The 272,134-nt window shown below is 42.6% G+C and overlaps 11 protein-coding genes and 2 long non-coding RNA genes across 44 annotated transcripts; 6 read left to right on the top strand and 7 right to left on the bottom strand.

Moving 5' to 3' along the window:
- Positions 1-545: 545 nt before the first annotated feature.
- On the bottom strand, positions 546-40,020 carry atp11c (ATPase phospholipid transporting 11C). 8 transcript variants are annotated; one of them, XM_034597303.1, is made up of 31 exons: positions 39,333-40,020; positions 25,283-25,402; positions 23,813-23,902; positions 19,588-19,668; positions 17,490-17,597; positions 16,633-16,761; positions 16,224-16,312; positions 15,511-15,561; positions 15,013-15,077; positions 14,824-14,905; positions 14,586-14,736; positions 13,548-13,745; positions 12,760-12,921; positions 12,105-12,307; positions 11,863-11,934; positions 11,693-11,766; positions 11,478-11,581; positions 11,188-11,369; positions 10,210-10,476; positions 9,931-10,108; positions 9,707-9,809; positions 9,448-9,593; positions 9,077-9,136; positions 8,203-8,330; positions 7,574-7,709; positions 7,405-7,470; positions 7,172-7,275; positions 6,882-7,038; positions 5,791-5,881; positions 3,428-3,459; positions 546-3,206 (listed from the first exon to the last, which is right to left on the bottom strand). In XM_034597303.1, the coding sequence occupies exons 1-29, from the start codon at positions 39,357-39,359 to the stop codon at positions 5,792-5,794; spliced, it is 3,423 nt and encodes a 1,140-aa protein (XP_034453194.1). In that variant the 5' UTR covers positions 39,360-40,020; the 3' UTR covers positions 546-3,206; positions 3,428-3,459; position 5,791. The 8 variants fall into 8 exon arrangements, 6 of the variants coding, with proteins under 6 accessions (XP_034453194.1, XP_034453191.1, XP_034453193.1 ...); XM_034597300.1 differs by lacking the exon at positions 5,791-5,881 and adding an exon at positions 4,807-4,915 and having other exon boundaries at positions 39,333-39,939; XM_034597302.1 differs by lacking the exon at positions 5,791-5,881 and adding an exon at positions 4,807-4,912 and having other exon boundaries at positions 39,333-39,939.
- Positions 40,021-88,583: 48,563 nt separating this feature from the next.
- On the bottom strand, positions 88,584-90,449 carry sox3 (SRY-box transcription factor 3). The gene has a single exon (XM_034598550.1). It carries the CDS (start codon positions 90,217-90,219, stop codon positions 89,326-89,328), a length of 894 nt encoding a protein of 297 aa, XP_034454441.1. The 5' UTR covers positions 90,220-90,449; the 3' UTR covers positions 88,584-89,325.
- Positions 90,450-109,172: 18,723 nt separating this feature from the next.
- On the bottom strand, positions 109,173-113,137 carry p2ry4 (pyrimidinergic receptor P2Y4). The gene is made up of 2 exons (XM_034598547.1): positions 112,801-113,137; positions 109,173-111,813 (listed from the first exon to the last, which is right to left on the bottom strand). The coding sequence occupies exon 2, from the start codon at positions 111,776-111,778 to the stop codon at positions 110,681-110,683; it is 1,098 nt and encodes a 365-aa protein (XP_034454438.1). The 5' UTR covers positions 111,779-111,813; positions 112,801-113,137; the 3' UTR covers positions 109,173-110,680.
- A 1,510-nt stretch (positions 113,138-114,647) lies between these two features.
- On the bottom strand, positions 114,648-115,429 carry LOC117769569. The gene is made up of 2 exons (XR_004615257.1): positions 114,920-115,429; positions 114,648-114,702 (listed from the first exon to the last, which is right to left on the bottom strand). It is a non-coding gene; the product is annotated as an uncharacterized LOC117769569 (long non-coding RNA).
- Positions 115,430-116,911: 1,482 nt separating this feature from the next.
- On the bottom strand, positions 116,912-133,247 carry inppl1b (inositol polyphosphate phosphatase-like 1b). Of its 3 annotated transcripts, XM_034598543.1 has the most exons (28): positions 133,118-133,247; positions 132,917-133,087; positions 131,595-131,658; positions 129,267-129,405; positions 129,050-129,170; positions 128,402-128,542; positions 128,153-128,240; positions 127,959-128,036; positions 127,571-127,708; positions 127,315-127,429; positions 127,119-127,219; positions 126,931-127,033; positions 126,637-126,833; positions 125,399-125,516; positions 125,140-125,236; positions 124,799-124,937; positions 124,568-124,667; positions 124,304-124,392; positions 123,188-123,269; positions 122,680-122,769; positions 122,466-122,579; positions 122,295-122,383; positions 122,111-122,198; positions 120,999-121,151; positions 120,505-120,586; positions 119,032-119,827; positions 118,830-118,948; positions 116,912-117,583 (listed from the first exon to the last, which is right to left on the bottom strand). In XM_034598543.1, exons 2-28 carry the CDS (start codon positions 133,051-133,053, stop codon positions 117,490-117,492), a joined length of 3,672 nt encoding a protein of 1,223 aa, XP_034454434.1. In that variant the 5' UTR covers positions 133,054-133,087; positions 133,118-133,247; the 3' UTR covers positions 116,912-117,489. The 3 variants fall into 3 exon arrangements, with proteins under 3 accessions (XP_034454434.1, XP_034454433.1, XP_034454435.1); XM_034598542.1 differs by having other exon boundaries at positions 132,917-133,135; XM_034598544.1 differs by having other exon boundaries at positions 118,830-118,945; positions 132,917-133,135.
- Positions 117,277-124,561, top strand: LOC117769568. Its single transcript, XR_004615256.1, has 3 exons — positions 117,277-117,365; positions 122,517-122,733; positions 124,331-124,561. It is a non-coding gene; the product is annotated as an uncharacterized LOC117769568 (long non-coding RNA).
- A 704-nt stretch (positions 133,248-133,951) lies between the features above and the next one.
- Positions 133,952-160,621, top strand: stard14 (START domain containing 14). 2 transcript variants are annotated; one of them, XM_034598548.1, is made up of 7 exons: positions 133,952-134,195; positions 156,074-156,297; positions 156,383-156,530; positions 157,316-157,419; positions 157,628-157,745; positions 157,835-157,887; positions 158,925-160,621. In XM_034598548.1, the coding sequence occupies exons 1-7, from the start codon at positions 134,096-134,098 to the stop codon at positions 159,129-159,131; spliced, it is 954 nt and encodes a 317-aa protein (XP_034454439.1). In that variant the 5' UTR covers positions 133,952-134,095; the 3' UTR covers positions 159,132-160,621. The 2 variants fall into 2 exon arrangements, with proteins under 2 accessions (XP_034454439.1, XP_034454440.1); XM_034598549.1 differs by lacking the exon at positions 133,952-134,195 and adding an exon at positions 155,868-155,975 and having other exon boundaries at positions 156,030-156,297.
- arr3b (arrestin 3b, retinal (X-arrestin)) lies at positions 139,357-145,027 on the top strand. Its single transcript, XM_034598546.1, has 17 exons — positions 139,357-139,492; positions 139,901-139,934; positions 141,231-141,261; positions 141,417-141,477; positions 141,573-141,617; positions 141,707-141,900; positions 142,051-142,110; positions 142,212-142,288; positions 142,425-142,560; positions 142,654-142,738; positions 142,891-142,963; positions 143,221-143,358; positions 143,518-143,595; positions 143,689-143,712; positions 143,805-143,854; positions 143,985-143,988; positions 144,608-145,027. The coding sequence occupies exons 2-17, from the start codon at positions 139,927-139,929 to the stop codon at positions 144,639-144,641; spliced, it is 1,098 nt and encodes a 365-aa protein (XP_034454437.1). The 5' UTR covers positions 139,357-139,492; positions 139,901-139,926; the 3' UTR covers positions 144,642-145,027.
- Positions 145,885-153,939, top strand: rab41 (RAB41, member RAS oncogene family). 4 transcript variants are annotated; one of them, XM_034598555.1, is made up of 8 exons: positions 145,885-146,124; positions 147,237-147,295; positions 148,279-148,332; positions 148,635-148,740; positions 149,644-149,755; positions 150,175-150,268; positions 151,609-151,675; positions 151,915-153,939. In XM_034598555.1, the coding sequence occupies exons 1-8, from the start codon at positions 146,046-146,048 to the stop codon at positions 151,977-151,979; spliced, it is 636 nt and encodes a 211-aa protein (XP_034454446.1). In that variant the 5' UTR covers positions 145,885-146,045; the 3' UTR covers positions 151,980-153,939. The 4 variants fall into 4 exon arrangements, with proteins under 4 accessions (XP_034454446.1, XP_034454442.1, XP_034454444.1 ...); XM_034598551.1 differs by lacking the exons at positions 148,635-148,740; positions 150,175-150,268 and adding exons at positions 149,218-149,323; positions 150,653-150,746 and having other exon boundaries at positions 145,934-146,124; XM_034598553.1 differs by lacking the exon at positions 150,175-150,268 and adding an exon at positions 150,653-150,746 and having other exon boundaries at positions 145,949-146,124; positions 151,915-153,935.
- A 461-nt stretch (positions 160,622-161,082) lies between the features above and the next one.
- Positions 161,083-165,974, bottom strand: pdzd11 (PDZ domain containing 11). Of its 2 annotated transcripts, XM_034598541.1 has the most exons (7): positions 165,915-165,955; positions 165,588-165,637; positions 165,328-165,435; positions 164,272-164,412; positions 164,029-164,127; positions 163,645-163,705; positions 161,083-162,319 (listed from the first exon to the last, which is right to left on the bottom strand). In XM_034598541.1, exons 3-7 carry the CDS (start codon positions 165,418-165,420, stop codon positions 162,285-162,287), a joined length of 429 nt encoding a protein of 142 aa, XP_034454432.1. In that variant the 5' UTR covers positions 165,421-165,435; positions 165,588-165,637; positions 165,915-165,955; the 3' UTR covers positions 161,083-162,284. The 2 variants fall into 2 exon arrangements, with proteins under 2 accessions (XP_034454432.1, XP_034454431.1); XM_034598540.1 differs by lacking the exon at positions 165,588-165,637 and having other exon boundaries at positions 165,915-165,974.
- A 3,017-nt stretch (positions 165,975-168,991) lies between these two features.
- On the top strand, positions 168,992-180,586 carry gdpd2 (glycerophosphodiester phosphodiesterase domain containing 2). Of its 2 annotated transcripts, XM_034598441.1 has the most exons (16): positions 168,992-169,148; positions 171,511-171,754; positions 172,877-172,980; positions 173,176-173,269; positions 173,459-173,518; positions 173,613-173,711; positions 173,808-173,898; positions 174,820-174,962; positions 175,352-175,434; positions 176,406-176,565; positions 176,662-176,868; positions 177,305-177,453; positions 178,107-178,254; positions 178,350-178,432; positions 178,521-178,549; positions 179,593-180,586. In XM_034598441.1, the coding sequence occupies exons 2-16, from the start codon at positions 171,668-171,670 to the stop codon at positions 179,685-179,687; spliced, it is 1,632 nt and encodes a 543-aa protein (XP_034454332.1). In that variant the 5' UTR covers positions 168,992-169,148; positions 171,511-171,667; the 3' UTR covers positions 179,688-180,586. The 2 variants fall into 2 exon arrangements, with proteins under 2 accessions (XP_034454332.1, XP_034454333.1); XM_034598442.1 differs by lacking the exon at positions 178,521-178,549.
- Positions 180,587-181,641: 1,055 nt separating this feature from the next.
- On the top strand, positions 181,642-257,980 carry dlg3 (discs, large homolog 3 (Drosophila)). Of its 11 annotated transcripts, none has more exons than XM_034597120.1 (24): positions 181,642-181,899; positions 183,262-183,393; positions 190,058-190,143; positions 194,907-195,020; positions 226,701-226,754; positions 227,311-227,361; positions 228,623-228,747; positions 229,169-229,338; positions 229,670-229,806; positions 231,263-231,407; positions 232,555-232,717; positions 239,874-240,030; positions 240,633-240,735; positions 248,408-248,522; positions 250,900-251,076; positions 251,173-251,248; positions 252,618-252,663; positions 253,498-253,539; positions 254,136-254,186; positions 254,287-254,388; positions 254,481-254,653; positions 254,825-254,937; positions 255,022-255,113; positions 255,640-257,980. In XM_034597120.1, the coding sequence occupies exons 1-24, from the start codon at positions 181,860-181,862 to the stop codon at positions 255,744-255,746; spliced, it is 2,571 nt and encodes an 856-aa protein (XP_034453011.1). In that variant the 5' UTR covers positions 181,642-181,859; the 3' UTR covers positions 255,747-257,980. The 11 variants fall into 11 exon arrangements, with proteins under 11 accessions (XP_034453011.1, XP_034453007.1, XP_034453009.1 ...); XM_034597116.1 differs by lacking the exon at positions 252,618-252,663 and adding an exon at positions 251,843-251,939 and having other exon boundaries at positions 181,643-181,899; XM_034597118.1 differs by lacking the exon at positions 252,618-252,663 and adding an exon at positions 251,843-251,939 and having other exon boundaries at positions 181,644-181,899; positions 232,573-232,717.
- Positions 256,628-269,626, bottom strand: tex11 (testis expressed 11). 7 transcript variants are annotated; one of them, XM_034597110.1, is made up of 29 exons: positions 269,499-269,626; positions 268,068-268,180; positions 267,705-267,789; positions 267,467-267,546; positions 267,303-267,383; positions 267,090-267,209; positions 266,780-266,860; positions 266,585-266,670; positions 266,446-266,503; positions 266,266-266,361; positions 266,071-266,152; positions 265,280-265,358; positions 264,982-265,133; positions 264,789-264,874; positions 264,247-264,384; positions 263,972-264,074; positions 263,750-263,874; positions 263,201-263,286; positions 262,476-262,529; positions 262,334-262,383; positions 262,149-262,226; positions 261,808-261,878; positions 261,192-261,305; positions 260,903-260,975; positions 260,557-260,706; positions 260,362-260,470; positions 260,127-260,247; positions 259,389-259,556; positions 256,628-259,271 (listed from the first exon to the last, which is right to left on the bottom strand). In XM_034597110.1, the coding sequence occupies exons 1-29, from the start codon at positions 269,524-269,526 to the stop codon at positions 259,203-259,205; spliced, it is 2,736 nt and encodes a 911-aa protein (XP_034453001.1). In that variant the 5' UTR covers positions 269,527-269,626; the 3' UTR covers positions 256,628-259,202. The 7 variants fall into 7 exon arrangements, 5 of the variants coding, with proteins under 5 accessions (XP_034453001.1, XP_034453002.1, XP_034453005.1 ...); XM_034597111.1 differs by lacking the exon at positions 267,303-267,383 and having other exon boundaries at positions 269,499-269,604; XR_004615100.1 differs by lacking the exon at positions 256,628-259,271 and having other exon boundaries at positions 259,418-259,556; positions 260,432-260,470; positions 269,499-269,604.
- Positions 269,627-272,134: the final 2,508 nt, after the last annotated feature.

The following is a 272,134-nucleotide window of genomic DNA, read 5'->3' as shown; positions in this document are numbered from 1 at the left end:
ACTTTCTCCAGCTGTATTTCAATACTGATGCACACCCAGAGGAGAATAGATCTGTTGTATAAAAAATGAAAATCTACAGCACCCTCTGCGCCAACAAGCTCGGCCCATGTGAAGTGCAGCCTTTATTACACAACAATCACATTCAGGCAGAAGAACAAATATGAAAGGGTGTCATTGTGTACATACTGATACACAGAGCCTGTCTCAGCTCCCCACTGCTCGGCCCACAGCTACTATGAATGGACCAGTCCTCAATGACACCAGAGAATATTCTATATAACTGTATTCAGAGTTCCTCTACAGGGACTCACTGTGTTTGATGGGTTCTTGATGTCGGGCCACACATGGAGCAGTGGAAGAGCAGCAGAGCTCCGTCCTGATACGCAGCCACTCAGCTGATCCAGCTTAGCCTCTCAGCCATCTCATTACTGCACAGCATCTGCTTAGTCTGGTCAAATGCACACAGACACACACACATAAACACATCCTTACATCAGACTGCGCCTGCAGACACGACTCTGGGTGTAACAAAGCACTACAAGACATTGTATCTTCAAAACATTCTGCTTTATTACAGAAGAACTTCAGGTTTTCAATACACTAGTTTCAAAGAGGTACATTCAGCTTAGAGGTTTGGAGTGTTGAGGCTGGAGAAAGCTGGAGGGCTGGAGGTGGCGGGGGTGTCCCTGCTGTGCGACACGTCGCTGCCTGAAGGTGTCCACCTCCACCCCTCACAGACAGCGTCCACAGCCACAGAGCCTCTCGTGCTTTTTTTTTGACATTTTGGTTATCGTACAAAAAGTGGCTGGAAAAAGGTTGCATTAAAAATACAGTTCATTCTTTTTATAGTTTTCATTAGACAGGCAAAAAATTAGATTAACAAGAAAATAGCATCTCTGATGTCACTTAAAGGTTTTTTCATTAAACAAAGCAGGCAGCCCCTCTCGATGCGTCCCCTTACATCCAGTATATCGCCAACACAGTGCAGTCAGAGTAAAAACTGCCTCCTCCGCAAACATCAATAAAACAGACTTTAAAGTAGAAAATAAAGCTGAAATGAATGTACATTTTTCCATTTATAAACAGATCAACATTTACTTTATTTAAATCTCCACTTGGTGGTATGACTGCATGTGCCATTGTGCAGATGCACTGTATCAGATATGTCAGGCTACAATCAGTGGAGCGAAATACAAGACCAGCACTAAAAAGTATTGAGCTGGAGATTTTTTAAACTTTCAAATCAACATACCGATAGATTCTGTAACAAAACTCACGTATCATTGTAGTGACAATTACTCCATAATCAGTTTAAACCAAGAGTTACATCACTGAGCACAAGGAGTGGCACTGGTTCTGAGGCAGATTTGTGGATGTTGGGAGTGTGGGATGGGGGGGGCTGCCTGTCTTTGTAAATATGACAAAGACAATCATGGGATTGGCACGGGCTGACATCAGGGCTGGAGTAACACAGGCAAAACTCAAACGACCGACAAAGCTGACCACTCCTCGCCAATAAAAAAAAAAAAGACTTATGTAATAAAATATACCCTTTGTGAGTAAAATTACACTTAACAATAAATATGCCAAATGGACAATACACGTCCGTGAAGAAAAAAACAAAGTATTTCAAAACAGTATCTTGAAGAGTTTGAAACAATGGCAAGTTTGAATGGAATGTATGAAGCACTACACAGAAGACGTTAAAGGCCGAACAGTCCACAAACAAGGAAGAGGACGGAGTGTGTTGCCTCATGCGAACGGAAACTATGTCGACTCTGCAGGTCTGGAGTTGGTTTTCTTTACATCCCAACTTCAGCGCGACCGAGAAGAAGTACATGAACTAGATGATGGATTAATGAACATACAATAAATACCTCATTTAGGCTCTAGTGCATGTGTATTAAGTGTACAACGTGTGTGGTGACTGTGTGCGTAATGTTCTCAGCCATCAGATATGTGCGTGTGTACGCTCAGACATACTGAATAAACATGTGCTGTCTACGCAATTAAGAAACGGTCCTAAATAGTGCAGGAACCGTCCGACCGAACTACATCAACGGGGTTCAAGTAATTCCGGTACTCTTCACACACACACACACACAGACATATCTCACTTTTCTCAACCAGTACAAGTTGCACAGGACACACGAGAAGTGGTCACTTCCAAGTCACAGAATCGAATCATATTAGGTTCATCTTTTTTTGGCTTTGAGCAGATGCTGTCATACATCTCTTAATTATATACAGTACAACACATATATTAAATATCTCGTCTAAATTGGACTCTCTTAAATTATCTCTGAGGATGGAGGCATAGTTTCATTGCCAGAATAGGCTTGTTGTCTCTAATCTATCGCTCAATCTTGCATACACATACACATGCGCACGCACACACACACTTTTTGGATTGAGTGGTAATATGGTCTGTTTTAGCTCGTCCTGAAAACCGTTCTAACCGTTTGCAGCTCTGAGCTGGATTGAAATCATATTCAGTAACTTCTTCATTTTGAACCCGTGGATGAGAATATTTTCTGGAACACAAGATAAGAATAACCATTGAAAGCGTATTAACTGTAAAGTAGAATAACCTTTTTAAAGTGTAACTAGTGAGAAAGGGATCGTCGTGTCTTTATAAAACTTAGCAGAACACAGTGACTGAACATCAGTGGAGTAAAGCTTTCTTTTGAGCCTTCTTTCATGCAGGTGAACCATTCTTGGAGTGGATATCACAACTGCTTGTTAAAACACAGCAGTTAGATAGAGCTACTGCCAAGGCAGAAGTGTATGCATTCAATTGGAAGCTAGTATTTAAAAAAAAAAAGGAGTAAAAAGAAAGAAAACTCATGCCTGGCATCTTATTAGATATCTTAAAAAATAATGCAGGGCACTGCTCTGCAGGCATGCATGGGGGGTTTAGGAGATTTGGGGATTGAGCAGAGAAGGACGGAGCAGAAACACACAAGTCAAAAGGCTGCTTAATCCCTTTACATCCCACCCCCCCAGTCAGCATCTCTCTCTTTTTCTTCTGATTTTTTCCTCCTCCTCTTCTTCTTCTTCTTCTCCTCCTCCTTTTTTCAGGTCAGCTCCGACCCAACTGGCACGACATCCTGAATGTGGCAGATGCCACTGTTGTTGTGAGTCCTTGCTGCCTTTTACTCACACCCCTTCAGATGCTTGTGCGATATTAGAGAGACTGGTGCATTCTGGAAAACAGAGAAGCAGAAAGATTCAACTTCTGTGTTTTCATTAGAAGCTTGTTCCAACGAGAGAAAAGAGGACGAGACAACTTGAAATCACCCCAAATCAAAACAAATGGTAAGCGGCCACATTTTACTTTATATTATTAGAATTTATCATCTATATTGATCCGTTGAAGCCAAACATGCACATTGAGCAGATAGTTGGGTTCATCTCTGTGGTTTACCTGGATGTTTGTAGGAGGCGACCATCTGAGAGCTACAGGGAGGATGGAAATGAAGGTTAAATAGTGAAAGCTGAGGCAAAAAGCTTTGAGCTAATGCTAAGCAACAGATGTCGGTGGCCCTGGACAGTGATGAGAAGACATTGTGAACAGTGTTCAGACCTATGAACAGGAGGTAGCACAGAAAATGTGAAAACACCTTAAGACGTTCAACACTTCTGCATAGTTTTCTTTATCATTTACCCATGGAGACGTAATATATACAATAATGAATACAGACAAAATATATAATAAACCACAAAACTGTATAATTATATGTTTTTTAAAGATTAATTAAGATACAAGTTTGTTTTTATTGAATCTGTATTCATTCCATGTCCCTCCCATAGGAGTCAAACAGAGCAGAGGCAGTGCTGTGATTGGATGTTTTCTCATTCAACCAAAGCATCAGCCAATAAATGAACACGGATTCTGCCCTTTTTGTCTTGATTGATAAAACATTGTTGATAAAAGTGGATTTGAAAATTTTACCAGCTAGAATGAATTGAATGAATTTGTTGGAATAGTTCATAATGTATCTTTCACATTTTCTTTGTAGATATTTGTATGATTTATTACATAACACATTAAATGAGGAAGGTTTTCCCCATATATACCTGCTGCAGTTTTTAAAGTATTTTGTCTTGGTGTTTCCATTCATTTTGCTGTTTACCCCCTGTGGTTAATGCAGCTGCATTCAGCCTGAGGTTAAGGCAGCATCACATCATGCTCAGCACTCACAAAATACATCAATCATTTTCCAAGAGATTAAGCAGATGACAACCACCAACACAGGTTTGGACGAAACGAGCATGAGGAAACCGCCACGTTACAAACAGCACATGAATATCACATTGGGGTCGTTATAGTCAGTAAAAAAAGTCCCACTAACTGAGACCACCACACACTCAGACAGTTCTTCTTCTTCCGAGATGGACTGAATATAAAAACGTTCCGAATCGGGTTTTTAAAAGCACATGCAGGGGGTAAGCTGGGGTTCAAAGGGAGGCTGAAGGGAGCATGTGTCAAAAAGAAAAGATTAAATCTGCAATATTAGGCCTAGTTATGCATTCATATTAAAGAAATGCACCATTTGTCTTTCGTAGCCAAAGATGTATTAACACAAAACATGGGACTGACGTTGAAAAAGTGCATCTCTTCAGCCGGCCTATGGCAGCTTACACAACACACAGGAGCACAGTGGGTCTTGCTGGATGTGACCGGTTTGTCATTATGCCTGATTCTCTTGTTAAAACCCGGAGTTAGGGTCCAGGACTGCAGGAGAGGTTGGTTGGGAGAAAAAGGCTTTGATTGGCTTAAATGGCCTGAAGATGGACTGGTACCTGCTTAAGTGACAGTATTGGACTCATCAGAAAAGGTTCTCATGAGCAGGGGTCTGGCTGAAGACCGGGGAGACTGGAGTCCCCCCACGCTCGACTGAACCAGCTTCTTCTAGAAGGGTGAGGCAAGAGACACCAATGACATCACTACACTGAGAGAACCATACACACTTTGTCTCTCTGTCTCCTGCACACTTACAGACATACACAGGGAACAAACATACAAAGACTCAAAGACTGGACAGGTGGATGATGAAATTCAGTCCGGCTGCCTTTTCAGGATACCTTCTCCTTGCAATAATAATTTCCAGATTTCTTGACTATGACTATACTTCTTGACTATGACTATACTATGACTATAACAAACAAACACATACACACACACTCACACACAGCAACAAAATGCAGTGGCCTGCAGGGATTGTGGTGAGGATCTAGGATGAGGTTAACTTGAGCCTCATGCAGGTAAGTTTGGTTGTTTTAACGTGCTGCATTCATCTAACTGGACATGCGGAGGCAGCAGGCACTGGAGCAGCACAGGCAGCTGGGAGGAGACTGACTGAAACAACTGGACAGACAAGGATGGAAGACTGACTGCACGCTTTCATGGACACATGGTCCTACTCCACACTGCTGTCAGAGCTGGGCACATCCCAACGATCAGTATTGCTCCTAATTTTCATAAACATAGATCTAAAGAAAAGCATTTAAGTCAAGTTTTAAATATCAGAGCCTCCAAGGATTGCATTCCTAAGGTAGGTATAATAAAAGTAGTGATAATCTGATTAATCTGAGCTAATCCCTCCTACTGAGTGGGGACTGTAAACAACTACAGAACACCAGCCTGAGTTATTTGAGAGGGGAAGGAAGGAGTCTAACAGTGGGAGAGGAAGGACACAACAGGTAGGAAACAAGCAAGACTGGCAGACACAGAAAACTCTGCAGGAACAGTCTCAAGTATAAGAGCTGACAGAAAGAGAGAAAGACCTCAGTCACTCCACGAGAAACTGTGAGTGCTGGCGGTCTGCGACAACATGAAGATAGTGGATGTCCCCGAGGAAGGAAGGCGATGTTTCATCTTTAGGGAGACAGGTCCAGAGGGGAAGAGAGAAGATAGCAGAGGGTGAGACAGAGTGAGAGGACCAAAGCAGTAGCACTTGTTAGAAAAACAAAGTTAGAAATGATTAAAAACAAAATAGATAAAAGGGGAGGATGTTCTAAAATACAATAACAACCATTATGTAATCCTGTGGACTGTTGACACAAACAAGATTGTCAAATTTGTATGCATCTTATGATTGATTCTGCGACTTTGCTAACTTACAGATACTTTCAAAAAGAAATGAAAACAAACACATATGCATTGTAATAAGTACATATTGTACAAAATGTATTTTTGGCTGCCTTCAAGTTTTTGCAGATAAAACAATTTGTTGTGTGGAACACTCCCAAAAGCACACGTATACCCCCAAACATTTCCAGCTGTGTGGAAATCACATTAGTCTCATGGGGAGCTAATTGAAATGACAAAATACATCTGGGAAAGTATTCTTCACTTCACTTAAATTAAAGCATCCCTGCAAAAAAAAGCCTGCGTGGGATATAAAAGCTTGGACTTAAAGATGCAGTGGGAGAAAAATATAAGTCCTAATCATGTGTCCCTGCATCAATAGTTGCATTATCTCTTGGTGTCCACCAAATATTTATATTGTCAATTCTTTTAAAACATTTTGATGACATCTTTTCTAAGTAGTTAGCAGAGTACTTTCATGGATCAGAGGTGTGAATTAATTTGTCAACACTTTGTTTACATCTCAAAAGAATAGCTGGTGTGAAATGTATTAATTTGAGTGGAGTCTTCTACAGTGAGTCATTGCTCTGTAAATACAAAGGCACTTAAGAGTGAATAGGATTTTATTCAAATTCCTCCCATAACTATATCAAGGATGAACTCAGTTATTAAGAACCGATACATTGAGAAAACAAATGCATAAAATTTGGGACAGAGAGTTGGCAGAAAGCGAAAGAGACAGACAAAGAGGGAGAGAAAGTGAAGAAGAGTGCAAATGTGTGTGTACCTGTCGAGTGTGGGGGCTGCGGGTCTTGCGGAACACCACAAGCAGGATCTCTGGCAGTAGACTGAGCAGGACGAGGAGGATGATCACCAGCCAGGCTGACACTGAACTCAGCATGTTGGCAAACACAAAGTACAAACGCTGCTGGCTCAGGAAAGGCCTGCAGGAAAGAGAACACTCACTCACTGACTTGGCTGAAAGAGCCACAGGGGTCACATAGAAATGAAACATAATAGGTGAACTACAATGACTACTGAATACATAAGATAAGTAATTTTGAATTGTTTTCTAACCATATTGTTCCTCCCCAGAGGAAGCTGAAAAACACATAGAAAGCCAGAGATCCCCAGATCACAAAGTGGTTGATCCACGTCCAGTGTCGCGTGTCCAGAGCAAGCTAAAGCAAAAAGCAGAGAAAAGTCAATGATTGCACAAAGTCAGTTTTCTGAAAGTTAATGTGAAATGCTGTGCTAATGATGCACCATTTCATTAGATTAGATAAATAGGGAGGGATGTTTTTTTTTACCTTTAGTGTGACGGTGAGGACAAGGACAGTGAAGACGATCGTTCCATATGACCAGTTTCCAAAAACCTGGATTTAAATAAGACAAATGAGCAGATGTACTTAGGAGAAAAGGCTTCATCAAGGAATTTAATAGCATGCTTTAGAAGGTGTATTCCATCAGAGAACAAACCTGGCCATTGTCCTGTAGAGCTGGGTTACTGAACAGAAAGCGAACACCAAAGAAGAAGAGCAAACCATGGAAGACTCCCAGCAATGTCCAGTAGAGGAATGGCCTCCAACGTAACATGGCATTCTTGGCAATCTCTCTAAGAAACAAAATAAACAAGAAAGATGAACAAACTTATTTTGATGTCTCTTTGAAAAAAACTCTATGAAACTATGAAAAGCATAAAACATTTTTCTCTGAGAATATTAACGACCCCAAAAAAATGAGGTGCACCATCACATAGATTAAGGTGACTGTGGTTTTAATGGGTTTATAGTTTTTATATACAAGGACATATCTGGTTAACTGTGACAGCAATACAATAGAAATTATAGATGGTGGACAAAAGAGTACAAAAGAGCCCATTAGTAAAAATGTGTTACAGAAGCTGAAATGTCCAGCTTCAGCAGAGGGACTGTGTAACTTGACCGTTCTCCACTTTCTTTTCTTCATCTTTAAAGACCCTAGTAACAATTGGCCATTTAATCATTTTATCCAGTCTTTACTCCATAAACAGCAATCCTAGATCTTAAAGACAACATCTTAATGAACCATGACGTGTACTGCAGATAAGTGAAGGTTCACACGTTCACCTGTAGAGGGTAGCATTGTCCAGCAGATCCTGAATGCAGATGTGCTGCTCCAAGAGGCTGTAAGCCAGGATGGGCATAGAGGTGAAGCAGATGTTGTACATCGTCAGATAGACCGCACCATACAGGGGCTGGGGAGTATGGGAGCAGGAGGTGGGAGTGAAGGACAAGGGAAGGTAAGGAGGAGGAGGAGGAGGAGGAGGAGGAGGGTGGGTGGGGCAACCAAGGGTTAATATTATGGAGAGGACAAAACTCATACACACCTTCATACTTACATACAGTATGTCATATATGCAAGCTTGTATACATCTTTCATGTACTTATGAAAGATCTAAGCTGGGGGCCTTGTGGCATGAGGGGGAATAACCTATTCACCCACACCTTTTACAAACAGACATACCAAAACATAATCAATTACCTTAATAAAGACAGTATTTGTATAAATGTAATGAACTGATAATATATTTCTGTGTCAGGAGCAGTTTTCATATGAGAAAAGTACCATAAAACATTCTTAATTTAAAGCCAAGTGAATTCATCAATGAGCTCCACACACAAAATCAGTGTGTTTTCAACAGTGTGACTACTCACACGTAAGCCATACACATGCCACCATGATTACATTCTGTTCACATATGATGTACCACGGTGGCAGAGCTGACATATGTCTGAATTATTTAACAGTGGTATGAAATCTAAGTCACTATATATAAACATATCAGACAGGGCTCAAACATTCCGGGGGCAGAGAGGGAGGGGCAGTCTAACAAGAAGGAGTCTGGCATTCAGGAGCACAAGGACATGTGGATTCAAGGGACACCGCCTCCTTTCATGTTCAGAACATCTTTGAACCTCAAAGGCCTCGGGACATACTCACTTGCTGGGAATAGCCGCAGAAGAACTGGTACAAAAACTGAGGTAAGATGAAGCAAAGGTTCTGCAGGGAAAACAGAGAAAGAGAACAGGCTCACACTGATGGGAGAAAAAAAACATCAAAGAACATCAAATGGATTCCTAAGTAACCACATAATTAAAATGTAGGTACAAAAATAAAAAAAATGTTATCCTCAGTTCAACCTAAAAATCAGTTCAACATGTTAAGAAGATAATTTCTGTCAAATCTGTTTCTCTTTATCACATCATGTGAGTTAGTTTGTGAGATTCAGGCTTTGCACAAAAACACTAAGACAGTTCATAGCCTGAGGACTGATAACAAGTTAATGTGACTGAAGCATCTGTTCCTCCTACCTTGTAAAAGAAATACTGCACCAGGTGTGCAATGCGAACATAGTAGAGATGCCCATGAGCCAACAAAAGTTTCTTGAGGTGCATGAGTTTGGGGATGGCATAATCGCTGTTCCTCACTGCCTGCCGGCCCTCTTTACCTTTAATGCCTGAAACACCAAGAGAAGTCACACATCACCTTCACTAAAATGTGACACTTTCCTCCATTGAAATTAATGAAAGATATGTTAATCAGAATCAGCTCCATCATGGGATTTCTTACCAATGCCAACATGAGCTTCCAAGATCATGCTGACATCGTTGGCACCATCTCCAATGGAAAGAGTGATTGGGTTGCCTTTTGAGTTCTTCACCATTTTAACTATCTGTATATGGAGCAAGAAATGGGGGCAACATTCAAAAGCTGCCAACTATTCACTGTAAAAAATATTATTTTCAATTATTTAAGGAGTACATATTTTCCACATCTTAACCGATAGTTCTGACCTGTGCCTTTTGTAGAGGAGCCATGCGGCAGCAGAGAACAGCTGTGCAGTTCTGACAGATCTGCAGGAACAGGCTCTTGTAGAGTCTTGCGTTGGACTCAGTGGAGGGGTTGAGCACCATGGACAGAGTAGCTCCATCTATGATAAAACCATAGTCTTGGTTTGATGAAGACCAGCTCCTTTAACACCGAGAAGAGAAACAGGTTTCAAGTTTTTATCATCAGTAAGATTTAGAACGATTGTGTTAAATAAGAGCATGTCAACAAATCGAGAAACCAACCTGGTGACGCCTGCTTTAGCTGGTGGGGCATCCTGCACAGTTTTTTTATGATATTCAGTCAAGAGGTCATGCAGTCGTTCCTCGCGCCTCCTTCCTCCATCGTCCAGAGTGCGCACTGTTAGTTCCAACAGCTCTGTATTTCTCTGGAACAGTCTACAAGCATAACAAGTGGACTTTGCGGTCTCCATCTTGTCCCCCGTTAGGACCCAAACCTTCATGCCTGCCCCCTGCAGGGCCTCCATCGTCTCTGCAGCCTCCTCTTGAAGCCTGGGGGAGAAGAGCAATAGAAAGTCAGATACTTGAAAGGTTATTACGATAACTCCAAGAAACAAAGCCTGAGCAAGGCTGTTGATTTTCTAGCAAAAATGCTACTTAAACAAGGTTGAGCCTAACTCAAACAGGAGTCAGAGGGAGCTGTGCGGCATATATTAAAAGGGGGTATAATTCAAAATACATCTTTTTTTTTTAATAAATGCACTTTGATGTAATTTTTTTAAATGTCAATGTTACTTGTAAAACAAAATCTGCTGCCTATTTTAAAAACATTGGATTGTGGAAGAGTGCCTGTTGGACCACAGAAGGAAAAAGTGGCTTTTAATTGGCACCACAAATTACAAATTAGCAATTTCATAATGGACAAAACACTACCAGGAATCTAGTAAAAGCATCTGATGCAAAACAACTGCAACTGTTGAAGTTACACAAACAATATGTCACAACACAGACAGGTATTTCTTTCCTAAGAATAGTAAGTCAGAACAGGAAGTTTGTCCCAAGTTTATTTCTGTCTTCTGCAAACGTATGGTCTATTCTGAGATGTCTTTATGTAAGAGCATTTTAACATTTAAAAATCTTGGCACTGATCTGTAATTAGATGGAGGGGAGAGGAGGGACAACAGCAGCATACAGCATTACAAACAACTTCAGCAGATTCATATGTGTGAGCTGTATGGTGCTGTGCCTTGTATGAACACCCACCGATCCTCTACAGCAGTGGCTCCTATCAGACTCATCCCAGTCTCCAATTGGTTGTAAACAGCCATGAGCCTCTCTTCTCTGTCCTGCAGAGCCAGTCTAGCTTCCTTCAGTCCTTTATCTGCCTGGTTGTACTCCTCTGCACTGAGACATTTGTAGGCCACACACAGAGTCCGGTAGCCCTCCTAAACAGTTAAAAACATGTTACCAAAACGAAGAAAACAAAACCTGTCCCAAAATCACTGTAATCTTAAATTAAAACCCATCTGACCCTTGAATAAAAAAGTACTCACCTTTGCATTACGCTCCACATGCATGCGGATCTTTTCAACCTCTTCCTGTCTGACACGGGGGAAGATGGACGAGTCCGCTCCCTTACAGAAGAGGATTGTATCACCTAGAGACAAAAAAACAAACATAAACATACCGACACACAATGTGGTGAGGGCTGAGAGCCTGTAATCAATCACAGTCCCTGCAATGAAGCAGACAGTCATCTCAAGCTCACCTGATTTGGATCTGACTATTACACTCATTCGCCTTCTCACTGGGTCAAAGTTCAGCACGTGGAGTAGTTCATACCTTTGGGATGTACACAAATAAAATTACAGTTATAGTGCATAAGAATAAATGGAAAAATATGGCCAAAAAAAGTTGCCTATATAATTACAGACTTACATTTCAACATCGTTGTTCCTGTTGCGAATTTTCATGGTTTTACTTTCAAGACCCAGAAATGTGAAGCCGTACCTGCAGATGGAGACAAATCATCAAAAATGTGTCACATCTGTGTTACATTAATTAATGTAATGTAGTGAAGAAATTTAAACCTATCTACAATTTTGGAAAATGCATTTGTGATATTCATATTCTGTTATGTCGCCATTTTAATCACTTAGTCATAATAGCCCATCTCTTACCTCATGGCACCCTTGACCAGAGCAACTTCATCAGGTGAGGAGGCTATTAGGCCTGGTGGTGGATGAATGACCTCTCCATCCAGCCCTAAGCCATCCACCTGGTCTGTCAGTCCGTCCACTTGGTCTTGACTCTGCTCTGTCGACTCCTTCACCTGGACTGTGTGGCACAGGCACAGGGCTCGCAGAAACAGCTCTTCCCTCTCCTGATAACACAACATGAACATGGCTTAATACAGTAAAAATATGGCATATGATGTGTTTTTTTTAAATGCATAAATAATAACTATAATAAGTTAATTTTAAACAAATATCAATCATTTAATATCTTGATAATACATTTACAGGCCCACGTAGAGCCATAAACAGTAGCTGGAGTTTAGATCCCTGGATTTACAACCATCTTATTAAACTGACCTCTTGTAAACATACAGGACATGCTAATGTGCAACAGTCTCTGAAGTGGAATCAGGTGCTCGTGTCAAGAGCACACAGCCAGTTTGCTCCCCCTCCATATTAAGTGCATATGTTGACATGTCAAACGGGACTATACATGGGTGACCTGAGAAGGGCCTTCCTGAGCAGCGAGCTATGTAATGAGCATATGTTGCTGCTTGTGTGACTTTTACAACAGATGGAGGGACACCACAACACCCACCCTGCCAGCTTTCTGCTGTAGTTTGCTCACAGGTCCATCTGTGACACAGAAACCGTCCAACTCGTCTTGGTACTTGTACTGGAAGCCGTCGATGCAGCACTCGATGAACTCCATGTTATTCTGAGTGAGGGTGCCCGTCTTGTCAGTAAAGACATACTCCACCTGCAGGAAACGTGATAAAAATACATGACAGACAGCCATAAACATTCAGGTGCCCATTTAACAGGTTCCAACAATAAGAATAGGAAATTGCTTCCAGAGAGAATTGCCGTGCGTTAATCAGTTTAACGAAGCATCAGCTTTGATTGAGGTAATCATTTTGCAGACCAAGTGTGACTGATGTATGGCAGCAGTATAGGTGCCATAAAATAGAGACGTAAGGATAGCACCGCAAGCTAATGTTATCATAAGCAGCTTATGTTTTACAGTTGCAGTTATGATCAGTGTTGAAACCATATTTTTGCTTGACTCAATCTTACCCGACAATTTAACTTTTTTAACAAATAAAGCATTAAATTAAAATGACCCTTTTCACTTATTAAAGAAACTTTTAAATGGTGCCTTTGAATGTATTAGATAAGAGTGATTTAAGTGAAAAATACTTTTTTAAATAACTTATTTTTAATATATTTATTTATAAATGTCATTACTCTGAATTTTTCAAAGGTTAATTAAAATAATTAGCTGTTTAAAATTTTTAATGGGAATGCCGAATTTACAAAAATCCATTTCCTAATAGACACATTTCTGCCATTTAAATGAATGATTTTCTTTGGTCCATTCCTGACCTGTCCCAGCTCCTCGTTGAGGTCTGAAGTGTTGACCAGTGCCCCTTCCTCGATTTCTGGGTCAAAGAAGTCCTGGTCCCATGTGATGAAATAGGATCCCAAAAACTTTTGCATCTCAACCGTCACGTACATGGACACTGGAATGATGAAGTTGAAGAGCACCATGAAGGACAGGAAGTCGGTGAACATCTTAAGGTACTGTTGGGGAAAAAAAGAGAACACATGTTGATGTTATAATTCAAATCTCTGAGAACACGGCACCTTTCTGAAAGAAAAGATGGTAGAGCGCATTGATTCATTAAGCAATAAGACATATTCATAACTAAGATTAAATTAAGTACATATACATCATGTCTGTGGTCTGTGATCAATAAATCACATTGTTAAACAGTATGCTGTCATCAGGTAATGCGCCACTTGTATCTACAACTTAAATTAAAGCTAACAGGCAAGATTTGATGGCAGCGTTGACCTTTCGCTACATTACACCCCTTGTGGATAAAATCCACAGTGCCTCAGTTTGGAATCAGTAATCTTACATTGCCCGAACAACAAAACATGATGCAATCACAATGTTTTATCACCATGTTCGCAGTTCATTGAAGGCCAGGGCCGAGGGTTAACCACCAATGAAATGGACCATGTCACAGTATAGGTCTGCAGTGGCCATTTTGCTGAGAAGAGTTTTACTGGTGCTGATTAAGAGGCAAGGGCATGTAAAACGCTTTAACGCGGTGGATGGAGCTTTACTCCCAGAAGTTAGAACAACAGCTCACCAGAGGATCAGTATTTACCATTATACACATGATAATATCCTGATGCAATGTTAGCAACACCCATTAGCTATTCTTCTCACAGCAGGGGTAATCCCCATGAAGCTCAACACACGTATTACTCCACGTATTTCACTCCCAGCTGCTAACATTGTAAAAGATGATATATGGTACTACTGTGTAAACAATACTGGAGCCTCTCAGAAACCTGACTTACAAGTCATTGTTTCTAGAAGGACAGGCAGGTTGCTAAATGTGTACTCACTAAATTGGTGTCCTTCTCCTTCTGGGTTTTCTCGTTGTACCAAGGCTCATCTTGTCCGGGTTTTCCCTGCCACACATACTTAAGTGTCGTGCACACTAGGGCCTTGCTCACCAATATGCAAAGGTAAACAAGAAGGAACGCATTGATCGACCTGAAAATAAAAGAGATATCATTAGTGACTATCAAAGATGAATCACATATTTTTTTAATTGTTTACACCTTTTCTTGATGTACTTACTTCTCCACAGCAGAGCGTTTCTGAGACTTTCCCTGGTAGTTGAGAGCCATCTTCGTCTCCATGCCAGTGTAAATTGCAACACCTTGAGAAGGCACGAGAGAAAAGAAAAAGGACTCGTTTTTAGATACTGAGCCATCTTCACTAATTTAATCTAAGTTATTGTAACAACGTCAATATCAGTTGACTCACCACAGATTTTCTGAGTGTTCTTTAAAGTGGCTCCTTTCAGCAGTAGGTTTTCTGGGCCCAAAGACCTGCACAATCACATCAGTACATCAGACAATTCAGTCAAACAGAATCTGTGCAATTCACACACACACACTCCTATTTTCCAAATGGAAACCTGGCAGGCAAGTTGGCATCCACTCTAAAATACGCAGTGACAATACACTGTATGACTGCAGTCTGGGCTTACAACAGTCCCAGTGCTCTTGAGAAGGACACTGGCATTTGTTTGTAAGGCCATTACAAAACAGTCATTGATAAATGCCTGTGGGAGTGCTTTGGAAGCAGTGGCTGAAGCCATGCCAAGCCTGTTTTAATTTTAATGCTTGTCTGCAATTAATGATCAATGGAATAATGATTTGTTGGTGATGCAAAGGGAAACAAATGAGTGCTTAAGCAACTGTGTTGTGATTTTGCTCTCACTTAAAGTGGTCTGAGACGGTTGTGCATGAGTGCTCTCACCTCACTGCAGGCTCCTGGTTATTTGCGTAGATGTGCATACGGCCAACAAATCTGGAACAAAAGCCCATGCATTCTGCTTAACATCACAACAAATCAAGTCATTTAAAAAAAGTACATGAGACATTTGTTTTGCATATTATTAAATCAGTAAAATCTAGAGTTGAGTGGTGAACTTGAGGAATCGAAATTCATTCAGAGGTCATTTACTTCACAAGACATCAAGTACTTGACCTAAAAGCAATTGCAGGGGTTTGGGAGCCAATCATTACAGGTGGTTAGCCTGCAGCCTGCTGTCAGTTTTATTGAGTCTGAATAGTGAGCATTTGGCACCATGGCTTACTTAGCACATCTCAAACAGCATTATGAGGTCTAGCCACATGATAATATTCAAACTCCTTGCCCAAAGGGGGAGCCAAAGGCTGGCTGTTGACTGAGATGAGATTTCTACAAGTGAATAAGAATCAGCTCCATCCCTGCCAAGCAACCCAAAGACTACAGTAAATAATCTGCAAATTTTTAAATTGCAACTATGAAACCAACCAAACAAAGAGTACACAGTATCTTACCAAAACATCTCAACTTAATCTACAAGTTAGTATTAGAGTCACATGGCACATTTTCTACTCGTACTGAGTTAATCCTTTTCCCAACAAAACGACAGGCAATGTTTTCTTGTAGTGTAAATCCTCTGGGACTGTATGATGAGTGCCTACTTGTAAAGGTCAGGCTGTGGCTGTTCACACTCGATGGTGGCGTTGAGAGATTCCAGATCCTTCTCTACGTCTGGCACTGTGTAGTGTGTCTGGACAAGGGGGGAAGAGACAGCGTTTGAGTTGTGAGTACGATCTGACTTGGGTCAAGTGAACATTTTAGCTTCCCCCCCCTACCTCTCAAACAAAGACATTACATAAAACAGGAAGACAAAAGATTCCAAGATAATTTGACACTAAAAATGAACCTACACTTTCCCTGTTTTAAATAGTTATGTCTTGTTTCACTGACTCTAACATCCATATAGATTCACGTCCCTATTATTTAGGAAATAACTTTTTTATATATGGAAACAAGTTCTAAGTTTCTAACCATGCCGTTATCAAAAAAGGGTAAAGCAGTACATCTTACTTTATGGTTGGACTCGCCATCCAGACTTGCTGTGGTAACGAAACATGTGTCATCATCGCGGCACGACTGCAGCAGTATCAAATCACAGGGAAAGGTCTCATCTTCCTCCACCTCCACAACATCTCCAACCTGATCAAAGAAACAACCAAAGTCAACCAAATATCACTAAATACCTTTCACAAATAGCTTCTTCCTACCTCCTTTAAGCACATCCCTAAAGATTTCTTGTCAATTTGTTGTGGCTAATGTGTTTGCAAATAACCATCTACTTAAAAATATAGCATCAATAGAGTAATAAGAGCATCTCTGCAGAGTCCTCTGGCTGACAACTAGTCAATATTCACTCCCATTTAACTACTGTGCAAATAATCTGGTTCTCTTTGGTTTGCTACAATAATGTTGGGTTAGCTTTTGACCCTTGAGCACTATAGGAGGTACCTAACAGTTAGTTTATGCGAGTTCCTGCGATGAGAGCAGCTGTCCAAAGCAGGACTGTTTTCGTTTTGACAGCTGCATGCTGATTCTCAGTGGTGTCACTGAGCACGGGTTGCCATTCAACACAACCAGGAGTCGCTTGGTTCATGTTGAATGGGAAATTATTGTTTAAGGCATTTCTAAGCTTTTGAAAAAGACATACATCTTTGAAAATATTGTTACCTTTGTACACCCTGGACAAATTAATTACTATCACAACCATGTTTGAACGTCTAATCAGTTCCGTAGACAGAGCATTTTTCCCCTGTGCATATATCTCCAAGTCGGTCATGCCAAGCTGCACACATCTTATCTCAAGCCAGGTCTCTAAGGAAATACTCATTCTAGTGGATCTAAGCAAAGATGTGGCAGCTGAAAGGTACCTTGATCTTCTCGCTCTCCTTCCGTATCCTGCGGCCATCCTCTAGCACTGTCACTGGGTACTTATTCACCTCATTGTCAGCCTTGTGCCGTAGCCAGTCCTCATAGCCCTATGGCAACATTTGAAAATCAGTGTGTTATTTGCTCAGTACAACAAAAAGTACAAAATCCATGTGACCCACTTACATACCTTCACACTGTCAATCAACAGGAGAGTGTGAGACATAAAGAAATGCTTATGTGTATGATATAATCTTTATTTTGCATTTGATCGCATTGTAAAAAAATAAAAAATAAAAATAAAAAAAAGACTGCCTGCAGCAGCAGAATTGGTTCAGCAGTGCACTGGAATAGTATACCATGAAAGAATAGTGAGGGTTAGGGTTAGGGTAAAAAAAAAAAAAAAATTCATTGGGCTGCAGCAGCATAGGGCACAAAGCCTAGTGTAGACTTCATAAGTGCTTAAAGATAGTAATGGAGATAGAGGCAATGGTGCAGAGATGCAGAGATGCAGAGGGAGACCACAGTGGGTGCCAAGGCGGAGCTTGAGCCAGAATTCAGGATTACCAGGAAAGGTGATAGGAGGAGAAAGTCCGGTTGATTGATGCAGAGAAATTATGCCAGGTGGACGAGAGGGGGGGAAAGAAGAGGGGAGGCATTCTGCAGATGGTCTGTTGAACTATACAGTTCACTTCTGCCCGACTACAATAGGTTCAGACTACAGGCCACCTTGGTGTCCCACTTCAAAGTCTGGCTGAAGGCAGTCCAGCACTATCAGCACGCACCATATATTTTCACAAGGAAGTCCGCCCACTATTGTGCTAACTAAAAAGCTGAACCTAAAACAATACATTTAAAGCTGTGTTGTGGGAGCAACAGATTCAAAGAAACAGATACTCCCCTTGATCATTTGTATCGCTGTAATAGAGTCTCTCTCTCTCTCTCTCTCTCTCTCTCTCTCTCTCTCTCTCTCTCTCTCTCTCTCTCTCTCTCTCTCTCTCTCTCTCTCTCTCTCTCTCTCTCTCTCTCTCTCTCTCTCTCTCTCTCTCTCTCTCTCTCTCTCTCTCTCTCTCTCTCTCTCTCTCTCTCTCTCCCTCCCTCTCTCCATTTTCATACACTCACAGAGAGCCTACTTCATCTTTTCCCAAATCAGAATCATGCGCCAGCAGAGCACATTAATACAAAACCCAGGAGAGCATTTGTCACATCCTTAATACAAAAATCACATCAAGGGGGTTATGAGGGCAGGGAACTTAGATTGTATTCTATTTGGAGAGGAAGGATATAATGCAATGACAGACAATATGAGGAAATGAGGACAGGGCTAGCCTGAAAACCAACCCAATCAGCAAGCTCAGGTTATTTTATCTTTTAGATGGGTCTCCCCCAGCTCCGTTTAGAAACATTTCCATCCTTCCTGAACCATTTATCCAAAATGGGGCAGGTTTGATACGATGTATGAGAAGGGAGGGCTGCTGAGGCATTTTCATTAGCAACCAAGACGACTGCCACTGGTGTGGCAATGTCTGTTGCATTCACTGTTGTGACAGTATTAAATTAACTACAGTATATCTTCTACAACAGAAAAATAAACAACTGAAGGTTAAGTGCTTCCAGACATTCTTCTTTTACCTCGTGCTATGTCACATGTTTCAGTTTTTTCGCTGTGATTAGTTGGAGGTACTTTTTCTTATGTATTTTTCCTGTCTTAAGGTCGCTGTGTGGCATTTGTTCAAGCTTCTGGACACAGGTTACACTCACATTTGATTTACTATAAACAATAGTTCATTGCCTGATTCAAGGATAGCTGTGACGATACAAATAACGTAGATAGTCATAACAAACAGCCAGTGTTTCCATGTCTCATTGGCACTGAGGTAATAGGAATATACCATGCAAGGCTGTACAGTGGGAGGTTTAGATCACACACTGTGACAGTTTGGTCTGTGACTGTTGATAACTCTACTTGGAAATTGAAAATGAACTGAGAGGTTCCAGACGCATTTGCAAATGCAATTTGGTCTCGAGGTGCCAGGCTAGGACAGAACAGGAAATATCAATTCAATGTTTAATATTATTATTCAGGAGGCAGCGTCTTACCTGCTTGATAGCCGTTACTGTGATCACAAAAAATAAGGGTATGCCACTGGTGACTGGGCTGGTGGGAGTGTCAACTATCACCTAGAGAGGGAGAAAAAAATCCATTTAGAGAAATGCCAAGTTAACAGTCAATGATAAACATATGACCTTCAAACTGAAAAGCTATGCACTGACTGCTATACACCACAACAAAGTCTCACTGCAGCACATGTGCGCCTGTGGTTACAGAGGGAGGAGTGTGTGGTGATGGGTTAGAAGATGGTGCAGGCCCTCTGAATGCTGGGTGTAGTCTGTTTCTGTAAGGCCTACAATTCCCCAAATTCCTTCATCAGTAGGATTTCACAAGATTTCATTTTGAAGGGAGGGAGCACACTGTGTGTGAGGGAATCTGTGTAGCTGCTTTTGTATGTGTATAGCAAGAATAAGTACAGGACCAGTGATCAGGTAAATCCCGAGCAGTTTAGAAGCAGCACATGACCAAGGCTGCCAGCTAAAACCCTAGTGCACAAATGGCTTATGAGTGATTGTGTATTCCTTAAAACCATCATGAGATGGATTTAGTCTGGCATTTCCGATCCTGTAGAATGCAAGCTGGTCTCCCCCTGAGCTCGGGTGCGTATTACAGCTCGCACAGACACGTCACATTAAGCTTGTTGTTATTCGGACCAGAAGCACAACAAGCTTCCAGATAGAAATCAGCTGTGTAAGAGCAAGAGATGTGTTTTGAAGAAATCTCTGGTGTTCTCCTCACCTGTGCTCAGAATGAGAATGAACCAAACCTGCTGCTATCTCAGTAACCACATACAAATACAAACACAGCCACATTCTGTACCCGTACAAACACCCACACACACACACAGAATAAAGGACAAGGGCAGTGAGCTGCTAGCCTACCCAAGCTGTACTGTGATTACAATTAACTGCAGGATAAATCAATTACAAACCTGAGATGGACTAGTGCACATCGACCATTTGGAGGAGTGCAGATTCAGAGGAGAGTCTGCATTATATTTGTAGTAGTTAGCAATTCCAGTGAGACAGAAGTGAAAGTAATAATACTGCCGCAGTAGCCTCACATGCCAGGAGCCAGAGGTGAGAGAATGTGTGTGCGTGTACATCAGGGATGCTATAGAAAGGTATGGGCTAAAAACTGCACCTGGAACACCGCTCTAGGCAATATAGCTACTGTATTATTGAATGTCTCTTGAGAAACACTCAGTTTACCCCAGTCATGTAAGCCCTTCACAGGTTTCTCATGACCACACCTTTAAAGTAGAGCACTTCCTGAAGCACAGATGCAGTGAACTCTGGAGGAAAGCAAAGCAGCACAACATTTTTGTCTCTAATAATATAATGGCAATAACATGACTGGATTGAAATTTGCCTAAAGAAAGAAAAACAGAAGCTACAGGAAGGACTGAGGACAGCGTGTCCCTCTGAAGCAGCAGCCAGATGGCCAAACATGAGAGAAAGCTTCACAAAGCGAAACTTTCAGCCCAAATGCTGTTTGATATTTATACATCTTTGGCACTTCTATGACAATTATGATGGCAAGAGCTCAATAGAAGACTATAAAAAGAGACAAATTATGGCGGTGTGTTTTTTTTTTGGTATCTAAAATAAAAACACTCATCTCACACTACAATAGCTTATGAAATCAATGACATATGTCATTTGGGGATAAGAGTAAGGGTTATATTAAGACAATTAAAGACAACTAAACTTGTAGTTTGTTTCCATACATTCAGTTAGTTTATATTTGCTGATTCACAACAATCACCACCAAACTTCCAGATGGCAAACTACCTTTTCCTCCTCTGCACCAAATGAAAAGCCGAAAGAAAAAAAAAAAATCTCAGCAACGTGAACTGTGTGCGGCTGCTGATGTGCTGGTGTGATATCAGAGCAGCAGAGCGGAGCAGCACAAAGCCCTTCATCTGAGCCGGGAAGTGTGTCAGAATGAGTGACAGAGGCAGGTCCCCGGGCTCCTGGGGCAGCTCTGTGGGCCTTTGCATCCTCCTACCCCTTCACCCTTTCACTCTCCCCCTCCTATACTTTTGCCTTGTGCTCTCTCATCACCCTTTCTCTTGCTCTCTCACAGCGCTCTCTTCCCATTCTATCAAATTCAAGCAAAGACATGCCGGGCTATTTATAGGAGAGTGGTGCTTTTTTATCAGCCTGTGTCTATTTGTGGCACTCAGAGCTACAGAGGGCTTCCTGCTGCTGACGTCAGCAGTGCAGCGCTGCAGAGAGATGGGGGGAATGTGAGACAGAAAGGGGGGAAAAAGAAAGACAGAACGAAAGAGAACAAATGACAACGAGGGAGACAAAACGAGGGGAGGACAGAGCTAGATGGTGCATGACATTTGGCTGTTGCAAGAGAATTTGCATGAAGCCTCTCAGGGAAAGTGAGAAGGTTTATTTCTATGTGTGAGATGCAAAATGAGTGCGCGCAGACTCCGTGTACCTGATTTTTTCCCTCATCTTCTCTCTATGATATAATAGCAGGCTGCACGGGAAAGACTGAGTGGTTGGGATAAAGAGCCGCTCAAGAGAGCCTGGATTAGTGGAGAAACGCCAACCACACTGCAGCTTGGGTAAACACCATCAGCAAACCCAGGACACCCACTGAGTCATACATCACATGCAGCAGCACATACACATTCATACAATGCAGTCACACACAAACAAACACGCTGCACACATCCCACACTGATAATCCTTGTGCTCACATACAGCAAAAGGCAGGTTAGTGTGAGTGATGCAAAACAGGCTCGCTGGTTTACTCCCACATAAGTGTGCTGCATTCGCTCATGGAAATTTCACGTGGTAAGCTCACAACAGTTGGGTAGGTATTGACAATAACTATGATATTTACATATATGAAAAATGAAAATACTAATATCACATTTATAATACAAATGACATTCGGTAAATTATCCAGCACCCCTTATATCAATTACAACAAACAAAGTTAGAGATGATTTTGACAGATTTTTCCCCAAAATTTTAAATGTGGGGTGAAGATCAGATACAGTGACAGTCCTAGTGGAAATAAGGACCAGGGGGGAAAAACACTGCAAATGATCTGCTATGAGTAATGGAATTAATTTGTGGAAGCTGCACGCAGATATGACTCAGTTAGTACAGCGCTGCGCTTCTGGAAGCCCTCACCCTGTGAGTAAATTCAGTCAGTATGCGACTTGAGAGAAGACATCCCTCCTAAGCAGGCCCAACACCAGCACCTGTTTACACTAGTGGGCTATTTGCTTCCATAGTTTAGGTTAGTGCTAAAAAGAGAGGTTATTTTCCATACACATGGATCAGAAGGAGAGGAGAGGAGAGGAGAGGAGAGGAGAGGAGAGGAGAGGAGAGGTCACTTTAGAGCACAGAGCAGGGGAATAAAGATGCCAGTCAATACATTTTAGTCAGTGCCAGCTCACAGTTTCCACTTATGAGAATAGGGCAGCATACACACAACATAAGCTAACAATGACAGATACAAAGACAATTTTAAAAATCACACTATAAGACCAATAAAATCCTCACATACATCTAAGATAAAAACATAAAATTGTGAATAGTGAAAAGTGTGAATAGTCTAAGGTTGGAAGATGTGAATTTTCAATAACCTGCCAACATATTAAATTGACAATGTATTTAGAAAGATGGACTTCTACAGCAAAGTACTTATTAAATTCAACTGTAAAAGTCTGGAAACAAAGTAGGTTGGATTAATGTGCAATCATGACTAACCTTGAAGCATAAGTGTGATTATCTTAATTGATACTTTTTTTTTTTTTTTATTTAATTTGTTTTTATCTTGCCTATCTCATTTCCTAAATTTTTCAGCTTTGTAACAGCTATGTAATTCAGCAGAATTGAGATATGTTAAACAATCAGTAAACCACTACATCTGTACTTATGTTCCATGTGGTCACTGTGTGTGCTGTGTTCACACGGATGGGTTAAAAGCAGAGGATAAATTTCCCCATTGCATGTAGTGCTTGAGTGTGCATATTGCGGGACAATTAAGTAATGTTAATCTTAAAGAAAAAAATCCAACCAAAAAAAGCATCCACACACACAAGCACTGTGCAAGCCTTAAGAAAAGCTGTTGAAGCTCCAGATCAACAGACAAAATAAACATCAATGGATTCCGTATTTGACAATGATAAACAAACGGTTACGTTGTTTAGTTTGAACACCGACAGTCTGTCCTTACCTGCACCAGGAAGATGATAAGAAAGTAGAAATTGGCAATTCTTCTAAACTGCTCGAACAGGTTCTTCGGAAGAAAGTTCCAAACCGTATACTGTGTTAGGTAAACAGAGAAAAACATGCATGTAAGTCACAGAAACTGGTTTTACACTTTGTTGATTACTTTTTGTTGCATAATTTTCCCATTCAGACCTGATGTTTCTCAGGCACACTTAGGGAGGTTAAAGAAAAGAAGGCGAGGGGAGAGAGATTAGAGGCATTCAATATTCAAACACTCTTGCTTGTGTATAGTCTGTCTAAGCTACGGAAGGGGAAGAGGAAAGGCAACTTCAATAGCTCGGAGTCTCTGTTCTTTGTACTGCCCAGGGAGATGGCCCTTGGGGCACCACAGGTATTCCATTGATTCAGATTAGCGATTTATCTCTAATTTGGCTAGCCTTGAATGCAGAGCCAATGAACTTATCAGGCTGGCGACTGTTTGTGGGTTTTTCTCTTCCTTTTTATAGGTGGCTGTGACTGCTGATAACATCACGGCTAAATAAACGCTTTTATCTGCTTGAATCACTGGGAGATGGCTTGACAATACCCTGTAAGCAACTTTGTGCCACAAAACAGTACCAGGGTGAAAAACACAAATACATACACATGCATTCACACACACACGCACACACACACACACACGCACACGCACACACACACACACACACACACACCTGCAGAGAAACAGCAATAGGGCAGTGTTTATGAAGGGGAATGTCTGCATGGGGAGAGCGTTGAAATGCAGAGGCAGCAGAATGACCCATCTCATTTTGCCAGAGAGAAAAGAGAGAGAAAGTAATGAGAAAAGGGGGTGCAGCGGTGAGGGTGGCTGAGTGTGGTGATGTAGCAACGAGAGCAAGAGGGAGAGGCGGAGATTGGTCATTGAAGAGTGCAAAAGCAACAAGATGATGGAGGGCAGAGGCATGGAGGAGCGTAAACCCCACAGCCAGGGTAATTAAGGACTGTTTACCCTGACATACTGGCCGGAGCCAATTGATAGGCCCATCCTCACTGGGACCCTCTGCACCACTATAAATCCTCAGTTGTCTTACTCTCACACCGCTTCTTTCCCCTCATCACTTTCACCCTTCATATTCAGAAGCCAGCCAGCCAGCACCTGGCCGAGCCGGCTGCTGACACAGGGCTGAGGGGTGACATTTGGACATGGGTGGAGTATAATCTATCGGAGCCTAGGGGGAAACAGCCAAATTGCCCACCCTGCCAGTACATTAATAGCACCCATGTATTTCACTGCTACAGCCAGTACGGACAAATAATCTGCCTTCTGTTGAGAGAGCAGGACAAGCATGTGGACAGGCAGTGGGAGGAGGGATACAGGAAGGAAGGCATGGGAATGCACACGCTGAGCTGAGAAAGAAAGGTAAAAGAATGTCATCTTGGTGTATGGCCAGACTGGTTGGTACATGCTTCTTACCTTTGCGGACACAATCCTGTTATCACAGAACTTGGGTGGGATGATGGGCTCATTGGAGGAGCCTGACCGATGTCCAACATAGATAGTCCGACTGTCTGCTCTTCTCTCATCTCTGCCGAGCTAGAGGAGAAAGCAGAAGGGGAGAGTGGACATGGGGAAAAGGAGAAAGGAAAGGGAGGTTAGTAACTCTTGACTCTTCTTTTCTCTTAAACAGATATCACACATTGGGTAACCCACAATCTCCATGGCAGAATAACAATAGTTTTTTTAAAAATCAAGAATAAAGTATTATTCCAGGTGCAATTGGCGAAAATTTGTTTTGGGTTTTTAAACCTTGCAATGGTAAAGAAAGTGATATATTCCTGGAACTACCCCTGGAACTACCCCTTTTTCCAGATCCATGCCAAAACTAAATTGGTTCCTTCTTGGCTCATGTCTCTATCCTTCCACCAACCTCTTAAAATGGCTAAGAAAATAAAAATGTGCATCATACAAGAAAAAAATGTACTTGAAGTTGAGCCAAAGAAATCAACCACAGTCTGTTGGGGATGTAGAAATAAATCGATGAAAACAAAACTCTTGTTTAATAGTGTGTTGTTATTTCAGATGCAGCAAATACACTTCGATCACAAAGGACTTCTTGTGGCCACAAAAACTCTCTAGCCTTAAAAGGTCTAAATTCCACTCAGAGGTCAAGAATTAAAAGATTAGAATTTCTACTGTGGTGCAGAACATTAAAAAAAGACTTGAAAAGCACTCTACCAGAAAACTGTTGAGCACAAGCCAATAATTCAGTCAGGGGACAAAGAAAAAGTATGGCAAGGGTCAACGGGCCAAAATGGTGATTGTGTGGGACTGTAACTTAATTTCTTCTCTCCCAGGTGGTCACTTGCCAAAGATAAACAAGTAATAAATGTCAGCAGCCAGGAGGAAAAAATGCTGTGCTCAGAATTACAGGGTTGAGCTACCTTCTTGTGATGCGCGCGCACACACACACACACACACACACACACACACACACACACACACACACACACACACACACACACACACACACACACACACACACACACACACACACACACACACACACACACACACACACACACACACACACACACACACACAGTTTGAAAGAGAGATCGCTTCAGCAACCGGATCAGGAGCCAGAGTCACAAAAGATGTCGCCTCAATATTTGGTGGCTGGAGAATTCCTCTTCCATAAATGGGAGCAAGGGAGCAAGGTTGTTGTCAGAGCTTTACAGGAGTTCTCCTTACACAAATCTCAAAAAGTATAAATGACAACCAAGGAAAGCACAGAGGAAAGCCAGGCGGGAAATCGACAAGTGCTTGCTCATTGTGAGAACTGTTGAGTTTCTCACATCAATATTGTTTACTATGTAAAGTTGAGAATATGCTGTGTATATTGTGATGATGATGTATGTTGATGATATACCAATAAATCCGAACTTAATTGAACGAAGGAACTGTTTTCCTTTCCGAATTTAGAATGTGTTCCCTGCACTGTGGAAGACTCACTGGGTTCATTCTTCTGTCTTCTCCTGAGGCTGTAACTACACATCATGACGTAACTACCGTGAAAGTGCAGAGTGTCATACATTTACATTCTTTTAGGCTTGTGAAATGTTTGCTTAGATTTCCCCCCAATTTTTTTCAGCTCTACAATTAAATAAAAGGAATAGGACATCAACATCTGGCAGTTAGTGTTGATATTGTGGAAGTGACCACAAAAAAATCCATTTATGGGAAACACCTACAGGTGTAAAATCACTTTCATTTCATTATAAAACTAAAGCAGACCACAGCTTTCATTTCTGCAATTAATTTCCGCCCTTTGTTTGTATTATCGTTTTCCTTTGTAGAGTGATCTTTGGGACCTTAAAAAACACTACATGAGAAATGTATTGGAGCCCAGGACACTTTGCGATCACGCATTAAGGTCTGATTGATCTGATCTCAAATGTGTCCTCAATGCGTCTCGGATGCATTCACACCTGTACTTAGAGCTGTCCACTTGCGAAAGATTCACCCGAGACAGAAGTTGTTTCCAGGGCCAGCTGCACACAAGTACACAGCAAATGTTTTGGTCTTGTGAAATCCAAGTGTAGTCTCCAAAATGCATTCGCTGTTGTCTCAGTGACCTAAATTTCTATTGTGACATCATACACGCAGGGAGTCTTTAGTCATGGGGTGGACAACCACATGTGCTGGAGGATCATGATAAAAACAAAGCCAGGATACCGGATCAGCCTGAGCTACTACATTCTTGTTTGCCTCCAACTCTCTCATCCTCAAGCATGTTATCCATCTAACCCTGAGTAAACAAGCTAATTCAACAATAAAGATATGACGGAGATAAGCTATTGAACAAATCCAAGTACTTAATAAAGTGTATGTCCTTAGTCCTACCTGAGCTGTTAGAGGTTATATGTTAGATTCTTTGCTCAACCACTCTCACAACTTTTCTTTTAACTATCACTAATTTCAACCAAACAGGCGATTATTGGGAGATCGTAGGGGGAGCAAGGTGGAGAGCTAGGGTGCAGTATTTTTAACAAAGTTGTGAACTCCCAAACAAGCTGCACCTTTTAATGTGGCATCCTGTGATGGTTTCTCATGTTTCAGTTTTCCCCTTTCATCCAGCGTCAAGGGTTAATGTACCCAGTGAAAACTGAATATTTTATTTCATCCGCAAGTGAAGATACTCCTGCTTTTAATTTGAGTGACTATTACAGTGTCTGTAAAATATTAAGGTTATGCAACCATGGGAATCTGTTTTATATAATATAAACACCAGCAACATGTGGGTTGTGGGAACAAATTACCATGAACATCTGATCCTGGACAAGCGCCAGGGAAAGTGTGAATTAAGGCCACCTGGACAAAAGGCTGGCCAGTCTGTTGCTGACAAAAGTTAAGATCAAAGAATAGCCTCAAAGCTGAATTTATGCATGTGGGGATGAGAACACACTACATAACTCCAGTTCACTGAATAATGCGTCTCTAGTTAATGGTCCAAATTCCACATTTTTTACCTTTATTCTGAAATATTTAAGATCATCTCTCCAACCCAGACCAGGGAGGAGAGGCAACAGGCTTACATAATGCTCCCTTATGCACAAGCAGCCGCGTTCACACCTCAGTATGGCTTTCAAATCTACTATCCCCTACCCACTCTGCAAACACTGACATTCCTCCAGAGCAACCGGACAGACCTGGCAGCCAGAGGATGAAGCGAGAGAGTGGGAGGAAGAAAGAGTATGAGAGAAAAGAAGTACAACAGGATTCAAGGACACAAACACCATCCAGGTTTTTTTCCTTTTTTGAAACAACAATCAGCTCAGAGGAGGAGCTGAAGGCCAAGAACACCCCCACGGACAAACATTGTTGATTTATTCGTATTCAGTGTTTCTAGAGGTTATTGCTCCTCTGTGTAGTCTGAAAAATGCCAAATTACACATGTAAGAACAGCATTCCAGATATACAATACAACAAACTACGCATATAACATTAGGAAAGAATGTAGGGACATGTAGAAGAGCTATGCAGACAAAAAAAAAAAAAAAGTAAGGAACAATCCACGCACCAAATTGGCCTTGAGCTACAGGACCGGCTAAGGGCTCTGGCTTGGACACCAGAGTTACAGCCCAGAGAGTCAACAGTATTAGTTGGCCGGCTTCCACTAGCATCAATTCACCTGTGCCCATCTCATTAGAATTGATTATGCAAGAGCCACTCTAATGCACGGTTTCAAGGTTGTAGGTCTATCAACCAAGTTGTCATGCTAAGCCAATACTGTTGCTCAAAAGCTGTACCACAACCTGCAAGCTCTATAAGGTCTGGTTATCCATGATGATTCTGCAAAAAAGAAATTTGGCCATCTACAAAAACATACTTCATCCTGAAAATGAGTAAAGTTTAATAAGAAGTTCATATCATGTGGTCCTAAAGATAAGACAAGAACCAGTGAACAGCCATTGATTTGAGAGGCAGATTCACTGTCAAATATAATGAGGGTCAGACTAAGGGGCCCACTTAATTTTTGTGTAGTTACGTGACGGAAATGCTCATCTCCAAAACAGTGAACTAAAGGCCACACTAGAAATGCTAATGCAGGTAAAAATAGAATGATTGCATTATCTTTACATCATTGTCAAAAGGTCAAACAAAGCCATTCGATGCCAATGATGTTTGCAAGTAAAGCAAAAGTGGCCAAGAGTCAAGTGCCAGTATGTCAATACCAAAGTAGCTCTGTCCTTAAAGTAAAAGCATCAGCTTCCTACGATGGAGATCAATAAAGCAAACATCCAATGCTCAATTGAGCTAAGATTTAATTGCCAAGTCAGAAATACATGGTGCATTAGATAATTGAGTGTGCCTGAAACTTTTACATTAAATTACGCTCTAAATTAAATTATGCACACATTGTGATACGAGTCCCGGCTGGGACAAAGGGGGGGTAAGGTGCTCCACTGAGACTGAGACTGCATTCAGCCACTGCCAAACTCCAGATGATGACTTGGGTCTGATGACACTGCGTCCTGTCACACCATCTCACTATTCAGTCACTATCCCGCTTTGTCACAATCTGCATGCTGTTAGCTGAACAGACATGCTGGGTAACCAGAAAATGACAAGGCCCTGTACACTGTAATACAATCCACCACAGTCAAGAACAATCAGGTTCTATCAGTACAACCTTTGTGAACATTTTTATGTTGCAGCGCTAATGCTTTCAGTTCCATTACACTGTACAGGTGTAATGGAGGTACTCTGTATAAAAAGCATTATATGTTTTATCAGTCAGCTTGTATTGTTACATCCTCTATCAGACAATCACAAGGTAAAGCACCATCTTTTCCTGGAAAGCCTTGGAACCTGTCAGCACTTGTAATGTGAGTAGGCTGGAGCACATCACATCAACCACAGTTCAAACCAACCTGTCAGTCAATCATACTTAACTCAATGGTGAAAGCTAAAAGAAAGCAATATAAACTAGGACTGTGACTAATAATTGTTTTCATCATCAAGGGATCTGCAGCTTTTTTCTTGATTAATCCATAAACTGTTTATATAATCAGGAATAGTAAGAAATCAAGTGACATGTCAGAAAATTCATGTAGGTTACAGGAACATGTGAATCATTTAATAAAAGAGCAAATCGAGTTCTCTTTTAAATAACCCAGCTTCTTTAACATGAACATATTGCCATGTATGGCCTGTGGGTCTGTCAGAGACCACAGAGTAAGTAGTTCTGGCTCTTATGACAGCTCTGGATAGCAAAGTTTAGTCTGATGCTGCCATCTTTAGCTCTTTTGTTCAGCGTCAAGGTTTCACCTAAAGCTTGGCCTGTTTGACATCAAGTAAGTTAATGTGACAAGAATCTCTAAGCAAGCAGAAAATAAAGATGGTACCATGATGTGTAGCAGAAAAGAGGTGTGTGACAAGGGCAGAGGCAGTGTTATTTATCATGACACGAACAGACTTTGTGGTAAGAAGATAATCAATTCTGTAACTTTTTCAGATAAACGTGCTGAAGCAAATTGAAAGAAGTAAGCCCAGAAGAATACAGTGGGTTGCCCTTTGTTCTGATTAGTCTGCTCTTGTGGTTTTGTAAGTTCAGTGCAGAGGGAAAAAACACCAGGTTCATTCAGTACAGAAAGCTTAAAAAAATCCACTTAGAAAACCTACTTAAAAAACACATTTAATGAGGTGTGAGGGAGCTGTGCAAAGAAGAGAGAGCACTGGAGACCTATACTTGTACTTCTTTATGTCTTACATGTGTACTCATACCACGGCACTTCACTGAGAAACACATAATTCACTGTTACATCCAGGTTCCCATTTGACCTTATTATCCAATTCATGCAATTCTCTGGGCAAAACCAAAGCAAGCTCCAAACTCTAATTTCTCATTCACTAGTAAATGAGAAGAGTGAACCAAGTGCTTTATCATCTACAACTACTTTACCATACATCTTATCTACCCTATCAGGTTTTATGATGTCGCTCTGAGTGTAAGTGGATTCATCCCAGGTCAACCTTATCTGCTATTGAGCGCGTACTCTCTCTGGAGAGTTTGATTACACCACATTCAACTGAAACCATAAGAGGAAAGCCCCCCCGGTGAAGATCTACAACTTTTAAGTAAACACAGGCCCTAAACATCAAGTGGCATTCTGAGGGTAATGGAAAGAATAAATTCCTAACATCCAGAAAGCTGTTTCAAGAAATGTTGATGACAACTGTAAAAAACAGCCCAACAGCAACATAAAGTTGCTATTATGACTGAATGGGGCTGAGTGATGAAAAATACAATGTGAGGGGAAAGTTGCAGGCATTGAGTCGATGCTATTAGTCACTGCAGTACTCCATCAGGAACTCTCTCTCTTTCATTCTCCCTCTCTCTTTCTTGTCAGACCACTTCTCCGTCCTCTTCCAGCATGCTCGTGCTCTATCACTAATAGTAAGTCTCCACGTTTTGATTACAGATCCAAGTGTTCTTCGCCAAAGCAGCCGAGAATGTGCTGAGGCAACAATATCTTTTGAATAAAATATATCACAAAGACACATCAATATCAAACCAAACTTTTGTCACGACAACGTCTCCACATCTTTGCTGCATTTCCTGTGCAACAAATGTGTTCTTAATAAAGCTACACGGCGTGAGCTCATTTGTCTAATTCAAGCACAGAGTATGTGAGGTGTGACCTATTTTTGAATAATGCTCTTCTCAGAAAATGTCATTCATTCTAATACAACCAGCTTATTCAATACAGTAGGACTTTGTCTCAGAAGAAAATAATATTGTACATTTTTACCATTATCTTTACTTTATTGTGAGGTTATGATGTTTTTTTTCAGTCTTCTTTAATCTTTCCCCCCAAAAATGTACAAGAAAAGCAAGAACAAAGGTTCTTTGCTATTCTTGTAGTTCTTGTTATTTTGTTAATGAATGCAATATAGCCAGTTGTTTCTACCACAGCATAAACCTGAGAAGTCAACTCCTTTCCTTAAAATGGCTGAGAAAATATGTTAATAATAAAAGGAGCCAGCAAGTGTGGTCAGATCAAGCTCCTTTATTTGAAAGGAGACTAAAATAAAAGATATTTTGTTTTTGTTTATTTTTAAATTGTGTCAGCACCTAAAAGAGCACAAGGATAAATGAATGGATTTGAGTACAATGCTACAGACCTCAACAATTTTAGTTAACAAATAGAACATCTCTCAAAAAATCCACATTAATATTCATTAACAACAGTTATAAATAAAACACTAACAAATTAAGAAAAAGAGAGTCATTACTTTAACAGGAGTTAGCTCCATCATGGATTCACCGAAACATAGTCAACAGAGCCCATATCAGAGGCTACTCTCTCCCTCTGTTCATTGTTTGCACACAGTGATGAAAAGCTGCACAGACTGATAACAGTCCAACTTGAACTGAGGGCTGATCCGAAGGAGCTGTTGTGGACAGGAAAAGGCTCATTGTTCTGCCAGCATCCCTGCAGCTGTACAAGACACAGGGTGTACTGTACGGTGGGCTGGTACTGGCCTACATTGCATTGGGTCCCATCGACAAAAGGGGAGGAGGGAAAACTCATCCAGACCTCGCAGTGGGAGCTGCTTCCTCAATCATTTGGCCGCTTCAAAAAGCCGCAGACACTTGTGCTAGATACTTTTTTGAAATGACTGTGGTCTACTGACACCATTTCAAATGTCTCTAAAAGCTTAAAATTTACACTTACCATTTGTAACTTGGTAACTAGTGGTCATAAGATGAGAGGATTTCCCCCAAACTAGAACAGCTCATAGGTTTCCGTACGAACTACAACTACTCATTTACAAAAGGAAATCTGTGAGCATTGTGGGGACTCCCCCTCAGCTATTGTTTGACACCAGATAAGAAAAAAATGTGGAAGGACACAAAAAGTGGCCAAACGGAAATGTGTTTGCAAGTCACACAGTGCTGACAGCAGTCTGCGGTCATTCAAGTAACTGAGGCATGCTGTTTCTCAAACGTGGGCCTTACTAACGGTTAACAGCTGACATGGAAGTAGCTTAAGAGAAACATTAACTTGGCCAGTTATATTTTAACTGAATTGCAGTCTTAAAGCACTCATTTACTGAGGCTTTGGCTTGAAGAATAACATGTTACTCCTCCTTCGGCTTGCACTTTGTCTCTTAGCTACATCCCTCTAGACAAGCTTGATAAGTCCTGGAGAGAATGACATTAGAAGAACATTATTTCATTAGGTTCTTATGGAGAAACCCCCCACACTTTGTTTTAAGACCGGTTAAGAGAGCACATTTCGAGCTGCAGCCTAGTCACACTGTAATCTATAATTAAACAGAATTTAAAGTGGTGTAGCCATAAATGGAGTATGGTTTTTCCAACCAAGTGCACTCTCTGTACTCAGGTTTTGCATGCGTGATTCAGCTTCTAAAGCTGCTTTCAGACATGCACTGAACTCTGCAGTTTCTCCGTATTCTCTGGAGGAGGTGCATGTGTGAACGCAAATGTCTGAGTGCGACGCTCCGCAGTTTCTTCTGACTTTATCCGAATGGACCCCTAGTATAAAGTACATAGAAATCCAGGAGAAGTCGATGTGTGAACACAGTGGGGGATCCCCCGCTGGATTCACCGTGAGCAAATGGGGGGTTTTGATGAGGCTTCTAACACGCGGCAGACGCAAAAATGCAGAAAATAAAAAGAAAACAAATATCTTCAAAAGAGTTTATGGTGATAAGAGTTGACACTAGTGTCGGGGTGCTGTAAACATGATCACGTGATCTCTGCAGAGGAGTTAATACGTCACTTCCGGCCTCTGTCTGCTACACCCGGTTGCTCCACCTCTCGCCTGAATAACGTGGAGGATTTGTTGCTGTTGTGCAGAGACCTCCCGCTGCAGTGTGCATTTGTGAAAGGCAGACTGCGGCTAAAGTCCGTAGCCAATTCGCTGTATTTTACCCAGAGGTCGTGTCTGAAAGCGGCTTTAGATGAAGGTGCTTGATGCGGCTGCTTGTTCCCTGTAGCGGGTTGTAACTGCACAACACTACAATTGCATTCATTCCCCCTACTATGCTTGGCAGAGAGCGAAGCAATACCAAGAAAAAGGCATTTACAGTGGACCCTAATGCTGACAAGCTTTAAAAACCTCTATCTCAGCTACTGCCCCCACTGATGACATTATCTTTAATAATGTACTGGGCTACATTGGCCGTAACTGCTTTTCAATTAATTATCCTTACACTGCATATAGGGGCAACAAGACTAATGACAAAAATCAATGTTGCTCTTTCCTTCTTCTGCTAAGAGGGCATGTTTGATTTCAGTTTGTATTTTCTCACCAAGCATTTCCTCCCACTTAACTGTAGCCACATTAAAAGGAGCCATTTTTCTCCCTGTGACTGAGCAACACTGCCTGCTGACTCGCTAGGAGTTTGCCACGGAGATAATTATTGTAGGCTGTTGCTTAACCAGGGTGTTCAGTGAGCATGTGTGGGTGGGGGTGTTTTCGCATGACTTTCAGTGCTTGTTAAATCCTCACATGGACTTTGCTATTCCCCTTCTTTGTGTCAGCAAGTACCCTATCATTTCAGGTGACAATAAAAAAAACTGGAATGACCAAACATCACAGATGCTGCCATCTCCTTATCCTGCCTCCGTGCTCAGACACCGAGAGTGAGCCACAGACAAAGAAAAAAAACATCTCAGCATTCTCTCCACATCTCACTGCGAATGCTGTAAGAAATGCTAGAGCTGGGGCATGGCAGAGAAAATATGTGGTTGAGCCTTTATACATATATGGATGACAAGGATGCATTTTGAATACCACTAGCCTGGCAAGGATACGTGAGTCAGGAAAGGGTGGAGCGATGTGAGGAGAATTCAAAATAAATGAGGCAACCTGAATTATTTAGAGGTACAAACTGAGAATTCAACTTAGGTTTTAATGGAAGTGGAAAATTGCCACAAAAAGCCATCCTTGGTCCCCCTGTATCTAACCAAGATCCACCCACTCTCATGTTAACCACTACAAGAAGCCTGAGAGAGTGTGCATTAGGTGGAGAAAGCGAAGGAGAGGTGCGAAGAGGCTAAAGGTTCATCCTACTGGTTTCCCTCCAGTGTCTCGTGTTTGAGTCACACAGGGCTTTCCGGACTCCCCCACTACATTTCATCACCTCGCTATCCCACAGCCGGCCTTTTTTTCCTTCACACTGCCTCCCTCACAATACTAATATATTTATTACCCTGCTGTGTGTTGCAGATGGGCTTTTTTGGCTGGGTTACCATTCCTGGGCATATAGTGCAGGAGACCAAACAGAGAGAAGAAGGAAGAGGAAGGAAGAGAAAGAAATCCGCGTTAGCAATTCTGTTGGCCAGCAGTTCAAGGGCAAGACTAATGGCGGCAAAACGGAGCACAACTCTGATCAATACACATCTCTCCTAATCAAACTGGCCTGATAAATCAAATGGACCTACATGCCTTGTATGGTGTGTGGCCTTCAGATTCACTCTAACCCTAATGGCTCACCCAAGGGTGACAACTCTGTTTGAGGGCTCTCAGCAGTTGGTTAAAATACCTATGTGTTTCCAACAGGTGCCACTAACTGCAGGGGAGATAATACAACAAAGTCAAAATACAGTGACAATAAAAGTGACTGTGCTTTTGGCAATAAGTGCAAATAATGACACATATTAGACTCATTGCCCAAATACTTGCAGGTGAAAGTACTGTAATGGAGAGAGTAAAAAGAACTCTTATTGCTGAAAAAAACATTAGTATACCTTAGGAAGAGTGATACCAAATAAAGGTTACATCCATACTAAAATACATTTTCATTTTAGCTTCCAATCACTAATAATCTGAGTCCCTATTCACACACCTGAAAACGCATATCACCTTGACCTTTACTACTATGTACACTGGGCATGTGCATGTAAACAGGAAGCATTGTACAAAAAAAGCATTAAGAGCAAAGGTGTGTGTGTGTGATGGTTTGTGTGCATGTCAACTTTGCCTGTACGCTGGGGAGCACACGCAGGTTTACACAGGTTTGTGTTTTCCTGACTTGTTGCTGCCCTTAGATGACCTGAGAAACAGGTTTACTGATCCCTGGGGTTTCCGAATGCATTTAATGTGCGATCCTTCCAAAACGCTCACACATAACATTTCCTGCCTGGTGGGGGCCTGTTTATTACTTGTGCTTGGGTCACAGTCAAGTAGAGACAGATCTGAGTCTGGCAAACCTCAGTGCATCAGCCTGCAGCAGGATACATACATTGAAGAGCAAAGTGGTGCTGCACCCAGAGCAGAGGCAGAAAACATTTTAGGCTGAATTTTAACTGAATTACCAGAGAGTTACATGAGGAATCCCCATCTCCTTAGAATAAGATAATTCAGATGTCACCAGGACACAAGAAAAACAAAGGTCGCGACAGTTTTTATTGTTACGGTCATAAAACTGTCATTGGCACGTGACATCAGCCGACTGTTTAACTGCTTCAAACGAACAACCCTGACACGTTACACTTCAGAGGAAATGAAAATTGCAACCGTCCACAAACATAACTTGACATAAATATTTTTTGGAAACTTGTCAGTTAAATTAGTAATTATTATTTCCCAAGGCTGCCAGCAACTAATGATTATTTTCAGCACCAATTCATATTCATATGCTAATTACTTCCCAGATTAATCGATCGGTGAATAAATAGTCCAAAAATAAAGTTCAATGAGTTTACCACCACAAAAAAAAGGCAGCAAATCCTCACAATGTTTGACATCTTTACCTATAAAAGGGGACTAAAAAAGATCTAAGGTTAAATGATAATGAAAATACTAAATTCATCAAATGACCAATTGTTTTAGAACAATGCTCTATTATCATAAAATCCAAACACAAAGCCACTGTGTCTGTCAGTGACCCTTTACTTCCTTGTTCACACGGACCTGTCGAGCCTCCCTCCTCCAACTGGGCTGTGCAGGGCTGGGTGTACTTGTACTTGTGTACTGAGCAGAAAGGGGTTTTTCATCAGTTCGAAAACAGAATCAAAATATGAAGCTGAATTTCCATGTGTGATTTCCACCAAGCTAGTGAGTAGGAGGGGTCTTATCAGTTACCATGGTGCAAAAAAGAAAACCTCACCAACATGCTGCCTGGGCAGAGGTGTTTTCATGCATTGGTATTTTTCTCCTTGCAGTCAAGGCAGGGCTCCCACAATGAATACAATCCAATTTTCACCAGGCTCCACCTCTCACGGATCACACTGCTGCCTTCAAGGGCTTGAACGAACATCAAAGGCAACTGTGGGATTTTGCATTCCTGTCAGAGCATTACAACCTCTGGAGAATCCCCCCCCCCCCCCCCCCCCCCCCCCCCCCCCCGACGCGGAGCCCAACCCATTCCCACAGCCATCTTTAATGATTTTTTCCCCAAAGACACACTCAGGATTTAGTGGCACAGTGTACCATAGTGGGAGAGTCAAGCGAAGCACGTGAAGCCTCTTTGTAGCCTTGCATGTAGCCCTCACAGTCTCTAGTGTTTCTCCCTCTCCATGATGCACATGTACCTCCCATGGGTAAGGGGAGGGTGGTGTGAGTCAGGAGGCATGGAGGCAGAGCAAGAGATAACGGCACCGTGTGCATCAATGACAGCTTGGCTGGCTGCTCTGCACAAAAAATTATTTACAGCTCACACCGAGGAGAAATTACAGCAGCAATCCTCTCCACAAGCAGAAAAATCAGCTGACCTGGCAACACTAGAGGGGGGACCGGGAGGAGGGTCAGCTACTGCAATTATTATATTGCTCCTCCTTATTGACTGTCAGTATCTATACTTCTCAGATAGTCTGTGGGGGATTCAGCCCACGGGCGACAACAGGTTACTGGTGCATAAGAGGATGATAAAGAGGCAGTAAAGCCAGTTTAGCAGCTATGAGTCTGGGCGTGCAGAGAGTTACTCCACTTTCAACTAGCTAACTCATGACTGATTAATGTATGAGGGGCAATAAAAACCAATGGGTGAACTTTAAAGGGGTGAGCATTAAACTGACCAATCGTGAAACATGATGTCAAAGCAGTTTGTGTTGGAAAAAGACCAACTTCTTGTGCTGAACAAATCCATTCGGAATAAAAGGAACAGCATTGGAGTAAGACTGAAAAACTCTTTACTTCATCAGTCAGTCGAACGTGGAAGTTTATGCCAGATCAGAAGTATGTTGAAGGACCGTCACCTGTGTTTTATTGATTGTAATGTGATGGTTAATGTACGTATCCTATGTTTTATCAAGTTAATTGTTGATTTCTTTTTCTGCAAATGGAGCTGACACCTACTTAGGAATTTCAACCTATTCGTTTTCATTGAAAATTGTTCGGGTGATTGTTTACTTTCATTACTCGATTAATCGCTTTGTCTACTAAATGAAAATGTCCATCACCCAAAGTGGAGACATGAAAAGTCTTGAATTGTCCCGGTTATACTCCAAAACCTTGAGACACTTATATAACACACTGAAAAGCAGCAGGTCTTCAACTTAAAGGAACAAGTTGGACCCCAGAGGAAAAGCAGCCAGCATCTCTGGGGACAGGTAAAGTGGCCATTGAGAGTAGGTGGGTTCACATTGTGGACACCAGACCTGCAACACTACACCCCCTGTGGAAAGTGTGCTTTAATGACTCGGGACTCCAGCTAGCATCTGTCACGACTTCCTGGCTGGTTAAATACACTTACCTCGTTAGCAGGGAGCTAAAGTGACAGAGTAAAACAAGAGCACTGAAGTGAGACAACATCTGTTCCGCGTTGTGTGTCAGGGTGAAGTAACAGTTTGTTGGAATCGTAGCTAGTTTCCCCACCGCTGGTTAAAGCGGCAGCTGCGAGAAGGAAAACGACTGGAAATACCAGCCGAGGGATAAAACAGCGGCGGTAAAAAAATAAATAAATAAGGGGAAAGGGAAATAGAAAAGGTTAGCAAGAGAAGCTGGATGTGACAAGCTAACAGTGGGTTTGTGTTATTGACACATACCAGACGGTTGAGTCTTCTCCGCAGCATCTTCCTCTTCTTCCCCTTTTCTCTTCTTCTATCTCACGGGTGAAACTCCTCTGATTCAACAGACGCTTCCCGGGCTCCGCTTCAAGTCTCCCCCGGGGAATAACTTTACATGTACGCGAGTTTGACCTGCTAGCTCCTCGGCTATCTGCTCTCTACTCTAACGTTAGTTCTAGCTATGCGAGATGCCGCAGCAGCGACGCTACATCGTTCCCATTTCGTTTGGCTCCGGTATCTTCGCACCACTCGCATTTCTCTCGCCGCCGCCGCTGGGTGGGTTTTTTTTTCCGCGTTGCGGTGTGCGGGGCTACCAGTCGCGCCTCCCTCCGCTCGCGGCTGAATCGCTCCGTGACATGCCGCTCGGCGCCCTGTTGCTGCTGCTGCTGCTGCTGCTGCTCGTCCGGATCATTAGTGTCCGGCTCCCGCGCTGACCCCCAAGAAAACCTGCGCAGCGTTCGACAGCAGCAACACACCGACAACTCAACACTTGTGCCTCTCGCTCCCCTCGCCTGTGGGTGAGTGTGTGTGTGCGGGTCCTCCTCACCCTCACCTCCGCCTGTCAGACACTCCTCACTCCACCGCCACACCAGCGGCAGCAGCGGTCCCACGCTCTCGGTCAGGCTCCACCCGGCGAAGGTGCGGCGCTTTGAGCTCACGCTGCATTGTGGGTAATGTGGTCTTTCCCACACTGGTCTCGTCCCAGGGGTTAAAGTTTGTGACCGCACTTTAAAGGGTCTATTGGCAGAGATCGAATATAAAATAACCCTAGTGATGTTTTCACTTGTGTGTAATGATCACAACTGTATGAATTGTTGTTTTCTTCACCCTAGAATGGCCCCTTTATATTTAAATACTTTAAAGGTACAGTGTGTTTAGTTTGTCCAGTCGGGGCTACTGTAAAAAAACATGGCAGCCTCCATAAAAAGGACCCGCTCCAGATGTAAATATAAAGTATGATATAAAGGGCCCATTCTGGTGTAAAGAAAACAACAATTCATACTATTTAGATGAAACACACTAATGAAAATATCGCTAGGATTATTTTGTATTTGATTTCTGCCAATAGATCCCTTTCACCTAAATCTTACACACTGAACCTTCAAGATGAGGTACAGTTCACCTGCAACATGCAACTTCACCACTAAATTCTACACACTGGACCTTTAAGGATTATTGATCTTTGAATTTAAGCCTCATATACATTTCTTCTCTGGGTAGAAGATGCAGAAGGAATTTTCTATACTGGAGCGATGGATAATTAGCTTTAGCTGGAAATTTTACAACTTTAACAAGTCAAATTTAAGGTTTCACGTTTTACCACAGCAGAAAGAAAAGCCTCTGGTGTTTGAGTTTTGATTGAGAATAACTTTGAATCTCTACTTAATTACCAGCGTTAATGTTCAGATGTAGTGAAAAGGTTGTGATCAAGCTGAAACATTGAAAAATGCAGAAAATAAGGATATAAGGAATAAGGATCAACATGTTCTTAATGATTTAGATGCTAAATAGGATGCAAAAGCAATTTGCTACAATAAAAATGATTAGTCACATTGGTCAGACATCTACACCGAGCTTTTAATCTTTGTTATTTTAGGTCATAAATTAATTGGACTTCAGCTACTCTCACTAAGACCTTTGTTAAAAACATAACCACAAACATACAATGTGTGAAATCAATGCTCAAGCTACATGCTGTGAGTTACAAGGCATAAAGGTGATACATTGAAATCTGATTATCTTGTTGTTTATTTAAGCTCATTTGTATTTTTGCATGTCACTGCATTAGTCACTCTAGCAGCATATTTGCATGTGGCACCAGGTTTGCATATTTTCCTCCATGACTTCCTTCCTGAAAATCTAAAAAAGTGAAGAGAAGAGGAGTTCTAGTTGTGGTGCAGCAGAAAATGTTCAGATATGATGAGGTCAACAGGATTTCTTGTCTCCTCTATATGTGTGAGATTCATTGCTTTTCTGAACCATCATTGACATCGGATGATCACATGGTCCAGGTTGTTTTTGTTCTATGTTCAGAGGAAACTTTTACTGATAAACCTGAAACTCTAAAAGTTAACCCCTCCATCGGCATAGTGCTGAGTAGACATTGAGTGGATTTTCATTATTGGTTGAACTATCCCTTTAAGTCAAGAGGTCTTAATATCAACAGTTTTAAGGGTCCACCCTGTCAGCAATGTGGTTTCAGTTTGTGTTAAACTTAAAAATTAGGAAGTAACACTTTGTGTCCCAGGTGCAATGCAGTGAAGAACGCACAACATGTACACATAATCCAACCAAAGACACTTTAGAGTTTTTCTACAACTGCATTTACTATTATCAACACTGGCTAAGAACCTGTTTGAAAGTTTACATTGACTTGACCTCTGTCCAGCCAAGGCCAACCATACTTACAGTCACAATATTATCACCATATACAGTGCATCCGGAAAGTATTCACAGCGCTTCACTTTTTCCACATTTTGTTATGTAACAGCCTTATTCCAAAATGGATTAAATTCATTTATTTCCTCAAAATTCTACACACAATACCCCATACTGATAACGTGAAAAAGGTATTTTTTTAATTTTTGCAAATTTATTAAAAATAAAAAACGAAAAAAATCACATGTACATAAGTATTCACAGCCTGTATGGTAGAGTGGCCAGACGGAAGCCACTCCTCAGTAAAAGGCACATGAGAGCCCGCCTGGAGTTTGCCAAAAGGCACCTGAAGGACTCTCAGACCATGAGAAACAAAATTCTCTGGTCTGATGAAACAAAGATTGAACTCTTTGGCCTGAATGCCAAGCGTCATGTCTGGAGGAAACCAGGCACCACTCATCACCTGGCCAATACCATCCCTACAGTGAAGCATGGTGGTGGCAGCATCGCTGTGGGGATGTTTTTCAGCGGCAGGAACTGGGAGACTAGTCAGGATCGAGGGAAAGATGAATGCAGCAATGTACAGAGACATCCTTGATGAAAACCTGCTCCAGAGTGCTCTGGACCTCAGACTGGGGCGAAGGTTCATCTTCCAACAGGACAACAACCCTAAGCACACGGCCAAGATAACAAAGGAGTGGCTTCGGGACAACTCTGTGAATGTCCTTGAGTGGCCCAGCCAGAGCCCAGACTTGAACCTGATTGAACATCTCTGGAGAGATCTGAAAATGGCTGTGCACTGACGCTCCCCATCCAACCTGATGGAGCTTGAGAGGTCCTGCAAAGAAGTCTCACCAAGAAGGCCCAGCAGAGGATGTTCTTCCTGCGGCAACTGAAGAAATTCAACATGCCGCAGAAAGTGATGGTCGAGTTCTACACGGCCATCATTGAGTCCATCCTCACTGCATCAATCACCGTCTGGTTCGCTGCCTCCACTGCCAAGGACAAGGGCAGACTGCAGCGGATCATTCGGTCAGCTGAGAAGGTCATCGGCTGTGACCTGCTGGCTCTCCTACACCTGTTCCACTCCAGGACCAGGAAGAGAGCAGGCAAGACTCCCATCTGGAAAAAGGTTCCGGGCCATCAAGACCAAAACCTCGTGCCACCTGAACAGTTTTTTCCCCATGGCAGTGGGGCTCACAAACAAGCCCCCTGCATCACACTGACTCTGCAAAATTAGCAAAAATTTTAATTTGTCATTATGGGGTATTGTATGTAGAATTTTGAGGGAAAAAAATGACTTTAATCCATTTTGGAATAAGGCTGTAACATAACAAAATGTGGAAAAAGTGAAGCGCTGTCAATACTTTCCGGATGCACTGTACACACTGTAGGACCTAAATAGTAATTGTGAATATGTATCACTTTAAATTTGTGTCATCTCTTCATTGTTGGAGCTTCTTCATTTACCATCTGTTGATTAATGTTAAAATCCATGGCTGTTTTAGGGAATTTGCACAAAGCAGTTAAAGATGTCACTCTATCATTGATTTCTAATTCAATCATTATATATATAATTCTAATTTCATTGATTTATAATGTAAATATCACCATAGACCATTAAATGTAACAAAACTAACTAAGGTCATCAAAGAAAAGTTTTCTTCCACATCTACAGTCTATGGCAGAGGTCACTAACAGGCGGACCCAGAAGCCGTCCCGTACGGACCCGGACCTACAGCCGAAACAGAAGGTTATGATTTAAAACCTGACGGGGCGCTTCTATTTGTAATCAGCGCAGCTTTTGTAGTCTTTACGGTAGTGGTTTAGCGGATGAGAAACGCACAGACCAATTGCATGCGAGTTAAGCCATCCCACGTGATACTACTCAGCCAATCAAGTCTGTGCATTCCAGGCGGTAAACATTGTGACTCAGATGTGAGAGTTAGAGGCAAGTTACACATGAAAATACGGTAGAAAGAAAAAGACAGATAGAGATACAGGTAGAGAAAACAAAGAGAGAGAAACAGAGGAGTGAGACGGAGAAAGGGAGAGAAACAGGAGTGAGACGGAGAAAGTTGGGAAACAGGAGTGAGACGGAGAAAGGGAGAGAAACAGACGAGTGAGCCGGAGAAAGTTGAGAAACAGGAGTGAGACGGAGAAAGGGAGAGAAACAGGAGTGAGACGGAGAAAGTGGAGAAACAGGAGTGAGACGGAGAAAGTTGAGAAACAGGAGTGAGACGGAGAAAGTTGAGAAACAGGAGTGAGACGGAGAAAGGGAGAGAAACAGACGAACAAAGTGGGGGAGTGGGATATAAGAGGGGAAGAAAGTGATTCTAAAACTGTTCAATTGTTAAGATATGTTGAGATTTATTATCTGTAAAATTGGTTGAGACTTTTGAGTCAAGATGTGAAACAGAAAAAGGGAAATTCAAGCTTTTGCTCCCTTTATTTTATTTTTCTTAAGTTAAGCCCTTTATTTGAACATGCACAATTTTCACATTTTATTTATTTTCTCTTATTTTGAAATGCAGCCCTACTTTTATTTAGTTCATGAGAGAACATTATACATATCTGCAATCATACATATATGTTCAGTTCTATGTTACGTGACAATAAATATTGTCAAAAAGGTTTTGAATCGTACTGAATTCATTTGATTTGACAGTCAGGTATTTAGTACATGCAGATGTTGATAGAACTACTAGGCTACTTAAATATATATCACACTAAATAGTTAGACATTATGATCTTCCGGACCTTTGCTTCAAGAAATTTTCTCAAACTGGACCTCTTTAAATTTTAGTTGAATACCCCTGGTCTATGGTCACATCCCTCCATCACTATTAGACTGAAAGACAGTTGCAGGTTGGACTCTAACGCCATCTTGCGGCTAAAATAAGTGTTTAATTTTACAGCATCCACAGGTTAAATGAGTCGGTCAGCTGCAGTGCGGATAGATAGACAGACAGACAGACAGAGAGACAGAATGATAGACAGAGTGATAGACAGACAGAGAGACAGAGGGATAGACAGAGGGATAGACAAACAGAGATACGGAGAGACAGATAGATAGACATAGATAGTTAAAAAGAAGGATAGATAGATTTATAGATAGACAGACAGAGAAACAGGGATAGATAGATAGATAAGATAAGAAGTCCTTTATTAGTCCCGCAATGGGGAAATTTGTAATGTTACAGCAGTACTTGGGTGAAGGAATATAAAGAAATAGAAATATACAACAATATATAGAAAAAATATAAATGTGATTAAACCGGTATATACAGTGTAAATAAATATATTATGTGTCAGAATATGTAGAGTGAATGGATTGCACATAACCATTTATATTGCACAGAATGTTTTTTACAAATGAATATAGTACACTGAATATTGCACAGTTGAGAATGTTAAAGTAACAGTCCATAGTGGTGTTGCATGTAGTTTTACTCTGAGCAGAGCTGGTTGTACTGGTTACTGGTTACTGCTGCAGGAAGATAGATAGATAGACAGACAGACAGACAGACAGACAGACAGACAGAGATATATAGATAGATAGACAGATAGACAGATAGATAGATAATCCTACAAGAAGAACAAAATACATATTGTCACTTGACGCGTTTGAAAGAGTAAAAAATGATTATAGTGATTTATCACCCATTAAAAACAAAGCATGGTTATATTTCTTTAGTCTTCATGTCAGTGTTTCACTTACAGTAGCAACTGGTTGCGGTAGTTCAATGTGCGTCCACATGGTGGCAGCCCAGTGACATCAATAGATGTCACAAACTTGTTGCACCGAGGAAATGCAAATCATAGCAAGGCTGCAGAGCTGACTGCAGTTTATCACGATACACTTTAATGGAGCTAATTATGTAATTCAATCTCATATTTATCTATCTATGCATCTGTTACATTTATTACTGTAAGTGCTGTTTAAAACTGAAGCGTGTGACTCATCTACACATCATCAGAGCAGCCATGCAGACCGGCCCTTTAAAGATTGTGTTGGATAAGAGTTCAGATTTGTAAGTGACTGCAGAGAACACCACACATTCACATCAGGAGAACTTCAGCTAACTGTGTAGATACATGTTCTGGTGTATTTGAGTATGTTCAGATGGAATCAAAGCAATTTCATGACATGTCTTATTTTATTTCAAATTGAAAGTAAAGATCAATAAATAACAGGCTCAACAGAAGATAATTATATTTATTTGTTAGTTAGTGGTGACTTTCTTGCTTTTTCTCCTCATTGTAGGTACTTTTGATGTATCTCAGAAACACTTAACATTTATTCTGTAATATCACGTAAGGTGTTTTTTATACATCGTCAAGTGTCAAGTGAGTCTTTATGGCTAAAATAATCTTTTTCAATACATGAATTTTAATCCATTGATACAACTGCTGGTTCTGTGTCTCTGTCCCTGAGTGAAGTTTACAGTAGCTGCTGAATTTGGTGGACATTTCTTCACTGGTTCTGCCCCGTGTGTCTCCTTCGTAGTTCTGAATTCAAACTGACAGCCCCTGTGGAGGAGCTGGGAGACTTCCCCAGCCATCTGTCTTGGAGCAGCCCCCCTTCAACACCCCCTTCCCTCCCTCCACGCATCCCTCATTCCCACACTGGGCCTTTGTCAGCAGTTCCTGTTCCTGGACTAGGCGTGGCGTGTGCAGAGGCTGGGGCGACCGTGGGTGCTTTCAGAGGCACCTGCAGATGGGACAAAGGGCCAAGGGTGCTGGGGCTGAAGACAGATTGATGCTTTGTGCACTGGGGCTGGAGAGAGGGAGAGAGGGAGAGAGAGATAGAGGGAGAGAGTGGGAGAGAGAGGGTGGTGGGGGATAGTTAGCTGAGAAGTTTTCAGGGAGAGGATTTTCGGGGGAACAGGGGTGGGTTGGAGGGTGAAGGGGGGAGGTCTGTCACTCCAGTCTGTGTGAGTCCAAGCTTTGGAGGACCCGGAGAGATTGACAGCTTTTGTGGACTGAACCTCCGCACAATGGTTGTGCTTTAATGGGCAGTAAAGCTAGAGTAGAGCTTTGGGGAAGGTTTGGAAGGGGAGGTGGTGCACGGCGGTGGTTGCGATGGTGGCGGTGCGGGGAGGCTCAGGGATGGGGGGCCAAAGGCTTTACTGCTTTGCTTGGTGGGGACCAATTCATGGGTATTCAGTGCGAGGCTCGTTATTCACTGAATGCATCCAGTGGAGGAATGCAGCAGCATCAATTAGAATGTGTTAGCAGATAGCAATGCAGGGAAGAAAAACCTTTCTCTCCCTTTTGCGAACAGGACAACACAGTCCCACTATAGGAGGTGTCAGAGCCACAATGCCTTTTTTGTGGGTCTCTCTCCATTACATTACCAGTGCAATATGTAAGGTGGGGACTCTTTTGATTTAAATTAAGTGGAAAAAACACTAAATCCTATTTTTATTCAGCAGGGATAATGGTGTTATACTCTATAAAGGTCTTTAACTACTTATCTGTGGCTTAAAATCTTCCCCAGCTCCCTTTTCACTCTACCTCAGTGTCTTACTCTCATTGGGGGCATTATATTTATTCAATGGCGGAGGGTCAAAGACAGACTGTTAAACGGAGTTGCTTGTAGCCTTAACTGCCGCATCACTTCTAATTGTGTATCAGTGGGTCAGTGGTTTGTTGTGTTGTCCCCCCGCAAGAAAGGACGAGCGGATATGAATTTAAACAGTATCTTGTTCCGCATTGTTTGGAGTGGGCTCAGGCCACCACTTCAGACTCAGAGGGCCTTTTAGAAAAAGAGTTTTTTTTCCCTATAACTTTCAAGACAGTGATATAAAAGAAGAGGAAGCCGAGGGAAACACTTTGATGGTGATCACATGTCGGGGTTGACACACCATTCTATTTTTTGAATGTAGAGAGGCCAGTCGCACATGCCCTTCGAACTAATTAGGCTGTGCTTAATTGAAAGCTTTTCAGGTTGAACACAGCAAACGCAGACTGTATTTGAAAACAATGAAAATAGCTCGCGTTCCAATCAGTTGTGTCCCTCAGTTTTTCTTTTTGTTTTCACTAAAACATTCCTTCTAAATATCCAATACTAATTCATCCATTTCCAATTCACCCTACTTGTGATAAATTTAGAAAACAGGATTCAGGGGGAGGGAGCGGGGGGATGCGGGGGGGATGCTCTGCACTGACTAACTTGAAAAAACTGTTTTTTTAAGTTTTCCATCCATGCACTCAGCATCCATTTTATCTCCAATTTCCTTGCTTTTAACACAAGATGATACAGATGGCTTGTGTGCTGAAATGGAATTGGGAATTTTTGTTCTCCTTAGGTTTAATGAGAACTAACTGGCAGGAACCTCTTGTAGAAAGGTGTGGATTTCAATATGAGCAATTATGCTTCATTTGAAGCCAAATGAGCCAAATTTGCATCCTCTGAAAAGGCAACCAGGGCTAAACTGTATGAAAAGTGCAGTAAATTGGGGCAAACATCGCAACGTGCAGAAATGCATCTCCGCCGTAATTGTGTAATTGTAGAAGAGCTCTAAATGCACAGCCCAATTAAACTTGCTTCTTCTGCAAGGCAAAGAATTGGCAGGTTATTATGCAGGAAAGTATCAGCACATTTAAATAGCTGCCTCCTTCATGGGTGGGGATGGAGGGTGGGATCATTTGCAGCAAAATGGAATATCTGATCAAATATGGACAGATGTCTTCATACATGTGGAGCGGCTGTGAATTGGATTGGAAGAGGCAAGATGGATGGATGGCCTCCTCTAAGAGATAGAGCTTCCTGCCCTGAGTGCTGAGGGGGCACAAGAGGAAGAGGGTGAGAGAGGGGGAAGGTTAGGCTCTCAGTGGGGGGAGACATTTCCCTGAAACACCAGTTGATGGGTTTCTCCCACAAAGGTTGGAGTGACGCAGTCTGCACTGCTGCAGAACAGCCTGGTCTCTGTCTGGATTAGGCCCTGCAGCACACAAAGGAGAGCTCAAGTAAACGGTTCATGAATGTTGATTAATTGATGCCATTTTTTGCAGTGTGCCATGGAGATTTAGAGGGTAGGGGTGCATGAGGGAGGTTGTGTGTGAGCAGGGAGAGCTGCGATCTGACGCTGGAAATGTGTTTTTGTGAGTTTATTTTTCCGTTATGCAAATCTGAAATGGTTGCTATAGATCAGAAAACGTGGCACAAGTTTGATTCATAACTTCGGTGCCGATTCCTCAGTCTCCCTGACTTCAAGGGGCTCAACAGTTTGCCAGTAAAAAGTTCCAAGAGCTCAATCAAGCTGGCACGCTGTGACTGTCTTTGGTCGCGGTGTGCTTTGACTCCCGATGGTGTTGTCAGATGTTCCCAGCTGGCACAGCGAGCAGCTCAGGTGGCAGGGGCAGCGAGAAGGTTCCCACGATGGGGTTTTAGGGGTACAGGTGTCCTGGGAGAATGAGGGTGGCCTGGGGCAAGGAGGGGCGAAGCACTGGCCCGTAGCCCACCTCAATGGAGGGATCCCAGGGGCCAACTCAATAGCCCGGGTTCCACTTGATGGAGAGAGAAAAGAGCGTTTCAGCAGGAAAGATCTGGTTGTGGGAGACCTCTTTCAGGACTAGCTGTTTGTCTGAAGGCTGTCACAGCAGATGAGTACTCAGCAAACAGCGTGAACAAGGATTTGAACCAGAAAACCAACAGAGCCTTGACAATATTGTGATTGGGCCTTGTCTCTTTAGAGGGGGCTGAAAGCCGAATTGAGAGCGGTAACAAGTGCACATTCAGAGCGGGACGGGGATGCCTTTGGGTTGTGTTTTATGGTTTTGACGCTTGCATGTGGTGGATAAAGCAAAATCATGTTAATCTCCCCTTTCTCTCATCCAAAAGCAGAATGGGGGTGAACCTGGGGCACTTTAATGGTCCGACCAGACTCGTACAAAGTCATTGTTCGGACTTGTAAAGTCAGATGTGAATGAGACCTCTGTGTTTCTTGGCCCAAAGCAGAAGACAAGTTGAAGCATTCTTTAAAATGTAAATAAAAGCACTGCAACAAACAGTTGCATTGAGTTTATTTATGTCACTTCCACCTTTTCTTCAATGCACTGCCTGTTATCAAAGGAGCCTAATAATGAGCCTTGTAGATGATGCTAGCGATTATTCAGTTCAGCAGTTCAGCCTCTTTCAGTGTTCCTGCTGCAGCTATAATGTAAGAACACAAAGTACTTTGATCTTTAGTTTAGACTGTAACAGTTCCTACGTACTTGTATCTTTTTCCACATAGGAGACACCCGTGCGTGCACATATCGTCACATGACATCGATTCAGTCCGACCTGCTTGCTTACATATTGCACGCATGAAATCATGTATTACTCACATGCCTACTTTTCGCCTTTTGACTCACACACATGCAACTTTGCTTTGTCACCTGGTTACTGCCCAGAAACAGGATTAGAAGACAAGCCACAGCTCATTCCTGTGACGAACAGGAGAGGAGCGGGGAGCGTCACTAATACCACACACATGCACGCACTGTAAATATGCTGCTGACAAACACAGTTTCACATTTTGTGTTCATATAATTTACAACAACAAAGAGACAGTTAGGAATTATGGTGCGTTTTTTGTTTATCGGATTCTGCTTTGTGAGTTTAATATCTGTCTGAACAGCCACCGACAACAAGCAGAATGTGAATCAGAATCAGGGAAATCAGATTACACATAAAACAAACCGATTATATGCTTCAGATTTGTTTCCTCACTGACTTTGTATACATTTATCGACCTATTTATCCATTTGATGGCGAGTGAGCGGGGCACACAAAGAGCAATGTTGTCTTTTGGAGGAGTTGGGCGAACTTTGAAGGTTTCTGAAGAGAGAGGCTTGTGATGGAATGGGCCGGGAAGGACTGTGACTTCTCCATTGAGAGTGGAGGGGCACGCTGGATTAGCTTGATTTGCCTGTGAATGGGCGCCGTCCATTATTCTTGTTAGGGAGCTGTCACATCGAATTGAGAAAGTGAAAACCTCCTTTTATCAACCTTTTCCAAGTGAAACTGAACGGGCAATCAATAACTGAATTCAGGCCCAGGGGAAAGTCAAGCAGAATGATATGGGGCTGTTATAAAGGGGGTATTTGTCAAATCGCTAATGGGAAAAAGCAGATAACTGATCATTTTGGCTCCAAATTCTTGTCAAGTTGGACAGAAAACTGAAAATAAAGAAATGAAGTCATGGCGGCACAAATAAAATTACACTCCAGGGACTGGTTAGTACTAGTTAGTAATAAAATGGTAATTATAATCACATAAGAATACAAGACAACTACTACGACTAATAATACTAAGCATTATTTATCATGATAATAATTTTAAGAAGATTCATGTTTGTGGGAACAAAGTGCTATAGGATATTAGCTACAATAGATTAATATGTTAATGTGATTTGATAATTTTTTTTTAAACTGAACCTAAATTGAAAAATAAAAAACACAGCAAATCATAAAAGCATTTTTTTCCCATCTTCCCACATTTCAACTAGAAGTGAAAAGAGTTTTTTTGTTGTTCTAAGGCATGATGTATATTGTATATAAGTGTAAACATGATGAAGTTGTGACCACAAACTGCATTTTTGTATTCAAGAATATGTTTATCATATTGTGTTAATCCTAATTTTGCACTGAGTTCAATACATCCCAACCACTACTATTACAAAACCAAACCGGGAGTGGCTCACTTTTTATTATACGAATGACACCATATTGTTTTGGAGTTTCATTATATTGACCTTATTGTGCCATTGTGCTTGTTCTGACACCATGATAATGCCTGAATACAGAGGGAATTATGCTCTGTATAAATAGATCCCATAGTCAAGGATCGCTTCAATTACCCCTCTACACATTGACAACATGAACAGAATAAAAACTAAAGCCGTAGTCCAAGCTGGTCTCAAGGCGCTCTTCAAACATTGTTTTGGCCATTGTTAGAGGGGCAGAGGAACATCATCAGCATCAATAGCAATAGAGAAAAGCAATACATTCATGTGATACACGGACCTCTTAAATACAAAGCTTAACTCAGAAAAACAGCTTGAGTAAAAAGGTTAATAAAGTAAAACTACATTAAAAGCCACATTTTTACTTATAAGGCTGCTGGTGTTGTGTCTTAAATATCTATTTCTTATATTTTAACGACGGCTGCTTATTTTGTTCTGAATATGTTTTTTTCCACCTAATTTCTATCATATTAAAGTTGCACAAATTATAGAGCCAGCAGCCTCCTGCACATCCAAACCATTAATCAACAAATTTTCTCATATTGCTGTTTCCAATTTTCTACGCTGGATGGAGAAAATGAATCGGATCATTTGGCCTCATCAATCAATTTGGTAATTGATGTCTTCATCATTATACAGTTAATTGAGCACCTTGATTGTTGCCTGTCATTGTTCAAAGTGCTCAGATACATCGACCGTGCAGCAACCAGCCCGCAGCAGTTTTTTTTTGGGGGGGGGGGGGGGGGGGGATTAAAACAAAAGGCATGAATATTGTTCCCATAAACTTTTATTATAAAAATATCACATTTCTAAATATTTAGGAAAGATTGTAAAGCAAAATGATTTTTTTTTTATATGTGTATGACATATTGCTGCTGTTTTGAAAAGGTAAGTAAAAAATAATGGTTTAATGATTCTGAGGGCTCTATGTGAGGTTTTTATCAGTGTAATTGTCATCCATCCATCTTCTGTGCACAGTGAGTTGATAACAGCGTATGAAAAATGACTCCTGGCTATAATGAGTGTCTCACCTCTGAGTGGTAACCTGGTTCACATCCCACCGTGGAACAGCAATTTCCCATTAATTCCACTCCACTGTCTTTTCCACACCTCATATACCCTCTTATCTTCACATTTTCACAAATCCCTCTTTTTTCAGTGCAACCAGTCCCGGCATTAGTTAAACACTCGAGGCCCCTGGGGGCCATGGGGCTGAGGCTGCAGAGGCCACCGGGCTCTATAGCATAGACGGACTCTGATCTCCTCTAACAGGGGGATAGGTGTAGGATAGCAGTCAGGGCTCGGGGGGGGGGGGGGGGGGACTGTTGGGAGGGAAGAGTCCTTAATTGAGTTACAGAATACTTTAATTACGACTGTGTCCCGCATTCCCGCTCTTAGCGCTTCACACGCACAATATGAGCCACCGAGGGGAAAGCAACACCCAGTTCCAGCCCCAGAGTGCAGCTGCGAGGCAATTATCATCAAGCACCCGTGCATCTGTGTACAAACAATTCCACAGCTGCTGGCATTGACACTGTATATGCAGAGAGGATCAGAGAAAGCCCAGGTTGACCCGAGGGCTTCGGTGTCGCCTCCGAGACCATGACCTGTTCGTCGGGGAGGTATTTGTGACACCTTTGAACACTGGACCCGTTTTCCATTTCAAATGGGCTGTCACATGCTGTTTGCTGCAGTGCGTGCGCTTTGTCGATACAGAGCGTTGGAAAAAATGTTTGTATCAGTATGCAAAATGGGAGAATCATTAGCAGCGTGCTATAGCATGTGTCTAAGGTGTATATTCACACTTTTCCTAAATATTCTATCCACTCAAGGATAATTTGAGTGAAGAACATACAGTATATCCTACACATATATGCATGGAAACTTGAACGCCTTCTTTTCTCTTCTCTGACAGCCCCCTCCTCCTGTTTTTCCTCCCAAACACACACCCCACACCATTTGACAGAGCATATATTCTATATCAGTTCATACCACTTCTCCATGCAATACGCATTCACATGCATGCACATGATTCAGGAAAGTTTTCTCCCCGACAAACGTATTTAAATACATTTAATCACAGATAAAAGTGTGCGTCTGCATTCAGTGGGTATGTGTGTCTCCGTGTGGGGTGAATGTGTGTGACCAAAAATGTGAGTGGGCAAGTGAGAGTGAGTGAGTGGGCCTATTTGCGAGAGCAGTGTGACGGAGAGGGCCACTGTGGGACAGAGGGGGAGATGGAGGATGACTTTATGACACAGAGGGGACAGGATCAGGGGCAGGAACAGAGAGGGCCCCGGTGGAGGTGGTGTGGGGAGAGGGGCAGCCCTAGCTGTCAGCTCTGAGGGGCTGCTGGAAGGCCCAGCGGGAGCCCAGCTTGGGCCCGGGGTGCCTTGTCACCAGGGCGAAGCCGTGGAATGCACCGGCACACAAAGAGCTCCCGGGGCTCAGAGGGCACTCGATTTGATAACCACATTAAAGTCCTAGCAACATCTGTTGGGGTGCAGGAGAAAGGCTTACTGGCAGGTTTTAACCCCCTGAAACTGGGATCATTAACCCTCAGCCCTGTGAGAGAAGGGGGACAACAGCCCTCTATTTGTCAGCCGCCCTGCACAGGGCTGCGGGGGCTAATATTTTACCAAAAACAGCGTGAGAAGAGAAGCAGCCCTGGGCACCATGGAGAGCGCTCCTTCCCGGTTTAGCCTCACATTAGCAGGAAAGTACAGTCGCTCTCACTTCATGTAAATTAAAAAAATATTTGCACAGCCTCCAATGCACAGGCCTTCTGAGCCTGATGCTGATTTACATGATATTCAACACTGTGCACGTGTCTCAGTTACTTCAGTTTGCATCAGGTGCATAATTCAGAATAGCAACAGTAAAACAAATCTTAATCTTGTCACTTCGACGCAATGATTGTAAAATATTTCATAAAAATCACTGAATAGATGGAAATTTCGGCTGCACATGATCTTAATGTCATATGCGATACATTAACACTTGCAAAGATGTGTGGGTTTTATGTCTCTCTCTGATTTGGTAATTTGTGTTCAGAGGCGAGGGGCGAAGTTGATGGAGCACGGAGAAATAACAGGTGTTCTGTCACAAAGACACGTCTCAGGCTCCTGGATCCTCTGGTGCTTTGTGGGTCAGCGCCAAGCCTCATCCACCTCCACAGGTTTCAAAGCGAAGGCCACCTCTCTGTAATGAATAATTAAGAAAACAAAAGGCCCCAAGGGGGTGCGAGGGTGATGGAGGAGCAGAGTGGGGGGGGGGGGTCTAATGCAACTAGGCCAGATGCAGCGAGGAGGTTTTTGCCCCGGTGCTTCATAGAAAACATCATCCTAAATGTATTCCCTGGAGATGAGGGGCTGCAGGAGGTGCCCCCGATGCACAGGGTCCTCAAGTGCCTCCACACAAGTAATCCCATTCACTGCAGCTCATTACATGGGCAATTAAGTGCTGGGGTGGAGGAGCGAGGTGGGGTGGGGAGGGTGATGGCGAAGAAGTGCGTACGTGTGTGTGTGTGTGTGTGTCGATGGTATTGGGGGGGGGAGGCCCATCATTGGGTTTTAAGGATCGAAGCCCCCAACAATCCAATTCCCCCTCACCCAACTTCTCCTTTGCTCGCTGAGCCGCCTCCTCCCCACTCCTTCACCTGGGCCGGGTCTCTGTGGACACCTGCCTCTCCTAATGAAGATCCATGGCTTCATTTCCATTTCTGGAGTCATATCAGAGACTGCCAAGCACAAAACAGGCCTGTTTCCTCGGAGGCCTGGAGAGCCGGATAGAATGACACAGCTAAGTGCTCTGGCAGAGCTGGGCAGCTGCAGAGCCTGAAAAATGGGATTTGGTCGGGGTTTTCTGAAGTGGGGGGCTCGGATGGAGAGGACCTGATGTTTGGATTGGCCACAATGGCAGCCGTGTGCTACCTCAGCAGCTCCTTGGCACTAATGAGGCTTTCTGCGGCGATGGAGGCGGAGGGGAGAGGGCACAAGGAGATGGGAGAGGAGGAGAACAGAGGAGGGTACCACTACACACCTACCTCACACACCACTCACCTCCTCTGCTGATAACAGCCACGCTAACTCTCGAAGACACAAACTGAATATCTTCTACACACACACACACACACACACACACACACACACACACACACACACACACACACACACACACACACACATGCTCTCTCTTATTTACATGCACAGGTGTCAAGATTCACATAGCCATCATTGGGATACTTGATATTACATTGAAAAAACCATTTTACTGCATAGCGCACCTGCTTTGTCTGCTTAGACTTGTTCTAGGCATCTACTATAAATGCTTTTAGTGATAATTCAAATATAATAAATTTGTTGAAAATACGTTTTAATTTATGTTTTTACACATTAGATACCAACAATGAAAGAAAACACTTGACAATAAGAGGACAACCCTGAAACTAAAACCTATTTTCAGATCCTATGAGGAACAGATCAGTCAAAAGTTAATTGTTTTTTATGATCATGTCTTAAAATGTTTTTTCATAATAAAATTTCATTCTAAAAATATGACAGGTCTTTGCCAGCCCAGAGTTCTCCCCACCCACGCCTGCTGCCCCCCGTGCAGGGTGGGGGGGCACGTGTGTGTCTTTCAGTACAGTGTTTGAGGCTGTGCTTGTTAACATGTTCTAGCTCAGTGACCCCTCGCAGCACCCGGGGGGGTAGGGCCTCAGAGCAGAGGCAGGTGAGGAAGAGGAAGAGGGAGAGAGAAGGAAAACAAACAAAGTGACACCTCAGCCATATCACAGCTGCCAGCTCCGGTAACACACCTTGAGGAAGAAGAAGAAGAAGAAGAAGAAGCAGCAGCAGCCAGGTACCACGGCTCATTTTATTCGTCAATAAACAAACTGTCAGGTCAGTCTCAGACCACAAAGCTGGGACAATAATAATTTGACATATAATTGTTTTACTTGCAGAAAAAACACAGTTTTATTCCAGTAAGTTTTGGGAATCATGAGACGTCATCAAGTTTGAGTGATGTCCATATACATTTGGCACACTGCGAGTAATGCAGAACAAGAGTTCTGCAGCAAGCATGTAATGGACAAGCAGGTCCAGAGCGTGAGGCATTAAGGTGACCTGTTTGTGAGCATGTCTCTGGGTGGAGCCTCGGGTGAGGATGGGGGGGTGTATGGTTGTGTATGGTGTCATTTTGCGGGCCCCTCTGCACTCACCTGGAACAGAGCACTTCCCCTCCCTGGGTCTTATCAGTTCCCAGAGGAAATACCTGCCGCAGGTAAACACGACCCCTCGACCCCTCAGCCATCCACTCCGGCCCTCCCTCAGGTGCCCCGTCCCTGTCCTGGAGACTGTCTCGGCCTAAATCCCAGGATTAGGTCCAGCACAGCCGCTAAACACCCAGCTCTGCGCCTCAGCTCCACGCCTCACCTCCAACCAGAGGTCTTCTGACAACCCCCTGGCCCCAACCACCAAAGATGTTGTTCTTCATGCACCAGTGATGAAACCTCTCTCCCCTCCCAGCCCCTCCATCCCTCTGTCTCACATTAAATCTTATCTACATATCACCTGGTGTAACCAAATATGCCTCTTATCAACCGAGGTGTCCTCAGCTCTGTTTTGCATTGTCACAGTCGTGATTTATTCAGCAGGAAAAGGGAACATAAATAATATGTCATACGTCCCAAGAATCGTGTGGTATTGGCGATGGAAGGTGGCTTCATTAGAAAATATGATGAATTTTCAAAGTGTTCACATTAAAGAATGATTGTAATTAAAACGGAGACATAGTCTACTTTTAATGACTCTGGAGTGTAATTAATTCTTCGTCAGTATCTATAACAGAGTTTCTAATAAATGTGGGGGTGGTGATTTATTTTTAATTACTTCCTTAAGAATTTTGAAATAAGAGTTTTTCTATGAAATATGACACAGCCAGTGATCATACTGGAGCGACTGCCACACCCTGCTCATTTTATAAATGACAAATATGCACTTGCTCGGGCAACCGTGCGAGTGTGGATAGTAAAAATGCTTGTCTGACTGGGAAAAGGATGCAACTACTTGTATAAAAGCTTATTGATGAAAATGGCAATACAAAGTTCCAGATATGATTAAAAGACAATCTTCTAAGGCAATAAAAGATAAATGGGAGAATGTCACAACAACAAGTTGCAGCTCTTGTGTGTTTGAACTTGTTCTCCCAGTCCTGCAGCGGTGTTGCAGAGTGGGTGAGGAGGAGGAGGAGGAGGAGGAGGGCGGGGGAGAGCCACCGCTGATACTCCCAGAAAGGGGACCGGGTCTCTGGGGACAACTGGCCCGGTCATAAGGAGGCGAAATTCCCACAATTGCCTGTCTGCCTCCAGGACTGAGGGCCAGGCCACGGGGTGCTGCCGACCCAGCCCGTCAGGACCACCCCCCCACCCCCCCACCACTACCTCCACAGGGTCAGGGTCACTCTCTCACCCCTGGGCTACCCGTCAGCTCCCCCTCTCCCAGTCTCCCCCTTGCCCCTCCTCCACTGTCACCTGAGCCACGCAGGTAAATGCTTGACTTTATTTGATGGATGCGGTTTCCCACGGCAACGCCGATGTACACATAGGAGCCATGCAGAAGCCCCTCCTCCTGTCCCCCCACCGGAGTCTGGGGCTAGAGTGGTGATTCGGTGCTGATAACCTCCTCGGGGCACCCCTTGGAAACTGGAGAGGACGAGACATGTAGTGTGATGCACCTGAGTGTGAGTGTGAGTGTGAGTGTGTGTGTGTGTGTGTGTGTGTGTGTGTGTGTGCGCCTCATCAGGCTGAAACAAAGAGGGCTCCATTCATGAAGACGTCTTTACACATCAAAATCACATAATTGGGAACGGGGTGACTGTAATGGATGAGTACATGTTTTGTGTGTGCACATCTGAAGTCATACAACATCTATTTATGACAAATTTAGTAAAGTAAGTTTACTGCTGGCACACGACTCAAGTCCACATTACAGGGGAAGTTAAAGTCTGCTCTAATAAGGCAAAGTGCCCCCAAAACCCCACCTTAATTAATCAATGAAAAAAAAAATAGTTTTTGTTCTTTATCAGTGACAGCCCCTCCCTCCATCTCCCCCCGTCTCCTCCCCATTATTAGCAGATAGCGCTACATTGGAGATAAGCAGGACAATGGCTGGGGTGAAGGCCTGGATCACAGTTGTTTCTTATCTCTCACCTCATCTGCAGCCTGTGGTGTCTCTGTCAGAGGATGTTGTTAAACCAAGTCAAACACTCAAACATCCTGTGGCATCACCATGCCTGTATAGCCCACAGCACCCCCCCCCCCTTTCCACCACACACACACACACACACACACACACACACACACACACACACACACACACACACACACACACACACACACACACACACACACACACACACACACACACACACACACACACACCTCCTTTATGGTAGTTCACACTTGGCTGGGGCCTGACCGCTGTGGACGGTTCACGGGCTAGAGACGCTGTTTGCTGTGAAGAGATCTTTTTTTCCAGAGATTTGGAATATGGGTGATTGCACAAGTTGAACCAAGCTTAAATACTATAAATAGTATAGAAAGGCCAGAGATAGGTTGTATGATGAGATGAGTAATCAAAAAAGCAAGTTTGCAATTTGACTGTGATTGCTGAAGCTTTTGAAAGGATCTTCAGAATTCAAACAACCCAATGATTAACTTTAACATTAAAATGAATTCTCTAATAGTATAAAGATGATCAACAACATAGAGAGAACAAATTGTGAGGGGAGACTCTTTTGGACCAACTTTCATCAGTGCTAACTCTCAAAATACGAACACAATCGCAGCACCCACACACATCTCCACTGTGAAGGGAGGAAGCCCCGGTCCAGGCAGGTTAATATCAGGAGCACTTGACAACAATGGCGTGTTATGAGGTGCTGCAGCGGTAATAAGGTCTTTGTTGGAACTTTAGAGCTCAGCCACATCACATCATTACTCATCCTGGGAGACCAGTTGCCAGTCGGCATGGCAACCGGGACTTGGCTGAAGCCAGAAGCAAGACCAGAATCTCAATGCCCGGCAAGGGAACACACACACAAAGAACCATCTAGTGGAAGGGAAAAGTTTAGAAGTGGCCACGGTGACCCCAGACCACAGCGTCTGATGTGGGATCTGATCTAAAACCCAATGAAATAATGTCCTTACCAGGAAGTCGGCCCTGATGTGAGATGTGTGAAGCAAATCGCTCACTGACTTGGAATTTAAATTTCACAGCATGATTAAATTTGAACTGAGTGAGTTTGCATCGATCGTCACATTTTCCTTCAAAATAAACTTCAGATAAACTTCGGACTGAATGGATTATTCCATCAAACAGGAAATGGATTCAGATCACTTGTACCCAGAGTGTGTGTGTGAGTGTGTGTGTGTGTGTGTGTGTGTGTGTGTGTGTGTGTGTGTGTGTGTGTGTGTGTGTGAGAACGGACAGATCAGGACTGGACAGTGCAGTCAGTGGAGGTATGCATCGGTGTGAGAGTGTTATCGTGCAGGTTGCTGGGTGTGTTGGGTCAGTGCGGAGCGGTCAGCAGCTGCTGCCTGGCCTAGGTCCCACAGTTCCCAGGCTGGGGGGATTGACAGGCCAGTAATAAAATCAGGCGCCCTGGTTGGGCTGTGTGCGGCCCATTGTTCCCCCAGCAAGGCCCGCGGCTGCTGTTTACTTTCTCCCATATGCATTATTCAACGGCACAGGAGCTCCCAGAGAAAGGGGCCCCATTCAGGGATCCTCTTGCCCTTGTTTTGTTTTGCTAATTTTCAATTAAAATAAACCATCTCCAGCCAGTGCCATGGCTGAGTGGGGAAAGAGAGAGGGACACTGTCCCTGCATTTGGGGCAGTCTGAGGAGATTAGACCACATGTATAAATGAGAATAAAGTGGGATGTATCATTTATACTGTCACTGATATGTTTTTCTATAGTGGGATTTAAATAGAGACAATGAGACGGGTTGCCGTTTCAGTTGGGAGCATACGCTGGCCTTTTATTGATGTTACCGTTGTCGCCCAGCATGACCTCGTTTTTAATAAGCGGATTAAACATGTAAACAAAAATCAAATATCTCCAGATATTTATTTTCAATCAGTCAACAGGTCCACTTTCATGCTAGTGGATTTCACCCCTGAGGCTGCAACAGGAGGATTCCCATATGGTCGGGGAAAGTGTGAACCAATCACAAAGACAATGACTTTTCAATAATGACTCCCAGAGGTCATTAAATGAAGCCAGCCAGGGCAGTCTGGACTAATCAATAAGTTCAGTGATAGCTCTTCTTTTTTTCCTCCAAGTCGCTTCTGTCACACAGGGGGGGGGGGGGGCTGAACCCAACTGTGTGGAGTGCTGGGACAGATGCGGTGACAGTGAGGGACTAGCACAGTTAAAGATTCACCACACATCTGTTGCTGAAGCCAGGGCGGCAGCTCATAGTCTGCCCCCACTGACAGGCTGCCGGCCTGACGCCGTGCCTACCTGTGGCTGGGGTTTGGTCTGTTCCTAAGCTTTACCATCTGCCCCTCTTCGGGGTCTCTGTTGTCCTGACTCTCTAATTCTTTACTCTAACCTTTCTAATGTATTTCAAATTAATTATTATGCAAACCCCCATTAACACCACTACAACACACACAGGCAAAAACCTTGATATCTGACATCCTCCTCTACAATTACCTCTTGAAAAAAAGGTTCTGAAAAGCCGTCCTAATTGGCTGCCTCCCAAAGCCCTCACTCCGGCTATACCTGTCAAATACGGATAATTACAGAGTTTAGCGGCGGCCTGTTGTGGCCTGTTTTGGGTCGAACATCACCCAACATCCATTGAACAAAACCATTTACCACAGCCAATACAGTACATGTATGTCATCGTCTACACCCTGAGCTGAGGATCTGCCTCCGACTGAAAAGAGAGAAATGGTTTCTCTCCGGCGGCAGAGCCACGCTCGCCCGTTCGTGCCTGGAGAGTGGGGATGTGAAAGTGGAGGGCCTCTTGGCTTGGCTGGACACTGTCTGTTTCCCGCTGGGTGCAGGTGAGCTCTCAATGCAGCCCTCAGCACCTGCCCTCTTTGTTCCCTTGTTGATGGCTTTATGGCGTGAAGGGGATCTGTCTGGCTCTCGTAAAGCCAGCGGCGCGAGGCCTAGTAAAAGCCACACTGCTGCCAGGGCATTGTGTGGGGGCCCCCGTGGCTCCCAGGGTGACCCCACCAGCTAGTTAGAGAGCCCGGTTTAGTGCCCACAAACAAGTGACACAAATGCTCATGGCACACACCCACATGGGCGCTTGCATTAACACAAACATATGCATTTAAAAAACGTACTTGCACATATGAGAGCGCGCATGCATGGAGACACAGAGTGGTCCCAGATATAACATCAGTGTGTCTCTCTGTCATCTCTCATTCTTCAGGCTCTTCACACTGCACTGCTGGACTGTGGGAACCATTGATTGACATAATAAAGTAGGTCCAGTAACTCCTGTACTACCTGAGGACTGGTTTTAAAGGCAAACAAAAAAGGCACCTTTTAATGCCTCTGCTACTATAAACTCATATTTAAACTTTAAAATATATATATAATGGTCAGTTTCTTTGTAGATTAAAAACGTTTTTTAAAAAAACAACTACAACATTAAAATGCTGCTTTGATAAGGCAGTGCTAATAATGAAATAATAACATTACACACATATATATAAATGTAACTAAAGATTAATTTCAATTCAGGGTACTTTTTCCAGTGATACTTATTTGTTTCACTTACATTACTTATATTAATATGTTGAACTCATTTAGAATTTTGTGAATTTAGTGTTTTTCCAAACTTTGTGGTACTTCTATAAAAGGTGAGTAAAAGATCAAAGTATTTCTGCACCCCTTCCTTTTTAACATTTATCTGTAATCAGGTTAGTGTGTTGTCACAGCATAGCGCCATGTAATTGTGGCTCAACTTATCACTGTAGAGCTACAACATCTATTTTACACAGTTAAGATTTAATAGAACAAAACTTAAGTTAAAAACAACAAATATCTTGAATATCCAAAGATATTTCATAAAGTACTCTTCAAGTGTACGGCTGCAGTCTGCGTCCAAGAGGGTTGAAGGAGGCACAAACACCGAGACCCACGTCTGATGAAGCAGCTCAATGGCCGTGGGAGGTCAATGACTGCACAGAAATAAGCCCCATATTAATGTTTAATTTATGTGATTTTCCTGGATATGAAATCTTACTGATAAGCTCAAAGCAAATTAAGTGGCTGAAAGGACGGCCATATAAGCAGGTTGGTATTTGAGATTGGGTCTTTGAGTGGGAGCATCTTAGAAACCAATTACCAGACAAGAAATAGATCATTATTTTTTTTTTTGGAGGATTGGGTTGTGGGGATGTGTGTGTGTGTGTGTGTGAGGGAGGTGTGGGGGGGGGGGGGGCAAAGGTGGTTGCTAAAAGGAAGGGAGGGTTATCTAGATTGAGGAGGGAGGGCACAATAAAGACATAATCATCTACCCTCAACTTTTTCCTATCCAACTTTCAGATTTTAATTTGCCGTCTGTGAAGTGGTACCTAATTTACTTTCGCCTCATCCCTTCAATGCGCCATTGTTGCCGCTGCCGAGATTCAGAGCTTCCTCTCTTAGCTCACCTCGGCGTGAAATTGGTTTAATGAAGCTGAAAGGTATGGGGCTCTCACAACACTGCGAATTCCAGTGACACTGCTTGGTCCACCCACCCCCTCATCTCAGCGCCCACCACCGCCCCCCAAACCCAGCGCCCTGCACTCGCATTACGGTGACAGTTTATAACGCACCCCTCAAAAGATCCCTATCTCGCACATTACATCAGTGCATATTACTGTCCCTTTGAGAGGGCCAACTCTCAGGCAAGTGGCGGATGAGTGAAAAAAAAAAAAGTCCCTCGCTGATCAGTTATGGCAGACATGAGACACTTCAAATTATCAGCCAGTCTCAAAAAGGATCAGATACTTGGCAGGAAAGAGAGAGGTTGTTTCAAAGTGAAAGAAACAGAAATCAAAAAGAAATTAAAGGAAAAGAAAAGAGTGAGATGAAGAGGTGAAACAAATCAGAAAGCTGCCTGGCCTGTTTTTCCCACCTCTTCCAATCTGACCCTGTGAAAGGTGTTCTCCTGTTACCTGTCCTCCTGGGTGTGGTTTCTAATGGGAATGGGAAGGAAGTCCTGTGGGATTATTGTGTGTGCGCGCGTTGCATTAATATGATCCCCTCACGTCAGATCGTTTACTTCTTCTCGTCCCCTTTTAGGACAATCGAATGGAAATGCATCCGTAACCGAAGATCCGTAATCTTCCCACCTGTACCACTCATTTCTGGTTTGAGGCCCAAATCGGAGCTGGTAGATTTCTGAAAATAAATAAATAAATAAGAAAAAGAAAAAACTGACGAAAGAGGAAAAGAAAGTAGGCTATGTGTGTGTGTGTATGGAAACAGAAGAATGAGAGGGGATTCCTATTGTGTGGGCTTCACATGCAGAGGTGAGGAGGAAGTGTGGAGAACAGCTGTTTGGTTAAAGGAAAAGTTCAGAGTCTTCAAGTCAGTCAGGTGCCTGTGTGAACACTGTAACAGGTTTGTGCTTTATTCCTTCAGTCCGTCACTTAAACACTTCCAAAGTCCATAATCTGCGTTCCATGCAAACATAAGTTTATCAAAAGGTTATAGGACACTTCCAAAGTTAGTCTCATTTTTAAACTAGGTCACTCAAAGAGCGAATAGCTCCGCCGAGGGCCGACAGTCTCCTTTTGAAACCACGTTTAAATTCACTAGATCCAGATTCTTATTTGGATTAGCACCAAATTGCACACTCTCATAAATATCAGTCCCCTAAATCTGCCTGTTTTTTTTCTTTTTATCAAGATCTGCTGAGTTTTCTCTCAGAAATCAATTAAAAAATGTTGAAAAAGGCCCTATCCTGCAATGTTAAAAAATGAATATGGATCCACAACAAAAATGTTATAATTCTTCCATGAGCCAAGCTGTAATTTGTCCAGTAGTTTTAACTACTAATCCTAACTAGCATATAAACAAACACAAATGCAAACATAACCTCCTAGTGGCAGTAAAAAGTAAAATCCATCACCACATCACAAGTGTCCATGGAGACACAAAGAGGGAATTTAAATCTAAAAGGAGTAATGACCTGACTTTTGTTTTCAGACAATGTTGAACACTCTGGACTGATCCTCTGTTTGAAGTTTGACAAAGAGACAGAGAGAGAGAGAGAGAGAGAGAGAAAGGGAAGACTGCAAGAAAGAAAGAAAGAAAGAGAGAAAGAAAATTAAGCAAAAAGCAAGAAAGCAAGGAAGAGAGGAGAAAAGAAATTAAGGAAGCAAGAAAGAAGGCAAAAAAACAAGGAAGTAAGGAAGAAAGGACGAAACAAATTAAGGAAGCAAATAAGTAAGAAAGCAAGGAAGCAAGCAAGGAAGCAAGGAAGCAAGGATTCAAGAAAGCAAGAATGCAAGGAAGCAAGAAAGAAAGAAAGATAGGTGAATGAAGCAAGGAAATTAAAAAGAAAGGGCGAAAGGGCGAAAGAAATTAAGTAACCAATAAAGAAAAAAAGAATGAAGGAAAGGAAAGGAAAGGAAAGGAAGCAAGAAAGCAAGCAAGAACAAGTTCAGAAAGCTTGAGGGAGAAGGAGAATAATGTATGAAGACCAGGGAGGGGACAGGGCCGACTCACAAAGGTTTCTTTGCACTGTAATGATACGGCCATTATGCTGAACCTCGGCGGCCGTAATTCAAAAAGAACGACCACTTTCTCTGCTGCCGAGCTCCGGCCAGCAGCACGCACTGCTGTTTGCCTTTTAAATGCCGCTGTGGGTGAGGCCACTCGTGTATGTACAAAGTGCCTGTTACAACTTTCCATTCACCGTGGGATTGTGAAACTCACAAAGGAATGTCAATTTACCGTCCGATGATTTGACGCCGTTTCCAAGTGTGCAACCATCATCTCTGCGAAGTTGGCAAATTAGTTTTTAAACACTCGTTTCCTGAGATTTCGAAGTCAGTTTGGTGATGGTAGCGGAAGCAGTTGCGTGCATTTACAGTAACTCTCACACTTATACGTTTAATTTACACGGAGCGCTGCTGCTAAACTGTCGCATTTAGCTTGTTCCGCGAGCTAAAACCTGATCTGCTGTGGATGCAGAGTGGGGCGATTACGGCTGAACAGAACCACAGGAGTGCTATCTTTTACAGGTAATTACTCAATTATCAGTAAACACTGTCGCCGGAGACACAATGCAGAGGAGGGAGTCACACCGGCCGCTGAATGATTCACTTCAACGCCACAACAACATGCATTCACAAAGAGGACGGCCATGTGAGGAGAGGAAAAAAGTCATTACAGCCACTTGTCAGTACTTTCAGGTTTCATGATATGAGATAAGACGTGACTGAAATACAGCGGTGCACATGCTTTTGGCTTGACTTCATTCCTTTGCAATAAAACCAGCTGCATGTAGATGCTAAACTACTCTGAACTCATCTACCTCCAACTAATACCGACAAAACAAGACATCCCTCACTTATTAATTATTAAGCACACAGACAAACTGAGCACTATCAAATCACCTCAGCAGGCCGGCTCCGACAGTAACGCTCTCCACCACTAGTGGGAGCTGGTAAACAGGGTCGTGAGGATCCCCTGCAGGCTCCAACCATGAAAAAGTTCTTGTTTGAACAGTGTTGGGAACCAACAGTGATTTTTTATGGGTTTGTTTAAAAACACAGGTTAAGACACAGACAGCCAGGTAGATAAACAGAGAGATGAGTTTGCAGGGGCTGGGTGTTGGGTTTCACTGATGTAGGCTGAAAGGATGAGCAAACCCAGAGTCCTTTCATTAGTCCGCAAACATTTAAGGAGAATTAACAGAGTGGAGAAGATGTGACACTTGCCCCTGAGATACCGAGCAGCGACGGAGTTGTCCGAGACGTGTGGGGTTGTCTGGATTTTTTAATCTCTCTTCTTCGTATTTTAGGTTGTGGATTTAAAAAAAATAAAGTTAGTCAGAGAGCCGCTTCTTCTCCCCCGGAGCTTACAACCCACACACACACTTACACACACACAACCAAGGATGGAAACCCCATATGGTGTTACCTGCCTGTGGTCCGTGGTCATACACCGCGGCCTTAAGCCATGTCCCACAGTCCTACTCTGTGGTCCGACACACTCACCACAGGTTAACACACACACACACACACACACACACACACACACAGTAAAACACTCTCCTCCGCCGAAGTCGCGCTGCAGGCCTTCTAAATCTCTCCTGAGACAACCTACCGTGAGGTAATGAGGAATTAGGGGGGAGGAAGGAGGTCTCCTGAAGATTTACAGGTTTTAACTCCTGTTACTGTCACCTAGGAAGAGCTACAGGCCTGTGGCTATCAATAACAACTACAACCACCAACACCGCCGCCGCTGCCGCTGCCGAACCAACAAACACCACCTCACAACAACTGCTGCTGGGAGATTTGCTTGTTTTCACTCCAAGAGGGAGTAGTGGACATGTCACGCATTTAAAAAAAGAAGCAGTACGTTAGTCTGTCATGGATACTGATCTAATGAAGCTCAGATGACAGACATAACTTTTCTTTCTGAACTGGTAAATCAACAATCCATTGTCTGTGTCACAAGTGTATCTATAAATCTCTAAAAAAGTTTATAAATGCCAATATAGTAAAGTTTTTCACGTAAAATTAATACAATATATAAATGAAGACAATGCTTAAGGAAGTTTACCCATTTTTTTTATTAAACTCTTTATTCTGTATATCTTATATGATTCCATCTGACCAAAAATCAACAAAGTCAAATGCAATGCCATAAATATTTTTTATATCTATTTCTAATTTTCAAACTTTTACCAACCATTTCCAAACATCCTTTTAACATTTTCTCATTTTTGGTATATTTTTTAATTAACTAATTGTTTTCATTTTTCCATCTCATAATTTGAACGCCGATAACGTTGGTGTTTGAAGAAATTGAATCGAACATCTGTTATTTTATTATCTTGCTGGATTTTCTCTCCCATGTATTTTCTTAAATTATACTATTGTATTGGAACAATGCTGGAGGGGGATTCCGTACTATAACAAAATTTATTGATTGAGTGAGAGAGCCAGCAATAACTATTCTTTATACTTGTTTGTTGATCGCGAATAAAAAAAGGGCGGTAGATTTATGTAACGCATTAGCGTGCGATGTTCCTTTAGCCCTGATGTGGGTCGGGCACGCAAAGTGTTGGAATAAAAAAATGCATAGTAGTACATTGCAACAGTAAAAAAAAAGGTAATAATAAAAACAAACAACTCAAACCCAGTATTTTCAGTATTGGTATGTTGCTGTTATTTACCTGTAAATGTAATATGGCTGAATGTGCACAGCCTGCATGGACTGTGTTTTCAGTTTGAGTGACAAACTTCTGTGGCCACTCCTCATTCCAGTTTGCTTCTCCCAGGAACGAGCAGGCAAATACTCCGAAATCAGACTGATCTCTTTGTGAGATTAATTTATTTTCTCTAAAGCTCTAATCCCTTACTTTTTAACAATAAACATAAACTATTCTTGTTTCCCCAGTTTTGTGTTGGAACATTCAGCATCTTACCAGGCCATCAAAGACCTTGAAATTATTCACGGCGTACACACAAATGTCAAATACGTCATGTTGCCACACACAGACCAAACTTTTAGCAGCTACACACGCACATGGACAAGAAGAGTGGGTGTTGAAAGATCTGTTTTGCAACTGCATGATGAGCAAAAGGATCCGACTGGTTACTGATAAAATCACAGGATGAAGAGATAAGCAGCGTCTCTGATTAAGAGTTAAAAGAGAGGCTGATATTGGTGAAGACAAACCACCCGAAATAACTACAACAGAAGAGTGTGATGTTTCGTTTGCGATGCTTTTGTGGTTACAGACAAAACACTGTATACCACAACTAATCACATGTATGACTCATTCACGTCACGATGATAACCGCAGGTTTAAGGACCGTGTGCTGATTCACATGCCAAATGACTGTTGAAAACCATCATGACTTAACTTTTGACAGGGTGATTCTCGTGCTATGCGACAGCTTAAGCTTCTCATATCAGAGTTACAGGTTTTGTCAGATTCAACTCTCTTAATAAACACAAAGTCGACTGAAGCACGCAGTGGAAATCGGAACACGTGCACCTTTCACACCTGTCTTTGAACTGACTTTCCTCCAACTGTGGGAGACAGAATGGCGGACGCACACTGACAATGACTGATACTGAATGAGGCGATAGGAGGCTCCCGCTCTCATTTACGACAATAACACGAGCGATCAAACAGAGGGGCCCCATGTTCGGCGGACGGGCTTACACCCTGGACAGGTATGTACAGCGCAATTACCAGACTAGCTCAGAGCATGCAGTAATCAGTAGGTGCTGTACCATTAAATATGGGGGTGGTGATGCAAACAACTTTGAAAACAGACGACTAGTGTCAGCTGTCAAGATTTACTTCCCCCGGACAAATGTTCCCTTGCGTTGCGACTGCGCTGGGTGTTCTCCGAGACGAGGACAGTCTCTTAGCATGACATGGGCCGCAGTGGGTGTGCCTCTGCATGGGAGAATGTGTGTAGGTGTGCTTACAGTTTAAAAATAGGGCATGCCTGAGAGACAACTGACTAACTGAACGCATGAATGTGTTTACGTTTGCGTCAAGGAAGACCGTGTGAACGTGGCTTGATCTTGTCTCCGTCTGACATGTGGCATGGGAGTGTGTGACGACTCCATCATCGGAGAGAGGCCGGGAGACAGACAGATAGCAGAGACGGCAAGAATGTGGATGTGCGAATGCTAAAGGGTCCTGACACATATGCGTGGTGGGATGTACGGAAACACGAGGAAATAGAAATACGCTCGAAAAACATGTATAAGAGTTGTGCCCTGTGAGAGAGTGCGTGTGTGTGCGTGTTTGTGTGTGTATGCATGCGTGTGTGTTCAGCCATGTCTGCAGGGTGAGGTGGAGGCTGATGCTTTGGCAGCAGGTCTGGCACGTCTTTCAGGCCCAAACCTGCAGAGGAGCGAGAGAGAGAGAGGGAGGGAGAGAGGGAGGGAGAGAGGGAGGAGAGGCAGAAAGCAAATAGGTGTGAGAGTCAACCTGCCTTCATGCGATATGCTTCACTTGTACCTCGCCATCACTAAAAGCTCCCGTCACTGACAAACCACATTCAGGCCCAGAGTCGACTTCACATGTGGTCCGTGCACTGAAAAGCGGGACGGCCAAAAAAAATAAAAAATGACATCACTCTCAGTTCGTTTCACATGCACACACCCAAATGTGAGTTCCTACGTAAGGTACGGTATCTCCGCACGCATCTGTTCCTTATTTGCATCCAGCTGGGTGGTTGAAGAGCAGTACCCACAACTTTTATGATTTTCACACTTTTATGTTTCCGTGTCGATCATTTTTCACACACGCAGCGCGCAGGGTGTCTTTGTTTTGCTTTTCCATTTCAGCCAGGCACGTCGCCGCTGATGAACACATTGTGTTTCAGCAGTCACGCGTTTTAGGAATGTGAACAAAAAAAGTGTCGGTGGTGCCCTTTTTGAAATTTAAGTTCAATTGTCCACACACTTTTCTTTTCGATTTAGAGATTTGGGGTTTTTTACGCGCTTGCCGTCCACATCCCCATCTGGGGGTCCTCCGTCGTCAGGTCGGTTTAAGAATAGTTTGATCTAGATTACTGGGTGCATTTCCAAATTAAGTCAAACCTCTGCTGCGGATATTGTCAGATAAAAGGATTTCCTGAATAATATCCAGATAATACCCACACCTACACGGGAACACTTCTAAAGAGAGTGAATGTGTTCCCTAAGGCAGTAAATCACTCCACATTGTGACCACGGCACAAAAATGACATTGGAGTGTATCAACTGCATAACCTCAAAGGAAATCTCTATTCAGTGGCCATAAAAGAACGCCTTAGCGCACCATCCCTGTGGGGCCGGTTACAGAAAGGGAGAATGGATTAAGAGAGAAAACAGAGAGGAGAAAAGTGGAGAGTGTACAGGTGAAGTCCTATGGCTATGGAGGTTTGCTCAGCTGTGCAGTATTCTTTTCTGCGCCCCACCCAGTAACCAAAGGCCTGGATATCTTTCCATTTCACTCTTTTCCACCCTCCCTCCCTCTCTTCATCTGTCTCTCGCTCTCATATTTGCACAGGTGAGAGGACAGCAGACCTAATAAATGTGGGTGGGACACTTGAAAGTCAGGTTTGCCGGGCTGGTGGACGGAGTTCACCTGTGGACTGTGGATGGATGGAGATCTGATGGCAGGGGCCCAGTCAGCCCTTTGTCTGGAGAGACAGACGGCAAACACACACACACACACACACACACACACACACACACACACACACACACACACACACACACACACACACACACACACACACACACACACACACACACACACACACACACACGTGCAAACAAAACAAAAAATCAGTTGATGACGGAAATGGTTGTGAGTCTCTAAAAAAGAGCACAACGGTACAAGTTATTGAAGTAAGGAGCTTTAGTACAGGGATCGCATGTGGGGTTGAGAAACACGCAGACGAGAAAGAGAGAGACCAAATTGAAGGGAAGACAGAGCGCAGGGAGTCCGGGTGGAGCAGTGTAGGAGTCATAAGGGTGGGGAGGTTTTGCTCTAAGGGCCAAAAGTTCAGAGAGAGGCAGAGCGAACAGGTAACCCAAGCCACCATGTGCCAGAGTCTCACGTGTTCCCCTCATTGTCTTATCAGGCTCAAGCTCAGGTTTCTGGAGCACAGAGAGCTTCCTGGGAGCTGAGGTCCGAGCACCAGCACCCACCTTCTCACCCAACAACCCCCTCGGACCCCCCTCGCCCCGCCCTGCAAAGGTAAACACACACACACAATTAGCAAACACATACATAATACATCACCCCATACACGTGTGTGTATTGGGCAAACACTGGACTGCATGCTCGAGCCTGAGAAAGTGGCCTTTATCGTGCAAGCTCGAGCACAAGGGAGAGGACGGCGGCGCACAAAACCGCTCCAAACAAGTGGGGAAACAATGCACTAATAATAATAATGCAATGTCGCTCCCAGTCAAAGTGAGGTCTCTCTTAGAACAGAGAATTATGACGAGCCTCTCAAAGCCTTGGGAAAAAAAGACAACACATACAGCCCGTGTATTATAATGGTAACTGGAGGAACGAGTCGTAAATCACCACAATTACCATTACGCCCATGTGAAGAGAATCTCGCTCAGACACATGAAGCAGGATTATAAGACGTGGGGATATAAACACTGGAGGCAATTTCTCTCTCTCTGTCACTCCCCCCCCCCCCCATCCTGTAGAGTCTCACCCCAGGATCTTTTAGATTCATACCTTCAGTGAGATGTGATGTCAGTCGTAAGCATCCCCTGTCAATGTTGAGATTCTAGTTTCCTGCAACATATAGGAATGTCCCATTTTACATGTAACAGTTTATGCAGATTTTCTGACTTTCTTTTGGAAGCTTTACACTTGCGCTGCATTCTTCGACTCAGATAAAAACACAATCAAGACGACAACCGGCTTAAAAGGAAGATGTGATTGACACATTTCCCATTGCCAGTAGCTATTTTTTCCCTCCAGTGCGTCATACTTGACATCACGCATGCATTAAAACTGAGGCTCTCTCTCACCTCGCTGTCTTGCCAAATTATTAGTGTCATGTTTCTATCCGTGCCAATAAAAATTACTAGAGACTCATTTGACCTGGGAGTGAATGCCGAGTACATCCATTCCCACAGCAGAAAGAACCAGATGTTCACTGGTGTTAGTCGGTCGATGTAATATCTCCTCACTCAGCACACTGTCACAACCTTGTTTGCTTTATCACCCGTCCAAAATATTGTGCCTGTGGCTTTATTCTGTGACGATAAAGATTTTAATTAATTTACTAATACTGCAAGTGCTGTAAAGTTTAACCCTATTTTACCTTCTCCGTCTCAGAAGTAGCCGAAATCCTTAGTTTTTTTTTTATGCAAACGTCTCTACACACATAAAAAACATCTCTACAGGACTAGAATTTATAACTTCCTAAAATCGGGTCCCTGTTTCTATCGCTTCGTCTCTCTCTTTGGTCGCTCTCGCTCTCAGACGTGAGGCCTGTGATCCCCGTGATCGCTGAACACACAGAGGCTGGAATCACTGTGATGTCATCAGGATTCCATGAGGCCTACACAATGACCGTCTCCACGACAACATAACTCAGCCCGCTATGGGTTGGAATTTTTGTGTGTGCGTGAGTGAGTGAGTGATTGAGTGAGTGAGTGAGTGAGTGAGAGAGGGAGAGAGGGAGAGAGAGAGAGAGAGAGAGAGAGAGAGAGAACCAAACCTAAAATCAGATGCATTGTATCAACACAAAACACCTTTGATCTCACGAGTTCATATCGAAACATAATTATGTGAAATCGTGACCATAATCACAAAACCACATCTCCGCATTCAAGACTGCATATGGCCGCCCATCACAGCATGTCTGTCATTCCCACAGCGACTGCATAGATACTCACAGATAAGCAGGTTTCTATCGGTGGGAGGCGACGGGCCTTGCCTCCCCTGCCACTGGTCACTCCCTGGTATTTGTTAAAAAAGGTGCTCAGGCTAATGATCCCCCGCTGGGAGAGCAAGAGACCCCCGGGAGTTTCAGCATGCTGGAGGAGGTGGGAACATTTCACAGGTACATGTAGTCTCACCTCATCAGCTCGTCAGTGTACGAGTATCATTATAACCGAAGAGGAGGAAAACAATCAGGGAGAAAACAAAGACCATGAGTCATATATATTACCAGAGGGAACGGAGCACTTAAGTGAAATTAGACATTGGGAAATATTATGCCAAAAGCACAGAGGAAATATTAACACAAAAACGGTTCCAGCTCTTGTTTTGGATATCCAGCCAAAGTTTAATTAATTATATTTATTGTTTATATTTGTCTTTAGTTTATATAATGTTGAATAATACCCATTGATAAAGAAAACGGTCTCAAAGAGCTGCAGTGCATCCCATTCCGGATCCATATGCCTGTGCCACTTAAGCCAATTTCAGAACATGACTTTATCTGGAGTTTTCCTTTCACACGTGAAAAACGCAGCCGGAGATTCTCCTGCTCAGGGGCTTTCACAACAACACAGAAATCTCTGGAGCGTTCCAGTGAGGGGTGGGGCGGCCGGCAGAGGCGGGAGGTAACGTATTAATTCCGCTGTGGAAATCATGCGTGTTTATTTACCCTCATCACCAAAACCTCTCCTGACTTCTTCGTCTGTGTCATTTACTGTGGCTCAGCTCTTGCATTCCAATATATTGTTATTATTTTTGTTTGTTTTACATTTTGCGTCTGTTGGATGTTAGAAACGTCAGAAACATGCCCACTGTTTACTAGGGGGACTGGCCGGAGAACGACGACATTAGCGTTCACACGTACGGCCCCAGCACAGAATGTTGGAAGGATCTCCGGAGTTCAGTGCATGTCTGAAAGCAGCTGAAGTGAGTAAATGTGGCTTTAGAACCTTTAAACATATGTGGACAAATTAAAGAAAACACTAATGCATTTTGATAAAACAACAAACCTATTGCCTCATGTTCACAGCCCTCTGGTACAGTGTCAACCTGTTCTTTAGGTTCTGTCATAGGAATTGGATATTTTGTTATGCGTTTGTCCTGCATTTCTCTCTAAAGGTATCAAAGCTTTAAGCAAAGTCTGGTTTTCTGCAGTCTGGAGGCTCTGCGGAGCCCCGCGGTGCAGTGTGGAGGTGTGAATGTTAACATGGCTCAATCTGTATGCCACAGAGAAAAAACAATCCATGCTAATCTGCCACCACAGACAGGCGTCCAGTTAGGCCAATCAGGAGGGGGAATCATCTGGAGTGGAGAGAGGCTCAGAGAAGCCCAGATCAGGGGCCTTGATTGCAGAGGGGGTGATTTACAGCCACAGAACAATGATGGCTGCCTGGGTCAGCACTGATGGAGAGAGGCTCTGACTGCACCAGCAAAGACAGCGAAACTCACCTGACATCCATGCACACCACGCATGAGCACACGTGCACGCCCGCACACACCAGCACACACACACACACACACACACCAGCCATCAAAACAATTTGTGTTAGTCACTGAGGTAGCGGGATCAACTCTGGCGATTTTAACTCTGTGACCTGAACATGCCCCTGAGGCTCACGTTTGACCTGCTGCATTTCACTAACAACACATAAACCAAAACAACTCAGCAAGCTGCTTCCTATGAACTCAGATGAAACGGGTAACTACCTTTGCCCTGCAGTGGCGTATGTAAATACGACGGGAAAGGCTGAGGTTTGCATGAAAGAAGGAGGGGGGGGGGGTTCAGATGTTAAGTGTGCATATGGGAGAGAGGCAGGGAGGAGGAGGAGGTCATCATCAAGACTGACCCTTTGATCTCTGTCATTTCGACCACTAGGAACCAAAGTTCTCTTCAAAGTGAACCTGTGGCTTCTCAGGCTCCGGGAGCATCCGCTCCGCAGCGCATCAAACTACCACAAATAGATTTCATGTCGTCAGTGAGTGATTTTGTAATATCACCAAAAATATTTGAGGATCAGTATCCATTTGATTTCATTGCTAGTTTTATCAAAGGCTTTTAATTGGACAAAATTATAGTTACACCAAAACAAAACTGCAAAAAGGCACGTTGTCCTATTACCTCAAGCCTTACCATTAGTTTCTGTTGACTGGGTTCAAAGGATAAATACTAATGCAAGAAATCAAGAAAATGGCAAAACAATAATTAAAATGAAGACAGTCAAAATAAATATAAATCATTTTTTTTCAATGGAAAATGGAATGAAATTTTCTGCCAGCACTAACTTTATTACTTTAAGTTCATAAACATCATAACCAGGAGGTGCTAATGATGCAAATGGAATAATATCCTGTAATTTAATTTATTGCTCAGTGCGGTCCCTGCTTGAAATGCAAGAGATGCTTTTGTCGTCCAGACTCTGGTAATCAGAGATTTAAAGGTCAATTAACCGATATTACCGCTATTAAAAGGGCCGAGGAAGTGCAACTGCGAGGCGCCTGCGAGGCGCCTGTTTAAAACTGCTCCTACTCGCATGTGCAGCAGATAAACTGGTATCAAGAAAGAGTTAAATTCAGGGTTTGTTTTGTGTTTGCGTTTTAAAGTGGCCGCACTGTTGCCCCGGGTCCTGTGCTGGAGCTGAGAGGCTGTCTTTGACGTGCGATACTACACAGACGAGATTGCTCTCAGCTTCTAGAATAGGCAGGTGAGTACATGCACATGTGCCCTCACGCACACACTTAACGCACAAACACGTATTCAAAGGCACAGGTCACAGCCTCGTTCGCGTGACTGTCCCGGCAACTGAACATCAGGGGAGAAAAAGTTACTATACTTTTTGTCAAAATATTGATTATGTTGTTTTCTGAGAGGTTTCTAAAGTTTAATGTTCCTTTCCAAGTTGAGAATTCCCAGTTTGTTTTGTAAATATCTGACAGTGATAAATGGGGCTTATAGGACATCCCTCAGCGATGACAGAGATGGGAAACCATGACTACGTTTGGCAAATACATCCCGTTTAAGGCCTTGGGGGCATGACTCACAACACCAAAACCAACACCTAATAGTCTGAAAGTTCAGTCGCTGTGGGTTCTCTCCTTTCACGCTGCCGGCAACCAACGGACGCACTGTACTGTACTCCCCAGAGCCAGGGCGGGGAGGCCTGGTGAGGGGCGAGAAGCCAGTGGGAAGATTTTTAGGGTGCCTAGAGTTTTTGGGGCTGACTGGGTCCATTTAGCCCCCAGCAGATTGCTCCCCTCACCGTCCCTCCCCCTCCACCGCCCCCCACCCCTCTCCTCCCCCTGGCTTTGTGCGGCCTGAGCCTACTCCTCCCCCTTTTGTCACCCGGGCATTCCGCTTTGGTTAGCACACACAATGGGCGCTCAGTGCTCACCCTCCTGACACTGCATTCTGCCTGTGCACCAGGGAGTGGGCACGGGAAGGGAGGGGAGAGAAAAAGGGGTCCGGGGGGGGGGGGGGGAGGGAGGGAGGGAGGGTTAAAGGATGACAGCAACTCACCCCATGTGACCAAAATGCCATCAAGTATCACCCCCTGTCTCCCACCCCTTTCCTCTTTTTTTTCCAAAGACCCTCGCCTAACTTCGCCCATCCATACAGATGGGCAGTAAAACCAGTGCCAGTGGGCCGGGGGTTGGCACGGTGAAAACAAAACCTCGACTCCACCGGCCAAACAAATGAACAGGTGTCTCTTATGGCTGACTGCTGATGTGGAGGCCTGCCCTCATCCAGCTCGTTTCTCTGTGTGCCCATGCAGCTACATGTGTGTTCCCCTTCATCTATGCGCCGCTATAACGTCAACACAAAAACACATTTGAGGCCAATTTTATTTCTAATCTGTACACATACAAGACTTTCTCAGTGGAACTCGCAGCAAATGCAGCTGGAAATATCTCCGGTGGAAAAAGTGGGGAATAAAGTTGCCAACCATGTAACTTATTCACCGACAGGAAATTTAATTCCGACTTAAGAATAGCAACCAGTGGAGTGCATGAGGATGACGGGGTCTGCATGTGTGTGTGTGTGTGTGTGTGTGTGTGTGGCAGTGGCTCGGAGGCTGGTGGGGGGTTAGTTTGAGTTTCAAAGACCCTGCTTGTTCGCCCATATTTCACACCACGGTGACATCTTAAAGCCTAGACAGGCCTGGTTGCTTTGCCCTCTCTTTCACTTTCTGAGAAAAAAGGGGAATTGGGATGTGAGGGAGGGGTGCGCTGAAATATATGCAAATGGTCCCCCAGAGGGGATACGAATTTTATGGGTTCAGAATTTAGTTCAGCCAACCCGAATAATCAAATGTGGGAACAAAAAAAACCCAGCACCCCCCCTACCATTCCACCACCACAACTCCATACCTCGAGATTCAACCCCCCACCTCAGGCCTCATCTCTGCTGCCTCCTGCCAGGTCTTCACATGAGAGGAGCTCAGTACGTCCAAACTCTTATTAGGCTCTCCTTACGGGGCAGGGGGAAGTGAAGAGAAATGAGGGGAGAGGAGGAGAGGCGGAGGAGGAGGGGTTTGAGGAAACGAGGAGAGGGGCTAGTGTACCTGATCAGGCTGAACTGCCGGCTCCTGATTACGACACCATTTTCTCAGCAGGCTCCCCAGCCTCATCCTGCTTCTGTGAATATGGAGCACAGGGCCAGCCAATCCCCACAGCGCTGCCTCTCATCTAATGGCAGAATTAAGACCGTTTAGAGTGATTTCCTCTGCCTTCATGGTCGCACTCTGAAAGAACTGAATCTTTTTTTCCTTTGCGCCGATTTACAATGTGGGGGGTCTGGCATGCAACGGGCAAGAGAAAAGTTCTACATGACTGAACATAACACTACAACAGGTGGGGAATTGAACAGAGACTCTGCAGAACAAGGCTGAGAACAATTTTACTTCACCTACGTGTACATTCTTGTTAAACTGCACCACTTTCAGTTTGGTCGAACATTTTTATTTTTGTAGTGGGGTGATGTGGGGTTATGATTATAAAACCAGCTTCCCTGGGGAACTTTCCTCAGTAGCAGAGTCTGTATATGTCATCACTGTGTTCAATTCAGACAAGTAATAAAACATAATGGCTGTATTTACAGTTATGAGTAATGTGTTTTATTGTGTTGTCAAGTTTCAAATATTTTAAAGTTTAAAGTCATGGTTAAAAGGATAATACTGTCACAGACTTGTTTTCTTATTCCATAAAATTATCAAAGCCAACATTAGACTTCTGTGGCACTTTTATTTTTTTTTTGTGGATTTTTTTACATTTAAACATGTTTTTATTATTTATTTAATATTCCACTGTATATGTGCATAGTCATTGTTGACACGTGTGTTTACTGTTGTACTGTCACTAATTCGCTAAATAAAATCATTTTAAATTTAGAATTTTCCCGATGAACTGAAGCATACCATGTTTCTCTTTAGATTTAAAAAGTCCCATTTTTACTTCTTTCACTCAATAAACCAAGCGATTTTTTTTATAAAATACATCGTCACAAATCTTAACTTTCCCTCAGCCCATGAAAAGTTGAGTTCTTGCAGACGCATGCTCTTCACAGACCGGCAGACACTTACTACACGAGGCTTGTAATTGGAAGTGAAGCATACCAGGGGGTTGAAAGCTGATCATGTGTCAGATCAAACTGATTCATAATGACACTAACCCAAACAGGGAGTAAATCTGGACACAAATCTGCTTAAACTCACTCCTTCTGCGTCAAACTGCATTACATCAAGCCCATCACTGCGGAATATGGCACAGGGACCACATCCAGCCACAGTTTGAACCTGTTGCTTTTGTGTTTCCCATGCCGTCTAATGATTCCCCCACCTCTCCTCCAACCTCCAGCAGACAAATCCTTCAGCTTTATTGCCCGGATTCAAGGGCTGCAGGTGCACGGGCCACAAAAGGGAAAGAAGCGGTGGGGGGGGGAGTCGGGGTGGAGGGAGGGGGGTTTAGAGGAGGGGATGGGAAAGAGAATGGTGAGTCAGGAGATAAGAGAGGAAGGAACAGAGACCCCCCCCCTCCGCCCCTACCCTGGTTGAACCTCAGCATCGACCCCTCACCCCTGCCTCCATCCCATCCCGGCCCCGTCCCTTCCCTGCCCCTTGCGACAGTTCTCTGTTTTGCTCCACTGCCCTGCCACACGTGAAAGGAGTACAGACCACGAGTGGTGCCGCCTGGCGCTACCAGGCCTTCCTGGGTGTGCGTGGCAGGGGACGAGGGGCTGCCGTGGCAGAGTGGCCATGTGGCGGGACCGGCGCTTTTCTTCTGAACCAGTAGAGGAGCAGTAATGACTCTGAGCTACAGCTGTGCCCACTGAGGCTTGCCCTACCTTACCCTCAGTGGCCCCTCAACCTCATCTCCCCATGTCGCCCTCTGCTACTGTTAGTGGAGGCCAAGAATACCAACGTGATTGCCTCCACTGATATTCTCAAAAGAGCTCAAACTTATAAAGTCATGGGTTAGTGATGAATAAGACGGTGATGCTACTAAAATAAAACATCAAATATGTACTGTTTATCAAAGAACATGGTCAGAGTATATGAAGTCTAAACCAAAGTTTTGAGCATTTCACCCTCATGAGCAATATTTTTTAAAAGGAGAAAATAAATTATTTATTTAAACCTTACATCAAAAATATCACTTAGTAGAGCGCAGACCCCTGTCAAGACCAAACAGTCTCCTTAAATCCAATCAGGCTGCACCAAATCGCACACACTCATAGATATCAGTTCCATTAATATGACAATTTTTGTTATCGAGATTCAAAAATGATTCCCTGAGAAATCTGGGAAAATGTCAAAGAAAACCACCCATTTCACAATGTTTAAGAAAGTGATCAATCCTTGGATCCGCTTCTTATCCGGATCAGTGCCAAAACTTTATAAGATATTATTTTTGGTCCGTGTCACATCTTTCCAGCAAATTTAGTTGAAACACATCAGTAATTTTTTGTAATTCTGTTGACAAACAAACAAACAAAACAACAAACAACTTGAAAACATCACCTTCTTTGCAAAGGTAAACAAAACACAGATCATTATGTGCACAGGTGACACTAATGTAAAGAATCTAGAGCTGCAACTAACGATTATATTTATTGATTAATGTACAGTGTATCTGAATCATTGAATGTTTAAAATGTATTTATTGAAAATTTAAATCTTCTTAATGAATGGAGTTGTCCGAACCCATTGAATACTGTTTAAAAAGAGATTTAAAACAAACAAAAGAGTTCATTAATTAATAGAAATTAGTTAATCCCAATTCATTAAATTGCCAGTTCCTTGTCTGTCGTCTGAATCCATTGTTTTGATTATCTAAGCTCTAAACATGTCGTATTGAGGAAGTTAAATCCTGAAGAAGCCATGATATAATCTGGGTGAAATCAAAAGTGAATAAAATCTTGTTTTACTTGTAAGGCAAGGGGATAAGTTAACCTGTTTTTAAAAAATTCTTCAGTCCACTAGGTGTGTCATTAGGTTTTTATCACTTTTTGTCACATCTACATCTTATTCTTCAGCATTCCTTGCTGCTCATTTCTAAATAAATGACTATCTCATATTTTTTGTGTGATTCTTGAGATGAAAACGTTAACATCAGCAGAGCTGGGCTGAAGTCCAGGATTATGACAACGTGGGAAAATCGAACGGAGGAGCCTCACCATCAGAGACGAGGTGGAAGAGTTGGATTGTGGTTTGAATGACTCAGGTTCAGGGAAGGCCATGAACAGGACACACCGTGTGAGACAAACAGACACAGAGGATTGTGGCGCGATGCCAACGAGGAAACTTCTCATTGACAAGTCGAATCATTTAGTGGGTCGGGTCCAAGTGTTGACTGTGCCTTGACAAAAAGCCATCTGAGTTCCCCACTACACACATAATATGCTGACATAAATCTACTCCAGCTTGCTCTTTGTCACACATACATAAATAAACATACTATCCCACCCATGTTACTGGAGCTGCTGTGAACACACCCACAGGGACAGGAATAACAGGCCACTCCAGAGAGACACAGTGGCACCACACAGCCATGATGACTCTTTAACGTGTCCTTATCTCCATCCCTAATCCTCAGACACTTTACCATCAGCTACTGTTTACACCAACCTCAAGTCAAGAGTAAAAGCAGAAAATGGACTTTCTTAATTTTCAATGAGTAAAGTCCACTAGAAAGCCATTGAGGAAGGCCTCTAATGTTGAGGGAGCCTCATATTGAATAAGGATTGAAATTTACATGACAACTTAGGAAAAATGCTTTTTTATAACTCATTCATCCCGTAAATCACTTGGCTCCCCCGCTCCTTTCCTCTGCCTCAGCTATTAAATCACCATCTTGACCCTGCGACCTGGGGCCGCAACCATAAAGAGCCCCCTGTGGGTCAGAGGCCTGATTGTAACATTTGAATATGAAATGGACTTGGTTGGGCCTGGAAACAGCCCCATGCGCTGAGACACAGGCTGACCCCCAGGAGAGAGGCCTGCCTCGCAGCAGCCCCGGGCCCAGAGGCTCCATCCTTCTCCCAGCGAGGATTTACTTGGACTTGAGAAGGAGGCAGAGACAGAAAGAGAGAGAGAGAGAGAGAGAGAGAGAGAGAGAGAGAGAGAGAGAGAGAGAGAGGGCTGAAGTCGGGGGTGGAGGGTGAGGGTGGTGGTGGAGGGGTTGAAGCGGGGTAGGGGTTGAGCGAGAGTGAGGGAGTGGAGAAAGAGAGAGGGCAGACATTTGAATAAGACAAGAAGCGATTGGTGTTTGCATGACAAAGGCGCCCGCCATCTCCCCTGATTGGTGTCACAGTGCGGCACTAAAGCCATGCAGGCCCCCCGGGGTGGGGTGATGTGTGGAGCACAGGCATGTTTATGCATCCAAGGTGTGATATTAGGGAGGGATAGCGGGGGCCCGTCATCAAGTTGCGGGTTAAGAAGTTTGTGCGCATAAAGTCTTAAAAGAAGAAGCCGCTTGTTTGTTATTCCAACGATAAATTTACAATTTTAAGTGAAAATCAAGTCCAAAAAGTTACTTTTTTCTCTTTTAGGACTATGTTTGAAACAGGTGTATATAATATAGGAGAAGAATTAAGGGAGGGATTGTGGGAGCCCGTCATCAAGTCTCCGGTTAAGAACCTGTGCGCATAAATTCTTGAAAGAAGAAGCAGCTTAATATTGGGACAGTTAATTTACAGTTGTACGTGAAAATCAAGTCCAAAGAGTTACTTTTGACTATTCTTTAAGAAAGTTTAAGATAATCTCCTTCTCTAGATGATTTAATATTATAATACAGGAGCAAAATTAAGGGATAAGTGCAGTATATTAATATCATGGTCGTATTTCCACCGTTCAGAATTAGTTCCTGAGATCTTAGATGCCTGAAACAGGAGGATTCAGGTGATCAGACAAGTTGTAAACAAGCAAACAGTTTCTAAAATCCTTTACTGCAGCAATTGGGGAAAACCTATAGGAGATGTGTGCAAAATGATTAAGGTTAAACGTTAAGGCAGTCTGTGAACTTTGATATGTCAACAAAGGATGGTTTGGGTTGTAACAAACTTGTGTTTTCTTTTCAAGTTAATATGAGAACCGGAAGTTTAATAATAAAACTGATTGTCTGACGTTTTCGCCTTCACGTTCCTAGATCCCAGCATTTCATTTGCTGAAGACAATTTCATTATAACTTAGAGTAAAACGGCCCAAAGCTATTACATTATCCCTTAAAACTGGATAGCCGTGATACAAATGTGTCTTGGGTTTAGAAAAACTGTTGAATGCAAGATATAACACAGCACCATGTTTGTGCCTTTTTGTCTCAGAGTCTCCACCTGGTTACTGAACTTAAATACTTGTCGTGTTGCATTGTTCTCCACCTGAAGTCATGAATCTACTTATCATACCACAGATGCGTGAAGACCAACACCCCCGCTGTCCCCCTGCTAGGCTGTCAGTGGAGTCGTCAGCAGCTGCAGGTGGACCTCCGGCAGCACCGACTCCTGACCATCCATCCTCCTCCCCCTGCACCCACCCCTGCTACCCCTTCCTCTTAATGTTTGATGGGAACACGGACGATAAAAGAACAGAGATGAAGACGGGATCATATGAGTTGACGAATCCAGCGGCTAAGAAGGGGATTTCACAGCTCAATAAGTTCGGACAATTTGTTTACAATTCCCCCCCCCATTATTACAGGTCCCTTGGGAGAAGGTGTATGCATAAACATTGACGCAGTTTTTCTCAGAGATGCCGCAGATTTGCTGGGAGTTGGTGCGCCCAGGGGAGTGGTGCAGAAGGGCAAGAAGAAGTACCACAGGGGGTCAAGAAGAGGAGGGATGGGGATGAAGGAAGTGCGAGTGAGAGTTAGCGAGGTCACGCGCTCGCTCACACACACACTAACCCCCTGCAGACAAAGCCTCCACAGGCTCATATGGGCAGTGGTGCTGGCCCTCGGGGACACACCTCCAAGAGAGATGGCCTGACTAACTCTCCATGGCAACTAATCAATAAGTGACAGAGTCAGTCAGGACTGACCCGTAGCTGAGTGTGTTCCACCTCCCCCCATGTTCCCAGGGTTACACTCCCATAAACCACACACACACCCACACAGATTGGGCTGCACTAAAAGACAAAAGTACCCCCAACCTGACCAGTGCCCCCAGGAAAATAAATCTTTGGGTGCATTTGACAACATACTTTTTCTCCCCCCCCAACATGTATAGTGAGGGTGTGTGTTTAGGGGTGGGGCGGTGGGTCGGGGGGCACACACGTGGGCACAGGTTGCTGAATGAGCACGGCTCCTGACAATAGCAATATGATCGGACGGCTTTTGATGGAGCAGAGTCACCACACCGCCATTGTCTATCTGTCAATCTGTGTTCCTTCTCACTGTCCCCAACACACACTAATCAATATCTGTGGCCTAGATGAGAGGCCTAATCTTCCCCCTTGTCAAACCCTTAACTCCTTATCCCCCGACTCTGCATTGTCTTGCAGCGGTCCCGTACTCTCCTCACTGTCCCAAGGCATCGCACATACGTCTGCACACATACACTTGGCCCCGTTTCTTTCTGGGCTTCCGAGACAGGTCACAAGTGGGGTCAGAACTTGAGTTTGGCAAATTAAAAGCAACGCTACATGCTCCAGTGTTCATAGACAAAGTGATGTGTGCCGCAGACGGGGGGAACCATCTGCAGCAGACACACACTTTTAGACACTAGAAAGTCTTGATGTCTGAGTTGTCCCTGGCGCACATTAGAACCAGCCCTTTGTGTGTAATTGCCTTTACAGGTTATTCAGGAAAAGGACTCCCAAATCCAGTTTTTAGTCTCAGCCGTGCGCCTGTAAATGTGTGTGTGTGGTTTTACACATCTTCCTCAAACCACAATTACAAGCGAAAACAAGTTTAGGTAAACATCAGAAGCGTTTAGCTGAACAAAAAACGTCAAAGGATCCTCGAATGAAAACTTCACTGAACACACAAGCCAGGAAGAGGGGAAAAAAAAACGAATCCTCCCATTTCAGCTGTTCGTGTGATTCGTATTTGTTTTGTTTGGGACAAAAGAGGCGGTAATCCTGTCTCATATTTGACGAGTCTCATATTCACACACACCTGCTGGGACAAAGTAAACACACCTTCAGAGTCAGACACCTTAATGGATGACCCTCACATTAAAACCTAAGTCTGGATAAACCCTAAAGCAGGCTTGTTGACATGATAAGGTAAAGAGACGTCCCCATTCCGGATACGGCTCAAGAGAAGAAGCCACATTAAAACATGCACAAACTGTGAATAGGTCAAAAAAGACATCACAGTGACGGAGCGCGACACTTTCTCTTCTCCCAGACTGTAATTATGTGAAACAGATTGTTGGCTGATTCCCTGACATTAAAAGATTTGACTCGCACTCAAGATTCATCACGCTCGGTAACAGGGGTGTCACGTGTTTCTCACACATCCTTCAACAGAGATCTTCAGTATCAGATCAAAGCTGAAGTTGTGACTAATGCAGGTTGGTGGAAATTTTTTTTAACCTTTCACAGATTATGAAACAGAATTGCATGACTTGTTGGAAAAGACAATTTGGACCCTCAGTTATTTTTAACAAACCCTAGCCTATAGCGGCCCGGGCGCCTGAAAGTCTATAAGGCCTTAATTCAGTCTAATTTACTTTTCAACTGACATATACACAAGTGAGTCGCTGCTGGGCGGATGCAGTTTCTGGAGTGGCGGCCTGCTTGCGTTTGAAGCATTTCCCACTCAGCATTCCTTGCGGTTGTGTAAGGCACGGCGATCCAACCACAGCTATCATTAATGATACATTTGCATCACGAAACAAGTCCGTCTGTGCTCACATGCGTTCAGGCATGGAGCAGAAAATTGGGGACGTGCTTAAAAAGAGGAGAGGTAGGGGGAAATGGTCAAACATGATTTTCTAGTGTGTGCGGTGAGTGCCGTCAGTGAGCTGAGAGGGGATTGAGGGGACGGTGCGGTGGAGAGGGATGGCTCTCAGTGGGTCAGCCCGAAAGCCCTGACCCCAGGAGGATTTGATGCCATTTTCCCACGCAGGGAGTCGACCTGAGAGAGCTCGTTAACAACATCTGCCCCAGTTCAGGGAGATTAACCCCCGCCGGCCCCAACCCCCGCACCTCTACACACCGCTCTGCTGTCAATCTGAGTACCTCACGCGAGTCCCTCCGCTCCGGACAGGCTTGCCCAAGCTGGACAGGCCACTCCAGGTCCCTCCAGGCCCAACTCATAAGGGCCTCCTGGAGATCCCAGACACACTGAATCAATATTGCCCAACTGTGTCACAGGTGCAGTCCCAAACTGCACTCGCCCGTTCATCGGTTACACTCAAAATATGTTGTGTGGGTGCTGTCTGCTCGGCTCGCCAGACGAGGTTCCAGATTTGAGTTTGAGATTACATGAAGAGTTGAGGGTATGTTGAGGTGTGTTCCTGCTGCAAGTCGCCGAGCCAGTCGAGCAGGCGAGTTAGTGATGTCACCAACGTCAGTCTGTCAGCCAGATTTGTGTAATGAGTTTTCCACTCATCACACTGACGTCAAAGGAGACACTCAAAACATACTCCTGCTGCCTTTAACCACCTTGTTCACATATACTCCCAAAAGACGTGCATCTGGCAGGGCATGTTCTGACATAATGTGAGGGGAGGGAAAAACAGGATCGACTGAAACATGGCCCATGGCCCTGCTGCTGTTAAGCTGGAGCTTTGCATGCGCTGCGCACATCCATAGGTGCACACAGACACACAGTGGCAGAATCCACTGGGAATCCGCTGAATCCATGTTCCTACAAGGCTATAATTAGGTTAGTTTTTGGAGAGGGGGTTAAACAAACAGGGGCTGTGAGGTCATAGGCAGATGGAAGTGGGATATGCCTGCACTTGCTGAGTGGGCACAGAGCTCCACATGACAGGAGAGAGAGAGAGGCCCTCCGGGCGCTCAGCAGGGGGAGAGCGAGGGGGACGGGGGGGCGACGATGGTGGGGAGCCAACTCGGATGGCCTCACTGCCAGATCATTCAAACACAAATCAATCGCTGTGTACGTTCCAGACACACACCTTCCCACACACATTTTCACTCCTAAATCATCAGTAGGTATTAAATGTCTGTGCCAGATTCCCACCGATCACATTGTGAGCTGAGCTTTACTGCACAGGAACTGGGGGGAAATATTTCACTGCGCTGACATGCTCAAACTTTTGCATCAGTGGTTGAGCAGAAATCTCAGCATTTCTGCCTGAAAGTTAAGCAGCAACGTGCGTGTGTTTATCAAAGGAGTTGTGCAGGTGAAAGCCGTCCGCGGGTTACATCATTTTATGATTCTGATAAAAGACAAAAACACGAATCTGTCCAGCCCACGGCAAACACCCCGGCACAGAGGAACAGGAAGAGAAAAGCTGCTTAATTACAAAAAAATGAGTTGGAGAGTGTGATTAGGTGACGGGTGGCTGCTGGCACGCTAGAGTGACTTAAGACCCTGTCAGTGAATGCAGGGAGGTCTAGATAATCTTTCCTCCACAAAGGTGCGTGGGGCTAATCCCGGCCGCTGTGCTGAGCTGTGGATCAAGTCCTACAGGGAGTGTGGGAAGGCCAGCGGGACCGCCACTGCTTCACCCTCTTGGTGGCCAGAGCTTATTTATCCCAAGGTACACTGCAACAGCAGGCCAGTCCATTCTTCCACACACCTTTGCATTATTAGGGTGTCAGCAACAGTGAGACTGTTGAGACACAAGTTTAGTTTAATGAACGTGACGAGTAATTTGTTGAAAAATATTTAATCCACCATATATCATTAAATTTAAACAGAACCCACTCAGGGGTGGACGGATCACCGCAGTGCACAGAGACTTTTTTAAATGTTCTGAATGTGAATGAGACAAGTTTCTCTGAGGACGTCAAATATAACATGAGAAACTCATCTGGGAAACTCCCCCCCCGTCAGCAAACACAACACCTAATATTAAAAATATTTACTTTTATTCTTTAAAGTAATTTATCACATTTTAAATGAGCCAAACAGATTCTACAAATTCTGACACGCAAGGTGAATTAAAAAAACTTCTCAAAACAGTGTCAGTCGGCATTTCTTGTGTTTTATGGGATATATATTTATAAATATAATAAATGGGTGAGTTTATTCCACTTTTTAATGTGAAGTTATACGTAATTCATCACCTTCCTCCTGTTATGATTCTTTAATTTCTTCTTTTTTTTTTTTAAATGCAGAAAAGATCTAAGTTTAATTTTTATGAAATAATACTTTCCAACAAACTGACACCAGCCCTGGAGTAAAATACCCAAAGTCTGTCTGCACCAAGTACAAACTGAAGTAAAGGATGAAAATATTAGAACTTATTTAAGGCAAAAACAAACACATCTTTATAAGATAATTTAAAAAAAGAGAAAGTGAGATAGGACGCTTTAATTCTATGCAAACGGCCGTTCCAAAACTATTGAGCCTGTGAATACGTTTACCAGATAAAAATTCTAAAGGCCCAAAGGCTTGTGTTGAATTGTGTCCTCAATTTAAATGGAAGTTTAAAAAGATGCAGGAGTTGTTTTTTTAAGACCAGAAAAGCAAAAGAATTTCTTTCACTGCACCTTTAAGGCTTGTGAAGGATTTAAGATAAAAAAATTCTTCCCACAGCAGCTTCACCATGAAAAGAAAGTGAAAATATCACTGTGTCTGTTTGTTTTTCAAATAACTGAGAGTGCCTTTTAAAAACACGTAAATTCTAAATCATTGTACAAACAACTCACTGTCACGCAGTGCTTGAAGATCCTCACACAGAACCTTTAAATGTGTCACTTTTATATTCCCTTGAGACAAAACCTGTCCCCCAGAGATTTTGATAAAAACAAACCAGAGACGCGTGTTTCCAAATTGCGCACAAAAGACAGAGTCTGAAATCATGTTTCGTACAAATTTATTCAGCATTTAAGAATAGAGGATGGTCTTAAAATATGTAGAAACGTCAGTTTAAATAAACCTTTTCGTTCAGGATAATGAGTAAACATGACACTGTCAGAACCATCACAGAACATTTTTACAAAAACAAAGTTTGAACATTTTTCACGTGACAAAAAAAACATCGGGTTCACAAGCTAAAAAGAAAAGAAAAAAATATCGTACTATAAATAAAACTTGCGTTTGCGACCCGCACAGTCTTAACATTTCATTTTAACCTAGGTCATGAGGGAGGGGAGGAGAAAAAAAAAGAGAGAGACAAGAGATTACAAAATTTGGACACAGTCGAGACAACTGACATTCTACAAATTAAGTGTAAACATTTATGTACCAAGTTTCCATCCAGCTTTTCTGAAATACACCGGCCTCCTCACGAGGCCACATGCCTTTTCATAGAGAGAAAATATGGCATTATTTAAAATATAGAAGTCCAATTCTTCTACTTATGTTGATTGCTTATACTTGTGATAAAAAGCCTCTTTGCAATGCAATTTACTCTGATGGGCTCAACGCTCAGTTTCGATCCATTTCAAATTCATGTGGATGAACTCAAAAACGGTGTTGAGATAAAAGTTGAACAAAAAAAACTGTTTGAACGTCGTTTCTTTAGCAACCAAAACAAAAAGTTCAAGTATCCGAAGTACTTTTATGAAGTTTTTAGTCTTTTTCCTCTTCGTGCCGCTCTCAGATGTGGGTGAGAGGTAGCGTCCCGTTGACGCCGGTCCCTGCGCTCTGATAGTGCGGGTGGACGCTGTGTAACCTGCTGCTCTGCAGGGAGGAGTGCTCCGCGCTGTCCCCGCCGGGCGGCAGGTACATGCTTATCATATCCCGCAGGTCCCCCAAACACGCCCGCTGAGAGTGGGACGTGATGGCCGGGGGCGGTGAGCTCGGCTCGGTCTTGCACACGGACGCCATGGAGCTCAGTCCCATGGCGTTGCTGGTCTGCTGCGTGTACGCCGGGGACATGCTGTACGTGGAGGCCGCGTTCATGTAGGACTGCGCCGAGGACATCATCGGGTACTGCAGCCCCGCCATCTCGTACCGGTGCATCTGCTGGATCTGCGGGCTGTTCATGCTGTGATGCTGAGGGTAGGCCAACTGGTCCTGCATGAGGGAGTACGCGCTGTTCGTCCACCCGTTCATGTGCGCGTAACCGTCCATCCTCTGCCCCACCACCGCGTTGTTGACGGCGTTGGCTCCAGGTGGCAACAGTCCCCCGGGCAAAGAATACTTGTCTTTCTTAAGCAAGGTCTTGGTCTTCCTGCGGGGACGGTATTTATAATCCGGATGCTCCTTCATGTGCATGGCGCGTAGACGCTTGGCCTCGTCGATGAATGGCCTCTTTTCAGCGTCGGTCAGAAGTTTCCAGTCAGCGCCAAGTCGCTTGCTGATTTCAGAGTTGTGCATTTTGGGATTTTCTTGAGCCATCTTCCTCCGCTGGCCCCGGGACCACACCATGAAGGCGTTCATCGGCCGCTTCACCCGCTCCTGGTCGCTGGCACTGTTGTTCTTTGCGCCCTGCGCCGAGCCGGACTGCGGGAGAGGGCTCTTGATCTCGGTTTCCATCATGTTATACATCGTGGTGGCTGTTCAAGGTTCACTCACAGGCAAATCAAAAAAAAAAAAGTTTGACAAAAACAGCGCCTAAAGTCAAAGAGGTAGAGGTACTGACCAGTCTCGGTAAGACGATGGGAAAAAAGTTCTTGCCCAAAGAGGCAACTGAGTCTGCAGGTGCTTCTGGTTTCTCTCGGCTCAAAGCTGCTCTGTCCCCCACGGCTGTGAAACAGGAGTCTGTAAACTTCTCCTCCAAGCTCATCTGTTAATAGGCCGAGTGGCCATGTGATGTGGACTGACAGCATGACAAAGAGCCGCCGGCGGCCAATCAGCGCGCGGCACCGCGGAGCCAACCGGAGCGCACGCAGCGGTGTTTTGGTTCGAGGAGGAGGGAGAGGAGGTAAAGTTTTTTAAACAGCGGCGCAACAACCTGAGCGCAAAAATATCTCACAGATTTACAACCCGCTTCTCTCTGATAATGAAGACGAGCAAGTTCATGAAAAATACAAGCGGCTTTTTGTTTTTTGTTGCCTGATGGCATCGTTATTAGTTCTGCAACAAAAGAAAAGCAGAGCACAGGTTCTTTATGTGAAGGTTTTTCTCCATGTGGGACTCAGTGGAATGAAATGAAATGTCAAGGATGCACGAGAGAAAAGAAGAACGATGTATGGTTTATATAAAACCTGTGGCTACATGTGCAGGTACATGTATGCTGCAGGGAAACACACGTTCTGGAGGATCAGTGTCAGTAAATTAGTCTAATTACAGAGGCGGATCCCAACAGGCCACAGCCGAACTCACAGCAGCGCAAATACTTCAAGTGAAAAGTGGAAATATTGGAATAAAAATGTGCCTTTGGCAGAAAAAAAAATCATTTAATCTCATCCTGCTGTCAAACAGGCGTTTATTAATTTTAATTAATGACAATTCCTCTAAACATATGCCAACTTTTACATTAAACGATATGTTTGGGATTTTTGCTTACAAAACATTCTACAGACATTTATCGACTGTATATCTTTTTTTAAATGGCATTAAAAATTCTTTAAATTTTTAGAATCTACTGCCCAAAAGTTGTTTCTCAGGAGTTTTTCAATCTCTTTCGATGCTGTGAAAATAATGTAAAGTCCACTGCATGAATTATTTTCAACTGGAAGACTTTTCAAGAGGTTGAAATAAATACTTTTTAGTATTTTGTTTTAAAAAATGAAGTCATTTATAGTTATGATTACCAGTTAGGATATATATTTTTTAAATAAGACAGACTGGTTCATAACTGTACTCACATAAAGACATTCATATTGTAAATTTTCTTTAAATGAAATAATGAGTCAGACGAATAGTAAAATAACAATATCCGGATTTTTTCTCATAAAACGGAGAATCTCACATTAAATCACTGGCACGTTGATTTCATGCGGACGCTTCCGCGGCGCTGCGAAACTTTAATACATCAACGACCTCTTGTGGAGGGGCCGGGCCATCTCTCCAGTCCCTGCGGGGAAAGTTGGGTCTCAGCTCGGTCATGTGAGCGACTGTTCATCCTTAAAGATAATTAAAAAAAACACCGTGAGTGTGAGCGTGTGTTTACAGACCTGTTTTCCCTGCGCGGTGCTAATGGTTGTTAAAATGATTGCGAGCGCTGCGCTTCAGCCATTTGCATGTGTCCTTCACAGAACGAGCCGAGACGCCGCTTCGCCGCAGAAACCGATCGCTCCAACAGCAAATCTCACACCTGCTAATGACCGGGAGCGAATCGCCCATCGAAAACGGCCATTAACGCCCCGGTATTTACATGAGCTCCGCGGGGAATCACTGTGGTATGTGCATTTCTGCGCGTTTCGCCTCCCGGAGCTCTCCACACTTAACATGCGGCTCCATGCGTGGGGGCCTGGGTGCGGGGTTGGTGCGCACACCTGAGGAACCAGAGCCCGCAGAAGATTATTCTCTTAATTTTTATAACAATCATTATTTTTCACTGGATAGAGTCTGATTGGAGAGAGTTTTTTTATTATTATGTGGAAACACGTGAACGACCTTTTACGCTTCAAATACATAATCAATGAACCGATAATATGCGTCAGTTTTTCGTTTTACCCAAGACTGAAGGAAAGTTTCAATTTTTAAAGTGAAAATAAAAAGTCAAAGCTACAATCCAAGCCCATAAGAACAAGAACAATTAATGCTATGAACATGTTTGTAGCAGCCATTACAGACATATGTTTATGTTACACTAAAAAGTGACTCATAATATTTATGACTATTAAAATTAGACTACAAATACAGGGGCAATTAAGCTCCAGTAATAAAGACCGTGGCGTTATCTCATACAACAACATATAGTCACAGTAAATCAGCTGAAAAGAGACGTCACTTCATGAATTTAATTTTCGGTTCAATTGGGCGTCACAAACTGCGCCAGAGCAATAAAACTAACGTCCAATTAGGAGCCCGGTAAGTCATCTAATTCTCCGGGAGCCGGTTATTTGTTTATCTGGGCAGATCTCAATGCTGATCCGCTTGTAATCTTCTTATGGAAATTGACCGGTAGCAGAAAGAGAGGGAGAGAGAGAGAGGGGTATAGATAAAGAGGGGGGGGGAGCAGCAGGAGTAGCCTGCAGTTTGGTAATGAGGGCCTCTGTGCAGCTAATTTCCTAATTAAGGGAGCGGAGGACCACCAGCACAGTCTGCTCCGGTTCGCACCCAACAAGCCCGACACGGCTGCACGGTGCCACTGTTGAATGTTGGGAAATAACGTGCGGGTCCTGATGGGAGGACGGAACCTGCGTGTGATCACAGTCCCGGATAATTTAATGTTTAAAATAAAATACATGGAAAAAAATACCAAAAAAACGCATGAAGTGCGCATGTGCCAGATGCGTAAAGGAACACGATCCCCTCCAAAGCGTCGATTCCACAGGAGGCACCGAGTGTGTTTTGGCATTTCTTTCGTTGTATTAAAGATTAGTCAGATTGTTAAAAGCGAATTTCCTTTGAATTTGGGGTAAAAAATCCACAGCCTGGATTTGAAATCAGAGAAATAATAATAAAAAAGGTCTAACTGTGGCCTTTGGGCCTTGGAAAGAAAACAAATAAAACCCCGTTCATTCGCCTTTATTTACAGAGAGATTAGGAGAATTCAAATCTATTGAGTTCGACTAATCGACACAAAACGACATTAATCCCACCTTTTGAACACAGTGCTCGTGTCCGCACTCTGCGCGGCTGTAAGCGCAGCTTTGTGGCTCACACACGTTCAATTCACGACGCACAAAACGCGCCCAACTTGAATATTATAAGGACAAGACACAGGCGCTGCATGTCTGCCATTCAGCTGCAAATAACGCACTGATAATAGCCTGTAATTTATTGCTTTTTATTGCCCTTTTTTATCGTCATGGCCAACTTGTGTTGTTCTCTAATTTGCCATAAAAGGAGATATTTTTAAATAATCGTAAATCGCATCTCCAACCCACAATAAACATTATTTGGACGTGCCCACGTTCAAACCCGCACGACCTTCAGAATCAATAACTTTTATTTTTTGTTTCAGCTCGGTGACTGCGGACAAGGCCTTTGAGAAATAGTAATTAACAAAGAATGGCTTTTTCAATTACTGCCACAATGGAGACAGTCTCATTAAGATTTGCATGATTTTTTTTTTTTTTGGGGGGGACCAGGAATGCAAATGAAGATGCAATTTACGCACGGTCTGCTGTTCCCATTGTGCCGGTGTGAATGGTTGCGTCCTCCCAGTTCAACACAGGTAAAATAATATTCACGGGTCATTTAAGGGAATAAAAGTGCCGCCATTATCACCTCTTTATTTCACAAAGGGCCAAGTGTCCCTGACGGTGATTTGACTTATTTGATCCATAAGAGTTATAGTCGACAGAAATACTTAACCAATACAGATTCGGTTGTTTAATGCTCGTGTCTAATGCAGCCATGGCTGAGGAGACATTGAGACTCTATGGGTGAGCTTTTTGTCTTTATCACATCTTTGGGTCTTAAATTTTGTGTCAAAAAATATATAAATAAAAACATGCAATTATTATTTAAGATTACAAAAGCTGCTAAAAGATCATAAGTATCAAGAAATAATTTATTTTCTCCTTTGTAAGATTCACCCATTGATTTTGTGCAACAGGTATCATAAAAGTTAATTTAAATAACTTACTGATATCATCTAAGAGGCTCCACATAACAGATCTGTTTAAGCAACTTCACCTGATGTGGTTTTTTTTGGTTTGTTTTAAAATATTGTCAAATTAACAGACTTTACTTAATATTATAAACATAATATCTCTGCCCTCTGCTGAGAGATTAAGTTCTGTTCAAGTGAAACATTCACAGGAAAGTTTCTGTTTGAGAAGCAAAAAAAGTAATTATTATAACTTTAACTTTTAAGTTTATTTTTTATTAGTTGAAGATTTGAATTGAAAAAACAATATGGTCCAAATAAAGGATGGTCACAAGCAGGAATAATGAGATTTGCTGCAGGTGATATTTAGACTGGTGTTCACTGCCTCCGGTCAGAAAGGAGAGTTAACATCACTGTGTTTAATGTATAAGGACAGAAAATAAAAAAGATTGATCTTTTAAGAGGAATGGGATTTTCTCAAGTTCTCGCTCTGCACCATCACTTTTCCTCGATGGTTCCGTCCCACAGCGACTGTGACGAAGCAGGCCGATCAGTAAACTTGCCACATGTTGGGATGCAAACCCCCGAGCATCATCTCTTAATGTGGCCCAACGTGAGGCAGTGAACGCGTCTTAAGTTCAGTCATTAGGAGAAAGCGACTGTCACTCACACCTCAGAAAGAACCAACACACACACACACACACACACACACTCAGAGGACAGAGTTTGATTTTCAGGAGAAGCTGTGAGTGGAGTGCTGCAAGAGGAGAACGCTGCATTCTTGCCTCCGCTGTAGCAGAGTAATTTGTGGTGACGGGGGAGTGAAGCCGCACGAGTGATGTGTGTCTGCAGTCAAACATCCGCCTGGTTCAGTTCTGTAGAATTCACCCATCTCTCTCTCTCTCTCTGTCTCTCTCTCTCTCTCGTTATTGACCTCTGCTTGTGAGACAACACGAGATAAGCTGTTTGCCTCCTGTAGCTGCCGGCGAAGAAATGCTTCAAACTTTAGCCTCTTTTTCTCCTCGCCAGGCCGAGCATGTCCCTCCTCATTATGCTCCTGTGTGAGCAAGGCCAAGGCTGCAGACACAGACCCAGTGTAATCTCTTTAACCCGCCACTGTCATGAGCAGACAAGGCGTGACCACCCAACACTGTGCTCCGTCTCACTTAGCCCGGGGGAACAGTTCCTCACTCCACCGCCTCATCCCTCTGGGCTTGTTGCTGCTTATCGTTTTTTAAGGGATGCACAGCTCAAACACATTTGATCAAGTGTGCTCAACACATAAGTGCGTGCAAAATTACATGCACGCACACACAGTCTCTCACACACACACACACAGTCACACACACACACACACCCAGGGTTAATCATTGTTACAAGACCACTTAATATAATCACATGCAGCAGTGTGCAGTTAAAAATTCATATACTCACTGACCCTTGGAGTTGCCATAATTGACACGAGCAGTTTTTCCCAGCAGTTATTGACTAATGAAGCTAAAAGCAAATGGAATTAAATGAATATACAATGATTATTAGCTTCTTGAAGTCATTCCCAGCACAAAGGCTCTTTACGTTTACTTGGCAGATTAGGGGGAAACATTCATATTAAAACATTTGGTATATGACGCGTTAAATGAAAAATAAAATACTAAATTACAGTGAGTTATAAGCCTCCCCCCCTGTCCGCCGAGGGCTAATTTCAATTCAGTTTAAATTAAGCAGAAAATTTCCATAAATATGGTTTTTGCTTCATGAGCCACCGGGTGAGGCTGGATTGAGCCATCCAGAGCGTAACACGCACCGCTTGTGTGTTTGCCACGGGAACAAAGTCTGTTGCCTAAACTTCCTCAGCTCTAATCTGTGCGGTCTTTATTTATCCTATAGAGATGTCACATTACAGCTCATTTGTTTCAGGGGGTTTTGCTACACAGCAGTTTTCAGAGCTTTAAGAGATGCTCTCTGAATTAAATGCTGTAAAACCTCTAACAAAAGACAGCACGGCTTAATAAGGACTCCAGATGCTTTGCTTTTTGTTGGTTAAGTGTTAAAGTTGTGATGGCGTGTGAGCCTGCCGCTGCATGTGAATGGCATTATCACGCCACCTCTATACGATGATCATTTTAAATACTGTTATTTGCCTGACTGGCTAATTGCAGCCCTCATTATTTTCCATGTATCTTTTGAATCATTGCCATGTTCAGTTTTTTTGCAAAAACAATGGAAACTTTCTCCGTTTTTTGTTTGGAAGAAAGTGCTGAATCGTCACTTTTTGCTTTGCGCCATGCCCAAGCAAGCAGCCCCCTTTTGTTTTAGCCATAATTGAGATCCCACTAATCTAGCCTCTTTTTAAAAAATGAAACGCTCCCTTTGTCGAGCCTTCATTAGCTTAAGATAATATTGTGAGGATGCACAATTGATTTGCAGTGTAACTTTAATTAATTAAATAAACCCAATTTTGTAACATGATTAATGCCACCGAGTTGTTATCTGTAGTCTCCTGCAAAATGAATATGTAACAGCGATACAGCGCTGAGCATTAATTGAGGGGAACTGGGGCTTTTGGGAGCCCAAAACTGGGTGAGGTAATTAAACGAGGTAATTCATTAAAATCTTAAATAAAGAAACAAACAAGCATAAATCAATATATAAATCATGGCTTCCATTATGGGCAATCTGGCTGTGATTTGGAGAAAATGACAAATCATTGTTGCGTGCCAGGCGCTCGATAAAGCAGATACTGGTCATAAATTGAGTCCCAGTCAAGGTCTCGTTAAAAGAGTCATAATTCAATTAAGAGTTAGCCATCGCCCTCTAAATATATTAATTACCTTGAGCAGGAGGAGATGAGTGCGGTGATTATTGCGTGTTTCATTAGAGCGAGTCTTCTGGGAGAAGAGCAAACTAAGGTGGGAAGCTGCTGTGTTGACAAGATAATGGATGGGCTGGCCTGAGATGAATTTGGTCACCTTGCCTTTGGGTTGAGCCGAGAGAGGTGAGACAGAGGACAGCACAGGTCCTGGAGGAGGAAGGACATCCCGCCTCTGTTTACTCTGATACCTCCAGCTTCGAGGTGAATATCCCAAAAATATTGTGTAAGATTTATAATCAGATTTAAGCTTTTTTTTGCAGCATAAAGAAATTAACAAGAGAGGAACGTGATAAAAGTATACCTGAATTATGACAGGATGTAAAAACTACAATTTTACATTGCAAGTTAAAATCAACATAAACATTTTGGTGTGTGACATTTTCTGGATGAGAAACAAATTCAATATTTTGCTTCAAATATCACAAATTCAAGTTCTGCAATAGGTTTGAGTAAATAAAGTTTTAATTTGGCCCAAATTAGTAACAGTTGCTCGAGTTAAGTTGAGGTTTGTTTTAAATAAAACTTTTATTAAAATACCCTATAAGTAAAAAAGACAAAAAATGTGTAATAAATTAAAAGTAAAAACTAAAATTGTGCTTATTTTCTTTATATAACTGCTAAAATAAATATCACTGCCTCTGTTCACACTAAAAATGCTTATATTGACTTTCGCGTTTCACTAAAACTATAGCACTACTTTGCGTGCCGCCTATATCGTCACACACACACACACACACACACACACACACACACACACACACACACACACACACACACACACACTCACACTCAGAAACCAGATGTGTGCACAGGCAACAGCCCATTGCCCTGTGGACTGATATGTCAATGAAACATACAAGATGTTGCTGCTGCATCGGGGCGATTTCCAGCCTCGCTCCTCTCCTGGCTGACAGCAGGACAAAGAGCCTCGGCTGCCATTATCTGGGAGCAAGCTCTCATTCTTGCGTCCATCTTTCTCTTCACTTGCACAAACGTAGATGTATGTGCTCGTGCCAACACACGGCGCTCAGCGTAAAGTCACTAATGCATCCACTGCATATTGGACAGCACAATCCTTTAGTACTACGGGGAGTTCAAATATTGCTCAAGTGTCAAAATGGCCATAGTTTGTGCGCAGTTGGCAAAAAAATCTGATTTTCGGATTCTGTGCAAGTTTCTTTTTTAGTTTTTCGTGGACAGAGGAACTGTGATGTTTATACGCAGAAACTTCTACTTCACTGTTTTGCCTTGATATTTTGATTGTAATGTGTTTTATTAGAATGAAACCTAAAAACAGGGATGACATTACGCATCTTAAAAATAAAATAACCAAGTAAATAACACGTGTAACAAACTAAACTGTGTACGTAAACAGATAGAACACAAAGCTCTCTGCACCATCTTCCTGAAGCCCCCCTCCCTCCTCTCTTTACCACTAACCTCCTCCCACTCTGTCCACTAAATTGAGGACACTCACCAAGCTCTGACTGGCTCCAAGGCTGCTGCTGCTGCTTCCCAATCCCTCTGTGAGACACGCCTTCAACAGCTGGCTGTCAGCCGGCCTGCGTGCAGCATCGTGGACTGGAAGATAGCAGTGACATCCAAGAGCCCACAGCCTCGGCCCAGGCTCCAACCACGGCCATTCGGACAGGAGTTGCCACCACCATGGCAGGCAGCTCCCAGTGCAGCAGAGAAATCTAAAGAGCGAGGGACCGAGGCAGTCGCTGGTGTGGTAGTGCACACTGCAGCTGAGCTCTCCCTGCTCTGGGACCCATCTCATTCAGCCAAGATTGCTTCATACAAAAGTTGACAATGCACCAGTGAAAGCCATTGTTGATATTCAACATTTTTTAAATAGCTGAGCAGAATAGACAACATGGCAGGCTGCAAAACTTGGCAAGGGAAACTGACCTGGAGCTTCCCGTTTGAAAAGGGTTGCCACACTGGGTGAGAGGAGAGAGGGCCATTGTGATAAAAAGAGGCAGAGCTGGTGTGAAAGAGCTCGAAAAACAAAACGTCTCCCGTCCCGGGAGAGCAGGGGACAATGCTTTCTGTGCAGCAGAAAGAGGACAATCACCTCGCACGGTCACAAGCATATATACATTACCAAGAACGAGCAGAAGAAAGAAATCAGTGCAATCAGATCCATTTTAAAACAGGATATTCGATTTCTGACATCTGAAGCCAACAAGGACACAGCCCACACACCAACTGGTAGAGTTGGTAAAAAAATAAATCCGAGCGAACACGTGCGTCAAACCCAACATGTAACAGTGAAATATTTTTGCCATTACGAGGAATAAAAAGGACTATAACTCAGCAGGGGCTCAGCTAGCGTGCAGAGGAATGTCTTCCAGAGAGCCATCTATTTCTCTAATGTTGCACACACCAGGATCATACTGCCTGACACCGCTAATGGTGTTCTGTTTCCGTCATTGTCAAGCTGACAAGCGCGCAGATTGATATGGATATTTAAGAAGCCTTTAACCTTCCATATGTCAGAGCATCACAGTTGCCGCTCGTGCCTCAGAAGCTATCAAAATGTGTGTGTGTGTGTGTGTGTGTGTGTGTGTGTGTGTGTGTGTGTGTGTGTGTGTGTGTGTGTGTGTGTGTGTGTGTGTGTGTGTGTGTGTGTGTGTGTCTGAATGAGGTCCTGGTGGCCTTGAGGCGGATCCCAGTGTTGTGTTTCGTGCATCCTCATGTCTCGAGGTCGGGTGGTGCTGGGGCTGGGGGCGGTGGGGGTGTCAGGGCCTGAGTGATTAATGTGGATTTGAAAAACGCTTGAAGGAAACAGCTGCATTACCTGAGGACCTTATCATCCAGCACCAATCCATCCACTCGTCGCATCTCAATGCTGTCGTCACAAAGTAACTTTCAAGTGCACTCAGCAGCCTCGTGCTCTGGAGCTGAACATTAAAATCTCCTCAGCGCTTGCACAAGTGCTTATTCCACTGGTCTGCTGGTTAATATACCGTTGCAATACAACAACTAGCACAGCGACTAATGCAACAAAGGCAAATAAAATGGCCTTTACATGTTACTACAGTCCCCAGTGTTGTCTTCAAGTCACTTATTCGGCTGATCAAGAGTTAAAACGCCCAAAGGAATACAGTTTATAATGATAAACAGAAAAAAATCATCTGCAAATCTCCACCTGAAAGGAGACATGTTAGAAATACTCAAATTGATTAAATGTTAACATAATTATGATCAGTTTACTAAATGATTAAACCTGTTTTTTGACATTTGCTTTACTTATTTAATGTTTCCATATATATCTTGCGCTGTTTATGCAAAACAATTAAATCAATTGCAAAAATCAATACATTTTTACCAAAAGAACTGTATATATTTTTAACCATTAAGCACTATTATCGCACTGAATACTTTTTCAATTAAGGATTCATTTGCCAAAAAGTCATTCACAGACAAGGTTCAGGACGTTTCCCTACATTGTGACAGTGTTGATGAAGACGGGTTCCGTAGACTTCGGAAAACTTCCTGACAAAGTTACTATAAAACTGAAATAACACAAATCTGGAGGACAGATGTTCCCTGAGGGAGGGAAACGAGGTACAACCATCACAATGTCCTGATGTGTACGGACTGAAACAGGAACCTAATTGGGTTATTTTGGATTTGAGATGAGTGTTTGTGTAAAACGCAAGGTTATCGCCAATCACAAAATAATTTGTATTTAACCACATTATACAACAAGAATGTTATTTTCCTGCAGCAAAACATCTGAAAGATATAAAAAAAACTAAGTTAAGTTCATCTTTTGAGCTGCTGAAGAGAACTCGGTGTCTCGAGCAGCTCAAACAGATCATCGGGAACATGAGTGTGAATGAAATAATCCTCCAGCAGATCTAGTCTAAAGTAAAGTGGAAGACATCTGGACATAAATCTTTGCTGTTTGCATTTAACCTGAGACTGGAACATGAGAGGGGACGTTGTTAATCTCGTTCTGCAGCATCGCTACTGGCTCCAAAGCTTATATATATATGTACAGGATATTTTTGTGTTTATATACAGTATATATGTGAGTGTGTGAGAAGGCGCTCACTGATGCAGTTTCACATAGTAAGAACTGGAGTCCGAGATGTATAATTACATTGATCAGGGAGAAATTACAGCTCTGGGAAAGAAGGCAGGACTCGCATAATCTTATAGGTGTGTCACAGAGGAGAGGGAGGCAGGGAGACGGGGGCAGAGGGCGAGAGAGGGAACCTGTGGCGTCTTTACTGAAAATCCACGTTAGTGCCACCCATCACACACTATTAGCTGCCATCAAAGTTCTAATTTTACTCTAGCATTACACCCCGCTCCCTGTGTCCCCCTCCCTCCCGCTGGTCTGGATGGTGCAGCCTGGTGGGAAAACGACATTCAATCCGCTGTCCGCCCCATTCAGGCCAAATTGGCAAATGACAGCTCTCCGCCTCTCAGATTTCGGGAAATGAAAGGTGCCACCGCCACCATCCGCCCGAGCCTCCCCGAAAGATGCTGCTGGTGGGGGAGGAGGAGGGCTGAGTACAGGGGGGGTGGGGGGCGCGAGGGCCAGCGAGGCCGCGAAGTGGACCAAGGTGGGTTAACAGCCTCCCTTGTCCTCCTCTGCGGTGACGGCGCTGGACAGAGAACACAGAGAAAGGAGAGAAGAATGCCTACTCAGCACATCAAAGAAACTTCCCCTCGGTCCAAAGGAGGAAAGTTGACCTCGATCCCCTAATCACCCACTTTACCAACCCGGGCCGAGCGGCGCGGGCACAGGAGAATACGGCGTTTGGCCTCCTGGAGGTCATCAGCAGCGAGAGGGCAGCACGCGGAGGTGAGAGGCCTTCGCTCTGCATTAAAACCAAAGTGTGTGAGCGCAGTCAAAAACATCCTGCAGGAATAAACCTTAAAGCAAGTAAGAAAAAGCTCATATAAGGAAACTTTAAAAGACATATATGACTCATGTATGGGGAAGCATCCCTTCAGCGCGGTCTTTCCCCAGCGCTTTAACTACCACACATGGAGAAAAGACACAGAACATGCTGTGTGAGTATATTGTGTGTCATACTGGCCGCCTGAATGAATGGCACTCTTACTGCTAATTAAGTGCTAATGGCAGTTCCCCCTGCGGAGAATACTAATTAATTTTCCATTCTTCTGCAGGCTGAGCGTGTACTCCACCGCGGCCTAATGAGGGGAGGCAGGTACATCTTGTCCCAGGCTGGGTTAATAAGCACAACGCGGTGGGGTCTGACTAGAGAGGGCCATACCAGGGGGCTGCTTCCTGTTCCCTAATCTTGACACAGCCACCCCCCCCCCCCCCCCCGCCGGAACACACACAATGAGCCACGGAGGTAATGAAAGGATTTGTTTCATAACCTCAGGAAATAGACAAGTGTGTGTCCTCGGGGGAAACCTCCGCCAAAGTTTTTTGGAGTGTGTACAAATGTAAAATGAGGAAATTCTGAATTTATCTATACATAAGACAAGCAAACAGCCTGCAAACTAATACTAAATTATTTTGTTTATATGTAAGACAATATATGTGGGGGTTTATTATTGGGTGGGGGGTGGGGGGGAAGCAATGGTCAAGTATAAAAGTACACGGAAAACTGTTCGTTATTTGAACAAAAGATTAAAAGATTATTGACACCAGAGAACCATTTCATATTGGGTGTGTGTTTTTTTTCCTCCCGTGTGTCTTCCTGCAGAATTATGACTTAGAAACTGCTGATGTCTCTTAGAAAACAACTTCTATTTCATATAGTTTCCAGCTCCCGCAGAATGTGCACCGCCGAGAAATAAATAAATACATTACCTGTTTGGATGCAGAAAGCCGGGGGAATCAGATTCAAAGTGCCTGAAGAATGAATGGGTCGCGCGGGTATGCGGGTGCGTGCATGAGCGTAAACATAGATTGAGGATGCTATTGGAATTACCTGAGTGAGATAATGGTGGTGCATTAGATTAACTTTCAGTCCTTAAATGCAACACATTTAGGCAATCTTGTCCCCCAAAAACATGTCAGTGTCTGAAAGGCCTCCCTCTCGCTATCAGGAGCCTCTGGTCCCCCACACTGATGCAGCTGGCAAGGCGCTACCGTCGACTGTCAAAACGAAGCGCCAGATCTAGTTATAAAATAATTGAATTTTCATATCAGAGGGGACCAGAGTCCCAGCAGACAATAGGACTGCTGAGTCCTCTCTGATATTGGCTCAGGCCCTTTGCCATGCGCATGAAATCAGTATGTTAATGTTCCAGGGTTTTCTTTTTTTAAGGGCACTTGTGCTCTCGCAATGTACTACCGATGCGGTTTCAAAAAAATTGCAACTATTGATAAGTAGGCAGCCAGCAACCCCTTCGACCCCTCCTCCCTCCCAACATGCCCGCCCCTGCCTCCCCCCACCCCCCCAGCCCGCCGAGGCTCTAGACATTCTCGCGCCCCCATCCTCCCCCATTATTAAAATTGTAATTTATTTTTCTAAATCAGAATGACAGCTTGCTTTCTTTTCTCTGCAGCAGGCGGTGAATCACCAGGCTTTAATTACTTTCGTAACTTCGCTGACCCTGTGAGCGTGCTGCTCTCCCAGAGAAAATGGGACCTCCAACAAAGGCACTCCACAGCCACAGCCGCCTCCGGTTCATTCAAAATGCGAAAATTTATCAAACTACGGATTTTATAAGATTTTGTTAACATTTCAACTCCTATCTTTTTCACACTCCCCCAAAACAACCCTGCTTGCAACAGCTCTGCACTCCAATCTCCCGGCACACCTCCCTGAAGAAACTCTCGGCAACTAAACAACCTCGCTGCAACTCTCCCTCTTCCCTCCTCTCCCTCTTTCAGTGCGCGAGCTCGTGTTGACTCAACAAGGTCTCCTCGGGTCACAACAGCCAGAGGTCACACTATTATCAGTAACCCTGTCATATCCAGGCCGCGGCCCCCGGCAGCAGGGAGACAGACAGTGCAGGGTCCCGGGGCCACAAAGCGCAGATCAGCGGAGACAAACGCTACATTTGATCACTTCACAGATCTTTGGCCTGCAGACATCAGGGTCAAGCTCCATTCACCGGAGCCATAGTCCATCGCAGAGCCATCAACGGCCTTTTCTGACCACAGGTCGTCGCCTCAGTGGAGCAGCGTCTGTGTTTAAAAACCACGAAACTCTTCCTGAAGCCACCACGTGGATCACGACCACGACGCCATGTGCAAGAGCGCGCGGCGTGACTTTTAAGTGGAACAGGAAGGTTTCAGATGTTGCCCTCGTCAGGCATGTTTCTTGTTCGCCAACAGAGCCCTATTTGCTCTGCATTATTCCCGGGGCCTGACTTATTAAAGTAGCTAATATGGTGTAATCCCCCGCTATCGCTCTCACCTTCTCGCTGGCACACCTCTGTTTTGGGCCGTGCCACTGTGTGAACCGGGGGGTGCGCAGGCACGGTTGGTCTTTTGCTGACTGCCTGATAATTGAATGAGCGATTATCCCTCCCATTAATAGACAATGATACAGAAAGCACTGCCATATGTACGGAATATTAATGAGAGGCTGCAGCAGCCTAGATAAGAGGAGCGCCACGCAGTTGCTGTAATAGGGGTTAAAACAATTTGCCCCCTCCCCACCACCACCCCCCACCCTATCCGTCCACACACACACACACACACACACACACACACACACACACACACACAGCAGCTTCCATGATTTCCACCATGCTAATCCTCCATCCTCTCACCAGCTAAGCAGGCTGCCACCAACCAACCGCCCCCCCATGGCCTGCACTTGTGCTTGGCGCTGACCTCGCCGCTGCCAAGGCCGACCCGCCTTTGTGTGCGAGCGCAAGCAGGGTCACTTGACAACAGAATGACATGCTAATGATGGGAAGCAGCGGGTGTTTAGTAGTTATGTTATGAGACATTTTGCACCAACGGGGCAGGGGGAAAAACTTGCAGCCGTTCAGAATTTCTCTTCTTTGATGAAGGATAAATAAAGTAAACCACCTCCTGTCGTTCACAGTTTTTCTGACTTTTCATACGTTCTTTTCATCTTCTTGCTGTTTCTAGTAAAGTGTAGTTTTTTTTCTTCTTCTTCTTCTTACGTTCAAGTGAAGCAAAGATGCAAGTGCAGCTGAAGCTCACGGTGCCACAAAGGCCCATCGAGCATAACCTCCATCAAATTTCATTAACGGTTGCAGAGAGTCAGGCAGGTGAAACCGTCGGGGCAGACTTCTATACGAATCGCCGTGCCAATCAATATCCAACATCTATTAGCATTTGGAAAGCAATATTTCCCCTTTTACCTTGCAATAATTGTGCTTAATGCTGTGAAGTACCTTATCATTGGTCTGACGGCAAGAGAAAGGCCAGTTACCATGGCGACTGTGAAAGCCATTGGTTTCCTTTTCAGCGGAATAATGAACTTCTCTCCTCCGTGTGTCACTCTTCCACTCCACTCTCAGCCTCTTCGATTAAATTGAAGTCCACGCGTCCTTGAAATCCCTCGTCTCTGCCTTATAATTTGCTAAACAAGAGAAAAACAGAGAGAAATGTTCAAGGCTCGACAAATGCATCGCTTTAGCCCAAGGCGGAGGAGGAGGAGGCTGTCACAATCAATACAGTATTTTTCTCTTTAATTTACTAATATCTCCTCCTAATTAGAAGTTTATTGTAATGGCTGTTAAACTGCACTTCCCATGATGATGGAAGGATTTAGGATGATGTTTTCCTTGACAGTAACGTGTCATGTTTTTGAGATGATCGTTACATTTTTCTCTCAGAAAACCTGTATTGATCCTCCAGATGAAAAAAAAAGAAAACTCTAATACATATTTATAAAACAGATTCAAATCGTTATTTTCGAGTGCATAATAATCAGTTGCAATTGCAGTTCAACTTTTTTTGCATTTTGGGGTATTTTAAATTGAAAAGAAATAAAATAAAAGCCTTTGTCCTGCACTCCAAAATGTGCAAATCTGGGGCCTTTGTGTCAATCAACGTGATAGTCGCTTGAGCTGCTGGGGGAAGACTTGAAGCTGACGGACAGCTTGTCAAAAGTCTTTCAAAGTTAAGAGGCAACAAGCAATAGATAAGGACGAGCTGTCACGTTCAATAACAATGGAAGCATGAAGCCGAACAGACGTGTCAGAGAGCTCGACAACATGCTTCGCTGCCGGGTTGTTTATTCTATATTTCTGTTAGAACAAAAACAAAACTTTATTTATAACATTATTTTACAAAATGTACACGTCTCGTTACTTTTAACAGATTTTGTTCAGTAATTATTTTTACTGAAATGGCTGCGGCTGGTTGAAATAAGCATTAGCACTGCATTGCTTTGGTATTTTGATTGGCTAAAATTATTTGATGTGATTTATTCAAGAATGTTTCATTAGTGTGGAATTTTTTTTTTTTTCTAAAATGTGTTTTCGTCATAATTTGGAACGTCTTCCTGTTTTGCCACAGTCAAAGTATTTATATAAAGAACCCTGCTAATAAACAACTCCAGAATTTCTAGTATTATTAATATTTAACCTTAAAAGGAAACATGAATATTATCTTGATTTTTTAACAACATTCACACATCTGTAATTCTGTTTTATATCAATTATTTAACAATATTGAGTAATTAATCCATAATTTGGTGAAGATTTTCCTGGAAGTACGTTATTATACACAATTTATTATTTATAGGCCTACTTATTATTGTAATAATAAAACAACAATTATCCTTCCTTAGATTAACACACACACAAACACACACACACTCATGTTAACATATATCCTGTCAGCATCATTTAAATCATTTGGATGAATATTTGAGTCGACCTACCTCCTAAAGAGCAACAGACACATGAAGTGAGACTCACACGTCTTATTCTGTTCAACAGGTCATAGATGTAATTCTCTAACATAATGTAGCCGTTAGGTGGAAAACCTTTTTTATTTACTGTAGATTACGATTTCAATCTTGTTGGTCGTGAATTTTACATTTTATCAAAGCAGTTATTAAACTGTGTCACAGATTTTTCAGAGCCCAGAGGAAGACGAAGCTCATCTTTGAATCGTGAAAATCACCAGAATATGTCATTTCAGCTCAGTTCTGTTGTTTCCTCGTCAAAAAATAATATGACAAGAAAAATGGGTGAAGAGGAGCAGAGGTTTTCAGATCAACAACACAAAGTGCAGAATGATCTCTGATGCACCACGGACCAACAATAACAACACAAACGGTGACTTATGCTTTGTAATAATAAGATCCCACTGATTTTAATATTTTTTTATAATTTATAATTTACAAAAAACTCGACTACTGGTTTCACCAAGAAATCAGACACTGGACTCACCTGTAATCTCTTCACGGGGGCTGAATACATAGGTTTGGTTTTAACACGTGTTTTCTTCCACTGCACTGGGTTGTGAAATGCGTCCTGGTCTTTTTTCTGCATGTTTTTTTAATAAAATAAAGCTTTTAATCATAAGTAAACACTTGGCACGTTCTCGGGTAAATGTGCGCTTTGTTAATCTGGGACATTACACCGTGTTTCCGGGTCGTGTGCAGGTGACCCTTCCTCTTTACCTGTCAGTCACCGCTGAGGGATGAAATACTCCACCGACATGTGACCAGACAATTGAGTCAAACTACAGAAACAGAGACTTTGTTTTTAATCACCTTTCATGCGTTAAGTTTTCTGATCTATTTCCTTATTTCGTCCAAATCAGTGAGCACTCAACGAGTACAACAACCTGCAGGTTTCTGCTCTGCAAGAGACCACAGGGAGGCGCTGGTGAGCTAATATCCATAGACTGTGGATAGAGGAGTGAGGGAGTGAGTATCCAGAGTGAGGTGAAGTGCTGAAGAAGAACAGAGATGTTTGAAACATTCATCTTAATCATCATTGAATGAGCTGATTGGTATCAGGTCACTTCTGTTTGTTCTCCATGATGTGAGTTGGTGGAATATGAAGAGAAAGAGGATGACGGAGAGTGGTGGAGGAAGTTCTCCGACTTTTTACTCAAGGAAATAAATAGTAAAATAAATAGACAAAGATGTTCCCAAGTAAAGGTTAAATGTGGTACACATTAACTTTTATACTTGAGTAAAAGCAAGTGTGCCACATGCAATCTCTTCCCTGGTCTAACAGTCTGCTACATTATTAACTGTGCCGACTGCGTATTTTGTTTAATACAAGAATAAAACAGACTCTGTCATAATCATAAATAATTCTGCAGATGGTGCAACTGCAAACACTTTTATTGTCACATTCATTAAAAGCTAAATCTTGGCGATGGCCTCCTCTGAATCCATTCATCCATCTGTGATGCTGCTGCTGCTGCTGCTGTTGTTAGGGTCTGACGTTACCTGCCCACTCTGATTGGATCATTGATTACTTTTCAAAAATGTAACACAGTGCATGGTAAAAAATGAGGTGGAGGAGAAAGTACAAATATGAGGTGAAAAGTACCCCAAATAAAATAAATCTACTTAAGTAAAGTAGCCTACAGATATATGAAAAATTTAGTAGAGTAACAACAGTAAATAAATGTACTTTGTTACATCCCAGTAGCTGATGAAAGGAACTCTCCTGATCAAACTTGACTGTAAAGAGTCATGAGATGTACATGAGATGTGATGAGCATCTGTTTCTGATGAACCGTAGTTTGTCAATTACAGGCAATGAATAAGAGAATTCATTTCAAGTTGAACTGTGACTCCTGCAGGAAATTGAAACATCGCAACCAAACTGGGTTCGATCAGAACATTCAGGCCCAGAACATCATTTTAAAATCAAAGGTCTCTGAAGAAATGTCACCAGGAACATTCGTATGGGAACTATTCAGATGTGAAGCACTGCAATGAACAAGCAGATGCAGAGCACAGATTAGAAAGGGGTTCACACAATGTGGAAAAACTATCGATATTTTAACTTTACAGGGAAAATTAAAGGGAACTTCAGGGAAAATTAAAGTGTGAGATAAAACAAGTTCCTCCTCCTTATCTGGTTCGCGTAAAACTGTTTCATCATCGTTACAGTATTTATTTAGTCAACACCCTGATCCAGAAAAAGGTAAGTCTGTGCCAGGACTCTGAAGGCTGATTTATCCTGAGGAGAATCTCCAGGAGTATAACTCTGCTTTCGCTTGAGAAACACCTCCTGTACTGCAGCTGCACAGGTGTCAGCAGGTGGACAGTTTAGAGAAATGATGCATTTTGTTTCACAGTAATTCATACAAATCCATTTCTCTTTTATTGAGGATGATTATTAGTCTTCCATGATATCACAGAAAGTTTCACTGTATTATCAGTTCATGATATGTGACATACAACAACCCCAGTAACTTGTATGGTCACTGTCAATCCTGCAAAACTATCAAGTATCAGTTTAGATTTCTGATATCAGAAAAAGGCCTTTAAATTCCATGCATCTATCCCAAAGGTGAAAGGGGGAGAAAGGAAAATCCCTTTTCCGTCTAATGAGGCGTGGGTGGTTTGAAAATGGAAAAAAAAAAAAATCGATGTCTTATCCAGGTCCGTCCCACTGCTTCTTTTCTTCATGGTTGAGCAGAGGCAGCAGCTGTGAACGCTGAAGGACAAAAACAGCTGGAAGCGGAGCCGCTCTGGCTGGAGCTGCAGTTTCTGAGTAACACACAGACACTGCTGATAAAAACAGGAAGAATTGTCTCATCATAACTTTCTCAATTTTGAGACGAGAACCAGCATGTCCATTTTTATCACACGTAACCTTTACTTTAATATTTAGATCAGTGTGTGTCCAATCAAAACTTTGTCCTGGCGTCTTGTCGAAACATCTGATTTACTTAAAGGCACATGTCTCACGCTGCTTTCAGACAAGCACTGAATCTCAGGACATTGTCCAGATGGGCTGTATTGTCTCCAGAGAATGTCCCAATGTCAGAACACAGCAGGTGATCCACCTTAGGATTCACAGCGAGCGAGTGGGCGTGTTGAAGAAACAAAACAAAAACCGCAACCAAAATCTCCGCAAGAAAAAATGCTGCCATACACCTCGACATTTTTAATCTGCCTGCTGCACCACTCCTCACCTGAACGCTGCAGAGATGATGTGTTGTTGTGAACACGTCTGAGCGGAGAGTCTCCTGTTGCGTTGGTCATGTGTGAAAGTCAAACTCCGGAGAAAGTCCGGACCCAATTCTTTGCACATTCTCCCAAAGAACGTCTGAAAACTGCTTCATTTACTATTCCCCCACTTCTTCTCAGCACCGGCACCATTTCCCACAGAGAGGAACCCTGTTCAGTGTGAATACTGTCTGCTGCAAACTGAGTTTAGTTTACTCTTCCTTTTGAACGTCATTTTAAAAACATAACAGAAGGTGAGTGGAGGGGAAACGTGGTCGTCATGCATGTTAAACACAAATACTGAAATATACAGGAGAGAAACTGTAAGTACATTTGACTGCACACTAGTTCCAGACCTCTCAGGTGCTCCTGAGTGAAGATGTATCAACATCTCTGCACCTCGCCTGTAGCTTTAAGGGCTGAGTTACAATCGACCAGAGCAACGCCGCGGTTACTGTTCGGCTGCGTTTGTGCCTGTTCGGGTGTTCGGCTGCTCATCGTCCGTCTGTTTCCTGTCAGGACGGACATCATTTTGGAGCGGTAGTGATCCCCAGCCAGGAAGTACAGGATGGGGTCAATGCAGCTGTTGACACTGGCCAGCGGCCTGGTGATCTTGTAAGTGAAGTTGACGATGTTGAGGAATCTGCAGTCCAGATTTAACACGCGGGAGGTGTAGTAGAGGGTCCGCGTGATGTGAAACGGGACGAAGCTCACAGCGAACACCACCAGCACCACGATGATGAGCTTGATGGATTTCTGATGCGAGGCGTTGCCTTGCTGGCTGCCAGACAATCCACGCCTGGGCCGGCACAGGGTCCGCGCCATCAGGAAGTAACACACCACTATGACCGCGAACGGGACGCAAAACAGGAGCACCATGACAACAGAGCTGTAGTCCACATACTCCACGAAGGCCTGCTGGCTGGTGGTGTCATGGCACAGGGTGTCGTTGTCCCTCCTGGACGTGGTGACGAAAATGAGGTTGGGCACCAAGCACACACTCACCACGCACCACACCATCCCGCACACCAGGTGGGCGTGACGAGACTTCACCAGCGTCATCGCCTTGATGGGGTGGCAGATGCCCAGGTAACGGTGCACGCTGATGCATGTGAGGAAGAGGATGCTGCTGTAGAGGTTGGCGTAGAAGAGGAAGCGCACTATTTTGCAGGCGGCCAGCCCGAAGGGCCAGTGGCTGCGGTTGGCGTAGTAGTAGATGAGGGTGGGCAGGGAGAGGACGTACAGGAAGTCGGACAGGGCGAGGTGGAACATGAACACCGTGCTGGGGTTCCACGGACGCATCTTCAGGAACATCCACAAGGCCGCAGCGTTGAGCACAAAGCCGACCACGAACACCAGACTGTAGGACACGGGCAGCAGGATGTATTTAAACTCCTCGTCGAAGCGGCAGCTCGAGTTGAAGACTGAGGTGAACGTGGTCGACTGGTTGAGTGTCTCACGCCTGCTGTGTAGTGCTTCCATGTCATGACCTCTCAGTGGAACCAGGAGACTCCAAACCTGTAGAGGGAGAAGACAGAAAATAGGCTTGTTGATGAACAGTAAAAAAATGATCTGCAACCACAGTGCTCTCAGATTTATGGACACACACCGCTAAACCCGCTAAAAAGGCGAAATGACTCTTTTCCCATCGCCAGTGGAGGAGTTTGCCTCTCTGTGTTTTTCCCTCCGATGCGTCATGTTCAACATCACGAGCGCACAGAAGACTGAGGCTCTCTCAACTCGCTGTCTTGCAGAATTAGCGAGTCCTGCCGGGTGTCACGTTTACATCACTGCCGATCGGAGCCTAGCCAATTAAATCCTGTGTCTAATGTAGAGTTATTTTAAACTGGAAGTAAATGCAGATTGTATCCATTCCCATTGCAGACAAAAGCCAGGTGTTAGTGGGGGTTTTGACTGGTGTACAAGTGGCTGTGCTAACATGAACTACACTAAATATGTTTGTTAAGAATTTTTAATTTCTAAACTTTTTTGAAAAAAAATAAAAAATAAAAAAAAGGAACAATTTCCAAAATATTGTCAACGATGTGTGGCTTTAGAGTTAACAGTAAACAAGGAATCAGGAATTGTGCACCGATGTTGGGACATTTAGTCCGAGTAAATTGTGGCCCCCCTTTATGGCCCCTGATCAAGAAAAACCATAGATCTGCCACTGCTCTATACATGTATATTTAAGTATAGCTATAATACGAATTTCACCCAGTTCTTTAACAGTTGTCAAGTGACTTAAATTATATATAGGCTTTGGTAGTAAACCAAAAATAGTTCTTCAGCATTTGCACCTGTTATTTTCCACCCCCCGTTGGTCTTAAAAGTTTAAAGTGTTTAGACGAGGATTCACTGTCGATCCACATCTGTGCGCTTTTCCAAACTTCTCCACATCTGCTTCTACACGCCCCCCGAACAACACAGGCGATTATTCTCCGTCAGTATTTCTCACCCTGTAACTTTAAGAACCAAGTTACACCAACACTTCTGCTACTCACCCCCGACAGGATACTTACAAAAAAAGAGCAGGAGCTGGTTTTAATTCCGGTGCCACAGAAGGAAATCGTCTAATTCAGGCGGTTTCTCTTTTCAGCGCAGATCCGAGGAGTTGTTCCTCTCGCTCCTTCGTCTGTTCCCTGGCTCTGCTCGTCCAGCCGGGACACATTAGACCATCAGAGACGCAGTGTGCGTGTGGAAGTGGAGTCCATGGCTGCGCTGCACACAGTCGCCACCGTGCGCAGGAGACGTGGAGAGGAGTTTACGCACGGTCCGTGGATGAGATGGGAAGTCACAGAGCTGAGTGGACAGAAGTGCCGCCCAGAGAAAGTCCCCACAGTGAGTTACTTTCAATTCTAGTGCAGCTCTATGAGGGAGTGTTGGGGATTATTAGATTTGAGTCACTGTTTCCTTCCACAGAAATCATCCTCACCAATATCTGCTTATTGACTTGTATACGCTGAGCTCCCTTATATTGCTGCAATACTAGAATTTATGTTAACAGTTATCACACCCAGCTCTGCAGCCACAACCTTAACATCCTGTTTACATGTTAACATCTACACGAGTCACATTCACTTAAACACAAGCTTAATATGAATATTTGAACTTGCTGCTGAAAGTTAATAATTATTTTTGAATGCCGGGTTTTGAATTTGATATATTTCAAGCTTAATTTTACGTAAAAATCATCTTGATATTCTTCCTCCACCATTGGAGGCATCATTCCTGCATCTCAGATACAAAAAAAGCATTCCCATGACAACGCATAGGCCTAATGGAAATCAATACTTCTACTGTATAAGTTAATATTTGTCCAGCTGAACGTTCGGAGACTGACTGTAGCTGCTCTGTTCCCTCAGGATTTTTTATGTGTGTGTGTGTCAGGCTTTCAAGATTCACATGACAGGGTTATAGTGCTGTTGTCTGCAGACGCACAATAAAAGTATAGGCGTCATGAGGACTTTCACTTAATAGGTTACCAAGTGAACCACAGTGGGATTGACCCATAGATGCCAACAGGGGTTATATCCACTCCAATAACCCAAAGACATTCACATTGTGTGTTTCATTTCTTCAGAAGTAGTTTTTCAGGTTTAAATAGTTTCTTCAGAAGTCATGAGTTGAGGAAGTGTTATGCAAATCCTTTCTAAAGAAGTCTGACAAATAACAGAGTATAGAAATTATTTATCCATACAAAAATAATTCAAATGTGAGATATCAAATGTAGCATAAAACATGCAGCAGCAGCGGCCTGTGTGTGAATGAGTCGGTTCAGTGTTTATGTTCTCTCTGAGTTGCTGCGGTTAACATGTCTGGAATGTGAGTGGGCCACTGACAAAGCATGTTCCCCATCAGAAACCCACTCAGAGGGTGGCTCGAGGCAGATGGATTTTACGGCACCACAGATGGAATACGCGTTAACCTTCATGGCCACCGTACACACACACCCACACACACACACAGTTTTATACCTCTGCCAAGGATGTTATGTTTCAGCCCTCTGCTTGTTTGTTTGTTGTCAGCAGGATTATCCAAAAACAACATACATTTTGGCGTGGATCTGGAATTTTTTTTTACTTTTTTCCGGGGGAACAATAAATGGAAAAGGATCAGGCATATTAAGGGAACTGATACCTGTGAGTGTGTGGAATGTACTGCAGCTCATTTCAATTTAAAGGGAATGTTGCTGAGTGCCATTCTAGTTGTTACAGGAAAAATGTGACACAAATATGCGTTCACGCTTTCAAGCTAAGATGAGATATATTCCCTCTTCTGTACAATACATATGAAGCTGCTGCCCGTGACAAGTTAGTTAAGCTTATAGATATGTAAAAACAACATGTTGCTGTATTACAGGGTTTATGAATCAGACTATTTCTTAGCCAGATACAGTGATGGACCTTTCATCAAACTCTTGTCTAGAAAGTGAACACAAGCATATTTCTCAAATATCAAACCTTTGATTATTCCATGAAATTTGCTTTGATTTGAGGAGTTTTCTTTTGTCCTGCGCTTTAGAGAAAATAACTCCACACTCATGTTCTCAACAATGTTGTTGCATAATCAGCGACCCTCTGCCGCATGTCGATCAATTTAAACTGTTTTCTTACAACAAACCTTTGTCTCTTAAAAGAAAAAAACATATTTAAACCTATGTATCCCTTCGATCTGGATGTCGCCAAACTTTCCCAGAATGCTCCCATGGTGCTGACATCATTGCGGCTGTGATAGCATTTCGAGGTCAGTGACACATGCCTGCTCTCAGCAGAGAGGGATGTGTTTGGTCACGTCCTAATAAGTAACTACCTTAACTGAGAGCAACAGGCGAAAACACAGACACACGGAGTGGTGTTATTTTAGGATCATATTCAAAAGCTGTCTCATCTCTTTCTGCCGTGATCTCTTATTTAAGTGAGCTGATAAATACACATTTGTTAATGGACTTCCCGGTTATTACAGGCATCACACACTCCTGTAGTTCTATATACACACACACATCCGTGAACAGTGGAAAAGCATTGGGATTTGGTCAGTCATCCAGACGACAGAGATATTCTCTATAAAAAAAAGGTTTTGTGAGGCCACAGTGACCTTTGACCTTTGACCAACAACTTCCCCTCAGTTCATGTTTGAGTCCAAGTGTAAAGTTTGCTCCAAATTTGATGTTCACAAGAATGGGAGAGACGGACCAGTGGACGTACCTATAGACATACAGACATCCCAAAAACCGCTGCCGCTGGCCTCAAAAAAACCTCAGAACTCTACAGTAACATCAACAAAAAGTCAAATATGAATCGTGTAAAAAGTGTAAAAGAGAAATCAGACACTGACTTAACCTTAAAATAAACAATATGATGCTTAGCTGGTGACACTTAGTTTCTTTTTTGCTTGACTTCCACATAACGAGAAACATCATCTGACATTTGCCATGAACAGATTTATGGTTTCATATTAACTCAGCAAATGTGGCCGAGTACTGTTATAAATACCATCTAAAGCAAAGATGAGCAGTTAATGAATGACATATTTTCTTCTCGTAAAACGTCATTGTGAAACCTTTTTTTGTTGGCTGGATTTACAAACTCTTCTCTTCGGGGAGAGTTTGCTGATAATCAGTCAGGTTTACAGGTCAGTGAGAGCCGATGTTAAACAACATGCGTCGGTGCAAAGATGTGAAGTGAAGGAGACATGAAGAGGACTTGAGTTTGCTTGGAAACGGTCGAGAGTTGCTTTATGCACTTTACTTTAAAAAGGCTGCATAAAACATGCAGAGTGGGCGTAGGTGCTGATTAAGTGACACGATAGCAACAATATGAGACAGTAAACAATATGAAATACAACTGGTCCTACACGAACTTTACAGACAATGTTCCAGTAGGTACAGCTACGGATTTGATGCTCCATAGGTTTGATAGAGGGCTTTTTACAAGCTCGGGTCCAGGCTCAATAATAGCAGAATAATTAGAAAGCACACAGTCGAAGGGATGAAGGTAAACAGGAAACACTAGCCTCGTGTGAACACTGGAAATTGAGGAATTATATTTGTATAGTCATTGAAAAATCATTTAAAACAAAATTGATGAGTCCTTGCTGCCATGATAAACATTTGTGTATGAGTCAGTAACTAGAGATACGTATCAAGGCTTTCCATTCACATCCACCCACCTCTGACTATCAGTCGAGATGGACAGTTGAATAAAGCAGAATGTGCAACGAGTTCAACCCGTGTACCTTCGTCTCAATCCTCTTCCTCCTCTGAAATGAAGATTGGGAAATGAAAAACATGGCTTTTTTTAGATTATTGTCACAGGGTCTCCATTTAATTTAGTCCCTAAAATAGTAATTTGTGTTTTCTTATTACGAAGTTTCATATAATGAGTCAAACACGAAAAATACAGTTTCCATCCTTGAAAAATTCAACATTGGGGCTATTTTAAATTATGTTTGTCATACATCAACTTTACTAAAACAGAGAGGAAGCTGAATATGTGTTGTTGCAGGCTGCTGATAGGAGGAAATAGTTTTTCTGGCAGAAACCTCTTACTGGCTTCAGTTTTGTTACATTTAGTTCAAGTGTTTCGGGTTTTTTTGGCAGAAAACTTTACCCACGTGCGGCTCGGCTGACTTCCTGTCCTGTAGCGACTGAGCTCTGCCTCTCAGACGCTCTCTCGCTGCAGAGAGCGTCACTCGCCTTCAATCACTCACTCTAATCTCTGCCAGGTCCCTTCCCTGCACACAGCATCACTCAAAACTCCACAATAGACTGGACACAGCTTTCGTGCAACTGAACTGCCGATGTTGTCCATGTTAACATGTAACGTTGACGGAGGGTAAATAGATGGAGTCTTTCTTATCAAGAAAAGTCAAATTTGCAAATTAAAAGATTTTCAAGCTATTTTGTTTAAATTTTTACAAATTGAGTGACAACATATTTTTTCAAAGTCCCATTTTTCATTTTCTGATTTTCATTTCACTGCAGGAGTTCAACTAAGAGGTGAGGATTGAGAACGCAGAACATCCTGCGTTATGTTCCCTGGTCGAGAGAACGAGAAGATGGACTGAGGTAAAGTCCAGCTGTTGTGATTGTGTCCCATCAGTCTGTCCTTTCTTCAGATCTCAGCTCTATCAGTTCTTCCAGTTGGAATAAGTGAGCAGACAAGGAGGCTTCGCACCATCGTATCCGAGCGTCAGTTCCAGTTCCTGGGCAGGTTCTCGAGGATCCTGCGTCGGTGCGAAGGGTTCGTCACTCCTGCGGCTCGTAGGTCCTCCTCAGTGATGCCGCTGTGGAGAAATGGCAGAGAAAACATTTTTATTTTAAAACATTTGCAACATTAGCTTGATGACATTTTGTCAATGTCGATAATGTCAGCATCCTGTTATCCTGTAGATGTACAATACACACAATACATAACACAAGGGGAAATACTGGATTTGTTAATGTGCATGGCCTCATTTTAAAATCAATAGGCACAAGAGAAATGTTTTAAGACACAGTTTTTCTTTGCTGTACGTATTCCTTCTCTTCGCTTGTCCTATGTGAACGATGGGGGTTACAAATCCAGCCCTCACTCCACACTACAGAACCAATTACTCAGTCTATCTGGAGTGAATATGAGGCTTCAACAGTCTGAGTTAATCAGATCAAGAGGGTATCTCAAAAGGTTACAGTCGGTTCGTATGAAATTGCCTCTTTGTGTTGCTCCCCCTCTGCAGCTCAACACAGAAACACTGTCAGGGGGAAGAAAAGGGGGAAGTTACTGACTTGATCCGTCTCAGTCAGGCGGCTGCAGCTTTAAATTAACATCAGATCAAATTGGGAAAAAGGACGATGGATTTTGCCCCTCATTATTTACACAGTAAGGGAACAGGAGGGAGAGTTGGAGCAGGATGGGTTTTATTTATTTATCTATTTTTTTATTTAATCAATTTAGTGAAGTTGTAACTGCAAACCTGACAGTATTTAATTGAAGTCGTCACACCCACATGAGCATGACTGTCACATGAACACAACTAATTGGATCAGGCCTTCAACTGATGTTTGCATCTGTCTCGTGAACAACAAGGTTTCCCTCAACAACCAAGTGTATATTACTCACGTCATGTGCCCTATAGTTTTATTCTGGTTTTAAATATGTACACAAACTGAAGAATAAACCAAGAAATTAGTCATGAGTTTCATTTAACACGAAAATAGTAAAGCTTACATCCAGGTAAATTCTCTGTAAATTTCCTAGAAGCAACCACTATGTGTGAGGGGCAGTTCCAGATGAACGCTCTAAGTTTCAGTTCCTTCACTGGTTGTACTGAAGTGACTGAAACTTGAAACCGTTTTAATACAAATATGTTGTTTTACCCAAAGGTTCATCTTGTGTTTGCTTTTTTAAATCAATTTTCATCTTGGTTCTGAGTTAGAAAATGTATTAAACGGTGAAAGATGAGCTTGTTTTAGGATATTGGCTTCGCTGGTGTTGGCATTAGTATCACACTATGTAGAGCTTGTGGGACATGTTATCCAAAATCATTTCACCTGAAGTAATCCAGATCATCCCAGCCATTCAGACTGAGTCCCAGGGTGTATTTCTGAAGACCCAGAGTGCTGAGAAGCTCCCGCACTGTCTCTGGTGCCCCTTGGAGCACGGACACCTGCTTTGAGATGAATCAGACACAATCATTACAGAGAACCAGGAGTTACGTATTTTAAAAACAGTTTTTGTGAACGGTGGGCGTACCTCTTTCTCCCAGCTGTGGGCCCGGTCTCCATGCATCGAGGGGCCGTTTCTGTAACCTAGCCTCTGGTTGGTTATGGTCGGGCCTCTCTGCTCTGAGGGGAAGAAGTCGACTTCACTGAGGGACTTGGCAATTTGCAAAGCAGTGAGGGAGTGATCCCCTGTAGGCCCAGGTGGCTGCTGATCCACTGTCCAGGGAGCAGATGCCTGACAATGTCCTAAGGGAGAGGGGGTGAAAGGGAAAGCCGACGGCAGCTTGGCAGCCCGGATTGGATTGGTCCTCTCTGGGAGGAGCTGATGTTGATCCCTTCGGTTTTTTTCCCTAATGATCGCTGAGTGATTCATATACAAGTTCCTCAGGTTCTTTACGGGCAGTATGGAGTCCTGAACAATATTTTTACATTGATATTTGTCTCTGGGTTGTGAAGTCTGTTCCTGGTACTGTGGGATGGCGTTGCTGGAGGGTGGAGAAATGGGAGACGGGTCTTTGGCGGGGAACAGCTGATAGGAGGAGTTGGTTTGGGGCGTTTGAAGGTCGTTGGTTGGCGTGCACTGGGGCAGGATGGCGGGAATTTCGATCTCTGTAAAGTCGGACCTGCGACAGGGTTGTCTTTCAAAGCCCTGGCGTCCTGAGATTTTCGGGAGCTGCAAGGCCTCGTTACCAGACCAGATCACCTGAGGGTCTCTTTGCTGGGGGAGGGCCTCCTCCACCCTGCGTGCCACCGACACGCCTTCGAAGATGAAGTAGGCGGGGTTGGTGTAGCTGCTCGGAGTGAGTTTAGGAGGAACTGGAGAGGACCTGCGATGGATATAGAAAAAGTCTTGAATTTTATCAAATAAACTGCATAAAACTGTTCAGACTCTCTTTGAAATATGTTTTCTCAATCTCACTGTGAAAAGTGGCATTAAAAAAACTAAGGTCTGCAATAATATGAGCATGTGGGTGCAGATACACAGTTTAAAAGTGTATCAGTTTTTAAATCGTTATATCGGCTCTTATTGTTTCATCTAAAGAACTAATAGCAAAAAAATAAGAAAAGGATTAAGTCATTTTCAGTTTAGATGCTGTAATGTTTCATATTTTACCTGCTCATGGAATTTATATCTGAATAACAATGTAGTGCACATGCAACCTGTTCCTTTGCTTCTGCTCATTTTTCTATACCTCTAAACATGTTGGTTAAAAGAAATCTGTCTGCTTATTTTATACTTTTAGCCAATTTCCCCCCCTGTGGATCTATGAATTATTTCAGATTATTTGAGTATTTTATTCCTCTTGAAATGTAGATATGCAGTGAAAAGTGAATCTAGAAGCAGGTAAAATGGGGTCAAACCCTAAAACCACTGTAAACAAGCTCTTGTGGTTTGGAGAGATGTTGCTGTGAGTTGGGAGAAACCTCTAGAGACTCTTTTCTCTAGAAGTGAAGGATTTGTGCTGCTTCACACTGATGCTCGGAAACATTAAGAGGTCCTCACCTATTTATTTGGACCCGTGTCGTTGCCGGAGACATGTGTCCCCTCAGAGGCCGTTTATCATCTTTCTCAAAACAGAACCACTCTGGAAAAAGTCAAACCACAAGACGTTAGAAAAGACATTTGGTGAAGTGAAAAACCTCTTCAAAGTCTGTGTGGTGCGTGTAGGATGTCAGTTTGCAGTCAAAGCGTGATGTATGTTTGTGTGTGTTTTCGTGGCGCCTGACCTGGTGACACAATATTCATCTGTCCTGTTTCAGTGTCTCAGGATGCATCTGGTCAGGGTCAGTCAATCAGGAGCCAAAAGAGGAAGCGGTCGATAGATACCAGCAAGTGTAAAGCCAAGCCAGGGATCATTGAGGAACCAAATAGAGGAAGCCATGTGAGACTCGCAGGAGAGTCAAAGGACGCAGTGACAGTGGAGATGAAAGTTTAGTGGGAAGTGATAGTGCAAGCAAGGCAGCGATTAGGAGTAGTACTAGTTCCGGCTGACCCACCATAGATCCTCTCCCGCGTTCCTCGCCTGTCCTTGGGCACGTGGACCCTGATGCGTCCTCTTATGGAGCCAATCTCTTCACCTCGGTGACTCAGGAACGTCTCAAACTGCTCTGATGCGCGTGTGAGTGAGCGCAGAGCTACACAGCATTCACCTGCAGAAAGAGATTTTTAAATGGTTATTGATCAGATCAATAGGACATTTCACCTTGAAACACAACAGAATGTTGAGTGCAATCCGTTCATTCAGTTTCAGGAGGATTTCATTAGACTCAGACGCGATTTTGTCGAGGTTTAGACACACTGACTGTAGTTGGAGGTCAACTGAGTTGGATTTGGTGTTCTTAAAAGAACATACTATCAAAATACAGCAGTCCATACGCTTAACTGTGAATGTTTTAATTCCTTTTGCATATACTGTAGATACAATACTGTATGTGTGTATCTAAAGATGTGTCATTTCCAAAGAGATAATCCTAAAATGTTTGGGCTGAAATCTGCAAATCTTATCAAAATATAAAATGAAACTATCCTGATTAGTAGATAGCACATAAGATAATGGTTTTTAAAAAATAAAAGGAACTAGATTGGCACTCAGTGGAGCGCATACCTGCGTCAAGGCCCAACAGCTTCCTTATGAAACCACATTTAAACTCACAAGGTTTTTATTTGGATCTGCAGCAAATTGCACACACTCATAAACATCAGTGCTCTGAACATGCGTGATTTTTTTTTTTTGCATGAAGATCTGTGAATACTTTTTCTCAGAAATTAATGAAAATGTGGAAAAACACCCTATTTTGCAATGTCTAGGATTATATAATATATTTTTTTTAAAAGTCCCTGGTACCGCCCCCTGTTCCAGATCAAAAACAAAATTTCATGGGCTCAAATCCCTTGGGTCATGCCCCACCCCTCCACAAAACGCCATGGAAATCAGTTTTGTAGTTTTTGTGTAATCCTGCCAACGAACAAACAAACAATCAAATGCAGACATAAACATATTCTCCCCTGGCAGAGGTAATAGTTTCATGTTAAGCTCAATAAGCAGAGTAGCCAACCAGTTATCATTGGAGTAGCTGAAGAGACTTAATGAATTTGCTCTGTGACCAACCGTATGACTCAAACCCGTCACATGACTTGACAGACAGCAGCAGGTGCTGGTCCTGAAGGTACTCCATGTCAGACAGGACTGGGAGAAGCTATGATAGACATGTACAAATCACAAGTTAGATGTTCTGACTTTAAAAACAAACTGTATTTTCGGGTATTTCCAAAAAACAGACTGCGCCTCTGACCTTAGGCAGTTGTTTGAAGGACCAGCCGAGTTTCAGAAACCCAGGAACATCGCAGCTCTGCGAGTCGTTCTCACTGGAGCGCCGCGTCTCTGCAGAGAAACATGTGAATGAACATCTGCCGCTGTGTTGCATAATGCTTTATAACAATGTGTTTTGGATGTGACATCATACCTTCAAGGCAAGTTGAATGAAACTCAATGAAGAACTTTGCTTTGCTTGCAGTCTTCACAATGGCCTCCATGCCCTCCAGCTCTATCCAGGCCCTCTCCATGCCAGGGTTCGGATCTGTGCAACACAAAGTCGTCAACAACACAGTTCACTCCGTGAAGGCGACAAGTCACGTTCCACCTGTTGGTGTCTGAAACGACCGCAACAGTGACAGCACCTGTTTTGAAGCTGAACCGTGACGTCACTCCCACTTGGAATGTGGCGAAAACAGGTGAGTGATCGCTTGAGAAGATGTCATCTGTGCAACCTGGCGACAGACAAATACACTACATTAGATCAATTATAATCACAATAACACAACAAACCTTATATTTACTGTGGCTGAAGTTATGCAACAACACTCTAAGTGTGTGAAATTTCACAAGTGGAAGACAAAGTTTGCTGAAGTCAGTCAAAAACAGATGCTGAATGAGAGGAAGTTTCTTGACGGACCACAGACCAGGAAGTCGTTTTTGGCCGTTAGCCGACTCATATTGTGGGTTGCTCCCATTGTAGAGTTCAAGAGGGGAAACATACCACAGTTATTCAATTTGCCAATGCTGCATCATATCTTGTCTATGTAGCATGACACTTTGTTGTTTGTTGACACTCATCAGCATTTTCTTATTCCTCATTTGATTGTTTACTGTTCTGCTTACAGCTTCTTAGAAATCCCCAGATCTTACCATATGCCGTGCAAATAATGTGCGTCTCCGGATAGGACTTCACCAGAATCCTGTCACACCAAGATGGCACATTGACCCGCACCTACAGAAACACATTTAGGTTAAATAATTTGTATGTCTGTTTACAAATTAAAATACCAGACATGTGTAGTTTATGTAGCGAAGGGCTCCTTAATTCCTGTTATGCCAGACATTCCTTTTTAAAGACTGGGATCATTCTTAGCCTCCTATTCTTAGTGATCTCAGCTGCAGCTGTCAAAGTCACCTATCCCTACAGACGACTTAAACAGGATGAGGTTAAAAATAACTTAAGAAGTGAGTCCACTGGATACTTGGAATGCTTCTGGGTTATTTACTTCTTAGTGGCACTTTGTGCACTACAATAAACCTACAGGCTAAAAATACAACAGCCCCAGACCAGGAAATGACATTTAACTAAAAATGGAATCATAGGAATACGTATAAACAACAGTAGGATCAATACATCTTGATAAAGAACCCGATATAAACAAGACCAAGAGACCAAGCAGCCATGTCAGCAGCTTTGTGAAGCTGTTCTTAGAGATGTTTCGGATAAATTATCTGAGACCCATAGACGTCTGTGCAAATTTTCATGGCAACCCATGTTGCTTGTGGTTCCAAGGGTAAGACGTGAAACTGAGGCCGGTGAGTGTTTTCAGTAACGACTCCACAACTATGGAATAACCTTCCACTGGGAATCAGACAAGCTACGTCCTTGTCCCCTTTTAAATCTCGTTTAAAGACTCATCTTTATAATGTGATATTTTTTTTATGTTTGTGAAGCACTTTGTAAACTTGTTTTTGAAAAGTGCTGTATAAATAAAGTTGTATTATTACTATTATTATTATGAATCCAACGAGAAAATAGAAGTCAGGCCCTCACCGAATTCAACAGGATTCATCCAACCAACTCTCTCGACTCTGCTAACTCTAAGCGTCAGGCCCCTAGTATGAATACAAACTTTGATGAAGTTCTGCTTTTACTGTATCAGCCCAAACATTGTGGCATTTATTCAGAGATGTGTGGCCATTGTCCTCTGTCCTGCACCTTAGTGATCTTTCTGAGGTGTGTTTGTGTAACATGAAGTGACTCACCCCTGAAGTCTTGTACTTTTGCCATAGGTAGCAGTCTCTGGAGCCCCGTTCATACCGATAGGTGGGTGGAAACGCAATCTTTTCCTCCTCTTCACCATGATAAACACAGAACAGAAGCGTAAAGAGAGGTGAGCAAAGGTAAAGCCGGATCTAAATTGAATGTACAATACTGATTCTTCGTAATTGTGAAATAGCATGTAGTATACATGTAGTATTTATAGCTCTCAATATAATACAAAGGTCGCTGCTAAACTTGAAACTCACTGAAATTGAGGAAGGCCTTCCTCTTGTGTCTCTCTCGGGTCAGCTGGTCCGCACACATGAGCTCCTCGAACTCTCTCTTAGACACATGTTTCAGGATGTCCTGCAGTCAGTGACGACCAGAGAGACACTTTAAACAGCAAAGTCTGGGGTGTTTGACTTTAGGATTTCTGATTATTTATTTTTTTACAAAAGAGCAACGAATGACAAAGATCTAGTAGTTGTTGGTCTGACCTGTACGTCTAAGTCGAGTCTGTAGTTGAGGTCTCCGCACCAGAAGAGATGAGAGAAGCGCAGGCTGATGTCAAAAGCACCGAGCTGTTTGTCGCCTAGAGAAAGGAGCCTGAGCACGTCCACGAAGTTCTGGTTCCTCCTGAACGTTGTAAGACAGACATGTATTTTTCATGCAGCAGAGATATAACACACACACACACACACACACACACACACACACACACACACACACACACACACACACACACACACACACACACACACACACACACACACACACACACACACACACACACGGTCTTGAGATGTACAGTATCCGTACAGGTAAACAGACAACATACCTCAGGACCTTCTCACTTCCAGAAGTCAGGTGACAGTTAACAAAGCCAAAAGATGTTCCATTGAAGAGGAACGAGACCCCAACAGCTCCCTTGTTCCCTGAAATGAAGGAAATGCACATCCTGAAACCTCCATGATAATAAAAACACAACTCTTGTTGATCAAACATTGATATTTCCTATTTCTTGATCATCTTGGTCAGCCATGATAATGTGTATTTACTGTGTTTGGTGTTGTGTGTATTTGCGGGGGCTGGTCTACCTAATGTGTTGCCCAGGCCAGTCTTCACACTGGCTGTGTTCACATGGATGATGCGACTTTCATGCTCCGGCTTCACAAGCACAGCCAGCCGCATATTCCAGAGGGACTGTACTGCCACCTGCAGGACATTGTGTCGTATTACAATGGACAAGGACAGTTTCCAACCAAAGAGCGAACAATTACACATTTCCCACCTGGATTCACTCATTTCTGTGGAACCAGGTGATCTGATGCTATTAACTTGTTTTATTTAAACCAGGTAGAAAACGTTTTTATTCACAAGTGCCTTTAACTAAACTATTTTATAAGGTCATTCCATTATTGTATAGCATTCTATTTTCATTTTATTATTTTACACAGTTGCATCTATTTGTATTTTTTTTAGATATTTATACAGATTTATCTATTTTATTTATTTTACCACTCATAATTGTTTTTATTCTACTCATTTTAATTGTTTATTTTACTTGAAAATTGTTTAACTGTGCTTTTTTAGATTTTAAATATTGTCTTTAAATTTAGTCTCTGTCTTGTTCTTCTTTAATATTCCTGTACAGCACCTTGAATCTACCTCTGTGTATGAAAGGTGCTTTATAAATAAAATTGCCTTGCTCTATAATGTTGGCCTAGCCCCTAAAAAGGCACATTCAAAACATATATATCACTGAGATTATATTTTCCGATAGATTCCCTTGGATTCACAATCAAACGCAACCATCTGCTATATTCTGAGATGCTGTTGACATATTTTCCTTCTATGTGCAGCATGAGGTCTGTTGTAGGTCTCACAAGGGACAATTCAAACTTAAGGCAATTTATAAAACTTTGCAGAGCTCGCTCTAAAAAAAAAAGGCTTCATACAGCTTTTTCACATTTTCTGCACCACTTCCTCAGTGACCAGACTCGCCGGTTGGCTGCTAACTTCATTAGAAGCAATAAACTGATAGAAACAGAAGCAAAAAGAAAGTCGGTGCTGATGTTGCTTTTCACTGCTGAAGCTCTCGGTGAGTAAATGAATTACGTTTTATGCTTGATTCGCAACATTAGTGCTGGCTTACTTATTAAACAGTTCTCGGTACTAATGTTGGCTATGTAACAAATGAAAAACACGTACATACAGTCCCTTTATTTGTGAACCTTTCTTCCCTGACATGTTATAGCTTCACTGATAAATCACCCCCGTTTAAGACATAAGAATTCACAGATAAAGCTTTAAAGATAATTAAGTTTAAAATTACCTGTTTGAAGTCAATGTGAGTGTAGCTGCGAAGGGTTGCTTTGATATGTTCAATCCACTCTCTCTCGCCCTGAGGGTTTTCCTGGGTCCCCAGGGCGTAGATGTCGTGAGGGAGCAAGGCGGTCGACTCGTCGGGGGTGTGTCCCAGACCACAGCAGGTCACCCACGTCTGCAGGCTGCGAGGAGGAGGGGATCCACCTGTGTACACAAAACAACACAATAAAATCCTGAGCCTCAACTTCAGCCCATAAACAAGTCTCGTGTAAAAGTGACTGTCATCACATGTGTGATTTACCCATGTTCCAGGTGCCAACAAACACAGAGACCATGTCAGGCTCACTCAGCTGAGAGTGTCTGGTTTTCATCATCTGGAGGAGTTGGCAGAAGGAGTCGCGTTTCTAAAAGAGGCGACAGTCACTCAGTGAATTATGGGAGAGGAAACCGTTAATTGCAGTAAATATTAAAACCTGTTGTTCGTCGTACCCGTGCGCTCTCAAACGTCATCTCCCTCGGTGTGTTGTGGTGACTGTCAACCACCATGCATACCTTGGCTGGGCTGCTCTGGAACTTGACAATCTGGAGGACTGATGATTAAAAGACATGCCGATAAAAAATGATATTGTATCTTTGCAAAGAAAGGTCACTGTCATAGGATACAGAAAGAAACATATTTTCTTACTTCTGTCATGTGAGACCTTTTCGACAGTGAATGAACCGGCTTTTCTGTCAAAAAGCAGCATTCCTGTGTCCACATCAACGGAAACTGTCTGTCTGCCGTACCTCACCATCTTCACCTGGTCACACAAACAAATAGTTAATTATTTTCCTCACTTTGTGTTATAGTTTAAAATATATATTTTTAAATAACTTGTTAACAGGTAATTTACAGAATTCTGTTGCTTTTAAGCTGAAAAGGCTTTTTCGCGCTGGTTTACCTGAAAGGAGTGAACTGGCATCTGTCGGGCATGGTTCTTTACAGGTGCTCTGCTGGTGGGTGTTGGCTCAGGTGGGGGGGGAGCGGGCTGGACTGCCAGATTGTGATTGGTCACAGCGTCTTGTAGTGCTTTTAACACCTTCACAGGCAGAGGATTGTAAACGTTTGAATTTAACTATATTTGTCCATCACAAGTTTGTCCTTTTTAAAAAAAATTCATAGTCATTGGAAACACCTTCAACCTTCAACACTAATGTGGATTTTAACATTGTGCTGAAAATGATGTGGATTCATAAAAGTTGGAGGGATTGAAAACAAATGGTGATGAAAATCTGTTGTTTCCATGTGGAAAAACCACAAATACTGAGATTGACTTAATAAAAAAATACCTTTTTCTCCAGTGAAGAAAGGAGGCTGACCAACGCTGAAATCTTACACAACAAGGTGTCTATGTCCATCTCTGGGCCCTTGTTCCAAAGAGACAAAGGCAGGTCAGACTAGGTGATGGATACGGATACTGACTCATAACCTTTCACAGTTCTAGGTTACCACTTAGGAAACTCCTGTGACGACTGTGATGTACCTGTGCCTTGTTCTGTGTCAAAGAGCAGCTCGGATGGTCGAACACCTTCGCCAGGGTTTCTAGACTTGAGAGAGTCAGGTCAATCTCACTGTGGAGCAGAACAATACACAACTTTTGTTTAGTCATCACATATCCATATTTGTAAATGGAAATAAATCTGACTCTAATACCACTTTCTCCAGATTTTGCACCCCACCCCACTGTATAGTATGTGATATTACTGCCTGTCAGTACTGTCTATATACTGACCTGTTGAGGCCCTGGCAGGCGATACCCAGAGTACGCTTGAGGTGGCATAGAGTTGTTGCCCCTTTATGCACATTGTCAATGTCGAGAGGGAGCTCACTGAAGAGGTAGTCATTGAGCAGACCCATCACGTCACCTGCAGTACTGTAGAAACACACAACACAGACAGATTCATAACTGTAATATTCAGATTTATAACAGTGCAAGCCATTTCTGTTCTCTTGGCATTTCAGCTGTTTACGTTTGATCCGCAAGAAAAATGCTCTTCGAAACATTTGTGACCAGGACCGCGAACAATGGTTCAGCCCACAGCAGTCACTGTATTATATCAACATTTTATAAAAGGCCGAAACAAGTTTAAAAAAGCAAACAGCATTTTACAAGTGGCCTCCTTTGGTTTACCTTTGCTTGATTGTCATAACGTGCATATTTGAAGAAGAGAAGTGAACATAACTAATGACCTACATTAATGTGCCACCACAAGTAGCCACTAAACCAGTTACACCGATATTGTAACTCAAAATAAGCGGGTATCAATCAGAACACAAACCGCACATGCAGCAGAGGCTTTACACTAAGAACAAATCTGAGAGAGGGATTTAGTGATTGATAAGAGTTTTAGATTTAAGCTGAAGAATCATAGAATCACACCTGGATGTGTTCAGCTCCTGTAATTTATCAAGGAATGGGGCGGGGGGGCCTGGTTTAGCTGGTGGTCCTGATGAAAGCGACGAGCTGACTGAGGCAGACACTGAAGGCGGCTTCTCATCATCTGTGTATACATGAAACATATACAATATAGAGCATTAACTTATATGTGTATTTAAATTGTTGTGCATTTTTCTGGGATCACAGTTAGTGGGTCTACCTGAGCTCTCGTCCCCTGTGTCGATGTCACGGGGAACCGGGTAGAGCAGCGGTGTGACGAGGCCTTTGTGTGGATGCTGGTATCCCAACACCAAGTCCTCCAGTGTCCGGAAACAGTTCACCTGCACCCCCTGTGTTGTCTGTGAGACAGACACGCAACAGAAGTCACAGAATAAACATTAAATACTGTAAAACTCACATGATCATACTGTTTGTGTGCTGACAGACCGACAGAGAATATCATAGAAACTGAAAAAAAATGTTCTGTAGATAATATATCAGAACCCAACTGAAATTTATTTTTGGGATCCGAGACGATATTATGGAGTTAAATATTTAGGATACAGATATATTGGCTAATGTATGCTTAAAAGAAAGATTGTTGATTGTGTAAATAACCGTTTCATATTGGCACATGTCAGCAAACTTGTGTGTGTGAAAGGCTCATATCAGCTCTAAATAAAATACAAATACTGCTGTGACACAAAACAAATGGATACATATTTTCTAATTTAGTGATTTTAGGTATTTCATTTGTTTTGGCAAACCTACTGTGAGTAATACAATGCAGAACATTTTCTTTTCACTTTTAAAAAGTTCAAGTACATAAAAAAAAAAACTGGCAAAAGTAACATCTAATGCAAAGTTGTAAGTTAACGCATTTTCAAACAAGATGTATCAGACAGTGCCAAGGCAAATAAAACTTGACTCCAAATCTACTGCCTTCATAATCACATTCTTTCTAAAAAACCTTTGTATGAAATAGAGATGATGAAAACTCTGACGGGAGGGCTTTGATAAAATAACTGCCTCCCTCCCCCGACGCTTTCTTTGTAGAATAAAGCAGAAGTATTTGTTTTTGCATGACAGAAAAAGTCCCATGCAGATGACCTGCTGTGATAAAAAGGAATCCCAGGAGGATTTTTAAATCAGCGCCCTGCACCCGGCAGGATTCGTGGCATCACTTCCTGAATACAGCAGCAGTTGGCCGTCATGTTTCACTGTGGGCCAACATTCCCAGTCAGGCTAAAAAGCCCCCCATAAAAACATGGCATGGACGTTTTCACATGCATACGCTTGCAAATTCAGGGCACAAGCAGAAGCAAGATGACTCTCAGACTTTCCACCAAAACCTGCACCGCTACACTTCAGTGGCACTCAAAGCAGTACAAGCAAAAAGTTAAAATTAAGTAGACACATCGTGCACAGGTGCTGGGCATGTATAGTATGAGAAGTCACGTGCACATTAGACCACAATGCAGAGCAAACTCTTTTCCTGTGTCCTCCTTTTTCAGAGATTTTAATTTTGTGTTGAAAGAGTCAAGCTTCCGTTCTGTTTCACCAGGACCTATAGATATTATTCTTTAAAACGCAGGCATCTCTTGAAAAGCAATTAAAAAGAAGGATGGTGAGAAACCAAACGGCCCCCAAAATATCTCTGTGGCCTGCTTGGAAAAACAAGGAGGCAAGCATGCATTGTGAGTTCGTGGAGCAGATCCAGTGAGGGAAAATACGAACTGCAGGTTTATACTGATGGCAGTGGAAAAAACAACTGAAATAGCAACAGTCTCAGGTCTTCATTCGAAAGCAGAGGATTTTTCCGAGTCAAGGCCTTGAAAAACAACTGCCAGACGTTAATCGTTATTAAACTCATTATTGGACTTTTTTTTGCAGATGGCTAAAAAAAGGCCACATATGATACGCGATTCAGGGCCAGAAACATTTTTTCTATTCTTAGTCTTATTTTCTCTCAGCCGCTGTGAGTGTGTGTGTCTGTGGCTGTGAACTTTGTGCCTGTGTGTGTGTTTCTATAGTGTAATAATTAGGTAATTTGTTGACTAAATGGCCTCCTTCTTAGAGTATCAAAAACAGACACATACCATCACTGGTTTCAACTCTGCCACATCCAACAGACTCATTATTTCTAATACAAACACCCTCATACATGCACATATAACAAATAAGCGCAACCATTGCTCAATGACCTAGTATGTGGGTTGAGTAGGAATCTCTGAGACATAAAAACAATTTCTCCTCTGTGCTGCTGAGCTCATGCTGCAAGCATGCAGCCACATGGCAGAGATGCCATTCAAACAACAAGGCTACTGCAGTTGTAACAGACCCTGCACAGAGAAGAAACACAAACACGTTCCTGTTCTCCTTACAACAGCAATAACAAACCATTGTTTGATCCCTGCAGCTCCGTCTGAGCCGCTGCTTCTCTTTGTGCGCTTACAGTTTGAGCCAAGGTTTCAGAAACTTTTGATTTTGTTTTCCTCCGGTCTTCCTTGTCAGGCAGAGGATTCAGGATGTGGCCACGATCACTCACCTGGACTGCGAGGAGGCCGTCAGCATCAGGGAGAATACGATAGGTGTGAACATGACGTTGGAACCTTTGGAAACCAAAACAAGTTTGGTTATTATAGCAAATTACTACAAAACACTTCTAAACCAAAATTCAAAGGGAAAAATGTATTTAAACCGATTGTTTATATCAGGATCAGATGTCTAACAGTAGTTAAAAGCACTATAACCTTCTTTAACAAGGCGCCAGTTGTTTTACAGATCTGTAATGATGTGGCTTGTTTTACTTGTACAATGCAAGAGGCACTTGGATCATCTCCACCATTCACGTTAAAGGGGATTTATTTCAGGCAGCACATAAAGATGAATGGCAGCTTTTGATCAGCTAGTGTGTTACATGAACCAAAGGGAGCCGGTGATAACAGAACAACTGAAAACCAAAGTATGGAGAAATTTAAGTCAATAGAAGAGGGAATCAGATATTGAGAGAAGAACGAAGGGAAAGAGGGAGCACTGCGAGCGACCGGGCTCAGCTTTCAGGAATGTATCTGGCTGGGGCTGATGAGCAGTCGGCGTAGTGCGGTCACTGGAGCTCCCGCCCTCTTCCAGGGGCCCCAGGGAAGAAAGTGGGGTAAAGAGGGGAAACAGGGAGACCTGAGCCAGGGTTTGACTGGTTGAGATGGACTGTGTTCAGACGGGACAGTCTGGAGAGGGTGTATGTGCGAGGCTGGCAGCACAGCCGTAGAGCAGCTCCTTTGCTGCCTGCTGGCACATGGTGATGAAAGTGATGGATATGACAGGGTGAGTGAAGCTGCTGAGTCAATTTACAGATGGTGACATTCTGCTGCAATGTTGGAGTTTATGAATAGTTTCCAATCCTTTATGCCAAAATATAGAATTTCACAAGATTAGGTAATTAAGCATGGCTTCACATAAAGTGGAGCTGCTTCCTGGTTCTTCTCACAGAGGGCAACAGGTAGTAATCCGAGCCATTATGAGTGAATCATTCAGTCAATAATATAAAGGAGGTGGAACTCATAAAATTTGACAAATAAAGTAACATCCAATGATTTCTGTACGAATGATTTCTGGAGAGAAGGGAGTCGGTTTTTAAGGTTTAGATTCACAAAGCATCACCGATTAAAGCTGCATCACTTAAATAACCCGCTCAGGGGTTCACACACAGAATGTACCATCTAATCGATCATGATAGTTTAAAGTGCATCATATAGGCAATGACGTTTGGTTGTGATAGGTACCATAACCTGGCTGCAGGTGTGTGTGTGTGTGTGTGTGTGTGTGTGTGTGTGTGTGTGTGTGTGTGTGTGTGTGTGTGTGTGTACTCACAGCAGGCACAATGCGTAGGCTCCTGGCACAGACTCGCTGTCTCTCACTAGGTAGCTGCCATCCCTCCCTGCCCGTGCCAGCAAGTCCTCTGCGTGCACGCGGCTGATGTCACGATGATACCATGCCGCCGTCGCCATGGCGATCAATGTTGAGCGATACGGTCATAAAAGTCAACCACATGAGTTGACGAGCCTGACGAGTAGTCCATTCAAGTGTTCCTGTTTGCCATGGTCTTTTTCTTCATGATCAAAGTGTCAAACTGACAACCCAACCCCCCCGTCTGTATCAGCTGGCATTTCCTGTGCACCTATTGGCTCCTTTTGGGTCACACATCCTGTTGCATCGTACGAGGAAAGAAGCATCCAGCTGATGGTGAGATTAGTCCACTGTTACAACACCCTGCTTCTCGGCTGAAGCTCCGGTCCACCTTCCTGATAACAACCTCCAGTGCTGAGCCCCTGCTTCAGTGTTTGGTCGCAGTTTTCTGCACCCAGGTGGGTGTGTTGCTCCAACAAACACAGACCATCACAGCGGTGCGCGGGGGGGGGGGGGGGGGGGGGGCGACAGGAGGTAGAGGAAAAACAGCAAGAGTCTGAATGAAGCAGTCAGCCCTGAGGCTATGACGCTGCCTCTAGCTTTACCACAAACACAAGCTCTCCTCTTGTCCCCAAACAAAAGCCCCACATGCAAACAACAGGAAAAGAAGAACTAAGACGGCAAAATAAACAAATGGAGCCACACACGGCTCCCACACGCACACACGCACAGCAAGCAAAGACAGAAACACAGCAGATGGAACTCAGTCAGCACTAAAACCAGACAGGCATGCAACAGAAACCAGACTAATTCAAATGATTTCTCAGCTCTGTAGCCATATAAGGGAAAAGGAACACCCTCCAAAAGAAAGTTCAGCTGATGACTGCAGTTGTCTTAGCCTCTTCCAGGCCCAGATTCCACTCAGATGGTGCCTGGTTGGATGTGGGCTAATCCAGGGGTCTCACTTTCATGCTGGATGTTTGTGTGCTGGCGCGTGTGTCTTGTCAGAAGAGTCCCGTCCGCACTGGCGTGGTCTCCAGCGGTTCTTCACGGTGCTGTCAGAGCAGAGGGAGGGAGCAGAGAGGCAAGAGGACAACCCCGTAAGAGCACAGCACAGACAGAGGAAGTGACTCGACATTCCAGATGGCGGACACAGCCAGGAGAATTCTTGCGAGGGGCTCAACTTCACCACCAGTGTGTGAAACAGCAGACTGCTTCCTTTTTCTCTCCCTCTCCCTCTCTCGTCTATTTTCTTCTTCCTCCCTCAGCCCCTGCCCTGTCTCTCTCCTCAAATTCCAAACAGAACACACAACTTTCCACTCTCAGGTGAGGGGCTAATCCTCAGCTTCTTTCTAGTTTTTGTTTTATTATCTTTACTTCCAGATGTTTCAACCCCTGGCAGTAATATTTACGTTCTTCCACCCTCTCTTTCTTCTGTCCCAACCTATTTCCTTTTGTCACCCTCCCTAAACTTCCCACCCTCTCTGGCTCACTCAGCAGCAAAATGCAGTCTCCATATGGTTATGATCATCCCCAACTTTCTTATTTTTGTCCTCGTAGAAACTTCGCCCATTATTCAGCCCTCCTACTTCCCTCCTTCTCCATTAGTTGGAACATGTAAGTCTGTGGGAAGCCGTTTGGTCCCATATTTGCTGTTCTGCCTCTCACTGCTCCGCAGAAATGTGCCGACCACCAACCGCAGCCCCCATAAAACAAACAGACGCAGCCGTCCCCCCACTGATGATGCATCTTCTTGACTCGATCTCGAGCTCTAATCACTTCTTCTTGCTATGTGCTCTCTGCAACATATGATTGGAAAATATGCAAGATTTACCATTGAGGCTGTACAGCTGTGGTTTGAACTAAATGCTAACGTCAACAATCTCATGGTGAAAATGAAAACATGCTGATGTTTAACAGGTGATGTTAGGTCACCAGCTTACTTGAGTGTGTTACCTTAAGTGATCCTCGAAGTGATGACAAGTAGAGCTCGACAGATGTGGAGTTTTAGGGGCAGATACAGATGCCAAGAATAGGGAGCAAAACAGTTCTGATACCAGTTCATCGGCCAACATTAATGTACATATAGAAAATGTTTGGTAATGAGATGTTATTATCAAACTATTATGACAAAGAAATGTTATTAAGCCTTGATATTTTACAGTTTAACCATAAACTTTACTATAAAAAAAGGAAACACAAACACAATCATATGAATTTAGAGTCTAACCATATGTTTTCCAAAAAATGTCAATATTAATGCATCTTTTTTTGCATCGTTTATCCTGTAAAATATAACATTTCATACCGCTGTATATCAGAAAAACCTAAAACACACCTTCTAAACTGGATGAATATCTGCGTAACTGAGAGTCCATTCATGACTTACTTGGTTAAAAGGAAACGTTTAACTTTGTTTTATTTTTTCAGAACCCGAGCTGTGGTGAAGGTGAACATCTCTCATGTGGGGCCAATGGGTGAAAAACCTCTCCATCATTGTTCATCAGAATCACATTTGTCCGAAGTTGTCTGACGCTGACTTGGTTCCTCTCTTGTCTGTTAGGCTACTCTATTATTGAATGTTGTGTTTATGCATGCATAGAATTGAACAGGATACTGAGATAAACACTGAGACCACAAGATATGCTCAATTTCTAAGAACCATCTGCTCACTCTCACTTTCCAGATAAGATTTTTAAAATTAACATAAATATATTAAGAGCATGTTTGGTTTCTGTAAACTGATGAAGATTAAGTTGGATGAAGAGGTGTTGTATTATTGATATTGAACAGCACGTTCAGGAATAGATGTTACATTATATAATAAAGGCCACACAGCACCAAAGGCCATGATTCCATATATATATAAGAAAATAAAGATAGTGATTAGATAAACATGGAGATGATTTATAATATAAAGTAAGGTCAATGTCCACCAGAAGAGGACAGGTGGCATTCTAAAAGTGAAAAGGAAATGGTCGGTGATGACCATGTGTTCATAACAGCTATGGCAGCAGGCCATCAAAGTTACAGCATCACTTGAGTTGAGTTAGTGTGGCTAAAAATACATTTGGCTAAAGGTCACATGTGAGTTGCAGATTAAACCAGACAGAAAGCTAACAGGTAACACCCCTGTTTATACTCGTGCATTCATAATTCAGTTCACCTATAATAATATTGCTGCGAATCGGCGAAACCTTGTTTAAGTTTATGCTGAAAGAAAAACCTCAGCCTCACAAATAAGGAAACTCTGACTGGATCAGCACCTAATAGAGTTTGTTCCTGTGAGCAACCAACACAGCTTCACCGCCTTAATTTAGCAACACAGCAAACAGTGTGTTGTTAAGAAGTGGTAATACCGTGGTTCTGTAATGCACTGAGACAAGTCAGCGGTCCCCACAATGTTGACTGTCCACATATAGTGCTCGCCTAAAAATGGCAGCAGATTAACTGTAAGGTGCTTATAAGATTGTATGGAACCTCGAGCGGCTAAAACTGGAGAAAAAAAACTCTGGAGAGACGGTTCATCGTGAAGTGAGATTACCTTCGTTCTTTTTTAGTGGCTGCATCCTGGACATTAGATAATACAATTCTATGTAAACAGTCCAGATGCACAAAGATATACAACTGTGTGAAGTGCGCCATGTCTAACAGTGCAGCACAGTGATGGAACTGAAATGTTGGAGACCAAATAAAACATCTAAATGGATTCAAATCATATAAATACAACGAGCATAAGACTGTGAAACATATTCTAACAGATCCATTGCATTGATTCATGACCCATTGCCCCTGTGACTTGTTAATCTCATTAGAGGATTGAATGAGGGTTAGGAAAGTTAAGTTACCTTTCATTCATCCACTTCAAACTGTTCATACATGACTCACAATAACACTAACGTCTAACCTGTGTTGACCCAAGACACCAGTTAATACATGAATCAATACACAGTGAGTATTCTTGGCAGTCAGTAGATTTCATGCAAATTAACCAACTATAACTAGATAGAAAGTGCTGTTTCCCTTACAACCCAGATGGGGTTTTTGGCTCAGTGAAGCGAGTAAAGGCTGTATCAGAATGACTGTAAATGCTTTTAACAGTATACACAGGATACAGAAAAACAGAAGCATTCATTTTATGCAAAACTGTGCAACGTTCTTTTTTAAGATCTTGACAACAAAGGGGCCTGAAGAGCAGTTGCAACTGACTTTGGGTAGACGGGGCATGGAGAGGCTTCATATTTATATATTATTACCTTCGCCAAGGAGGCTATGTTTAATAAGCGTCTGTTTGTTTGTTACTACAGGATTACCCAGAAAAAATGTTCAACCATTTTCTGTGACACTAAGTGGTGGGGTGGGGCAGGAGCAAAGGAACAACCCGTTAAATTCTGGAGTGGGTCTGAATAAACAGGAGGATTTTATTTTATTTTATTAAACGTGGCGGGATAGGGTGTTTGCTTTGGCGGAGGTATCCACTCACTGAGTGTCTTCCTGGTGTTTTTACGTCATGGCACCTCAACCGAAAGCCCAACCAGGAGAGACAGCTGTGATTTCTACTAAAAGTGAAGTAACTCCAACTGTACACCTTTAAAAAACTGTCTATTCAAACCTTCATGATAAAAAATAAGTCAAACAGAAAAAAACAACATACGCCACAAAACCAACTTACAGTTGAAGATATGTGTTGTTTAAAAGAAACAGCATTTCAAACTGGCGTTTTTACAGAAGAGTGGGACTTATTGAAAAAGCCTGAACACGATCAGTTTTCAGTCGAGTCAGTCAAACCATTTTCTGCCCAAACTGCAGTGGTGTTTTTGATGTTACATAAAACATCATGTTTGTCATAAAGGAGCCACTGCCCCCACATCTCATCACCTTTTCTAAACTGTTTGCTGGAATTTCTCACAATGGTGCATACTACAGCAGGATTAAGAACTTTTCCTGCACTGTTATGAATATTAGAGTTGTGCATGTGAGTGTAAAGCTAGAAGTTATATGCAGAGCACTAATGCAGAATGATTGGGAAAGCAGCTTTAATGGTTTAGTCTGCTTAACTTTGTATCTGCCTTTTAAGTCCGGGCTGTTGATCCGGCGGAGTGATGTGCAGCAGCGGCGTCCTGTCTGGGCAGATTTAAACAGATCTCATACCTTGTCCCTGTATGACAGTTGAACACAGGCCAAACACGAACATCCGCCAATCGAATTAATTATCTTTTACTGCAAAGGTGTGACAAGCCATAAAATCCATCATCCAGCTCCCTCATTAATCAATCAATTACACTTGGCTGAGGTGGTGTGAAGATCCTCCATTGATCCACCACACACAGATTGACCTCTTTAGCTGTGCGCCAGGTCAGAGGCTGGATCCTCCCAAGATCACCGACAATGGATGTAGATAACACACAATAGAAGCCTAGTATTTAATTTAAAGTTTATGTTAAAGCCACTATTGTAATCCAGTTTATTATACTGCAAACTAAACATGGATCAGCCAGAGTGTCCTTGATGCTGCTAATTTGCTGAATTAATCTCAGTCACAACTATAAACGGAAGAAGCGACAAGCGTAATGGTTTTGTCATCCACTTGAGACTTGATGCACAGCAGTAAGTCGGCCGGTCACTTAGATTTCTGTAAACCTGCCATCAGCACAGATTGTGCAAGGCTTGGCCGAGCAGCCATCTGTCGCCCTGGCTACCAAAATCCAACTAATACCGCTCTTCTCTTCTCTAAGCCTCAAGAAAGGATTTCCTTGCACATTCACACAGTCTATTTCATAAGACAGTGTTTTCGCCTCGGTGAGGTATTTCACAGCTTGGAGGAAATCAGGTAAACAAGTACTTCATTATGGCATTTCTACCATAGAGTCACTAAAACAGCCACTACATTTTTATATCTTGGAGAAATATGTCCCCTCCAGGTCTCCTAATGTTAGCGGACAGTTCTATTAGTTGTTTATAAATCAGGCTTTCAGAAGAAAACTTTAGAAAATGAGAAATATTCACTTGTTGTTTTGTCATAATGTCCAGAATAAACCCAGGTTAAGTAACATTGAATGTGTCTGTAGGGGAATTTATTCATGTGATAATTAAATCCTCATTCCGACACTAATTATAGGAAAACATGGAGGATGGTGTGTGTATTAGAAAATTACTGATCAAACCAAAATCCAACAGAGGTCAAGAGACTGGCAGAGTTTGTGTCCAGGTCTTGGCCTGTTTATTTCACTCCATATGTGTTTTGCACCCTCTGACGCTCACACTGCCCACACCTCCCCGAGCTTATCCCTCTGAAGTCCCATACACACATTATTTTTACACACGCCCCGGACCAAAGCAGTAGTGTTCTAACGAATTAATCAGATTTTCTCTAAAACAGCTGTCTTTGAGAAGCCGTGTAAGCTGAAGGGAGGGCTCCTGGGTTGGAAGGTCATGGTATAAAAGCCAGGAGTGATTGCCACTCACACAAACTACACACTGTCAACAGTGACGGATTACAGGAGGCAGCAGAGCAGATTCATTGACAGAACCGAGGGCTCGGTAAGTGAGCGATTTCTCTCGCTGACCAACGGCGCATTAGGAATAGATGGAGATGTTAATAACTCAAGATAATGGTATTTTCTTAATTGCACAGAGGAGCATCGGAATTTATTGAAAATTTGCTTCACAGGAACATGTGCTTTAACCACACAGTTTATCTGACATGCCAAGTTTGAGACGTATTTTCTTTCATAATCAGAAAGGTTAGGAGATTAGGACAGTCCTTAACTGATGAAATGTTATTAATTAATAATTCATTATTTTATAACCTTTTGAAAATGCCTCTTTAAAATGCTACAATAAACTCACTGATATTGAAAGAGAAAATATAACCAGTGCATTTAGTTGTCTTACTTTTATCAGCATGACATGTTTTGATAACTTTTTTTTTTACTTCATTGTTTTCAGACTGGATCTATAACTTTGCCATCAACATGTCAAAGTGAGTATAAAGGATATTGATTTATTCTTTATATTTAGCAACTATCCTGCGGAGGAACATCTTTAGTTCAGAGGTTATAAATCAATAATTCCAGTTATTAAAAGGTGTTGAAATGCCACAAAAGGAAAAATTTATATATCTATAGGTGAATGCTTTTGAATACCACTGTCACAGTGATATTTTAGGCTGTTTATAATTCTTTGTATTAAAACTAAGTGTATATTCTTAAATGATGTATGTGCTTTTAAAATACGGCTTTGATTATTTTTTGATTAAACTGTGTTTTGAAAAGCAAGTCATTCAATTAAACAAGAGATGCTCGTAATTCCCTCACAAGAAAACATGCAGAGTAGCTTTGCTGTAGCAATTCCACATCTCGGCACAGACATGCAGCGTCTGTGTGATTCCTCAGACACTTGAGTCGGCCAGGAAATGGATCAAGCCTGATTAAAAAAGGATTGTTTGGATTTGATCTCGGAGGAGCGGTTTAAAGGGCAAAAGAAAAGTTTTAATTGGATTACTTGGCACACACCCAGGGGCAAACACCACTGAGGATTACATGTTTGTTTATGGTCACATAGAGCAACGGGCCTGCGCTCGCAAGGTTATGCAATACTAAGATTATTGAGAAACTAAATCAATACTCTGAGATACTGATTAAGAAACTAGGATGACTTGAGAGAGTTTTGCAAGAAAACACCACAGCACCATGTATTGAATTTTCTAAGCAATAGTTTCATATTGAGAAAAACTGGACAATTTAAACTGTATGTAATGTGACTAACAATTATGTACAGACTTAGGAAATCCCAGTTGAGTCTTATGTCCAGCTGATTTTCCATCCTTAGCACTAAGCCATCCTTACATGAGTGGGGAGTGAGGGCACTGATTCAGGGATGGGGTTTATCCTATAGTTTGAAATGACATTAGATTAGATTCAACTTTATTGTCATTGCACAGCATACAGTATAATAGAGTATAGAGACAATAAAATAGTAATAGATAGTAATTACTACACTCAGATATTTGAAGCATTTGCAGCAGCTACTTTGGTAATTGTAGGTCCAAGTGTTAACTATTGATAACCCTGGTAGGTTGTGGGTGAATCAAATAAAAATAATGGCATAAGACAACTTTAGAAATTGAAAAGAAAAGCGATTGAATTATTGTAATAAAATAAGGCAGAAAGAACCTTTTTTGTGTTTAGCAAGTATAGGTTAAGTGAGTGAAAATGTGAAAAATAAATTGTGAAATTATATTCTGATTCACAAAATTTTCCTTTTTCCCTCTTTCCAGGGTATTTAAGAAGACCAGCGGCAATGGACATGTAAGTGGCCTCTATAATATAGTCATTACAGGGCACCCATAGGTCTAGGGAGGAGTGCACTTTGTGTGTAGCTCTTCCAACTCCCAGAAATAACTTTCAAACTCTTGTAACCTTAGCGTGGGAGTGACTGTTTTCTGCTTTTCGCTTCTTCGCAGATTGCTCTGTACTTGGGGAAGAGAGACTTTGTGGACCATGTGGATTCAGTGGAAGTAGTCGGTGTGTGACACAGTGTCTGCTTTGCATCCTTACATACGTACATACATGTGCATCTCTAGGAAATCTGACACTGTTGATTCATCTCTCATTTGCAGATGGGGTAGTTAAAGTGGACCCTGCTGGTCTTGAAGGCAAAAAAGGTACTTTCATCTTATTTGCTGTAAATGGTGAAGGTTATAAGTCCTGTATTTACACAACCCAGACTAATGGGAAACACTTTCCATTGTAGTATATGTCTACCTTGCCTGTGCCTTCCGCTATGGAAGCGAAGAATTGGATGTCATTGGGCTGTCCTTCAGGAGAGACATCTGGATAAAGCGCATTCAGGTGTATCCACCTACAGGTGAAAGCGTGACCAAAACACCAATGCAGGAATCGCTCATGAAGAAAGTTGGAGAGCAAGGATGTCCCTTTTCCTTCCAGGTGAGGAGGAATTAACTCACTCTTTACATAACATATCAAATACCCCTGTCCTTCACTCTAGTGTTACATTGATCGACAGCACCTCCTTCCGTCACCTTTACTTTGAAATCATTTCCATTAATCAGTGTCCCTCGTCTTTTCCTGTTTCAGATGCCAACAAATCTCCCGTGCTCAGTTGCCTTGCAGCCAGCGCCCAGCGATTCTGGCAAGGTACTATTACAGTTCATTTTTTTTAAATGTCTTTTCATATTTTCTTATGCAGGATGTTAAATGTTTGCCAGGTAATTTATTAGGCTCTTGTTATGTTGTAGGCCTGTGGCGTGGACTTTGAGGTTAAAGCATACCTTGCCAACGCACCTAACAACCCAGATGAAGAAGTTGAAAAGAAGTAAGTATGTCCACAGTCAAACCAAACGGTCGGAAGAATCCTGGCATTCTTCTATTGCATTCTTAAACTGTATCAGAATGAAGGACATAAGGAGAATGAACCCTGACCGTGTTTTTTAATTTTTATCTTTTGTTAGGGACACTTGCCGCCTGATGATTCGTAAAATACAGTTTGCACCAGCTAACAACAAGCCCGGACCCAAGGCGGAAATTTCCAAACAGTTCATGATGACTGACAAACCAGTTCACTTGGAGGCCTCCCTTGAAAAAGAGGTACATTTAAGTGTAGAAACTGTATTTTTGGCATTACACAGATTATATTATGATTGCTTAATTATTCCAAATGAAATCCCTTTTTTTTTTTAGCTATATTACCATGGAGATCCTATCGCCGTCAAAGTAAAAATCAACAACGAAACCGCTAAGGTTGTGAAGAATATCAAAGTCTCAGGTGAGTAGCAAGAAAAAGTTTTAAACTAGACGGTAGTTGAATTTTAAATGAATTGTGTTTGTGTATCTCAGAAGAAAGAGAGAGTATGTAAAGTATATATGTTCAAGTCACACTGTTTGTAGTAACGCAGAACTGTTTTTCCTTCTTTTTAGTTGAGCAGCTAACAAGTGTGGTCCTCTACTCATCTGACACTTACACCAAGGCAGTTTGCACTGAGGAGTTCAAGTGAGGCTTCCTTTGTATCAGATTAGCAAAATTTCAGGTTCACTTTGATCAATTTAAGTAAATGTATTTCTTTACAATTATTCTCACATCAACATATCCCTAAATTGTGTGTACTGCTATTACTGAGGGGGGGGGGGGGGGGGGTAAGCATTTGTCATTTGTCATTTTTACATTAAATTATAAAATATGGTTAAAAGAAAAATTAAACCAATGCAAATAATGACTTAAGTTAAACATGTATTCACTGCTTTACACAGTGAGACAGTAAACGCCAACTCTACACTGGAGAAGACCTTCCAAATCACCCCCCTGCTGGCCAGCAACACGGAGAAGCGCGGTATCTCGGTGGACGGGCGGCTAAAAGAGGAGGGCACCAACCTCGCCTCCACTACCCTGTAAGCCACTGTCGTGAAAGGGCTTACAGTGAGCCCGCGACAGGTTTTCATCCTCTTATTGAGTGGTGGGGATACAACTCCACACTGTGTCATCCACTTATCGTGTCTTATACCTAATCCTCAAGCTGTGAAAAGTGAACTATTTCTGTCACCTCGCAGGAGTGAAGGAGAAAAGGAGATGCAGGGAATCATGGTCTCCTACAAAGTCAAGGTGAATCTGGTCGTGTCCGGCGGAGGGTAAGTTTTAACTGAATAAACACATATTCATTCACATACATATTATGTAAAATGGCGTACACTGATGATTAATTTTTTTTTCTATCACTAAAGCCTGCTGGGTGGCCTTACAGCAAGGTAAATACCGATTTTGACTTCATTTGTGATCGTGTTTTATTTAAGTGAAGAGTATGTTAATAATTTATAACTTTTTGTTGTTTAACTTTCAGTGATGTCTCTGTGGAGCTTCCTCTGTGTCTGATGTCCCCAAAACCAGCAGGTGAGTGCAGTGTTTTAACCAAAGACATTTCACTCAAACTCAACTATAACTAATCTGATTAATATGTTTTTTTATATTATGTCCTCCCTTTTCATCCATTCATTGCACGTCATCGCTGTCCAATGAGCAGAAGTGTAAGTAAACAAGTCTCTATGAAAACAAATGCATTCACCTGTGGCTGTGATGTTTGGGACGTGCTGCTGATGCTTCTCTCCTCTGTGTTTTTTTGTGTTTTATGAACAACAGCAAATTGGATTAAAGGCCTCTTTAGTTCAGGTGAGGTCACCTAAGATTCAGCACGTTTTACAGTGTTAACTTTTTCAAGGGCCACAACGCGCGTCATCTCTATGAAACACTTACCTGATTTAAACGCTTTCGTCTATACAGGCAACAGATTGTTAGACGTGATGGCCCAGATTTTAGATCGAGCTCATGACACATATCGTCAATGCAATCAACAGATTGCTAGATGTGATGGCCCTTGAATGAGTGCACTGTTTGACCTTATGACCCCATTACACTGTGTGAAATATTCAATTTGGCTGATTAAGATAATTTTTTGCTAAGCATCTCCAGTAGCTACTAATAGCAGCATGTATACTACTTGATGGCTAGTACTATATTTGCATATTGATATATATATCAATATGCAAAAGCTAAATTTGAATCATGTGACCTGCTTCTCCCTTCGCTACATATAAAAGTAGATGGTGTAATGTCGGACTTACACAATCGGTTGTTTCTTGCCAGCAGGACAGACATCACAATCGAGTCCGTGGAGGGATGAGATGTCCAGCAAGGAAAATCACTTCTCTGTCAGAGAACACAGAACACAAGGGAACTCAACACCAATGAAGAGAGTTACTAATTCCCCTGGCACATGCACATGTGACTGACATCAGATGGATGCCATTGTAGCATAGAAATAAACATGTGTTGTACTTTTTTTTTCTTTTGTGAGATGAAATGTCCCCTAGCATAGATATTAGACTTTCCCCTCAAATATGTCATGAAAACTGACGATGCAGAGATCTATTTATTATTGATGTTTTATTGCTGTGTCATTAGAGCCATGAAATATTTTTGACTGCATGTGCAGCCGTGGGACAAATATCCCACAAATACTCACTCTTTAAAGACGAGAGAAGGAAATAAACACATCGTTTCCCCCAAGTAGTCGTTTTATCTTTCTTCATTTTATGTCAAGTATTATATTTGGTTACACTGTTTCGTAATTTCATGAACAAAAGTGAAAGCATAATTAAAACAAAAACATAAATTTCCCATAAAATGTTTTTTTCTATGCACAGACCCAATTTATATAGTTCTATTTATATGTTAGCAATTGTTTTGTTAGGGTGAGGCACATGGAAACACAAGCTTTGCTCGGAAAAGTTGCACCAAGTTAAAAATGCCATGTTTTTCCTCTACCGCTGGTTTGGAGAGACTTCCTCTCCATCTGTTTCTTGCCTTTCAGTTTAGTTTCATTTCAAACTCACAGAACTACTTTATTATATAACTTAAAAAATAATGAATGACTAAATATGGACAATGATAGAAATACAGTCACCACACTAAACAATAATTACATATAGACAAGTTAGTGTATAGTCTCAGTCAAGGTCCTTACGACCACATTTTGAGTCAGTTAATCAACACATACATTTACACAAACACAGAATGAAAGAAGGAGGCTTCTTGTCCATGTTGGACACTTGAGCCTGATCCTGAATGCACCATTATATTCCACCCAAAGCTTCATCAGTTCTGCATTTCTATAGCCTTTCTCTTTGCCTTTATATATTTTATAAACAGACACTAAACACACTGTCTTGCACACATTTCACTAAAGGCTCTGCCGCTAAATCTGAGTGATCTCACTGTGCCAAAGTAAAACCCCCAGCACCACAATATGAGTCAATATTTACTGTGATTCTGGCTAAAAACGGTGGAAATATCAGGGGAAATAAATAAATCATGCTGCGTGTTTGGACATAAAATGAGACTGTACCTTGTTAGTTGTTTAAATCTCTCGGCTGTGGCCTCGTGGTGGCGCTGTTTCTCCCTCCTGCTTGTGGAAGAAAACAATAGCGCTGCCCCAAGCAGGAGGAAGATACACTACTCGCTCCTCTCCGCTCCGGACGCATCGTTAGCCAGGCTAGCCGAGTAGCTGTTTATTTTTTTTGCCAAAATGTCAACCACGACCGGCGGCGGGGAGTTCGGCAACCCTTTACGAAAGTTCAAGCTCGTCTTCCTGGGCGAGCAGAGCGGTGAGTCGGGGGGGACGAGGCGCCCGAAGTGTCGCTGGGATGCGGGGAGAGTGTTTGGAGAAGTGGCTAAGATGGGCTAACTAGCTTCTCCGGCTAGCTAGCAGCTGGCTCTCCCTGAGGCTGAAGCCGGACATTAGCGGCCCGTGACGATACAGAAGTAGATGTTAACAGTTCAGTCTGAATACGGGGTTTAAGATAGTGGACGGTGACACAATCACTGTGGACATTACGTTTCCTCTCACTGGGGATGATGTCATTGCAGAGCTAGCTAGCTAGCATATAAAATGTTAAGCTAGTCAAATGCTTTGCTTTTCGTCTTTTCGATGAATGGCCACCACGAGTAATGTTGACGTTTTATATGAGTTACACTTTATCTTAACATTATTTCGTTGTCACTTTGATTAAAAGCCCACGGTTCTCAGTCGGGCCACTAGCCTGTGATGCACCGACTTCATCCCACTTACGCAAATGTAGCCGGCTAACTACTTTGAGCTAGCTAGCAGCTAGCTGTGCCAAGCTTAAAGACGTCCAGCGTCCGCTTATATTGGCTACGTAGTAGAAACCGCAGAATTGTTGTCATTAGTTTGTTGCTTTTCAACACAATGCATCCCATTGAAGGTGAAGGGAATCGAGCCCATCCTCTCGGCCAGTGTAGCGTAGCTCAACTCACTAGCCGCTAGCATCGGACGGAGGCACCTTGCAGAGCCACGTCGGCCGGTGGGTCCAGACCATTCGGCCTTTTCCCCCCGGAACATTTGTCACCAGCTCACTGGGACTTACACCCACATCGGCTAATCGTGATTGTGTTGTAGGGTTAGTTGTGTCTAACATGGCGGTGTTAAATCGTGAAAACACACGAGAGAAGTGAGCCTCTTTTCATTTTCCATGTTTGTGTGGCTCCACCCATACTGCCAGCTCAGCGTGTGGGTTCAGCGTCCACAGCAGAACAGTGAATGAACTCACCACGTCACTGAGTCATGTTGATCTCCTCTCCCTCCGCCTGTCTTACAAAATCACTTCGGATACATGAGGGGGTTTAATCTTAACAGCCGATTGAATTGATCTGCGATGATTAGATTTTTTTTAAAGTTGATGTCATTGTGTTTGCACAGTTGGGAAGACCTCGCTCATCACCAGGTTTATGTATGACAGCTTCGACAACACTTATCAGGTAAAGATATATGTTCTACATGATGTGATTATTAATGTAAATGGATTAAATGGCCCTTTATCATAAGAGAGGTTGTGACTTGTTAAATTCAGGTGGATATCAGCACGGCTTTCCCAATTCAATGTCAGTGTTCAGCATTGATTAATTTAGATGAATTAATGACTATTGATAATTCAGTTATATCAGATTAATATAATCGTTGTGTAAAGTGCACATTACAGGTTCATCATTAAAACAATTCCATTTGGACCAAATACTTCTTTTCCATGGCAAAAGCAAAACCATCAAAATAGGATAAATAAATCTCTATATGTGCAAAACTTTTAAGGGTGCCATCAAATATCTAGGCAAGTTAAAAAATGCAACCCTATGCTATGCATGGACTCTAATGAGCAGATGCTTCAACAAAGTCCAGACATTCACTTTCAGTGCAGAAACCTGAATCTACTCATTATTTCATGTGTGTTGAGAAGACATCAGCCTCACATCTGCACACAGCTGGTTAGCTAGAGTTAGCTACCCGACAGAGATGGACCGATTTAAAGTAGAATTCATATACCATTGTCTCAGTCGACTAATAACCAGTGATAATAATATATAATAATATTTCTACTGCCAAACCAGACTTTAGATCAGTAGCAGCTTTCATAGATGCGATTTCTACATTCACAACATGTTGACCAGAGTTTCAAGGCAGTTTTTACATTTCTTTTTAATTGATTTTTGTGCATCTTGGAATAACTTGATTTCCATAAAATAGATATTTTGCACATCATGCAGCCTGACCTGAACCACAAGTAACGACTATATACACATGATATTTAGCATAGATGTACTTGTATACAGAGAAAAGGCTCTTTCCATTTTTCCATGATCCTTTAGTCCCACCTTATTTGTCTGTAGATAATGTTTGTATTACATAATTGTTTTTATCAAAGTGTATTAACTGTAAATGATGATTTAATGGAATTATTCTATTACAGGCAACAATTGGCATTGACTTTTTGTCAAAAACCATGTACCTAGAAGATCGCACGGTAAGCCTTGTTTTATTGTTATTCTCATCATTCCCATTACTATAGTTTTAAAACAGCCTGAACACTTCTCATCTGCTCTTTATGCAGTAGCCACCATTTATTTCACTTTCACCATTTCACATTGTGTTTTGACATTATCCTAGATTTTACCATTCATTTTGTTACACATGTGATCATGTTTTTAGTTCCCATTGTTTTCATTTTCATTCAAGTTTTTGTTTTCCTTCCATCCCCTGGCTGGGTCATGAAATCCCCCCCGCGCCCACTCCCAATTGCCACATTCATTTTGCGACTGGCCACAGATTCGGCTGCAGCTCTGGGACACAGCCGGACAGGAACGCTTCCGCAGCCTCATCCCCAGTTACATCCGCGACTCAGCTGCTGCTGTGGTGGTTTATGATATAGCCAGTAGGTATCATAGCCTCACCTCCTTGTCCTTCACTTAATGTATGAGAGGGCGTAGAAGAGCATCTACTAGTCTGGCAAACCCCACTGGACAGTAAAGTGACGATATACTCCTGACTGTATCAGCCATGGTGATGCTATTTTCTCCAGCAGTGTCCAGGGGGGTCTGTGCTTTCTAAATTCTGTCACATACGAGGTTGTTGGAAAGAAATGAATAATGGAAAATATCCTCTGAATCAGCCTCAACAATGACTCAGCATGGCCTCTTTTCACATGTCTTATCGCATAACACTGGTCATCTCTGACCACGCCGCATTCGAGTGACTCTCGCCATTCCTCCATAAAACGCCATTTTCATCTCCACCGCTTGGCTCGCAGTTCTTTCATGTCTGTCCCGGTTTCTGTCTCCTTGTCCTGCCTTTCCTCTCTTTATCTCCACCTCCTTGTCCTTCTCCTTGTCTCCTCCGTTCAAATCCTCAGGTCCGGCTCCAGCTTTGGGACACTGCTGGACAGGAGCGTTTTCGTAGCCTAATTCCCAGCTACATCCGTGACTCTACCATTGCTGTGGTTGTTTATGACATCACCAGTGAGTCCGGGCTGTACTCTTTCACTCGGTGTCTTTAGCTAGATAATGCAATATTGGCATAGTTTAAATGTTATGTGTTTCTGCCAATAACTCTCAACATTTCTAAGTATTTTTCTTTTTCAAGCTTCTCTCCTTATCCTCTTGCTTACTAACATACGTATGTCTTTGAGCTTTCCTTACATAAGATGCTTTAATGTTTAATTGAAACTTCTAATTGCTTGTGCACACTTTTAACTACAACTAATATACAAAATGTTTTATTGTTTGTGGGCCTACACAGATTTGTGATGTACAGTAATTTTGTGTATTTACATCCACAGATCTAAATTCATTCCAGCAAACCTCAAAGTGGATCGACGATGTTAGAACAGAGAGAGGAAGTGATGTCATTATCATGCTTGTTGGGAACAAAACAGACTTGGCGGATAAAAGGTACAAGGTTGTGTGAGATGTGTGAATGATTCTTATTTTCTTATTACGTTTACAAAGATTGATATATAGCTTGTAATTTTATAATTCTTTGAGGATAAGGAAATGGGTAGCATTAAGTATTTTAGTATAAAAACTCTGCCAATGCCTGGAATCCCACTTTTCTTCCCTTCAGTGCATCTCATCCAGTTTTGACTTTATCATCCCTCTGTATTTTTGCATACTTCAGTGATTTTAAGTAGTTTTTTTCACAATTTTATTTCACATAATTTTGACCTTATTTTGGCTTTTTTCCCTTTTCTTTACGTTTTTTTTGTTCTCTTTCCTGGTCTGTTCTCTCCATGTCATCTTGATTTTTTTTTTTTTGTGTGTGTTTCCCCTCAACACCACTCCCTCCCCCTCCCTTCCCGGGACCATGGCAGGCAAGTTTCTGTTGAGGCGGCAGAGAGGAAAGCTCGTGAGCTCAATGTGATGTACATAGAGACCAGTGCCAAGGCTGGCTATAACGTCAAACAGGTTGGTGTCTAGCAACAGCTGCAGGTGTAATACTGACAAGTTTCCAGCACAGGTCATAACGTCTTATAGGTCAGGGAGGTGCAGCTGTGACATCTCCTCCATGTATTCATTATACGGATCAGAGTGTGGCTGGTGAACGAATGAGTGACCTCAGGGGTCGATTTCCTGCTGCCTCATCTTCCTTCGTCTTCCTCTCTATCTGTGTGTGTTAGAACTAAACTAACCTCTCTCCTTTTTAACCCCAAACAAGATCCTGTGCTGAGCTCTCTTTGTTTCTCTCTCTCTCCATCTCGTCCCTCCCCTCTTGGCCGGTCCTCTTTGCGATGCTTCTTTCCACATCTGTCTGTTCGTCCATCTTCCCCCCTTTTGCTTTTACCTGAGCAGACAGATCACCACGGAGGAGGGCGAGCAGAGAGCTAAGGAACTGAATGTCATGTTCATTGAAACCAGCGCAAAGACTGGCTACAATGTCAAACAGGTAGAGATTCTGCTCTCTCAGGGTAATTGAGCTGATTCTGCCCTCAAAGTCTACATTTAACTCCTTCCGTCTACTTTCCCCTCCAATGGCTCATCACAACATCATCCTAGCAGTGTCCGTATCAGATGTGTTTTCCCTCCACAGGCGTATCGGTTCACTCGTTCTGCACAAGTTTACCGTTACTTTGTTCCGTGTTGATCAATTTATATTTTTGTCTGATTCACTGCAAATTCTGCAGCTTTCCGAATGTTTCTGTGAATATAATGGACTTGCTCTGTGGAGGATGTTGGCACGGCAACCTTCACGTTCATGCTCTTATCTCAACTCAGCAATGTCAGTTACAATTTGTGTCTCTGCTTCAACTGCTTCTCGTGTTTGCCTGTGATTAAATAAAACATGATTTAGGAGTGATCACTCTGTGTCTGTACCGTGTAGATTGATATTGACAGTAGGGCTGGTTGATATGATATATATTGTAAATCAAAAACAGTAAAAATTTTATTAATTCCTATTTATTTGGATATTGTGGGTATTGTTACAAATGAATCAGAAGGACTACATTACATCAGTATTGGCTTATTATAAGATTTTGCTTCAGTTAAATAAAGATCTTTTTCATTTTTTGGACACTGAAGTAGTCAAAAACAAACATTGCTGGCAGGTTATCTTATGTTTAAACAGTTTCCATGTTCAAATTACAGGATTAGTATTAGTATTACTTACTATATCAAGTATATCTTAGTGTCAAAGTAATGAATTTACATGCACCATAATAGATTTACGCATATCATCCATCCCTATTTAAAAGAATTTTACTTTATATCCCATCTCAACTGTATTTAATTCTCTCTTTGTTTTGCAGCTGTTCCGTCGTGTTGCTGCCGCATTGCCAGGGATGGATAGCACACCGGAGAAAAGCAAAGAGGACAGTATCCTTTTTAAAGCTGCTTTCAACCGATGTTGTCAAACTATTGTCAACTATTATTATTGTTGAGACTTCATTACTTTTATTGTAGGGAAATTTGCAACCTGGTAAGAAGTGACTTAGTTTCCTGTGCAGAGCAGAACAATTATTCACAGTTGAGATTGCAACTTGATAGCACTGCAGAAAATACTGAAGTGAAATTTGCACATTCATCTAATATGTTGCTTAACCAGGCCTTCTCAGTGATCGACATCAAACTGGAGAAACAGCCAGAGATGACTGTCACCGAGAGCAGCTGCTCATGCTAGTACACCTCACCCCCACCCCCGCCTGTGTCCTCCCCACCAACAGCTTGTCTCTCAGTGGCCACTCTCCCCACCCTTGGCGCATTGCCATTGGGATGGAGGACCTGTCTTTTTTTCCCTTTTCAACTCAGTGACTTTTCAGAGTATCCGTGTGGATGTGCATTACTGTATTGAAGCAGATTATCTGGGGAAAAAAATGTTTTAAAAAGTAAACGTTTAAAACAAGGAATAAGTTCAATGATATGTTGAGATTTTCATCCAGTTGCATGGCATTATATAGGACTGCCGACCGTCATAGCTAACCGCTCTTGAGTTATTGCACAGTTCCGAATCTTAGTGCTGTTACTCTCGTCATTGTTGTAAAGTAAAACTGCTTGGGATTTATTTTTAATGACTCTGCAAGGTTGAGTTATCAGCCCGTTGTATTTAACTTTTTTGGATTTAATTATCTCAGATATTGTACATCTCAGATATCTTTTTCTTTTTATACTTTGTCTTATTTTGAGGAAGAAGAGACAGGAACTTACCAGTGAAATTTACGTCATTGTTAATCATCATGTTACCACACTTGGCTTAAAGGAATCCTCTTTATTGAGGAGGGTTAATGGTCCATTTATTAGCTATAGTTTATATCTAATACATCTGTCAGCTCGAACTGACTAATACAACGGCATGTTAGCAGACAAAATTCATGATTTGAGGCCTTATTAAAAGGTGGCTGCAAAAGGGATGTGTAACCAAGTTATATACATTTTTATTTTAAAGGCAAGCCATCCCAAGCTATTAGAATGGCTACTAACTTTCAGCTATGTCTGTATTAGAACTACAGCGACGGTCTTTCCTACGTTTAATAGGCTTCACGCATACTAACACACCTGAAGAGGAGTTTTCAGTCATTAGATTCCCCCAAGGTTTGAAATAAAAAGAGCCAGTGTTCAGTTTTGGTCAACGCTGATGGAAAGTTGTCACTTTGGAGGTTATGACGCACCCACCATCTCATTGATCATTTGTGTTGTGTCAATTTACACTATTGCAAGAACATGCAGCATGCTCACCATGCAGGATTTATATGGATAAGAACACAGATGCCTTGCTTGTTTGTTCACCAACGTTGTGCCACTGAATCAAGCCACACATATTGTAAAATATAAAAGAAGGCCTGCTGACTGGTTCATGGCTTCACTCGTTGTTTTGTAGAGCTGGTAGATAAAGAGTTTGTCCTCAGATTCAGCCGACGCTTACTAACAACCTTGCTGTAAAAAGTGCAGAGAAAGTTAGTTGCAGTAACCTTTTTTGCTGTATTGCTATTGCCTGTGCAGGACTGTTGGGTTTTTGTGTTTATTTATTTTGTAACTTGGACATAAAGTTGACATTGTACGCTCGACCAAAAGTGCAGACGCTGACACGCATGTTAAAAGTTTATTTTATTTATTTTTTGCGTGTCTGCTGCGACCCCAACTAAAGGCGACATTGAGGCCTGGTAATGTTTTGTTTTCCGTCACGCTGCAAAGAATCACTTGTTTGTGTAGTCGGTAGTTTGGTTTACAGTCGCAGGTGGAGTCTGCAGGGTCTCCAGGCGCACACACACACTCACTCGAACACACACTCACACACAACACAAACCAACTAACTGGTCATAGCACAACAAAAGACACTGGTCGTTTGCTGTAGCTTGTTTTGAGATGTCGGCGTTTTAAAAATGGATTTAAAAATTAAGTATTAATTAACATTAAACAACCATTTTAACATGAGCAGCTCTTCTATTACTTGTCACTGATTAAATACTCAGCTTTGTGCTCTTCTGAATTGTGTCTGTCCATTTGAAATATGCTGTCTACTCGTGTTTAGCAACGTTTGTGTGAATAATGTACTATTACTATCTGATGTATAAAAAGGAGAGTTAATGAAACACAAGTGTAGACCTATCACGTGGAATTAAATAAAGATATTTCACCAAAACATCCACATCTGTCATGCCTTGCTTTGTGAAGCCCTGTTATAGGAAAAGGTATTACACTATTATATGGTATCAGTTGTATGGCACATTGATGATTTATCTTATTTGGATGCGTCATCTTGATAAACATTTATATGTTCTTATTTGTCGGTACAGTTAATGACACAGCACCTGAATTGAAGCCAAGGAAATTGTGTGTCACCGCAAACAGGACTTGCTAATCATTTGGCAACACATCACCGGTGTTCCAACAGAAAGGTGTGGCCAAGTATGAACATGAGGTTACATTACATTGAAGGAGCCACATCTTTAAACAAAACTATGTTGTGCCTGTGACGTAACACTGAAACTATTCAGCAGAAATTCATCATTCTTATTCTTGGGATTCAACATTTAGACCAATTTAATTATGCAAACAATTTCAGTTTTGTCGGGTGAGTGAGTTTGTGTAGTCGCTGTGTGGTGGGTATTCATTTCAACATGCTAAGCATATACATACAGATATACAGGGACTTTGTTTGAAAAATCCACAGCTGATGTAGAAGCAGAATATCTATTCTTTTGTATTTATGGTTGTTTTTAATTTTGTTTATCATCTTAACTTGGACTTTATCACAAGTCATTCAAATAAAAAAGCAATATCATCAAAATCCCATGTGAATCTTTACCAACATAAAACAAACACATCTTAAATAAGTTATTATATGCAATCTGAACTAAATTCAGTTTTAATTTGAACCTTTCATGAGTTGTTAAAACTGACTCTAGGCCCAGTCTAAGAGGAAGCACTCAGGTCAACGTGACGGTAATATTTAACCAGTGATTTAATCTTATTGTGCTGTTTATGTTTAACATTTACAGTTGTTATACTGAGCGGTTAACACAACCCACTCCTGCAGCAGCCCACAGTGGTCAGCCCACACATGTCTCCGCTTGTTTCACTTTCTCTCAGCTCAGGCCCAAAGCAGCTGTGTGATACTGTCAGTGCGTTCATGTGCTGTCAGAGTAATCAGAAAAATTAGATCCCGACTGGGGAGATTCACAACAACCGCCCTCAGTCAGAAAAGTAACTCAGAAAATGTTGGTACACACGTTGCCGTGTTCCACTTATAAACCGATTCACATCATTTTACAACCAGCCTTATATAGCAGCTTCTCATGTGGACTGGTAAAATGTCACTCAGAGTATTTTCATCTCATAAGAGCCTGACACCAAACTTTTCAGCCAACACAGATGTTTTTATGATTAACGTTCATGTGTATTAAATTATTGATCTGCCTTTAACATCTGATACTTTTTCTTTGCCCTTCATTATTATGTAAATATTGTTGAAACACATTTTTTTATTGAAGTATACATTTTACAACAATTTATGACAGTTTCAATAATAATATAGGCTCAGGCATCAATACAGTTCAGCAGTTTTTTTCGGGCAGTTTTAAATAGAGACTGTCACAATTTCAAATGTTAACTTATTTATTTTAATAACATATGATGATAAAGGTTCTAGCCAACCGTAGGCTACATATCACACTAAAGCCTATTGCTGGAGTGTGATATTTGCAAGATAGACAGACGGATAGATAGATAGATAGACAGATAGATAGACGGATAGACGGATAGATGGATGGATGGATAGATAAACACAGACATACACAGAGATTAACTACAATTTATTTTTCTTTTTGAAATGTTTTCCTTGCTGTGTGTGTGTTGGGGGGGGGGGGGGTTGTGTGTGTGTGTGTGTGTGTGTGTGTGTGTGTGTGTGTGTGTGTGTGTGTGTGTGTGTGTGTGTGTGTGTGTCATCAACTAGTTTTGTACGTATGTTTAAATTAATGTTCAAATTAAAAAATTAAAAAAAACTTTCCCCATCTCCCCGCTGGGGGCGGGGCTCACCTGCCCCGTGCGCACACCTGCAACCCGGAAGTGCTGTGACGTCAGCCGCGTTGAAGGCATGGCTCAGGAATTCGTCGCAAGAAAATCCTGCTCGACCTGATCGACGATCATCTCACATTTATCCAGCCCACGTCCCCAGAGAGTCGTCACACTGCCGGGTCCCTCTCTCACACACACACACACAGACAGACACAGACAGACACACACAGACACACTCCGGGCCGAGCAGGTGGTTGTTGTGAGTCCCTCTTACTTTCTCTCTAAGTGGGAAGTTAAGTTTGAATTGGAAGATGTCCGCGCAGAGTATTTTACCCGACGAGGCGGTGTTCGCTGACTTCAGGCTGCAGTGCCTCTCCACCGACAGCTGCTGGCTGAAGAAGTACGACAACAACAGCGACATGCAGGTGTGGGTGGAACATCCCCCGTCAAAGAAAGGAAACAACGTCCCCAGAAACCACAGGATCAAGGTGAGTCCCGGCTCCAAACTTCTGCGACTCTCTGGGCCCGCGGCGTCGTCAACTTCACCCTTGTGTCCCCTTGCGTGTGTTTCAGTGCAAGATGACCATCAGGGACGTGTCCGCCGCCGCCATGTACGACGTCCTCCACGACGGCGCGTACCGCAAGAAGTGGGACCCCACGATGCTGGAGAGCCGCGACATCGCCCGGCTCTCTGCTAACGCTGATGTGGGCTACTTCGCATGTGAGGACTCTTATCTGTGACACATTCCTCTGCTGTGTTGAATGAACCCACAGACAGTGAAGGCCTCACCTGATACTAAGTCCATTCCAACTTTAAACAGGGAGACTGTGGTTTCACAGGTTGAGTCATATTTATTCAAATGATTGGATCTTAAACTGAATACACGTAAAGTAGCCACTTTTATCTTGTTAAATCAGGTTAATTTTGATAGATTTAAAGTGTTTTTTTTGCTATTTTTCCTAAATCTTGTTAAGGGCAGAGGATATCTCACCTTGTTAATCCCTATTAGAAAAAATGTTATTTGTGAATATGGGCTATAGGAATACAAATATAGTTCCACTGTTTAAAAGTATAATAATATGGAATTATAGCTGTATTTCCACATTTTATGGCTGCAGTAGTGCTATTCATCCATTTGACCTCATTTTCGACACAATAACTAAAGTGACCACACCTGCTCTTTTCTTTTAAGCATCCAGTTCTTTATAGAAATCACGTTAAAATTGTAAATAATGGAGTAAAATGGACTTTAACTCTGAGGGAAGCCCCAATTTCCCTATCGGCAAACACTTCCTGCTGTATTTCCATTTTCAAACCATTTGTTTTCTTATATCCATCCACGGCCCATCCATTTGTGTGATCGCTTTTAACAACTTCCTCAGGGATGAACACTGTCCTGTTTATTGCCACAACAAGGATGCACTTGCTGACTCTAAGGTTGTGATCGTGAAAAGCTAAACTACGGAGAGTGTAACACAGATTTGTTTTGCTTTTCATCTCTTCAGGGCTTTGTCCAAACCCGATAAAGAACCGAGATGTGGTGACGCTGCGTTCGTGGCAGGTGAAGGATGAAGAGTACATGATCGTTAACTTCTCAGTCAAACACCCGGTACGCCGCCTCCTACACACACACGCACACACACAAACACATTACATACACGTCCAGCCGCATAGCAACCAATGTCTCTACACGTTCCATTTATAAGACGTTTTGTTTGCACAGATTAATTTTATTCTTTCGTACATGTAAAAGAGCTATTTTCAAACCAGATTTTTTCCCCATCAGTATTTTGAAACCTCTTTTGATTCCATCACAGAAATACCCACCGTGCAGAGACCTCGTCAGGGCCATTTCCATCCTCACTGGCTATTACATCAAGCCCATAGGACCCAACTGCTGTGTCTTCGTATACCTTTCACAAGCCGACCCCAAAGGTAAGACCACGTCCAAACCACAACAATTGCTGGGTTATTATTTTCAGAGCTGTTTTTCTAAAGTTTGCCTTCTCATCTCTGTGCTCCAGGTTCTCTTCCAAAGTGGGTGGTGAACAAAGCATCTCAAGTCATGGCTCCGCGGGTACGTAACGTTACACAACCGCTGAGCCAAATGCCCTGCAGCAAAAGTGTGTTTAAAGATATGGCTATAATAACATGGATCGTGCGTCTAACGCTGTGGATTTACATATCCACAAGGTGAACATGTGCAAGAGGTGTGTGCACGTAAGGGAGTGAGGGTTTCGTGTGTCTTTAATGGACAATGGTAACCATAGAAACCAGATTCAAGGGCCCGTCCCAGTAAGGCTGCTGACAAAGGATTATCTCAGATCCTTCACCGTGGCTCGCTCTCTCCTGGCAGAACTCGTTCCCCAGGTTTCATACACACTGCGCAGATGGAAACTATTTAGACCAAAGTGTACGTTTGTGTGAAACTACCACTGAGGAACTTGAGTTCTGTAACAAGACGGAAGCATTGACCGTTACTGACTAGAAACTGATTTATATAAATAAAACAAAAGGCAAGAACACACAACTTTGGCTGAGGGGTGAACTTGTTGGTTTAAAACTTAAACTTGTTATCTAATTTAGTTAGTTTTTTTTAAATTAGTAACAAAAGCTTATTAAAACTATTTACAGACACGACTTCACACTAAAAACAATTCATATTTCAATGGCTCAAAAGCTTAAATAACAAACCGGGTTAGGGCTATCTTGATCCTACATGTGTTCAATGTACAATTAGTTAAGTATTATATGGGAGAATGTTTAAGGCCCCACAGGATGATTATGCTGATAATAAGCAGGAGAAAAATAAATCTAATAATAAATAAATAATACTTAAATATTTAATCATACTTCTTTTTTTTGTACATCAAATGTTAGTTGTGATAAGTGTTTCTGTGTTCCAGCGTTTGAGTTCCTTATCGCGTCAGAGCTGTAAATCGTTTCTCACAATCACAGTGTCTCATGCAACTACTCAACCATTTAATCAGTTACAGGTGTTTAGCAGCTTTATCTCCAGCGTTGTTGACTGAGAGTGAAGGTGCGGAGTGACCCTCATTGTCAGACCGCAGCCCCGATGATAATCATACCCTCTCCTCGCCCACCTTCTCCCAGGTGATGAAGTGTTTGCACAAGGCGGGAAAGAACTACCCCGAGTGGAAGCAGCAGAACTCCCCCGACCAGAAGCCCTGGCTGTACCCGGAGCAGAACACGCTGCCCATGATGGACCCCGCCGAGCTGTCGATACAGCGAGCCGACTCGCTGGAGAACGTGGACGAGAGCTCCAAGGTGGACGCGCAGGACAGCGAGGACAGTAGTTGAATTGAAGTGAAGGAAGGAGGGAGCGGAGGATGGACTGATTATCCTCGTGAAAACAAAAAGACTTGAGACCTCCTACTGTGTGACTTCGCCCTAATCCTCCAGTTTTCCACATCCGAGTGCCTTTTGGGATGAGCATGAAGTACAAAGTGTTTACAGCGGTCTTAACAGTAGGAAGTGAGGACAGATCAAGTTGCCATTCACCTCGTTCTATGTTGAACTAAGCTAAACATGTCTCCAGTGTTCGCCACTGGTGTGATGTCCTTACAGCAGGTGTTACAGGTGGTGGGGTTTGAATGTTGGCCTGGTGGCAGCTTTACATTTACAGTGGCGACTCTGCCTGGCCGTGCAGTCGCATCTACATAACATGTGCACGAACACATTTTAAAATGATAGGAAATGAGTTACCTTTAATGAGGGACTAAAAAGAAGTAAGATGAAGTACTGTCATCGGTGAAAGTGAAGTGAAATACCTAAATTTCGAACGCCACAATTGCTTGTCAAAACATAGACTATTTACCCAACCTTTTTATTCGAAGTCAACTAAATTGTCGTATCCTGAACTGAGCACACATATAATAGTCACTTTTATTTAGTTAAATCACATTATTATTGTTGGTTACAGTTTTAAACCGGCTTCATGATAATGAGATTACATGAAACATCCTGTTTGTGCAGCAGCTCAGAGTATCGACCGTGAAACTGAAGAACAATTTTTTGGGGGGGTGCCTAATCCAAAACAAAACAAAAAACCTCGCTGTCATTACGTTTGCCACCGATTTTGTTTTTTAAATGTGAATTTTATTGTTAAACACGTACTTAATTTTATTTAGTCATGATAAGTAACTAAGAGTAGTTCTGCTCCATCCTTATGTAATACAGGAGGGCTGTGTGAAGGTTCATTGTGACGTGCAATTATAGAGTATTTATTGTAATTCCTATATAAATTATATAGACTTGGCATTGACATTTAAGGATTAGATCAGCAGTTGATCTGTGAGAATGACAAATGTAGTTGGGTTGTATTAACACATAAAATGTTAAGAAGTTTGCATTTTTATCAGCTAAATACCACTTTGCCTGAGGCCCTTGATTTTTGTTTTATATATTTATTTGAAGTTACTCTAATCTTAGATGAAGCCATGTTGGAGAAACGACGCTGGAGTGTCGTCCCGCAGGCTGAGATTGTTTAGTATTTGCTTCTTAAGATATATGTTATAAACAACATTTCATGGTCTTGATTTTTAAAAATGTTTTCACCTCACAAGGTTGACATGCTTTAGTCATCACTGTCACTGGTTGCATTCCTGTCGAAGCGACAGTCAGTTTCAAGAGAAACCAAGGAACAAGTAGAGCTACATGTTTCAGAGCAAACCAGTTGATTTCCAGCCCCTTTCTCAAGCTCTTCAAGTACACAAAGACAAAGGCTACTACAGTTCAAAACTTTATTTCTTTTACTTGTCAATGTTAACTTCTTTCATAAAAAAGGATTTAAAAAAAACGTGTTTGTTTCATGATGCACTCAGTGAGAAAAGTTAATCAGAAAATCTTGGAAAATAGAGAATGATGACGCTTTAATTCCCACTTCTTGCCCAATGTAACTTTGCTGAGCGGTTACAACCTCCTGTGGAAAGTGTAACTGACCAATGGTTGCAGCTTAACTTTCCAGAAAGATGTAATTCAGAAACTGTAGATTGGGTCATAAAGACCTGAGTTTATCTCTGATACTCAGTAAGGACACTTAAACTCCAGAATTCTAAACAGTTTGGTTTATTTGTTACAGCAGCAGCTCTTCTGGTTCAGGGGTCTCAGTTCAGTGAGTGGATCTATTGTACGTCAGTCAACACGGACAGACTTTGTATTTTCTCTTCAACAACTCGGACATGGAGCCAGACAGAATTAAACAACTAGATGTGGCTGCAGAGGGCGCTGTTACTCAATAAAAGTGACAGTGTTGCTTTAAAAGTCCCTTTATTAAAATCACTGTAGAAAAGAATAAGACGTGTTTGCAGATGTTTCAAAGCCACTGTATCCTAGCATAGAGCAGCAACATCCACAGGGTTTCAACTGTTCTCTGTCACTGTGTGTAGATTTACATGATGACCAAACACTGTATCTGCTGATCTTACTGATTTAGCACATATTAAACCAAAGAGGTGACAACAATCACTGCCTGGAATAATCTTCAGTCGAAATGGAAACCTACAATTCTCCCGATCGCCATCACACACAGAAACAATATTATAGGCTTTAGCAGTATGCTAAGATACAGAGCACAATAACAGCACTTTAACAGCATGTGAGAAGTTAGACTTGACAACAGTTTGGAAACTCAAGTAAGCAATTAATACATAAAATTAAAAACCACGTCATTCAGCCCAGGAGCAGTGTGTAGAAAACTTAAAATGTATGAAACAGAAGATATTAATACTTGTCTGTATTAAAAGTAATGCTGGGTCCACAATAGCAGTGATTGAAATATATTTACACGACTTAATATTTCCTACACAATTATAAATATTTGTTAAATAAAAAAAAAATGGATGTACAGTGTTTTCTGTTATATTTTAAAATCTACTACATCTAATAGTCATGTGACACTGTGCTGTCTCTGTACCAAAACTATTGCAGAAATCCAAGTAATATGTACATTACATGTTACTGCTCAGTTACCAATTTATTAGGTACAGTTATATGATTACTTTATGTAAGAGTAAACCGTGCAAATGTGTACAGTGCAAATTTGAACTTGATTTAAGTTTTATATTTCTAAGACCTCTAATGAGCTCGAGGGAAAGGTTAAAAAAGGCAATTTGGATTCATTAAATTACAGTCTTTAAATGTTACGATTGAAAATATCAATTCTATAATTCATGATTAAAAATGTCTACAAGGCTTCTACTTTTCTATAAGCCAAAAATACGACTTCCTGTAAATACCCCCTAATGCTGTAGAAATCATTGTGTGTGTGTCACAGTAGATCAGAGCGTTTGACTGTCTGACGGAGAGAACACTGAGTCTTTGTTGTTCGTACATGGACTTTGAATGAGTTTGTTAGTCATACATCTGTCATTGTGAAGCTGAGACAGAATGGAGGCCAGAGTCTGTGGGAGGAGGAGAAGGTCTGTCCACCGCTTTCTCTCGTTCTGCTGCCACCTAGTGGACAGTCCTCTCCTTCTGCCTTTGGTAGTCTAATAAAAGAACACAAACGAGAAGATTACAAAACTGAACACGTCTTTATACAAAAAACATTACCAGTATGATACAACTAGGCGACCTCACAGACAGTTTTTTGCTGCTGAAGACACCACAGTTATCCACAGGTAATGTTGGTACTGAAGATTCTTCAGGTTTGCTCATTCATATATTCTTATATTTTCATTTTAGAAGCTTTCGTCACACATGAACTTTAAACTGTCAGTTTCAGTTTGCTGAGGCAACAGTTATATAACTTACAGGATAACGCATGTATTATTGTTACTGTTGTATCAGCAGAATATGATAAAAGTCACAGTCCAAGTTAGACAATTCAAAACAGATTCAAATCTGCCATCACGTCCAAACTCCAAACTCCAAAATAACAATTGTCTTTGGGATGAATATAGTTCTATTTTAACTCATCTCAGTATTTTAACTCTAGACAAAAACTAAACTATAGATGTTTTCTGATACTATTAAAATTAAAATCCAATTATGTTGGATCTAAGTCAAATATCTCAATTACAGTACAGTTAAGGCATTTTATTATATGTAAACTCTACCTGTGAAGAATTGCATAGTAATATTTTTAATTTCTGACTGCATTATTTGTCCAATCTTCATAATGGACACACATTTATTTATATTTCTAAACATATTGTTTGTGTTAAAATAATAACTAAAAAAGTGTGAGAAGACTGTGACCTATGAAATACTGAGTTGAGGAATTAGACCGTTTAACTGTCTCTCGTCATCTTATGTTCGGGACTTTTTGGGCGGGTCAGAAATCATTGCTCTATGACGCACAGTAACTGAATTTACCAGAACCCCTCCCTTAACACTGTGACTCTTTAAAAACTAAAGCACATTAGTATTAACGATTCTCTGACACAATTACAAGCAGCCACACCCACTACAGTTACACCTTTGTCTGAATCTTGCCTGTTCATTAGAAATTGCAGAAAAAGTTCCCCTTATCCAAATTTCATAAGAATGATGAGATACAGAGTGGATTGATTTTGTGAAGAGCCACGTTGATTCTGAGCTGAGGATCACCAACAGCACCAGTTTCTTCTTTGACCCAATCCACCAGGTAGCTTGACAAACCGAGACCACTCGCAGAGTAGTGAATACTGCTTATTTTTTCATTATTTTAAAACCATGGAGATATTTCTGATAATTCAAATTTAACCGGGTGGTTGAAAACACATGTTTTTCTGGGATGTGACAGACTCAGAACTCGTATTTATTACTGCTTTACGTGCACTTTAAACATTCTCCTCATGTTGTTGATGTGATTTTATAGAGTGAGACTTACTGTAAGGAAAGAAGCGAACCCGCATCAATATTTCTCGTGCAGTCTTTAGAATCTCTACAGCCTAAAGAGGAAGTGACATTCACTTAATGCAATGCAATAAAAAGGATATCACCGATAAACAACTGTTGGGGTCAATGTTAACTTAATGAGAGATTAAATGCCTTAACATACATTTACATTTTGATCATATGCACATTCAAGGATTCTAATTGTGATTAGCTAAATGAAATACGGAATAATGCTGCTTACTCCAGTTTTAAAAGGAATGCATTTTTTGGTTGACAACACAGTCAGTTTCAGACAGTTTTTAGACAACCAGGAAATGTGATCGGTGATATACTGTATAATAAAGTGCTGATTTAAATCTGTACGTTTCTGACTTACTCTTGAGTGCTCTATGTCTTGGAAATCAACCTCATTCACAGAGAGAACCTGGTCTCCCTCTTGTAGCCCTGCTCTGTGGGCATCTGAGTCTGGAACCACCTGCCGACCCATCACACAAACACACGCACACACAGAAATAAGTCATAGAAATTTTGCCATTTTTCAAAAAGCAAATAATTTGTCAAAGGTACAACATGAAAATCAGTAAAAGTATATACAAAACACAAGGCGACACACACACACCTTGGATATGAAGATTCCTAACTGTGATGCTTTGCCCCCCCGGATGTTAAAGCCCAGCTGTGCTCCCGGAGGTTTCTTCAGGACAATGGTGCGAGGTAAGAACTGCGTGAGCTCGTTGTTGTAGTCAGGGTGATGAATACGCTACAAATGGAGAAAAACCTTGAATGACTGAGAGGGATCTGATCAGAGTCGACAACCTGCAGAAACCGGTGCTGCAGGACATCACAAACCAAACGACTGGGAACATTCTCAGTGTAACGTTTTCAACTGAAATTGAGCAGCAGAGAAGTTTCCTGGCCGAATATTTTTATTGATGGCATGTCATATTATTTTGGTTAAATAATCTGCAGTATTATTTTGGACACTTGGTGGCAGTCATTAGATGCACAAGAAAAAAAAACACAAGAAGCGCACAGCCAGGACATCAGGGTTAAAGTGACCAGAACGATCAGTTTGTGTGAGTGACAGGGCCACCCTGATACAGTAAAGGCTAAAGATGCAGCGCATAGAGTAAGTCTAAACTGACTGAATGTCAAATCCATGTGGAAAGCAATGACCACTGTTGTAGACTGACTGTTGTAGTCTGATTTTTGAATTGAAAGTTGTTGTAATAACAATAACAGTCTAAAATACTTTTAAAGCACAAAGCGGGAGGCTAGTGAAGATGCACACCTCTAGTCACAGATGCATCGATAACCGAATCGTAGCCCTCTGAAGTGAAACGAATCATGAGGTGCATAGAGATTCCCACCCCCATGTCCACTGACTCCTGGTGAACGACTCATCCTTTTAAGGTCGATGCTGTGACCAGTTTTGGTCTGAAACTCCATGGCGTGTGTGTTTCCAATGTTGATGGCATTGACACGTGAGATCTAGACAACATCAGCTCTCTGAGAACATGAAAACATTGACAATAAAAGTGGTCAGAGTCACCAGTTAGGAGTCAGTGGGCATCCAGAGAAAGATCAATGACATCTGTGCCACCCTCCACCCCACAGAGTGCAAACACCACCCCCTGGTTTAAGTCAGAGCTGCAGGGTAAAGCCTGTGACATACGTCCTGTGGAGGTATCCATGCTGGTGGGTTCTCATAAGAAGGCAGGAAGACAACTGGGAGCTGGTAGTCGTCATAAGGGATTTTCTGATCCATTGTTTCTGGAAACACCTAAAGAGAGAGAAGTTGAGAAAACGTGCTCCCTAACATTTAATGCACTGCTTGATACATACAAAACACAGGTAACAGTTACCTTAATGACTCTTATTGTGAATGAATGTATATAAAGTTAGTTTTTTAAGCCTAAAGAGACCAAGACACACCGGTAGTTATATCATTGTATCACATTCTCCACTTCCTCACGGTGACGTGACTGTGAATATAACGACGAACATTTAGATCGTGAGATATAAATTAAACAGAAAGTGGAAAGTGGATCATTTCGCTGCAATAACACACAAACAAGACGCTGCTGGCGGACGCTGGTTAGCTTGCTAGCTAACTTGGAAACGAGCTAACTTTGCTTCGTTTACAGCTCATTTAAACTCGTATTCACTACTAGAGGGAACCGAGCTCTGGTGATGAAGATACTGCGTGTGTTGTGAATGGAAAATATAGAGTGGCCGCCATTAAATAACAAATAAACTCACCGCAGGCTTCTCTGACACGGTTAGCAACGGGCACTTCCTCTGTAACGAACACTGATCAACACCTTGAGCATTGTTGCCTCCTGCTGTCCCGGAGGAGGAATTACACCTGCCGTCTACAGACCATTGGTATATAATAAGATGTATTATAGCTGTTATTACTATTATTTATAACTGTTATTACTGTTATTTGGCTGTTATTACTATTATATATAACTGTTATATAGCTGTTATTACTGTTATTTAGCTGTTATTACTATTATACATATCTGTTATTTAGCTGTTATTACTATTATACATATCTGTTATTTAGCTGTTATTACTTTTATATATAACTGTTATAGAGCTGTTATTACTGTTATATCGCTGTTACAACTCTTATCAAATTATAGCTATGGACACAACTTTACTGTTTTCATCTGCACGGAAAGAATCTTGTAGAATATAATAAATATATATATATAATATAACATATTTCTACAGAAGTGTATTGCTTTCGCTTGAGAAAAAAGTTCTGCTCTAATTTTCTGAATCTGCTCTAATTTTCTGAATCTGTTTTTATTCTGTTCTCTTTGTACCTGTATGTATTCAGTGCCTTGGCTGCTGCAATACTTTGAAAATGTATCTTTATTTGCCTAATACTAACTCATACAAAATCTACTACATTGGACCATAGCACCCGTTCATACCTGTGTGAGGATATTACTGGGTAGCAAACATTAACCCTTGTGATCCTGTGTCATGTTATGTATTCTACTGTGTGTGTGTGTGTGTGTGTGTGTGTGTGTGTGTGTGTGTGTGTGTGTGGTGTGTGTGTGTGTGTGTGTGTGTGTGTCTTGTGACCCGTGACCCTGTAAGGCGCCTGTGTTACGACTGTTTAAATCCTCTTGGTAACTTAGACACTATATATGAGTACTCTCTTTTTGCTTGATCTCATCTGTTCAACCAGTCATAACTTCATTAGCTTTGCAATAAGTAAAATACCATCAAATAATCTAAATTTATAGCTGGTAACTGGAATCCTCCAGTAAAAAGTGTTCGTAGATTTACAATTTACAACTATGGTTTTAATTGTTTTTGTTACTGTGCAGCTCCTCACCCAGACAGGTAGCGATCCTATGCTCTGTCTTTTTTTCATCATGCACATATCTTTAATCTTTCCATCTCCAAGCATGACTGAAAGGCCCGTTTTGTTCGCTGTCTCCATGCTCCCTCGTATTTATCCAATAGTTGGATAATGAAGACATAGTGGAATTTCTCCTGCCTCAACTTGAAGTGCTCACACCAGCTAAGTTCTCAATTTCCCTCCAAAAACCCTCTCAGAGACTGAACACATGTTTCATTCAGCTCTGGTTACACATTTTATCACTGATTCAGACTCAGTACGTGTAAACATCGTAACATGATATAGATATATTTAATATAGTCTTCTTTTTATCAGCTCCCCTTGTCATTCTTTTACAATTACGTGTTTTTCAGATTCAATAGTTCTTTTATCTAAACACTGGAGGCCAAACATGTGCACCCCCGTTCTTCTTTTCATCTGTAATCGTTTTCTTTCCATCACTTAATGCTCAAATCATTTTGTTAACTTAAGCAGACTGATTTTCTTCTGGCTATATTCCCTTTAACATGAACACTGCATGAAGCAATAATTCTGCTGCCTCCGGGTCCTCAACCATCTCATCTAAAGCAGGGCCAGTGCACAGCAAGCTTCAACCTGTTACAAACCCACGTCAGAGCTAATGAGAAGATTCTACAAAGTTCCTGTGCATAGCAGGAATCTCACACTACATTTGAACCCCAGACGTCTTTGGATTAGTTTCTGCAGCTGACTCGTTGATTGTGGTCAAATAATAGACGATTAATCTGCTTGATATAACATTAAATACTGAATGTTCTCCTGTGACACATCTCATTACTATCTCCTCATACCCTATCATGAATCTATGATACATATTTGTTCCTAATTTTGGTACTGAATTAACCTGGTTTGCAACAATCGCTCATTTACACATTTATTTCCAACTTCATCTGACGACTGGAGTCATCTCAAGTTTAAGTTAATTTGTGCAGCCAAATATATCCATGAATTCCTCTACAAAAAAAACTTGAATCGCAGGGACTTGATATGAGCTTGATCCCTTAATGCTACATACATTGTGTCCGCATTTATTATTGTCTGTTGTCCCTTGCATGTATTTCTATTAAAGGTGCAGATCATAGACTGTATATAAAGATTGGAAGCCAAAGTGAAGCCAAAGTGTCTCTATTGCCCCTGGTGGCTGGCTGCAGTATAGGTCATAAATCCTGTCTCCTCCACGTTCGGTATTGGGACACGGACCAAACTAAAAATACTCAATGTACACATCAAATATTTTTTTCTGTTTCTGTAATTGTAGTTAGTTCTTATCACACCGATGTTTGTCCAAGTGCTCATTTTCCCAGTAGGTTGATGAAAGTGAGTCAGACGTGATGATCACTGTGATACTATCAACCAGTCACATTTATTTGTGTAGCCTATACTCACAAATCACAGTTTGCCTCATAGGATTTTACAAAGGGTGACGTTGTCTGCTCTTAACCCTCGACAAGAGAGAAAGAAAAAAAAACCACCTATGACAGTCTTTATTCTGATCACTTATCTATGATCACTGTTGATACCATCAGAGAACAAAACTAGACAAACAGGCGGCTGCAGTGAAACAACTTGAAATGAAACTAACATCTTACATAGTCAGGAGGAAGTAAAAAAAAAAAGAAAGGGATGAAATGATTTGAAATGTATTTCCTCGTCTTACAAACCATCTTATAACACATGAAGACAAATCTCACGCCTTTATTTGGACACATTTTAAAACAAAAATATGTATTTACCACATTTAAATCTATTCACGTCCTCACTTTGATCATTTAAAGACAGTTTTAAATCATATGCAAGAAGACTCTTGCTGATACCACCCGCAGCACCAGTAGGTTTATAAACCAGGCTACAAATGTCAGTCTACCTGAGCTGATCCCGCTGGATCCACCGCATGGGATTGGGCTACACCCCCTCACCCCCTGCAGCCATTCATATAGAGGCATTCACAGTCCATGCACGGAGCCAGAGAGCAGAGGATGCAGGAGCAGCAGCAGCAGCACACACTGACTAACGGAGTGTGTGTGCAGGAGGACAAACTGAGGCTCCTACCAACAAACTGTGTGAGTGAGAATTCAACAAGCCGCTCGTTTCTGGTCACTTCTGTTTATTAGTTTGATAGAAGTTTAGAAAGAACAGATAATAATTGTTTCCTATAGTTGCACTTTATGACAGAACAATCCACAGAAAACGAATTGTGGACATTTATTGCTTAAACATTTTGACTTAAAGGTGACATGTTAAATCTAAATGTGTCGTATGGAAATCACACTATGGCTTTCAATCAATCATCTGTTCATTATAATGTATTATTTTATTAAACATATATGCTCATGCATAGACTGACCACAGGCTCTGTTTGGTTTTAAAGTGCTCTTGGTGTTGCTGTGGTGTTTTAACGTCTTCTCCTCAAAAGAAGTTTCCAATTCTAGATGTGAAAAGCAGAAAAAATACTGAAACCTTTTCTGTTTTTTACTCCTTCAGTTTATTAATCTCTGCGTGAACATCAACCTTTTTAAAGTGATGGGATCATTTATCCCTCATCTGTTTAAATAAGAGTAATACACAACTAGAGTTCACACTGTGCCAACCATCATTAAGTGACACCTAAATTAACAAGGTGTCTTCATTTGCAGTTAGCTAGTGAAATTACATATTTATGGATTCATTAAGTGTATCATTTAGATGATGAGTTATGTATACAGCACTGTTGTTGGCATCCAACCATAAAGAAGTGTATCAATTGTTCTTGTAATGGAGTTCTTCCTACTTCACCTTCTTTTGTCATTTTTCGACAGTTATTAAAATCGTCATTCGTCATTCAGCACAAAGCCAAGTGTCGTACTGATCTGTTCAAACATGATCATTTTCCAATGCTCTTTAAAAAACAAGTTACCTAATATTAGATCATAGTCATAGCTTAACTCAACCATCTATTCAAAACTTTAACCTTAACCTCAACCGTTAATCCTCAAGTGGCTTATCGCTCCGATTCCTCCCCTGCAAAAAGGAACTAAACCATTCAGGCTAGGTGAAATCTGGCAAAACCCCAAGTCAAATCAAGTCAAACAAGATTCACTTACTTGTTTACAGCATTTTCCCAGCAGAAACCTGCAATTGCTCAATGTGCAGGTGACAAACGTATAATTTCCCATGACCTTTCTGTATGAGGGGACCGAAACCTGGCACATCTCTCAAATTGAGTCAGGTTAATTACATGGCACGTAGAAAAATCCCAGGAGATAAAATCTACTATGAATTGTGACGTAATGGAAAGTATGGATAAACAAAGGACAAGAAGTGCATTGACAGAATCAAAACCTGTGTTCGAAATTCAATGGCACTGAGTGGAGCACATACCTCCCTCAACAGTCTCCTTGAATTCACTCAAGCTGCACCAAATTTTACACACTCATAGATATCAGTTTCCTAAATATGCCTGATTTAATTTCATCAAGATCCATGAATTATTCCCAAAAAGTAATAATTCCTGGTCTGGATCCGACCAAAAGTTTATGGTTTCTTCCCTGATCCATGCTGCATCCTTACACCGCGTTTTGTGGAAATCCCACCTTTTGGTTTTGCATAATCTTGCCAACAAACATATAAACCAACCAACAAACAAAAGGACATGGGGTGAAAACATAACCTCCTTGATGGAGGTATTGAATGAGATAAAATAATGAAAGACAGCAGAATCATAAGGCAAATTTAAATTCAGGACAATATTAAAATTTAGTAAAGTAAAATTAAATTAGATTTTATATTATTGATTGTGGGGAAAAACCTTGTGTGGAACTGGAGATTGTTCCCGAGCTCGGGGGAAGCAACAGAGAGAGAGAGCTCGGCCTCGTTTTGTTTAAAGACGAGAAAGAAGGACTGAGAGGGGTTGTGGTGGGGATGACCTGGGTGACCTCAGTGACCTGGGGGCCAGAATATGGAACCAGGGTGTCGGGGATATAACGAAGACCCCAATCATTTCTGTATGTAACCGGTGACCGATGCAGGTTTGCCTGTAAAATCTGCCCCAAAATATTTACTAAAATCCTGCTAAAGACCTTTTCTGATGCTGCACCTCGAGATGGAAATTTAAATCTAAATCCGCGTCCAGAGCTTGTTGCTCACTCTGCTGATGTATCAACTGTTTGTTACTTACACTCAGTTTAATTCCTCCCCCCCTCTCCTCCCTGTACGTGGATGTGCCTGTCACTGTGGCTGTTTGTGCTGCAGGGGCTTGAACAGTGTGACTTCATTCTCAGGCCGCTCTGTGCACTTCTCTCAATACCCCATGCTGCTGGCCATTGTACGTGCTTCCAGTGGCTATGCCCCCCTTTGCACACAGGCTCTATATTGAGGAGGCCATTGAGCAGGGTTCGCCTCAATACCCAAAGAAACTCCTCTACCACCCTCCTCCCTCATTTGCTTTCAGTCACGGTCGTCTTTTTCCTCCCTCCTTAGGTTAAGAGAGGTGAAAGAAATCCGGCCAGTGCTCGGTATACAGAGGAGGCGTTCTCTGCGGCGCACCTCCATCCTTCTTCAGGCTGCGTGTATCAGGTGTCCACGCTGCACAGAGGAGGATCTGCAGTTTCTACACTGTGAATGAGGAGGAGAGGTGATGTCTCAAGAGAATAACTGTTGCAGAGTTTGCAGCAGGGGCTTGTATAGCTGCCACTGGAAGGAACCGAGTGAAAACAAGAGAAAAGTGAGTAGTTCTAGCCATGGTATTATGTATAAAGTATATGAATAGGACTATATTCTCAAACAAGAATGACAGTGGATCGCATATCTCCACCAAGGTCCAACAGTCTCCTCATGAAAGGCACATTTAAGTCCGCTCGATCCGGATGTTTATTTGGTTCTGCACCAAATAGCTTTTTTTTTAATCAAGATACATTTTTTATATTTCCTGGTTAAAATGTCCAAACATCTCACAACGTTAAAGAAAGTGAAAGAAAATCCTGGGTACACCTCTTTGTCTAGGTCCATGCCAACTCCTCCGTTTTTGCGCAATCCTGCCAACAAACAGACAAACCGACCAAAAGCCAAACAAAGGTACAGGTGTGGAAATACAACTTGGCAGAGGTTATGAGGTTTAGAGAGTTAAGACAAGCCTTTGGAGTCCTAATTTTCTTGAGCACTGCTTTGCGCTGTACTGAATGTGTGATGTTTATTAAACAATCTGCATCCGTTTCAGTTTTCAGGTTCCCTGTGCTTCCACTGAGCCCTGAACCTTCACAAATCCCTGTAATCAGGGATCAACATTCCTCTGGACGGAATTTAGAAATAGAAAATATCGCCAATGAACCGTTCTGCCGACTTACCAACGCCTTACTTCAAATGCCTTTAAAATGAAAGTTGAATACTTTGTTTGGAGAAGGCTATTCACACGCTTTCAGGAAATAAAAAAACACAGTAAACAGAGGGATGATTGAAGCACTGAATATGCATTTGTGTGCCAAGAAAATGAAGTAAACTTGCAGGTCCTAACAGGCTTGTTGTGGACGTATCTGGAAAAGGATTATAAAAGGGCGGAGGATTGCGATGCAGTCTGTCATTTCTGCACAAAAAATGTGCTGGAAACTGGAGGTGTGCTGGTGATGGTGAAAGAGCACGACGGACCTGTATGTGTTTGGCCATCAGGGTACAGAGCAGAGTGGAAAACCACCGATGAAATGTTGGAATTGTTCCATTGTCTTCTCTGATAAAATCCCCCCCCCCCCACACACACACACACACACGCACACACCCACACACACAGTCTGCAACATTTTTCTCAATAATAAATTCATTATTGTGGACTATCACTCCACCTGTTTTATTTTAGCATGCATGCTGCTGGGTCTCGGTCGTCACGTTGGCCTCCCTGCTCTCCCTCTGCTGGATGTACATTTGTCTGGTTACTTTTAATGACCGAGAGGATATTAACTGGTGAGTGAGCGCAAACATGCACACACACACACACACACATACACATACACACACATGCACACACACAATCCACATTGAATCCGACACAAAAGCCCAGAATCCTCTCTTTTCTTTCCCCTTCCCTCTCTTTTCTTTTCTTTATTGGTGACCTCTATTGTGCTAACCTTGTGTCGCCCTCTATTGTTCCATTATCAGGAAGGGCTTCACAAAACTGAAACGGTGGGTGAACTGGTTCATGGTGCTGATCATCGTTTCTGCAGTGATAACCAGCTACTGCGTTCTGCTGCTGGTGAGAATGTAGGAGGATTCTGTGGTGATGAGTTTTTATGTTAACAATAGTAGTTTGATGGGAAAAAAAAAACATACAATTGTTAAGCATTGTTTAGCTTAGCTTCATACCATGATGACATATTTAGGCCACATTACAAACAGGCGTTGTTGCAGCTTCGTGTTCCCTAATTGACACTATTCATTTCAGCTCTTTGCACTGTTCCAAGTCGCCTTAAGAGAACAACTCGACTTACACTGGCTGCACAAGGTATTTAAACATGTACCCTTCTATCTCTTTTCCTGTAGTACATATGCTTTACTTTTACTGATCATTATCTCCTTTTTGCTTCTTCTCTGCACAGATCTTCGTATTCTTTGGTGTGATATTCATCGCTTTCGGGGTCGTAGGAATTAGCCTCCAGTGGGAACGAGAATGGCCAACTGTTCCTCTTTCACTCCAGGTACAGTCAGGATCTCTTGTCGAGCACTGAGGACCGTGTGTGTTAACGGTAATGAGTGTATTTTTACCTGTCTGTGTCCTCTGTGTGTTTTGACAGGCCACAGGTCCTTTCTTGCAGTTTGGTGCTGTTGGAGCGTTGACGCTGCTGAGTCCTTTTGTCTTCCGGGGCTTCAACAAGGCCAAAACTGGTATGTGGCAGACATCATGTAAGAGTAGACAATGACGTGACTCGCACGCAATTAGAAATCAGCAGTTTTCCAGACATCAATATCGCTGCTTTGCAAAAACCTTGAATTGGTCAACTGTGAAAATGAGGTTCATTTGGCTTTGACTGCGGGAAACAGCTGCGACCGGATTAACATGATCTGTCTTGATCCCGGACTGGAAATCACAATAACACTAAGTGGACGGATGAGTGAATAAAGATACAATAAATAGAAAATAAAGGATTCATCAATTCATCCAACGATTATCTACATGGCTTATCCTCCTGAGGGTCATGTGGGGGCTGGAGCCAACCTAAGCCAGACATTCTATAATTCTTTGCCTTGTATAATGCACAATTTATTGCAATGATATGTTGATCACTAACGTAGCCATGGCCTAAAGAATTTTTCCTCACAATTAAATAAGGGACTGATTTACGACTATTGGACTAGTGGAATAAATGCAAGTAAGAACTCGAAGAGAAAACCAGCAGAGTTGTGGTATCAGAGAAGCTTTAGTCAAACGCCTTAATTTATGGAGAAGCGGCGTTTTTGTTCTCTGAATGAGTAACACCCTCAATCATCTTCATCACACTTTAGTTTTTCGTGAAAGTCAGCTAATAAATCACAGAGTAGTTGAAAGAAAGAAACCTTAACAGGTACTGTAATTTGCATTTTGAATAAATTAATGTACAAAAATATGCACATTTTAATATGTGACTGACTACAGAGGGAAAAGTTGCACAAAAAGAAACAAGTGTGTGGAAGGTGGGATATTTAAGAGACGACCACGGCTTAAATGCTAGTGTTTCCTCAGGGGATTACTATACAGGACACTGTTCAAACTCACAGCAGAATAAACAGCTACAGTGGATCCTCTTATTATTTGTCTTCTCTTCTCAGCAGGGTCTAGAGCCGTCATCGCATCGGCCTTTGTCGTGGTGTCAGCTGCCATCTTCCTGTGTCCCCTGTTCATCCAGTCTCCCTGTCTGCTGAGTGTACTGCCTGAAAAACCTAAGCTCATTGGCCACAGAGGAGCCCCGATGGTGAGCATCCTGTTTCCCTTGACAACGCCCTGAAGATACACACAGTGCATCTCTGCAAATGTTGAGCTGTCATGGTTGAGGCACTGGTGATCGTGCAGTTTATTTTGTCAAAGGGTTGTAGTTCGACACTGTCTTGCATCATTTACAGTATATCGCGTCTGTTCACTGATGTAATGTGTTCAATGACTTTGACACGACAGAAAACACTGGACTTCTGGCTCAGGTGTGAACAAATGCCCTCTCGTGTGAGGGCCCCATGTGCTGCTCTGTCCTTGTTAGTGTGCTTTGCTCCTGGGTCACCATTAAGCCCAATTTAACACATGCTTCAGGGCAGTTCGAGAGTTTAAGCACATGAGCGTTTCTCACCCATCTGTCCTCGCTGTGCTCAGCTGGCTCCGGAGAACACCATGATGTCGTTCGAAAGCAGCATCAAATGCGGCGTGACGGCCTTTGAGACCGACGTGCAGATCAGGTACGCTGGAAATGGGCTCATATTTGAAAGGCTTTTGATTGGTTTTATTTAATTTTTTTAAAGGAGACATATTGTGCTTTTTCTGAATTTCTTTCCTTTAATGTGAATAAGTAAGAAAAACCAAAGTCTGCAGCAAAGGGAGCTCCTCTCCCCCACAGAGAACACTGCCCCTGATGCTAAACCTACATTACTACGTTTTCGTTTGACAACACATCAACTGTGCTACAGATACACCTGGCATCCACACTACTCCGGAGTTCGTGAGCCCGTTTTAGTTTGAAAACTCTGCGGCAACGTTTTAGTCTGGACGGGGATGTTTGGAAACTATAACGTAGAAACTCACAACCGCTTGCTGATTGGGTCTTTTCGGACACAACGTCGCCTTCGCTGATTCGTCGGGCATCTATCACATGACCCTCTTCTGAAAGGAAACAACCAGCATTAGCCTCGGCTACCAGTGTAGAACGCAACGTGGATACTCAATTACAAGCGCCGCTGACCCTGTTGTCTTTGCTAACAGCTGTTAAATTCAGAATTTTTTTATGATACAGCTGTGGTCATGTGACCTTTTCAGTTGTATTAATATGAACAGGGCTTTAAACTGATACAGAGCTAACGCTTGGATGGACAGAGAGTGTTTTAGTTTAGTAATATGGATGTAGCCAGTTGACCAATCACAACAAAGGGGGCCAGTTGGCCAATCAGAGCAGACTGGATTTTAACTTGGAGGGAGGCCTTAAAGAGACGGGAGCTAAAACCAAACATTTCAGACAGAGGCTGAGAAGAGGAGCTGCAGCAATGGACAGTAATAAAAAAACATTATGAAGCGGAATATGAGCATAATATGTCTCCTTTAAGAACTTGTGATTTCTACACAGTGCTCACGGTGGCAGACTATACCGGCTACCACCTGAAGTAGGTCAATAGGGTCATAAAGTATTTAATACAACTTCACTGTTTCTATATTCTAGTAAAGACAAAATTCCCTTCTTGATGCACGACAACAACTCAGAGTTTCTGTTGAGAACGACGAACGTGAAGGAGAAGTTACCTGACAAACTCTCCAGCTCCAGTCACAACCTAACGATGGAGGAGCTGCAGACTCTGAACGCAGGCGAATGGTTCCTAAAGGTGAGGGCTCTGCTTTGGTACCTGCTCGTCCGCACACTTGCACATTATCATCATTCAGCATGCTGTAGTTACAGTGCGTATCACTTGACTCTCCAGACGGATCCTTTCCATTCGGTGTCCCAGCTCTCAGAGGACGAGAGGAAAACTGCTGGGAATCAGACCATACCCTCTTTACTTGAGCTGCTCGTCCTCGCCCAGCAGCACAACATCTCAGTGATATTCGACCTTTACAGTTCCAGCCCGGAAAATGACACCAACCACACAGTCAGCACCATCCTGGGTTCTGGCATCGACCCACGCCTGGTATGTGTTGTGTTTTGTCAGTGTCGTATTTTCCTTTATATGCCTCCGTGCCGCTGACAGCCATGTTTTCGGCTTGTCTGTCCGTCCGTCCGACTCTTGTGAACGCAATATCTCCAGAGCTAACTTGTTACAAATTATTACCTTTTCACGTTGGGCACAAACATTTACTTTGATTCGGGGATTAACTGATTATATTGGAGTGGTAAAAGGTCAAAGGTCAATAGCACTTGGCCTCACAAAACATGTTTTTGTCTCTTTAACGTGACATTTAAAGTCTGGCTTTAGACTTTAAATGTGGGAAGTGGTCACTTTGACTTAAAGATGAACTGATTGGATTTATGGGTCAAATGAGTGTGGAAATAAATGTTTGTAGTCTGAAACGTCACTGGTTGGTGGAGCAATACAACCACAGAGCGGTAATTCTAGTTTTTTATAGATCCTCTGGCTTCCTTATGCTAAAAGAGAGGCTGTGAACTCGACTGCTCCAGGTTTCATCCAGGTCTATAACAATGAAACTGACATGTTCGACAAAGGAGGAAACCACCTGAATGTGAAATACAGCGGTTTGAGTACAGAAAGAATCAGGTAAAAAAAAATATATATATATAACTGTAATAATTGTGTGTGTGTGTGTGTGTGTGTGTGTGTGTGTGTGTGTGTGTGTGTGTGTGTGTGTGTGTGTGTGTCCGTGTGTGTGTGTGTGTGTGTGTGTGTGTGTGTGTGTGTGTGTGTGTGTGTGTGTGTGTTTGTGTGTGTGAAGCATGCTGAGACACTGTGCTTTCACTAAATAAAGATGCACCGCTTACAGCCTCCAGGGAAATGGAATGTGATTTAAGGAATATCTCCACCGTGGAGTGATGTTAAACTGATGAGCAGAGGAGGCGTAGAATGGAATGAAAGATATTGTTGTAACATGTTTTCACAAAGTTTTTTATCATCGTCTATCCATCTTTGCAGTAAGAAAAACTATAGTTGTTGAATGATTTGCATTTGATTAAATTTAGCATTTGAACAAATGCAAAAATGATTTAATACAGATTAGAAGAGAAGACATAACAAAAACATACATTACATGCACATATGCAAATACATAAATATGCAGATATATACTTGTGTACACACATGATAATTATTATCTATAGCCAATTTGTATATACCATTTCTCTCTTCTTTCACTGAAAGTATAATCTATATAAAGGTCTGTTTTCTTGTTCAAACTCTGTGTCTGTATCTGGCAGAGAACTGCGGGAGAAGAACGTTACCGTGAACCTGTGGGTGGTGAATGAGCGATGGCTGTTTTCTCTGCTGTGGTGTGCAGGGGCAAGCTCCGTCACCACCAACTCCTGCCACCTCCTAAAAGAAATGACAGGACCTGACTGGGTCATGGTGAGCAATACATTCATTTCACTATCAATAAATAAGCAATAAATACCAATCAAGCATTTCCTTTGGAGCTTACAGGTCTTGTTTCTGTGTCTCAGGCACATCTCACATACACAATCGCATGGATCGTAGTGGATGTTTTATCCTTTCTGATAATGATGGGGCTCTTCATCTGTCAGAGGTAAGACGAGCAGATGTTTGCTGTGACACATTTGTGTAAAATGTTCCAAGTGAACAGACTCACTCACCCACTCCACTGTTTCTGTCAGGAAAACACACGTGTTGTGTCCCAGGAGAGGTACAGTAGTTTAGATTTTAATATGTTGCAACAATATATGCAACTGACTGTTTTCATGAATCTGCAGATTATTTTCATGATTAATCAGTTAATCATTAAGTCTAAAATAATATTTATCGATATTTTCGGATTGTCCAAATTATTTTCAGTTCACTATCTTTTAAAATAAAAGACAAAAATTCAAATCTGGAACAAAGGAATGTTTCTCCCTTTTTCTTGGGAAATGACTGAAGTGATTTAATGATTATGAAAATAACTGCAGACTAACTTTCTGTTGATCCACTAACATATTAACAGACTAATTGACGTATTGACAACAATGACTCCAGAATGGACTTTACACTGTGATGTTGGTTAAACTGTTTCAGATAAAAATCAAGATCTAAAGTTCCTATCTGTTCTATTCAAAGACCATTGCTCTCCATGAATCTGAATGTCACTAATATTTTTTAGATGGTGATTAATTGAGGTAATTGTCTGTGGTTTAGTTGTAATTTAACAACAATGACAAAACTAAACCAGACAATGAAAATAAACCTTTGGCTCTACCCTTTATTCAAAAATAATTAAATTAATATAAAATATAATAAATTCCAGCAAATGAACATTGAGTTTTGTTTAATATCCCCACTTCCCAACAAGTCACCATCTACGAGAGGTTCCTGATTGTAACTCACGGCTTAATCAATCATTACTAAATTGATCAATTACATCATCAATAAAAACACATTTGGGTTTGCCAGGTTGTTAAAACACACATTTGAGCATTTAATAGTTAACAATATAAACCGTAGCTTCAATTGGATTCTAAAAGTACCAGCGAAAGATTTTTTTCACAACCTGACAACCCCAACATTCTTCTAATCAATAATAAATCGTTGAAAAGATCATCTACTAACTATCAACAAAACACTTGATTACACTTCATTGATTATAACTGCCCATAAAGCTTTTATTTTTTTTAAGTTGCCTTGTAATAAAGTGGGAGTAGCTTTTTTCCTGAGGTGTGTCCCTTCATTGGTTTTCTATGTGACTCCAAACAGGAAAAGAGACGCAAAGAAACAATACTCCTGCCTGGAGCGATAAAGAACGTTATCCCTTCATACCAACCGTGAAGACGGACGAAGGGACGAACTGACCCCAGCCCCTGGAACCGCTGGAGCTGTTTGACTCTGAATCAGGGACAAAACAAGTTACTGTGAATCATCAGACACTGTTTTCTGAAGCCATGACAGTTGTTTTTTACAGACATTCTAAGCTGTGATTTAAATGTCAGCACTACACCACTAGATGGCAATTTGGGGTTTTTTGTTGTCTGTATGAGTCTGGCTGCTTAACTGGGTTTATGGTTCACAGGCTGAATATTATTCTGTTGCAACTGAAATGTTTTTCCTCTCTGTGTGTATCACTGATGTGCAGAGTCCATCTGCACTGATTTGTATTTTTCTTGACACCTTATGTTCTTGTGTTTTTCTATTGTTCTTTTGACTTGTTTCACTATTTTCTATGGTGTCGGCACTGCAGGAAATGTGCCATAACTAGAGTCTTGTGTATTTGACCTTTGGCTGTGTGAACTACTGATTGTTTGTTTGTTTGTTTGACATATGATAATGTAAAATGCCAGACAGGTATTAAACCACCAAGAATAATCTGATGATGATGTTTTTAAACGACAAATTGTGCTTATTTAGAGATTGATGCATAATTTATCTTGATTCAGTGGTGGAAAGTGAATTTACATGCACATTGGTTCATCGGGATTCTATGGATGCAAATTACTTTTGCATAGGAAATTTTAAATCCTTTAATGCGTATAAAAATACACACACTGTTAACTTAAAACACCCAACAGAGTCTCAAATTGTTACATTTTACTCTTCTACAGTCAGGTACATTATTCAAATGCTGCTTATGTGTCAGAGAAATGTCTCCTATGTTTTATTAAAGTGCTTCAGTTTTTTGTTTGGAAAGTTATGTAATGTTTGTAAAGATGTTGTGCCATCAAAGAAATATAATTTTTTTTAATCAATTGCTCTGAGAGTTATTTTCTTTAGTAATCCATTGATTTGATGAGTATTGTGGCAAAACAAATTCTGCCATTGTTCCTTGAAATCCAGGTTAATGTATTCTCATTCTTTGAGTTGTTTACAATGCTGTCAAAAATACAAAGATCTGACATTTTTACGATAGTTGAAAACTTGCGAATAGGAAATATTCGCTTTTGAGTTGCTGGAAAACGTTTTAGCAGCTCCTCTTCTTCTCTAAAAAAAACAACTTCTATTTTATTTATATAATTTATCAAAGTTATGGCCAGTTAATATTCTGTAAATTTACTGATCAGGAAACATTACCCACAATGCAACTAAACAGGTGGGTTGGAGACTCAGGCGTGTTGTTGCCTCGAGCACAGGTGGTAAGATCACTTCTTCTTTCCAACTCCACACCCTCAAACATGTTTCACAATTTACAAACATGCTGATTCAGCCTCATTTGACAGTGACTCAGATGAGGCACTGCATCAGACTCCACCCAACCCCCCCCCCCCCCCCCCCCCCCCCCCCCCCCCCCCCACACACACACACACACACACACACACACACACACACACACACACACACACACACACACACACACACCACCACCACGTTTAAACCTTTAAAAACCTCTGGAGCTGCACACTCACCTTTTTTTTAATCCACGATCTCCTCGCACCACCTTTACGCACCAGTAGATGGCGCACAATGCAAAGAAAACCAGAAAAATGAAGACGATGAGAGAAAAATATTTAAACATGGAGGATTCTCACGTTTAACAACCGACTGGTCACTTCACATGATATCATTTAGCTGCAGGTGGTGTACATGTGTTAGTGTTGGTGGCCTGATGAGATCTGCGTCAAAGGGGTCGATTCCCATGAAGGCGAGGCATGTGTGTGTGTGTGTGTGTGTGTGTGTGTGTGAGGGGAGGAGAAGGAGGAGGAAGAGGAGGAGGAGAAGGAGGAGGAGGAATATGTCACGCTCCAGGACCAGTTTTGCCCAAAAACTTCTGGAAAGTTGTCATGAAGTAAACAATCTGCTCCTGTCACAACTTCAGGCCCAGGAGTGTGTGACAGACAGACAGCCACACACACACACACTCGCAGACACACACACTCGCAGACAGACAGACAGACAGACAGGCGGGGAGTGTCCAGCGACTGGATTTTAAATCATCTCACTTGTTTGTGAAGAAGCTGGAGCCACAGCTCTTGCGGATTATTGCTGCTTTTTACTTTTATTCTAAAGAAGGAAAAACAAGCTCGGTAGTTCCCATGACTTTTCGAGTTGGCCACAGCATGGTGCATAAATATGGTGAGTACCGTTACATGTGACTACCCTTAAAGTTTGAGAGTGAACTTTTTAGGTTCATGACAGCTCAACAATCCACTAGACTGACCCACCAACCTCAGGTACAACCCCCTGAGAAGCAGTCTTCTCTTTTTAAAACTTTGTATTTGTGTAACTTCCCGGGACTGCTTTGGAGTTTTTTCATGTAAATGTTGAGGATCAGGCAGAAAAAGTGTGAAGTAGCAGTTTTACCTCAGTGATGTGCATCATCTCTGTGCTGTGTTCCTCGCCACCCACCAGGTTCAACCAGCAGCTGTGTTCCAAGAGAAAAATACCTTTTATGTGCTGTGCAGCAGAATACAACAGACAACAGAGCTTTATGTAGATATAACACAAATACACACTGTTAGTATTATTATTATATATGTTGTATTTGTACCAAACAGGATGTCCATGTCTTCAGAATCAGAAATACTTATTAATACTATTGATCCCTGGGGGGAAGTTGGGTTTTGTCCCTCCAGCCCTGAATAGAAATATACACAGACCTAGATAATTACAATAAATAGAAATGTAAAATATAGTAAATAGTATGTGTATGTTTGTAAAATGTCCTTGCTTTCTTGCCTGTTTAGTTATTATGTGTCTGCATTAGATTATCTTAAACTATTTTCTTTAGATTTTACAGATATATAATGACTTGATTAGTCACTTGACAGAAAAATACTTGGCCTCCATTGTGTGACTGATTTACTAATTTAATTTATGAAGGGGAAAAAAGCTGATATTTTCTGCTTCTAGCTGGTGATTCTTTCTTCTCTATATTAGTATTTTATTGTAGTTCACTAAATATATTTTTAGGTTTTACAATTTTTAGATATTTAAAATGCTCTTGGAACCAACTTAATTGTCATTTTCCCCCTGTTTACTTTATATTTACATTGCTAGTAGAGTAAAATAAGTATTTTTTATTGTATCACTACTGTACATTAGCTGCACAATAGCCATAAACTTCTTCCACTGCTCAATCTACAGTATTTTGCACCGTTCCTGTTTGCAATGCAATCATACACTGAAGTTCATATCCTTTATACCCTGTGCCTTCTTGTCTGTTATGCTGTGTACATATATGTCACTTGAGTACTTCATTTACTGTGTACTTATATGTTGTGCTACTTATATTTTGAGTACTTATATGTCTACTTAGACACCGATGATCAGAGAGCGACAGCATTTCAATCCTGTCTATGCCCTGTACATATGGCACAATTGACAATGAAGTTGACTTTGACATATTATAATATTGTGTCCCTGTATATCTTGAAATGTATTTTTATATGTATTTGATACTGTTGTCCTGAGACATGTGTGTATTTTGTGAGGCAGACACAGAGCGGGCAGTGGGGCTGCTCAGGAAGTACCAGGCCAACCTCACCAGTCCAGAGGAGCACACGTTGAGGACCAGCGTGGGCAAAGTGTCGGCCATCTTGGGAAGCCAGCTGTTCCAGGCCCTTCTCGGTAAGAAAAACACTGTAAAGCTGCTCATTCTGGAGGAAGTTCGTCTTTCAAAACTCTGCAGCTTTTCCTGTTCCCGTTCGCTCTTCTTCCTTTTATGTGTAAAGTGTTTTTGTTTGTTTTTGCTCCAGTTGCCGTCACTTTACTGTGGTTTTGCACAGAGCAGCTTATGTTGTACTGTACTCTGTAATGAAGTGGTTGGCTGCAGGCTGACACGAGACGCAGACAGGGTCAGGTTGTATTGATTTGTGTGAGAAGTTAACGGAGTCTAAATGTTTCCCAATTAGATCTTATGAAAGAGGCCTTTCAGTTTGCCTTACAAAGGTTTGCTGTATTACCCCCCCCCCCCCCTCCCCCGTCTGCAACATACTCAGATTGTAATGAAATCCCAATAAAGCCGCACACAAAAAACACAGTCCATCTATAAACGGAGTTTTCATAAACTCAGACTTGTCACACGCTGAAAATGCAATTCCTCCCTCGTTAGCTTTAACTTTATGGCCTCATGTCAACATGACACAAATCACTGCTCGTAGAAACTGAAGCAGTTCATTCACCGTTAACAGAAGCAGTAATCTACTGAGGCTACATCCATACTACTACCTTTTAGTTTGAAGTGTTTGCCTCTGTATCAATTTTAATCCCTGTCGCCTGAAAATGCATATCACCTGACGACTCGCGTACACTGAGCATGCACGTGGTGGTGTACGCAGATTGCTCCAACAATAGCGCATCTCCTACGCATGAAAGCATCTGTATCGGTGTAAAATGTGAATTAAACTGCACAACAGCTGATAGCAAAGACAACAGGGTCAGAAACGCTTGTAACTGATTATCCGTGTCGCGTTCTTTTCCGAGTCTTCAGTAAGTGGGTCATGTGACAGGAGCCCGACGAATCAGCAAATGCTACGTCATGACCGCAAAGACCCAATCAGCAAGCAGTTGAGTGTCTACGTCATTGTTTCCAAATGTCTCTTTTTCTGCTCGTCCAGACTAAAACACTGCAGCAGAGTATTCTAGAGTAGTGTGGACGCCAGGCGCATCTGTAGCGGAGTTGAAAACATAGAAGTGTGGATGTAGCCTGAAGCTGCAGCTGACAACACTGATTCTACTAATCCTGTTGTCAGCGTATAGTTATACTGATCTGGAGTCAGTGTCCTTCATTGTCACCAGCTTCACCTTCATGATAAGTTTGGCGTTTTGGTGAAGGGTTCGAGGAAGCCGGTGTGAACCTTGACCTCGGCTCCTTTTTAAAGCAGATAAAGCACATTACTTCCCTTTAATCAATGGTTGAGTGGTCCTTCTAATTACCACAGCCATGTTATAATGATGCCTGCCCGTGGGTCTGCTGATGCCACTGCTGACCTACTGCTGCTCCACTGCTGGGGATCTGAGGGGGAAGGGCCGCTCAGGCAGCTGTTCAAAAAAATACTGTATGGCTGTTTTTACTCTTGTGAGAAATCAACCTTTTTGAGAAACAGCACAATACATAGTCTGGACTCATCTGATGTGTATGTCCATATTTATAAAGTCCGGAGATATGGGTCCAGACTTTCTCCACAGTTTGCGGAGATGTCTGTCCCGTTCAGGCTGAATGCGAATAATATGTTGATATACCAACTTTTAATGCAGTGCCATCATCAGGTTAAACTTTTAATTTGTTCAATACTTTAATTTATGGCCATATACCTGGAGAACTAACTACATTCCCATCAGCCTTAGCTGTGCTTTGGGTTTAGCGCAGATTAGCAGACAGTTAACATTACCCGTGGGCCTGCTCAACATCAGCATATTAGCATTGTCATTGTTAGCATGTTAGCATCTAACTCAAAGCACTGCTCTGTGCAGTCAGTGCAACTTCAGAGAGCTGAGCATGACTGTTACATACCGAACTGTCGATTCACTGTATTAGTCAGCGAAAAGCAACCGTTCAACAAAGAAGTACCTTTATATAACATATTTATACTTACTATTTTTATTATAACAACATGACCCCGGTTTAAATTTGATCGTGATTTAAAATTAGCTATGCTGACAAGGTTTCCATAGAGCTCTGAGGGATCTGAAACAATTCTTAAACTATAGAATAACACTCAGTCACGTTCTCCTTTGTGTTGGCACTGTTTAGTATAATATGTCGAGACAACATTTTTATTAGACGTTTGTACAGTCATGTATCTCTGCAGAGGACAGGGACGGCCTGAGAAGCGTATCTCTGTGAAAGCTCAATGCTATACCTGATGTATCTTGTTATATGATGAAGTGAGGGAGACTCGGAGAGGATTAACCTTCCAAATCAGGATTCCAAACATTCCTCACAAAGAATGTTCAATCAGGGACGAGCCAAAGGCCGACAGGACAGTAAACTGCTCCTGGCTTCAATGCCGACTCTATTCTTTAAAACTCCTGGCTCTCTGGCTCATCTGCGCACTGTTAGGGTTAGAGGATGAAGAAGACGAGGTCTATGGTCCGTGCTTGTCAGGTGCAGGCCCGATGAAGCTTCTCTTGCTTCTTTCAACATGTGGTTCTCATCAGAAAAGGCAGGAGTGGAGGAGCAGCCGGTTCACAGCACTAACAGGAATACAGCACTATACTAACATTACTCATCCTCTTATCCTCTCCTGTTATGTTTGCTCTGCATGCTCGGTGCCATGTGAACCGGCTCTATTTCTCTCACCGTGGGGTTTGCTGAAACATTAAAGCAGTGTTTTGAATATGTTGTGATCAGATGAGACAGTTTTGTGATTGAAAAGATGCAGTCGTCACGATTTGAAGAGGGTGATCTGCCAACATGACAGTACAGTATTCATCTTTGAGAGAACTCTCCAACGTCGATGCACTGTGGGAAGTAAAGAGGTGTTTGATGCAGTGTGGGAAGGTTCAGTACCGGCCACTTGATTGGATGTCTGCACGGTTGCACAGTCACGAACAAAGGTTGCCTTAACTGTGCATCCACCCTTTTGTTCCAGTGTACAAACATGCCGTGGGAGGCATGGGGGGGGCTGCTCATGGGGAGTTGGGACCCACACGGACAGACACATGTTAAATTACAGGGGACCCTAAATTCCTGGGGGACACTTTATCGAGGCCGCGACAAGGGGGTGAATTGTTTGCCCTGCCGGGAAATCGTGGCCTATTTTCCTGTGAATGTGAGCTGTGGATTGCTCGTCACCACGTGAAGAACCAGGGTCACCACTTGTTTTCCTGTATGATTCACCCAGCCAGCCAATACAGAGATGACTTCAGTACAGCTGAAAAGGTACATGACGAATAGAGGCGGCCTGTAACACACACAAACACACTGTGTTTTTAGGACAGGGAGAACGTGCAGGAACCCCCCCCCCCACCACCACCACCACCAGCACCCACCCATGTCTGTGACAAAAAGGCTCAGCGCTCCGACCAGGCCAACCCTAAAAAAGATCTGGGAGTAAGTCCTGTGAAAGAGACTTCTGGCTTTGATTATGTTTTCTGTTCCATGGTTAGGAATGTATGTGGTCTGCGAGGGTTGGAACAGTTCAGAGATTTTGTTTTTTTTAAGTCACAGATGTGGAAAAAAAATAACTCTGTACTTTGTGTGACTGTGAATCCCGATCTTAAAAACACTTCAAGACCCGATTGAGCACTTTTTCTCTGTCTCGTTACTTCTGCCAGGAATAGATGAGCGATATAATTAGAAGTGTTGGTTGGTGAAAGCGAGCCAGGTGTCCGAGCACATCCGGCGTGATGCAACGAATTGGAGATTTATTTCAAGCTGAGCTAAGCAGCGTTTTAACAAATATGTCGCACGTGAGCTGCTTCCTGACTTGCACTGAAGGCCGCACATTTTCCTGACATTTTCCAGAGGCTGTCTGTGAGAACTCAAATGTCAGAGTCAGTTACTCCCGACATTTTCTGGAAGTTTTCCTGCCAGCGCCCAAGTAAAGTGGTCCAAGTGAGTGTTTTAAACAAAAACATGCACAGTAGAATGAATGTGTCCGGCCTCCTGCTGCTCCACCCAGGGACCATCCCTCACCGGAATGCTCTGGAGATTCTCCTGATGTTGTCATCTTGGCTGACCACAGACCATCTCCTGCTGCATTCTTCACATGTGAAAGGACAACGTGATAAGTTACACCCTGGTGATTTTATAGGTGGAACACTTTATCGTGTATCTGAATAGTTTGGCATATTAGCGATAAGGAGGCCTGCATGCCATGGGTATTTGTCTTTATGTAAATGTGTTTATGTAGGCCTACCTGCAGTGTGTGTGTGTGTGTGTGTGTGTGTGTGTGTGTGTGTGACTCCTTGTATATAAAAAGTTTGTGCAGTGAGGTTGCTGAGCTGGGCAACAAACTCCTCAGCCCACACATGGCTTCACTCCTCCATATTCAGACACAGCGATGAGTCACATGCTCCATTCTTACACTTTTGTTCTCAGGGTGCCTTGTTGGGACGTCTTGACTCTTATCTCCTTGTCACACACACACACACACACACACACACACACACACACACACACACACACACACACACACACACACATCACACACACACTTTGAGCACATTCCTTTCTTTGAGTCTCTGTTTCAAACAAAGATGTTCATTGAGTTAATAAAAACAAAAATGTAACAGGTTTCCCTGGATGTCCAGTCATGTGGCCCGTCTTGCCCCGACATTGAACTTTGGGAAGTTGATGAAGTCCCTAGCAACCTCCTTTTTGCAAACAGTGCAGTAACCAGGCCCACGTGTGACATCAGCAAAGTTGTCCCAGTGCATTCTCATCAAACGGCTGCCACTCAATAGGTGACCACAGGTCATGGGCGTGTAATGAGCCAAGAGGTGATGAGTGGAGACGAGCGGAGGAGGGGGGGGGGGACCAGAGTGGAGAAGTTCAGTCAGAGGAGGGAAACTTTAAAAGGCAAAAGGAGGAGGAGTTAAAGAACATGTCAGTACTGATGTCACACGTCTGGTGTTGCTGTGATACTTGAGGAGGAGTTACATGTATTAATGTCTCTCTGCTTTTTCACTATGTGTCAACATGTGAAGACTGTAGGGAGAACCTGGTTGTCTCAGACTGGTCAAGCTTAGATATTGTTCATGAAGTAATTCTGTTTTCACCTCTAATTGTTGGTTGGTTGGTTGGTTGGTTTGTTCTGAAAGCAAGATTATACAAAAACAACTGAAAAGATGTTTATGAGACTGGGTGGAAGAAAGCAGTAAGCAGAGGCATCCAGGTTTTTTTAAACTTTCTTTAACATTGTGAGATAGGCTAGTTTTTTTGTTTTGTTTTGTGTTTTTGACACGTTCACCTTTGTCCCAGAGAATAATTCATCAATCTTAATGAAACTGGGAATTTAGGGGAACTGATATTTATGAGTGTGTGAAATGTGGTGCAGCTTGATTGAATTCCAGGGGACTGTTGGCCCTTAGAGGAGGTGTGTGCTCTACTGAGCGCCATTCATTTGCTATGTTATCTGTTAGAAGGGCATTTTGGTCAAGACTGGATTGTCATAAAATTAAAATTAGACATTGGTGTTTCACTCAGGATGCATTATTTTTTTACTTTAGTGATGCCTTAACTTTTCATTCAGCTCAAGAGTTTAATTTGAATAATAATACTTTGGTTTATGACCACATTTTTCTGAAACTAATGACATTTCCATTAGTCGGAGTTTACTTATATTTATTGTTTCTTTACACTACTTTTTTATTGCACTACAGTGGAAACCTACAGAGCAGCTGATTTGCACATGAGAGTTATTTCTTGCACGACTCTTAACTTAATAACGAGTGATGTAATAATGTAATAGAATAGTGTTGTATATTCGTTTATTATGTACATTGAGAGCAATGCTGAACCGGAGTCAAATTCCATGTGTACACATACGGTACTTGGCAAATAAAGCTGATTCTGCTTCTTATTTAGTCTTGTTTTCCTTATGATATTTTTATTCTGCTTTTACACCTTTAGATTATTATTTGCTCTCATTAAATATGCATGTGTATGTAAGTTATACTTATTTCCACTGGTTGTACAATCACGTTAGGGTTGACACGACTCTGACGTGAAAGTTCAGTGAATAGCTTCTGTAAAATCCATATTCCATGTCTGCATCACTCAAATCAAAAGCAACAGGCTCAACATTTCCCATTGCTCAACTAGGGGGCAGTGTCTGCATTTATTCCACATGTGTGGGAGCATGTGTACCCTCACCCTAAAATGGAGCTTCAGCGTAAAGAGACTGAAAATGACCTGAGGTGTAAAGTGAAAACTGAGGAGAATCAGTGTTGTTGGCGATACACGTTGTTCAGGTATGAGACATTAAAATGTGTCCCTCTAGGACTCTGTCTTGATGATTGACTCAGTCGGTGTCTGACTCAATCACTGTAGTTCAGCAACAAGATAAGAAGAGCACTTGCAAATGTGGAGACATAACTTCCCTGTAAACAGACGACTCCCACCCCCACGTTTTCACCTGCTGCACCTCTGAGGCAAACAGACATCTCCCAGTGTGCCCATGACTGATCAGTGGTTTTTAAAGCAGTTCACTTTCAAACACTGAGAAGTTATGAACAAGAAAATATGACTCAGTCAGAAAAAATATATATACTTTCATGTTGTATTTGTAACGATCCAAGTAAAGGAAAAAAAAAAAAAAAGCTCATTATTGTGTTTTTCTCACAGATATTCAAGAGTGTTACGAGGTGACCTTGCAGCAGAACTCAGAAGAAAGTGTTGTGAAAGAAGACAGAAGGCAGGATGCGTGGGAGGTAATTTTCCAGCTTCACATTATAGATTATGGAGAAAATAAACGTAAATATTTACTCCGTTCACTGTTAAAATACATGTTTACAGTGTATCTGGTGTAGCACGTACTGGCGTGTGCCGCACTTTGCCTCCTGGCTGCACAAAAAGGCACAGCGGCCAACACATGGTGTCACTACCTGTGTCCCTCACACTCCTACATGGGTAAGATGTTATCGTGAGTCACGGCGGCGATGACTTCAACCTGATGAGTGAGTGAGTGAGTGAGTGAGTGAGTGAGTGAGTGTGAGGCGGAGGAGAAGTTGGAGCGAGGGACACATGGGTAGAAAGAGAAGAGGGAAATTAGACCGAGTCAAAAGAGTACTGATTACCATTTGCTCATCAGTGGGCTGCTCTCGTGAAGTCAGCCGGTCTTTTCATTATAACAAGTGTTCGCACTCACATGGATATTTAGAATATTTCTAGTGTATAGTGAGGAGAAAATCCGATTTGTAGATATGAACATTATTCACAGAGACGTCTCACACAAGTGGATTCATAGAAAACATGAATGCGAAAGCCTACAACACAACCACAAGAGCTACACAACAGAAACATAATCCCAATGGAAGCGATTGACAACTGATGGTGACCATGAAACGTGCAGAGTAACTCACTGTCGTCAGGTGAGCCTTCGTTTAAGGAAAGCCTCTCAAGCCAGTCGCCGCTTAAAATTGGATGAACCCAATCGGTTCATTCTGTCTGAATAAAATGATTGGTTGTCTTTATTACAATCCAGAAAGGGCCACAGACGTGTTTTTTACTTCTTTTAGAGAACTTTATTCATTGATAGCTATCGGGACCTGAAGAGGATTTCAAGAAATAAGATAAAGTGTTTCACAAGCCACTTACCAACCCCTTCCTTTGCTGCTTACATGGTGACAAGTCATTAGTTGGTTGTAATTAGTTGTTAAAACTCTTCAGCCTGTTCAGAGATCCTTAAAACTGTGCTCCAGGGGTCATCCATTTTCTCTGTGGTCACTCGGGACCTTCTGATTGCTGATGAATTGACACAGTGGAGATGATTTTAACCACCGGGTTACTGTCAGCAGGGTGTTAGATCTCTGGCAGACTCATCAGTGAACAGGGTTAATTATGGAGCAGGCGACTGTAGATCTGACTGAGCCACTCTGAATGTTCGGATCTATACTGGATTTCATATGTAGCCTGATAAATTGACTCTTGCATAAATGTCCTGATGCATATTTCAAGTATACGCAACGTTTTTTGAAAAACATGCACAGTACAATGCGTGTGCCAGCGATCTTTAGGCTTATAATAAAAAGGTGCTGCTGAATTACGCAATTCAATCCTCACACAAGATAAAAAGTTTAATCCAACATTATTCCTTCATGCTTCACAGCCCCCCCCCCCCTCCAGTCAATCCCTTAATGGCAATATGTTTTTGGAAATTCATGTGCTAAGTCTGAACTGGATTGTGTTCGGTCAGCTGAACAGGGGAACTGCAATAAACTTGTCATTCGCTGGACTGTTATTAAATGGATGCTTTAGTGCAGGAAAGTGTGTTGTCCAGGTTGTGGCCGCTCGTCTGCACGTAAAACTTCAGTGACTGACAAGAAGGATTCTCATTTGTTTTGTGACCTTGTTTAAAGGACAAAATTAAGGAACGTATTAACAATCTGTTTTCTGTTTATCATATCATGGACATTATCTGCACAAATGATCTCTAACATTTTGGTCTGAAGAATCACAGACATATCGGATCATTGGCAGCAAACCACTGTGCTCTAAAGAAGTTAAATTGTTTAGTTGGATGCCACTTAATCACTATTAATTGTATATAAGTTGACATATTGTTTTATCGATTGTTTTATTTATCATTTACTTCTAGTCAACTATATATTAACTGGTATTTTTAGTTTATCCATCACATACTTAATCCCCAGCCTAGTACTGTGTTGACTCTTGTTTTTGTACTTTTTGTTATCTACCCATTACAATTAGCTGATGCATTTTTACATTTAGCTATTTCAATAATCCAATACAGAATATCAACAAACCACCATTTTGACCTCTGCCAAAGAAGTTGTGTTTTCACCCCTGACCATTTGTTTGTTTGTTGGTCAGCAACAAAAACTGAACGGATTTCTACTAAACTAGGTGGAAGGATGGGTCAAGAAAGAACCCGTTAAAATTTGGCATCAGGCATATTTATGGGCTATCAATGAATGTGTGCAATTTCGTGCACATCTGAATAATCAAATTATTATCTACCTCATCTACTTCACAATCTTTCAACATATCTCCCCACAACCACTGAAGTGGCCCAGCGAGGGAGTCGATCAACAGCTGCATGAGGTGAACGTGTTCCTCCTCCATCAGTCCCATGGAAGAGGAACTAAACCACAAACTGTAACTGCTGCTTGAACTTTATTCTGCCGTCCTAAGCTCCTCTCAGTGTATTCTGTGATCCGCCCTGTCTAGCCTCTAATTCGGTGCAGCATGGCTCCTGATCCTTCCCCCCCCCCATCCACTCCTCTCTGGATCACAGCAGCCTGTGGGGCCCAGGCACAGTCCTAGAGAGAGAAGAGGTGATGGAAGGATGCAGCAGTCATAGTTGGAAGTTTGAGAGAGGAAGAGAGAGCGAGCGCTGCTTAATGGACACCCAGTGAGGTGCTCATCAGTATTCTGGCCATGCTGTCACCTGAGTGGAGGATGGGAGGGAAACTAAATGAGTCTGCAAATTCCCTGATTTGGTGCAGAGAAGCAGGTGAGAGTGAAGAACGGCTCCTTCAGAGAACAAATGAAAGCAGACAAGAAGCTGTTTTTAGTAGATTTATTGAATCTATGATTACAGAGGAACTTGTGTTTTGACGGCAAGAACATTCAGGTGTTGTTTTTTTTATTTTATTGTGTAGTAGTCATGGAAGTGGTAGTAATGGCCTAATCAAAAAAACTCGAAGACTGAATACATTTTAAATATTATATAATTTTAATGTTATTTATTGAAATGCTGATTTTGAATATGTCTGCAGAATGTGTTTGTGTGCGTAATGCAAAGGCCATAAAAACTATTAAGCTGCTTTCAGACATGCACTGAACTCCGCAGTTCCTCCGTATTTTCTCCGGAGGAGGTGCATGTCTGAAAGCAAATGTCCGAGTGCGATGCTCTGCAGTTTCTGCAGACTTTCTGTGCCTGGCCTCCTGGTATAATGTCCGTAGAAATCCAGGAGGAGTCGATGTGTGAACACAGCAGGGGAACCCCGCTGGATTCACCGGAAGTGAGTTGGGGGAGTTGACGCAAACATGAATGACACACACGTAGAAGATACCTACGAAGATGTCAAGAGAGTTTGTGGTGATAAGAGCTGACAGCGGCGTCTGTGTGTTGTCAAGAAAATCATGTGATCTCCGCTAATACGTCACTTCCTGCCTCTGCCTGCTGCACCCGGCTGCTGCACCCCTCCCCTGAATAATGCAGAGGATTTGTTGCTGTTGTGAACGCGTCTGTGCAGAGAATCTCATGCTGTGTTGTGCATGTGTGAAAGGCAAAGTGCGGGTAAACTCCGTAGCCAATTCCTTGGATTTTACCTGCAGGTCATGTCTGAAAACTGCTTTAGACAGAGCGGGCAGCAGCAGTGGTGGTGGTGGTGGTGGTGGGTGGGGGCCTCTCTGGCTCTGGCGGAGCAGTTGACCTGTCTGCCAGTGCTGCCATGTGAGAACAGAGCTGTCAAAGTAAAACTCACTTCAACACCTCTGAAATAACACAGTATGTCTGATCTACTACACCAGTGCAAAATAAACAGTTGTTGTGAGCACGTTGATGTAGCCTGCTTGCTCGGGGGTGTGTACTTAGACACTTATATTTTCAACTTGAGCACAAGAGTAGCTTTCACTTAAAAAAGAAGTTACCGCTTGTTTGTAAAAAATCACTGGGCCTGTTTTACACTTTTGGTAACTTTGGTAAACTTGTATATGTGACAGCTCGCTCTAAAGGCTGCCCTCTGCTGGCAGATAAGTACTGTGTCTCTGTGTGTTCGTGTTCGCAGTCAGTAGAAGGTCTCAGTCGCTGTTCTTGTTGTTTGTATCTCAACATGTAAATGGTAAATGGGCTGTATTACTAGTTATCTTTCTAGTCATCGACCACTAAACCCCATCGACCACTATTCTACAATAAGCTGCTTTTATTTTCTGTCATACACACACTGCTGGTGTGGGGTTCATGTATCTCGCCTCAGGAAACTTTTTAAGGAGCTGGGGATCGAACCACCGATTTTTTTGTTGAGCGAACGACCCGTAGTTCCTCCTCAGCCACAGCTGCTCCAATATGTATTGGACTTAAATCATTTTGATTTCAGTTGCACATTTGCTGTTGAGTACAATTTGTCACATTAGACTAAAATGCTGAGTCCAGTTTTGTGCTGCTCTGTTGTCACAGCTGACTGTTAATACATGCTTTTATCAACTAGCGCCTGTTTTTGCTTTAGCAATCGTTTGACATTTTAGCGAAATGTTTTTATTCACTTTTTTGTCAACAATTAGATATTTATGTATTTTTAAGCTGTTTCTCAAGTCTTCACTTTTTGCGACTTGCTGTTCCTGAGAAGAAAGTGCATAAGCATATTTCCCAAAATGTTAAACCACTTCTTTACAGATGTTTGCAGTGGTTGTCATCCATGGTATCCACAATGTCCGGATCAATGTTGGAGTAGTGTTTTTTTCTAATCTGATTTTCACCATTCCTGTCCAACATTGCTGTGTCCTTCAGGATCAGGAGGAGGAGGAGGGTGTGTCTCGGGTGCGAGTGACCAGCAGGAGGAGTCCTCACAAAGTGGAGCGAGTTTCTGGCTTGGTGACCCGTTCCCACGTCGACATGCCGAAGGTGAGTGGCACCAAGCAAACAGGACCAAGCAATGATCCAACAACGAATGATCCTCGTGATGTGGTGATTACACATTCTCCACTGAGCGAGCTCCGAGCGAGCTCCAGCATCGTGAAACATCTCTTACTGTTCACAAAAACCCACATGTCCTCCGTCACTGGTCACAGGTTCTTTGGACCTGTGACCAGTGATTGGGGTTTGCTTTGTGTTTGTTTGGTTCGCTCTGGAGTTTATGAGATACGTATTCAAACAGAGCGACAGAGAGGAGCAGACACACACACACATGCGCCCCTGTGGATGGGAGAGAGGTTCTTCCCGTAGATTTTGTGACGCAACGCAGCGTTTTAACTTCGTAGTTGCTGAAGAAGTGACGACCCGGATTATCCAGGAACATGGATCTGAGTTCAGTGGGTTAATGTGGAGATCGGTTCTGCATGTGAGTGATTGGAAAGGAACAGAGGAGCAGAATCACTTGTTAACCCGATTTTCTTACCTATCTCTTGGCAAGCAAGCCGTTAGGGATATTTAGATGCAAGGCTTTCATGAGTAACAAGCACAGTCCTCCTTCTTCATGACAGAGACATGTCTTATAGGCTTGCCATGTTCTTCAGTATTGCTAAGGGCCCTTGTGTTCACATGCCTTCCCCATTACAACACGGCCAGTGGCACATGGCAGCAGAGGGGCCGCAGGCGTTGGCTTTTCAGCTGAGCCCAGAACTAGTGCAGTGGGGGGAGGCATGACGATCTGGGGGCTAGGACGGGGTAAAGGAGATGGAGATGCAGGCTCTGAGCTCATGGACTCAATGTGCTTGTATGATAATGTCTCATAAGAACATGGTGAAAACACAGGTTGACTCTGGTGTGGATAATATGGAGCTGTGCACGTGTGTGTGTGTTGTGTGTGAGAGAGACTCCCTCTATCACATGAAGGAGGGAGGTGAGGGAGCCGAGGAGGTGCAAGGATTGGGAGGGAGGGAGGAAGGAGAGATATAGTGGGGGAGGCTGAGAGAGAGAGAGAAAGAGAGGCGAGGGCCGGTGCAGTGCAGAGCTGGAACGGACACCCAGAGCTCAGCCTTCCTCAGGTTGCCATGGAAACCACATTCCTCCCCCGCCTGCATCCCTACAGACTGCTCCGACTCTCTCTCTCTCTCTCTATCTATCTCTCTCTCTCCTCGCTTTTCTGTTTTTCATCCTGTCTTTTTCATTCCTCTTCTAATTCGCATCTTTGTTTTTTTTTTTTATTCCTTCTCCCTTGCTCTCACTCTCGTTCTCTCTCGCTCTCTCTCTCTCTCTTTCTGCTCCGTTTTTTTTTTTTTTTACTCCGCACACACATTGAGCACATTTGTGATGATGCACACTCAGCAAGCACACAGTGATTTCACATGCATTGCTCTCTGTGGCAAGGTGAATGGATAATTACACACACACACACACACACACACACACACACACACACACATATACACAGTTCTTTTTTGTTCATTCCCGTGCATTCATGGACACATAAGCACTTTGTTGTTTTCTCCGCATCTCTGTATTTTCTTCTCTCTATTTTTACTCCCCCTTCTGTTCAGCACCATGCTTCAATAATGCCCCCTCTAGTCATCACATTTCTGCCCACACACAGGGCACCTCAGCTTCGTTTCTCCGCAGCTATGGCGTCTCATCGTGGACACCTTCATCTTATTTCATCAATTGCTTTCACCTTCATGTTCGGTTTGCAGCTCATCTCTTAACCTCCTACTTGCATCCCTTTTCACAGCTCTCTTTCTTTCCGCTCCTTTCTTCTCGTGATGCGCACAAAATCTATGTGAAATGTGGGTTCCGTACCCATGCAGCTCTGATACAATCTCCCACTCTCCTCTTCTCCCCATCTCCCTCATTTCCCTCTATTCCCTCTTTCATTTTCCTCCCTGTGTATGCTCCTCTCTTGTTTTTCCATCAGTCGGAGGTGCTCTGTGTGGTGTGTGTGTGATGGAGCAGCTCCGAGGCCTCTTATTGGGAGTCATGGCCATGTAGCCTTTGTTTTTCTGTGTTTGCACCTCTGGGAGACCTTTAGTTGTTGCTCCCCGGCAGGTTACCTTGTCTTTCAGTACAAAACTGATGAGTATCTCTAATGCACATTGCATCTCTCCTGCACACTTCACAAAGCTCTGATTCATTGAGCAGTATTATGTGTAAAAGATATTCTGCAATTTATTCCTTTCAATATCTGATATTTGCAGAGGGAAGGATCGTTCTGTCATGATGTAATGATGCCTGAGAGAGAGACTTATAAGACTTGCTTCCTCACCCCCTCTTACAGTTAGTTAAGGCTACAGTAAGAACAGCTTAGTACGTGTTGATAAACGGAGCTGCCTCTTTAAGGCTGCCTCACTGCCGACTGTCCTTTTATGGCGCCGCATCCGGTCAGGTGACGAAGGAGCAGAGTCACACAGCTTCTCTGAGAAATGCCTCGAAATGACTGAAAAGCTCAATACACGGTCTGTGCAGGGTGTCCAGGTGGGTTTATGTAATAAGGGTTGTGCAGGCTGATGCCGAGCTGATATTGTTTTTTTTGGGGGGGGGGACGCGCAGTAGCATCTCTGTACAAAAGCACAGGATAATTTCCTCGCTTATGCCATAAATCACAGGCCCTTCTTTTTCATTTGTCAACCGAGGGTCAGAGGTCGCTGCTTTCATTTCACAAGATAAATCACCTCGTGCTGTTGATCTCTCCAGTCCAAGCTGTTTAATTGGGCACAGTATTTATCAATGATTGCACACACACATATAACCAACTCTGACTCATGCATACACAATATATATATATGTGTGTGTGTGTGTGTGTATACATATATATTTGTGCATGGACGTGCGTTAGATGAATGAATGAATCTTTCGGGTCGCCTAAAACCAATTCGTTTCTGCAGGATAGGAGCAGCGATTGAATTTGGTCCGAGTCAGAGTGTAATTACAAGCTAACACTTCAACAGACCCTGCTGTGCAGTGTTGTTTCACTCTTTGTGACAATAAGTTGTTTCAGTATTCAGACGAAAAAGGTTTTTCACTTTTCCCCGGGGGTGGAGCATCTTAGTGCACGTTTTATGTTCAGTCGTGGAGGTAAGATCATTTTCTGTCTCTGGTTTTAATGTGTAGCCACTAAACAAATGCCAGTAACCGAATATTGCTTCCTCTGCTTGGCACTGCATCACCCATGGTAAAATAATCTTATGTGGGTGACAGTTTTATTGTGTAATAAACTGCAGATTAAATCGACAATAACACGTGATCCAATACAAGGACATTGCGAGTGACACCCTCGGAAATGATTGTCTAATTGAGTCCCACCAAAAGTACACAGCCTCAATAACAGTTTTACGTAATCTTCACAGAAAGTGTGTATATTGCAGAGATTTAGAATTTGATTACACCCCCCAGTATTAGCTTGCTCTAACTGAAATGTTAACTCTCAAATAAGAAGCATTGCATTTCTTTAGTGATTAAAACCAAAAACAAACAAAAAAAACTGATGTCCATATTTACAAAATATGTATATGTATACCAGCACTACTGTAATATCTCTGCTGTAATTCCATTGTTTCATATTAACTTCCTGTATTCCACTTCCTGCTGCCCCCCCGATACATAAAACCAGCAAACGATTGGCTCTAAAAAGAATATTCAAATTTTTAGATATATATTATAGGTTATGTAACATTCAAAGGGAGAGGTTTCTTTTCCCCTAGAGTTACTAAACATGCCCACATACACAGTTCATATGCAGATGTGTTTGTACGCGCATGCTCAGCCGCACACACAGATGACATGTGTGTTCATTCATTCAGGTGATACCTCTTTGTCCATCTCTGCTGCCTTCACCATGTGTTCGTCATTCCCTCTTTTTTTCTATGCCGCCAGTATGTGATTTTTTTTTTTTTTTCAGCCTCCTGACTGCGCTGTGTTATAAATGCGATGTGGACAGTTTGTAAGAGAGACAGAGCGCGGCTCGGGGAAGGATGGTTGCAACATGTGCTCAGTCATGTGTGCTGTGATCAATATGCTTACATCGTCCTTTCAAGCCGCTGCCTCCAAGCCCCGCCCCGTCGCTCTGATTGGCTTCGGCAGGGTTTGTGGCTGCATCCTACAATGTAACTTGAGGCATTCAGTGGTTTTCTATAGTCTCTGTTTGAAAATGATCAAGTTTCTGCCCTTTTTTTTTATTTTGTGCTCGCAGCTTTGGCAATTCTCTGTAGGTTAGGGTGAAAGAATATTGTTATAATGGAGTGAGTTACTGTTGCATGTAATTAAGTGTGGCTGAGCCTGCTGTGTGTGCCTCCTGGTAGGCCGGCAACACAGTGCAGTGTGTGCCCTCGCCCCCAAATCCTGCTCCTTGATGTTTTTAATTAAAGGTACTATGTCTTATATGTAAATCAAATCACTGTAAAAGCCCTATTATTCACGTATGAGCACTGTCACGTGCAGACAATGTGCAAATCTCTCCCCCATGCAGACACACCCAGCTCCGCTCCCCGTCACATTTCATTAATAATGCATATATGCAGGTCCTTAATGGTGACACTATAAGATTCCTTTTAAAAAAGATCAACCTTCGCAGTCAGTGTCAGGATGTTTTTAATCTCAATCTAGAAATTCATAAACATGCTAAAGGGTTCACGCAGGCAGTCCCGTCGCATGACTGCAAATACAAACAGATACATGAAAGCCATATAGCCTCTGCTTCCGTCTCTTTTTTCCCCCTCACACATTCTCACTCTCAATCTCTTCCTCCACCCACTCGAAAAGCCCAAGCGTGTAATCTTGTTGGTTTCGTACACGTGTTGATGTCATCATTGTGAACATAAAAATATTTCCCCTGTGGTTCTTAAACAAGGCTTCGGCGCTTCACTATTCTCCCACTGAGCTTATTTTGACCCAAACTTGACAACAACATAATTCAGCAGCGTAGTGCTACTTTGCAAGTGGAGAAGAGGAAGGGGGGGGGGGGGGGGGGATGTAAAGTAATGCAGCGTGATTCAAACGCACCCCTGTGTTGATGACCAGGAGAGAAGGATTTTCATGTGCTGCACCTGCCTCCATTGTGAGATTATTTACAGATGTGTGCTGTGACACAGAGCCTGGGGGTTGCAAGTCACTAGCACAAGAGAGCTGTTAGGTCTGCAGCTGAACTAGAGATGACTGTGGAGGTGACCAGTGACCAGTCAGAGGCACGGGGGGGGGGGGCTCACTGTAAATTGGATTTTGGCTGCCGACTTGTTTGGTGGAAAACATGGATTAGACTCACACTCATTGGAGCGGGGTCAAGGTTTGACTGTGGACAATGACCTACCTTTTTTTTTTCTTTTTTTTTATAAGAATGTAAAAACTGACATATGCAATGTTTTTATTGCGGCTTTAAGAGTGAGGCAGTATTTTCACCCGAGGCAGGCAGCGGTGAGGCTTAGGTGCTGCGGCCCCTTTAAGAGAAGCCAGTGAAGCGCTCAGTCCTGTTGGTGCTGCTGCTGCTGATGGCAGCGCTGCCAGTTGATTGGCTGTGGCTGTCAGGACTGAGGTGCTAGAGGGATGCTGCTACATATCCCCTGTCCCTCCCTCCCTGCATCTCTCTCTCTCTCTCTCTCTCTCTCTCTCTCTCTCTCTCTCTCTCTCTCTCTCTCTCTCTCTCTCCCCCGCACTCGCTCGCTCTCCATCTCCCTCTTGCTCGCTCGCATCCCTCTGAATAATCCACATCTAGGGCAAGCTGGCTGAGGGGCGATCCAGAGCTCAGCTCCTCTCTGCAGGCTGAGAAAAGAGACAGAGGGAGAACGACAACGATTTTCAACGCAGGAGGAAAAACGTGATATTTTGACGGGAAGATACCAAGAATCAAGAGAGGAAGATTTTCATCAGCGGATATCATTTATTTATATATATATTGTTTATATATCTATATATATATATTTGTACACACACATATAGATATTTATATATATACCTTTATCTCTGTACATATCTGTATTTGTGCTCGTCTGTTTATATTAATATTTTTATATGTATTTGTGTGTGTAAATATATATGATATATAAGCAAGAGAATATATACATATATATACATATATATGTGTGTGTATATATATCTATATATATATATACATGAATTTATATGCGTATCACTGTGAACCAAGAGAAGCAAGAGGAAATTTCTATCATTGGGGCTGGTCTCTGATTGTGTGGTCGTATACAATATTTTGAATATTTCGTTTGATCTTCTACGTCAAGAGGACAAAGACTACGTGCCCATTTTGTATTTTGTTTTCCCGTTGCTGCTTTCCATTCCTCCTGATCTTTCTTTTTTCTACGTACGAGAGGAATAAAGCGGAGAGTGACTGGATTTGACAAAAAGGGAAAATCTGTAGAAATTCCTGTGATTAGTGTTATTTCCGTTGGCATTAGCGCTCTGTGAGCCGATCACAGCTGCTGTGTGAGATCTGAGGAGGCAGCAGCGACAGTGCCACGCCGCTCAGCTCAGCATCAGCCCAGCCAGCATGCACAAACACCACCACTGCTGTAAGTGCCCAGAATGTTATGAGGTGACCCGTATGGCTGCCCTGCGTAGGATGGACGCCCCGGCATATGGAGGAGACTGGCAGGCCGAGCCCTATGGATACCCGCCTGGGTATGGGGGAGGCCAGACCTTACCTCCCCCAGCTTCAGGGGGAGGTGGAAGCATGGGAGGAGGAGGGGGGACTTTGGGGAGAAGTAAGGGCAAGATTATGTCTAGTGGGGGCCCGGGAGGCCCCAACCCAAAGGGCCAATCCAAGGGAGGCCCCAAAGTAAACGGCAGCAACTCCAGTGGTGGACAAGCAGGATGGTGGCCTGAATGCACCTGTACCAACCGGGAGTGGTACGACCAGGTAACTCATCTTCCTCACTCTGTTAGATAAGCTCAGGGCTGTGGGGCCTGGCATGGGAGACTGGGATCAGATGGGCTGCTGCTGTAGTAAAGCAGAGACGATCATGTTTCAGCTGAGGCTGCTGCTTTATGGAGGAGGATTCATATTTAGTATTCACCCCAAGCCTTCCTTTCTCATGTTGGTGACTGTGGTTCTTCTACTGGAGAGGAGAACAGGACTGATCTAGTTCCACTGCACACGCATGGAGATGATCCTCATGTTTGGATTTGATGCAGATGACTAATGCTTATAGATTTAACACACCTAGTGTATGTCGTCAAAGACTTACGCTGATGCAGCTACCATAGGCCAAAATGGTGCATTTTCAGCCGCTGGAGCAGCAGCATTGAATGGCAGCTTGCTTTTATTTTGAGTTATCTGTCAAAGCTGTTTCTTCAACACTACAGACGGACTTTGTTAGGGATTGGATGTAAGAAATAGATTTCACAGACATCCAGTAATGGTAGGTTTGTGTCTCGTAGACTCACAGTGGTGGAAAAGATGATGAAATCAAAACCAGCTCCATTCTTATAAATTGCCATTGTTGTTTTTTGCGAAGCCGTTTTTCTCCAAAGCGTCACAGTATAAGGAATGTGTGGTCGGGAAAAGAGAGAATCAGCAGCAATGTGTCGCTGTCATACATGCCACACAGTGTGAATGAAACTGCCTCTTCACATGCGCTCCATTTTGTGCCTAATATCCCCATCTATTGACATGTATTTATAAATGACAGTTGATGTAAGGTCAGAACAGCTTCAGAAGCGCAGTCTTTAATTAAGCAAGGTGCACGTATGAGAGCATGAGCCGGGGTGGGGGAAGGGTGGCTTTGGTGAGAGAGAGATTCAAGGAACCGATCTCGCTGTGCATGAGTATGTGTCTATGTGGTCTCGTATTTGCAGCAAGTGGAGCCACTGCATTGTTTGTGCGTCCCCCCCCCCCCCCACACACGTTAATGTCTGATCGCGTTTTGAGTAAGAATTAGGAGGCAGCAGGAAGGAGGAAGGTGAGGAGAGGCACGGGGGTAAAATGGAGGCTGAGATTTCAGTGGCAGAGAGGAAGAGATCCCCCTGAGCTGAGCCCACATATGAGCCGCAACCCAGCTGATATTAGCAGATCACTACAGACAAGGGAAGGCTTTACCTTCGGAGAGGCAAAGAGAGAAAGACGCCGTCTTGACTCCTGTTCAAATCCGTCGCAAGCCATTTTCTAGTCAGCTGGATTCAGACCGGTCCAGCTTATTTCATGTTTCACACATTTGAAAGGCTCATGGCAGATGTGATTATGTAAGCAGTTATTGCTTACATGGAGATTCTATTCCTCATCAGTATTGAAACCTCATTGTTCTGATATCCATATTATATTTAGCCTCTGCTTCATGAAATATGTTCTCTCCCATTGCACCGTGATGCATGTCAGGATCTCATGTTGTGGACACATCACCATTATTGGTTCAACCACACTGTAGTATCCTATATACTATATACTTGCTCCTTTGCTGTATAATGCGAACGTGTGCCTCATAAAAAAAACCCTTTACAGTATAATATCCATCCTGGCATTCAGGATGTAGAATAAATTAAAGATCCAGTGATGTGATGAGCAGTGGATGATTGGTGATGGGGTGGGGGGGGGGCAGCTGTCAGTGGGGTGAAAATGCTAAGGTTGAAAAAGAGAGAAATAAGCCAATAAAGGCAGGCGGCGGGCCTGTGGAGGGGGAGGGGGTTACGTAAGAGGAGGCAGTTGGTGGTGCTGTCAGAGAGAGGAAGCAGAAGAGGCCCTGACACCGTGGACAAGCATCTGCCCCTCCGTGTCTTAAAACAGGCCTGTGAACGGCCACTATACGCTCGCCCTCTCCAATGCGAACGAGCCCATGGCACGGCATGGACGGAGAGACGCACCCCCCCCCCCCCCCCCCCCGCCTCCTTCCTCGCAGTCACCGTTGCTCATCCTTGGGTGGGAAATGTGAATGCTGCCCCTCCCCCCGCCACCTATACACAGCCGGGGAGCAGCGATCACACACGCCCCAAACACACACGTCTATTATCTTATAGCTCCTGTAAACACTGTTTTTTGGACGCAAGCACGATAATGGAAAGGCAATAACCTTGTGCAGTCATTCAGGATTTTCTGAGCTGGCTATTTTCTTGGCTGGATCATTGACATTTTCAAATGGCTCCTGTAGCCATGAACACTTCATGTATGTGCGAGGAAATCATTAGACACCCCAGGACATAACGATGCCATATTCGTAATTTTTTTCCCTCTGTCATGTATTTACTAAATGAGTGTGTGGCTATTGTCGAGGGCTCGCTAGCTTAATTATGAATGATTCCATTTGGGATTATGAGAACATTCTTTAAAACAAAAGCGTTTGAGTTTAAATCTGAGAAAAGTAGAGACCTCAGTCTACGGGGAGCTGCAGTCAGAAAGCTCCCTCTTCCCCCCGCGGGCTCCAATCTGTCTTTGTGTGTTCTCCAGCTCTGTCGCTATGATTAGCTTTAAATATTAATTGGATTTTTACTTTATTTATTAGCATCAAGATTCGGTCCAAAACACTGTGCCAGACCTGTGTAGGACAGGTCTTTGTAGTGGCAGTGGTGTTTCAAATTAATGCGCAGGGACGGTGGGCGTTAATGTCGAACACTCCCATAGGTGATTACAACTTGACAGCCTTCAGGCCTTGATCAGAAGTGTGTGTGAGTGTGTGTGTGTGTGAGAACATTTACAGTCACATTGATTTATCGTGTCGTTGCATTGTACTGTACATCTTTCTGATGAGATTTCCTTCACTTGGATTTGAGTTGCCGTTCCCGTATCAGAAACTCGTAGAGAATTGTCGGATGGGATTCAGATGTGTGTCCGGGTCCAAATGTCTTGAGCTGGATCTCCTCCTGTGATCTTGAAAGGCTCCGTCTAATACCTGGTATAGTCTAATCAGACTAAGGCTTTTTATATCTAGAAGAGACGTATGTGATCAGAAGGAAAGTGAACTCAGCAAATCCATACATTTCCTTTTCAAAAAGGTGACCTGAACGATAACAGCAAAATGGGTGTTGTATTCATTACACCCACAGAGGCAGTTCCTGTCAGCGCATTCAATCCAGCGTGATGCATAATTACTGCAAGGTTGTTTTTGAGTGTGGAGTAAGACGAACAGATTTGCATATGTTGTGCGTAACATCACGCATCAGAGCTCTGAAAGGCAGTCGACGTGGATTAAGATACAAACAAAAGAGTTGGAAGTTGAGAGAAAACATAAATACAGACGAACCTTTCTCGGTTACTATCATTTTCCTACACCACTGATGAGTAGGTGACTTATGTTGTCTGTGCATTTCTGTGTTAAGTTGTGTTTTGCGAGAATTAGCAGCACGTTTATCTATTCGGTCGTGTTAAATGTTTGCTCCAAAAAGCGTATTGATATTTTTTCCTAACTGGCTTGTGTTGTGCCCATTTGCATTTAACTTAGTGCAAATTGAGCTCTCAGGGCCACCGCACTCCGTAAACACTTCAAGTTCCCATCACTGTTTGATCATGATATGGTATTGAAGTGGTTCAGTGGTTAAGCGGTTTAAGAATGTGCCTTTCTGACAAATAGTAAACTTGAAATCATTCTCAAAGTCATTTCTCAGTCCTCTGTGTCATTAGTTATGTTCTTTGCAAATAATTTGAAAATATAGACATCCCCAAAAAAACTGTGAAAAGACACTTCTTTTACTGTCTACTCTCCTTTCGTCAGCGAGGAGAGAGTATGTCTGACATCATTCTTTGACATTTGATCTGAGGACCCGGCTCTTCCGTGCGGTCGCTGCTCGTCTCACACTCATCCAGACAATCGTTTTCAAAACACAATGAGAGGCAGAATAAAGGCTGACACAGCGACATGTTCAAGTTTGTCTACACTGTAGCTTAAACAACGTGTATCTATTGTGAATATACACAATTCCTGTTTAACCTTTAGTGAGGTGTACATGCTTCTAGGATTTTGGATTTCTGTGAAACCATTAAACCAGGTGATTTGATGGCATTAAAGAGCAGCGTGCTCATGTGGAGACGCTCAGCCGAACACATGGTTCCTTCAGAAGGAGACGATAACGCTTCTCAGGTTCCTCGCTGTTGTTCAGGAGACCGTATGTATTTAGCTCTCATGTCACTTTCGCAGAAAACTGTTGTTCAAACAACATCATAATTCAATTATGGGCAAACAGGTTAATTCTTTGTTTGGTCCTAAGATGTTGGGGGTGGGGTGCAGAGTTGTTCACGTAACCACAGACATAATGATGGACGTTAGCCATTACTGAGTGTTCTTTCAAACTGTGCATCGCAGGCTCAAAACATTTAGCCACAGTGAGCGGCGATGACGATGTGAACAGCTCTGCAGTGGTTTCATGAACTCAGGTCGTTTCAGTCACAATGTAGAAGAGCAATAGTGGATTTTTATAGAAGATTTGCTTCACGAACTTAACTCTCATATGACCTGCATGTGCTAACTGTCACATCCAGTTCAGTGTAGTTTCTCCATAATGGTAATGAGCCTCAACAAGTTTAAGGCATGTTGAAGAGCTGCAGGCCATAAGGAAGCAATAAGATCAGCCGATGTTTTTAAAATAGTTTCAAAATGGCTGCAATATGTGATATAAATGTGCACATTTGATTTGCTGCACCAAACTTTAGGTTCAGTACAAGAAGAGGAGCAGCAGGTTCTGTTTCTGCTGTTTAATGTGCCACCCTTCCTTAGTCAGGTGTCAGTGAGTAAATCCACTTGTCAGGTAACTCAATGTGTTTCGGTAAATGTGTGTAAGAAAAATGACAATTGTTGCAGCGCAGATGATAATTCATCTCTTCACAATCTAACTATTAAGCGGTTTTGGTGTTTGCTGAAACACTTTTTGGAAAAAAACTGTAATTCAGCTTTTCAAACCACTGCAGAAATTATGATTCAGATGCCAAACGCTCGCTTTTCACTGATCTCATACAAATTCAGAGCACATGCTGTAATTTAATTTTCTGTTCAGTTGTCTTTTAGCAAATCTCCTACATCATATCTTCCCTTGTGCGCCTGCCTGTCTCACTGTCTTTCACTCACACACACACACACACACACACACACACACACACACACACACACACACACACACACACACACACACACACACACACACACACACACACACACACACACACACACACACACACACATATGTACAATATAAGCAAACACACTTAAGCCGTACACAGAACTTTGCTCAAAAACAAAGTGCTCCTAACCTATGAGAATGTAGGGTAAAGAGAGGATAGTGAATCATGGGTAAATGCACTATGAAACAAGGGAGACAAGGTGCACTGCAATATTTATGTGCACTTTGACAAAAGTTGGCCTTTTTTACGATGCGCGAGCGGGAAGGGACGGAGTGCCTGAGAAAAGTCAGATGCTGCGGAAGAGACTTTGACAAGCGAGCCGCCATTATGGGGGCTGAGAAGTTTGATCTGTGATGAAGACCCAGGACCCGAGCCGCGCTGATTCCCACCTCCTACTCTTCCTCTGAAAGCCTCCGCTCGACAGCTGCGCCGCTCTTTACCTTTGCATCGCGTTCACAGACTGAATCTGCTCCTATTGTTTCAACATGGAGGTCCCCTGTGAAATGCTGGATTCGCTGGAATGTGTTGCCGCCTCTGCCAAAGCAGATTTAATGCTCATCAAGCTGTTTATTCATTACTGCAGTTTGGCTACAGCTACGTGATGTATAAATATATATGTAGAGGCCTTTTGTACAGTGTTACAGGTGCAGTAGCCTGAAGCTGCAGATCCTGTGTGTGGAGTTGTGTGTCCTCCTGGAAGCCGAGGCTGCCATGCCCCTGTGATCCATATGGTCATTGTCAGAGGCCCTGCCAGAGATCAGACCCATATCAGTTCGCCTGTTCTGCCCCCTCTCTCAGGCTCTCGCTGCCAGCCAGGGGAGGAGAGGAGAGAAGGGAGGAGAAGGGAGGGGAATGCTGTTTGTTTGTTTGCTTGTCTGCTTTGTTTTATTTAGGGGTTTTTGCTGATCACAGTAGCGACTGGCCTAGAAAAGTGACTGTGCTGCGCAGGGCAAAGTGGACCACTGAATCAGCGATGGAAGCGTCAGATTTTCTGTCGGTGAGAGAGAGAGAGAAGCGAGGGACGTGCGGGGCCTTTGATTAAACGCTCTACCACTGTTGCTGTTGATTAGAAGAATCAGACATTAGTGCGCGATGGTTTGTATCTACACATATGAGAGCTTTTTCCTCGGTTGTGCGAGACTCGTTTCAGCAGGATCGCTCTGGCATCCTCTGCACGGTGCACCGGCTCCATCACCCACATGCTACCATGGAAAATGTGTGTGTCCAATCAATACCAGTGAAGAGCTAGTCCCTAAGTCTTCTGACTCCTCTTCATTTTTGTGGGGGAGTGTGGGCGCTTTCAACAGCGCTTCGGCTTTTATTGCTTTTATTCAACCACCACATCAGCTGTTATTTTGGTGATACTTTACAACAAGGTACACACAATACTCGAGAAGGAGTCAGCACCACAGAAACAGGAGCTGACTGCTCATAAATCATTTTAAATAAATGATTTCGTATTTGATAAGTACAAGTTACCTTAGAACAGACGGGTAGAGTCGATATATTATTACATAATCTTTATAATAAGATTTTAGAAATATTCCATTTTTATAAGCATCACATTTTCTTCACTGTTTGTTGCTGAAATGTGGACCAATGCATTTAGTATTGTGTAACATTTCGTATAAGCAATTCCCATAGTACAACATTGTGTCATGATTACCTACCTTCTCTAATCAACAGTCATTTCCTTTGTGCAGTTTTTGAATTTGCTTTTAAGCTACTGTCAATGAAATCCATCACATACATTTTAATTTGAAACAACTGCAGAGGAAGTGTAGTAACTTAAGTGTAAAAATTATTAGAAGTAGTGAATGAAAGGGAAACGCTCAGAAACCTACATTATTACAGGTTCTTCACACAAGCTATAGGAGAACAGGTTATTCAATCTGTCTTCTGTGTTTTTACTAAACCTTGACTTCTCTGTGCTGAGTAACTATAATTTGAGACTTGACCTTTATTTGAATATTTGTTTTACAGTAAACTCAGAGCATTGACACCATATTGTTTGGCTACTGTCTTCTGACTAGATGCTGCAAGCTGACTGCTGAAGTCATTTCACTGAAGACATTGTGACATGTCACAATAGGAAAAGCACAGGTGTAAATCATGAAATGAATGATGGCTGAATTTCAATAATTAGACTCCTGGTATTGTTGCTGCTGACTCACTGTCTCACTGTGTAACTTACCAGGACAAGTAAATTTCATTTTTTGTCAGTACAGCAAAATGATTGAGGTTGGAAATGTGTGAGCTTTAAGGTTGATCACTCAGATTTAATTAGCAGGCAGCAGCTTCACAACAGTTGGTCACTCATGAGAAAGAGCCCTCTGCTCATTAGTGGAAACATTTCTTGAGCAAATGAATGTAAAAAACATAATTTACGCCATTTACACAGCCTGTTCAAGGCGTCTTTATACTGTTATGTGTAGAGTACAGATGTAATGGCTTGACATTGTTGTTGGCAAACCGACACACTGGCTCTAGAGAGAGAATTTAACATGTTTGTGTTACCTGAAGGCCACCGTAGTTTCTCCAACACGCTGGGAAAGGTTTATTTTTTAGGCGAGAGAGTTCAGTTGTTTGAAAGATGCAACTTTACCTCTAGATGCCACTAAAAGCTACACACTGAAGCTTTAACTATTGATTTATTCGAAATGATGCATTTGTTTGTCATCATTCATTCATTGGTATCTACACAACAACATTTGTGATAGTCGTGTTGAAACTATTTTGGCCTGTACACACACTATCCAAGTTCTATTCAATTCTATTCATTGCAGGAAATCACATGAGCGCTGATTAGTGACTGGTTACCTCGTTATTCAGGTTATTCATCATCCAGATAAGCTAAAAGAATATTCTTTGTCTGTGTGTGTGTGTGGGAGACATTTGGCGAATCGGTGCGTTTCTTACCATGTGTAGCTGCTCTGAGTGCCATCTCTGTCTAATGCATTATCCAAGCAGCCCTTCAGCCATTTGGTCTGGCCTCTCGTGTGTGTTTGTGTGTGCCTGCGTGTGTATGTGTGTGTGTGTGTGTGTGTGTTGTTTGTCAGTGTTCTTCATTTCTGTCGTCCCCCCCCTCCTGTCGTCTTCTGCTGCTCTTCTCCTCCTCCGCTCTTTCTTTTTTCATGCATAGTACGAATCAAAGGCTTCATTTCCAGGTGTAGAGCAGTGTTCAGAGAGGATGCAGCAGCAGCAGCAGCAGCAAACAACTCCAGGCCTGCGCTTCAGTATGATTAGTTTAATTTAATATCATATGCACATGCAGTTCTTCACAGGAATACCACATCAGTGCCTCGTAAATCATTGTTTAAAGCTGACTGTGTTTTAGAGCAGGATCTCTGTTGAATAACAATTTACTTCTAATAGTTTGACTAAAACACAATTTAATTCATATATTATGGATGTTTTTGTGCTATAATCAGAAGCTGTTCCTTACCAACAACCGTTACCATCTGTTTTTTGCAATCTACATCTTATATTTAAACTTTTTCTCATCATCCTGTTACAGGGGCATTTAATTGTGCACATTTGTGGTTGTGGGGACTTTACTTGACATACAGTATCTATAACCTGGAGTTTGCAGTGTAAAATAATTGTACTGTGTTTTTAACATGACTAGCAAAAACAAAAATAGGTATACTTAAAATCTTTTATTGTCTCCATGATTATGCTTGTTGGTAATATGTTAACCAATAAGAATGATGGCCAGTATTTGGGCTGGGTGATAAAACAATATCAATAATTATCCCAGTGTAATTTTCATCAATAGCAATATAGCAGAGGTTCAATATATATATCCATAAAATGCCTATAAATTGTGCAAACACAGTGAGGAGGTTCAACACATCATTGATCAACCTCAGATTTGTAAAATGTTTGAAACCACAACCTTCACTCAGGAGCAAATATCAGACAGTGAACTTAATGGAAATAATAATGTGACAATCATTGTGATAATTATCGATATGATATTTTAATCTCGATATGATTTTTGGGCCGTATCGCCCCGTCCTAGCCGGTACAGACATACAGTATATTGTGACAGCATATGTTTGGCTCACATGGACTTCCTGTCCCCACCCCCCACCGAGCTGACAAGATGAGAGGCCTGGTTACGTTATCCAGACATATGTCTCCTGAATGTCCGCAGAAGCACCGACGATCTTTAAACACATCCCTCCGTTAATTATCCGTCATTATTTTCTATCAGTGAGACTCAACCCCATCTACCCGCCGAGTTTGCCAAAGCAGGAGCACGCACCTCAATCTCGGAGGCAGAGAGCGATGAAGAAGAGAGAGAGAGAGAGAGAGCGTGCCCTCACTGTGTCGTGGATATAAACAACACGAGCAATCCCAGCTTAATATCATACATCTTATTACACTGTTCATCGTACATCTCTGCCCTGAAATAGCTTTTATGGATTTATTGCGGGTTTTTTCCCTCTGTGCATCCGTGCTCGTGTGTTAAGGTGTCGTCAAAATGTGACACAACCTTCCCCAGTACAAGTCAGATCCAAATTAAGTTTTTAAAAGCTCTTATGTAGCATAAACAAAAGAGCATTAAGGACATGGTGTGTGTGATGTTTTTAAAGCTACAGTTTGAGTTCATGGTCTCCTGCCACATGGAACTTCCCTCGTCGCTCGTGTTGTTATCTTTATATTTGGATATTATGTATTAGCTGTTGTGATCGTCTAGGTTTGCAGTCAAAGACCTTTTCCCTGATTGCCTTGACATTAACACCGTACGTTCCTGCCGCACTGGAAAGCTGATTAAATATTCCTCAACTCATCATTAAAACTATGATATTCATACAGAATCAGAGAGCAGTATGTTAATGTAACAAATATGATTTGAAATTGCAATCTCTTTTATGAGATTCAGTTCATGTATCGAGTGAATAACTAAATAAGTGTGACAGTTATGTGGGAACAAATAAATCTCCGGCATTTTGAACCGACCATGAGTCAGGTGTCAAAGCAAGGCCTGATGGGTTTTATGGAAAGGTTTTTGAAAGGTTGCTTCACACTTCACACCCATAAACTACAATATTACACAAACTGTTATATTAGTCATTTAGTAAATTTTCTAATTTGTAATTATTTGCTAAAACTAAACCTGCATTTTACCCATCCAATCTGTACCTCTTATCCTTTATAATCCTGGAGCCAATCTCATCTGACACAGGTCAAATCAAAACCATTCACCTTCACACCTACTGTCAATTGAGAGTCTCCAAACACCCTAACCCCCCCCAGACCGCATGTCTGTGGACTGTGGGAGGAGGCCGGAGAAAACCCAAGCAGACACGGAGAGAACATACAAACTTCACACAGAAAGACCCCCGGGCCGAAACCAGGATTTAAATAAAAAAAACGTCTTGCTGTTATGGACTAGCTAACCACTGCACCACTGTGTCATCCCAATAGCTGTGGATAGTGGGGTCCTGAAAGCTTCAGAGGCATTTAGACAATATTTGACATAAATACTCTAAAAAGGTTGTTTGCATTTCAGCCCTTTTTCGTTCCCAAAACCTGATTTATATACTCTAGATTATACACATTATTATATCCACAAATATATATTGGTTTATACTACTTTGTAGAGACACTGCTTCCCCTTCTCTTCCAGTGCTGTGAAACATTTATTTGCAAGATGAATCGAACTAATAGCACCATTTTCTGTTTGGTTGAGAAGTGCAGCTTTTTGTCATTCAGCACAGACAGGTGTAGAGCTGCCTTTGAGCTGAAGACCAACAAGCTGAGACGTGTGGGGAAACAACAAAGGAGACAATTGTGTTTAACTGTGCTTCACCTGCCAGCTGGAAATTAATCGAACACATTATTATGAAATGCCAGTGTCACGTCTGCCTCGGCCCCAAACACGAGGAGGAGGAGGGGGAGTTGTTCTCTGATTAAAGCTGGAGATGCCTTTCTTTCCCACACTGTTCTCTTCCGGGTGTAGCAGGGCTGGATGTACACAATTACACACAACACACATTAAACAGAAACATTACAGCCTTGTCTTCCTCTTTGATCACACAGATGAACTTATACTTTACAGTTTAACGAACTGAGCGTCCATATGGCAAATATATCACTCTGCATTTTGTGGAAGCCGACACATAGGAAGGTTATGCTCCAGCACAGGCCGTCCAAGTTTAACAGACACTTAAACATCATATTAAGAAACATTCGATGACAGAAAAGCTCTAAAGCAACCAGGAGCTACTGACAACTTTTAAGGTGGAATAATTTTACTCAGTGCATGAGTTGACAATGGGAATCAGTTGATTTACCTTAAAGCTTGGGTATAGGTTACATACTTCTGGCATTATCGAGCAATAATTCCATTGTCACCTTTCAGCGTAATGTAAATCAAGTGATCAGAAAACTAGATTCCTGCACTTCCTCTTGGATCTGTTTCAAGCCACGGGGAAATCTGCCCCATGATGGGAGTCTTTGACCAGTCACAGGGCAGTTCAGATAGGGCGCTGTGGGTTGTTCTATAGCAGCTGTGCATGCACATCCCTCCAGTGAAAGGTCTTCCCTCAATCAATGGTTTGAAACCCTAGACCAAAGGTCCCCATTCCAGCATTGGCAACAACTGCCAGTTCTAAAAGGGAAGTTTGAATTATTCAATAAAGAGTCTAAATAAGATTTGGACATTAAACACAATAAAACATACCTGGGTCATACGTAGCATATGAAGCCTATGCATCTGCCCGTGCTCATGTGGTGGGAGATTTTTCTAGCGATTCCCACCCAATGCTGCTTTAAAAGGCAATATGACAACTTTGTTTTTCTCAATCACGTTTAATCATGATCAATGACATTTTATGATTGGATTGTATTTGTGCAAAATGCTAATATTTGATTTTCTCACTCAAAAATCGTTTTCCTCTGTGCTCTAGCAGCATAACATGTATATATTTGCTGTCTTCACCTCCATTAAATGAAAGAAACCCTTCATATCTGCATGCATGGAAGAGGTAGAGAACATCAGACTTTTATTTGACAGAGGTCAAATAAAACCAGTGGCATCAATGAGGAAGAATATACTGAACATTTTGCAGTGTGCAGATTGCAGATGCATTAAATGCACATGTTTTGTTGTTATTTTGACGAATGAAAAATAATCCAGCTAGCATTGTGCTGTGTAGCATTATGTCTTCCTGCCCTCTGATGTGTATGATACCGATCGCAATATGTGATGTGGAGAAAAAAAAAAAAAAACCTCAGTCCTGTGTTCAGATCGTCGAGGACGGCAGCGCCACCGACCCCTCCCCCGATGTGAACCAGCGAGTGTCTTTTCAGTTGTGTCAGTTTGTGCTGTGATGATGCAAGAGAGGAGGGGATTCAAGGGAAGGAGATTAAGCGAGGAGAGGGCCAGAGATAGAGAGATGCGTAGGGAATGGAGGGAGAGAAAGAGGTGAAGAAATGAGAGGTGTGGCATAGAGAAAGGGATGAAAGGGGGTCGAAGGCGGCGAGGAAGAGCGATGGGAAGGGATGGGGGTTGGGGGGCGAAGAGGAAAGCGGAGGGGAGCCTGTGCTCAGACACAGCCCTGTGTGTTGCCATGGTGCAGGCTCAGTCAGAGCTGCACAGTAGCTTTTGCTGCTCAGCTAGCTAATTACCCTCAGACTGCAACGTTGATACGCAGGCGGCCGAAGCCTTCTGGATTTCCAGGAGCTGCACTGACACAGTCAAGTGCGAATCAGAGAAACATTTACTGCGTGTCTGCAATGAGGAGGAACTCCCGCGAGGATGCAATGCAGAAACATGCAGCGGTGAGCAGCAGCATTATTGAACACTGTAGTGGTGCTCTGCTGTGTCAGCCATGCCACTTGTGTAATATAAAGAGCTCTTCCAGCGCGGGGCTTCATTGTCCGCAGACCGCTGCCGCTTACCCAGAGCCTGCAGATCCTGATCAGCCTGCTTATAAAACCCAATATGGGCCATTGTGGATTAATATTCACCATTAAAATTTCCAATTATGTAATCAGCCAAATCCAAGCCCTGCATATGCTCACTAGAATATCTCAGCAGGCAGGAGTGAGGGAGGGGTCTGAACGAGAGGAGCGATTCAACGACAGACGAGAATTCAAGAAAATTAGCGTTTTTATTTGGGCAAACATCCGTGTGCTGAATAAATTTAGTGCTTTTATTAGCACCACAGTATTGTTGAGAGTAATCAAGTCTGAATGAATCCAAATGTGGATGTTTGGTCATTTTGAAGCTTCTGGAGATTAGAAGTGAAATGTGTCGTTTAGTAAATGCAAACTCGTAGCACGGATATTTGATGTATTTCTCCTGTCTTATTGCAGTGATTCAATCTGACTGTGATAATGTGACGAAACACTTCATCTATATGTGGAAGTGCAGATAAATCCTCAGTGACTCTGAATCACTACCTCAATTAGAATATTGTTGTATTTTTTTTAGCCAAATCTCAACACAACACGCAGACGTTTGTTGAATAAATGGTGAAACAGCTGCTTTAAATTCTCTTCAGTTGAGTCTGATGCATCAAAAATGATTTCCTCATTGACATTTTGATTCAGAACTACTATACTGCTCCCAAGAGATATTTTAAAATATATGTATTTTTGTCAAAAGATGCCTGTTATAATTTTCATAGTCTCGATTTTTCTTGTAATTTTTTACCTGATCCAACAAACAGTCCAAAAGCAAAAGTTGTTTATTTAGAGAAGTTGAGAAATATGTTTTTTGTGTGAGATCTATACCACATTCATCTGTCTAATCTGCTCATCTGCTAAAAATGAAGCTGCAACCAGAGGACAGTTATTATCATAAAAAGTGGAAGCAGCTGAAGATCATGAGAGCGGCATCAACCCTCTTATTTATTAACCTTTGGCATGAAAGAAAATAAGTATAACAAGTCAAATTATTCTTTTCTGTTGCATTTCAGCTTCAGGGAGATTTTTAATATCGAGTGATATTATTGTTTGTATTGATACGTGCTGAAATAGAAAGCTTTTGTTTATCTTGCTGCACATCTACAGTCCCTAGACTCTGATCAACAGTGTAGTGAGTGGCTGGTGAACAGTGTTTCCTCACAGGAACCCTTGTGTTTCAGCCTTAAAGGTTTGTGTGTCTTCAGATCAGCGTTTGGTTCATCTCTTCAGTCGGATACAATGGCCACTCTGATGAAAGCCGAGACGTGTCCTTTAGGGACAGTGTCCCTGAACGTGACCTGAGGTGGGCAGAGAAGAAAGAGCAAACCTGGACCCTCGACGGGAGGCAGATTGATTTGCCGATCACCAAAGTGCTACAAACGATTTAAACAATGCCCTTTTTTTTTCTGCTCTTCTGTTTGGCGCCAAATGCATCAGCATATGGATAAATATTCACGTTTTGTTGCGTCGCCCTTTGTGCTGCTTACTGTAATTCTTCATCACTTTCAACACCTACACTTATTGTGAGCCAAAACTCAAGTGAGGGTAGTGAATGGAGATATGTGAATATGTGGGCATTCCCGAGTGGAGCTTATAGAACAGCGTGAAAGCTCAACCATGACGGGAGGATCTGTGCTGTATGTGGAGCGGTGCAGGCCGGCTCCTCTGGAAGGTGGGGACGAATGGTTTTCATTGGACTACCAGGTCAAAGTTGTTCCCTTGTTATTTTCACTAGGTTATTTTTACAGTGGATCTCTAAGTACTCTGTGTTTGATCCTTGTAGTTGTATCACTGTCTCATGATTTTGATTTGTGAAGTAAACAAAGAGCTGAAACATTCAAGTCATATTTTACAAAAATCAGTGTGTAAGCGGAGGATTGTGGCGTAAGAGGCAGGACCAGGGGATGCAACATTTTTTCTCGACATTATTTCCTCTTGTCAGATTGGTTTGAAGAACATCTTTGACCTGGGGGAGAGTGTTTGAGACATCACTGGGTCCATGGAGCAGAATTACAGTCTAATGTTCCCTATTAACAGAAAAAGAAAAAGTCCAGGATTGGAAAGATCTGATTGCAGCTCAGAAAATTGTGTTGTGGGGCGCTCAGGAAATGAAGGAGGATAATGACGGTGAAAGAAAAAGGTGAATGAGAGCAGAGTGCTATCATTGAAAAAGAACCTGAGGACGATCCGGTTTTCCGGTCGTGAGTTTGTTCATTTTTATGTGGATTTCTTTTGGCAGCAGTGAGACAGTTTTATGAAAATAAGTTTTGGATGTAGCGATTTGCTTTCTGTCCGGGGCACAGTCTCACACACGTGAGTGAGAAACGAATATCGTGGGTCAAAGTTCACCTCCACGTGAAGCCGCACTGCAATTTGCTGTCGGAATCAAATATTTTTTCAGTCACACAGACTGGAAGTGAACGAACTGGAGGTTTGCCATTGAAACATGACTGGGCCCTCAGATGAAAAAACTGATTCCACTCTCATCTCTGTCTGTTAAACACTACATACGTTCTCTTTTGGCCTGGCAGCTGCTGTCTTCCAAGAACCACACATAACCTCATAACATGGGAAATAAATGTGGGTTTCTGTTCAAACTAAACTCACAAGATTGTTATATGAGTCAGAGGCATGCTAGCCCTTCCCCCCTGTTTCCAGTCAGTATGCTAAGCTAAGCTAACTGTCTGCATGCTGTGGTTGGTCAAACTCTCTAAAGCAAATAAGTGATTTGATAAATTTAATGTTTAGTGTCTGTGTATAGGTTGGAAATGTGATTTTTTTTTTTAGGACTCCAAGAGACTAAGATGTTAAGAGATGATGTACTTGTGACTGTAGTTTTTTTAAACGGTTTTAAAGCTGTTTTCTCAATCACTAATGATGCATTCAAGTTAAGTCAGCTTAATTTTAAGTGCCTCCAAAACCTTCATGTTGGGCTTTTTAAAAACTGAACAATATATGTTACCCTCTAGGCCCCTGGATTACAGTGTTGTTACCTGTGTTGGTTAGTAAAGTGAAATGTCTCAGATTATCCTGTCAAAATGAGACCGTTACCCTGACAACACCATCAGCGTCTTCACAGCGTCACAGGGAGAAAACAGCCGACTTAAAAAACTGGGATGAATTCAAAAGAGTAAATCTAAAGGAATCACTTCCTTTATAATGACGCCGCAGCAGCTGAATAATAGTTGTCTGAGGAGGCAACGTGACAGTGGTGGAAGAAGCATCAAAATGGCAGCTCTCAGTTCTGTGTGTGTGTGTGTCTGTGTGTGTGTGTGGACATGCACTGTTACCGGTATAGTCAGAGCATAGGATCCAAAACACCAGAGAGAGGAACAAGCTCCGCAGCTCTCTCAGCTTAGCAACAAGGGGTAGCAACTAGTCAAGAGCTGTGAGGTAACATGCTGCAGTGACCTCTGATGTAGAGGAAGTAGTGGGGGCGGGATCATGGGAAGCATACTGATGACACTCGCACTCGACAGGCTTCCTTTAGTGCGCAGCCTCGCCGTAGCACGTGCGCTAACTTTCATCATATAGCCGGGGCAATGTGGTTGAGCCTCCTGGTGTCGGCGACGTGATCGTGACACTGTAATGACTAATGTAAACGAAAAATACAGTAATTGACATGTATCAATATATCAACAACATGATTACTAGCATTTGACTGTGGCCATGAGGGGACACCTGTAAGAAATAACACTGAGACTTCTGATGTTCCTTTACATACATGTACAGTTCAAAGAGAAGAATAGTGATAAAACTGGTTGTATTTTTATGTTTCTATTCATATTTTGATTGAGTCAATTAATCTAATTAGTTAATTATTTGTTTGTTATATTTCTTGTTTGCTTTTGTTGAAGTGTCTTTGAATTTTTTTAAAAAGCTTATTAGTAGTAGTAGTAGTACTATTAAGTAATCTATCAAGTTACACATGATGCATTCTCTGGTTTCAGCTTCTAAATTCAACAGTTTAACACTTTTGTTATTCGCATCTTCATAAACTGGCTGTTGGTCAGAATAGGACATTTAAAACTTCTGGCTCTGGAAATCTCTTTCACAATGTTTTGAGATTTTATGTATAAAATCATTACTTTAACAAAATAAAATGGAATTAAGGTGCAACCCTGGATAAGAGCAGGAATCTATTTTCTGTTGCAGTATAAATCTTGTTTTCTGAAATTCGGAAGCAGGTTTTGTAACAGGGTAATCACACAATTTTACTTTTAGTACAGTTCACCATGACCGCAGTGTTGTCATGGAAATAGAGAGAATTATCACAAGGGTATTTTTAAGTCAATATACTGTATATTAATAAACAGCCAATGCACACAAAATGACAGAAAATACTTAAATTGATGATTATACTGTGATCTATTATATTATGTTATGAGACCAAACTCTTGATGCATGTAAAACAAAAGCATAAATAACAAAAATTCAAGCTTCAAAATGCATGGAATCATTGATCTGAACGTTATGATAAAATCACATAATAATTTTACTTCAAAATATCATCATACTGTTAGAGCGTGAACAGCTCAGGTGTGTTTACTAAACACATCAGTAATGGTTCTGTTTTATTCACAGACACTCGATGTGTCCACATGCATCAGCGACCCAGTCGTGTTCAGACCCGATCAGGTGTCGACAGACCTGCAGAAAGTTCTCTGTAGCAACACTGAATATTTGTTAGGCTGAGTACGTCTCCCTCTGTAGCCGAGTTTGTGAAGGTCAAACTGGCCAGCTCTCTCATTTGGAGCTGCTCGGCATGACAGAGAGGTAAGCCAGAGCATGCTTTCGTAATATTACATAAAGATGAGGCAGGGCGCGCTGCCGACAGCTGTGAGCGAGCTATTAATTATGGTTTCATGAGTGTTCGTCTGCGGCGTGCGTGTGTCGGGAGGACGGAGACATGGTCACAATGCTCAATCATAGCCGTCAAATCAGAAAACTTTGAGCTTTAATGGGGTTTCCTTTATTCTATCTCGTTATCCGCCTTTGTTCCAAAGAATGCAACATTGAGCTTCGATGGCGCCTGCGAGTAAATCATCTCTGGCCGTCATGTGTTCATCCTGTTTAGCTCCCATCTGTCGCTTCTTCTCTCACCTTGCTTTTCTCCTTCCCGCTTCCCCCCAGCACCGGGGCCACAGTGTGAATAAGATGTTGGGTGCATGGTAATTGAGTAGGTATTGATTGGACTGCAGCGTGGCCTACGAGAGGCCAATTGGAGCCGGAGCATCAGAGCAGCACCGCTGACTGCGTCTCTCATCCCACATTCTGCAGGAAAACATAAACGCAGTACCACAAGCGGCATCGGAAAAATGAAGGAACGTTTCATATTTAGATAGCCTGAGGATGTCGTAGCACGCCTTGTTCTCCTATCTGCTGTAAGCTCTGACTTTAGGACCAGGGAGAGCCTCCTTTAGCTTTACCTATATGATTTGACTGACTGGGTGCCTCATCTGAGCGGGGCTGACTGTCATATTTCACTGCGATGTCACCTCTGGAGAATGAGCTGTCATGTCGGTGTGCCTTGTCGGGAGAGGAGCTGATGTGGAAATGTTTGCTAAGGAGGAAGGGGATATTGCCCTGTCAGCATGCCGTCACCGTGCACATGCTGAACCCTGTTGTTCTTCCCCCTGCGCTCGACCTGCCAGGAAGACGAGGTTCTGAAAACACAAAACAAGAATAGGTGACTGGTGAAGAAGAGGGCTTAACTTTCCTCCTTGTCTTTTTCTTGTTTCCTATAGCTGTGACGTTATTGTCATCAGCAGGGATGTAGAGGTGAACAGGTCACGCAGAAAATATCAAATTAGAGCCACATTTTTAGTTTTCATATAATAGTAATGTTTTTTGGCATTTGGGGTACACAACAAATTACATAAAGACATTATTATATAGAAGCAGTTTTTGGACAATGAATATAACGGTATTTAGGCCCAAAGAAACTGACGAAGTTAAACAAAAACAAGGTTTCATATTTTGGGAAATATGCTTTCTTGCCAAGATTCAGATGAGATTATCGATGGTAAATGTGAAGCTAAGGCAAGAAGCCAGCAAACTGAAGCCCCTTTTCCACTGGTCCAACAACCCCACTAACACCTGCTCATATCTGGCTTTTGTCTGCAGTGTGAATAGGTACAATCTGCATTCACTCCAGGGTCAAATCATTCTGCAGTAGACACAGGTTTTTATCGGCCCCTGCTCCTATCGGCAGTGATGGAAACGTGACACTCAGGTGATAGAGACTGGGAGCAGTGGGAAACGGCAAACCTGGATTGTCCTTAAGAAACAAAATCCCCATGTAAAGAAAAATGTTGCTGTTTCTTCACTTTGGCTGTTTAGCGATTAAACAAACACAATATAAAGTGTTAATCTGGGAGTTTTAGAGGTGCAGGTCTGTGGGTTTGTTACATTTGAACAGAGCCGGACACGCCCCTGCTTCCAGCTGTTATGCTAAGCTAAATTAGACGGCTGCTATCTTTATGTTTATCTCTTATTTGCAATGATGCAAATAAATATATTACCCAAAATGTCAAACCTTTTAATCATGTCCATCAGAGCTGCTTGACAAACCATGTGATGATAAACACAACACTGAAGTGATGCCATAATATTTGAACATGTCTCCTTTTGATTTAACTGATGACGTATGGATTTGAGAAATTTGTGTGTCTATGTCGGTGTGTGTGTGTGTGTGTGTGTGTGTGTGTGTGTGTGTGTGTGTGTGTGTGTGTGTGTGTGTGTGTGTGTGTGTGTGTGTGTGTGATGTGGACAGGCAGTGCTGAAGGCAGTCAGCCACATCCAGCCCATGGCCAGGCATGTGCGAGCACAGAGCTGCATTAGCTGCAGTGAGAGCCCTGAGAGGTGAAGCGGGGGGAGGTAGCCAAGCGGGACAGCAGACCAATAGCGTGCGAGTACCGGTTACCATGGGGACACATTGATTATTTAACAATTTGGATGAAGCCTGTGCCTCGCACTTGCCAAGGTTCAGTGGGAGTCTTTGTTGCCTTACTGTCCTGGGGGTCTGCAGCCAAGTGAGTGTTGTGTGGTGTAATGCCAAAGGGATACGATACACATGTACGGTGATGGAGACAAGAGACAGATACACAATCTCAGCTGACAGAAGAGCAAGATGATAGATTGATGAAGAGGAAGCCATTATGAACAGATGGGTGAATAAAGACGAGGGAGTGAGAGAAAGAACGGACTGTGGCGAGTGAGTTTTCATCACTCCTGGTGGTCAGCGGGGACTTGTTGTAATGATCTCATGCTGGGGAGGCAGTCTGGACTCATTGTCATTGTTTGTACAGGAGCTCTTTGTGTCCACTATGCTCACATGCTTCCATTTATCAGCTGATGGTCCGTGTAATACCAAAGCTACTGTGCGTCTGCATTGCAGGTGGGCAGAAGAAAAACTGTGACAGGAGCCTTTAATGACTAATGTATGAATCAAGAGAAAATAAAGGGATTTATAATTATGGTGATCACATCTAGATTTGTTTTATTCCTGCTGTATTTGTCTCTCCCACATGTGTAGAACATAGAGCTACATTTAAACCTGACATTAATATTCAATCTGTATTAACATGTGTTAAATCAAGGTACAAATACCAGAGTATAGCTTGAATAGCTCAGAGTAGGACTGGATCAGGCAGCCTGCATCTAAATAGCATCCATAAAGCGTGACCATGTTATTAAAAATCCACCCAGCAGGCTGAAAGGTCACCTTACTTGTCCTCACCACCACCACCTCCACCAGCTTAGACAGACCTGGCAAACGCTATCAGTATTAGCAGGAGCTGGGAAATGACTGTGACCTGGTATGCGCCATTTATGTGGAGTAATCCATCAATTCCAACCAACTCTCTTAAATACATTCTGGGATGTAGTCACCTGCGGGCTGAGTGGAGAAAACAATAATTTGCAATAACAGGTGTAAATAAAGTCGGGTTAGGCATAGGTTTAGAAACTCTTAAAGGTCTTTATGGTGTAAATTGGGTTTTTATTTATAGCAAACACCTTGTCCTTTCCATGAGGAGGCCTAACATTTAAAATGTCGTGCCATGTTGCGCCCTGCTTGGCCTTTGGTTGCTCATATTGCAGAGTAGTCGAGTTCAAATCAAGTTTAAAGTCTGCATTATTGAAATTCAATTCGGGATTAAGCCCAAATCTGCAACCTTTTACTGTTTTACCTATTGGATTACATCAAGTTCTCTGACCCACATTCACCTGCGTGTCACTGACAGACATTTCCATCCCATCCCGGACTGACATCAATCAATAAGAGACTGCTTTTGTCTTCCCCTCACAGCTTGACTGTGATCCTCAACCTGCCTCCCAGATACTATGAATTAGTGTTTGTCCTCTGCTCGTCCTCTGTGGGCCCATAACCGCACAGACCTCCTCCATGTGTCATAAAACTTCAGTGCCGGTCAGATCTCCTGGTCTTTAATGAGCTGTCTGCTAAGTGAGAGTATCACCAACAGCGCCAAAGGAGGGAGGGGGGGGGGGGGGGGGGGGGGGGGGGGGGTGGGGGGGGGGGGGTGGGGGGGGGGGGGGGGGGGGGGGGGGGGGGGGGGGGGGGGGGGGGGGGGGGGGGGGGGGGGGGGGGGGGAGGGGGGGGGGGGGGGGGGGTGGGGGGGGGGGGTGGGGGGGTGGATCCGAATTCTAATCCAAGTTACCTGAGTAAATTGGCAAAAAGGTTAAACAAACCTCATGTTGAGATTAGTCACGTTGAGATTATCTTCCATTAATTCCTTTTTGTTTGTCCTTGTTATGTGAGATTCAGATAGAGGGATTAACGGCAGACGCGAGTCCGAGGACGTGGATAAATACGTGCTGTTCTTATACGACTGCTGGGTTTATTGTGGTTTCAAGGCCGGCCTTGTAGGCGTCAGGTGATCAAATCGTGCCGCATCGGTACTCTGTGACACTCACACTGATGAGCACTGCAGGCGTTATACTGTAACAGGTGTGTTTTGTCACATGTGCTCTCAGTAGTTGATTCAGTGGTTTAGTCCGTCACCGAGGGACAACGGTCGCCGATGTGTTGCCCTCAGGCTGCGTTTCATCACTTCTTGCTGTTTGGGCTTTAGTTTCAGGAGCGACTGTCACTGACATGGCTGCTGTGGATGTGACTCTACAGTTTGTTTTACTGCTAAACCCTCTTCTGGATTTTGGGTGTGTGCTGTGCGCTGGGGTCCAAGATGAAAAAAGTGCAAAGCAAAAATGAGAATTGTGCAAACACAAGCACAGACGTGAGCATCTGTTCGACCATATGCAGATTACAACCAAGGCCTGATTGTGCTGACTGTGAGGGAGGGTTGGGAGGGAGGGAGGGAGGGGGTGTTCCCAGCCACAGCTGTCCAGAGTCATAGCACATCACCGCCGAGCGGAGTGGGTCAGATCTACGGCTCCGGTTTATCTGGAGAGCAACCTTCATTACCGGGGAACTCGCTCAGTGACCAGCGTGGAGAAATGAAATGACACCTGAACAGCTTGTGAGGTGATGAACGGGGTTTGATCCAAGCACAAGATCTTTTGAAGGGTGCGTTTCGAGCTCCGCTCTCTCGTGGACGCAGCAGTATGGCAGCCTTGTGCAGCGTCACTGAAAACAGTTGACAAGCAGTGTAATAGAAAAAAGAGTAATCAAATTTATAGTATAGGCTGCTTAGATCAGGAGAGTAGTTGACTATAATTTTCTCATTATATGAGATATGATGATGTATAAAGTCATGTGATATGTTATATATCCCTTGAATATATTTCTTTATGTTTGAGTAATTTTGCAACAAGCTTCTTATGCCAACTTCTGATTTAATATGATCAATGTGATGAAGTAACTTTCAGATATTTATTTTATTTTTAAATATTTCAGTTGATACAGTTAACACAATATTTATATTTCAGTATAAATATTATTTGATATATAAAATTACATTTACTTTGAAAGAGGATTTTATCTATATAGCTCTCTATGGAGAAGTATATGTCTGTAAGTAAAATTATTGATTAAAAATATCACAGGGGTGTATAGAGAAACTCAGGAAATGTTATATGTAAAAAAAAAAATCTATATCAACACATAACAATACAAAGTGGGGCTCACTACTGGATTTTTTAAAACTAATTTGAAATGTTAATCAGCCTTCATTTTATAAAGTTCAAACCAGGTTCTAACATGTAAATAATTAAAGAATATCCACATGTATTAGGCCAGAGGTGAGAGGATGAGTCTGGGTGAGAGGAGGGGAGGGGAGGGGAGGGGGCAACATAGTCAAATCAATAAAAAAGTAGACAGCAAGTCGAGCTGCTCCAAACCCAACCAGCGTCTCCTCCTTCACACGTTCCACTCGGACAACTCTCCTCTGGCCTCAGCTCACAGCCGCTCTGAAGTGAGAGAAGAAACACCAGGTGGCATAATAGAGTCGAGCTGAAGAGTTGAACTGTGAAACTTGGGTTGGGTTCAACTGATACTGAAACTAAGCCTCAACGCTGCCAGTAGTTAGTCTGCGTTTAACATTTAACCCTTTTGATTCACCCACAGAAAACAAACACCAGGGAGCAGTGTCAGTGTTTCCCTGATAGGAGTGTTTATGTCTCAGAGGGACATCTTTAAAAATGATCCGGGATCAAGAAAACTCTCAACAGAAACCAACTTTTTAGTTGACTTTAACTATTAAAGTCATGTGTTTTTCAAATAATTCAGAATTCACAGAAAACATTTAATAAACATTATCAATTAGAATCGTGTTTTTACAATAAATACAAAATGAATGGGTTATGGGCTATTTTTTAAATAAAATAATAAAAGTTGTCAATACTCACCTCACCTGATATTTATTTTTTTCCTTGTTAAATGAAAAGGAAACTGATTATCATCACTGTTCCCAGAATAAAACGGTACCTCCAAATTAAGCAGATATTTAGCACATATCTGGGGTTGCAAATATATGTATATTGTTAATTTTTCACAGTTGGTCCCATTCAAATTTCCTAAAATCCAAAGGGACATCTTAAAAACATGTATCAAAAAAGCCTTGTATTTGAGAAATGAGAAGTATTTTTCTCTTATTATTCAAACTGATCCTGAATAATTCTATCAGTTGTCTAATTAAACAATGCACAAATTATTCCAATGTTACACTTCCAATAACACAAACCTAGAATGAGATATACAAATAAATAAAGCTAATGTCGTGTTACAGTATCAACCGAATGGTGACTGAACAATAATCTCTTGCACACTGTATGTGACACTACACGATGTTATATCTGTGTGCGTGTGAAGTGAAAGTGAAGACGAGGAGCTGATGTGGGATGAGACGTATTGTCCCAACAGCCAGAACACGAGCCAGTTTGTTTTTATGAGGTGACTCTGGAACGTCTGGCTGAGGCGGTTAATAAGCAGCGGTCTCTCTGCCCCAGTCCTCATTGTCAGTCCTCACACCTTTACCGCACGCGCACGCACGCACACTCACACACACACACACACACACACACACACACACACACACACACACACACACACGCAAAGCCTCAGCCCCAAGGGGACTCACTGACTGTTCCTGTGGCATCCGTTCACTTTATTCCCAAGTGGCAGTGTGCGTACCGCATTATGTCTGCATGCTGCCAGCCTCACACACACACACACACACACTGAGATAATGTGTATCTGTTCATATTCACAGGCCAACCCTCCCCCCATCATCGTCAACGCAGACTCACTAGATGCAGGCCCTTATGTAAGTATCTGTTCTCTCTCTCTCTCTCTCTCTCTCTCTCTCTCTCTCTCTCTCTCTCTCTCTCTCTCTCTCTCTGTACAGTATACATGTCTCTCATTCACACTCCCTCTGTGTCGGAGCCTGAGCGTGTTTACGTGTGCGGATGAAAAGGCCTCCTCCTGTTAGCAACATTTGGTTTGCCATGTGGACCAACATCCATTATCCCATTGACCCTGCCCTGTTTGTCGGGAATGTGCCTTCTGCAGCAGCACATTCAGTGTCACAGTGCATGTGCAATTTTACGAAAGGATGATGCTTTGGATTACAATAAATCAGAAATTCATGGTGGTATTTTTAGTTAATAAAACAATCATGTAAATGTGTTTTGTGTGTATTTTATCAATGGTACCAGTCTTCATAGTTATCTGTATTCGGTCTGTTCATGTGTCCATTGTGTCCTATAGGATGTTGGATCAAATTTGCATGCTTCTCTTTTTTACTCAATGTATTTTTAGAAAATGACGTGATTCAGGCTCAGTGATGTAACCAACCATTCTCTCTTTTCTTCTTCTGGCAGGTAAATGGCAGTGATGGGATGTATAAATATGAAGAGATCATTTTAGAGAGGGTGAGTTGCTTGTTATCTTCTTTTCATTTTATAATGTATTTTCTGCATGATGGTTAGATTTCTGTCCACTAGGTGGTAGTAAGCAGTCCTCAGTCATTGAGCCTAAAGAACATGACAAAATATAAATCTCTATAATAATATATGAAAATATTATATGATATGAGGTTTGTTATAAAAGTTATAACTGTTAAATCACTGCAACCAGACACAAGTCTTAAGTGTGATGTCATGTGAGTATAAGGACAGACTAAGACCAAGAGGAGTCTCTTTTTTACATAATCCTGATGCACATGTCATCAGCAGACGCCAGAAATATAAAGAGCTCTCCTGTTCAATTGTTCAGCAGGCACCACTACACTTGTCAGCTGTGTTTCAGCTTGTAGTGGCAGAGCTATATGTCTCTACTCTCATTATTCCACCCACATATAACTGCACCTCCGACCCCTTGATAAATGCACAGTTTCTTTCTGCCCCTCACACTCTAAGTGGCATCTCTGCATGCAGAGGGCTTGAATAAACTATGCAAAGTCACACTTTAAAAGGTCTGTGGGTGTGGAACATTTGGTGGTAAGGCCCAGTGTACTCCACTCAGCTGCAGAGCAGCACACTGGGAGGCCTCAGCCTCCCTCTGTCCTAATTTGTTTCGACTGTTTCTCATTAATTATAGAAAATAATAAAGTGAAGTCTTTTCTCAGCTGTCTTGTTTGCTGCCAGTCTATGGCCACGGCTGTCACATGCAGCAGTGTGCCTGGACCCGCCGGATCCAAATGGGTCCTCTGTTGTTCCAGGAACAGGAACATGGGGAGGTGGTGGTGTCCGTCTCCTGCAGAGAGCGAGAGGCTCTGTATCATGCAATAGAAATGATGCTTCTTGGGTCATCTTTACCTTAGACCATAAATCCACTTCTCTGTTGACGTCTCTAACACTGATGCCTCTCTGTGGGATGATGGAATGAGCATGACATTTTGAATGAAGTGCCCTCCTCTAATGGAGTGCATGGCATTATCTTTTGTCACATGCAAGGACACACACACAGGCACACACACGTGCGTGTCCACAAAGATGAACATCAGAAACGCCTGTAGAAATCCCTGCAGTGGTCTGCATCGATCACACGTTCCTCTGAGATACCAATACACTTAAGAACCATATTGTTCTGACCTTGAGTCCACATTGGGTGCATGTAAATGTGTGCGTGTGTGTGTTGTTGTTGGTTTTGTTTTATTCCTTATTGAAAGTGTCAATCATAATGTGTGTGCAGGGGAACTCTGGCCTGGGCTTTAGCATTGCTGGAGGAATAGACAATCCCCACATTCCTGATGATCCAGGAATCTTCATCACCAAGATTATCCCTGGAGGAGCTGCTGCTATGGATGGACGGCTGGGGTAAGTTCCCCTTCTCACCGTGTTACCCTCCTCCTCCTTCCTCCTTCTCCTCACCTCATTCTTTCCATCTACTCTACCCAAGCTCTTCTCTCTCTTCCCTAACTTCCCCTCTCTCATCTTTAATGCTCACTACCACCGTGTCCCGCCAGGCAGTGCTGTGTGGGAGGCAGAGTTTCTACAGCCCTCTGCCCCCTGGCTCTGTGTGGTTCCTCAGATTTATGATTCACTGGAAAACCAAAGCCTGAAACATGCAGAAATTATGATATGGAGAGTTTTTTTCATATGCTTTGGGGGTTTCTGATTACATTGGCCATGCTAGGGTCCCTCCCTGCCTTTGTGCAGCTACGAAACTCCTGTTGCTGTTGACTGACAAGCTGATGTGTGCAATAGACAGTTTATATTAAAAGGTTCCCCTCCACAGGGTAAATGACTGCGTGCTGCGTGTGAATGAAGTGGACGTGTCTGAGGTGGTTCACAGTCGGGCGGTGGAGGCACTGAAGGAGGCGGGGCCAGTGGTGCGGCTGCTGGTTCGACGGAGGCAGGCGCCACCTGAGACGATTTTGGAAGTCAACCTGCTGAAAGGGCCCAAAGGTCAGAGACAACACAACACACACACTCAGAGAAGAGAGAGAGAAATATGAAAGTTAATGCATCCTTCTAGGAGATGAGTGGAATACTGAATGACGACTATATTTTTTAGGTTAAAAAATGTTTGCAGATATAAGTACGAGGTTAATAGGCATTCAATTTGGAAAAAAATAGACTTAAAAAAAGACTTTGAACATTATATTGACTAAGAAGCCATTATTCGTCTGAGAGGATACAGACGCAGACTCAGGGTATATCTAAAAATGTATAAAAGCCAGAGGTCATTGTGTTCATACATGTATTGACTTTCTGACTGTGTGTATTTCTCAACCAGGGCTGGGATTCAGTATCGCTGGAGGCATTGGGAACCAACATATCCCAGGAGACAACAGCATCTATATTACCAAGATCATAGAGGGAGGAGCTGCGCAAAAAGATGGACGGCTGCAGACTGGAGACCGCCTGCTAGCTGTATGAGACTCCCTCACATATCGAGTGTTCACATCAAATGAACTCATTTTAGGTTTAATTAGTTCACTGGCAAGTTAAAAAAAAAAAATGTCAGTACTGGTTACAGACATATGTTGCTGTTGCCGGGCGGGGACAGTATTTGCTCTCTGTAGATGACTGACTGTTTATGGGACATGTTAACTACGCTGCATTATCTGGTTGGTTGCTCCGTCATTTTAAGCTAAGTGAGACATGCAGCACACATCAGCATTTATGACTCTGTGCATGATCGATGATTTATTGTCCCATGGCACGGGCCAATAAAAAGGCCCATCCGCTCAATATGAGAGTGAGAAACACTGCACTTGTTTAAGGCTGCTGTACATCAAAGAAGAAATCACTCATCACTGCAGTCTTTACGTCATCACTTCCATTAACGCACTGTGCATCAACAGATAATGGGCATTTACACACTTTGCCTTTCACATATGAAGAACGCAGCAGGAGATCGTCCGGGTCAAACACATTCACAACAACAGGAGAATGTCCGGACTTCATGTCTGAAAACAGCTCATGTTTTAGGAAATTGGACGAAACGTTTGAGAATTTGTATTTTATTGTAAATTAAGAAAACTCGGCATCTTGAAGTTAGCTTTCAGCCATCATGCTACATGTCTTCAACTTGTTTTATACAGGATTGACCTCTCCAGTCCGCTTGATTTTAGTAAAGAACATATTAAGTCATCATTTCTCATTGACAGGTAATATACACAAAATCAGCTGTCACTGTAGGAACTGGTTCACAGAGAAATACCTGAGATATAAAAAATCTGTGTTAAACATATTTGCCAAAGGAAACATTTTAGCCCTCTACCTTACATAACAGAAAGATATCTGGCTCCAGGGAGGAGCTCTGCTTGAGAGCAGTTTGGCAGACATGTTGGCAACATCCAGACGGCATCATTTGCGGCACAAATATACAGTATAGTGTGTTATCCACTGCAGCGGATCCACGCCATTTTGAATTTTTCAACACTTAATTTCCCATATAATGTACTGTACCTGTTCCTTTGTGCTCTAACGTGTTATTGACAATGCAGTGAGCTGCTTGCCTCAGCTTAAAGAAAAACTGCTAAAATATGGGGTGTTAAAAAAGTTTTGACTAACAGCCCATTTGCAGGAAATCGTGTCTTCAAAGACAAACTGTAAGAAATCGGTAGAGCATCTTTAAAACCTCTACCTACAGCTATTGACCTCTGTTAACGCCGCACAGCACACCAACCTTTCACTCTGTCGTTGAAATGCACAAAATTCTTCCAATACCTCTGAGCTATGATCCATTATTGTGTTGGCTGGTGTGATGGATGGTGTGATGCGTGATGTTGTCACAGTGCAGCCAAGACACGAGGTGTTCAGGTGTTGTTCAGGATTCTTTCCTTTACACTCCTTCTCTTTTCTCGACAATCGTCGCATTCAGGTGAACAACATCGTGCTGCAGGACGTGCGTCACGAGGAAGCCGTGGCTGCACTGAAGAACACCTCTGACATGGTTTACCTCAAGGTGGCCAAGCCGGGCCCTGTGCATCTCAACGACATGTACGCCCCACCAGACTACTCCAGCAGTACGTATCTATCTCATCTTGTTGTTGCAGAGATAATTCTGTTCATACACTGTCTGAGTCAGGGATTAGACTTTACATTCACAAATACATAGGAAGTAGCCAGATAACTACAATAGGTTTAATTATATAAAGTGTTTGGCGTAAAGTAAAGAGTGATTTCTAAGTCAAGCTCCATCAGATTTTTGTCTCTATCAGAGATTTTCCAGCTGGCCTGCATACATTTTTTTGTTGGATCTCTGTTCTCTCCCCAAAACTGCTATGCTCAGACACCCACATAGTGAATATAGTGACTTTTTGTGCACACACACACACACGCATGATCCTTCCCACAACAACAAGAAGCGCAGTTCTCTGCCTCCCACTGAGTGTGGACGGTTTCTCACATCCCACCTGCTCATGAGAGCCCACGATCCTGAGCTGCAGCATCTCCAATTTCTACACAGTGATTTAGTATCAGAGGGGGCTACTGAGGGCTCTCTGTACGTTCTAACTGTTTGCAGTTGTCTGAGCTTAAAACAAGCCCTTAATGCAGACTTAACTCCCTTAGCTCTGACAGTGCAGCCCGTGGTCAGATGACCGGGACGGGAGACACTTGTTTTATCGTGCTCAGCTGCCGCCATCAAGAATGGAAATGACCTCTGAAATCCTGCTTTTTCATGCATGCACACAAAGTGCACCAACTTTATGGGAAAAAATCTCTTATTTTCTCCTTAATTCATATTTTTGTGGCCTAGCCACCATGACTATTGCTAATAATATCATTATCACTAAGTTAATTGCTAAGATCTGGGAACCCAGAGACATAAAAAGTAGTCAGATGATCAGACAATATTTAAAGAAAAAGTAAAAAGTCAGAGGTCGGGCAAACTCAGACTTTTTGGGTTCTGCTTGGACTTATTATATATAACACTGTTGTGTACGTACAGTTTACGTGTACGTGTTATTCTGGTAACATTTTCTAATTAGCAGTTGAATACAAAAAGCTTGAAGGAATGTCATCAGGGTTGGAGGCCTTCTAGACCCTCTAGTTTTTGTCCGGATCAAAGTGGTTAACTGACTGATTCCTTACTGGGTTGTTGAAGTTGTCAGTCTTGTGCTGTGTTCCTGATGCACCTGTGTGGTAATCATTCTCTCTTTCCCCCTACTGGCCTGGCCCTCGCTCCAGCCTTCCCAGCCATGGTGGACAACCACGTCAGCCACAACTACATGGGGGCAATGGAGCCTAAACCCGTGTACCCGCCGCCACAGGTTACCCCGTCCAGGTACTCGCCAGTTCCCCGCCACATGCTCGGGGAGGAAGATTTCACAAGGTAGATCACAGTTCCTCCATGAATGATTCTCTTTCCATTAGTCATACAGCCTCTATGAATGCAGATATTCACTAACTTCACAGCACATGGTTCCTCTCTGGAGATCAGCGAAAATGCCTTTTTGGTATTTGCTGGTGAAGTTGTTGAAAAGGAAAGATGTAGCGCACAGTTGTTTGGGGCTACATTGATTTTTAAACATGTATTTTAAGTTTTCATAAGTTTCCTTTTGTTTCTCGCCGCCTCCATTTTGTTATTTTGGTGTTGTCATGGTTCCTTTGACGATCCGTGCACATATTTGCATTTGATGAGGCAGAACAAATGCTTGGTTTACACATTTCATCTCATCGGGGTCATGGTGCTGCATACTAGCTGAGTAGTGTGTGGTGGCTGTGTGCTGAGAGAGGCCTCTTGTCGCTTCTTGTACTTGTTATGACTGAGATTTAACCTTTGACCTTGTATCCAAGTACTGGATAACAAGTAGCATTCATAGGAGCTTGATTGGAGTGTCCCACGAGGCCTTAGGTCATCTTAGCCCACATCTCTGGACGGGGGCTGGATCTCTCTGTGTGTGACCGCATGCAGGCGCTTATACATGTCTGTGTGGAGTGAATGTGTTACTGGATGAGTATTAGCTGTGTGGTTCTGTAATGTCCTTGTCCAAGCTGTCTACATGACTTGTATGTGCATTGTTGCATCTTTGTTGTATGTGTGCTTTATATGTGTCCTACACTTGTCCCGTTCACTGTGATTCCTGTACCCCACAGCAGGGCTGAGCCTATTTACAGTGTCATCCACAAACCTGGGGACAGCAAGGGGCCCCTGGCCCTCTACAGAGGCTTCTGTCCTTCCCCTGCTCCCTTGTGCCAAGGTCCACTCCCCTTCTCTGGCAGGTACTAACCTAGTCCATCACGCCTTGCTTAGCTAACCCTCCACTCTAGCTCAGCATTTTGATCTGGCAGAAGACAGCAGTAGGACCAGACGGGGATGGAGTCCACCTCCCTCACCAGAAGTTTGTTGTCCCACATTTACACATAAATCACACAAAAAGAAATAGACAGAAATGAGCAATGGACATTTAAGATACAAGGAAAGGCACAGAGACGGGTGGTGGGTTGATATATTTGTTCATTTTCAAGCAGGGCGTCCTTTTAACTCATTTAATATTTCTGTCTCTTTCTGTCTGTATGTTTTGCATGTAAATGTTCCCCCCACCTCATGTCTACTTTCCTGCTTTTATTTGCTTGTGCTTAAAGTGTGAGGCTGCTTTATTGTTTGTATGACATACCCAGTATCCAACGCATATGCAGCTCCCGCTTCTTTCACGACTTCACAACAAAAAATTGTAACAACAGTAAATTAGCTGTGCAGCAGAAAAAAACAACAACAGCGGATTCTTTCTTGCCCTTTGTGGGTGTGTTTTATTACACATACACTACTACTGCTGCTTTTCATATTTTAAATGACCTTCCAGCAGTCATTAATTGTTCTTTCATTTGCTACTACTCTGCTCACATCTATTAAGCTCAAACAATAGTGGCCTGTTCGTCACAGTTTAAAATGGAGTCGTACCTGCTCTTCACAAACACATCTCCACAGGAGTGCAGCCGAAAGGGCTTCACGCTCCCACAAGCTGCTCAATTCCATCTGTCAGGATGCTCAGATAAAACTAAGCCTCTATCTTGCGCCAAGTTACTTTCACTGATGGTTAGTGCTGAATACAATAATATACCTGATATTTATGGCAGTGCTTTTGGTTTTTTGTTTCACTGTTTGGCATTGCCAAGTGTGCAAAAGGGCTCCTGTTTTTTGATATTTATTCCCATTAAACCCACAATCTTGTCCTTCGTGCAATACATCACGGCTAAATACCACAATTTTTCTGTTAACCATTGCTTTTATGTAATATGTTTGTGGTAAATGTTGTCTTTTTTTGTGTAGCATAAATGTCACACAGATGCCCATATGTTCTTTTTTCTATGTGTGTGTGTGTGTGTGTGTGTGTGTGTGTGTGTGTGTGTGTGTGTGTGTGTGTGTGTGTGTGTGTGTGTGTGTGTGTGTGTGTGTGTGTGTGTCTGTGTTTAGATTTGTGTAAGAAAGAGGGGAGAAGAGCAGAGATTCTGGTCTTCACGTTTGGCTGTAACTTAAGGCAGGTTGTGGTGTTTAAAAGAAAGGACCGTACAGGAGGATGGGAAGGATCATAGGAGCCACCCAACAGAAATATTGTGCTTTGCAGCGTTGGAATATTTCGCCTGCTGCTCTGTGTATGTAAATATAAACACTGAGCATTGCTGTTTCCATAAATATGATGGGGAGTAAGAGTCTTATCCGATGCGGGCCAGCAGACCAGTAGCAGCAGACAGTCCTGCAGCTGTCATGATTCATCTGCATGCTGGGAAAACCAGGCCAATGCTCTTAGGTCTTACCCCTCTCACACCCCCATGTTGCCAGCACCAATCACACACACGTACTGTACACTCAGACATTTGCTGGCACACACGAGCCCGCACGCAGATACTTCAGCTTCAAGTGCAATGTGCAATTGTGACATGGACACACGTAAACATTCTGCGCATCAGACTACTCATACATCACAGGTGCGTGACCGTGCACGCACCTGTTCGCCTGTGGTGGGTCTGTGTGTCATGTCCGCTGTGGAATCAGAAAAACAGTGGCATGGTTTTGGATATCATGTTCGACAACCAACTTGATCCCAGTCACGGCAGATGAGCATCCGACTCCATCAGTCTGACAGGCGGATAGAAGACACCTCCCTTCAGCCCTAGCAGCTTCCCCATTGGCTGCGACCAGGAGGGGTTATTTTAGATGGATTCTATAGTAAGCACAGGCTTCCGCAAAAGTGGAGCAGGCTGGTTGTGAGGAATGAGTCAGAGCTTGTATCGCCCTCTGCCCATCTGCACATCCCCCTCAGTGGTGTCATCACAGACACCCTCCCTTTCTCCATCTGATATTACCCCCTTCCTGGAGGTATGTCAGTACTGTACACAGCTCCCTGTGTGTTTCGGTCCACATTGGACTCGACAACAGATCAAACCTCTGGGATAAAATATGCATGTTTAGTGTAAACATATGCGCAATCACTCAACAAGCAGCTCTCCTCAGCTCGTCATGGCTGTAGTTGTTATATAAACAGCAATGCTTGTAGTTAGGGTACTTTGTTCAGGCTCAGCTTGTGTAAATACAGAAGCTGGAGGACAGCGGCAGCAAGTGAGCTAATCAGTAACTTTATGTGTCTCACGCACAAACACAGAACCTTTGACTGGGCAGCACAAGAATTCAGTCATCAATAGCGAGTGGCGCTCTGACCTTTGGTCGGCGTTTCTAAAAGCTGCAAAGGCTCAAAGGGGAATTTGACATAAAAGTAATCACAGCAGATTCAGCAGAGTACTCGTCTTAGGTGTTAATCATTCATCCCTCCAGTTTTATTCTTAGTCATAGCGAGAGGCATGAAACATCTTTAACTGTCTATCACCTTAGCAGTGAATACATTTTTCCCTTTGTGAAATTAGTGGAGAATTGCGGTGCATTAATAGGAGAGAGAATGACAATGAATATCTATGGCTGTAAATGAAGCAATGAAAAGACAAAGCAGCATTTTAATTCAATCTGTATGTTTATCTTTCCATAAGCTGATGTGATCCACCCGGGGAGAGGGAGTGGTAAAGTGCCGTGAGAGGTAGTGTCTGTCTGTGGAAAATGGCGTCCATCTGCAGTGTCCACCATTAATCAGCCAAGCAGAGCCAATTACTGGGCTGACTCCAGGGCAGCGTGACCCACTGAACCCCGCAGCCCAGATATCCATTCACCGCTTTAGGATTGAGCCGCGACCGCCTCAGTTCAAAACACTGACACACACAGGGTACAGCGGTGGGATTTGAATTAGAGAAAAGAGTCGCAGGAGAAATGGCTGTGCAGGGAGAAAGGGTTTTTACCGCCCTATAACTGTTTACATTCCTGGCATGGATGAAAAGGCAAAGGGGGGGAGGGGAGGAGAGGGGAGGGAGGTCTTGTGATAGGGAGGGAGGACTTGCATTTTGAAAGAGTTGGAATTCACTCCCACTTTCCATGAAAATGTCCTGGCGATACACATCACACAGACCAGCACTGCATGCAGGAAAACACTTGCACGCTGCCTATAGGGAGAAGGACTGCAAGATAACAAAAAGACTGTGGACTTAAGTGTTCAGATGTTCCACATAAGTCGCTCATCGTCCCCTGTGCAACCACATCACTTTCTGGGGTCGTCAAAATCAAAGGCCTGAGACTTGTGAAAGTCAGCTCGTACAAATTACACTCACACACATTAGCAAGAGTGTGTCTGCCTCGTCTCCAGAGGGCCAGGCTAACGGACAGGAATGCTGTTGTGCTGTACTCGAGGGGGGGGGGGGGGGGCTGGACCCAGAGCAGCATCTGAGCAAAGTCTAGGGGACAGCAGATTGTGAAAGGCGACCAAGGTTGGATGCACACCTGAGTCCCGACGCTCTTGATGTAAAGCAGTCCCGGCTAATCCAGATGTGAGTAGGGGAGTTTTTGGTTTCCTCCTGCAGAATGGAGCAAAGATTGATTTGCTTGGAAGCGCTAGGGTTAAGTGTAAATTCTTGGCTTGCAGGCGAATATTGGGAGAGAGCGTTTGTGACAGCCCGAAGAGGAGCTGTTTCCCATCACAGCACACAAGGATGAGATAGGGAACATCAGGCCCCCACAGGAGCTGCTAAAATTGTCGCTCCTCTCTCAGGGGAAGGCCAGATAGGCAGAGGGGTTGCGGAGTAAGAGGTGAGGTGAGCGATGTGCCATAGCCGCCATGTTCACGGTCAACATCTCATCTTCCATGTCGGTGGTGAGGAGCCTGCCTGAACGCACAGTTAGGAAATGCTCTTTCAGAAGCAAGCACCGGATCCGGATCCTAAGGTAACCATGGAGATCTGTGTGCCTTGTCGAGCTGGGATGAAAAGCTCCAGATGGAAAGCAAAGTTATTTTAAGCTTGACTTGTTTGAAAGCAAGTCAGTTGTTGTTGCATATAGACAGTTGCTGCTTTTTTTATTTCTTGATGTCTGGTGCTAAAATATCTTGAAGGTTGTAGAAAAAAAGCAAGAACATAATGGATCAAATGTTTTTAAGCCTCGTCAAATGTCCCAGATTCTGCTTTGCACAAACACAAGGCTTCATGTAAGGACTCCTGCAGACCCAGAGTCGCTACTCATGCATCTTATTTTGTGGTCTTGCAAAAACTCTGCATCTAAGTACAGTTAATTACAAATGAGTGCACTTAACAGTCTGGTTAACTTTCTGAAAGCACTGTTTTACCATTTAGGATTTTCCGTTTGCTCCTCATCTCTTCTAATGGAGTCATCAGGACTTTTTCCAGTCAGTTCTGGGTATGATTCTCAATGTTCGGAATGCTGCCCCAGCTGCCATTGTTGGGAAAATTGTCTTAACAGCAAGTTCGAGCTCAGCCATTAGGGATTGAGTAGGAATTATTCCTGGAGACCGCAGGCTGAGTACTGCAAGAGTAGACCACTAATGGGAACCATGCAGGGTTTTCTGTTTAGAAAGGAAACCGTGTGTTTAATGTGTGTGCACATGCTTGTGTTTTAAGCTTATGTGTGTGTTTGTATATTAAGTATGTGTGTGTGTGTGTGTGGTGGAGGTGGTGGTGGGGTTTGAGCTTTCTATGGTGTGTGTATTTGCACTCCAGTGAAGTGTGTTCCCGGTGGGTTTTTGCTGGACCATAGCAGCGGTTTAGCCTCTCTAGCATCTTAAAGCTGAGGCAGTCTGATTACCCTGCTGGAGGATGAGTCATGGTGGCTAAAGCTAAAGCAGAGCTTCAGCGAGTCTGTCGAGCAGAAGGCAGCTCATTGTTTCTCCGCACATTATTACGAGTGGGTGTTTTAAGTGTGTACATTGCATTGAGACTGCCATGCATGAGCAGAGAAGTGCTACAGCCAGTGACTGACCTGCATTGGGATCCAGACGTGTGGCGGCTTGTGCCATAGCTCACGTATTAATGAATGCACAGTGGTATCAAAGTGGAAATCAAAAGTGATCCAAATTATCTTTATCAGCTAAATGATTAGAGCATGATTGTTTTGTGGTTAATCATTGTTTCTACTGCTGGATTTTGTATTGTTGATTGAGTAGGTAATGATATCACTTCAGACCTTGTTTTATTACTGTGCATCTTGAGCTAATTAAACTAGCATAACTTTATCTAATTCTATCATGATTGGACCGAGATAAGTCATAGAAGACAATAAAACTGATGCAGTTTAATATTTACCACTTGTCCTAACTTTAAAGGAGACACATGATGCTTTTTCTGTTTCTTCCCTCTAGTGTGTAATAGCTTTTCTTATGTGTGTAAAATGTCTGCAAGTAAAAAGGCCCAAAGTCATCAGTGAAGGGAGCACCTCTTTCCCACAGAAAACACTAAGCTCCAGAAAAGCACTGTCAGTCTGGCCGATACTTCCACAACATTGTGATGTCATTAGACATCTATTCGGACACGTCCCCAAACAAAGCCAGGTAAAGCGAGAGTGGAGGCCATCATTTCCTACATGCGCTTGATAAATCACAACAGAGTGGACCAGCCAGCCAATCAGAGCAGACTGGGCTTTATCTGGAGGCGGGCCTTAAAGAGACAGGAGCTATAAGCAAGCGTTTCAGACAGAGCCTGAGAGGAGGAGCTGCAGTTTGAGGGAAGTCATGTGTTTTCTGAACATTAGAGCAACTTTTCAAGTAAGAACCCAAATTAAAATCATGAACCTGCAGGATATGAGCATAACATGTCTCCTTTAAATAGAATAATTTGGTGATTTGTGTGTGTTATAGTTTGGATTGTGGAAAGAAAATGAGTTTGATACTTTGGTAAAGTAATGAAAGCGGCGGGCTACAGCTGTTGGTGATGCAGTATCATGGTTCTGTCATCTGTAGGCCTGCTGGTAGCTGCCTATAGTCAGTGCGCTCAATGTTTTGGGATCATACACAGTGTAAACCAAAAGAAGATGGCTGTTGTGTGATACAGCCTCTGTGTACCTCTTGGTTTGCACTCTTTCTATTTCATTTATATTTTTAATCTCTTTCTGCTCATCTCTTCTTGGTTCTTTGCCCTGACCTTCACCGTGTCGCTCTGTTTGGCAGGGAGCCGAGGAAGGTGTTGCTGCACAAAGGCTCCACAGGCCTGGGTTTCAACATCGTCGGCGGGGAGGATGGAGAAGGCATCTTCGTCTCCTTCATCTTAGCGGGAGGGCCAGCTGACCTGAGCGGCGAGCTTAGGAGGGGCGACCGGATTCTGTCGGTCAGTATTTCAACCTCAGGTGTTTTTGTTTTTTTATCCACATGAACAACATTTTTGGAAGATTTTCAGTCAACTCCTGCTGTCAGAGTAATGACGACAGCATAAAGATGGTTTGGTGTTTAGAGAGCCAGCAAACATCTGCCCTGGTGAAATGTCCTTGACCAAGACATTAAATTCACAACAACTCTTAGGAAGCTTAGCAGAGCTCTGCCAAACATGGGAATTTTGTAAATCAATATCCAATGAATTAAACATTTATATCCCTTGAATTGTATTTCATAACCCCAATTCTTCCAGTTTCAAATGTTGCTCTAAATATCCCTGTTTATATATTTTCACACATTATATAAAAATAATGTTTCACCAATGGGTGAACGGTTATCAAAATTGAATAGTCTTATCTCATAATTAATTTTATGTCCTCTCATGCTGAGGGCAGATCTTATCTCCACAGGCTGAAGTGAAACCATCCAGTCTCAGGATGGACTTGCTCCTTTGAGCTGGATTAGTTTCCTCCAAAATTCTCAAGAAGTGAGAATTTTGAAGACCCTTTTCATCTCTGAAACTTTTCTTGCTAAGTTTCTCTTTCTGTTTTGTTGCAGGTGAATGGAGTGAACCTAAGGAACGCCACACATGAGCAGGCGGCTGCAGCACTGAAGAGAGCTGGACAGACTGTCACCATCATTGCTCAGTACAGGCCTGAAGGTAATGGCCCCACAGGAGTACACCCAAGTCAAAATGGATCTTACAACATTGTATCTAATATTATCCCACATTAGCTTGATAGGTTTATTTATTTTTTAATTTGAGGCTTTGAAATTTATAACTGAATCATAAACTAGAGCATCCTGTTCAAATTAAAAGTTTGATATAATAGGAAAATATTGACTTTGCCTCACCCGCAAGTTGACAGGCTTGTTTTCTCAGGGTTGTGACATCACAAACCCTGGCTGACTGAATCCTTTTTTTCGACAGACTGGCATTTTTTTTTTTGTGCAGAGTTACGGCTCGGTGACACAAACGCAAATGTATCAGTGGAGAACCTTCGCCTTGCGTTCACTTCCGATCTGTGTGAGTGTGAGGAGGGGAATACGACATTTGCTTTCTGTGGCGAGCAAATCGCAACGTGGCCTCACTGTGGAGTTCAACTTTTGTGAATTTTGACCTGCGATATTGGACATGGTAAAAACCTGATTTTCACCGGAGGGGGACTTTGATTTGCTTTTGGACAACTGCTGGGTTGTATGGGGCACATAACTAATTTATAGGCTGCCAGGCTGTGTATGAAAAGACAATACTGAGAGAGAGAGAGAGAGAGAGAGAGAGAGAGAGAGAGAGAGAGAGAGAGAGAGAGAGAGAGAGAGAGAGAGAGAGAGGTAAAAGTACAAGTACACTGCCATGAGATGAAAGTCTAGCCACCAGAATTACTACAAAGCTGTCACTTTAAAGAAGTATGTGCTCATGGAGTATAAGGTGATTGAAAGACACAAGTAACTCAGCCAAATGTAAATACAGATTTAAAGACAAATACCTGAAGCTACACAAAGTTGTGCATTAGACTAACGTAGCCTTTAAAATGACGGTACAGCAGACGTAAGTGTATTTAAAAAGAAGTTGAGTGTAATCAGTTCATTGTTGGTTCGATCCTCTCGTGGGATTCTCAAACTTTCCACAGTCTTTATGAAGTTGCACTGAACTGACCTGATCTACCTGCGGGTGCGTGACAGGCTCCGCTCCCGTACGAGGGAAATGATCTGTGTCTCCGCCTCTGATTGGCCGCTGGTGTGCGGAAGTGTTGAGATTGAGGGGCGGCTCTTGTTGTGAGCAGCAGGCCGAGCGAGATAGAGAGGAGGCAAAGTGGAAGAAGGCGGGCAAACCGGTCGCTGTCGTCTCCCTCCAGCCCGTTCAAACTCCCCGGTCCCCCCCCCCCGGTTGCCCCCGGAGCTGCTCCACGGAGCCGGACAGCGATGGGAAGAGGAGACTGAAGCAGGAAGTTCGCGAGCGAGACTTCCACTAACCACTGCGGAGGGCGGGAGTTTTTCCTGAAAGACGTTGAGAGCGAAACCGACAAACTTGTGTGTGTGTGTGTGTGTGGATGGATGGGGGATGGGCTCGGGCAGAACCGCAGCAGCACAGCAGAAGCCGCATGAACTTCCTAATGGCTGGGTGAAGAAACTGCCGGCTGCGACAGCGAAGTAACGACCACAGCTTCTTTCCAGTGAGGTGAGGCGAGGAGGGAAGTTTGTGGGAAACGTTGACTCACTGAGAAACGGCCCGAGGGACATTGTAGAGAAAGTGTGTGTTGTGACTGTAGCGGGGCAGTTCTCCGTTTGGCTAGTTCTACTACAGTGGGGAAGTTACAGTGCGAAATCAAACCGTGTTCCTCTCGTGTGTGAGAACACAAGAACTAACTGCGAGTTTTAAAGTGTTTTTTAAAAAAGCAGCCTTGACGTGAAACCTACCGCGGCAGACATGCGATAGCCTCACCCCGGCTGTACTGAACACTGTGGTACTCTCCAGACATTACCTGGATCCACAGGGGTTTAGTTTCATATCTACCCCCCCCCCCCTTGATTCTTCATTTCTACACAGATCTGAATGAAGGAGCCTCATGTTGCTTTGTATCCACAGCAGGACTCATTCAGACATGTTGAACAATCACTACCTGCTCTTATGTAACCTAAAGCTTTAGGTGGGGACACAGAGGTGTGGTCAAACAGGTGTGTGTCAGCCTGCTTGCTGGTGGTTTTGAACAGGGAACGTCAGCTCTTAAACATGTACATTTACACCTGTGTGTCACTGCCGCACTGCACTTTAAACACACAACTCTGTGACCACATGTGTGTGTGTGTGTGTGTGTCTGCTGCTGCTGCTGACTCAAGCAGATTGTGTGTGATGCTTGGCCCTTGTAGGTCTTAACTCAATTTAACAGTTTTTATTTCACATAATGGCACCTCTGTCTCTCTGTAACAGTGAAGTATAACTGTGTTGGGCATCACAGCCGCTTTGGCGGCAGCGTATTTTCTCCGTGCTTTCTCAGCGCTGTTCATTTGTACTTGAGCGTGCTGTGGTAATGCTACAACAACAGGGAGGATATTGTAAGCTTTAGATCCAGGCTCAGTTGTCAGGTCGGACTATGTCAGGAATGTGCCGGGGCATAAGTTGCAGCATGCTCGCACTCTATATTGTTTTCACATTCAATAAGACACGAGACTTAAATGTCCAATAACGATTCAAGGTCATTGAAATTGAAGGCGGACCGGGTCGGCGAGGGTCAGCTGGCACGCAGCTAAGCTAAAGGAGCACACAGGCTTGGATCAAGACTGACAATATTGCAGTGCAGTGTTCCCCCTGCCACAAGATGCTGTTTACAATGCTTCATTCTTGTCTATGTGAGTTCATGTTGTCTGGCATGCCCGGCCACTCGGGCAGCATGTTGAATAATGATGAATTTAGTTGAAGGGAACCTTTGTTTTCCATACCAAATCATGCTTTCAGCTCTGCTCCCTCTTTGTTACCCAGCAAGGGACACTTATCTGTTTGTGTACAATGCGTAACCGCTCTAAAACACCCAAGTTAAGCACTGGCAAATGATTGAATTCCTGCATCCCCACTGGTGACCTGAGATGTGCCATCAGTAGATCTGCATGAGATGCCACCAGTGAGCTGTACAAGGACAGGTCAGGTGGAGGAAGTGGAGGGTGAATGCTAGTTTATGCTGGGCAAACTGCCTAGAGGGTCGACTCAGGGGCTGGGGCCTGGGTGTCTGGGGACCTCTGTTGGAAGGCCAGCACTAAAGACTACAAAAAGCCGCAGCAGAGCACACAGGCTGCAGCAGGATGCCTGCTGGAGCATCACCAAGTCTTTTACGCCAAGTCTCTCATTCAGTTAGAAGGAATGGAAGTTGGGGGGGGTCCACATGCTGGCCTGCCCCCCTATCAAGCGGTGTAATGACACTAAAGCCCTTGCATGTAGGAAATGGGAGGAGGGCCGTGGAGGAAATGTTAAACATGCACCCTCATCAAACTCACATCAGTGTGCACTAAAGAGGTTTGTGGATGTAGTTAACCCAGGGTCTTCATTTTCCTCCTGCAGTGTATTATTGGGGTCTATGTTTTCATGGGCTCGACTATTCCTGACAACATAACACACTCTCACATTACAAGTACATGCCTGCTGTGTTGCATAACTGGATCAAAAGAGAAGCCACCGTCCCCCAAAATAAAAAAGCTGTATGACTAATGAGGACACGCAGTGGGAGTGAGATACAGAATAGTCCCAGTTTCTATTAGCTGTCTGTGCTTCCTGTGGGTCACTCCTAAAAATATAGGCTCACTCTTGTGTATTAAAGCAAGACTTACCACCAGTGGAAATATTTTTGTTGGGCTCATTGTGGTAGTGATTAAGTGTGCGTGTACTGAAAACAAAAGTTTTGCAACTGCATAGTCCCATTGGCCTAACTGAAAGACAGCTGGACAGTGGATATTCCTCACGATTCAAGGCTTCTCAAACCAGAAGAGCTGTTGATATAATAAACTTTATTTAGAATTTGCGATCTTTCTATTGGAGATTAACACTGGTTTCATCGACTTCTTCGTCTTTTTAACTGATCTACAGTTTGGCATTACTCTTGAATTTGTTGATCACTGAGGTTTAAGCCACTAACTTGTTCATCTTTGCACTTTACCAGAGATCATACTCGCTCACATAAGCCGCGTAGTGCAAGAACAGGTGGTCAGGGTTGAGAGTGGGAATGAAAAGGGCTCCATTCATCCTATTACAAGTCTGTGTACCATCACATTTAGTTTGAAGCTGCTATTTTAAAGTAAAATAGAATTGTAATGTTGCTTTAATGGACGTTGATAATTGTGTTCTCCCACTGGTGTGCTTCTCAATTAGGCATATTTAAGAATAATTGATGTGGATTTAATCACTGTAAAGAGCTGGGCTGATCAAGAAGGTCTCATTCTCAACCAGGTAGATATGGTTAAAGCCTTTAATATAACCTGCAACACTTTTCATCAGATGATCGAGGTAGCCCAGCCTGTTCTGACTTTATAGAAGCATTTGCTGCTGTAGGCTACAGCTTTATGTCCTTGATACAAAGTAAAGGGTAAAGATTTGAGTCTCCTGCAAGATATATCGTATCCAATATAAATGGCAAGATCTGAATTATGTTTTACCCTTTCAGTTTTGTTTGGCCGTTTGTTAAAGAACGCTGAGTGGGAGCAGGAGCAGCCTTTTTGAGTGATGGCATTAATTATTTATTTATGTTGTTTTAATTTTCGGGACTTAAAACATGTACAAGTGTTAATTTCTGACCCTAATACCCACTGCAAAAATGGAATAAAGATTCATTGAAGTGAAAACATATTTGTATCTCAGATTCTCAAGAATTTCCAAATTAATTGTAAGGCTTTTTATGTCTTTGTTAGATAGCAGACAGTGGAGAGGTGACAGGAAATAAAGGAAAAGAGAGATGGGAAATAAAAAGCCACATGTAGATCAGAGATATTTTGGTTCTTCGTCAGCGCCTCAACCCCTTAGGCCTCAAGGGTGTCCTACTTTCAAGGCCTGTTGTCATTGATTGGTTACTGATCATGAACTCAGCAGGGATCAGTTAAGGAAAATTTGCTACTTGTGGGTGAGGTCAGGACTAAATGGCGTTGCTATGGCTGTGACTTAGATTTATGATAATTTGTATTTGGTGGCCTCACAATCCAGGAACACTTATGAAAGATTTATTTCTATCAATACTGATGCTCTGGTGAAACAGGTTTAAACTTCCTTAACTGTGCCCTATTTGACTAGATTTACAGGAAACAAGGCACATGTACTGCAGATTGGTCAGTGTTTCTGATTGGGTTCCTATTCGGTTACAGCATTTGTGATGTAATACACATAAGGTGTGGGCAATCTGGCAAATCTATATTGTGATTGATCTTGGACGTCCATGATCTACTGTTCAAGTAAATCATAGAGATTATGACATTTACACTTGGTGTATGACACGGATCCCCGCTCCATTCTCAAACCAATAGAATGATTTACCTACCAATGTCTACGCTGATTGGAGGAGTTATATAAACAAGACTCTATTATGGGTTCTCTTTGAAGCATGACATTTGAAAAATGATTCAACACCTGTGTAGGTGCAAATTACTATCTTGATGGTGCACTCTTAGATTAACAGTGAATTACAGCTCCACTGACTTCAGACCAGGTTTTTCTTGGTAAAAGTGCACTGAGTTTCTTAAGATAGAACTGTGCCGACAATGCACCTGACTTTACCTGTAAGACCAACACACCCATGGGTGTTCAGATGGATGCAAGTGCATGTGTTATATGAATAACTTGTTGAAAACGCCAACGGTGTCAGTCTTAAACTAGCAAAAATACTTGTGTTGTGCTTGGGTGTAAAATAGAGCCCATTGTGTTTTAAACAGGGGAAGTAGACAAAAAAACCCATAGACTGCTTTAACTATAGTGACGGATTGTGGATAATGGCTGTGAATTAAAATTGTAATATATATATATATTATTATTTTTGGGTGGGGAAGATCGGCCACTGCTTGTACACATAGATTATTGTATTGCAGACTTTCTTGTATTCTGAGGCCATCATTATCAACAAGGTGCGGCAGGAATTTGGGTTTTGGCTTTAGATTCCCACTCCGTTCACGCCAGTCTTAAAGCTGCTCCTCTTGAATCTCTACAGTATGCAGATGACTCGTTTGGATGTTAGGAATGTGAACAAGCAAAGTATTTAGCTCCACCTGTGTTACCTACACCACTATCTCACCGGCACTGCTCTCAGCCAGTCCTTCAGGTTGGTGGTATTGTGAAGCAAGGCATTAGGATTACTCTCTGTTTAGCTTCTCATTGTCTTGTCCCTCGGCCCCTCCCCTCTGAAGCGGCCTCTTCTTTCGCTCCATTCTCTTGTCTCTCCTGTGACTGAGAGCCAAGTGGTCTAGTCTGAATGGCTGTTTCCGCAACCGCTGTCACCGGTCTAGGACTTCCAGTGCGTTGCTCTTGGTAGCAGGGAGTCAGGCGGTGTCTGGTTACCTCACCTTGCAGCGTCACTCTGTGTTGTTAACCCTTTGAGCCGAGCAAAGGGTGCAGAGCCGTCACCGGGCCTGTGGCAGGATCTGTGTTTGCTTTGAATCCCCTTTAGGTTTCGGCCGGCAGCGGAGCGGGGGTTAAGAGTTCAGCAACTTGAAGCTTGTTTTTGCACCTGCCTGGTATTTTCCTGGAGTTTGGACTAACTTGGACGAGACCTCATTGTAGTCATGGGTGTTTGTTTTCCGAGGCTACTTGTAGACCTGTTTGACAGAATCTGGACTTTGATCACTTGTTCACGTTACAGGAAGTGTAACCAGCAATGGATGATTACACTGTGAGGTAGGAGTCAGCCCCTACAGGCACGGCAGGGAGGGAGATAAGTGGAAAAATGTGCGTGATAATCTCTGGTTCACTTTCTTTTGAACGGAGCATAGAAATGTTTTGTTATTTAGGCAATACTGTACATTATTGTATGCTGTTAATGATGCAATGCTAGTTTGTTGTATACAACTAAAAGTGCTGCAGCTCTGAGATTTCAACACTTATTAATTTCCATTCACTTACCTTTATTACATCAGCACTTTATAGTGTTAAATTGTCAAAACGTTTAGATATATGACAAAATTAGTCCCTCACAGTGCTGCCGCTTTTGTGTGGTCACATGAGCGACCTAGCCTACTTGTTTTTCTAGCTGCATCTGCCCTTCTGTTTATCTAGCCTTGTGCTGTGTGATGCGGTGCCTAGCTTGTTCCCTCAGCCTGGGCACAAAGCACACAGGGCACAGCAGGCTAATGAGAGCATTCTTAATGAGGAGGTCCAGGTATATTCATACATCATCCCTGTGCTGCTGGGTGGCAAACTGGATTTACACACTTATGACAAATGGTCATGTATTTGGAATTGTTGGAGCTCTTCCCTTTTTCTTTTTTTTAACCACACCGAAGAGCCCACACTGAACTTAATTAATCTGTATAATTAATTACCTGACACGAGACATTACTTGATGTGTAAGGCAGATCTGTGATAAACCATCTGTTCCTGGGGTCATTAATCAGCTCTAGGATTCACTGAACCTTTCCTCTGTTCGCTTACTGCAGCACAATCTAAGGCACAGATTGCCAACAGTTTTCCAGTGAAATACGAGAAAAGCGATTCTGTTTTGGGTTTATTTGATGTTTTACCACCTGATACACCTTCTGGTGTATCAACCCGAAAGCCTGAAGTGATTGTGTATTCTGTGTATTCTATATTCTCAAGGACCTATTTTTGGCGGTGCCGTTGATTAAGATTGTTTGGTCTGTTTCCTTCTTTGCAGAATATAGTCGCTTTGAGTCCAAGATCCACGACCTGAGGGAGCAGATGATGAACAGCAGCATGAGCTCAGGATCAGGCTCCCTGCGCACCAGTGAGAAACGCTCTCTCTATGTCAGGTAAAGCTGGAGCACTCACACAATCAGACACAATTAGAGATGTTCAGATATCATTTTTCCTTTCCCAATACCTGTTCCGATACCTGGACTTAACATATCGACCAATACCAAGCACTGATCCCACACCTGTGTGTAAAATGTATTATTTTTTACATTTATTATATTTTAACAGCTGCATCCTACTAACCATCTATGGAAGGGGATGATTGCTATCGCTGTTCTATGGCCTAAATGCACAACAAGACTAGTGGCCCCCCTCAAAAATAAAGTCTTGCATATGGTACCCGTCAACATTTCACTTGTGGGACTTTCCACTGTGAAATATTACCAAATGGCTGACATTTTAGCCATGATACTCTAAAGACATGGTATCGGATCGATACATAGATTTGTGTACTCGTTGATGCCCGACTGACTTTCAGCAGTATCGGATGCATCTCCATTTGCTGGTATCGGAAGATCTCTAGACACAACCACTACATCAAGTTGTAAGATCTATAGTTAAAAGAAACACTCAAACCTCTATCTGCCAGTCAGGGTAAATAAAGCCTGAAAGCAGATGAAAGTTCTCCCTGCGAAGATTATACAATAGGAGCTGATTCTATTTGTAGGATCATGTTTAATTCAGGATATTGGAGCTCATACATCAAAAAGCTGATGGACAGTCGTTCCCTGTTGTTGTTTTGATGCCACGTTTGACATTGACTCTTACTGTCTGTAATGTAGATTGACAGGGGAGCTTGTCGAAGTGACCTGTGTTATGACACTTTGGGCCTGATGCCAAACTGGATGGGGGCTCATTTAGGAATTAAAACAGGTGGCATCCTTCTGCTCGCATAAATGCAGCAAGTAACAAAGGACTCAGGGGGGTCAAGGTAAAAGGGCCGTGTGATGTAACTCCATAGTCCACAAGTACCTCCCCATGTTTCTACACAAACAATAATGCGCTTCATTTAACCTAAGACTAATAGCGACAGTAAGATGGATTTAGCTTCAATAACAGTGGACCTTACTCTGATAACTCAAAAGAATAAATGTGTTATCTCATTAGGAACATACTGTAGTCAGAGGAGAGTTAACCAGTCTGACTCATGCCTCTCTTATAGACTGGGCCCTATGAGGCATATAAAGCCCGACTTGCTCCTGTGTGGGCGACTAAGCCCGTAGTTATGTTGGGAAAGCTGTCTAGTTAGCCGGCTGATGCAGGAGCCGCCATGTCCTCCCAGCCCAGCCTCAGGAATGTGGAGGCGTTAAACCTCTAAGGTGCACAAAAAAAACCTGTCACATGTGCTCACACTCTCTGAAACACCCAAGCATGTCAAGGTGCAATAACACAGATATTGCTACCAATTTGATTATAACTCGTCGGCCTGTGTTGAAAGTGCTCTCTTGTCCTTGTGAAGAAACTAATAAGTTATCCTCCACCTGGCTGCATCATGACAGTTCCAGCAGTTTTGCTTACTTAATGCCACGTGCAGTTTCGGTTGGCAGGAAAAGCTTGGACATTTTTTTTTCATTTTGGCCGCAGCCATTCTGTCCACTAAACCGTGTATATGGCCTGAAGATATAGGCTTGTAGGTCAAAGAAAACTTAAGCCAGTAAAGCAGGTATGAATATCTGCAGCAGTGGCTGTGGGTTTTCCTGTCTGACAAGAGTGACGCACGCAGACAAACAATAAACACTGACTGTTTGTAGTGGAAAGTATGTGGCATTAGCAGGTAGAAATGTCAAGTGGAAACAGGATATAAATGGCATGACTTTGATATGCTGGTGCTCCACACGACACGATTCGCCACCATATCTTTTTATGGTTAAATATACACTAGTAATTTTAATAAGAATGGCATTATCTAGCCAATAAAAAACAATATCTGGCTTGTCTGGATGTGTCACAAGTTACTTTTTTTTCTCCAATGTCCTCTTACACATTTTGTAAAACGCAATCACATCCCACATGCAGCCTGAAATGATATAAATAGAGCCCGACCAATCTGAATCTTTAGAGGTCAGTCCAATATAATTATTTTGGCTGAATGATTCCTACGATGTTGTTATCAAACCCTAATGACAAACAGATCACTAGTAGAAATAAAAAGAAAACACTAATTCAACATCATAAGTAGAACTTAAATAAAAATTATGTAAAATGTTAACATAAATCTGTCTGCGTTGTCTATTCTGTAAAATACCTTTTCATATCAGCAAACATAAACACCGACATGGATTTTTCTGTTTCAGGCTCATATTGATAAAACCAATGTATATGTCTGACTCTAATAGGAAATGCTAACAAGGAGGAATGTGGTAATTTAATGAGTAATAATGTAACAAAATGTAGTGTGGACACAGAGTGTAACCAAAGCTTTTGTTTGTGTAGAGCTTTGTTTGACTACGACCGGACGAGGGACAGCTGCCTGCCCAGCCAAGGCCTGAGCTTCTCTTATGGGGATATCCTCCATGTCATAAATGCTTCTGATGACGAGTGGTGGCAGGCGAGACTGGTCACACCACATGGAGAGAGTGAGCAGATTGGGGTCATTCCAAGCAAGAAAAGGTACAGTCGCTCTCCATTTGCAGACAAAACTAATATGACTACACTCATTCATGCCCAGCATAAATCTGTTTCCTGTTTCCTTTTTGTCACCCCCAGAGTGGAGAAGAAAGAGCGGGCCAGGTTAAAAACAGTCAAGTTCCACGCCAGGACAGGCATGATTGAGTCTAACAGGGTAAGTGTAGAGGGCCAGCTGCTCCCTGCCCTGGTGCCAGAGAGGCTGTCTTCAGAACTGCTGCTGGGCTCCCAGGGAGATGGCCTACTTCCCCCTGAGTGTGGGAAAGGGACCAGCACCTGCTCACTGAAGCGAGCACAAAAAGCACTCATATTACTGTATAGATTACACAGGAGCTCCGTGGAGATGAGAGGTCTCTGTAACCTCCACAGCTTGTGCACTCAATGATATTAAGAAGTGTGCACTTACAAAATGTCAGCACGTTTATCAGACGCTGATCTGTCAGATTTAATTTGCAGAAGTGTAAATCAGCTCTAATTATCTATCTGTATTATGCAAGGAGATTTAATTTGATATAAAAAGGTAAATCTTTAAGCTGGTAAACGGAGGCCTGTTAGCTTCACAGTGATATGCCATCCATTTTCACACATTACCTGCTTCTCATTTTCATTATTTGATGTATATTGTTTGTCGGCATTTCATTTGTTTTTTTTGTTTTGCATGGGTGTCGAGTACCTTCATTGAAACCCATTCTGTTTTTGTTTTCACCCTCTCATTGCCCCCCCCTTCCCCCCTTCTCACCCACACAAGCAGCCAGTCAAAGTAAAGCGCAAAAAAAGCTTCAACCTCTCGCGCAAGTTCCCGTTTTACAAGAGCAAGGAGAATATTGTGCAGGAGTTGGAGTCTGAACGTGAGTACCAGCTGTGTGATTGAGGGGGGTGGTGGTGTTGTTTTCCGTCCTTTCCCCCTTCATGCTTCAGTTCTGTCTCTCAACTTCCATCTTTCCGCTCACCTCCAGGGATGGTGTGTGTGAGATGGCACCACTCTCATCCCTTTCTCACTGTCCCAGAGAGACGCTCCACATGCAGAGCCGGCATCAAGCGGGGATGTGGGCTTCTCTCTGGTGTGTCTGTGCATCTGTCTATGGGCTCCAGAGGAGTGTTTCGCTGTGTGTGCTGCCAGCTGTGCATGTGTGTGTGTGTGCGCGCATGCACACAGGTTCTTGGCCGTATTAACATACAGGCCTTCTAACACCGTGATGCTACTCCTTGTATTAGTCGTGATCAATCCTCCAGTCAGTCACTGACCCACAACAACAAGAATCTCATTAACTGGACTAAAGCTTTAACATTTAACAGGTCAAAATCCCATTTTAATGGGATTGGGCTTGTGTAATTGAAAGGCCGTGGCTTACTATGAACAAAGTGGGGCTCAGGCTTAATGAGTACAGCATAGCACCATGTGTCAGTGGGCCTGGCGAGCACCACACAGCACTCCTCTTCCTCTCTGCCCCAACTCTCACTAACCTCTTCTTCTTCCTGTCTGCTCTCTTCTCTTGGTTTCTGCTCTCACCTGTCGGGACACCTAGGACTTCCCAGGGTTAAGCGATGACTTTTATGGATCAAAGAGTTTGAGTAAGTGTGTGGTTGTACTGTGTCAAGCAGCTGTCCCCCAAGCTCCGAGAAAAAAATGCTTTGTCACTGCAGACCCAGCTGGGAATGCTAAACCACACACACACACACACACACACACACACACACACACACACACACACACACACACACACACACACACACACACACACACACACACCTAGGTGCGTGCACACACGTCTACTCAGATTCACAGGACATATAAAATATGCATTCCCACGGGAGGGTGGGTGAACGTTACACTTCTTCTCAACGTCCCGTGGGGTCTTTATAATAATTGTTCAGCACAGTTTTGTCAGATAAGGTCACAAGGAGCTGGGATGTATTTTTCACCAGAGCAGAGTGTTGCTTTGCCCGGTTGGAAACACTTTTCCCTCCACTTCCCCAGAGTCATCCAGCTCCCGCCTCCCTCCCACCAGTGGACAGTGTAACGCCTGTGTATTTTCTTTGTCTTTTCCCTGATACGAGATCTGTTGCCACAGGCACAGATCTAGCAATAGGAAACACTGGTAAGGGAGTTGTGGGTCATTTGGGATACGGTCACAGGAAACACTTAATTTCCTATTGCTTGCACCTTAAACCACTTCCCCAATATTGCGAGAGCATGGCTACTGTACCAGACAGGACTTCTGCTTTCTTTATTCCCCTTTTCTTTAATGGCCTGGATGTTCAGAAACAAACTGCTTTTTTTTCCCTGTTGGCTGTTGAGGCTGGTGAAAATAACTTTCACCCTGTAAGAAGATGATATATTTGTATTTAACTGTTGTTTGTTTTTTATTTAGATAATGTGCAACTTTCTCTCTTGTGCTTTTGCAGAATGCCTGACATCCAACACAAGTGACAGTGAAAGCAGTTCTAGTGAGTCGCCGTCATTTCTCTCTCTTAGTCTTTAGGGTTTGTTTTACATCTACATTGTAGATGCAAAAATTTGCAGTTATTCCTAAGATGTTATCAAATCCTTCTGATAAAGAAGAATGTTATTGAGGTTAAAATAAATGAAGTACAGGTATAACGGCAATAAACGTCATGTGATAAATGCCCTTTTATAATAATGTCAGCTGACTCTACAAGCCTGATATCCTCTGGTAGATTGTTTAGGGGCCTCCACACTTGGTTTTGAGCCCACACCTTGGAGTGGCCAGCAGCGCCCTACCAGAGGTTTTGAAAGTCGTCAGGACTGCTGGGAGTGCAGAGCTGTGTATCATCGGGTGTAGCAGTGAAAGTGGACCATATAGATTTGATCACAGAGGGGGGAGCATGTATATAGAGGAATAAAATTGGGCCATGGATTGATCCGGACGTGAACCAGTCTCGGGGCCACACTGGTGATTCCTGCCCACATTTCCACTGCATCAAATGCTGCGCTGAGATCTAAATGAAAATGGAGGATTTGCCTCCAGCCAGCAGTTATCAGCCATGATCATTTTAAAATAATTTTCTTAACTGTATTACAGAGGGACAAGAGGACACAATTCTCTCCTATGAGCCAGTCATCCGACAGGAAAGTGAGTAACTCCCTTCTACACATTTTATTTAAAAAGCAGAAGGACTATGTATTGTTAATTTCACAATGATTTTCACTCGCCCTCTCCGTCTCTAATGCAGTCCACTACACAAGGCCTGTGATCATTTTGGGCCCAATGAAGGACAGAGTAAATGATGACCTCATCTCCGAGTTTCCCCACAAGTTTGGCTCCTGTGTACCCCGTAAGTAGACGACACACAGCAGCTCTGCAGAGTGCGCTGAAACTCCAGCCGGCTGTTGCCAAAAATAAACGTGATTCCTTTCCCCTCCGCAGATACGACTCGTCCAAGGCGAGAGAATGAGATGGACGGCCAGGACTACCACTTTGTGGCCTCGCGAGAGCAAATGGAGAAAGACATTCAGGATAATAAATTCATCGAGGCCGGCCAGTTCAACGAGAACCTCTATGGGACGAGCATCTTGTCCGTCAGAACTGTGGCTGAGCGGGTAGGCGCAGTGTTTGTCTGTTGTGCTGAGTTACCAGATTGGGTTTGGTGTATTTGTGGTGTAGCCAGAGGCTTGTCATGGTGCCTGCTAAATTAAAAAGAAAATGGATGTTCTGTCACAAAATTTCCCAAATGTTTAATTTGTTTCTAACAAAAATTCTCAACCTTCCAGCAGGGGAAGCACTGCATTTTGGATGTGTCCGGGAACGCCATAAAACGACTGCAGCAAGCACAACTTTATCCGATCGCCATCTTTATCAAACCAAAATCCATTGAAGCCCTAATGTAAGTTTGATACACTCTGTGATCCAGATACCGGTTATTGTAAATGCGTCTGTAATAATTAACCCAAACACTTGTGTTTTTCAGGGAAATGAATAAGCGGCAGACATATGAGCAGGCCAATAAAGTCTTTGACAAGGCAGTCAAGCTGGAGCAGGACTTTGGAGAGTTTTTCACAGGTTAGTGTCACAGCACTTTGACTTTCTGATTTGGGGTTTGTAGCTTAAAAAAAATAAATTGTTGATGAATCTGTTAGTTTATTTTTATTTATTTATTTCTATAAACAGAATGTTTTGCTTGAAAAATGACTCAAAACTACAAATCAATGATGAAAAAGCTGCAGATGACTTTTCTCTGGACCAGTTTAATTGACAAATCTTTCCAATTTCTGTATTGGGGCAGTTATAATATTACTTCAATTAGTTGGAAAAGAGGCGTCATCTTTATAATTAGTTTGATCCCATGTAGTAATTATTTACTGACATTTAAAGGTGAACAATCCCCACCACAAGCTAATGCATTTAAATGTCTTTCATACCGTGAGTGACACACAAAACATAAAAATAATAAATTTGCAATAATGAAGACACAGACTAGCAAATATTAGTTTTTCTTCTCCATTAATAATTTCATATTGATTATCAATATTGTCGCGGATCAATTTTCTGTCTGATGCTACATTTCCCTTTGTGTATGTGTGTCCAGCTATTGTACAGGGTGACTCACTAGAGGAGATCTACAACAAAATCAAGCTCATCATCGAGGAGCAGTCCGGTCCCTACATCTGGATCCCCTCCTCAGAGAAGCTCTGAGCTCCCTGCCGTCCCTCCTCTGCGTCGGTGCAGAGCCTCCCCCTCTTGCCTCCCAGAGACCCCACCCGAGCCCAAATAGGCCCCCCTTCCCTGTCCTCACCTCCTTTTTGCAGATATGTTTCATATCAAGTTTTAGTGTCATCATTATGTTACTCTCTAAATGAAAAAGAAGTCTTATCACCATTACTGTGACTGTGCACACCCCTGCATGAGTTTCTCAACAAATCCATTCAAGACTGGAAATGCCATTCCAAAGGAATTTGTCTAGCGAAAAACAAAAGGGAAAAGGAATAAATCCTTTTGTGGACTGGGACTGACTGAAGATCAGAATGTTTTACAGAAATCTGGAGCGAGGAGTTGGGATTCGAAGAAGTTGCAGGGGAAAAGAGACAAATCATACCAAGTTGGAACACTTTGTAAATGTTCATCAAAATCACATTTGAAAAGACGCGAAAGATGAGAAGTTGAAGACCAATTAAGTTTATTTTTTTTTTGTTTTTGTTTTTCTAAACTGGATCAAATTTAGCCCTGCTGATGGTACTGTTCAAGGAGGCATCTCTCGTTTATAATGACTGAGGAAATTACAGTGGAAGAGCCTACAAACTGGTGATCTATTTATCACAAAGCAGCTTGCTGTTTGGTCGTCTGCCATTTGTCTGTGCTGCAGCTGATAAAGACATCTCGGGAGGCAGATCAAGAGGAAGAAATGTGTTGTGGATCTCTACATTTATATTCTGAAATCACAAGATAAATGACAAAATCTTACTGAGATTTTACTACATATTAAAGAAACGTACACATTTTACACTTCACTAGAATTGTCAATTTGGAGGGCTGTTAGATTTTTTTTTTTTTTTCTCTTTCTTTGTGGGATTTTTTGCTTGTGGTTTTTAGCTGCTCTGTGTAAAGGATGGGGGTAGAGAAGTGTAACTGGGCTCTCTGCAAAACACCAAACTGCCTTACATCAAATACAAATTCTGTTTTGTGACTACCTGTTGTCTGTGAGGGAGGCTGCACATAATTGACAAGGAAGAGAGAGGAGACTACTCGTCTTTCCTGACTTATTTTGTGTCCTCCAACTGCCAGGAGGCCTGACTTGAGTGCAATAGATAAAACAAAGTCTCACCTCTGTGGGCGCCTTTTCCTCCCCCTGTATTTCCACCTTTTTGCTGTGTAATTAAATACGAAATTTGGCCATTTGATTACAGTTTGGACAGCCAGAGCCTCCTAGCTCACGTTGAGCAGCAGACCACCCTATTACACTCTCTGCCTTCCAAGATGATTCTCTTCTGATTGAATGGTCACATGGTACTGTCCTATCTGCCGCCGTGACGGTGGCCTTAAAACGGGTAGAACAAGACAATAATTGTATTGGATGTCCTAACAATTAAAGAGTCAATATAACCTGTTTTGGATTGTCCCCATGTCCCCCTGTCATCAACAACACTAAAGTTGGGTTGGATTAAATCTACATGCTTTGTGTATCTATAAACATACGAATTCTTCATGAATCTGTTGTTGGCAGGTGCTGAACCACTGTGTTGAGCTCTTAGTGCGTCGGGGTGAGCTACAGTGGCTCAGGAATCTCCACGTACAAATACCATGTCCCCTGCGACTGAAGGCCACGTTTGGGGCGATGACACAGAAAGTTCATAGTACTCGAGGTACTGTCACTTAATTAAAGGCGTTTTCGACTGAACTGTGTCATTGGGTTGTGTTACGCGTCTCTTCAGCGCGGCGGAGAGCTCGTTCAAGGCCGTTGGCGTGGTAGCTTTTCGAGTTGGCTGTATCACGTCATCACCAGGATCAAAATGACCTGCTCCACTCACCCCGCCCTGCAGAGTTTGGCACTGTATGTTAATGTGTGCATGTGAGGGCACAAACGAAGAAGGAATACCGTGGCCCCCTGATCTTGTGAACGTTCTCACTTTCCTCCGCAGCTTTTTGAAGAGTGCACGCGGAGTTTCTTTTTCCTTTTCTTTTTTTTTTTTCTCTTAAGAGAGCCAGACCCATCAAGAAGTGGTTACTCAGACCTCTGGGGTCCCCTGCTCTCTCCCACCCACAGAGCACCTGTACCTGCAGGCATTTTCTGAACAGGTGTGCCCACCTGCCAGGCACCACTGCTAAACCAGCTGTCATTACCTGTGTCAAAACCAGAGTTCAGGGAATAACCGAAGGGAACAGAGCCATTTATAAACTGCTTGCAGACTGTTTCAAAGGGTGTGGTAGCTGTACAATGTAAATAAGCCCCCAGCAGATCTCCCTCACCTGTGCTTCATGCATGTGTGAATCAAAACTGGGACAAACATGTTTTATAGACCACAAATGTCAGGTAAGTAAAGTTTGAACTACTCTCGAGATTTAATTTCCATACAAATGTGCTGTATTGTTGGTATTTCTCTTCAAATGCCTATTGGAACACTTAACTAGTCAGTTGGGAACTTGATTCCCTCAGATAGGGCCTGTCTACATGTGATTTCTTGTGGAACGTGTCTGGGTGTATAGATAAAAAAATTATATTGTAAAATAAAGAAAAATCGACGCAGGCAGAAACCTACACAATACCACAGAAACCAGGAGCATTGATCAATCCATCATTAGAAGTTTAGAATTGGTCCTCTCTGGTGTTTAGTTGAAATACAGCTGACTGTTAACAATGTGTGTGGTATTCATACCTCAGTCAGCCATGTCAAAGCCCAAAGAACTTGATTTCATTTTACTCTTTCCACTGAGGTTGTGCTATATAACAAGATGGAACCTGAATGCCTCTGTGTGTGTATAATTGATGAGGGTCTTTGTTCTGGTGAGAGAAATGATGACATATATGCTTTTTATTTTTTGGGCGGGTGGGTCAGGGTTCTTGTTTGTACTTTTGGGTGATGTTTATGTTCTAGCACATCTGTGCAGTAAGTGCTTGCAAACATGAACCCTTTGATTGTACAGTAGTTTCCTTCCTGTCACTGCAGGTGGTACAGCCTATCAGGACACTCGGCCTCATGGTCTTCCCTGTCCTAGTCATGAGGGAACAGTCCTGCAACTTTTGTTTGGGTTTTATTTTGGGACTTGACAAGAGTTTATTTGTTTGAAAATAAAATATGTGACTCAGTTATGATTTCCGATGTGCTTGTTATTCCGCTTGAACAGACTAATCTTCTGAACAGAACAGATAATATTTGAACTCTTACTTAAAAGATTTTTCATAAATTCTGAACTTTATTGACTGAATAGAAAAGGAACAAGGTGATCAAACCAGAAATGTGTCTTGAACACTAGGCAACTGGAATGGCCTCAAACTACACAGGTTTAGAGTAAGAATTTTTGCAACTGTGGAATATGTGATGAACATTCTACCACAACATTAATAATGTATAGTTGCAACAAACGAGAGGAACTAAATAAATTAAACGTCCCCCTCAGTTCAGGGCGTTAAAACCAGGCTGACCTGTCCCAGTTCGGTCATTCCTCTAAGAGGAGTTTCTTGGCTTTGTCCAACCTGTCCAGGATTTCACTGTAGAGACCAGACATCTGTGGACACACAAGAAATTGTAACTTAAAAAGGTCTTTGCTGCAGTGATGCTGAATTCAAGCTCTTGATATGCTTCACTGTTTCGACCACACCGGTCCTCTCCACCAGGCGTCTACCTGCATCTCGTAGCTCTCCTGCAGTGATCCCAGGTGGGAGACGAAGCTCATGGCGAGGCTGCACCACTTCTCTGCCTCGGGATACTGAGCCAGGCTGTACAGTAGTATCCCCGTGTTCCAAGCCCGAGTCAGCAGCCACAGAGTCTCCATCTCTGGGAAGTCGTTGGGCTACAGAGGAAAGCAGGAAGATGCTCAAAAGGCCTTTTAACAGAAGCCACCTGGGTGACTTCCCTGAGCCAAGTGTGGAAGGAAATCTGTGTTTTCAGTGGGTGAAAGCCTGCGGGTAACATTATTAAATTCCATCCAATCATGTCCTACTGTATGTTAACCTTTGCTAATGCATAATGTTAATGTTTTTCACAACACTTTAATCTTGGGCTTTCACTTTGATCCAAAGAATTCCATTCGCGTAATAGCTATGAAAGGGGAAATCTGCGCTGCCTCAGAAGCAGTGTAATGGCTCAATAATTTGATGCTTCTTTCAGAGCTGCAGCTCACCGGCAGTGTGATGATTTGTACAGCACATTAACATTCAAATTGGCAGGAAGGGGGTGGTGAATGGAAGCATCTGCTAATTGAAGTGCGGCTGAAAGCCCATTGATAAAAAGAGACTTCTAGAACAGCAGGCAGGCATGGAGTGGAAGAGAGGGGGTTAATTATACACCAGGCAGCAGCTCTGTTGGAGGGAACAGGAGGTGGGAGCCAAGGGATGGTGGTGTGTGATTGGCACTGGCTTACTGTGGCTGCAATGATGGACAGGGCCTCCTCGTAATAGTCCCACACTTCCTCGAGCACATGGGCCTCCACCTCTGACACACCGCTCGGGAGGGACAGCTTGATCAGGCTGTGAACGCACTTGCTAAGACGGTGAGACAAAAACAGTTACACAATCAGAAATTCTTTCATTATAATCCCGTATGGATTGTTAACGAAGCGTCTTGGGTGTTTTCATGCAGAGTAGTGCTGGGTATGCCTGCAACGGGCCAGGTCAGCCTGTGGTTGTTTCTTGTGCAGAGAGAGAGCAACCCTCAAGGCCTTCTTACACAGCAGAGGGAAGTGGGCTGGAGGCTCCATGGCTAAAGCTACATATAAAAAAATGGCAGCATAATAAATCTTCAAGAATAGTTCCATTTCTTTAGGCATGACAGAAAGCGTTGTTTTGTTTTACCTGCAATGTTCTCGAGTAGCTTGGTTTCAACATGTTCCAGCTCCAGGACGGACTCCAGTACTGTCTCAACCTTGGGGTCATTCAGCTTAGCGCGAGCTTCAAATTCAAACTGTAGCAGCAGTGTGTCTGTTGGGTCTGCTGAGAAGCTTCCTGCAAGTTCATGTTGAAAAGATATTTCAAAAGCTCCATTTTCATTTATGAAAAATGAAGGAACAAAATGTGCTTCCTCACAACCTGAATGATCTGTAATCATTTCCTTTTTATTTAGAATTAAAGTAGTATATATGCACAAATAAATAAACAGAAACATGGTAATTTTGGATAATGCAGCTACTCAAGGATGTACCTGATGCTTTCAGGGTTTTCCAGATCTCCCAACAGATCTGAATGTGCTCCAGAGCCTGAGTGAGCTCCTCACTCTGTCAACCAGAGACACACAGATAAAGCATTAGGGATTCGACACTGCCATCTGGTGTTCAGTTCCTCTCCAAAGGATTATAATGAAACACCTACGCCAGCACCAGTAATGTGGTTAGTCACCTCTCCTCTCCACTAGGCTTAGTACATTTCCATCCATGTGGATGGGGAGGGTGCTATAATGTGGGAGATGGGAGCAGAGGGAGTGGGTGGCACACCTGGTCAGAGTGAGGAGACTTCCTGCAGAGCTCCAGAGAGGCAGCGGCAGCCATTAGCAGACACGTCTTCTGGCCCAGGAGCAGTGTTCGATCAGGAGGGCACAACTGGGACAGCTGCAGGTTCATGTCAATGCACACACGTTTGACAAAGGAACCAGACCATGATAGAAAAGCATCATTTTAAATACTGTCTTTCTTTATTTTTTCCTAATTTAATGGCAATTTTGTTGATTTGCCCTTAAAATAAAAGATTCCATCCTAATTTCTCTGACACATCTGTTCACAAACCATCAGCAGAAGCTTCTAATTGTATAGAATTATTGATAAGCACAAATACATGTATTTAAATCAATTACATCCACCTAGGCCAACACACATGGAGACATAACAATCCATGAGCAATTAAAGCTACTCTTGTGAAGTTAGGGTCAGAAAGTCAGAGGACAGTGGGAACCATCAGGATGGGAACATTGTGAGTCACCCTGATTCTTTATCTTAAACTGACATGTTTAACTTTCTTATGCAACATTAAATCTCTGTTCAGGTGATATTGATCTAAACTCACGTACTGTAGATATTGATTAATTCACCTGACAAAGCCAGCGAGGGTACTTGCCTGGTAAGAGAGCACAAAGAAATCCCTCATTCTGTCAGGGCTGCCCGTGCACTGCAGAGCCAAGTTCCAAGCTGCGACAGGGACAGGGACAGGGACACACACACACACACACACACACACACACACACACACACACACACACACACACACACACACACACACACACACACACACACACACACACACACACACACACACACACACACACACACACACACACACACACACACACACACACACACACACACACACACACACACACAATGAAGGTGCTCCAAGATTTTAAGGGATAGCCTACCATGTCAGATTTAAGTGACAGGGACCAGGAAAATCTTCCTCACCAATCCTCCTGAACCAGTTAGCTTCATCTGTGCGTTGCTCAACAGTCACATGAGTCTGGTGTGAAACTTTCTGCAGAGCTGCAGTGATGACAAACAAAACATTTGTGGGTTGTGATGCACAGCAGATCCTGTAATCAAGACATTTGTTAAAAATAATGCAATTAACCCATTTTGTGTATACTCACCCATTTTTAAATACGGCAGCAGAGCATCCAGACCCACATTGCTACTGGGACTGAAGGGAGATAGTTTAGTTTTTATTTTACTAAAAGATGCGTCAGTAATGCTATAACCGTACACTATTAGCTACATTACCCCTCCACTCACCTCATCCCATCACTTGATTTTTCTATTGTGGAGAGCACAAGTCGAACCAGACACCTATAAAAAGATGAATGGAGAAACTGGTGTTGACCTCCTTTTTTAACCTACTAACTCTTTTACACAGAGACACACTTCCAGAGAAGCAAGGGAATATAGGTCAGTGGATCACAGGGGTGTATGGAAATCTAACACACTCATCTCTCAGCACATAAGCTCTCTACTAAATGTTGTCACTTCATGTGTGAAACTCCACCACCGTGTTTTATTCACTCTGAACACAGGAACACTGAATGCATTGAAATATTATTTTTGAAATCTGAAATTCATGAGTCGATATCTCGGTTCTAAAAAACTAAACTTCAGGTTACTTCTACCTTAGAAAGTATCCAAATGTTATGTTGAGTCAAGTCAAAATAACAATGAAAGGTGAACCAAATACATTCCCTATGACTAAAACAACATAAAACACACTGATTTGAGTCAATGTGGGTCCATGCCCTTAACATCCTTCACTTCTGGCTTTCACTCTCTTTAATATTACAAGATACAGATGCAATTTTGATATTTGCACCAATTTCTCAGAGAATGGATCTTGATAATCCGGCATAATTAGAGTTAGATCTATGGGCCTTAGTGGAGGAGCGTTCTCTACTGTGGGACATTCTAGTTTGTTTTGTTACTAAACTCTTCATTTGCATTGTTAACATAATATTTCAGTTCTCACAGACCTGAGCGCAGTCAGAACCCGAGCTTCATCGTTGGAGATTTCACACAAACTCTCCAGTGCCTTCATGGCAGTTTCCTGCTGTTCATTCTGTCTCATGGGAACAAAGGCACATATGTCATATTCATCACAATCATACAGTATACAATATACTAAAAATAGAATTACCACACATCCCACACATTTTCTATTTATAGAAAAATCTATTTCTACTCCTTACCCTCACAAATGATACCAACTGTGGTTGCAGCCCAACATGTTTGCTGATGGTGCTTAACTTCAAACAGTTAGGTGTTTATTTTACATGTACGACCAGAGTGAGTGCAATAACAAGGACATGATCCCTCCTTGGCTTCCCACCCACAAACACAGAGAATTGTGGTGAGCATCTGTCCAAGCTGCAACTACCAGTGGCCACTAGGACTAAATACAGATTTCTGAGGTCCAATAACAACATGACAATATATTAAGACTGGAAATATAGGTCCAACAACGTTTTTCGCAATGCTACACATTTTGCAACTTGTGTACAGAACGGAGTAATGAGTGTTACCTCCAAAGCAATCTGAGCAGCCAGACTGAGGAAGTTGGACGCAGCATTTTCAGAAACCAGCAGTCTGTCCTCGTCGGCCACAGGACACCTGGACAGTCGTCCCATTGCATTCAGTGCCTCTGCAGCTGGTGCACATAAAAAGCCTCAACAACTGGACTGCAACATTGGGACCATGTATGCTTTTACTTTACATGCATCACAGAGGTAATGTTTTGCAGAGACCTTTCTTCACATTGTTCTCCAGCACTGCGATCTTGTAAACACTGAGCTGAGTGAAAATGCTGTCAGGATCACACCTCTCTGCCTCTTTGATTGCGTCTTTGGCCTGAGGAAGACAACGTTTCATAAACACGAACACATCTCGTGCTAGGAGCACTTGACATCGTGGCTGGTGACACAGACAAATCGCTACTTGTTGAATTGTGGAACACGTCACCTGACACAGCCACTGAACATCACTTATGTCCCTGACTTTGTTGTGGCTCGTGTGTCCTCACCTTTTCCAGTTGCTTTAGCTGCAGGTAGCAAGAAGCTCTGTTCCTCTGTAGTTTGGATACGTTGGGCTCCATTTGACCGGCCTTAAAGAAACTCAGGGAGTAGTTATACCACTGCAGAGCCTCAGAATAGTTCCTGGCCTGAGCATAAACATAAGCATTGAGTTATACTTTATATGTCAATGTGTAGAAATTAAATCTCTGTATTAAACACATCATATGGTATTCACAGTAGGCAGCTTCAGTGCAGGAATCAGGGACTAACATTAGTTCTGAGGTCAGTACCTTGTTCAAAATCAGCGTAGGAGTATTTTCCTGACATGCATGTCTCTGTGTTTTTAGGAAACCATATCACCCACAGCAAACCCACACAGAAAAAAGCATGCAACATCCACAGAGATAGGTGGGCACACTGCAGCCCACCAGGGTTATTGCTATGAGGCAACATTGCTAATCACTGAACCACAATGGTGATAACTACACATATGTGTAGACACTATAATGTATCTTAATAATTATAAACAAGGCTGTGTTTGGCATTATACCTCAAAGTGTTCCGATGCTTTATCCCACAGGATGACATGCAGAGTTGTGAGGGCCTCTGGAGTCAGCTGTTTTCCTGTATAGTGGCCTGTATGGGTGTAAAGAATGGTTAACACTAAAGCAGATCCACAACTACAGTGCATTACTATAAAATTCATCATGTCATTTTCAGACTTATCCTATAAATGAAATTACCAGTGATGATATCCTCTATCTTCTGTGTACCCAACAGTTCCTTGCCTCTCTGCAACAGTAACTTAATGTTCAAGACGAGAGCAGTTCCCAGGTCAGGGGACGACTCAAAGCGCTGACACACTTGTTTCAAATACTCAAATGCCAGCACTTCTCTAAAAGAACAAAGCAGATATCATTCCGAATTGGTTAATATGTGTCTGAACATTCCTACAATGAAAATGAAATGTGCATGTGTAGTGATTGTCACGCATTTCTACAAAAAGCTAAGTGAGTGCCCAGGCAGAGATGCAGGTTTTACCTCTCTTCAGACATGAGCAGTTTCACTGTGCTCAGACACACCTCAAGAGAAACCTCAGATTCCAGCATCTCATTCAGTCCTGAAAACATATTTACTTTATATGATCTGCTTTGAAATGTGCACTTTTAACTATGCTTTAAGCAATACTGTGTAACTTTTAGTGAGCAACAGTGCCCTCTGCAGGCACACGTAGTGATTAATTCTGTTGGGCTCAAAGAAACTCAAGGTCTATTGATCTCATGACTCTGACTGCGTAGCCCCACTCGCTCGTCAGACACACAACTAAACGGTGGAAATTCCTCATGATTCCCAGCTCCCTGAATGAGAAGCCCTGCTGTTGTAACAAATACAACAAACTGAGTTTAGAATTCTTCATATTTTAAACGTTTTCTTGCTGAATACTGGAGAAAAATGCTGGTGTTTCATGACTTTCAAGTCTTTTTAACTGATCTATAATTCAGCATTACTCTTCAACATACATTTGAACTTGCTGGGCCTGATTTGGGCAATTGAAGCTGCGACTATCATTCAGTAACACACACACTTAGGGGAGATCGTACCCGCTCACCAAAGTTACATTGAACAAACACATGCGTTCACTGTGAATAAAAGAGGAAACGTTCTCCATATTCTGTTGGAGCAGCTGCAGCACCTGATCTGACTTGTAAAAGCAGAGGGAGTAGTTCCATCACCACAGAGAGCAGCAATTCTGGAGCGATTGAACTTATAGGTGTATAAATAAGCAGTATAGTTCTGTGTAAATAATCCAATGAGGTGTGGTTACAACTAACCTCCTCTGATATGATCGTCTGAAGCCCTACATCTCAGGAGTATTCTGATCTTTAAGTACAGCCCAGAGGCGCTCACGTGTTCCTGTCAAATTTCAGAGCAATTAGATACACAGCAGCTGAGCCTCTTCTATTGTAGCTGCACGCTTCATCACACATGTTTAATTTAAAGTGTGAAACTAATTTCTCATATCCCACCTTGTTGGCTAAGCTGACAGCATCGAGAGCCTTCTCCTGAAAGCTCTGACAGTCCCACTCAAAATAAACAGTGGCAAGGAGCCGTAACACTTTGGCCTATTGAGAGGAAAAATACTTAAAATGTTTTTATTTTGAATTGTAGCCATGGCCTGAAATAAACTGTTTACCACATCATCTTACCTGAACTTTAGATCCAGGGGCATATTTCACATTCATTTTCCCAATATCATAGCTTTGGCTGAAAAGAAAAACAGGAAATTAATCCAAAACCTTTTTTCTTTTTTTCCTGAGTTTAATTATCACAAATTATCATATTTACCTCAACCAAAACACACTGTCCTCAAACTTTCTCAGATTGTACGTGTCTATTCCAAAGTTGTAGCACATGAGGGAGAGGTACGTAGTCTAGATTGAGAAAATACATTCATAATTAACACACTTTCAATAATAATATGTATAAAAGGAATTAGAAAACAATATATACAGTATAGTAGCATTGTTACAGTGATAATACATCTTTTGGCAGCCTCAGCAACATGTCTTTGCAGCGTTGCATATAGACCACAGCCTCATGGTTATTCCCTTGACTTATGGCCTGTGAAGGAGAAGAGATGTGAACTTCTCATTAGTTGTCAGCAAACAATACACCATTCCCTATTAGCAGAGAATAAGATTCTGCCCTCTCATTGTTTCTCAGTTCACATTTTAGCTGTCTCACACTTCATACTGCAAGTCTGTCAGAATAGCACTTTCTCAGATGCCAAATATCACACGAACAAATATTCACATTGAAGGTGTTGAACATCACATGCGGCACAGCTCACCGACTCTGCCTGGCATGAGAGGATTCCAAGCAGATCCTTTTCCACATCGCCCTTGGATGAAGTGATGTCAGCTGCTCCATCACTTCTGGATGTCAGCTGGCTATAGAGGGTCTCCAGGCTCTAAGGATATTGTGTGTTGAGTAACTTGTAAAGACGTCACACTGACACAGATCTAAGCTCTCTCAGTTTAAGTGTTTGTTTTTTCTTCTTCACCTTGACGGCAAGTCTTAAGAAGTGATCTGCCATCTGGGGATTTTTGCAGTCCAGCCACGTTCTCCCTGTCTTGCTGGCCATCTGTAAAGTTTGGATACTGACAAACTGAGCCTGTCCTGCTGAAAACCTGAGCACTCATAGAGGGCGTCCACAGTGCAGCTTACCAGAATCTGCTTGCGGATGATGCCCTCTGTTGGATTCTCAGGCTCACAGCAGTACAGCAGACTGCATGCAACATGGCGCACTGTGAAGATGGTGAGAACATTTGAGTGTGCTGTGAGATAGTCGTGACAACCCCTGCTTATAATCTTGACAGTGTGTCAACATTTCATATAATATGTCTGAGTATTTTCCAAATGTTCTGTTCATCATTAAAATAAATTACTACAGAAAGGGGTGTACCTTTGGCCTTCAGATTTTTACTTATAGTGGTTCCCACATTCTTAGTGACGGCCCAGTTCCACAGGTGGATGGCACACTCCTCAAACTGTGTCATAAGAAAGATTAACAATTCTTATTCAATTTATTGGCCGCCAATAGGTCATATAATGGTATAATATATAAAAACGCTTGACTGATGCAAAACGTGGTCATGTAAATGATGGTAGAACTAGAATTATGAATGACACTATGTCCCTTTTCAAGAGAGTAAAAATATCTCAGAAGTAGAACTATACTGTTAGCATTACATACTGTGCAGTAAATCCTGCTCTACAAGAGTAATAGCTTGTTGACCAGGACTGTGGGCTACACACTTGTATCTACCTGTGGATCTGGTATTTTGGTAGAATCCTCTAGGCCAGACACTTGAGAGAAAAGTTGCTCTATCACGTCCTCGTAACTTGTCTGCTGTTTGTGCAACAGGTTCTCTACGAGACCTGCGTATGAACAAAAGAAGACATGAAGACACGTTGACAGGGCATGAACGAGGCAACAGCAAAACACACCATCTACACAAGAGTTCTGTGATGTCTGACACTGTAGAACACACATCACAATATAACTTTATACAAGTACTCGTGTAGTTCATCACTACCTTCTGGTTGAGCTCAGAAATCAACAGTAAACATTCCCTTTAACTATTGAATGCTGTCCAGCAGCGAGAGGCATTGTCCTAAAGAGTGGATGAGCGATAATAAATTAAAAAAGAGTAGGAAAACCCATTTTCTTCTAAATGGGCATAACTTGCTCCAAAATATTAGTATATAACAAAGAGCGATCAACTCTTTAAAAAATGAGAAATAAAAATTGCTAATATTTTACTTAACTAACACATTCAGCAATTGTTTATAAAAGGTTGTCATTAATTTGAAAAATAATTACATTTGTCTCATCAGATCATTTAAACATTCTATTAGTTATTATGATATACAACATTTATTACAACCTGAATTTTCAGACTGGTAGAAGTGTCAAATGGCTTGTCAGCTCATTATTATAGTGTAGTTCTATCATTCTGTATACGGCCGTCACGACTCTGAGATGGAGAGTTTTTGATTTTGTTGGACTTGTGTTTGACCTTAACCTGTGTTTTCCTTGTGTTGATTTGTGTTCATTCTAAGTCTTTGTCCTGTTTTATTTTGAAGTTTTTGCTCCTCCTGTGTCTTAACTTCCTCTCTTTGTCCTGTCGCGCGCCTGTGTGTGTGTGTGTCTCCCCCCGTGATTGTCTGCACCTGTTCCCTAATGTGTTTCACCTGTGTTCAATCAACCTGCCTCCATATTGTATAACAAACAAACACACACACACACCCCTCTGTGCTTCCCTGTGTCAGAGTCATTGTCTCTTTACAGTTTTATGCTGTTAACTGTGTCTTCTTCATGTTCCTAGTGTTTTGTCTCAGTATGTAATTTTCAGTTTAGCCTTTTTGCAATCTTTTCTGGTTCCAGTGTTTTTGGACCTTTGCCTTTAATAAAATTACACTTTTGTTTTGCAACTGAATTTCCTTCTGCCACCACAAACTCTGAAAACTGCTGTATCCCAAAGTGAAACACATCCACTTTTATTAACTTTTATCTTCGGACTAATGTAGGTGAGGGGCAAATAGCTGCCATCTCTGGTAGCCATGAAAACCTGGCTAGCTGTTGACGACCTAGCTAGCTGGTGTTAGCTAACTTTAGCAGGACGTCAGTATGTCGCCTAAAATGGCTGAAAATCAATACTTGGTATTAAAAATAATAGACTGGGCAGCTACTTACATTTCACGGTTGAAACAAACGGCTCCATGTTATATTTACTACAAGTAGGCGCGGTCGCGATGTCTCCACTTAAACATCAGTTGCGCTCAACATTGCTTTGTACCGTACTTAGTGATGCATTCAGGTGCACCTGAAAAATGTATAATCTCATGGATATGTTGCTTGTTTAAAGTTTTATTATTTTCCTCAGTTGTAAAACATGCATCTGCGTTTATGACAGGCGATACTATTATTATTATTTAACAGATATGTGGCTAATGTGTGTCATCCTGCAGGGAGAATAGAGACCTTTGCTGTACAAACACAATTTTAAAATACACCTGCACTTGTGTTATTTCATTTTTAATAATCGAACACAGAACTTAAAGCATCATGCCATTGTGTTTCACCTTTAAAAAATCCATTCAAGAATAAAATCAAATTCTTATCTTATCTTACTGCAGTATTGTTTTAAATATAACCATTTTTAGTTGAGATTCCAGAGTCTACGATGCGCTAGTGAACTCACCACAAGTCCTTGTTCGCGCCCAAACACCTTACCGTACAACACAATGTAGAAGCGCAACGATTTTCTTTTTTAAATTAAGCTAGCTCATCTGGCCCTCTCCCGCTAGCTTGTCATAGTTTAATTGATATCTGTCCTCGAAGGGAAGAGTCTGAAGGTAACAACATAAAAGTTCAAACTTAATATTTGTTCACATCCTATTTTTTACAATAGTACTGCCTTATATTATCAATTTGGTAATTCATGTTTGCATGAAAATACAATTAGCATAAGTAAGGTTTATGTAGCTCTTTTTGTGTAAGCTAGCCTCATGTGACAGAGACAATAAACTATTTATAGCGATAAACTTATATAACTAGATCAAATCAATATAGAATCATTCAAAAATATATTTACAAGGTGCTTTACAAGTTGAAAACAAAATGATTTAAAGTTAACTAACCACCATGGTGGTTATGGCACGTTGAAGTTCTGTTTTTTCTATGTTCCTTGTATGTACGCCTGTTTCACACAGAAAATATAATTTAGCAAAAAAGCAGAAACATTAATTTCAAGTCCATTCACTACAATCATATCAATACATGCAGGCAGAGTTACACACTAGCAGACTGTGAATGGAGCAGAGCCATTGCTAAAAGTGTTTACACCTTTTCTCAATTCTGTTAAAATAAGTCAACATGAGATATTTACTTTCTTTATGATACTTAAGTTTCTTCTCTATAAGAAGAGCTAATATCACTTTTAACATTAATTCAGAGCCTAACACAAGTAAAGGCCTTAGTGTTCATTTCTTACAGCAGAGGAATAACGTTGAATCGAACCTAAACGTGTCACTTAACGTAACATTGCCAGTATGTGCCACATGCATTCAATTTCTTTTGGAAACCAATAACTTATTTTATTCAACCCTAACAAGCCGATTTTCCAAAAGTACAGTCCTTTGCTCACCATGACTAAACCAAAGATATTCCCACTTTTGAAACAGTATGCACATTTTTTTGTTCTAACACAGGATGTTGTAAATCTGAAAGCTACTTTTTTTGTTATTTGTTTTTTATTGTGCTTTAGTTCTTGGATTCAACTCATTTTCTAAGAATATTTCAGATAATGTTGTGTAATCAATCCTGAGTAAATCAAATCTTGAGTTGTGTGACCACAGCTTGCATGTTTAATGCCTTGATTGGTTTCCAGAAGTCTCAGTTTTTTTAACTAGTGCAGACTTCTGTTCCCGTATCTGGCTTGAAAACAGACCATTTATAAAACTATTATCATGCAAAAGGTTTTATTAATATTATGGACTATAATTCTGACTTCGCCCTCAAACATTTACCCCATAAATTTATATTTCTTTGTTCCACATCTGCATAATGAATGGGGGTCTTGGAAGTGTGACTTTGTTTCCACTTAGTACTGACTACAGTCGGTCAGACCCCTTCGACTCCTCTTGCTGAAGACAGACTTTATTTCTGCTGGTTCATTTATCCAAGGAGAGGCTGCTGTTGAGGCAGAAGGAAGCGTGCATGCTGATAGTGCACAACCAGTTAGTTCCCCCGCAGTGCGTTTTAAACACCAGAGTCTAAAATAAAACACTTTAAACCCCCCCTCCCTTTACTCTCAGCGTGTAACTTCCACCAATTGTTCATCAGGAGACTTATCTGCTGCCCTCTTGGCCCAGAGGGACGTCTCCCTTACTGAAGACTCCCATTTGAACGTTGTTGTTGTATAGACAAGGCAGTGAATTTCAAAATCTGCAAAGAACGAAAGGGGAGGATTTACTGTTGCTCCACCAACAGATTGAAAAGGCAAGTGTGTTCAAAGTCTCATTCATGCTTTGAGACAAAACACATAAGTCGATCATGTCCCTTTTTTTGGAATAAACCATGCAGGAGAGCAAACTTGTGTACACGAATTCAAACCACCACAGATGGACATCACTCAGAGATTTCCTTGAGTGGTTTTGTGTAAAAACACAGAATCTGCGTCATGTAAACTTGGCTCTAAACAGTGACCTAAAATACTGATGGTGTGTAGAGCAAGTCTTTGAATTCTTGAGTTGTGACTGTGCTCTGAGAAATCCAGAAAGCAAAACGACTCCCACAACCGGGATGTTATAAATGGTTTCCCATATTCT

The sequence above is a fragment of the Hippoglossus hippoglossus genome, chromosome 10, assembly GCF_009819705.1.
Source record: "Hippoglossus hippoglossus isolate fHipHip1 chromosome 10, fHipHip1.pri, whole genome shotgun sequence".
Taxonomy (NCBI): Eukaryota; Metazoa; Chordata; class Actinopteri; order Pleuronectiformes; family Pleuronectidae; genus Hippoglossus; species Hippoglossus hippoglossus.
The sequence above is the reverse complement of the archived record's forward strand: the minus strand, read 5'-3'. Positions and strand labels throughout refer to the sequence as shown.

Bases quoted from the DNA above. Each gene is read 5' to 3' on its own strand.
- atp11c (XM_034597300.1), bottom strand. From the start codon at position 39,359: ATGCTGCGGAGAAGACTCAACCGTCTG. The intron at 12,922-13,547 runs GTCAGGAATGGA...CGTTTCCTGCAG, and splicing joins TCAACGAGGAGCTGGGACAG to GTGGAGTATGTCTTTACTGA. The intron at 11,767-11,862 runs GTAAGTCTGTAA...TACATCCCAAAG, and splicing joins AGGAACAACGATGTTGAAAT to GTATGAACTACTCCACGTGC.
- sox3 (XM_034598550.1), bottom strand. From the start codon at position 90,219: ATGTATAACATGATGGAAACCGAGATCAAGAGCCCTCTCCCGCAGTCC.
- p2ry4 (XM_034598547.1), bottom strand. From the start codon at position 111,778: ATGGAAGCACTACACAGCAGGCGTGAGACACTCAACCAGTCGACCACG.
- inppl1b (XM_034598543.1), bottom strand. From the start codon at position 133,053: ATGGCGACGGCGGCATGGTATCATCGTGACATCAGCCGCGTGCACGCA. The intron at 122,580-122,679 runs GTGCTGTCACTG...TGTGTTGCACAG, and splicing joins ACGGTTCAGCTTCAAAACAG to ATCCGAACCCTGGCATGGAG. The intron at 122,384-122,465 runs GTATGATGTCAC...GTTTCTCTGCAG, and splicing joins TCATTCAACTTGCCTTGAAG to AGACGCGGCGCTCCAGTGAG.
- stard14 (XM_034598548.1), top strand. From the start codon at position 134,096: ATGGCGGACACAGCCAGGAGAATTCTTGCGAGGGGCTCAACTTCACCA. The intron at 156,531-157,315 runs GTGAGGACTCTT...TCATCTCTTCAG, and splicing joins TGATGTGGGCTACTTCGCAT to GGCTTTGTCCAAACCCGATA. The intron at 157,746-157,834 runs GTAAGACCACGT...TCTGTGCTCCAG, and splicing joins TTCACAAGCCGACCCCAAAG to GTTCTCTTCCAAAGTGGGTG.
- arr3b (XM_034598546.1), top strand. The intron at 142,739-142,890 runs GTGAGTAGCAAG...CCTTCTTTTTAG, and splicing joins GAAGAATATCAAAGTCTCAG to TTGAGCAGCTAACAAGTGTG. The intron at 143,713-143,804 runs GTAAATACCGAT...TTTAACTTTCAG, and splicing joins CTGGGTGGCCTTACAGCAAG to TGATGTCTCTGTGGAGCTTC.
- rab41 (XM_034598555.1), top strand. From the start codon at position 146,046: ATGTCAACCACGACCGGCGGCGGGGAGTTCGGCAACCCTTTACGAAAG. The intron at 147,296-148,278 runs GTAAAGATATAT...ATTCTATTACAG, and splicing joins GCTTCGACAACACTTATCAG to GCAACAATTGGCATTGACTT. The intron at 150,269-151,608 runs GTTGGTGTCTAG...TTTGTTTTGCAG, and splicing joins CTGGCTATAACGTCAAACAG to CTGTTCCGTCGTGTTGCTGC.
- pdzd11 (XM_034598540.1), bottom strand. From the start codon at position 165,420: ATGGATCAGAAAATCCCTTATGACGACTACCAGCTCCCAGTTGTCTTC. The intron at 164,413-165,327 runs GTATGTCACAGG...CTCCATTTGTAG, and splicing joins CATGGATACCTCCACAGGAC to CGTATTCATCACCCTGACTA. The intron at 164,128-164,271 runs GTGTGTGTGTGT...ATGGGTCGGCAG, and splicing joins TAGGAATCTTCATATCCAAG to GTGGTTCCAGACTCAGATGC.
- gdpd2 (XM_034598441.1), top strand. From the start codon at position 171,668: ATGTCTCAAGAGAATAACTGTTGCAGAGTTTGCAGCAGGGGCTTGTAT. The intron at 173,712-173,807 runs GTACAGTCAGGA...GTGTTTTGACAG, and splicing joins CTGTTCCTCTTTCACTCCAG to GCCACAGGTCCTTTCTTGCA. The intron at 178,255-178,349 runs GTGAGCAATACA...TCTGTGTCTCAG, and splicing joins CAGGACCTGACTGGGTCATG to GCACATCTCACATACACAAT.
- dlg3 (XM_034597116.1), top strand. From the start codon at position 181,860: ATGACTTTTCGAGTTGGCCACAGCATGGTGCATAAATATG. The intron at 227,362-228,622 runs GTGAGTTGCTTG...ATGTGTGTGCAG, and splicing joins AAGAGATCATTTTAGAGAGG to GGGAACTCTGGCCTGGGCTT. The intron at 251,249-251,842 runs GTAAGTGTAGAG...CCACACAAGCAG, and splicing joins GCATGATTGAGTCTAACAGG to CCAGTCAAAGTAAAGCGCAA.
- tex11 (XM_034597110.1), bottom strand. From the start codon at position 269,526: ATGGAGCCGTTTGTTTCAACCGTGAAAT. The intron at 264,075-264,246 runs GTGAGGACACAC...TGTCTTCCTCAG, and splicing joins AGCTAAAGCAACTGGAAAAG to GCCAAAGACGCAATCAAAGA. The intron at 261,306-261,807 runs GCAAGTACCCTC...ATGAACCTGCAG, and splicing joins TCTTTGTGCTCTCTTACCAG to CTGTCCCAGTTGTGCCCTCC.